Genomic DNA, 229,433 nt, shown 5'->3' with positions numbered 1-229,433 from the left:
CTTTCCTTTCAAGCCTTCTGATTAAATCCTTTCTTCTATTCTTTTAGTATAGTTTTAATATAATATATATGATAAAATAATAAATCAGCCTTCTGAAACATGGAGTCAAGATTCTCATCTCTTCCCTCTTCCTGGGACCCCTGTGAACACCACCACAATGACACTAGAAAAACCTAATTTCTCGTGGCTTTTGCCAACATTTTTTCTTTTCTTTCCCCACAGGAAAGATTAGGAATTAGATGCACTCAGAACAGAAAACCCAAATGATCTGATTTGAAACTTACACTTCAGATGCTAGAATTTTTATTTATTTTCATTTAATTGTATTAATTACATTTGGGGGAGGAGAAGAGAAGAGAAGAGAAGAGAAGAGAAGAGAAGAGAAGAGAAGAGAAGAGAAGAGAAGAGAAGAGAAGAGAAGAGAAGAGAAGAGAAGAGAAGAGAAGAGAAGAGAAGCTATTTACAAAACCCCATACTATATGACTTAGAGAAAAGTCCCAGAGTTGTTAATCAGGTGATTACAAATGTACTTGTAAAAACAAGCAACAGCCATCAAAATTTCACCTGATGACCTCCACCCTCCCTGCTTCCCCAGGAGGAAAAACTGTAAAGAGTGAAAAACATTCCTTCAAGTACAAAATGCCCAACACTTGGGAAAGGAAATAAACAGGTATTTGCAAAAGTGACCTCCTGCCCTGCTCTGTAGGATGACATTAAAACAGGAGTAAAGGCTCAGTGTCCAAATCTAGCTGTGATTAAGACAGGATGCAGAGACAGAGAGAAGGAATTTAGTTACAAGGAAAATTGGCTGCTCTTTCATCTGAGCCTTTCTTCTGTTCTTCTGTTCTAGCTGAAAAATATTTTACCTTAGAAGGGGAAGAAAAAAAAGATAAATTTTGTGTCATTCCCTTTTCTTTCCTATGACAAGCTGTCACTTCTAGATATGGAAACCATATCACCATGTTGCTGGAGAGAATAAGTGGGGCACGATTTCTCCTTTCCTTTGATATGAACAAAGATTAAAGTAATAAAAAACTAAGAAGATGAGAGTGAAGGAAAAGCAGAATTTTTCAGCAGAGCTGATGTTATTTTAGTATGACATTCTATGAAGCAACAGTGGCATCCAGTGGTAAATTTCCATAAGCAAGTTTCATATCCTACTTTCACTAAGTTTTGGCTTACATCAGAATTTTTTTTTTTTTGGCAGTAGGTTCTCAAGGAACCTTCCCCCTCCTCCTTACACCACCAAAAGAGCCACCATGCACCCAGTCCTCAGTATCAGTAATAGAGAGCAAGCTACCAATTTTCTCAAAGGCTGTACATCATATCTGCATAGTCAGAAATTCCAACCATTACTCAGAAGCTGCAACATTGATACCAACACATTTTTAAATCATTCTCAGAAAAATAAAGGGCATTTTTCTCCTGGTGCCCACAAGAGTGCAGCAAATATAATTCTGTACCATCCCCTCCTCAGTTCCCCTTCCCATTTTGTTTTTCTGCAAGGCAATATGATCTTTCTTTTCTCATTTAGTGACATTAAGATTATTTTCACTTTATGATATCTCCTAAGTAGATGCCCTGGGCAAAAATGAAGGGCTTATAATTATAAGAGTATACTACAGAAGAAAGTCCATTCAGTGAATTTATTATGTTATTTTCAGGCAGAAATCACATTTGCAGTTAAGAAAGCACCTTGTGCTAGCACAAGCTCAGTATCATTGTCAGTTTTAATTTGGTAAGAAGGACAATTGTCTCCTCACCAACACAGAGCTGAGAACTAAAATTTGTCAGTATGGCTCTCAGGTCAATCAAAATTTCTGGTCTGATTTTTTTTAGTATATGTCTAGAGATCTTTTAAAAGAATTGATCTCATCATCACTAAAAATTATGTTTTTCACTTAAATTTCCAAGAGAGTTAAACTAGACTATCTTCTCCCTTTTAATAACACAATTTCTCTATCTACAGCCCCCAAATTAGCCTTCAGAAAGGTACTGAACTTATACAATGAGGTTCTCTGAAGGAAAACCTTAGGTTTGTTTCCCTCTCAACATGATAAAACATAAAACATCTCATGAAGAAACTGAAGCTGGGCCTGCATCCAGTCTTCATTTGACAATACAGTAAGAGAGTTAATTGGTTTATAATTGGTGTGGTTCTACAAGTATGAGAGTGCCTACTCAACCTATCCCAAGAAACACAGGAGACAATTACTGCCACCCTGCTGAGGAGGAGGGGTAGATTAGGAAGGAAGGAAGGAAGTGTTTGACACTGAACTGACTGCACTAAAGTGTATCAGCAACTCTCTGCCACGGGCCTTCTACTCCAACCCACCTGGATTATCCAAACCCTGCCACCAGAAACAGAGCAGAGCAATTCACCCTTTGGAGTAAACAAGGTATTTTATTCATCATGGTACCAAAATACCCCAGTTCATGAATATTATTCATTTGTGGCTCTACAGGTTACTCACACATGCTGCTGTTAAATGCCTGATGTGGCTGACCAGGAAACCCAGCCACCTGAGAGGGACCTGCCCCACTGCAGTCTAGCATTGAAATGCTGGATTTGTGGGTTTAGGTATTTGTAGCTTGTTTCCCTCCTTGAACTGGCCAGTTCCAAAAGCATTCTTTTTGTGGGAGCAGGCAAAAACTTGCAGATGGAGTCTGCCCCCAAAGCAGGAAAAGGATTCAGAACTCTTATAATATATTGTTCTAGCAAGTGAGATATTAACATTAAAAATAGAAGAAAAATGCATAAAGAACAAAAGAAGCTCAAGATTTATGGCCTTCTGATGAAGGGGGAAATCCCATATGATTGGAGCAGGCAGTTATGCACAGGAGATGAGCCTGAACTACAAAGCAGAACCACGACTGAACTTGTGCTATGCTTGGGATAAAGCAATCGTTCAGTAGCAAAGTTGTAACACAGAAAAATCTCAAGACTGACATGGAATGATCAATATCCTATGGAATGAAACCTCAGAAGAATCAGGTATTTTAAAACAGAACTGAAAGATTAAGATGAATTTTCTTTTTTTTTCTCCCAGGCCTTTGAGCTGAGCTAGGAAGTTCCTGAACATCCTTAATACACAGAGCTCCCAATGAATTGCAGACTCTTTTTTCCACAACATACTTTAGAAATAAACACAATAAAGCAAGATCCCTGCAGCTGAGCCCAGATTTTATGCAAGTTCTAACTCTAGCAATGGGACACCAAGCAAAAGGTAGCTCCAGTTCCCCCTCTCCTTTCTCCTGTAGAGTTCCTCCCTCCTGCAACAGGAGGCTATTCCCACACTGCAGAGGAGCCTGCCCACCACCACCAGCTCCAAGGGAGCAGAACAGCAGAACCCAAACTGGGTTTGGGTTACTGGGGCTCCAGTGCTGGGCTCCAGCTGCACCCCCAAGCCAGGGCCAGACCAGAACCTCCCAGAACAGCAGCATCTAATGATCCTGATAATCTGGGATTGCACCTGGAAGCAGTATTACAGAAGACTCAATAAAGAACTCAAGTCAAAAACCTGCTAGGATCATCATAGTTACTTAGATGACATTTTCTGAGAAAATATTTGGATACCCAAAGGTAGCTAAACCTGTACCATATACATTTATTTTCAGTGTAGATTAATAAATTGGGGGAGGAACTTAACGAAAGAAGCTTTCCTTGGTACCTTAGAAGAGATCACTATTCATTATTCATTCACTATTCAGAAGAGAACATTATTCATTAAGAATATAACCATGTTGCCATGTATTCTGGTCTGGACAGTAAGAATTATGAGATCACAAAATATGTCACTCATCTGAATTTCATCTCCAGCAGTGGTTTCAAACATCATACAATGCATTTCTGGGCCAAATACTCCCATTTATCACTAATGGATCTCTTGCTCCTGATACCATCTTTCCACCAGATGTCACACTTCCCCTTCACCTGCTAACTCCAAACCTCTCACTATAACCCCGTGCTCAGATGCATTTGTTCTTTTGCTGACCATTTCCACACTGTATCCTTAATTAAATACTAGCCTTTCTATTAGTTTGCAGTAGCAACACTGCATTAAACACCAAACCCTATAACTTGTGCAGCTAATTTCAAGACCTCACCTATGTACTGGTGCTCCTGCTGTCATAAACAGTAAAAAAATCTGCACTGTTCTATTATGCTCCAAACCCCACACATTTGTATAAATCAACTGGTTGTTTAAAATGACCAAAATTCCTTTCCTAATGCCCATTTTTAAACAGTACCACTCTTCAGGGTCTCATTTTTCAGGCCTCTCAACACTCTAGGTTAACCAGAGGAAAAAAATCCATTCACATTGACCAAATGCACAAAACAGAAGCATTATTTTTAAACCCAAATGCCTAAATGCCAGCACTAAATAAGTGTTTTATGATACAATTTAACACATGAAAAAATGGGAGGTTCAAATCTGTAACATTTTAAGCATAAGAGCAAAGTTTGGTCCAGTCCTGCTACCTTTTGAGGTGGTTTGTTTTACTTACTGTTTCTAACAGCTGTGTCAGAAGTAACCATTAGCATTAGCTGTCTTTGAGTCTGCAGCCATCCTCCTGTTCTGATAAATGCAGTGTTAATGTGTTATTCTAGAAAATAATCCATGGAAAGCTACAATTTTGAAGGTAGCATTACCTCAGCCTCAGAGTATGCTATGACATGCAATGCAATGGTTTAGTTTATGGATTTATACAATTCCTTTCCTGTCCTTTGACAATGACCTATTTTTAGACACACATCACACTGAGTTGGTATGTCACTTGATAGAATACCATCCTGAAGATTCAAGTCTGTCATAAATAAATATGTAAGACAAACTGGTACATACAAGTTGCCTCTGAGACCTGCTTTCAAGTCCATTCCAGAATGCAGTGAGTGAAAATCATTTCAAATGAATGTCTGCTGGTCTCTGCCATGTTTCTTCTCTGAGAATTGCACATCACAATGTAGTCAAGCATTTCCAAACAGACAGTTTGAAGAAGGGACAGAGGAAGGCAGAAAGGAAACCTTCCACTCACCAGGTGCAACCCTTTCCCCTTGCTGCCTCTTAGTGGGGAAGGTCTCTATTGAGACTCAGCTGATACATCTATTCTACAGAAAGAAAAATTACTTTATTAGAAAAACAAATAAAAAATAGCACGACAACTTGCAATAAGTATTATTCTGAGGAGAGAGCAGTTGGGTTTGGGGGGTTTTGTTGTGGATATTTTTGTTGGTTTTTAACTCCACCTAGGAAATATTGCCTAGCAACAATGGGAGAACCCTTCTAACAAAATGAATCATGCAGGTATTGGCTGTTTATTCCCATGAAGGGCTGTGTTTCCACCCTGTCAAATGACATCAAGGCCATGTTGCCAGAGGCATTGGGAGTTTTGACCTCTAAAAGGCAATTTTCTCACTGTCTGCTCAGAATTGTAACATTTTTCATATTGAAGGCTTTTATATCATATCTTGTAGGTTTCATATCTATAAATAACATACTAAAATTCTCCAACACAACAAAGCACAGCTATTATCTTTACCTATTAACACTGTAAACATTAAATATCATAAAGTTAACACTCTATTAGCATAACTATCAGGCATCAACAAAAAAAAAAAGGGAAGCAAACCACATTAAATTGCATGACCAAGTTTAATGGAAATTAACAGAGGCCAGAACTTGGTTCATAAAAGCTCTGAATTTCAGAAAGAAAGTATCTACTAGATCATCACCAGATACCCATGCAAGATTAATTCTGGATTTCCTTGTCCAAGTAAGTCCTCCCTTTATTTCTTAATGGAGCTATTAAAAAGAAGAGTTTAAAGCTACAGGCCGGATTAACAGCATGTAAACAGAAAAGCTAAGACCTATTATTTGCATAGACTGCAGAAGTATAAATGTCACCAATAAATGGGCATGTACAGTGTGTGTGTCCCCTCCCAAATTAATTCTTATTAAAGGCTTCCTATATTTTAATTGCAGCAGCTCTACTAAGAGCAGAGTGAACCAGTGAGCTTTGGTCCTAAAATTACTGCTTTCACCATTGCTCTGCAAAGGATGAAATGCAGCTTGTGACAACTAAATTTATCCAACAAACATAGTTACTACAGCCTTGTACACCAATATTATGTTTTCAAGTAAGGAGACAATGAGAAGTCCCCCAACACTACAAGGCTGTTCTGCTAACTGCACTGTTCCATACCATCAGGGGGTGTGTTTGCTTGCTTTTGCCCACATTAAAAGAGTCAGCAAATCTTTAAGAGAATCAGCATCTGCAAGTCATGGAAAGGCAAGCAGGTTGTCCCTGAGAACATCAGCATCTTCACAAAATTATTGTCTTGGGGGTGATGGTTGATCAAAAACTCAGCAGGAGCCAGCAGGGAGTGCTCACAGCCCAGAAAGCCAAGGGAATCCTGAGCTGCATGGCCAGGAGGTCAAAGGAGGTGATTCTGCCCCACTGCTCTGCTCCTGTGAGATCCCACTGGCAGAGGTGCATGCAGTTCTGGTGTCCCAGCACAAGGACATGGAACTGTTGCAGCAAGTCCAGAGGGATGGGGCCTGTCCCTGTGAAGACAAGCTGAGGAAGCTGGGGCTGTTCAGCCCAGACAAGAGAAGGTTCTTCTGTGTGGAGACCTCGTGGCACTTCCAGGGTCTGAGGGGGCTGCAGGAAGGACGTTCTGTCAGGAGCTGCAGTGCTAGGACAGGATAGTCACAGATGGACTGGAAATTAGGAAAAACTTTTTCACTATGAGGCTGGTGAGACTGGAACAAGCTGCAGATTCCCCATCCCTGGAAGTGCCCAAGGCCAGGCTGTGCAAGGCTTTGAGCAACCTGGTCTAGGGGAAGGTGCCCTGCCCATGGCAGGGGGCTGGGACCAGGTGATGTTTAAGATCCCTTCCAATCCCTTAACATTGTGTCATTCTGTCCAGCTTTTCCACAAAATTATTCTATACAGTTTACAGAAATCAAAGCTCTACATAAAGCAAGTACTTCTGGTGCATTCTTCAGACTGAAGGTTTTAGACTACACAAGTTGATGGTCAAGAAATTAAATTCCTAGGACTTGAAATCAACTTCCATAGTCACAGGCAATCTACAAAACAATGAGGTGTGAAATTAAATATAAGCACTCTTAGTGGGCTGGGGTTTATAAACAATCACTAACTGTTCTCAAAATAATAGAAAGTAATATTGAATTATTAAGTAATCCTTTTCCTCAGTAGTGCTCAAGAAAGATCATGCTTTGCTTCCAAAGATAAGCTACATATTGGCAACCTTTCCCAGATCTCTACTCTGGAACAGATATTTTGGCTATGTTCTTCAACAACATGATTGGGTTTTAATTTATTGAAGAATAAAGGCTCAAGACAATTGGTTATGACTTTTTTTATTTAAATGCAAAATATTAAAGTGCTTATTCTCCTATTTGATGAATTTGCTTGCAACATTTTCTCAGGCTGACTCCTATACCATGTACTTTCTATCCTAGAAATCCAGTATAGCTCTTAATCAACAACGTTACTACTCTGTTATCTTCTATAGGCCACAAAGAAACAGTAACACAATTTCTGTTTCAAACACTTGACTTAAACACCTATTTCTCAGAAGCCAAGTGTCAGCAGTGTTGGCACCCTACTCCTTGGAGAGAGAAAAAAAAAAGAAAAAAAAAAAAGAAAAAAAAAACCCAAGACTTGAGACAAGCTTACCATGCTTTGCAATGCAGTGTGAAACTCTCGAGCTAATGTGTAGCTCTATGGCCAGATTTATTCACCCATACTGAATCCAGCTTCTGTATCATCTTCTTTCAATTTGGCTTGTTGAGAGAAACATTGTTATCAGCCTCAAAAAGAAATTAAGTTAAACCAACTTGTATATAGAAATCAGATATTTTTCATCAAGTTTTTGCTTAAATTTCCTTACTATAAGCAAATCACACACATCCTCACCACATGTGTTTGAGTGTATGTCTGACACTGAGTTTATAAAAAGTATATAGACAAAGAGAACACATATTAGACACTTTCACGTGTACTTGAAAAAAACCCCAGGAGTGGGGAGGGGAAAGCTTATTATAAAATAAAACCAGAATCTAACACATGTCACCTTATAATTTCTCCTGAGAACTCGTGATGTAAACAGCTCAAATGTACCTAGAGGTGTAAGTGTGCTCCAAACTCCAGCCCTGGAAGCAGAGCAGGCAGCCGGGGTCCGAGCCAGGCCGGCGGCAGCAGCACAACCCCGGGACCTGCGGAGCTGCCCCGCTCCCGGCACGGGGAAAGCGGGGCCGGTCCCATCCCAGCAGCAGGGCCGGTCCCATCCCAGCAGCAGGGCCGGTCCCATCCCAGCAGCAGGGCCGGTCCCACCCCAGCGAGCAGGGCCGGTCCCATCCCAGCTCCCAGCGAGCAGGGCCGGTCTCATCCCAGCGAGCAGGGCCGGTCCCATCCCAGCAGCAGGGCCGGTCCCATCCCAGCAGCAGGGCCGGTCCCATCCCAGCGAGCAGGGCCGGTCCCATCCCAGCAGCAGGGCCGGTCCCATCCCAGCAGCAGGGCCGGTCCCATCCCAGCAGCAGGGCCGGTCCACCCCAGCTCCCAGCGAACAGGGCCGGTCTCATCCCAGCGAGCAGGGCCGGTCTCATCCCAGCTCCCCATCCCAGCGAGCAGGGCCGGTCCCATCCCAGCTCCCAGCAGCAGGGCAGGTCCCATCCCAGCAGCAGGGCCGGTCCCATCCCAGCTCCCAGCAGCAGGGCCGGTCCCATCCCAGCTCCCAGCGAACAGGGCCGGTCCCATCCTAGCAGCAGGGCCGGTCCCACCCCAGCTCCCAGCAGCAGGGCCGGTCCCATCCCAGCTGCCCATCCCAGCGAGCGCGGCTGACAGCACAGTGAGCCCTTAGACCCTGTGAGGAACAGCATAGAAAAGAGCTCTGCGGGAAATTAGCGAAATTACCGCTGTAACTGCATAAATATTGGGTGTTTCTTCTGTTTCTTCTGTGGTACAGCTACAACAGCCGAGTTAAGTACAACACAGGACCTAGGCAGATTTATAAGTAATTTTTAATTAACTGAACCCTAGAATATACCTTTGTTGCGACAATACTCCAGAGAGCCCGGTAACACAGATTAGGCTACCACACAGGCATTAATTAGAAACAACACCACTCTCGGAGGGCCGCGGCCCTGGCAGATCCCACGGCCCGTGCCGCTCCCGGGAGCCGCGGGGAGCCGGGGTGGCCCTGCGGGGAGCCGGGGTGGCCCTGCGGCCCGGGCACCCGGCCGGGGGTGGGCACAGGCCCGCGGGCCCCTCTGCGCTGCCGCAGGAGCGATGGGCCCCGCAAGAACCCACCCAGGGGAACCCATTCAGCCCCCGGGGCTGCTCGGCAGTGCCGCCCCCACAGGGACCCCGCAGCGCCGGGCGCGTCCCTCAGCCCGGGGCGCCGCTCCCCTCCACCCCCTCAGCCCCCGGGCAGCCGCTCGTCTCCACGGCAACGGCGGCAGCGGGACGGGGCCGGCCGCGGGGCTGGGGCGGGAGCGGGGCTGACTGAGGGGGGAGCCGGGCTCAGGCGGGAGCGGGGCTCAGGCGAGGCTGAGGCAAGAGGGGGCCTGGGGCAGGAGCGGGGCTGAGGTGAAGCTTAGGCGGGAGCGGGGCTCGGGCGAAGCTCGGGGGCAGCGGGGCTCAGGCTGAGGCAGCAGCGGGGCTCAGGCGAGGCTGAGGCGGGAGCGGGGCTGAGGCGGGGCTCGGGGGGCAGCGGGGCTCGGGGGGCAGCGGGGCTCAGGCGGGGTTCGGGCGGCAGCGGGGCTCAGGCTGAGGCGGCAGCGGGGCTCAGGCGGGGTTCGGGCGGCAGCGGGGCTCAGGCGGGGCTCGGGGGCAGCGGGGCTCAGGCGGGGCTCGGGCGGCAGCGGGGCTCAGGCGGGGCTCGGGGGCAGCGGGGCTCAGGCGGCGTTCGGGGGCAGCGGGGCTCAGGCGGGGTTCGGGGGCAGCGGGCACTCGGCGGCTGCCCCGGGCCCGGGCGCGGCTCCCGCACCCGGCCGGGCCCCGCGGGCTCTCCCCGCGGCCGCCCTGAGGGCAGAACGGCGACATGGGGACAGCCGGCCCCGCTCACCACAGGTCTGAGCAAAGCCCCGACCTCGGCCACACAAACGGGGACCACAGCTCCTGTCCTGCATTATTCATGCTCTCACCAGTGGATATTCATGCTCTCACCCAGCGAAATATATATATCTGTATGTTCATTTAAAACTATTTTTCAGATTGCTTCAAAATTCAAATTAATTAAGATTAATTAAAAATTAAATCAAAAATAAAAAGCTCCAAAAGTGTTTTTTTTTTTTTTTATTTCACTTACATCTTTAATGTGGAAGTAACTCCAGTGGGGTTGATATTTTTAGTTTCATGCAGCATAACAGGAGAGATGGGGACTTGCTATTCTACTGTGGCAGAGCTGCCGAGCAGGGAACAATCAGATGAGGGCTTCATCTGGGGAAACAACAGGCAAAGCTCTAGGGGTGAAGAGGGGACACAGGAGGAAGACTGGGGCAGAGATGTTCTCCAAGAGTGGCCTCATTTCCCATCCCCTAAGCCATTCCAGTTTCCTACTGGTTCTACCAAATGTGAAGAGAAAAAGAGGAAAGGAGAGAGTCTTCCCTGCCTCTGCCATCGCTGACCCCAGGAAAGCCACGGCCACAGTCACCCACTCTGCTTTACCATTCCCCAGATGCAAGAAAGAAGAACCTTAATCCTCTTGGAAGAGCTGCCCTTTTCACAGGCAAAACGCGTGCCCTCCCTGCCATTCTGGGAATATGAATGTAGATGCTCATGAAAAGCAAGTAAATACCTGGTCCACAGGGGGAAGAGTCTGCGTTTGAATTTCAGGCTTGTGACTGAAGAGAGAAACTCTAAAAAGCACCAGATGAGAAGGAACATGGGATCCTGCACAGACCCAAGTGTAATTTTTACTCACATCCTTTATCATCTAATCCGAGCTGATGACATGACTCTCACAAGCAATTGCGTGGTCAGTGTTGATGCCCAGATGAGAAACAGGCTCCAGTGTGTTGGATACACAAAAGTATCACTGCTCCAAAAATTACCAGTGTCATCTGAAATGAGAGGCAAGAATTGAACAGCAAGGCAGCAAGGGGAGGAAACTGGAGAGTCCTGGTGACACAGATGAGATTGCTTGTCCTCCTTGGACACCTTCATGGTCCTGTTGAATGAAGATTATTTCCACCTGTTCAGTTCATTTACCCTTTTACCATTAAATCACCAGTTCCTCAGAGGAAAGACAGCTTCTAGCCAGGAGGTTTCTTGGTTATGTCATAACTCAAGAATATCTTGTGAGGAACAGGAGATAGTCTGGAAAACTAACTCCAAGATGAGGTTTTACACAGAGAGACACTCCTGAGCAAGCAGCAGAGCAGCCAAGGCTGATCTCCTCTGTTAGACACAATGTAGTCAGAAATGAGGGATTAAAGTGAAACTGTTTCATGCAAGGACTTTTCAAATGCCTTTATTCACCAAAGAATAGCACATCTGAAAATATACAAGCACCTTTTTCCCAAGAGGATGTCTTGACAACAGAAAGTTTAACTGAATAGCATTCACACAAATACTAAATGTGCACAACAACCCTCTGCAGAAAGCAGCCTTAGCATAATGCTCCAAAAAGTAACAAGACAGAACCATGTAATTGCTGCTACAAACCACTTCAAGAAGGATACTATGCTGGGGCTAGTAGTATCAAATAATTTTTATTGCAAATTGTATTGAATTCATCTGTTTACAGATTTCTTCTACAAGTTCTACATCTCAGAGGCTAATTGCAAACTAAAAGTTGGATATAAAAATACAAATTATTTCCTTCAATAAGCGTTCAAAGTGAAGACTGGCAAAATCTGTGACATTGTAATAAAACACTTGAACTAAAGTTTAAACAAGGGTTTAACAAAGACTTTTATTACTCTCTTCTCTGTGCACCATTCAATATGCACTTCTAGATGACAAATATGCCTCATATTTAGGAAGTTTATTCCAACAAGCATTCTGTTCTTTTTTTTTTCTGAGAAGAAATCCATGACAGAATGTGGAATAATACAATGTTTACAAAGTCAAGAGTGCAAATCCATGGAAAATGGACATGCATATGCATCCTCAAAGACACAGGTTAGAACAGATAAATATGATTTCTACTACTTGGCAATGCTGTTTCTGTATCAGTTGCTTTAGGGATGCTTGTTTTATTAACTTTACCTACTTGCATGACATCTGCTGTGACACCACGAATATAAAATATCCTACAGAGTCAGGATGCTGAAATTTTACTCTCACAGAATACCTGGCTCTGCTTTTCCAGCCAAACCCACTGTTAAAGCAGAGAAGGATATCCCTCGGTGTCTGTCTGAAAGGATGCCAGACAGGGAAAATGGCAAGCTCTGACTAGCTGCAGATCTGAAATCAGTGAAGCAGAGGAGGAGAGGCCATCAGGGAGACTGCAAGGTCCCTGATTCTCAGGCCCAGTGTAAATGAGAGCCCAGCTGGCAGCGGCACTCGGGAGACCATACGCTAGCCGAGGATGGCTGGAGCACAGCATGTTTCAACCATATGTCTGACATACTGCCTCCTTTCCAAGGGTCTCTGGCATGGCAGGATTTGGATGGGCCCTGGCTCAGCTGGCCAGGTTCAGAGCTCTGCTCTCCTTTGTGCTGGAACAATGGCAGCTCGGCCGCAGCTCGGCTCAGCCCGGCACAGCAGCAGCAGCCCCGTGGCAGGGGCACGTTCTGGGCTGGAAACGCTCCAGCTGAGCCCGCCTGCGTCACAGGTGGGCAGGGAGAACCACCGGGGCTTAGCACGCAGAAATCATCGGCCACAACAGCCTCACTGCTCCCTTTTCAGACTGTTAGCAGGGACGAGTTGTGTTCTGTATTGGGTCTCACTCTGCAAGTTCACCGCAGCCCCACAAATTCCAATTCACTAATCATTTTATCCAACAGATGAACATCAGTGCCTCAAAATATTCTTTTCATTTTCTCCTTTCAATTCTGCTATTTGTTTCTATTATTTGGATATTTTTTAAAATAAAGGTGTGCTTAATTCTATTTCTGTGTGCTGTTAAATTCAGGTTCTGGAAGAATTTGCTCCATTTTCTTTTTCTTCTATTTTCATGTCATTGTTGCGATACTTTACTGAGCTGCTGCTCTTTCAGGTTCTGTCCCTACTATGCATGATCCAAATCCCTTTGGTCTGGTATTTGCCAAAGAAAAAGCACACTGAAATGCTGATATATAAATAAGCAATGCACCTATGATTCTAGAGGTGCCTGTGCCCAAAGATCCTAAAAAGTGTAAATTGTTTGTTACAAAAGGGCCATTATATCTCTATTCCTCATTCTCTATATTCTATTAAGTGATTTTTTTGCAGTTTAACATATTCCAGACCTTTGCTGGCAGAAGCAATGCATATAACCTCCCTCAGAAGTGTATTCAGTGGGGAGCTGCCTGGCTACACAGGATTTATACATCGTTCAGCTAAGTCAGCGATCCATATGCAAAAATCAAGTGTTCAGGGACACCATGTGGATTTGTGGCATTCTTCAGAGTACATTGTGTCTCTAATAAACCAATGAATGGATTAAACTCAGCCATAAAAATGTTTTCTCCTCTCTGTGACATATACAATATGGATAAGCTTTATTTAATAAATAGCTAAAAGCTAACACCACACACATTACTTAAACAGGTTAAAAAACACTCCTCAGTTTTATAACCTGTTTAAGAAGAGGAGGCAGAGCACTTAACAAAATGTGTGAACCTTGAAACACCATGCTGAACATTAACATGGGACATCTTGTTTATGTAAATTTCATTTTGGAAGCTATCTTTGGCTTATAACAGTTGGAAGCAGAAGAGACAAACAAACCTTTCCTATACTGTATTTCCTGACAAGCTATTTTATCTTGGCATTCCAGGACAGATTATTTCTTTGTATCATGCTGCTGTCACGAGTTAGGCACTGGATAATGGATAGTTTTTAAAACAGTCCATCTGTATTTAGTCAATAAAGTAATGGTTTGTAAACTTACTCAGCAGCAAGCTGTTTCTTGAAAAGAATAGAAGAGCATTCAAGGGAAAAGACTGACAAGACTTGGTTATTTCCTAATGATCAGATTTTGTTCTTTGCGTGGTCATGCTTACTGCTCTCAGGAAACCTCTCATCTGTCTACAAATGACAAACAATTATTTGACTTAATTAGCAAACCCTGGGCCAAGTTCCTGTTCCAGAATGACTGGCACTGCAACTGGCTTGAAAACTTGCTTCAGCTGGGAGATGCCTTTTTTTTATTATTCCTCATGTGTCAACTGACTGCAGCAAGTACTGGGATTTCAAGATGCTTAATATTTCCAGGTTCCTCACCAGAACAAACCTTTTTGGAGGCTCAACACATATGTAACATCAGCTTTCCACAGCTTCTGCTTGTCCCTCATTGCCAGTGACGGGAGCGATGGTGGCAGGCGCAGCACCCACGGTCACCAACCTCTGTGTTCAGATGTGTTTGTCCCTGGTGCCTCCATGGCCCAGGAGACAGAGCCAAACCCAGCTGTGAAAACCCTCTGAAAGCAACAGTCATGGAGCCTTTGCTGACTGAGCGAGCACCCGGTGTCCAGCAACTACTTTTGAAATCACAATTATTTACTGAAATCTTCTCTTCCAAGATAAAAGTCCATCTAAGCTACAGTGGTGTCTTAACTGTGACTGGGAGGAGTATTCATCTACATATAGACATTGATTCCTTTGTTTTAAAGGAACAACCCCTTAATTCTCATTTATCTGCTTTAAACATTTAATGAAATTATCATTTTTCTCCCTTACTTCCTGCTTTATCTCCAAATGCCTGGTAGAACATGGTGAGTTCAGTGAGGACCAGGCACTCCACAGTTTTCTCCCTGCACTCACTGTACTTGGTGGAAATGTTGGTACCATCATCAGAATGCCTCAAGTCATGTAACATAACAAGAGCTGAAGTCAGGTTTAAACCTCAGGATAAAACCCATAAAGTAATTAAAAAAGCAAGGACTAAGAGAGGATGAGGTCTACTACCACAAAGTCATACAGAGCCCTCAAGAACAAGACCAACTGAGTTATCCTGCTCTAATTCAGAGAGCATGGTGCAGAAGAGGTTGATGTTGTTTGTCAATTTGTACTTTCTTTCATACATTTCAAAATATATTTGGACAATCTTTTTGATGGGAAACCTATATTCCTTCAAATCAGCATATTTTCACAATCTAGTAATATTCTGTCCTGTAACATACATACAATTTATTATTTTTGCGGGGGAAAAAAAAAGAAAATGAGCTGGAGTTCCTTATGGGCTTCTCTTTCACACTGTCTTTGGTGTAAATTTTACCCATTTACTTTAAAAAATGAAAGTAAACTATAGAATAATTAGGTATAAAAACAGATCACAGAATAGTTCTGTCCAATTCCATTTTTAAGCATCTGCAGAGAATAAAAAGAACTGTTGGTAAGGGAAAAAAATCCAAAGTATGTATTTGGAAGTACTTATGATTGTAATAAACACATGCTGGGCGTTTGGTTAAGAACTTTTAAGCACCCATGATAAATTACAACTTATAATTTCTAATTCTAATATCTTGCAACCGAGCTCAGGAATCTTCTACCACAAATTTTGTATTGCTTTATAGGGAGGATAATAGAATTGTTGAGAAAATAAGTTATATTCAGTTCTAAGAGCATTTCTTCTTTTTTGTTCACTACATACTATTTAATATTTTCCTTTGTACACTTCTTGATAGTTGAGCTTTAAGTGAAACTCTGAAAAACAACATTAGGATTCAAAATACAGTGGAAGATTTTATTTTCAGGGTCACAAGTAGCATAGCGAGATTTCTCTCTTAAACAATGACACTTAGTATCTCTGTAGTTCTATGAATACTTTTGAAGTGTCATATTAAAACCAATCTCTTGGCCTTCAGGCAAAGAGAAGCAATTAGTCTTGGAGTTGTGAATAAATAAAAATCCATTTATATACCCGTCCTTGACACGTACCTTGCAAATCTTAGAAACTTCATCTAGTGGGAAAAGAAATGTTAAATCATGAACACCAATACTAATCATACCGCGATGTTGCTTCCTAAAACTGTTTAGTTTATATCAATCTTTTAAGTATTGATTCATATGTATATATTCTTACATATTGAAACAAAACAACAGAAAGGCACTCACACACTTGAGCGAGAAGAAAGAAAGGAGAGCGTGCATATAGAGCTGTAACGTGTACCTTTATTACCTTCAACATTAATAGAGGCAAGAAAAACCACAAAGCTCCCAAGTCCATTGTCCTTTTCTCAGACACAGTAAAAACAATCCCGCACAAGTTCCGTCCCACACGCAGGCTTTTTCATCCCAAGTGCTACCGTGTCTGCTTTGATCTACAAGCAAACAAACAAACGGCATCTTTATCATCCGTGCATCCCATTTCCATGCAGCACAATTAAACAGTGCCTGTCACAGATGTGTTGGGATGAGTCAGATCACAATTTCTACTTTTCATACAAGTGCAGTATTTTTAGGTCTTCTCTTTCCTCTTTAGCCTGCCTCAGTGCAGAAGCATCCTATTTTTATGCAGCTCTGATTGCTGTTCGAGAGTCTCATATTTATTTTTCACTTAGCAGTCAGTAATTCACAAAGGAAGTAAAAATTATAGCGCCAAGTCATTCCACACAGTCCGCCCGCACCCCTACAGAAAGGCTGGGTGCAACTCGGGCTGCGCGCAGGTCAGCGGCTCAGCGGAGCTGCTCCTCCTCGCATCCACTTGTTGACCAGAGTGCTGAGGAAATGAGAGCACTCGGGCTACAGCCTCGTGCCGCCATCAGGTGAGGCAGCTGCTGGGGACACGCCGCTGTTCGCAGGGAATTTCAGAACAAAACCTTCCCCTCTGTGCCCTGCTCACTGAGTCCCAGCCTGGAGGGCACAGGTGGGACAGCGACCCCCACACAGGATCACACCTGGGCTGATGGGATGGTCAAGGAAAACAAATTTTAGTCTGTTCTGGATGCAAATCTCTCTGCTGACCTAGTTCTCATTCTCCTTTTCATTTCAGAAGCTCAGCTAAAAATCCATAAATTAAGGAAATTAACTGATGGAGCCTCCGGCATCTTTGTAAGCTATTTAAATCTTTAAATTTACAACATCTTCTGCATATATCAAGTAATTGAACTAACTGCAGGGATGTAACTTTAATGAGAAAATTTCCCTCTTCTCCTGTAGTTTGTACTCTAGAAGGGGAAAAAAAAAAAAAAAAAAAAAAAAAAGCTCCCCTTAGGAGAAAAGTTTCTGTTTATTCCTGCCACGGCAGAAAACTTTAACCCCCCCAGTTTCGGGGTGTCCTGCCCGCATCGCGCCCCGGCCGCTCTGGGCCGGCCCAGGCCCGGGGGCAGCGCGGGCGCGGGGGCGCGCGGAGCCCTCCCCGCGCTGACCTCTCGGGGCCGCGCAGCGTTGCGTAACGGCCGCGCGGCGGCGCGCGCTAGTGGGCGCTGCAGCCCCGCCGGGCCGCGCGCGCCGTTCCGTTCCGCTCCGTTCCGTTCCGCGGGCGCGGAGGCGGCGGGGCCCCCCCCCAAACACCGCCGGCAGAGCCGCGGGTGCGCCCGCCGGCAGCGGCGCGCTGGGGCGCGGAGCGGCCCCGCTCCCTCCGCCCAACTTCCGTGGGGACCAGCGCGGAGCGGGGGCGCATCCCCCGCGGCGGCGCGCGGAAACACGCGGGCACCGGCAGACCCGCGCCTCTGGCTGGAAGTAGAGGGAGGGATTTGCCGATATATATATTTTTTTTTCCCTCATTCACGGGGGGGTTCCCTGGCGGTCCCCTCCCGGTACGTGGGCCGGGCGCGCTGCGCGCCCGCGGAGCCGCCCGCGGAGCCCCGCGCCATCGCGCCGCGCTCTCTAATTGAAATGGCGCTTTTGGCCGGGGGCGGGCTGCCAGGGCGCTCCGCAATAGCACAATGCATGTCGATAGACGTCATTTGGTTTTAATGGCCTACAGGAAATTTGGCGTTTACAATGCGAGACATTAGCAAAGGGTGAAAGGGAGGGGGAGGCAGGCAGGATGGATGGCTGGGAATAATTGCAGCCCCCCCCCGCCCCCGAGGCCCCCCGTCCGCACCTCGGCGGCGCTGGGTGCTGCAGGGAAGGGGGGGTCGGGGCTATTTTTTTATTATTTCTTTTTTAACTTCATCTAGTTTATCAACAAGTGCAGAGTGGGTGCTACCCTAATTGTAACAGAGGAGTCAAGAGATGTGAGAAACGTGCCCTGTGTTACTTATTTGGGAGCTGAAAATTTATGCCTAGTTGAAAATGCCTGGGGAAATATTACATCAGACCAAATGACAATGATTAAAATCAGCTTTTTTCCCCCCCTTCCCCCCCCCCTCTTTTCCTCCTTCTTCTTTTCAGTAAGTCTGTTGAAGGACGTGACAGTGGCCTGATCCTCCCCAACACCGAACCGTTATCCCCCGGCAGGGCCGGGCCGGGCCGGGCTGCGCGGAACTCCGCGGGGCAGCGCAGCTCCCGCCCCGGCCGCGCCGCGCGGAGGGGCTCTGCGGGCGGCGGCGCCGGGGGCGCGGGCTGGGGAGCCGGCCGCCTTCCCAGCCTTATTTCATTTTCAAGGGCTGTATTTTATTTTATTCTGGGGGGTGGGGGGGGGGGGTGGGGGATGGGGGAGTAAATCTGCAGACCTTCACCAAAAGGAGGGAAAAATATCCAATTTTCATCGCAAAATTAGCTAGGGCGAGAGCAAAGGGCTGAGCTAATTGTAGCCTAATCCTCTGCCCTGCAGGCGTTTGCAAAGCCCTGAGCAAGAATTCGCTTTTTTTCCTCCTCTTCTCCCTTCCCTCTGTTATTTAGAGACGGGATTATTGCCTTTCTTCTCATAACAGCCTCGGCAGTTTCATTTAAAGGCTTTTTTTTCCCCCCTCTCACACACACACATACACACACACGCACAAAATAAATAGAAAAAGAAGCAGCAAAAACAGGGGAAGAGACAGGAGACAGAGAAGCTTTAAAAATAATAATAATCACAGCAGGATCTGCGGAGCAAAGATAGTAATAAAAGCAAAAAGCTGAGCCCATCCACACACAGCCCCGGCAGAGCCCAAAGCCAAAGGGGGGCTCGTAGATCTCTTCTGTGCTCAAGGTAAGGACCTCGGCAGCAGCAGCGGCTCCCGCAGCCGCCCGTGCGCCCGCCCGAGCGGGGCCGGAGCGCGCCGTGCGCGCCGCGCCGTCCTCGCATCGCGCCGCACCGCGCGGTTCGCGCCTGCTCGCGCTCCTTTTTTTTTTTTTTTTTTTTTTTTTCCCTTCACCCCCCCCCCCCCCTTCTTTTTTTTTTTTTTTTTTTTTTTTTTTTGGAAAGTGCCTCTTGAAACTCACTCGGCTGCCGGCTCCGGGGAGCAGCGGCGGAGGGGTGTTTTTTTAAAGCTACAGGACCCGTTTGCAGCCGCCCCGCTTTGGTAGCGCCGCGCGTGTGTGTGTGTGTGTGTCTGTGCGTGTGTGTGTGCGTGCGTGTGTATGTTTTGTTTTGCTCCGCTCCAGCATGGGCAGCGCCGGCGGAGCCCCGCGGCCCGGGGTGCCCGCGCTCCCCCTGCCCCCCCGGCCCCGGCTCTGAAGACGGCCAAGCCCCAGCGCGGCGGAGGCAGCGCGGCTCGCTCTGCGCTTTCGCATGGTACACGCGGAGCCGCGGCCGCGGGCCCGGGCGGGCGGGAGCGCGGGGGAGCGCGGGCCGGGGCGCGGGGGCTGGCGGCGGGGCGGCTCGGCACAAAGGGAAGGCGGGCGACAATGGGGAGCGCCGCGTATGGAAAACACGGGCGGGCTGTGAATGAAACTCTGGCGCCAGTGAGAGTGGAAGGCTTGGTTTGGGGTAGACTTCAAACCACTCTAGGCTATAGTTTGCATTCCTGCTCCTGCATGCGATGTGGCACACTTCTGCAAAATTAATACATTAGCCTGGCTAATGCTCACCACCATTGGCTGCGCGGAAAATGTGCAGGATCGGGGATTCGGGCTTGACTTTTTTTTTCTTGCATTCATCTAAGACATCGCCTTTCTTGTTATGTGGGAATAAGTAAAGGACGCCATGTTGTGCCTTCTTTTTTTTTTTTTTTTTTTGTTGAATTTTTCCTTCGGGCATGCAGTGTGTTCAAAAGAAAAAGGCAGAAGTTGAGTGACCGGGTGCGTTGCTCGCTGGTGATTTCCCTGACCATCAGTAAGGAAAAGCATTTGGGTGACGTGAAACTTGCACTAAATAGACTGGAGTCTGCCAGAGAGAGGCGGGTTGCGGAGGGGGGGGAGAGGGGGAGGAAGGAGAAAGCCTTCCTTTTTTTTTTTCCCCTTTTTTTAAAATTTTTTTGGCGGGGGGGGGAGGAAGCAGAGCTCCAGAGGGAGTTCCCCCTTTGCTTCACACCCCCCCCCCCCCGCCCCTCAAAAGTTTTGGGCACGATCTCCTCTGTGTCTCGGTGCAGTGCTCAGTAAAGCAGCGTGGAGGTGTGTGCAAATGTTTATGGACTTTTAATTTTGGAGCCACCTAGCCCAAGGTTTGCAGCCCCCCCGCCCCGCTTTGTCTTAGGGCTGGGAGCACGCCAAAGTGGGCAAGTTGTCCGGGGGTGGCTGTGAGGCAGAGCCGAGCTGTCGCTGTCCCCGTCCCCGTGTGGGCAGACAAAGGTAATTCCCGGTCTGGCCGTGCCCCTCCGGCAGCCCGGGCACGCAGACGCTGCCCCGGAGCCGCTGTGGCCCGCAGTGCCGAGGCCGGGGCGATGCCGTGGGTGGGTTTACCCCTGCTGGGGCTGCCGGTGCAGGGATGAAGGCCCCCGGGGAGGAGGAGCAGCCTCCCCCAGGCTCCAGCAGCCTCCCCCAGGCTCCAGCAGCCCGGCGGTGCGGCCGGGCCCAGCCCGGCTCCCCGGGAGAGCAGCTCCACGGCAGGTCCTAAACCTGCCTGCCGCTTTCATTGCACGTCTTAAATGTGCATGAAGGAATTAAACTGCACGAGTGAATAACAGCATTAGTTTCAATTAATTTTTATCCTGGCAACAATAAACTTTAGAAACAAAGCGCTTTTACATCCTTAATTAGTCTTGCTTCCCATCTGTAGTCTTTTAAGTGCCTGCTCCTTGATTTAACTTTGTCCCTCCTTCAGAGCCGCCTCCTTTTTTATTATTTTCCTTTTTTTTTCGTTCCCCCTTCCAGACTGCTGCCTGTTTCTTTCCTGCAACCTTTCACCTCCCTTGTCCCTATCTGTCTGCTCTGCTCTGTGCAGTTTATTTCTCCTGTATTTTCCCAACATCAACAGCAGTATTGGTTACCATGGCCCCAAGCTATGTGCAGAGGTGGGAAAGCTTCATCCGCCCAAAACTTCTTACACTTTTGAAGTCTTTCTTTTAGTAGGATCTGAAATGTATCATCTAGAGTGTGTATTAAATGAACAGTATTCCTGAAGGCTTTAGAGCAAGAAAGGCAACACCCTGGAAAATTCTGCAGTCTTTCAGCATTCTCTGCCCTAGGGTTATAGCCCTGGGCACGGAGCTGAATGGAGCTCTTACAACTGCCTTCTGTTTACCTTTTATGGTTAAAATAACAGCTTAGCAAAGAAGCAACTTCATGGAGAAACGATTCAGTGAAATCATCTCAAGCTGTAGCAGCATAGCTAGTTTAATCACCCCTAGAGAGCTGAACAACTGTGAGCACAATGGGACACAAAATCATTTTGTGTGTAAATGAGCATGGCATTGTGATTATTTCACTTTGCATGGGCAAATAGTTTTTACAAGCAGTTAGCTTAGGAAGGCAGAAAAAGATAAGCTGGCTCTGAAAGATCTTGGTGTGTAATGTTTGAAAAACTAAATATTCACATAATTTGGGAATCAGGCTCTATTGATTTTGCCTTCAGCAGGTTCCTGTGTTACTTATTAGAGCAGGGTTATTGCCTGTGCCACTAGTTGGGATGCTGTAGCCTGTTGTAGGCAACTAAAGAGCAAGGATTATTTTACATGGTTTAATAAATGAAGTTTGTTAGTGTTTCTGTGATATTTACCCTTAAGGTTTTAATTTTCTCATCCATATTAGAAAATATGTGCATAAAGACTTCCACTGGATAAATACATTTAGGATTTTGCTTCGTGCATAAAATAAGTACATTACTCAGTGTGATGAATTTTTGCTGTGTGTTACATTAAGAAGAGGAAGGAGTCATTAGAAATAGGGTTATGGTACCTTAAGAAACAGGGGGTATTTTTTTTTGGAGCAGTAGTGCTTAGCCGTTGTGCCTCTTGACAATTAGCTCATACAAAAAGGATTGAATTCCACAATTTTAATAAAAATCTAGGATTCATTTTTTATTATGAATCCTCTCCAGCCAGTGTTTTAATTCCCCTTCTCCTCCTCTCCCCCCAAAAGCCAGTGGCACCCTCAAGAAGTATGAAAAGCCATAAAAGTTTGAGAACTATTTTAGCTTTCCTGTGATTTTCTATAATTAAGTGTTTTTTCAACACATGCTCTAGCTGAGAAATGCCAAAAGCAGAGGATTGTTCAAAAGGTCCCTCCAGTGAATAGTATAAATTAAATATCTACTGTGTGAGTATGGCCTCACTGAGAATCTCAGTCTTTACAGATCAAGGAATTTACTGGTATACTAACATTAAACAAAATCCTAAGATAGCAGCAGTGTTTAAATATGCACAAATAGATTCATATCACTTGATCTTTAGCTATCTGTGCATATTTTAAAATTGATGTCTGTATTTCAAGACAAATGGTTAAATGTAAGACACATTTACAGAAGACTGGAAGTCCTTTGATTTCATTTGGAAATTGTAACAAGGGGTGCAGATGAGCCCTAATTAGACCCTTGTTTTGTGAAACTGCGTGAGATTTATTTCCAAGGCAGCCCTGTACCGTGCAAGGTCTGTACCTTTATCATTAGTGAGCGTGGTTGGGGTCTGAACAAAGACAGGGTTGACATTCAGCCTGGATCTTCTGACCCTTTCATTTAAGTGAAGGAGTAGAGACTGAACATGAGTTTACAGTGCTCTTTGGGAAGGAAAAAAACCAGCAACCTTTGTCTGTGTTGGCAGACAGATTAGTAAACACGCTGTTAAAATACTGCAGGTACTTACATACTGTGTTGGTTTTTAAGTTAGTTGTTTTATTTATGCTATATGACATATTTACTGACGGCTGGCCACAACAAGCTCTTGTGGGAAACAAGAAAGCAACATCTTGAGTCATGAAAGGATTCAGTCACTTTCCTTGAAGGTGGTGCTGTAGTGAAAATGTTAATGTCCAATTTTGCATCGGCTGACACAGGAGTCCTAGGACAGAGCTGGCATTTGCTTGGTGCTCAGTGCAGCTGTCCATCCAGCCTCTGAAGAGACAAGGATGTGGATCCACAATGGGGTGATGTATTCCTGGGCTCTAGATGCAGGAAATTCTTAGGAGCTAACCAAGATAAATACAGTGAATGGAGATGTTGTGATGACTTTGTGAAACTGTTCAGATTTGTTAAGATTTTTCAGTCCTGCTCTATAGCTTGGAAATGATTTTACAAAGAATGTTGCTGATTTGTGTTCATCAAGTGGTGTAGACGGGCATCTTGTGCAAAATACTGCTAAGAGAAAGGCAAGACCAGCTTTAGATTTGTAAGAAACATTGTCAAAGTAATGTGGGAGAAATAGAAATTCACTTTGCAATGCTGCATGTAAAGTGCTTGTCAGACGCAAGGAAGAGCCTGGGTGCTTGGTAGCATGCTTGAATTACAGAATACCAGGAAAATTAGATTATATTCAGAAATGTCTTCAGCTATAATGTTTTGCATATGTTGCTTTCCCCATAAGGGGGAGAATGGATGTACATTTTCTTAAACTTTTCTAGAAGGGTTTTTTTTTCCGTTTGACCTGTGTGCCGTCTGCACCGATTGAACTGCAATCAGCTTTGAGACACATGCTTTGTGCAGAATAAACTGTGCTTTTCTTAAGAGGATAATCGAGGAATTTTCTTTTGCTTGGTTGTCCTGCTCATTTTTAAGGCAGTTCAGTATTTTTAGCTTTGATTTTGCTGAAGATTTTTTTGATTCGGTTCAGTAATTTCACTAATTTTCCAATATTTTTAGGGCAGGAGACATTAGGTGGATTGTGGAATTTATGATTTCACGTGCTAGATTATTCAGTACTTTCTTGTCCTAAAAGCATGGGTCAGTTTATTTATCTTTCTGTTTTCACTGCTTCCAAGTATTAATTGCTTTCAGTTTGAAATCTTACTAGTTGTTTAGGTCTAATATTAAAGCTTAACTGAAAATTATCCATTTATTTCACAATTATTGAAAATAAGCCAGAAAATTGATCTTAGTTTTGAAGTGAAATTTACTACATGTATAAACTAAATGCCTTAGGTACTGAGGAAGTCACTAATTTAGAGGTGTCTTGTTACTGAGACAAACTTGCAAAAACCCCCTGAATCCCAATTCACAAATTGGTTATTCGTTTGTCAGGGGATATTTCACATCTAACACATAAGCCCACGACCTTTAATTAGAATTTTGCAGTTTGTTTTATGCCCCTTGAGGCTGACACCTTGAAAATTTTTTTCTTGATTTCTTATTGCTAATAAGCATCTTTCTCTTTCCCTCTGGTACTTAGAAGAAAATGATGCAAATACGCTTAATTACAGTGGTGGCAATAATTTGTTAGCCGACTATGTGATCAGGCAGATGGAAAAACGATCTGATTAGATCTGTGATCACACTGAAAAACAAGGTAACACAGTGCTACATTTAAGAGAAACTGTTCTTTTTGCCTCCCTGCTCAGGAGGGAAGAAGCATGTCCCGTCTGTCTCTGACACGCTCCCCGGTTTCTCCTCTGGCTGCTCAAGGAATTCCTCTCCCAGCTCAACTCACCAAGTCCAACGCTCCCGTGCACATCGATGTAGGAGGACACATGTACACCAGCAGCCTGGCTACCCTCACCAAGTACCCAGACTCCAGGTAAGAAACACCTTGGTGCTGGCAGCTCTCTGCTGCTGCTGCTCCCTGTGCACCTGCGAGGAATATCTCAGTGCAAAGTACATTTGTTATATATTCACCGCTTATGTATTATTCAGTTTCTGATTTATACAGGAACTTCACTGGGGTTCTGAAGAAAAAAAGGCCTGTACAATTAATATATTATTTAGAGAGTCTATTCATTTTCTCTCTCAACATCTTCTGCGCTCTGCCGATACATTTGAAGCACCTGTTGGTGTGCTGCCCTAGATTATTTCCAGCTGTAGCAGGAAACTTGTTTCTTTCAAGTTTGGGGGGAAAATGTGGCTTTTTCTTCCTCAAAGAGAGGGAATGGTTCTACTACTGTGGGACTAATGGATGCTGGTGTTGGCCAGCCAGAGTGCTGATCTCACTGGGAGCTGTGTGCCCCAGCAGTCAGCTCCTCTGGGCTGGCCCGCCCTGGCTGCTGCAGCTGCATTAAATTCCTGTGAGTTTCCATGTAGTGCCTTGTGCTGGACAGGTTGGTGACATGTCTGGCAAGATTTATGGAGATCTGGCCAGCATTATCTCAGGATAAACTCCAGATATGCCTAATTAGGAGTAGATGTGGCATGAGATTGTATTTGTGCGTGACATGGAGTGTCTGTTGTCTGCCTGGCTGCCAGTCCTGCAGGGTGCTGGGCACCACGGAGGGTGGGCACCCTGGGCAAGGTGCAAGGCACTGCTTTGTGAGGGGTGAAAGCCCAGACACTGAGAGGTGCCTGATTTTGATTTACAGTTCTATCCACTAAATCAGTTCAGGTTTTTATCGCTGGGGCTGCTCAGGGTGCAGAGGGTGAGTGTGAGGGTGAGTGCAGGGCAGGTGTGCTGTGCCTGGCCAATGTACCCACTGCACTCTTGGCTCCAAAGCAAGCCAAAGCCCAGATTTTGTTGCCAGAGGTTTTGCTACCTGCATGGCCAGTATTCCAAAAGAGAGAATTGTTTTTTTCTTTTTTTTGGTATGACAACCAGTGTAAAGAGCTAGTTTCATCTGAAGATTTTTCTTTTAAAAGAACTAAGGGGTTTTGCAGATTTGGCAGCTTCCCAAGCAATAAATGACATTTATGGAGACACCTTGAAATGCCTCTAATATCATAAAGCATATGGCTGTGATTTCATTCCAAGGAAAGGGAGCTGCTGAAATTCTCTATGGAAAAAAGCCCAATTATTAAAATATCTATATTTTATGGTCAGATCAAAACAATATGATTTTTGTGGACAGTATCTGTTTAATAATGTCTTTGTGGTACTACTTTAATCATAAAGAAGAAATCTGTTTAGTGAAGAGAGATTTATAATGCAGAAGCATACAAATGCTTCATAGTATTAAAAATACAGTGAAGATTCTGCAGTTGTAATAGAGTGACACATCTGTTTCCACATTTTAATATATTGCTGCTATTTTTAAAATATGCCACACATCAAACTTACTTAATAAAAGCTTCAGTTATAGAAGCTTTGGGAGAATATACATAAATTCACAGATTTTATTTCAAGAGAATACTGTACTGAACCAAAATTTTCTTTTTTCTGCTTGATAAGTAGCAAAAGCATATTTCTGCAGATTTTGAAAGTACAAAACTGACCAGAGCTTACATGCTGCCTGATGTTTTGCTGTGTACTGTCCTTTGTTTATATTGCTATGTTATCTCATAAGGTTTGGCTGCTTTTTCAGCTGCTCAAACCTATAGATGACATTATTTTTGTAGCAAAAGATAAACCTTCACCAGCAGCCCAAGTAGGACATCTTGCTCGATACATTATGAAACTGGGTGAAGGCTGTATCTTAATTTATTATCTTATTTTTATTTTTTAGTATTGTTGGTTTTTTCTGCAGTGCTGCATAGTAGACTTAGTTGTAAGCCCCTCACTGAGTCTGGCCTGCTGGCGTTCCTGGTTGAGACAAAATCCTTGAGTTATTCCCATGGGGATGGTTGGAGCTCCTGGTGCTGCTTCCCTGCCCTGCTATGGATTTTCCATATGGCACAGACTGGCTTTGCAGGGCTGGGAGAGGATTCCCAGATCACTCACGGGGCAGGAGGAGGGAGAAAGCTTTTCTGAGCAAAATATCTGGAAATAATGCCAGGGCACTGCTGGCTTGTGCCAGGGGTGTGACATGTGTGGCCACAGAGAGGCACGGCCACACTGATCCACGTGCAGAGCTGTCTGGGTTATTTTGGATAGGGTGTTAAATTCTTGACTTTAAAAGCTTCGAATCCAAGAGATCACACAAATCTCTAGATTGTATTTCAGCAAAAGATAAAAGTGCTGAAATGCTTTGCAAAATCTTAGCTGCAGTCACATAAAACAATTTGTGCTCACTGAAACTGAAAACTGTGAGAATAAACTTCCTTTTAATTTGTTTTACAATTTCTGTTGCTTTCTCTGTGCTCTCAGATTGCAAAGAGCTTTTAGCTTGTGGGCTGCTTAGCATATACTGTACTTGGATTTTTAAGGATACATGGATTGTGTATAAACAGGTGTGCATACACAGAAACAGCACATACTGATGGAAAAATCAATCACCAAGTTGTGTTGGAACTTCCTCAATATTTTGGGGAGGTCCTGAGCAAACTCAGCTCGTGCTGAGTTCAGTGAGAGGGAGGAGCTGCCCAGGTCAGGAGCAGTGCAGGTGTGAGCAGCTCCTGCCCCAGCTGTGCTGCAGTCCCCTCTGCTGTGGCACAAGGGACACAAGGGACACAAGGGACACAAGGGACACCTGGCAGCAGCTGCTGCATTTCCTGTGTGCTCTGAGAGCAGGGACTGGGCTCTGCCCACCCCCGTGCGTGTGCCTGGCTCTGCCAAGGGGAGGAAAAGGACCATACTGGGGAAACCTCACTCAGCTTCGTGGATGGCTGTTAGTGTGAGGCCAGAGGCCAAATCTTGCATTTCAGAGATCCCAGAGTTGTTTCAGAGCAACCTTGAGCAAGTCTTTGATGTTGTTTGTATTAGTGCAGCTGCTGTGATCGGGGCATTTGTTCATTGATGAAATTTGCATAAGTAAAGGGTGCCAGATTAGGCATTAAAGGGGGTAGATGTTCTCTTTCCCGGAAATTTTTATGGCCCACAGAAAAATTCTCTTAAGAGGAGAAAGCTTGAGCAGGCACAAGTGGTGTGACAAAGGAGAAGACGGTTAAAGAGCCTCAAAGTGGTTTCTGAACCACTCACACTCACCCACTACTCTTGCACACCTTTCCGGTTGGCTTTTTGAATTAAACCACACACAAGAAAAAAAAGCTGGCCTTTCAGAGAGTGAAATGCAAGGGAAATGAGAAACATAAAAAGAAATTGTGATCAACAACAGCATAATGATGGTGGTCTCAGAAATTACCTCACAAATAATATTGTTGTCATTCCCACAGCCTGTACCTACTTGAGGCCACTTTCCATGCATGCCCAAAACTGTCATTAAAGTTGACAAGCTTTGAAGGTGCAAGGAGGATGATGTTGTCTTACCTGGATCTGAGGCTCAATTTCAGTAGTTTGTTTTCAGCAAATTCTCCTACTTAAACTCACAGTTCTTGTAGTTCTGACTTGCAGGTAAAAAAAAAACAAACCCAAACCAACCAACCAAAAAAACTCTGTTGAATTCTAGTGACTCTTACCATCAGTACCTTTTTTCTACAATAATTGGCTGCATAGAGAAAATATTCATCTTTGTAGCATTGGCTCTGGAAATTTCATTCCTGTTTTCACCCAGAGGACCTCTAAAGCAGCCCCTTCACACATTGACACTTGCATGTGGATTTATATGACAGATTGTAAAGGCTGCAAAACCTCTAGCACATCTCCAAAGTGAGTTGCAAATTGTATTTATCCAATGGACTGAGATAATTTTTACATTTAGGAAACAAACCTGGCCCAAAAGTTCATTCCTTAGGTGCAGTGAGGAATCCCCAAAGGCATTGCTGGATCCCCAGTGTTATTCCCACTGAACTCTGGCAGGCATCTCACTGACTGCAAGCAGAAAAGAGGCAGAAGCTCCAAATCCCTGTAGACCACAGCAGGCCCCAGCTTCTTGATTTCACTGGAAATTTTGATACCACTTTGAATTTTTTTAGAAAGCAGAAGAAGATTTTTTGTCAGAAGCCTGTCCTATTCACAGTCCTGAACAGAGTTTTTATCTCAGGGAATTCCTGTGAACTCTCTCTGAGCTGTGCTGCTCTACAAGGTAAATGTATTTACCTTCCATTGTTGGATAGTTTGTGTATAATCCTGTGTTTAGGATACTCCCATGTGCTATAAAGCTGATGTTTTCTGTGGCATCATTTATGGCAAAGGGGGGCAGCAATGATTTCTGTGGCAGTGCCACTGTCCAGGTGGGAGCAGTGAGGGTGCAGAGAGCCCAGAGAGCCTCCCCTGGGGGTTTGGGAGCTCTGCTGGAGGTTGGAGCTCCTAAAACCATAATACACTTTTTATACCCTTTTTATTTCTCCATTAAATTTATAATTTATTTATATATTTATTTTATGGGCCACATCATTTATTTAAACTTAATTTAAACTTTCTTTAAATTGAACTTAGACAAGCATATTTAAACATCAAGGATATACTTGTTAAAGTACATGTACACATATAGAGTGTATATCATATATATATATATATATATTACCAAAATATGCTCAAGAAAACTTAAAGGTAACATTACTGACACTGAATAAAAATTGATCTTAATAAAAATAGAATAAAACATGAAATCTTAAAATGAATAAGAATTAGACCTGACCTTGCATAAACTTAAGAAATCAATCTTAATAGAAAAATGCTCTTAATTAAATCGATGGAATAAGAAAACATAACATTACAATGAAAATAACACCATGATGAATTCAAATCTTTAGCTTTCCAGGGCTGGAATCTTTAGCCCAGGGCAGCTGAGCAGGGCAGCACAGTGCCCCTCCTGATCCCAGCTCCTGGGCCCTGGGCTCTGCCTCCCACATCTGGAGCTGTGCCCTCCAAGGAGAACCAGCAGGTTTTATTATTTGGTTCAGGAACTAGTGACCTCTCTACAAGGCAGTAGTTTTCCAGGCATATCCTTTCCTCTAAACCCATGGACTTTTTTGGTGATTTCCAAGGAGTCCCCTAAAGCATGTGTCTGCTCTGAATGTTTCTTGTCAAACACATTGTTGTTTTTCTGACCCCCCTGAGACAAGCTCTCCTACCAAGTGACCTGACTCCAGGTGCTCTCCAGGTGTCTTTGGGCTTTAATTCAGCTGCCTTTTCCTCCAGCACCTCCATCTCTCTGCTTGTTGGAGCTCAGCACTGACACTTGAGAGCTGCTTCTCCCCCCTCCTCTGCAGCCTGGGCTGAGTTCAGGGGAATTCCCTGCTCCAGGTTTGAGGACCCCTCTGTTTTGAGGATTCCTGACCCTGTACAGCTGGATGCAGTGCTTGCACAGCTCAGACACACCTCCTGAGATCTACCAGACAGGTTTCCACATCATCCTTTACATGAAGGGCTCTGTACTGGGCCCCACTCTGCCCTTCTTGGGAGGGAGCAGGGAAATTCTTAATTTGGATATATTTAGGATATATAATTCTCTGGATTTACCAGAGCTGAGAACATCTCATACATCTTGCTCACGTATTCACTGTCAGTCTTATAATAATTTATTTGCTAATTTTCCATCAAATCTGTGTATTACTGAGGTTATTGCCTGAAGACAACGTGCAATTAGCAAATTTTGTCACTTACCCCATGCTGGCAGTTAGGGTGTAAACCAGTGATTAAACAAGGCCTCTGCTCAAGACAGGTTAAGTGGGGTGAAGGCCAGATGTGTTCTGAGCAGGGAGTGTTGGTGGCTGGGAGAGCTCAGCACAGCTCAGGGAAGGATCCCCACTGGAGCAGTGTGGGACAGCCCAGGCTCCTGCCATGTTGGGGAAGATGGAACAGGAAAGCCTTATCAATATGATTGTCTGGCAAAAGATTTTGAGAATACAGGAACTATAAGTGAGATTGAAATGAAAGCAAGCTTTGAGATCCCTCAGTTACTGAACAACTGGAAAACAATGGTGTGGCCAGTTGAAGGTGATCCCCTTTTGATGGAACAACACCCTCTGCTTGCAGACAGGCCCAAGGGTCAGAGCAGACCCTGCCAGCTTGGCAGAAGGGGCCCAAAGAGGAGTTTTTAGGGTTTAAAGTGTAACACAGTGTGGTAATGTAGTGATTCTTATAGGCTGTATGGAAATGCTATAGGATTTGTATCTTGTACTAGATTGGTTTGTGAGAATCAGAATATTCAACACAGAAGAAGATTTATTGTATTGGAACAGGAACCTCGCTCTCTTACCTTTTTTACTCCCTTACTCTCTCACCCTCTCATCCTCACTCCCCCTCTCTTCTCTCAGTCCTGCTCTGAGCTGTGCCTGGCAGCTCCCAGCAGGGCCCTGCCCCCAGGCCCTTTGCAATAAACCCCAAGTTCCTGACCTGGCTGCAGAGATCTCTCGTGTCCGTCTGTCCTGACCCTCCCACCCCTGACACTCCTACACTGCCATCCCCGTGCTGCTGCATCCCTGCAGCCCCATCCATCCTCCCTCAGGTGTCCCCAGGTGTCTCTGTGCCACTGTCACTCAGTGCTGCTGCACCCCTGCAGCCCCATCCAACCCCTCAGGTGTCTCTGTGCCGCTGTCACTCTGTGTCACTGTCCCTCCATGCTGCCCTGCAGTCCCCTCCATCCCCCCTCAGGTGTCCCCAGGTGTCTCTGTGCCACTGTCACTCAGTGCTGCTCACACACCCCACAGCTGTGCGGTGTCCGGTCCCTCTCCAGTCCCTCCTCACCCCCCAGGTTTTTCAGGCACAGGGAAGGGCACAAGGGCACATTTCAGCCTCTGTGAGGCACCTCTGTCCCCCAGGCCAGCTGTGCAGTGCCCTGGTTGTGGGGTGACCCCCAAAGGCAGCTCCGGAGCCAGCCCCAGCACCCCACATTGCAGCACATGCCTGCACGTCAGCTGCACACAAAGCTCATTCATTTTAATGGCTATTGTCACCTCAGCTCAGGCACAGCCCCTGAAGAGGCAGGAGCAGGAATTTGCCCTGCACTTCAGGAGAGCTCTGAGGGGCAGGTTCTGCCATGCCAGCCCAGCGTGGCAGCTCTGCAGTGAGGGCTGAGCCTGCCAGGCTCCCCAGGGCTCTGCCTCTGCCAGCAGCTGGCTGGGTGCTGCACAGGAGAGCAAGTAAAGCAGCCAAAACCCAGAGGTTTTGGTAATGTGCAGTGCTTCTTCTGAATTAACATATGAATTCTTATAGAGATTAAGGTTTTGGTTATATGCAGTACTTCTTCTGAATTAACATATGAATTCCTACAGAGATTAACATAGTTTTTGGATTCATATCATGCACTTGAGATTCAGAGATACATCTTTGGAGTTTTTCTTATCTGGTCATTGAGCAGCTAGCTGTGTCTCTGGTTTCTAAGGGAGCTTTGACCAGCAGAACCCATAAGATAAAAACCCAGAGGAGGGCCTTTCCCCCTCTCATCCTCTGTTTGCCCCCAGTCTGCCTGTGGATGTTGTACTTATTAAAGCAGGACTTGGAGCAAGCACAGGGTCTCCCTTTGCCAGTCTGCTTTATCAGGGGTGGAAGCTGAACCTGTCTGTCCCCATCTGCAGAGGCAGCTCCTTACAGGTGCTGCATGGCCAAGGTCACACAAGTCCTTGCAGCACTTTGATAAGCTCTGGGAAAGGTGTGAATTGTTTGTTCCTACAGGCCTCGTGTCCTAAGGCAGTGTGTGTTGCTGCTTGGACACATCCCCCTGAGCAGGGGGAGGACTGACCAGAGCAGCTACAGCTTGAGCTGCACCCATTTCAGGTGCCAGAGGAGGAGTACATGGCTTGGTCTCTATGGAAAATAAAAATAATCTGTGATAGGGATGTATTTACAGCTGGGAATGGTGTTTGGGACCCTGTCTGTGTCTGTCACTGGCTGGACAGAGCCCTGGATGCAGTGTCTGTCAGAGCCATGGAGGAAGCACACATGTGGCAGCAGATTTCCACATGTTCCCTCTGCTGTTGCACAGCTGGAGCAGTAGCTTTGGTGGTAAAGGAGGATAATCCCTGTAACCCTAACCCTGCATCCCATTGATTAGGGAGGTGGGAAGGAAGGAATTTATATGGAAACTGATTCTTCAGTGCTGTTTGTGTGCACATCTCCAGGATCTCCTATGAACTGGCAGGTGGGGAGCCCCAGCAGAGCTGAGCTGTCACAGAGGTGGTCACTCCTTCCTGGCCTTGCTAAACACTGCCCTGCCCAGCACAGGCACAGCCTGAACCCACAGCTCAGGAGAGGAAAGCAGAGTTTAGCCCTTGGGAATGCAAATCTCACTGCAGTTGGGTGCCGAGATTGGGTCCTGTTGATGAATTAATTATTTGTGTGTTTACTTGGAAAAGTTGAAATGTCCAAGAAGACACTGCCTGGCTGGTCTCTTATGAACATTTTTTCAGGAATTATTTTATTTTTTCTCTTTACATTTGCAGCCTGGGTTGTGCAGAGATATAAGTGGATATTACAGTGACTAGGAAGGGGCAGACTGAGCTCTTTCTGGGGAGGAGCAGATAGCAAATCAACACACAGATGACAGAGAAATACCATGGTTTTGGTGCTGGGCCTGGCACAGGTTTAAAACCCCTGAATTTGAGAAAATTGCAGAGTCCTCCCCAGATAGCAGCTTCTTGCCTCAGCTGGTGAGAAGGACAGGCCTGCCATGCAGCTGGTGCAGCCAGGCTGGGGCAGGAGGGATGGCACTTGTGCCCACTGAGGGCAGTCCAAAAGATGAACATTGAATGTTCATGTCCAGCATCTTTGGTGCAAACCCCAGCTGACCTTGCCTTGTTCTCTGCTCTTCCCTCTCATGTTCTTGTCACGACCTGTCCTTATGAATGGGTTTTGTGATGGTTCGTGGGTTTGATCTCAGGGTGCAAAAAGAACCAACACGGTGCGAGGGGGTTTGCAATGATAATCGAAACAAATGCACCTTTATTGAATGACCACAGCAAAATGCAATAGAGGGATTAAGGGAGAGAAAAAGATAGAGGAAGAGAGAGAAAAGAGAGAGAGAGAGGGGGATAGAGCTACCAAACATAGAGATGAAGTCCTTTGGTCCAGTCGAGGATCCGCCTGTTACGTTGGGGATCTCAAAATCTCTGGCTAACTGAGAGGTTTTTATTATGATAATTCCATTGAAAATTGTGAGGAGGGGGAAACAGATACAATAAGGAATAGATGTAACAGGTAGTCCATGTTCTCAGCATTAACGAGAGCCATTGTGTTCTTGGTCCAGCGGTCACAATCTGCAGGCAAACATCTCACTCTGGTCAGCTTGCCTCCCCCACACAGCTGCCCCGGGCTGGGGGCTTCAGTCCCAGTCCTTGGAAGGAGCAGAGGGGCCTTTTCACATGGGGGTTTCATGTCTCAGTCCTTGGGAGGAGCAGAGGGGCCTTTTCACACGGGGGTTCCGTGTCTCAGTCCTTGGGAGGAGCAGAGGGGCCTTTTCACATGGGGGTTTCGTGTCCCAGTCCTTGGAAGGAGCAGAGGAACCTTTTCACATGGGGGTTCCATGTCTCAGTCCTTGGGAGGAGCAGAGGGGCCTTTTCACACGGGGGTTTCATGTCTCAGTCCTTGGGAGGAGCAGAGGGGCCTTTTCACACGGGGGTTCCGTGTCTCAGTCCTTGGGAGGAGCAGAGGGGCCTTTTCACACGGGGGTTCCATGTCTCACTCCTTGATGGAGAGGCTCCTCACATCTCAGTCTGTCAGTCATGGTGGTTGTAAAACAGGTGAGGGTCTGCTGTGGGGACCACCCAGAACTCAGGAGAATCCAGCCAGGCTGAGATGTGGGACAGCTCCCAGGGCTGTTGTTGCACAAAGGGCACGGTGCCCCTTCTTTGGGCTCAGTGTGGCACACAGCAAACAACACCTGTGAAAACAGTAGCTTAGCAATGCTCTCAGCTCTTGGGCCTGTGGCCTGTGTAACTTCCTCCTACAGAGAAGACAGGGGGGGTCTTCTCTTCAGTGGTCCCCAAATGATGATTGTGAGGCAGATGAGGGAAAATCGGGACAGACTCTCACAGTTCTGCAATGATAACATGGCTGTAGCCGAGTTACACTTACCACATCAGTAATTCCCACCCTTCCTGCTTACAACAGGTTGAAAGCTAGTCTGGTTTACTAAAAAATCAAAGAGAAACCAGCAGACAAGGATACCAAAATTTCAACTTTTTTCTTTTTCATTTAGCATTCTGTATTTATCTCACTTTCTTGTTGGTCAAGTTTGGTTTGTCATTTCTTTTGTTGTTACTTCTGCTCACCACTTACCTGACAGGGCACTTTGGTACCAGCAGCATAATTTAAGTATTTTCCAGCAGTCAGTTTCAGGATGGTAGGAGGGAAAGCACTAGCACAGCAGTGCATTTTGAGAGACCACTTCCACAGGATGCTGGACTGGAAAGTAACTATCTCTTCCTTTTAGTTGCTGCAAGTGGAGGCTCTTTCCTGCTCAACAGTGTGGTGTTAAGTACTGTAAAGATGCTGTACTGTGAAATGCAGCATCTTTACATTTAAGACAAAGGGGGATCTCCTTTATTGATTGCTGCTTGGTGTGCTGTGCAGGCAGCTCCCCCATGGCAGGCAGAGGAGCTGTGTGAAGAGGCAGGTTCAGCAAAATCATGTCCCCAGGTCAGAGCTCACCACAGCACCACTGGAGCTGCTGGGGCTTTACCCCTTCCCAGCTGCTTCTGAGCACACAGCACTGCTGTTTGTCTTTTGATTCATAAACTTTTGATTTATGGAGACCCTGCAATGGCAAGCAGACCTAGTCTGCTTAGGGGGATATTTCATGAACTACTTAGGAAGTTTATAAAACAGACTCCCTAGATTATGGAGCAAGGGGGTATCTGTTTTGTAAGGAACATGTTATGAAATGAATTTGTCTCTAGGCCTAACTTAATTATTTTAATGATCCCACTGGTGGTTGTCGAAGGTGTCTTTCTGTGTGCATATTGTGACCTACATGCTTGTGATCATTTGTGAAATCTAAAGATTTAAAAATACATTGGACCTTTTTTACTTCCTTGCCTCCTTCCACTAAAATAAATGGAGGTGGTTTGGATATTGGTGTGTTGGGTCATGTCTCTCTTCCAGTGAAGTCAATGAGAGTTTTACTGTAAGCTTAAATGAAAACAAGCCCTATTGTTCTAGAAAATGAGCCTAATAATGGATCTGGCCAAAATAATCCTTGTCCTCTGTGGGGTTACACCAGGGCTGGAGCTGGTGCTGTGTGGTGAGGAGTTCCAGAACCTGGGCACTGCACTCAGGAGCTGCTGCTGGGTGCCCACAGTGCTCTGGGGTGTAAAACCAACAGCCAGGTGAGCACAAGGTGTCCTGCCCTTCCAGGTGCATGCACAAACCCTTCCTGGCCTTCCTAAAGATGTGACTCTGCTAGTTTTGAAGGAGATCCATTAAATTTGTGTCTGTGTAACTGAAATCCAAATTAATCTATTCAGGGGTTAATGAAATCCTGAAGAACAAAGTGCATTTTTAAATAGAAGAAATATGCAGGCATGCAAACACAGATTCAGATGTGAGAGCAGAAGGGAAGCTGGATCTCTGGAGCACAGAGCAACAAGCTGGTGTGGAGGATGCAGGCAGGAGCTGGTGCAGGCTGTGCCCTGTGCTGCTGTCACCCCCATGAGCTCTGCTAAGTTTTGTAATGTGAGATGTAATAAATTGATGAGCAATGCAGCTAGGCCTTGCAGTACCTCAGCTTGTTCCCTTGTGCTGTCCTGACATTGAATGCATGATCTGATGGCAGGGACAGGCATTGTCAGTCACTCTCATGGCTGCTGTCACTGCCCTGATACAGAATTACACCAGGCTGGTGCCTTTCCTAATCTGAATTTACAGCTGGGAGAAGCTGCAGAGCTGGAATTAAACTCCAGAGTTATAAACTCACTTCTCCATGCTCTGTCCACCAAACTCCCTACTCCTTCATCTCAGCTGCTGTGATCAGCATGTACTTCATTCTTTTGATGCTTAGAAATGAAATGACATCTGTAAAAACTTTACAGGTGTTTGTTTTTACCTGACTTGCTCTCACTGGAAACTCAGCCAGGCAGGACAGCTCTGAGCTTCACAGTTGTGCTTGGTTGTGTTCCTCCCTGATGCAGCAGGACAGAGCTGGGCAGAGGAGTGTGCTGTTCACCTGTGCTGTGTTGAATTGTGTTCAAAGGCCAAAATTGCTGCTTTTTACCTGCTGATGGTCACATAAAGCAAAACCTGGGAGAGTCCTGCACGTGGCTGCTGGGGGTTACTGTGCAGCAACTTCTGGTGGAATTTTGCACCTTCCTTTGCACCATTCCTCGTGGTCAGACCCAGAAGGGATCAGCTGGTGAGCTCTGGTGGAAGCTGAGCTTTGCACCATGAGGCACTGAGGGAAGGGCACAGGGCAGGCTCCTGCCTCTGCTCCCTCCTGATGGAGTGCAGCTGCTGCTGGTGCTGCAGGTAATCCATTTAGATCTGGAACCACTTTGGCAGCAGCAAATCTCTCTTGAGAAAGTGGACAATGAAAACCAGGGACTCTCTTTAACCTCTTTGGTGTCATACTGTGTTAGGCCAAGGATTTGTACCGGTGCAATTCACACCAAGGGCTGCAGCTTTGGCACTTGGGGAATGCAGACTGAGCTCTGCCCCTGCCAAACCCACCATGGGCACAGTGGGGTAGGGGAGCTCCATGGGAACCAGCACATGAGAGTGGAAAAACTGGGTCCTCTGCTTGTGCCAGGGCTCTCTTGGAGGGAATGAGGGCTGAATTTTGGCCAGTAGTACATAAGATTGGTGCTGAATGAGGAAAAAAGTTCAATGACTGCTTTTTAGTCTTGTGGAAGGGGGATAATAAGGCTTGGAGTTAATACCAGTTTCAAACATATTTCTTCTTTGTTTCACAGTTTTATTCTGTTTGCAGGCATGAGGGTTAAAGTGGGGGCCTGCTTCTGCTTCCAGTTAAATCAGAGGATGGTTTGGCCTTGACTTCACTGGAATCAGAATCAAACCCATGACCAGAGTGTTGTATTTAAGAATGAGTCTCTCACAGTCACATAAGAAACTCAGGTTCAGCTTTCAGTAGCTCATCAGAACTCAACAGTGAACAGTTACTTATTATTTTAAAGTTTTTGATGAGCTCAGTTTTGCAGGGGAGGTGTCCTCTGTGCAGCAGGTGTATGGCTGTCTCCTCCTGGGTGTGGGTTCCTGTAGCCCCCAGGCAGGGGCTCCTTTTTTTGGGAATGTGGCTGTGGTGTGGGCTCCTCCCAGCAGACATGGTGGTGCTGCTGTTGCCTCCTGTCTGTCCCTGCTCTCCAGCTGCAGGAATGAAAAACCTGCTGGAAATTCCTCTGTGTTTCTGCTCATGTGCCAATGGCTCAGGCTCAGCAGCAAAAAACTTACACAAAAAATCCTCCTGCTTGGTGTGGCTCTGTGGGCCTTGGGGATTGTTTTCCCTCCAAAATAGCTTTTTAACAAATTGTTCTTGATGTCTTCAGTTTTTTTAAATGAACTCTAGGAAAAATACATTGGTTACAGCTTAATCAAAAGTTAGAATAAACAAGAGAATAAACATTATTCATTCATCATTTGAAGTGTGATAACAAAATATGGGTAGAGAGAGCTGGATGCAACTTCCCAATCACACACATGCCTGGAGAGAAGCAGGAGCAGTGTCCTGTGAGCCCTGCAGTGCCTGCTCCAGAGCAGGGGCTGCTGTCAGCTGTGCTGGAGTGGGCAGCACTCTACTGCAGCACCGTCACACCCTGGCACTGGGCAAAATCTGTGACTCTTTCTGTCCTCAGCTCAGGGGAGCTCACAAGGATGGGCTGCAGGAAAAGCAAATGGAGCAAGAATGTCAGACAGGCTGGGTCCTTTCCAAATTATTCTCAACAGCAGGAGAGCTGCACCAGTTTAGTGGAACAAGGAAATGTCCAAGCACAGGGGCAGAAAGATGATTTATCAGTGCCCAGAGAGACTGGAATCATTCCTGTTCACAGCCCTGGGATGTCCCAGCAGCACAGGCCAGTGTGGGCACCAGGGCCATGGGCTGTCCCTGCTCTGCCCAGGTGATGCAGGGTCCTGGGTCTGGGAACTGTCTCCTGTGAGTCTGGAAATAAAGGAGATAATCAGAGGAAAACATGCTCAGGTTTTTGTCTGGGATCAGGAGTGAAGGTCTGTGACTGCAGCAGGCTGGACACTGTGTGAGCAGTGTGTACCAGAGTCAGTGTGTCACCTTTTGGGTGTCACCATTTCTGCTCTGTAAAAGGTTGTGAAGCCCTTGAGTCAATGGCATCCCTCTTTCTCCTGCTGGAAGGTCCTGGTTTCGCAGCACCCACACATGCAAAAGATGAGGAGGGCCAGACTCACACCCTGAAAGGGAAATGAGCTCCATTTGAAATTTTCCCTGCCTTCACTGAGTCTCAGTGGGAGTTTCACTCTTGACTTTAACAAGCAGGATTTAGCCCATTTATATTATAATAAAACCAGTGTCTGCATGTCCTCAACCTCCCAGCGTGCCCAGCTCTACTGGGCTGTTGGTCATGGCAGCAATGTCCAGATTTAGTCAGCTTGAAAATCTCAGTGAAATACTGAATTATCCTCCACTGGAAGTTACAGAAAGAAGGAGAGCAGCAAGAGAGAGCTGGTGTTTGGTGAGCCCTGCCCTCATCAGGGCTCTATGATTAGGGGAAAGGGATGGTTAAAGGAATAGCAAGAAAAGACTTGTACAGGCAGGAATGTTTTATTTTAAATTTGTATCTTCTCATGTATTAACAACTTCATTTTCTTGAGTGCCTGCAACTCCCACAGAGTTTGAGCTGCAATGCAGTTCTTGCAGGATTGGGACCTTTGCAAAACTAAGATGCCAGTTTTGAATTTTGGTTTAAATGAAAGAATTTTTGTTCTGAGTTTATTTTCCTGACCAATATTTAGTGTAAATTATGTGTTGAGAAAACGTGAGAGGCCCAGAATCCCCACAGGCCTCAAATCAGAGCTGCAGGAGCAATGGCATAATAGAGGATACAATATAAATTTATATTTATGTTTTTAATCTTCCCGAACTATTTAGGCAAAAGTTTAATTAGAATGAAGTAAAAGGCACTAGGAGAGAAAAAATAACCTATATATAGCATATAACAGAATGTTATACTGGAAAAAATCAGTAGCACCAGAAATCCAGCTTACATTCTTCTTTAACTTCAAGCGTAAGTCCACAATTTAAAATAAAGAGAGGAATTCCCAGGCAGATGGATATTACCTGCAGTGCAGTTGCTGGATCTCAGAGTATTTCATTGAAAGAATACTCAGCTCCTACCCTGAACACGTCCTGTGTTTCGAAGGCTCACATTATTTGGTGATTTCATTGAAAACACGCAAGCCAGCCAGGCTGCTGTCACTGTCCCCAGAGAGCTGGTGCCTGTTAGGGGCAGGGTGGCAGAGCTGGCCTGGCCTGCCCTGCAGTGACAGCAGCTCTGTGGGGCTGGGATGCCCTGGCTGCTCACACTGACGTGCTCAGAGCCCTGCTCTGGCCAGGGGCACCCCAGAGCAGCTCAAACAGACAAACCCTGGGAACTGGAGGCTTAAGCATCATAAATCATGGGAGGCTCTTTGTCCCTGTCCCTGGTGCCAAAGGTGAACGAGCCATGTCAGTGGCAGGTAGGGAACCTGTAATGAAGAAATGCCAATTGTTCCTGTATCTGAAAGTTAGGTTTTTTCCCTTGCTGAGCACAGCAAATATTTCCATCACTGCTGAGTTAAACAGGTGTGGTGGGATGCTGATGTGTGTGTAGGAAAAAGTCTCTGTCCTGTGTGTGTATCTGCTTCCTTTACCTGAGGATGTAGGCATGTGCCAAATTAAATTAAAGGATTTGTGATACAGCAATTCATGTACTAGAAACGTTTGTTTAGTGAAGTATTTTCATAGCTGTTAACACTAAAATAGACAAACTCTTGAATAAGGCAAGCTGTAGTCATCAGCCTGAGGAAGGGCTGTGTGCTGCCCCACTCTGCTCCTGCTGGGCACCCACAGGACATGAGAGAAACTGGGGAGGAGAGGCCAGGCTGGGGGCCTGATCCCACCAGCAGGCCAAGGGCTCGGGGTTAATACCCCTGGAAACCTGGGGAGAATGAAGAGTTTATGGCAATCTCAATTCCCTGGTATTTGGTCTGCTCGTGGCAATGGTCTGAGCCCTGCTCCTGTTGGGATGTGGCTGAAGGGATACAGGCCCAGAGTGGCTCCTGACTACCAAGAGAATTTGTTCATTCAGGAAAAGACACAAACTTCTCTGCCTGGGATAATGTTTCCACTTCCTTGTCTCACCTGCTAATTTATGTCATTGATACTGTTTCTACAAGTTAAGGGATAAGTGTGGTGCAACAGACTATGAATGCACACACATTTCCAGGAAGTTATATATCAAAGTCATCTGCTAAAGTGTCTTAACTGTGCAGATAGGCTGTAAACAACAAGCATCTCTCACCCTTACCATGAATTCTTTGTGGTATTTCTAAAATAATAGGTAATTTCCACTTCAGTGGATTTTATTACCTGTTGCTCCAGTGGACTTTAATTGATAGCAACAGTGAACAGAAAACAGAATTGTCCATGGCTTTGTTTAAACTACAAAATCCATTCTATACCTAATTTTGCTTTTTTAGTGGTGGCATAGAAGAAGAAAGAAAATCCTCCCAGAGCTTCCTAAGAATGATTCTGCATGGCAGATTATAATGTTCTTTATGGATTATTGACTTTTAAAAATACATGTTGATGCTATATAGACTAGCTCTGATCTGTAACAAAAATAGATATCATAGCCTGAACAGCAAAATATGAAGTATTAAATGTAGGTAATAGATCCTGCAGTTCCTTCAGGTGCTCAGTGGTTAATGAGTGTAATATCCTGCAGAAGCATGGCAAAGTGAGCATATGGCTCAAAAACTCCTGTGGCATTCCAGGATCAGCACTGGGAGGCAGGAGCAGGAAGTTTCAGGAATTGGAGATGGATAAACATGTTACCTTCAGAGTTCCCTCCTTGTAGTGAGCTGACCCTGCCTGGACTCCAGGCACCCCCAAAGCTGCTCTCCCACCCTCCACAGCTGGACAGCCACAGAAAATACAGTGAAGGTTCATGAGTTAAAGATCAGGAGAGATCACTCAGGAAATACCATCAAAGGCAAAACAGGCTGGAATTAGAGGCATTAATTGGATTTATTTCTAACAAACTCAGAGCAGGATAATGAGAAGTAAAGTAAACCCTTCCCCCCATGGCACAGGGAGACAGGGAATGGGGCTTTTGGTCAGTCCATCCCCCAGAGCTTCCCCTGCTGCCCAGGCAGGGGGGTTCTTCCCCTGCAGTCCCCTGGGGTCCCTCCCACAGGGGAGTTCTGCAGGAGCTGCAGCTCCCAGTGCCCTGCTGCAGCCTGAGTCCCTCCCAGGGGCACAGCCCTCCCAGACCTTCTGGGATGGGTCTGTCTGTCTGTCCAGGGCTGCAGTGTCCAAGGACAGGCTGCTCCAGCCTGGGAACAGGGCCCCTCTGTCCCCTGGGTCTGCCACTGGCTCCCAGCCTCACCCAGGGATGCCCTGCTCTGGTGTGGGCACCTCCCCAGGGCTGTGGGTGGATCTCTGCATCCCCATGGATCCCCATTCCCTGGGGGTGGATCTCTGCATCCCCATGGATCCCCAGGGCAGCAGGGCACAGCTGTCTCACCATGGTCATCACCATGGCTGCAGAGGAGCCCCAGCTCTGGCCCCTGGAGCACCTCCTGTCCCTCCTTCCCCACTGCCCCTGGTGTCTCCAGGTTGTTCCTCTCTCATGTTCTCACCTCCTCCTCTTCTCTGGCCACAATTACAGCTGTGCTGTAACTTTTTTTATCTTTTTCAATCTGTAATCACAGAGGTGTTTCCACCATTGTTAATTGGCCCAGCCTTGGCCAGAGCTCCATCAGCCTTTGGAGCTGCCAGGGGTTGGCTCTGCCAGACACTGAGGAAGCTTCTGGAAGCTCCTCAGAGAAGCCACCCCTGGAGCCCCTGTGCTACCAAAGCTGGGCCATGCCAACCCAATCCACTCCTCCCCTTGTGCTGAGGCTGGGCCATACTGCTTCACGCTCTGGTTAAAAATTGAGCCTTTAGTGTCCCTGTGTTGTGCTCACAGGTCAGTTTTGGTTTGGACATCTGTGGCAGCTCACAGTGTCCTCAGGAGCGGCACTCTGGGGCTGAGTGAAGCTGTGGGAACTGGCACTGGGCCTGCCCTGCTGAAGGGTGGGTGCTTCCCCACCATGAGGGGTGTGAGGAGGAGGGGGAGCAGCTGGGGCCAGGGTGGGTTGACCATGGAGTGCTGGGGGACCTGTCTGACACCCAGGCTTGGTGCCTGCACTGACCTGGGGCTGGAAGCTGCCAGAAGCTCCTTTGGGGCACCTCTCTGTGCCCTCAGGCCCACATGGCTGCCTTGATGTCACATTTGCAGAGCAGCAGTTCATGCCCAAAGTTTAACACTCAGGCTCTCACACACACAGTTTCTCCTCATCACTGTCCAAACAAAAGAGACTTAAAACCAAAACACCCTGCAAGCCAAGCACCCTACAGCAAGACTACACCCCCTGCAGCAGTCCCAGGGGTGAAGATGTCCTGGATTGAAGTGGAAACTGCAGGGTGAATCCTCCCAGGGCTCCTGCAGCACAGGGCAGCCAGGCTGGGTGGGCACTGACCGTGCTGCAGCCCCTGCCTCTCCTCACTGCTGCTTCCCTCAGCTGCAGAAGGGCTCAAAATCACTGCCCAGGGAGCAGGGAGGGAAGGTGTGCTACAGCTGGCACACCAATTATAGCTGAAGCTTTAAACTGAGGCAGACCAGAGAACCTCCTGCAGGCAGCTGTAACCTCCAGCCACGTTCCTCACTGCGCAGGGCGTGAGGGAACTTGTGCCTGGCAGTGCCTCCCACCCCTCTCTTAACTCATGCCAGGCCAGAGGGCAGAAGACACCCATCTGCTGGGTTATCCCTGTCCTCCTCCGGCCAGCCTGGCCTGCTTTTCAGACAGCCTGGGTGGTTTAAGGCTCCTCCCTGCAGGTGCTTTCCCCATTCTGCTTTGCTTTGCTGGGAACTTGTGCACAAATCCAAACAGTTCCATAGAAATAATGGAAATAGGAAAAACGCTGCTGGGAAGGTCTGACAGCACTGCCCACTGCCCACTCAGCCTGGGCTGCCTCAGCTGGGCTGTGCAGAGCCAGCAGGGAGCTGGCACAGCCCTTGAGAGGCTTTCACAGTGCTCTCCTGTCGGGCCTCTGGCTGCTCACAGTGACCCCGAGATTGTTCAAAGTCTCTTTTCCCAGCCCAGTGCTTGAAGAAGCAGTCAGGGCTCTTCATTTCTCAGTCTCAAGGTTGTTCATTGTTCCTTATCTATAAAATTCTTTCTCCTGCCCTGCCAGGCCCATCCAGCAGGACAGTTCCAGGCACTCTGCCTGCCCCCAGGGCAGGGTTATGTCTTTATACTAAAAACTACCTGTACAATGTTTACAATTCCTTCCCAATACCCATCACCTGTGTTAGACAGTGAGCTTCTGCTCTAAACCAATCCAAAAGTGCCACCATCACAGCAGGAGATGGAGGCCAAGAAGAAGAAGGAGAAAGGCTGGACACACCCAGATCCCTCCATCTTGCTCCCTGAACCCCCATTCTAAAAACCCCAAAATCGACTTTTCACCCCATTATAAATTCACTGTCATTCTACTTAATTTGTCATGGCTTGCAGATCTTCATCCAAGGTTGGTAACTTGCTCCGTGGGTCATAATCAAACCCACAGGGGCACCTTGGGCTCTGTGCCAGGGTCTCTGAGCCCCCTGGCAGGGTTTTGGCTGCTCAGGACAGCCAGGGGGATGTGCTGGGTGCTGACACTGTCCCAGCAGTGTGTGACAGGACAAGGGGCAGGCTCTGACAGTCACAGCTATGTGAGCAGCAGTGCCAGACACAGTGAGGTCTGTCAAGCACCTTTGCTCCAATTCATGGCATTTTTTCTCTTCCAAGCAGATAACAGTGTCCATCCTACCCACCTTGTGCAAATATTTGAGAGATAAGCAGCACTGTTTGTGCTCAGCAGCAATGACTGGACTCTGCTCAGCACCAGGGATGCTTTGCTGCTGTGTCCTGCAGGGCAGGTTCAGGTCAGGCTCAGTGTCCCACCTCTGAACAGCCCTGTTCTCCCTCTCTGTGGCATTTCCCACAGCCCAAAAGCCAGGCAGAGCTGAGAGCCCCCATAAAGCACAGGGAGCTCTGCAGAGCTCGCTGTGTTTGCTCTGGGGGCAGGAGGGCACACACAGGGCAGGTCCAGCAGGGAGGACACTGGGTGCAGGACAGACCCACCACATTTGCAGGACCCACAGACAGGCATTTCTCTCTTCTTCCCCTGTCCTCCCACAGAATGAGGAAAGAGACACATTTTAATGACAGTTTGCTGAAATGTGTGTTCCCTGCTGATTTGACATTGGGCAGAAAAAGTGTCTACAAAATCAATTTTTAAAAAATGTAAACAACTAAATTATGAATGACAAGAATATCACTGAACAGTTAAATATTAATCATGTAATTACTTAAATTAATACTTTTAGTGCAATATTGTGATAGAGAGTTCTGCTTAGGCAGTGTCACTGTGCTGGCCAGAGCAGTGCACAGGGACCACAGGACACAGTGGCCCCCACAGCAGAGGGACCTGGGGGCCTTAGGGCCTCATGGTGCCACAGCCCCACTTGCTGATTGTCTCACAGGTCCCACAATAATGGGTGCTCTTCTTAAGGCCTCTGGAACCAGATTTATTAGGAAAGAACTTGTATTTTCTGCTCAAAATAAAGCTGTCAAGAAAACAGCTAAACTAGCCCAAACCAGAGAGCAAACTGCCCCACCCCAAAAGCTTTTCTGTCCCAAAGTGCCATGACAGTCCCCAGCAGCTGTGTGTGATGTGCAGACCCACAGGTGTGCTCGGTGATGGTCTTTGGGATGACCAAAGGTGCTCTGGAGGGAGCTGGGGGTGCCAAAAAGCCCTGTCTGCTTCTGAAATGGAGCTGGGGGAGTTGCTGAAGGAGCTGGTGTGTCCTGAGCTCTGCTCTGGGGGCTGGACTCAGTGCCCTGCAGGGCCCTCTGTGCTCCTGCCTGCACAGGCTGGAAAATCGGTCCCCAGGATGCAGGGGGGGCAGCAGCCTTCTGCAGCTACCTGCAGGCAGCACAGGGCCTCTTTCCTTGCCCAAGAAACTAAAGAAAAGAATTTACTGGCACTCTTGTCCTTGTGGGTTGGCTGTCTTTGTTGTTTGTTTTTAATCTAGTAAAAGAAGATCTTAATATCATGGTAAAATTGGTGCAAAGCTAGAAACTCGCCCCTCGGCGTTTTGGCGAAACATTATTGAAAATGTGAAAGCCTTTAGCAGAAACAACAAAAGCACAAAGAAACAGTAGGGATGGGATCAACAGGTTCTGTCCTGGCTCCTGGGAGAGGCAGAGAAGTGCACCCAGGCAGGGTGGAGGTGGCAGCTGGACAGCAGCCCCATGGTGGTGGCTCTGTGGCAGCAGTGGCCAGGGGGGCTGGGGTGGGCAGCACTGCAGAGCAGGGAGCAGGAGCAGGGAAAAGCACTTTGCTGGGAGGGCAGGAGCAAGCCAGGAGGATGAGGAGGGGACTGGGAGGGTCTGAGCTCTGGGCAGAGGGTGTGAGCACGGCCAGGGCAGGGGAGGCCGTGGAAGGACACACTTGGCATCCTTAGGCTGGCAACTGCTGTAGCTGGTCCTGCCTCAGTCTGCTCCCTGTATGGAAATTTCATGTTGGACACAGATTATACAAGTGCTTCTAAATTAGAAAGTGAAGCATCTCTTGCTGAAGGTGGGGGTGCTGAAGGAGTGTTCATTGTTCAGACTCGCCCTTGCTGCAGATCCCAGTGCAGCTCCTTTTGCCTCGTCTCCCTTTCCCTGGCCTCCTGCCTCCTCACAGGCAGCACAGCCAGCACCATTCCTGTGTGCCATACACAAGGGTCTCCTGAAAGTGCCTCCTGCTCCACCAGTACAGTGCTGGTTGCCATGACCACCCATAAAAACATTTTCAGGGTGCCTAGTGCCCAGTCTGAGCTGCAGCAGCTCCTCATGACTTTAAACTCACAGCTCCCTGGAGGGAGCAGCTTCCTGAGGCTGCCAGCCAGGCTGGTGCCTTATTTCTGATTGATCATCAGCACCTCTGGACAGTGCAAACCCTTCCTGTCCCCCTGCTCTTGCTGACCTGCCAGCTCTGACAGCCTGAGTGCATTTTGTTCTGGCCACCACAGACCCATCCACAGGGAGCTCTGTGTCCCTGCGCAGAGCATGGAGCTGCTCCTGGTCACTGTGCTCCTTCCCACAGCCTCACACAAGGACAGGAATCCTGTCAGGAACTGTCCATTGGAGTTCATTTTGTGCTCCCTCAGCATTGCATTTTCCAAAGGACTTTTCCAGGTATGGTTTGAGCTGGTGAGATGGGAGGAGAGGGAGCTCTTTCCACATGCAGTATTACAACACGCTGCACTGGTGTTGGTTCTTGGAACGTAGCAGCCCCCTAAAATGTCAAATAAATCCTTAAACTATTCATCACTCTGTTTTTGGGGTGGCAGTTAAGTCTTTCAACACTCTGTGAGTTTCTTTCCCCAGCAGTAATTTTGCTGGTGAAGAAATACAGCTCAGGGCACTCCACAAAGTGAAGCCTCAAAATTCATGTTTTGTTTTCATTACCAAAAAAATGCTTTACTACATTAAAGAGTGGCCCATTAAAATGTTGTACCCTGTCTTCTGTGCACCCTGTAGTTGTTGGCAAGCCTTCCCCTGTGCCTGTGCAGAGCAGCTTTGCTTCTGCAGACTCCAGAGAAAGGGCAGCAAAGGGGAGGAGGCTTCAGCCACAGCTCAGCTTGTTCACATGTAAGATCTCAGAACTTCCATAGCCACGCAAATTTACTCAGTAAATGGATGTACTGAACCTTAAGCTATCAGTGCTTCCTCTGCTTTCAGTGTATCCCAGCACAGCACACTGCCAAAGGAAATAAATTAACTGTCTGGTTCCTGGAGTAAAGTGTAGGGCTGTACAGAGCACTATATTTAACTGTCTTGGGCAAATGGCCCTAAAATAACAACAGAAAAGAACACAGTGAATTACAGGAGTCTTACTGAACCTCGTGATTATATGAATGAAATGTTGCCAGGTGAACTGGATGGGATTCTCTGATACTGTAGGAACACTGGGGGTTGGAGAAAACAGTAAATGTTATAATTGGGGTTTAGGAGAGCACTTGGTTATTCTCCCAAGTAATTCAGACTAGCTGTATGCTGGCATGGCCATGAGAGCAGGCAGCAAAACCTGCAGCTTCCTTAATTAAGAGGGCAGAAAGGTTTTTTAGCAAAATTCAGTGGAGACTTACCAAGTCCAGATTTATTTAATATCTCCACATTTTATTTAGGTACAAATGGTGCATTAATAAATGTACAACCCTATTAGCAAGTTAGAAGGTCAGAGCAAGGTGCAGCTGTGGGCCAGGGCCCAGGGCACAGCAGGAGCAGCCGTGGGGCAGCAAACCTGCCCCTCCCCAGCCCCTGGCTGGGCACTGGGAGCTTGGGGTGGTGCTGGTGCTGGGAGGCAGCCAGGCTGGGCTGCAGCAGTGCTGGGCATGGCCTGCAGCAGGGTTTGATGGGGCTGTTTTGCAGGGAAAGGGAGGGCCCTGCCCTGCTCTCAGCTCCCAGGGGATTTCCTGGGCGACTGGAAGGGCTGGCTGATAGTGAAATGCAGCCAGCTGTGGGATGGCCTCTCTGGGAAATGGAGCAGTCCTCATGGCAGGATTATTTAAGACTGGACTTTGAAAGATGAGCCACTGTGCAGTTGGGAACAATGCTGCACTGTCAGGGAGATGGACTCAATTACTTAATAGGTCGTTGCTGTCTGTCTCCTGCGTTTTCCCTTTCAAGAACATATATTCAGCTGGGTTATTTCTCATGGGAAGACAAAGCAGGGGAGGAGGCAGGCATTGAAGGGGAGAGGCTGGAGGAGCAGATGCCTGGTTTGCTCTCCATGGAGCAAGCTCTGGAAAAACCTGGAGTGCTGTGGCTGATGTGGTCCTTTGGTCCCATAATCAGCTGATCCCCTGGTCTCACAGGTCTTGCTCCCATTTTTTCCCCTCATGGTGCTGTCCCCCTGCCAGGCTCACCCCCAGGACTGCTGCTGGTGACGCTGTGGGGCTGCATGGGTTTCTGGGTTTCTGTATTGGATGGACACTCACAGGTCCATACAGCCCATCCCAGTGCCTGGGCAGCCTCTCCTCCAGCACAGAAGGGCTTGGATGGTGTTTGATCCAATTCCAGCCAGGCTGGAGGCAAGCTCATGGCCAGGAACCCATCCCTGGAGCAGCCTCTTGGTAGCAGGACATGGAGGACAGGGACATGTGACAGGCAGGGACTCGTGTTCTCCCCAGGATCCCTCTGCCTCTGTGGGGTGAGCATTCCAGCTGTGGGGTGACCTCCCCAGCATCCCTGGGGTGAGCATTCCAGCTGTGGGTGATTCTCCCCAGGATCCCTCTAGGGTGAGCATTCCAGCTGTGGGGGATTCTCCCCAGGATCCCTGTGGGGTGAGCATTCCAGCTGTGGGGGATTCTCCCAAGATCCCTGGGGTGAGCATTCCAGCTGTGGGGTGACCTCCCCAGGATCCCTGGGGTGAGCATTCCAGCTGTGGGTGATTCTCCCCAGGATCCCTTTGGGGTGAGCATTCCAGCTGTGAGTGATTCTCCCAGGATCCCTGTGGGGTGAGCATTCCAGCTGTGGGTGATTCTCCCAGGATCCCTGTGGGGTGAGCATTCCAGCTGTGGCTGATTCTCCCCAGCATCCCTGTGGGGTGAGCATTCCAGCTGTGGGGTGACCTCCCCAGGATCCCTGGGGTGAGCATTCCAGCTGTGGGTGATTCTCCCAGGATCCCTGTGGGGTGAGCATTCCAGCTGTGGGTGATTCTCCCAGCATCCCTGGGGTGAGCATTCCAGCTATGGGTGATTCTCCCAAGATCCCTCTGGGGTGAGCATTCCAGCTGTGGGTGATTCTCCCCAGCATCCCTGGGGTGAACATTCCAGCTGTGGGTGATTCTCCCCAGCATCCCTGGGGTGAGCATTCCAGCTGTGGGGGATTCTCCCCAGGATCCCTGGGGTGAGCATTCCAGCTGTGGGTGATTCTCCCAAGATCCCTCTGGGGTGAGCATTCCAGCTGTGGGTGATTCTCCCCAGCATCCCTGTGGGGTGAGCATTCCAGCTGTGGGTGATTCTCCCAGCATCCCTTTGGGGTGAGCATTCCAGCTGTGGGTGATTCTCCCCAGCATCCCTTTGGGGTGAGCATTCCAGCTGTGGGGGATTCTCCCCAGCATCCCTGGGGTGAGCATTCCAGGAGCTCTCCAGGTGGGGCCATGGCTGTGCCTGGCTGGGCAGCAGATCCTGGTGCCAGGGCAGCCGTGGGGCTCTCAGTGTCCCCAGTGCCCCCAGCCAGGGCTCCTGCCCTCCTGCACGTGTTTGTCACCACATTAACACCCTGCATTACCTTATGCACCTTGAATTGATGCACCTAAATTGGTTGTTCTGAAGCCCCAAGGGTGTGATGAGATTTTGTCTCTTTTGCCCATTTCTTTTTCTCTTCTCTTTTTTTCAGAATAAGTCGTCTGTTTAATGGCACAGAGCCCATTGTCTTGGACAGTTTAAAGCAGCATTATTTCATTGATCGAGATGGGGAGATTTTCAGATATATATTAAGCTTCCTAAGGACATCTAAGCTACTGCTCCCAGATGACTTTAAGGTAAGGAAAGCTAGAGTCTGCAATCTGTTTTTTCTTCCCGTTCTGTCATTTGTTTTGGGGCAGGTTGGTTTGTATGCTTGACCTAAACACACTTAACTAAATGTTGCTGTTTATTTGTTAGGATTTTTAGTACTTGTGTATTACACCAGGGATGCTATTATTTAATAAATGGACCAGTGGTTGTCATGGATACCCAGAAAAGTTAAACGATGAAGCTTATAGCTAAATCAGTTTTTCTAAACTAATTGTATTTTCTCACATTTTTAGCTTATTTATCAGGGTATAACAACAATTAAGAACCAACATCAGCAACATGCACTTAGCAGGGTTTAATGCTCAGGATCTGAAAGAAATGTTTCAAATTTGATATGTAGAGGACTTGAACTGTGTAAATCTTTTTCTTGTTGGTATAAAAAAGAAACCCTTAAACAAGCCCATGAGGATTTGTGTTAGACATAACCACTGCAGATGGTTTGATTTCAGGAAGTAATCAGCTCACAGTTAATGTCAAAATATTCTTGGGAGCTGCAATTGACTGAGGGCTTTTTAAGGAGCAGGACATGTTTTGTGTGAAGCCATGGTGCTGTGTTTCTCTGCAGGCCCTGACTGTTTAAATGCTCTCCTTTTGGTCTGGTATATTTGGCTTTGCACTTAGGAAACTTCCAACATTGTCACCCTGATGTATGAAAATTAGAAGACAAAAGTGTCCAAACTGTAGATGACAAGATTCAACAAAAGCACTTATTCCAGATGAAATGATGAATAAATTGGGATGGCAGATGGAGATCTGTTCAGTTAGAGGATGCAGAGCATTGCTAGGAAGGAAAACTCCTGCTTTCTCTGAAATGCCATTTCACTTGGTTGTACTGGCTGGGCACAGGACCCCTTGGTGAGCTGTGGCTGAGTGAGTCCAGAGTGCTGGTGCTGGTCCTGCTTTGGAGCAGAGCTGGTCCTGGTGCTGCCAGCTCAGCCATTCTCACCTGAGGTAGGGGGACAATCATGTCTGACCCACCAAGGGAGGGCCTGCATCACATCTGCAACACATCACAACCTGCAGGGGCAGGTTCTGCCAGTCCTGGTTGGAGCTCCAGCCCAGAAGGGCTGCCCTGAGCACTGGGTGCTCCTGGATGGGCTGGGGGGGAGAAAACTCTACAGAGAAATGAGGGAAAGCCTCAAACCTGTGTGTAGTGGTGGAGCTAAAGACCAGAGCAGTCCTGGGGCTGTAGATGGATGAAGGGAAGGGGTGGATGGAGAGGTGGCACAGAGAGCAGCTGTGTTTTGGACAGTCCAGTGTGAGAAGAGGCCACACCTGGAGTGCTGTGTCCAACCTGGCCCCAGTTTGGGAAGGATGTTGGGATGTTTGACTGCCTCCAGAGGAGGCAACGGGGCTGGAGAGGGGCTGGGAGCACAAACCCTCTGAGTGAGGAACCCCTGAGGGAGCTGGGGGTGCTCAGCCTGGAGAAAAGGAGACTCAGGGGTGACACTGTCACTCTGCACAGCTCCTGAAAGGTGCCTGTGCTCAGCTGGGGCTGGGCTCTGACAGAACCAGAGCACACAGCCTCAAGCTGCACCAGGGAAATATAGGTTGGATATTAAGAAAAAGTTTTTCATTGAAAGGGTGATAAAGTTCTGGAATGGCTGCCCAGGGAGGCGGTGGGGTCCCCATCCTGGGTGTGTTTAACAAAGCCTGGATGTGGCACTGGGTGCCAGGGTTTAGTTGAGGGGTTGGGGCCGGGCTGGTCTTGATGATCTTGAAGGTCTCTCCCAACCCAGTGATTCTGTGAATTCTGTGAAGAGAGGGTCGGAGAGAAGAGAGAGGTGGTTTGAGCTGATCATGGCCTCCACCAGCGCCCGGATTCCAGAGGGGCTGAGTCCCAGGAGAAGCAGGATTGGCTGGAGCCTGCAGGGCAGAGGGTGCCCAGGGTCTCTGTGTGTGCAGGGAGCCTGGCAGCCCCTGCTCCCCAGCCCTGGGCACAGGGGAGCTACACCTCAGCTCCTCCCGGGGAGAGCTTAGAGCAAACCCCAGGCTAATGAGGGCTCAGGAATAAAGCAAAGCATTGCTAGGTGGGGAGTAACTAAATCAAAATGCATAGAAGAATGCTCTGTAAAGCTGTATTAAAACTGCACTGTAAACGGATTTAACTTCACAGAAATTGTGTAATTTTGCCAGCATGATTAAAGTGACAGAAGACAATAATCAAAGGCAGCAAATGGAATCACTTGGTGTTTCTAAATGCAAAACTCTATTTAAGGTATAAAACCTGACAGCTTTTCCAGTGAGACTTGCATTAAACGTTCTTTATGTCAAACAAAGCACTATCAAGTGTTTTGAATATTTATTAGTTTTTACCCCTTAATTTAATCAAGCAGTTTATTAGCCTCAAGGTTTAGCCAAGTTGCTTTTCAACTTGAATTGCTGCTCAGATGGTTATTTTGGAAAGTTTGGAATGTTAGTACCACACCAGCATTATTGTGTTTGCTATTTCAGTGTTGTTTTCAGACAAAGTTAACACTGAAATGCAGAGAAAGTGGGGTGTGTGTTCCAAGGCTAGTGATTCTTTATTATCAAGTCTGATGGTGTGTTTACAGTGAATATTAATTACACTTGCAACTACTACTAAGACAGAACTTGAAAGTGTCTCCCAGGTCTTCCTGCTGAAGGTAGCACTGCTATGGTTGCTGTGATTTTCCTGGCTTTGGGGGATTTTAAGCCACATGAAGTGTGCTGAGTGTGAGAGTGTGGCTGTTCTGCTCTGCAGCCAGGCTGGGGATGGAGCCTGGCTGGGGATGGTGCCAGCTCCTCTGCCTGCTCTGCTTCAGTGTCCTGAGCATGGGCACTGTGAGCCCCCCTGAGCCTGGGGCAGAGCCTGGGCCAGCTCAGCCCTGCCCCAGCAGCTGCTGCTCCCCTGCTGCCCAATCTGCCCTCCCTGAGCCCCCCAACATCACAGGGGCTCCCCAGGACCTGTCCCCATCACTGCCCATGGCCAAGAGCACACAGAGCCAGGAGCTGCTGGGAGCCTTGTTTGGGACTCACTCCCTGCTCAGAGAGCATCAGACACACACAGGCAATGGGAATATTGTAATGTGAGTATTGTAACAGGCACAGGCAATGTGAGTGTTGTAACAGGCACAGGCAATGTGAGTGTTGTAACACAGGCAATGTGAATATTGTAACACACAGACATAGACAATGTGAGTATTGCAACAGGCACAGGCAATGTGAATATTGTAACACACACAGGCAATGTGAATATTGTAACACACACAGGCAATGTGAATATTGTAACAGGCACAGGCAATGTCAGTGTTGTAACACACAGACACAGGCAATGTGAATATTGCAACATACAGACACAGGCAATGGGAATATTGTAACACACACAGGCAATGTGAGTACTGTAACACACACAGGCAATGTGAGTACTGTAACACACACAGGCAATGTGAGTATTGTAGCTCCCTCTCAAAGAGGGAGGAGCACAAAGGCACAGGACAGGATATCTGAGTTTTGTGTGGATTACAGAATCACCTGTAGCACCAGAATGACAGGGCCACCACTCCAATTTATTAATACAGTTACAAATTTATGTGCTTGCATCTGAAGTCTCTCAAACTGACCTCAGGAAACAGTGCAGTTGTCAGTGGAGAAGTGAGCAACTTTCTCTCATAGCCAGGAGTCAGATCTTCACAGCACTAAAAATACAAGAGAAACATTGAGTTAGGATGACAGTTTGTTGTTTCATGTAATAAAGAATAACAAGTGAAAAATGGACAGAAGGAGCCATTTCAGCCTGCTCAGGAGTCAGCATTGGGTACAAAAACAAAGGGTGTGTTTGGCACTGAGAGAGCAGCAGGTCTGTGGACACAAGGGCTCAGCCTGTGCTGGTGCCTGTGCTGGGGGCACATCTGGACCATCGGCCCTGGCATGGAGCAGCAGCACTGCTGGCCTGGAGGGCACAGCCAGGAGGATGCCACCCCTGTCACAGGTCACTGCCAGAATCCAGCCCGCTTGAAACCCGCCACAGAAAAAACTTTTCTACTGAACAAAAAGCAGAAAATTGTTTTGTGAAAGGTAAAAGGCTTTTTGAATCTTTGAGAGGTCTGTCAGTGTTTCCCATGGGATCTACATGCAGGCCAGGAGCTGTGGCTGGAGAAAGGCTGTGTGCACCCTGCCTGCCTGCTCCCTTCCTCCATGGCCTGGCACAGCTTCCCACCAGCTCCTGCAGCAGCCACAGGAGCTCCATGGTGGCTGTAAAGGCTTTTTGTGGTACTTGACAGAAAAATTAAATGCTGTGCTGTCTATGTCCTCTTTCAGTCTGTCAAAGAGCACCCTGCTTGTGACTGCACTGCTGGTGGGAATCACCTCCAGAGGAAAACGTGTTCCTGGGCTGAACAGAAGCAGCTGCACTGTCTGTCACAGTGCTTGGCTCTGGTGCTGCTGTTAGGGAGCTGGAGCACAGGGAAATGATGCCTGTAAGGAACGGGAGATGCTTTGGTCCTGCAGGACAAGGAGTCCTGGGCACTGTACAGAATGTGCTGTGGAGTGCTGCCTGCTCCCAGCAGCCCTGCCCTGGGAGGCTGAGGTGTCCCTGTGCTGCTGTGGCACCCAGGGCTGTGCCCTGGGCTGGGTTTCAGTGACCCCCTGTGCCCTTGGGGCTGCTCCCTGCCCCTCCTGGATGGGGCCATGTCTGCCTCTGCCTTTGGTGACTGAAACCAACACCATGGAAATGTTCTCGTGCAGCTCTGTGGCACCTCCCTGGTGAGGGCTCTTGTGGGTTTCATTCTTCTGCTTCACATTTCATATTAAACTTAAGTAAATCTTCAGGATAGGGTTTGATACCTGCAGTGCAAGGGTGGCAGCACCTGTGCCAGTATTACCTGGGCATCCCAAGCATCCAGTGCAGACAGCTGGGCTCTCCCAGGCTGGTCACAGACAGAATTCTGAACAATGTGCAAAACCTGAGGGAAAAGATTTTGGGCTTGGCGTGCAGAGCCCATGACTCTGTCCAAGCACAGGATCTAGAGAAGCTGACCCCCATGCTGTGAGCCACTCACTCTGTGTTCCTGGCCCTGTGAAACCCTCCTCCCTCCCTAAACACATTGTCAGGTTCCCTCAGGAGGCCCCAGTCCCTCCCTGCAGAAGGGCAAATGTCCCATCAGAGGAGCAGGGGCAGTGTTTGCTGCTGGTGGCTGTGGGCAGCAGGGCAGGGGGGTCACACAAGGTGTCCCTGGTGTCCCTTCCCAGCACTGTCACTGAATTTCTCTTGCTGCAGAAGATTCTTTTGTCCCCTCCACTTGTTACTGAGCTACAGCACAACCAATTCCCCTTTCTGGCCCTGCCTGGCAGTGGTGCCCTGGTGCCCTGGCATCAGCTCCTGGCACCAGCACACCTCAGTCCCCAGGGGCTGCTGCAGGCCCTTCTGCAGGTGCACAGCCCTTCCCATATCTGTGCTGAACCCGAGTGAGGAGCAGGCACAGGCAGGGGAGCCTGACTTTAGAGACCAACCCAAACACAGCACATGATGCTCCAGCCCAGCCCTGATTTCCACACAGCCCCTGAGCTGTGGCTCTCTCATTCTGGAAGCAGCAGTGGAAGAGCTGTTCCATTTGAAGGCAGGTTTTCTTCTCACAAAATGGTATCAGGATGTACAATTTCTGCTGTTCATTTTAGGGCAAATGACAGCCAGCAAGAGTCCCTGCAAAGCTGCAGTGATGGGGTGGGCTGAGCTGGCTGTGGGAGGAGCAGGGCTGCTGTGATCTGGGTTTTGCTTGGTTTATGGCATTGCTGTTCTGGCCTGAGGCTGCAGGACCATTGAAGTCCTTGATTCAGGATTCTGCCAGGCCAGGGGAGGCAGTCAGAGCCTCTGTACTGTGATGGGCTTTGCATGCAGCCTCAGGAGCCCTGTGCCACTCTCTGCTCTCAGCAATGAAGGGCTGCTCTTTCTGTCACTGTACCATCTCTTCCAGGTTTTACTGTTGGGTTTTCTTAGCACATATTCACTTGATTGATTTTACAAATAATACCTTATTTTATAGTGTCCATGAACCCAGACACTCTGAAACTGGTTTTTCAGGACCTACTGAAAGCAGCAGATGACTTTCCATTGCCTTCAGACAGTACTGGGTGCTCCTGTTCACTCTACACCATTACATTTTCCCTTAGCATTGCATGTTTCCCTGCTTGGAAGAGCAATCCCTGGCACCAGCAGATGCCAAGGGAGCATTTGGCAGCACTGCACACACCTCTGTGCTGAACACAGTCAGGTGGTAACACTGGGCTGATTCAGTGTCCTGCACAGAGATTGCAGATTTTTTTTTTTTTTTTAATTTAGGCCACTAATCCCTGTAGGTTTAAACTGATCCCTGCTCAGTACTGAGAGAGCATCACTGGTGGGCAGAGAAAAGCAGAGATGGTTCAGCAGAGAGTGCTGCTTTTGGCAGGGTGAGAATGTGAGGACGGGGCTTTGGGGCTGGAGCTGTCTTACCTGAGCCCAGGTAGTGCAGGCAGCCTCCACAGCTCTTTGCCTGGCCTGTTCCCAGCACTGGCTCTGGCTTGTTTGCAGCATGCTCTCTGCATGATTTCTTCTTTAATCTTCTGTGTTTTCCATCTTCAAGCTGTCCCGTGAGAGTGTTTGTTGCCCTCATTTCTTCCCACTCCCTCTTATCCCTCTTCCTCTCTGCTCCTCTCATCCTCCAGTCCTTTTTTCTGCCTTGGCTGTGTGCATACTGTCCCCACCTCAGCAGACATCAAAGCCATGTAAAGGATTGGATGTCCCTTTTGTGAGTCGATCACCTTGCCCTGTCACTGTGAATATTCATGTGTCTCCGGGCTGCAGCAGCCCTGGGGTGAGGGAGCACCTCCACTACCAGTGGGTCTGAGGTGCCAAATTTGAGCAGAGATAACTGCTTTGGTTCAGTAATACCCTGCAGCAGGAGATTTTACAGGTTAATTCCAAACCAGTGTGTAGAGTTGCACCTTTTTGTGCTGCATCTTCATTGGCCTTTGATTCCCCTCCTCCCCAGTCCTGGGGCACAGCACACCCGTTACTTCTCATGTGCTTTTGGTGCCCATTTCCTGACTGCTTCCTGTCATATCATTCTTTCCAGACCAAATGATTCCAGCCATTTCAGTCTTGATTTTTCTTTACATTTAATTTTATTTTTCATCTCACTGGTGTAGAACTGGCTTTTGTCCCAGGTGTTGATCTCCAGCACAGCCCACAGGAGCAGCAGTGGGGCAGCATTTGAGGGTGTAAAGGGGTGCAGAGCAGGGAAAGCACAGCCAGGTGTCTGCAGGGAGGAGCTGAGCTCCTCCTGAGCTGCTCCTCTTCCCCTGGGAGGCTGGGGGAGCAAAGTGTCCCCAGGGCCTGTCCCTCTCCCCCTGGTCTGGCTGGGCCTGGGGGCTCACACCCTTTGGCTCCATATTTCAGCTGAGGTGGGAAAATCTGTCAGAATCTGATGAAACAATCACTGAACTGGGAATTGGATCAGATTGGGAATTGGAATTGCCCAAAGCCCGAGTGAAGTGATGGACAAATGGCAGGGAAGAACAGTTTCTGTTCAGCCCGTGGAGCACACAGCTGAGCTCCCAGCCAGCAGCATGGTCACCTCCTCCCTGGGATTTGCCAGGCTCCAAAGTGCACATGAAATACATGAATAGTCATCAATGGCAGGCAGCAGCTCAGCTGCTGGAGCTGAATTCCAGCCTCAGCAAAGGCAGGTGAGAAGTGAAGCTGAACTGACATCTCCATCGCCCAGCACAGCCTGAGCTCTGCTGCGAGATCAGATCTGGGCTGTGAGCAAAGAGCAGGGCTTGGAACATCTCCTCTTACATCAGGGAGCTTTGCTTATTGCAAGCAGCTATTTTCATTTCTTAACCCAAGAGTGAAGCCTTCTGGCACTGAGCTTGTGGGATAATAAATGAAAGGAGAATTCAGTGCCATGGGAAGCTCTCAGTGAGCCCAAGCAATGGAGCACCAGCACGGGGTGGTGTCTGTGGAGGTGTGAGTACGTGGGTACCTGTTGCCTTTGCTCTCTTGCTGACAACACACAAGCCTAAGTAGGTCAAACAGGAACAATACTCATTTTTAAAAGAGAACTATAAGCATTTCTAGTTTCTCTCTCCCCCTCTCTCTTTTTTTTTTTTTCCCAGGACTTTAATCTTTTATATGAAGAAGCAAAGTATTACCAGCTGCAGCCAATGATTAAGGAACTTGAGCGATGGAAACAAGAGAAAGAACAAAGGAAACATTTCCAGCCTTGTGACTGCTTGGTTGTAAGAGTGACTCCAGATCTGGGGGAGAGGATTGCATTGAGTGGGGAGAAGGCTTTGATAGAAGAGATCTTCCCGGAGACGGGGGATGTCATGTGCAACTCGGTGAACGCGGGCTGGAACCAGGACCCCACCCACGTTATCAGGTTTCCCTTGAATGGATACTGCCGGCTCAACTCCGTGCAGGTAATGAAGGGCGCCTCCTCTGCCTCCTCGGGTCCGGGCTGCTTTTGCACTGCGGCTTCTGCAATTCTATGCGAATTAGTTGCTTCTGCCCAATTACTTTCAGTGCTTATACTGCAAGGAAACATTTTTCTGCCTGGTGAGATCACAGTCTTTCAGGTTTTCCTAAGTCTAAGCAGAAAAATACATTTAGATTTTGTGTATGTTAGTGCCATGCTGGCCTCATAATGGTGTTATACTGATAAATGCTAATTTTTTTCATCAATGTATAGCCTTTGGCAGTTTTTTTTTTCCTCCAAAGTGCCTCTAGGAAGAAAGAGAGAGTTCCAAAAACTACAAAAAAAATCTCCACACCATTTTATAGAAAATGCAACAATGTGTAAATGCATAATTTATGTCTCACTCATAATTAAATGATGGTGCCTGCGGGATGGACTTAAAAAAATTGATCTCTGCACTTTTTTTTTTTTTTCAAAAGGATGTTCTATAAAAATTGCCCAGAGTATTTTAAACAAAAATGTATTTCATTTTACACCCAGAGTTTTGACATTAGGTTTAAAATTAAACATATGAAACAAAAGAAGATAACTGGACAGATAGGTGGATGGCAGCAGGAATAAATAGGTGCTCTGTGTCGAGGCAGCAGCCTGTGGGCAGGCAGTGCCATTTCTCAGGGATCAGCAGTGCTGAGCCAGAGCTCTGGGCAGGAACAGCTGCCCTTAACTCGGGCAAGGCAGAGCTCCTGCTTTCCCTGTGTGCTCCTTTGGAATACCCAAACAGCAAATGCTCCTGTTATGGGCAGGGAAATCAACCTAGAGGGGAGCATTTCCCAAATTCCCACCCTGTGCATCCTGTGCAGCTGGGCTGTGGGAAATGCCTTGAGAAACCCCCTGTGGGCAAAGCCCCGGGGAGGAGCTGCTCTGGGGCCAGGCTGGGCAGGGGGGCAGCAGCGAGGGAGGACCCTGGAGCTCTGGGTGCTGCACGCCAGGCTCAGGCTCCCTGCGGCTGCCAGGCTGCCAAGGGACACCCTCAGGAGGGTCCCTGAACCTGTGAGGGTGCCTGGAGGTACCAGTGACCCCCAGCACGGGCAGCATCCCCTGTGCCCCCTGTGAAACCAGCCCAGACCCCTGGGCTCAGGGGGCTTTGGCCAAGACTGCCCAGGGCTGCATTTGGGTGAACTTCACCAGGCTGGGGTCACTTCTGCACAGTCCTGAGCAGAGTCACACTGGGCAGGGTTTGGGCTGGGGGTGCTCAGAGGCAGCTCTGGGTTTGGCACTGGGACAGGGAGGGGTCCCCATTGCTGTGCTGGGAGGAGAGGGAGCAGCTCAGCTCAGGTGGGGAGGAGCATTTGTGTCCCTGTGTCCCTGCCATGGCACACAGGGGCTGGCAGGAGCATTTGTGTCCCTGCCATGGCACACAGGGGCTGGCAGGAGCATTTGTGTCCCTGTGTCCCTGCCATGGCACACAGGGGCTGGCAGGAGCATTTGTGTCCCTGCCATGGCACACAGGGGCTGGCAGGAGCATTTCTGCCCCAGCCAGGCTGTCCATGGGAGCCTTTAGATCCCACCAGCAATGAGAGGAGCTGGAACCATGAAGGGTCACAGTTCAGCCCTGCCTGGCAGAGCTCTGGGTGCCCACATGGTTGAGCACTCAGCTCTTTTATCCAGGGCTGTGACTCCTGGGATGCATGTGCTACATGTGTAGTAAAAGCTGAACACTAATTACTGTTATTATTTGAATGTGTTTTGAATTCAGTCAAAATTCAGACAGTATCAAAGGGTCTCTTTGCAAGTTCATGTTGTGGAAAAAATTTCTGTCAAAGAGTCTACAGTATAAGTAATCCTGTTAAATTACATCATTTTACTAAATTACATCATTTTACTATGTAATTAATAGAAAGTGTTTTCAAACACTTTCTGGAAAATGATGCATTTCTGAGACCAAAGGCTGATGAAACCAGCAGCTAATTAGCATTGGCTCTGATGAACTCTGGTCAGCACACAGGCACTGCTCTTCCCCCTCCAAGGATTTTTTTGGCAAAACAATGTTAAGTCAAAAGCTGGAAGTACAGGGAGGCAAATGCAGAGACTTAAGGGAGATGGGTGATGGTTGGAAGAGCAGAGTTGCTTGCAGAGGGTCCCACAGAGCAGCACAGGCAGCCTGTCTGCAGTTTGCTCAGGTGATCCCTTACTTCTGCCTCCCTGTGCTCTGCTCAGTGTATTTGGTAGCACAGCTGCAATATTTATACATTTTTTTCTATTTTTGAAAAATATTTTCATTACAGGCTTTGTATCAAGAACTGTGCGTATAAAACAAAGAACATCAACACCTAATAGGCAAGAAAATAATACAGTAACTCTTGATTTTACACCCATTTGTAATTATACATAGGTACAGGTTTTTTCAGCTCCTTGCAATAGGTTCTGGTGGGAGTCATGAATTTACCTTAGAGAAAATTCTGTGATGCTTGGGAATGTTGAACATTAAGTCTTCATAATTAAGAATGTATTTATTAATATTCTGCACAATTTAAATGAAAGGATCAAGTTTCCATCTGGAAAACCTCCCAACAAAGTCAGATGTGCTTGGAATACTGGGAGCTAGCATGTATTAAATCTGAGCACAAATCCCCTGTTTAATAAAGTGCATGTGTCCCTGTACATGGCAGAGTCACAGCTGATGCTCAGTTTTTGGCATATTCTCTTTGGGATTTCCAGCAGAGTAGCAGAGATGGTCACTGCTTTCCCCCTGTCCATATCTTGCCTTCAGAAGAAATACAATGTATAGAATCAAATTCTCTAAGTGGGATTTAAACCTGTCCATGCTCAAATGCTGTTCAGTCTCATGGAGGCACTGCAGGAGCCTTTTCCCCAGAGCTGAGCTCAGCCTCATCCCAGTGACACTCAAACCTGCAGTGTTTACACATCCTCAGCATTGTTTACAGGATTTGGCCTGAGAAAATTGATGATCCCAGGGTTTTTAACTCCACATTGTAGCCTGCAGTCTGGTCCTTCCAGCACGTTCTGGGCAAAGAGGAATTGCTTTGTTGGCTGGTGCTGCTCTGAGGTGCAGTGTCTGTCTGGGCTGGGTCTTTGCACAGAGAGGCTCCATGAAAAGGAATCCTGTGTTAAATCCAGCTCTCCATAGCTTTGGTCTGAGGCAAGCCAGGGGCACCCCCCTGCTTGTTTTGTCTTACAAGCAAATTGATTTTAAAAACTTTTTAGCAAGGATTTTGAAGTCCCATCTCTCTCAGAAATGTTACCTGCCAATCCTCTGTTCCACAATCCAGTCCAGTGGGAGAAGCCTCCTTTGCCATGGCTGGATTGTGTCTCATTTTCATCCTGGCAGGGCTGGAGCAGTGATCACAACACAGGCAGAATATCTTCCAGCCTGTGAAGCAGAGTCTGCTGCTGTCTCATTCCTCCTTCTGTCCTGCCTTCCCCTCTGAGCAGGAGCAGTGCTGGTGTCTGCACCCATGTCTGTCCTACAGGCCCCACAGAGCCCAGGTGAATTAGAGGGATGAAAGTTTTCTCTGTCTTAAATGCATTTTATTAACCCCCTCTCCTGCCTCTTCTTTTCTCCTCTCCCACTTCATTTTTCTTCCATACTCTGGTGTGCTTTTCTGATCTTTCAGTTCTACTGCTTTCTTGCAGTGGAGAGCATGTGAAAATCAGGGCAAAAGTCAGGGAGATTTGGCAGATGTGGCTTTCTGAGGATGTTAAGTCCCTGTGTCCCAGGGCCAGGCAGAGCTCCTCAGGCAAGTTGATTTTCAGCAGGACTTAGGCAAAGCTCTGCTGGAGCAGCCTCTTCCTTTGCCCATCCTTAGAGCCAGGGCAGCAAGAGTGAAAGGTTTTAGTCAGCCCTGAAAGCCAAAGCCTGGATTAAATGCAGATGGATAACACAGGCAGCCCCCAAGGAAGGATGGAAAGGATTAAAGGCAGCAAATGCTGCTGCCATGGTTTGCATTGCACCAGGACACCACCTTGGACACAAAAATCCCTCCAAAATCACCTTCCTGGAAAAGGCAAAGGAAATGGTGCACTGGGCAATGCAGGGGGGTCTGTGTGAGGGCAGGGCTGTGCTGGGAGCTCTGACCTGCTCACAGGGAACTGAACACAAACCAAACTCCTTCTGGAACCTGAGCCCAGGGAGGTTGGAGTTTGTGGGAGCCCAGCACATCCCTCTGGCTGTCCAGGACACCCAGGAGCCCTGCCAGGGGCTCAGAGACCCTGGCACAGAGCCCAGAACACCTGTGGGTTTGATTATGGCCCATAGAGCAAATTGCCAACCTTAGATGAAGATCAGCAAACCACAACAGTTTAGGTAGAATAATAGTGAAGTTATCATGGGGTGGAAAAGTCGATTTTGGGGTTTTTGGTATGGGGGTTCAGGAGGCAAAATGGAGGAATCTGGGTGTGTCCAGCCTTTCTCCTTCTTCTTCTTGGCCTCCATCTTCTGCTGTGATGGTGGCACTCACAGATTGGTTTAGAGTAGAAGCTCCCTGTCTAACACAGGTGATGGATATTGGGAAGGAATTGTAAACATTGTACAGGTAGTTTTTAGTATAAAGACATAACCCTGCCCTGGGGGCAGGCAGAGTGCCTGGAACTGTCCTGCTGGATGGACCTGGCAGGGCAGGAGAAAGAATTTTATAGATAAGGAACAATGAACAACCTTGAGACTGAGAAATGAAGAGCCCTGACTGCTTCTTCAAACACTGGGCTGGGAAAAGAGACTTTGAACAATCTCGGGCTCACTGTGACCCAAAAGATCCCAAGATGAGCTGGCTCTGCCTGCAGGGGATGTGCTGCTTACACACTTCTCTAGGATCAAGAAGAAGTTTGTGAAGGGCTTGGTCCAGGTTGCTGTGGGTGCAGAGGTGTCACATGGGGCTGGTGCTGCTGTGAGCAGGATCCTGGGTTTAATAAACCATGGGGTCACTTCCCTGTTCCTCAGTGGGAGCCACACTGGGGTGAGGCTCTTGGAGAACAGCACAGGCTGCTCCTTGATGGCATTTATCAGTAGAGAAAAACACAGCAGCCATTTTTCCAGGTGCTGCTCAGGACTCAGGGAGCCTGAGTGGGTCCTGCATTGTGACCTGCCCAAGGTGGGTCTGGCATCTGCCCTCACCTGGCTCTGGGAGAGGCCCGGTGTGTCCTGCTCTGCTGGGAAGCTGAATATCAACACCACAGCCCTGTTCCCAGAACCAGGATCAGCATATCCTGGGGAAATGTGCTGTGTGACAGTCACAGAAATTAAAGTTGCCTCTGGGTTCCTTAAATTTGTGCATCTAAATTGCACCAACTTTTCTTCAGGAGGAGGAGGACAAAATGCCTATTTGGGCAGTGCAGATTAACCTTTCTGGGGCCAGAACATTTCCCTGTTGCCCACATCCTGTCCCTGCCATGCTTTGCTCCCTTCCAGCGAGGGCAAACAGCTGTGACTGCCACAAAGAGCTGGTGGATGTGTCACTTGAACTCCTAATACATTTTCATCTGCCAAGGAAGAACTCAGCCCCCCTCTCTCTCAGACCGTTCATATTACTATGCCAATGATTAATTGGCACTTTTTATTAGAACTTAAACCTGATGTTGCTTTCTATAAAGGAGTGAGAGCATCAATATCACCACAGTCCAGTATTTTACTATATAATGTACTAAGCTGCTGCAGAGTGCTTATTTCTTTGATTAATTTTTGTTTTCTAGAGAGGTTTGCTGAGAGCGAGACTTTAATCACAGTATAGTCATTTAACAATAAGTTATAGAATTATAGCTGAATAATATTCATTCAAGGAGGACTCGAAAGACTAAATCCATCATTTAGATCGGGTGCTTCCAGATGCTTTTATCACTAAAATTTCCTAAATATTAATCTGATTGTCTTCCCTCCACATTGCAGGTGCTCGAGAGGTTATTTCAGAAGGGATTTAACGTGGCAGCTTCCTGTGGTGGTGGGGTGGATTCCTCCCAGTTCAGCGAGTACGTGCTGTGCCGCGAGGACAGACGACCACAACCCACCCCAACGATCAGAATAAAACAGGAGCCCCTGGACTAGACCCTCCCCTGCCCCCTTTGTAACCGTAGAAGTGTTTAATAGTCCCTTATGTGAAACTCTAAGGATTTGCAAAACAGTATTAGCAAACAGATTTGGACTTTCTGTTGCCCATTAGTGGTACTCTGAAACTACCTGTCACACAGCCAGCCATGGAACGCGCGTGGAAAACCATTGCCTGTCCTTCACGGTGGAGCTCCTGAGCACATCCAGCACGGCAGGGCTGGGATGGACTTGGGGCTGACCAGCAGTGCTGTGGAACAGGCAAAGCTTTGGAAACCCTGGCCCTGGCCTGGACTTCTGCAGCAAGAGCCATGGAAGCAGTGGAAGGGACCAGCAGGAGCCCAGGGACAGCCAGAGCTGCACTGCGGGGACGGGGGCGTCTGCGGGAGGAAGAACCCCAAAAACTGCACTGAGAACCTTCCCTGACTGCTGCCCCTCCTCCATATCAGACACCCAGCATCACAGTCTCCTGGTGATTGTACTCACCCACATGAGCAAATGGCTTATTTTTATACTACATTTCCAGCTGAGGTCTCTCTCTGTGAACAGGATCCAGAAGCAGAAAAGGACTGATTCGTAGTCACTGGTGCTCAGTACTTAACCCCCCACAAACCAAACAAAACAAGTGACAAGAAATGAGACAGGCCCACTTATGGCAATATTTGCAACAGTAGGGATCTGGAAGCACAAAACAAAATGCCATCCACCATCACACGAGGGTCACATACCCCACGAGGAGCTGTAGCTCTTTAAAGCCAATCTTGTTTTGACACAGCAGCTGTTAAGTTTTGCATCATCAAAGAAGTGTGGTTCTACCAAACAAGCCACCCCTTGTTAATCATTTACTAACCATGTCAGAAGCCCACATTTAGCAGGAAAGTTTAAGAATTTTGGACAAGCCCACTCTTTACGGGTCTGGAATTCTTGCAAAGAGTTGTTAAAACCCTGTATTGCCACTGCCAGATGAAAGCAGGACAACGTTGGTTTAAATTGTTTTATTATTTTAAATTATTATTAAAATTTGAATTCTGTAGCTGCCCTCTATCTGTGTAGCTTTCTCTGTAACAAAGTCAGGGGTCTGTCTGCAGGAGGGTCCTGCTTCTGCCAGGACTTGGCACTGACTCACAGGGCTTTCTAACTCAGGAGACAGCACCGTGTTTGCAGGTGCAAGGCTATCAATAGCATTCTGCTAAATCCTCTTTATTGCTGTTCAGCATGATTGGGTCCTCAATCACTAATTCATGTGTTAATCACAATTTAGTTTCTCCCACAATAATTTATAGAACACTGTTGTAGATGATGAATTTTCAATAAAGTCTTTTTAGATGCATAAATATGGCCATGTGGAACAAGGGACAGAGTATTAAGTGGTCAACAGTTCTTAATGCAAATTGATTGCAATCAGGCAAAATTTAAAAGTCACGTTTAAGACTAGTATTTTCAAAAGCAATGAGCTGTACTGACTGTCCAAGGTAAAATCTAGGCAGGGGTCTTATTTTTGGAAAAGGGCTGGATACCTGTCCATGGAAAATCAGACCTCTGCAGGTTTTCTCACCTTGGTCACCCAACCCAGAAATCTCTAATGGCAATCCTGGCCGGTTGGCCTGCTACCTTAGCAGAACAGTTGAGCAAATCTGTCTACTTTAAGAGTTGTAAAGTTATTTTATTTTGTGGTTTTATACTTGTACGACATTCTAAAGTTGCTAGGCATTGCCATATTTGAATATATGGCACAACATTCACCTTTGTATGTAAGATATCTGTAGAATTGTATATTATACATTTAATATTGTAAAGAACTTAACGTATAATTGTCATGTATTTGTGTATGCACATTTCTTATACAGTACTTCATGCCATAAACATTTCTGTAAAGTAAATGAACAAAAACAAGCACGTAGGGTGGAACACTCACTGTATCTCCCATGTTGTTTGAAAGAGGTGAGAATTTTTGATTGCGTCTTCTCCAGCCCTTTGCTCCATTCAGCTTAATGTAGCCATGTCTTACAAAAAGATAGAAGTGTTTTATTTATTACTTTCATACCTTTAAGTCCAAAGTATCTCTCAATAGTCCATTCAGGTTCTTGTTTTTATCCTGTATCCACTCCTGCCCTGCCCTCTGGCACAGGGTGAGCTGAGCACTCCTGGCAGCACACCCTGTCCAGTTCTTACCTCTCAGCCAGGGAATAAAGGTGATTTCCATCCCAGGGGAATCCTGCCCCTGGTGCTCTCCCCAGGCAGCTCTGGGGAGTGCAGACTGGGATGGTGCTTTTACACATCTGTGGAACGTTGGAAGTATTTGTGGTTGGTTGGTTGGTTGGTTGGTTGGTTGGTTGGTTGGTTGGTTAGTTTTTCCTCAGTTTGGTGTTTACTGTATTTTTTTATGGCTCAATAAAGCAGCTCCCATAGTTGGGGCAGCTTTGCTGAGGTGGCATTGGAAAGGGTTCCAGGCTGCACCAGCCGAGTTAAATGTGAACTTGAGATGGAAAGTTTAAACCATGACATCACAGCATTGACTGCAAAACAGCACAAAGGCTAGGAAGACATGTGGAAACAATCACTTTCTTAGAAGAAATATGCCTTTAAAAAAAAAAAAAGTTAAGCTAGGACGTGTTCTTTTAGTTAGTAACTTCAGGTCACTTATTTAAAGATTATTACAGTTTCATTTATATATTTTTTACTTATTTCCCTATATTTTTAAGCATCAATATCAGCAAAAAACTGATTTGAATATCTACTTCTGGCCTTAAACCACAGCAACATAACTTAATGAAGAACATTGCTCAGCATCACCAGGATGTTTTAAAGCACCACAGAACCCTGGTGAAGCTGTGGTGTGCAGCCAGCACACGTTTGCATGGCGAAGGCCAAGAAGCAAAGCACAAAGCACAGCCTGGTTTTTCACCTGATCCCATGGAGCAAAACTGTTCTGATTTGCTGTTGCTGAGCACTGGCCCCGTGTCAGGCACGAGGCTTTGAGCACTTTGTGTCCAGGCTGTCCCAGCCCCAGTGGAGACAGAAAGGGAGAGAGAATGTTCTGTTGTGCTTGTTGGGCTCCTCTCTCGAGACAGCCACTGCTGAGTGCATCCATTCTCTGTACTGATGGCACCGAGGTTTGTTGACAATTTTATTAGATGTTTCACAAAGGGTAAGAATCAGCACAACAAAACATTGAAGTATTTGGTTTTAATATTTGTTTGTGGGTATTCTGTTAATATTTTAATGCAAAATGTTTCTGACCAGTGCTTAAGAACTACAAGACAATGTGAAATTCATGTTTGATAAATTAATACTGTATGTCACTCGATGTGTTACTTTAGTAAATTGTTTTATTTCTTTACAAAATAAGTACAAATAAGGGAGTATGTTTTCACACAAATTGGGGGTATTTACCAGTATGTACAGAAATCATCAAAATAACGTAACTCTAATAAACACAAGGCCTTTATAAACAATATGTACAAATTATCAATACATTTAAAACATAACTTTACACTTCCTGGCCTTAAATACCTTATGAATAATCTTTTGGCTAAATAGCAGCAGTATAAATTTTCTTCTGCTTTTCATAAACCTTAAAAAATAATTAAAACCTTTGTTTTTAAAACTATTGGACAAATAGTTCTATTTGTGCTTTCGCTATGGTTTCCCATCAAAAAAAATATTGCCTCAAAAAAGTGGCAAGCATAACATAGTAAAAACGGAGAAGATAAATAAGCAAATGTCTCCCTTCTGTGGTACTGTAACACTGTTATCAACTCTGCAGCACAGCCTGTGCCCCTGCTCTTCCTGTCCCACTGATCCCCATTGCTCAGACCCACACCAACCACTTCCCTGTGGGCCCAAATCTGCTTCAGCAAAGCATTTCCAAGGCATTCACCCCACCTTTAGGTACTTACAGCTGCTCCTCATGCTCAAAGCCACGTGCCTGTCAGGAGCCTCTCTGGCTGGAGCTGTGCTCCAGTGGCCAGGGCAGAGGTGTCCCCACTCCCGGTGCCACCGGGCTCGCCGCGCTCCCCACGCCAGGAGCGGCCCCAAAAACCTTTACGGCGACTTTAAAAATCCATATAGAATACTCTAAAATCTTTACCCAACAATATTCTCTTTTAAAACCACCATTAAACCATACTATTTGCAATAAATAAATTAACATTTTTTTAGAAAATAAAACCCAACTTTGAATCTCGTCACTAACCAGCTGCTACAAATGCGCAAAAGGTTGATGAGATTGAGAAAACAACTGGAAGCAAGTCAAAGTAACTCAGCTGAGAGCCTGCACACAGATTTCATACACTTAAGATTTGGTTCAGCAAATGGCTCAGGAAATGAGCTGTGCAGTAAAAGCAAAAATCCTAAATATATAAAATTCGTGGGAGTGTGCACTGGCTAGTCTCTTGGCTGTGCAAAAAATTGCCATTCCAACTAAGTTAAATAGCAACAGGTATCACCATGGTTAGTGAGACAGTGCTAGTAAACTGAACACAAAACAAGCCCAGCACCAGGAGTGAACACTCAGGTGAACACAAGGCTGGGACCCACTCCTGTGAACCTGTCCCAAGCCTGGCCAGGAGATGGTTTAGGTGAGCCACTGCATTTGTGTAACTTAACACCAGCTACTTCAGCCTTACCTAAAATGGTGCAAGACTTTGATGTTGATTTTTTTTGTGGAGTTAACATTTTAAAACCTTTTGCACATTTTTTTTGTGGTTTATATATATATATATATATACACATATATATATATATATTTTTACATAAAGGGAATTTATTGCATGTGTCTGACAATTTTACAAAACAAAATTACTGGAACGTTGACTTCTGAAAAAAATAGAAGGCACATTAAAATGACAGCTTTCAAAGCAAGTTGAGCTTCTGTGGAGCACTCAGTAGGACTGTTGGCTTTATTTAAGCAGAGCTCGGTAGAGCAGGAGCGAATGGCTCATGTCCCGCTCCTGTTCCATGTAGAAGATGAAGTCCCTGAGGTTGACTCGAGTGATTTTCTGCCGGGGGTACTGCCGGGGCGAGCCCGTGCCCAGCCCCGCCTGGCTGCCCCCGCACAGCCCCACGCCCTGCAAGAGAACACAGCACAGCTGAATCCTGCAGAGCCAGGCTGCTCCTCCCGGGGCCCTGGGACCCTTTAAACAGCTCAATGGATCCTTTCCAGCCTCCTTCTTACATTCCATCAGGGGTTTTTTATATTATTGTTTTTTCTGTTCTCCTGAGTCTCAGCGAGTTAAGCTGGTGAAGGCCTCAAGTGCAAACCCGTGGGGCTAAACCTTGTTCACTTCCAACTCAGGACAAAGCCCTCCTGCTACAGGCACGTCCTCTGGAGATGTATCTGAGCAGCTTAAATTCAGGAACAAAACAATTGTCAGCAAATAAGGCCATTAATACATCAAATGTGTGCAGGATGCTGCTGCTCATCCAAAGATGGGAACGGGGGAGTGGAATATTGGGGGTCCCCATAGGGATCCCAGTTCTCTCCTCTGGGTCTGCTAAAGAAAGGGCTCAGTGTGGGGAGATACTCAGCAAACAATCAAAAAATTAAATGGAAAAATCACAAAGACTTTTAGACATTGTGGGGAGATAGCAAACAATCAAAAAATTAAATGGAAAAATCACAAAGACATTGTAGGGAGATACTCAGCAAACAATCAAAAAATTAAATGGAAAAATCACAAAGACATTGTAGGGAGATACTCAGCAAACAATCAAAAAATTAAATGGAAAAATAACAAAGACTTAGACAAACTTTTAAGAATAAAATTATTTTCAGCAGATAAGGCCATTAATACATCAAATGTGTGCAGGATGCTGCTGCTCATCCAAGGATGGGAACAGGGGAGTGGAATATTGGGGGTGCCCACAGGGACCCCAGTTCTCTCCTCTGGGTCTGCTAAAGAAAGGGCTCAGTGTGGGGAGATAGCAAACAATCAAAAAATTAAATGGAAAAATCACAAAGACTTTTAGACATTGTGGGGAGATAGCAAACAATCAAAAAATTAAATGGAAAAATCACAAAGACTTTTAGACATTGTGTGATGATAAAGACAAACATTAGTATACTTGTTTCAACAGCTATATTAAATAATTATATATTTTTTAATTGCTTCATTGGTACTGAATTACTGAATACCTCATCCTGGCTTTGCATAGAGAGAGAAAAATCTTAAACTGGGCCTGAGAATACTGTGATCTGAATATTTAGAAAAGGAAAGGACATAATTACAGCCCCTGCAGTCTCATGGAGTTTAAACTGAAACCTGATGCACACACATGTTCAGATGTTTTTTCATCCATAGGAGTCCATTGTTTTTGTTAATTCCAATTGATTTGCAGAAAATAAAGTGTTCTAACTTAGAAAAACAGGTTTTAATCTCTGAAAAGATTTAAGCTGTTTTTCAAACCTCTAAGAAATATGGTAAAATTTTCTATACTCTCAATATCCCAAATTTACTTCCTGCTGCTGAAACCTACCTTTCTTTACCCAGGAAATTCTTATTCTAGGATCATAACCCCAGACATTCAGAATACAGTTAAGGGTAATTTTTCTACTGAAAGCTTGTAGGGGAAGCACACATGGTCTGCTGAGAGCAAGGCATGGCTGGCACTGTGTCCCTCTGTCCACCACAGTCAGTCTGTCCTTGCACAACTGCACCATTCATGGTATTTCTGCCATTCCTGCTTATTCAATTACAGCAGTGGGGCAAATCCTCTTCTGTGACCACAAACACCAAGGGCTTAATGGAGTGCAATAAATGGGGCTCAGCTTTCAGGGAACAGGGAGAAACCCACAATCTTTGGGCACCTGGAGCATTTGAGCCAAGGGATTCTGCTCTCCAGGGTGGAGCAGTTTTTGTTAATTCATTGATTGAGCTCTGAACCTCACTGCTCACAGGAAATGAGCTGCAAGGGCTGCTCATCCATGCCCAGGCAGACACACACCCAGTGCATAATCCACGTATTCAGCAGTGCTTCACACCTTAACAAAGGTGTGTGTCACGTTCCTAACAGGAACAAAATCATTTAAACTCCTCCTCTCTTCTTCTACAGCCTGGAACACCCTGGGCTGCCCCTCCCTGCACTCTGACCTTGCACCCACTCTGCCAGGCCTGTGCCCACTGTTTCTAAGTCCTTAAGAAACCACTGTGTGTGTATTTATTTTAAATCAAACTGACTCAAAAAATACTGCTCCTTCTTCTCTCTTCCCCCCATGCTGCATCTCTCCCCTGCCCACAGCACTGATTCCAGATTCATCCTGACCACAGGACCTGTGACAAACACACTTGAAAGGAATGTGGCCACCTTAAACTCATTGTGAACCACATCCATAGCACTCTGGACTAGGAGCATCCCACACATAATTACCAAAAAGAGCAAAGCTGCATAATTTTTTTAAAAAGTTCTCTATATAAAACTATTTCTTTAGTCAGTTGAGTTACATTTACAGCAAGGAACTGCTCTCTATTTGGACAGAGTAGTTGGAATTAAGATGTGCCAAGTCATATTCATTGCATTTATCACTAGAGATACTGAACTTCAGCACAGCAAGAGCATCATGTCCTTAACCAGCAGCAGGACATGGCACCAAGCTGTGCACATTCATAACCACACTCACGAGCCATCAGTTACCTGGTCATGTTCTGGAGTTGTTTTACAAGGTGAAAAATAATCACAAAAATTATTTTAGAAATACAGAAGTTCTGTAAGCTGACAGAACAGTAGTTTATATGTGTCAATACAATCACTAATTTAAATTAAAAACCAGTTTGTTTGGTACTGCATTGTACTCAAAATTATCCTGCAGATGCTATATAAAAAAATAGACTCCTAAATGCCATAATTATTTAATTGCATACATGAATTCAAGTGTAGTTAAAAATAATGACCAAGAATAGTGGAATTGACATAATTCAAAATTTTCTCAAGAAAATTCACATTTTTTATCATCATGACAGATTTTTCATCAACCCAAACAAGCCCCTGTGTTGTCTGTATCCATGGCAACTAATCAGAGTTACACAGATAAAGGCTCTGATAAAAGAATAAAAGGTTGTATATTGTTTACCTCCTTTATTTCCTGGCCTGCCACATGCAAGCTATTCCCAAATCCCACACACTCAAATATACATCAATGCTAGTTTCTGTATCAGTGAACTTCCAGTTATAATTTCAGGAAAACTTGAGACATTCCAGACCAGAAGAAAACCCAGATGTGGTGGTGTTCACAGGGGTCTGAGGATGAGGGGAGAGATGAGAATCTCACTCCATGTTTCAGAAGGCTGATTTATTATTTTATTATATATTATATTAAACTATACTAAAAGAATAGAAAAATGATTTCATCAGAAGGCTGGCTAAGAATAGAAAAGGAATGATAACAAAGGCTTGTGACTGACAGAGACAGTCTGGACAGCTGGGCTGTGATTGGCCATTAATTAGAAACAACCCCATGAGCCCAATCCCAGATGCACCTGTTGCATTCCACAGCAGCAGATAACCATTGGTTACATTTTGTCCCTGAGGCCTCTCAGCTTCTCAGGAGGAAAGATCCTAAGGAAAGGATTTTTCATAAAACCTGTCTGTGACACCCATGTAATTTATATATGAACTCTCTGCCTCTTCATTTTGAGTAAGTTTCCAAACATGAGTGACAGTGACTTCCCACCCCCTTCCCTCCCAGCCCCTCCTTTCCCCAGTGCCTCTCTTCCCTTCTGAAGACTCCTTCAGTCCTTTCCTGGCACTGCACACCCCAGAACCAGCACAGAGAGCAAAGAGATCTCCTGTGCTCTCCCTGCAGGGCTCCAGGGGCTGCTGAGCACCTGGGGCTCCCCCAGCTCCTGCTCCTGGCCAGGGCTGAAGAGAAAATCATTCATGGAAAATCCCAGGCAGGATTTGTAACCCTGCCATGGTGCTGTGGTTAACCTGTAACCCCAGAGCCACTGGGACAGGCACAGCTGCCTGCCTCAACAGCTGCACTGCACTCCTGTCCTATGGGAGAGAGCTCACAGCACCCAGCACCACTGCTGGGCTGACAGCCTTAACTCGAGTGCTGCAAGCCACCTAGCCTGCAATCATGGCTCCAGAAGAATCACAGTAGTTACTCATTCAGTATGCACACTTTGAAGCAATTCTGAATTTATGTCAGATGTGACAAAAGATTTGGGCCAACTTTCTCAGCCTGTTTGCTATTTTCATGATTTCCCTCTATGAAAAAACTCATGCTGATGAAAAGGGAAATACAAACAGCTCAGAATAAAATACTGACCAAAGATTTGGTAGATCAGTAACTAAATATACAAGAGTCTGCCACAGGAACAGACCTGTCTGGTGAGAGGGAGACTGCAACAAGTGCTTGCACAGAGAGGCCAGCAAAGGCTCATCTGTGTTCCCTGGCACTACTGAGCACAGCAAAGCAGCTCCTCTGCAGTGGGAGCATCACCTCCTGTCCCCAGGAACTGCTGTGCCTTCACCAGCCACAGAAGGAGCAGAGTCCCTCTGCTCTCAAACTTCACCCATCTCAAAAATGCACTGGAGCTGCTCCATGGTGGGGACACAGGTGGGTCCCCCTGTGACCCCTGGTGTAGGAATGTCAGGGGTAGGATGGTCAGGACAGACGGACACGAGAGATCTCTGCAGCCAGGTCAGGAACTTGGGGTTTATTGCAAAGGGCCTGGGGGCAGGGCCCTGCTGGGAGCTGCCAAACACAGCTCAGAGCAGGCCTGAGAGAAGGGAGGGGGAGAGGGGATGAGAGGGGGAGAGAGTAAGAGGGGAAGGGAGTAAAAAAGGTAAGAGAGTAAAAGGGTAGGAGAGCGAGGTTCCCATTACAATACAATAAATCTTCTTCTGTGTTGAATATCCTAATTCTCACAAACCAATCTAGTACAATATACAAACCCTACAGCATTTCCATACAGCCTATAAGAATCACTACATTACCACACTGTGTTACATTTTAAACCCTACAAACTCCTCTTTGGGCCCCTTCTGCCAAGCTGTAGGGTCTGCTCTGACCCTTGGGCCTGTCTGCAAGCAGAGGGTGTTGTTCCATCAGAAGGGGATCACCTTCAGCTGGCCACACCATTGTTTTCCAGTTGTTCAGTAACTGAGGGATCTCAAAGCTTCCTTTCATTTCAATCTCATTTATAGTTTCCATATTCTCAAAATCTTTTGCCAGACAATCATATTTATAAGGCTTTCCTGTTTCATCTTCCCCAACAGCCTGGGGCTGCAGGAGCTCCTGAGCCCCCAGGGCTGTGTGGCCCCAAGGCAGGCACAGCCCAAGCTCAGGGTGCAGCCTGTTCCTCTGCAGAGCCCAGCCAGCCTCTCTCTGCTGTACCCAAGCCAACAGCTCCCACAGAAGCTGTGGGGCTGAAAAGCTCAAGCTCCCTCCTACCTCTGTCCTCCTTCTGCTGGGCTCCCACACCCAATTTGATCCCTAAGGATCCCCCAAAGGTTTAAAGGCTGCTGGGAAAGGGGACTGAAGCAGACAGACACATCTCTTCCAAAATTATCTCATTCCAAAATGGGTAAACTCACCCACTGCTCACAAAGTGTCTTTGTGCATTCAGTTACAATGGTTCCAGCAGCAGGTGGATGGAACTCAAAGTGTGGAAGTCCCAAAAATGTGCTGTTCCCTGCTCGAGATAGAAGTGCTTTCCCAGAAGAAAGCAAATGTAATACAATGTACACTTATTTTTATAACAATTAATTTTTGTTTTCCTTCACAAACCTGCATCCCTTCAACTTTGAATTACAGAACCATGGAAATACAGTACAATATTCCTGTCAAGGAACAGAGAGATAAGGGCAAGGAGAAGATTGCATTTAATATTTTATCCATCCCTCCTTCACCAGAAAACAATTCAGTGCTGACATCTCTGCTTTGAACAGAGTCTTGATCTGCGGCTATTGCTTCTCTGAGAGCCACAGACAAGGCAATAATGATAAAAGATCTGCTGGGTTTCTTCCCAGGCTACATGGCACATCCTTCTGGCAGGCTTCACTTCAAGCCAAAGTCTGAAAGTGGGAATCATAGAGCAGCAATTCAAAGCCAAGCTAGGCAGTAAAATACACCAGGAATTTGGTCTCTGCAAGCTGCATGCACTGCAGAGGAGAGGGAAGATAAGGGGTCTATTAGTCTGCTCTTACCAATAAGTGGCCTTGAATCACAAGAAACATTCTGGAGATATTCTGCAGCAATTATGTTTTTACTTGCATAAAATGCTATTAGATCTTTGGCTGAGAGGCACATGAAAAACAGGTATAATACTATGTATGATTAGCTGTCCCACATAAATTAGGGTTTAATTTAACACCTACTGAGGCTAATAGTAATGATTTCACTGAAACATCCTAAAATTAAGATGCCTCTAAAGTACAGAAATGTAGTAACTGTTCATCAGCACCTCAAAGATTAACAGTACTATATGAAATATAATTATATCTACAAAAATACCGTGCATCTTCATATGTGCAACACGGTGGCTCTGCAAGTGTCTTTAGAAGGATTCATCACCAAAAGCTATCATTTAGGCCTTCAGATGAGCAGCATTTACAGGGAGGATTAGTGCCATACTTTCTTCAGAAGCTGGTTATTTTCATTTGCCAACATTTTTACCCTGTACTATTTTAGTGCAACTGTTCCTCTAGACAGTTTTGGCACCCGTTCACTTGCTACACCCTCCTGGATGCAAATGCATCTCCTTTCCCCTGGGCACATAAACACACACCTCACCCTGCAGACAAACATCAGAAAAACTGATTTGCACAAGTACTTACAAGTACTTCAAATACCAACACAATTGCAACATTTCAAAGACAGCATGCAGTAATTTTTAAATTAAGAAATAATAAGGGGAAGGTAAATCAAACTAAGTCATGGATACCGTGAAAATTTTTTTCTTCAGATGTGATCACTTCAGTTTATAATTATCTGAAATTATTTGAACCCAAAGAAATGGGCTGCCATTACAAGCAGAAGATTTTATATGTACCTCCTCCTTGCCTTTATTACATTACACCAAGTCCCATATGCAAGTACTATTATAATAAAAAACCTGCTTGGTAAAGCAACATCAAACCAAAACCTTCCAGTTGAGGGAGTTGGGCATCTGTTCCAATCTCACCACTTATTGCTCCCTCTGAGACAGCATTTACCCCCAGCTGAAGGGGAGCAGGAGCAAAAAGCAGGTTATAAGGCATATCAGGGAAACTCTGGGATCAAGGAGTCTGCCCCAATGCCAACAAATAATGAGATGAGGTGGAAGGCAGCTTTGGGCTGTGACATTCCCTTGCTCAAAGAGATGGGTGTTCAGTACCCAGCCCTCAACAGGTCACTCTAGGTAGGACCAGACTGCAACTGATTTTCACCCCTTAATCCACGTATCCATGCAGTGTCTGAATAATCCCTGCATTGATGTCAGGCAGAAAACTCAGGTTTTTGAGATAAACTCTGCATTCTGCAGAGATCTTTGACCTTTCCAAGGTCTTTTGTACCCCCACTGCCCATTTGGTGTCTGACAAGAACCCAGTGCCTTGTATCCCCCAGCCCCTTGCAGCACCCTCACTGCTGGGGCAGGCTCTGGCTCTCCTCATTTCCTTTGTTCAGAGCACCCATGGGTCCTGCCAACATCTTCTTCCACAAGCATCTCATACCCAACACAACCCACTGCCTTACTTGGACTTAAAAGCAATGACAATTTTACTTGATTAAGAATTCTGAAGTTTGGGCTGCATTCTTGCTGTGGTAATTATAAGTGGAATATTCTATTTATCCTGTTTCCATCATACATGTATATTTTCATTTTGCTTGGAATGTTTCTTCTCACATACTTTCCAAATGTTTAATCAAGTGCTGCTCTCTTTGAAATACTAATCCTGCCAAAGTTTTTTATTGCTATTTTTCAAGCATTGTGGTGCTTTACCCTTCTCATCTTTCAATACTAACATAGGGTTTTTTTCCTTGTTTTCTGTTGTTTTGTTGAGGTTTTTTTAAGGATTTGCCTGTGTTACTCCAGCCTAATCACTCTGTACATCCCTGCACTCTCTTACAGTGGCAGTCAAGAAACACCAAACCAACTTTGGGAGAAGCCCTGCAGCCCAGCTTGCAGGATTCACATTTTCCTTGAGACACACTGGATTCCCATCTGATTTTTTTCTAATATCCTTGATATTAGTTTGAAACTATCTCAGTTCTACATAGTGGGTGGCCCTTTCTAACCTATATGACTGTGACTTTCATTAAATCAGAAACATAAAATAATTAAAATATTCTTGAAGTTCATCAATCTCTAGCACGTATAACTGTAAAATTTAATTGTTTAAATATTTAATTAAAAGACACACAATTACTATACAGTAAAGGCTGCCTTTTGGCCTGTCTCTGAGCAGAACACTGTAGGGGACCAGGCTGCCTCACAGCAGGTTTTGGTGCATCACAACACCCAGCACACAGGGTCACACAGCTGCTTCATGTCCTGCCAGCCCCCACGGGAGGGAACCAGAAAGTACCCAGATCTTAAACACAAAATCACTTTCTCAGCTCTTGAGAGCATGAATTGCCCTCATTCATCTCAGCTGACTTTAAGTTCTTAAGCCTAATTATGATGTATAACACCCAGACTCTATAATAATTGTGTTTCCAGCTGTTGGCCATCCTGCTCACCCCCACAGCTGTGCAAGTGCCAATCAAGGGAACTCATGCACCAGTTGCCAAACAAAGGACAAACCCCTGCAGATCTACCAGCTCCTGAGGAATTCATTCCTGGTAAAATCTCTACCAGCTCCTGAGGAATTCATTCCTGGGTAAAATCTCTCCCAGCTCCTGAGGAATTCATTCCTGGGTAAAATCTCTCCCAGCTCCTGAGGACTTCATTCCTGGGTAAAATCTCTCCCAGCTCCTGAGGAATTCATTCCTGGGTAAAATCTCTCCCAGCTCCTGAGGACTTCATTCCTGGGTAAAATCTCTCCCAGCTCCTGAGGAATTCATTCCTGGGTAAAATCTCCTCTTGGATTAGTCACTCTCTCTGAACACTGATCTAAACCTTTCCTTGTAATTACCACAGGCTCCTCTGGGGATTGAGGGTAGTGCAGGGCCCTTACCTGTACCCAGCCCATTAAACAAACCAAACTAAAGCAGGCAATGCAGTTAGCTCTGGATTGAGTGGCAATAAAATGAAGCCCTAAATGCTAATGCCTTCAGCTTACAGGATAAACACATTGCCAGAACACAGCCCAGTGTGCAAGAAAAAAGACATTAACATTTGTAAATAAAAGGTGGAAGACAGCTAACACTCTATTACTGCAAATATCATGCAATATAATTAAGGCTGGTGCATTTCAGACATTAGGACAGACAGCAGGGAGAAGTTACCAGATCATTCAGCCATTCAGTTCTTGATTTCTTCACATTTCTTACAGCTAAGTCTCACTCTTGGCTCTTTTTAAGTTAGTGGTTTGCTTGTTTGGAAAACATTTTAAAAACTTAGATTGGCACAAAGAACTCTCAGAAAAAAGGGTCCTAAAAGGAAAGAAATTCCTCCAGACATCAGTAACCTTAAAGGAGCCCCAGTCCCTGCACTGCTTCCCCTTCCCCACTGTGGAGAGTCCCTGCACATCCAGGTCCCCAGTGCTGTTTCCATCATTGCTCCTTCTCATACTGTCCTCTGACCTCTGAATGTCAATCCAGGTTTTTCTTCTCCCTCCATTATTAGACAAAATAAGACAGCCAAGCTTTGAGTAACATGCAGATAATTTTAATTTATAAAACACTACCAACAATTTCAACTTTGCCCTACACTTTAGAAACCCTGTAATCTCCTCTTACTTCACAATTTCCCAAATCCTTATAATCCTCCAGCTCATTTCACCACAAAACAAGCAACCAATCTTTCGAGGACACTTACATTCAACACAGCCAACAACTAAGAATAAACCTTCAATTTCAAACTGAGCTATTTGAGAAAAACCCAAACATACCTGACTTTTGTAAAGGTAACCCTTTCACACACTCACAATTGTCCCAGACCCACCTCACTGCATAAGCAGTAGGATTAAATGCATCACAGAAACTTTCCAGAAGATTCTTTAATAAACTCCATCTTGCTGTAACAAAATTATTTGGCATATCAGTATCTATAAAGAATAAATGTCTTCAGTCTATAGATGATCATGGAGGAGACACAGTGATGCAGAAAACCATTTTTTTCAGACATTAAAGCTCTACCCTTAGTTATCTCTAGCTTTCCATTTTTACTATTCTGATAGGATTGAGCACCACTCAGACTACCTCAAGAAAAGAAGATTTAACAAGTAAATGTCACAACTATCACCACCTTTCCTTTATTAAAATCACCTCCAACATACACAGTTATTAATTATTTAGAATAAATTAAAAACCAGGTAGTCAAAATCAAGTGCTCCACTACAAACAACTCTAATTAAAACTGACCCTAAAATATATTACAGAAATAATTCTAAGCCAGACACAAAATCACCTAATCAACCATCTGATACATACTGAGGAGCTCTTACAGATGGGTCCTGACAGTTGACAGTAATCAATGTATAAACTGACAAGTCTATCAGATCTAATTACTCCCCCAAAAAAATAAACATGAATATTTGTCCTGGTTGATATTATATTTAAAAGAACGTTGTAACTACAAAAAAAAACCCTTTACCAAAGTGCTGGCTGAAGCCACAGCTGGTGCTGTGATGTTTGTGAGTGAAACAAAGGCAGAGGAGCTGGCACAGGAGCCATGGCAGAAGGTGAGAACGGAGCAGATGCTGGCAGAGGGCACAGGACACACACTGGGGGATTACTGCAGCAATTCCAGAGCCAGGGAACACAGCCTGGGATTCCCAGTGCTCCCAGCATGCAGGGGTGCTGCTCTTCCCATTGGCAGAGGCAGGGCAGGCACAGCAGCTCCAGCAGCAGTGCATTATGATACAACACAACGTGAGCATTAGAAAATGCGAGATGAATCTCAAGCCCAGAGGCTCTTTAGCACCACTCCAAATCACAACTCTCTGCCTTCATTTTTCTTCTTTGCTACTATTCCACTTCTTCTCTCAGTACTTCTGACTTTGTTAACCCTTTTTTCTCTTTCTTGTCTTCTACCTTCCTGTTCTCATGGTATCACATCAGATTCCTCAAAAAGCACCTGAGTATTATCAGCAGAGTTACAGATCAGGCAGGTTTTCTGCCATACTCCAACCCAGTGAAGCTCCAGTTGTTTCCAGTGAGAAATTCATCACTTCATTGGCACCTCAATAAGACATCATGCCCTTTTGACAATCTGGCCCCTGAATAAAAGTTACAAAAATCATAAATCAAACTGTAACCCTTTTTCAATGGTCTGAATTCAAGTGCTGTGAATTTGTTTTTTTTTCTTTTGACAATCTGGCCCCTGAATAAAAGTTACAAAAATCATAAATCAAACTGAAACCTGTTTTCAATGGTCTGAATTCAAATGCTGTGAATTTGCTTTTTTTCTTTTGACAATCTGGCCCCTGAATAAAAGTTACAAAAATCATAAATCAAACTGAAACCTGTTTTCAATGGTCTGAATTCAAGTGCTGTGAATTTGCTTTTTTTCTTTTGACAATCTGGCCCCTGAATAAAAGTTACAAAAATCATAAATCAAACTGAAACCTGTTTTCAATGGTCTGAATTCAAGTGCTGTGAATTTGCTTTTTTCTTTAAATACTTTCCTCAGAAATTCAAGTCTAACAAGCCCAAAACAGACTTCCTGAAACACAAGCTTCATTTTCATTTTCTGGGAATTAGAAAAGATGCAGTTATGTGTTATGCCTAATTTTTGGTATCCCTTTCTGGAATGGTGAGTTCTGGTGTTTGGTTTAACAAATCACATCTTTCTCATTCACCTGGCCTGAAATGATGAAATCAAATTTTCAAGCTCTTTTTTGGTCTTTCTACAAATCTGTGCTAAGATCCTTGATCTTTCCACACTGTACACAAAATGTGCTACCTGAATGTGTGCAGCAGCAACATATGGTACAGTAGGTTATAACTATTTTACCATCTGTTCTAGCTGAACTCTAACCTCAATAATCCCATATCAGCTTTTCCTGTTAACTGCCACAGCTCTTAGATCTTGGCTTCTACTTGCTCTCTTAAAATTAAATTGCAGCAAAAGGCAGGGCCAGATCACTGACTGCTCTTCAGAAGCCTCCACTGCTCCCCAGGTGACTTCATTTGGTCAGGGTCTTAAACAAATTATGCCTTCAGAGCTACAGGCCTTCTTTTTTTTCAGTGAAAAAGATAATTCAGTAACTGGAACATTCTTCATTCTGAAAAATATTGTTCAAGATGCTGCTGTGTCCTTTACATACTCATTTCCAAAGCCCTTTGTTTCTATTATGCTCTCATTTAGAAAAGGGCATCCCCTTCAGTGGAACTCCAGGGGATTCCAAACCTTCCAGGAGCAAACTCCAGGGCTGTCCCTGTGCAGCCACCTCCCACTATGGCCCAATTCTGGTTTTGCACAAACAGCACCATCCCTATAACCCCTCACTGCCTTCGTACTCTGTGTACCCATAAAACCCAAACAGTAGCATCACAGTCAACAAAAAATGATAATTTTATTGCAATAAATCTAAGTTCTATCCAAAGTTCAGGAAACTGGACAGATCCTGTAAACTGAGAGACGACATTTGAAACTTTTATTACTATTAGGGTTTGTTGGTTTTGAGTTTTGTTTGGGCTGTAGGGTTTTTGTTTTGTTTTGGTGTCTTATTGTTTTATTTTGTTTTACTTTTAAGACTTGCATCTCATGTCATCAAGCTCTATTTCATACAGATGTTGGAATTTGAAAGTAAGCTCTAATTCCAGCTAGAACAGCTCATCTGGTGGACTGCCTTCAAATTTAAAGTCTGCTTCATCTACAAAAAACTTCAAAAATAGCAACGTAGTAATTAAAATCCATAAAAGACTGTGGCTTTGGTATAATTTAAACATACCCATGCAAAACTACTACATACACACAAACATATGGAAAACAAAAATATATTTTTAATATATACTAATCACAGCCACAAGAATATGCCCCTCTATTTTTTACTGTAGTTCTTGACAATACCAGTTCTTATGGATGATGAAGTTGAAGATAGAATCAAATGTGATTATCACCAATTACTATTTTACAATATCTGTATTCAACTCACAACAGTAAATCATAACAGCTCAGTAAACTTCTCTGACTCATTATCAACTGAACCAGACTGTAATGCCTACACAATGAAAACTACATTTGTAAAGGAATATCTTTGTAAAATTATTTGACTTTTATAATCAGTATAATGTCTTTTTATTGAAAGTACTTGTATCTTCTCCATTTTGAAATACCACATCTTGTGTACACTGCTTCCTTTTGGATTCCTGTTTAGAATCTGAACAAAAGGGGAATTTGATTTTTTGAATGTGTGAAGAAATCAGTTTCGTGAGATATAATTTTGCTTTTTCACACATGAGCAGTTTAAATATGTTATCCAATGTTATCTTGAGGCACAAACATAAGGCATGGAGGTTAGAGAAGTCAAACCTACATACCAGTCTGTTACCTCAAATGTCTTCCCAAACACCCAGCTGAAGAATACCATGGAATCCATGGTTTAAATGAGGAATATTGGCTTTAATTGTAATCTGGGTCCTATTACACAGATGGCATACAGTGCCCATACAAACATAGAGAGCCCCTAAATATAGAATTCCACACGTGTTTTCCAACCACACCAATGGATCTGTATTCTACAGCTCTGCTTGGGGGAAGGGAGTAGCACTCTGTGCCTGGAGTTTATGCTAAAACAGCCTCTTCCTCCATCCCCCCACCATGCAAGGGAAATTAGAGCTGTAATGGTTAACAACTGGACTTCACTTTTCTCCTCCAAATACAGGAGGACATCGGGTCTGCCCTCCCCCACCAATTCTTCTTTGCATTCAAAATATTTCCACCTCTGCATAAAAATGACTTTTTTATTATGCAGTTTCACAGACTTTCCTAGGTGGCACCCCAGGAGCATAATCCTGATTCAGAGAACAAAACCATCTAATTACCCCAGTTGCATAATTCATTGGCCCCTGCACAGGAGCTGCCAGCCCATGATGTTATCTGGGGAGCCCCTGTGGGAATCTGTGCCAGGGAGAGGCAGGGGCAGGGCCCAGACCTCCTTGGGTGCCCTGGGGTGGCCAAGGGGTCTCGGGCTCTTTCTGGGGCGCTGTGACCCCGAGATTGTTCAAAGTCTCTTTTCCCAGCCCGGTGCTTGAAGAAGCACTCAGGGCTCTTCATTTCTCGGTCTCAAGGTTGTTCATTGTTCCTTATCTATAAAATTCTTTCTCCTGCCCTGCCAGGCCCATCCAGCAGGACAGTTCCAGGCACTCTGCCTGCCCCCAGGGCAGGGTTATGTCTTTATACTAAAAACCACCTGTACAATGTTTACAATTCCTTCCCAATATCCATCACCTGTGTCAGACAGGGAGCTTCTGCTCTAAACCAATCCAAAAGTGCCAACATCACAGCAGGAGATGGAGGCCAAGAAGAAGAAGGAGAAAGGCTGGACACACCCAGATTCCTCCATCTTGCCCCCTGAACCCCCATTCTAAAAACCCCAAAATCTATTTTTCCACCCCATGATAACTTCACTATTATTCTACTAAACTGTTGTGGCTTGCTGATCTTCATCTAAGGTTGGTAATTTGCTCCATGGGTCATAATCAAACCCACAGGTGTTCTGGGCTCTGTGCCAGGGTCTCTGAGCCCCTGGCAGGGGTCCTGGGTGTCCTGGACAGCCAGAGGGATGTGCTGGGCTCCCACAAAGGGGAAGGAGGACAAAGCAGAGGAGCCCTCCTGGATCCCATCCTTGGGCTCTCCAGGCAGCCAGCCCTGCCTTTGTCTGCCCAGTCTGGCTGCAGGTGAAGCAGGGAAGGAGAGGTTTCCTGCAGCTGTGATCCTCCACAGCCACACTGCAACGAGCCAACACCTAACTCAACTGCAAGGAAAACACTCCAGCTGGAAATACTCAAAGTATGTACTACAGGTTTACTTCAATCTCATTCAGAGGCAAGACTGTAATTTCAAAATCAGACATTGCTCAGATGACAGAAACAAAACACAGTTATGGACTACTCCTTACTTTGCATCTATTTTTTCTATCATGCTGATGAAAAGCTCTCAGTATTCTGGCAAACTTCCCAACAGAAACTTTTTAGACACTGTCTTTAGAGAATTGCAGCAAGTCCTTTTATTATTGCTTGTTTGTTTTAATTTACTAGAGTTGCTCTCAAGTTCCATCTAACCTTTGAAAAACAGCATCCTGTTTGTTTTCAGGACCAGGTATTTGCCATTCACTGAATTACAAATGAAGATGAGCCCTGGACCACTCCTGGTGCCAGCTAGCAAAACACCTTCTGGTCTCAGGTGAATTTCAAGTGTAAAATATTAATATTTAAAAGAACCGTGAGTTGGGTTCTAGTGTGTAATGTTTTACCTTATAATAAAGGCTAAGCCAGAAAACATTTCAATCCTCAACAACGTTTTCATCCTGCATTATAACACACATGAGTGGCAGAGAGACTTGTCAGCCCAGTGGTTAAGGCACTATTCATCTTTCATCTCCTGCATCTGGGCTGCAACCACTCAGCAATAGACTCACTTTCTCACTGGAAATGTCATCTCGGAGCTGAGAAACCTTCTTGACAAATATGTTTTTGAAACAGATGTATTTTTGCTAAACATTTTATCTTTGACAAAAATATATTTTGACAGAGGAAGTTTCATAGTATTTTTTTTTTTCACCAGCTCTAATAACAACTTCGACTTCTAGGACCTAGATGGGGAAAGCTGCTCGGACTCTGCCTTGCTGATGGAGGTAAGGCTGGACAATGACCACTGCTGTCACCACCCCCATGGAAATTATCTGTGTCAGTGGAAATTATAATATCCCATGGAAATTATCTATCCCATGGAAATCCATGGGATTCCTATGGGATTATTTAGTGCTCTGCCCCGAGTTCCCACAGTTCACCCCCAAACACAGAGCTGCAGACTGTTGCTGTGGCATTCAGAGCAGGGCTAGGAATGGGACACAGCTCATCTCATCCTCCTCATCCTCAGCTGCTCTTCCCAGCTTTGTCCGAGCTACTTCAGGTAGTAATTAACAACATAAATGTTTAGAATAAACACTAAGGACAGGGCATTTGAAAAAAGAGTTAACAGATGTCCTTAGCTTTGCTGCTGGCCTAATAACGTTTCTGCAGTAATTTATTTGATGTGGAGTTTATTTAGCTGCTGCAAACATGCAGGGTTATAATAATCATAAGCAGGTTGCATTAAGCACAATACGAGTTGGGTGTGTAACAAACACAGTGTTAAAAACAATCCCAGAACCTGTATGCCTGGAAGATATTAGATGTGCAGTATCTTCTACAACCTGATTGTGAAAAGCTAGCCAGAAAGCACCTTTCAGACTTAAAAAAATGTATTAAAAGAAATATAAAACTCAAGACTTCTTTTATAGATAATTTTACCTATAGTTTGGGATAGCAAGCATTAAATTCAAACATCAAATCCTGGCATACTTCAGTAAGCTATCAGCACAGCAGTGCTGCCTTTTTTTCCTTTGAAAAATGAAAGAATTAAATTCAAAACAAACAACTTCAATTTAACACCAAACTACAGGATAACCAATCTTAAAAATGTCAAATTGTAATGGATCTTAATACCCATATAAAACACAAAAATAGTGGCATTGTTCCTTGGTAATGCATAGCAACCTTACAGAATTTCAGTGAAGGAGAAAGAAGGGAAAAACACCTTATTACTTCTAACTCCTGCGAGCCATTTTGGTCTCCAAAGGTTTTAGAGCGCCCGGGGCCATGTGTCTGCAGTGTTTCGGGAAATGACTTGCCTTCGCACGAACACTGCTATGTTCTGCAGCACTGCTGCCCCCCAGCATCCCCGCTCCATTTCTAGTTAACTCTTCCTTACCTGTAGCAGCCTTTCCCCCCCACTTCTCTCTCTCTTTTTTTTTTTTTTTTTGCAGAAAGGTTCTGCTAAAAAAAAAATAAATTACCCCCCCCCCCCAAAAAAAAAATAATCTGCTTTTTCTGACAAGTTTTCTCAGAAAGAAACAGGGCCAGAATTTAGCTCTATAAACCTTTGAGAGAAAAAGGAAATCGATTTGAAAGTAAAATATTTGGCAACACAACTAGTTTAGCTAACAATCGCCATGGAGCTTTGAAGTTTGATACTGCTCTCATGTTTGTGCTTTGCTTCAGTTAACAAACAACAGTTAGAAAACAAAAAAATCATCAACAGCCCCCAAGAATACAAGACCTCTACTAAAATCCTGCACTTATCACTGTATTTAGGTTTTTAATTATACTCCCAGCACCACATTACAGGCTGCGATTAAGTCCCTGGGTAAGGCCCATAACTATTCACCAATTTGTCTTAGCAGCAGTGTATTAAAAGTAGCAGGAAATATCTATCTAGCATAGAGGAGAAGAGAAAGCTTTAATCCTCCACATAATGTACTAAAGTCACTTAGCACAGGCGTTTTGTGTTTCCCTCTATTTTCTGTAAAGATACATGGCTGCACAAAGCTATTCTGCTTGATGGCTTTTTTAAAAATCTCCAGAAAATTCTTTGCCAAGGTCACTGCTGATTGACTCAAAATATGACAGTGTACGAGGCTACTAAAATATTCTGTTCTTCTCAGAGGTTGAGTAAGCAGCTCTAACTAAGAGGAAAATCAATATAATACTTGACAGTGAGGAAGAAAATGGAAAATAGTTTAGCAGTTAAGTGGTTAATGCAATTCCTAAGTGTTCAGCAATCATTGCAATTTAGTGCCATTTCGATTATTACACAATAAACAGACCATGTTGTCTGGAAGCAAATTTTTATGAGTATAGCTGAAGGGGTTGCAACTTATTTAGCTGCTGAAACTCTAAGGGAAAGAACATTTCTGAATGCTAACACTACAGATCAGAAATATACAGGTACACTGGAAAGGTTATTTTTAGGTCACTACTATGGTAACTAACCACACTGACCTTTAAAATTAGTATGCAGTTCAAGAAAAACGAAGTTCAGTAAAATGTTCTTTAAACAGCGTAATTTTAATAAACAATATTGTACATCCTTACAGCAGAATTCTGTCACTTTTTACAGCTATTAATTTTACTTTTATATCATAATATAATGAACAAAAATATCATGGTGCAGAACCGACTAGGAAAAAAAATGTAAACAGCCAGAAAACTGATTAAACTATCATTAATTTATGTTTAAAGAATTTAAAAAAATAAGAACAGCTATATTTATTTCTGTAGAATAAAATAAAACTGTTGGAGAAGAGCCATTTTTCATATAATGTAATGTCTTTGAAATAGTCAGAATAGGCACAGTTAAAATCATCTTACTTGGTCTCATTTTGAAATACAAAATTTTAAGTGGATTTCAAAAGCAAACCTAGTTCTATAATTTATAAATTCAAAGAAACAGGCAAGAATTATATTTGGGGCAGATGAGATAAATAGCACGAGACTGAGGGTGTATGGTTGATGGCAGCAGGGACTCAATAAAGGAAACAGTATTTTGAACAAAAAATGCTCTCAGAATCCAATGTACTAAGACAAAACATCAATTAGAATCATGGCTTTAATAAATAATACATCATGTGCCAGTCCTTTAGATAGGAAATGGAAATCAAACTTTGGTTGGTCATAAAGGTGCTGGCTGTCCAAGAAACCACCAGCAGCACCACCCTGAACACACTAACAAGTATTTAATGCTGGCCCTTGGAAAGAGCCAATTCACCCCAGCCACTCATAATCATCAAAAAAAAGAACACAACTCCTCTAATTTTATTTTCTCAGCCATGTTGGAGACAGCTTATAATGTTATGTCAAATGGCTGATAATAAATCAGATACATAATCAAAAGTTATTTTATAAGCACACACATATACATCTATATGTGCACATGTACAGGGAGAGAGATACACAAACATTTTAGTCTAGGCCATATTGCAGACCTTTTTCAAAATGTGGCTTTTCCAGAAGAATAAATAAAAATTAATTTTCAAGAGGGAAAATGATATCTGCATTTTTCAAGCTTCGATATGTAACATTGCTCTTGAAGTGCCTTTTAAATTCCTGGATCAAAAGTGCTATGAAAAAGGAAAAACATCTCAACAACCAGTGGGATTCTGTACAGCGATCCTGTGTTTCCTGAATGTCATACCTACATCCCACCCACACCTGTGCTGGTGCCAGGCAGGAGGGATGGATGCTGCTCAGTTGGTAACTGTGTTCACCTCTGAAATGAGCCCTCCTGCAATATTCACTGGACAGAGGGCAGCCAGGCACAGGCACAACTTCCAATCCAACACCACCAGCAACGAAACAAAAACGGCCAAGACACCCCCAAAGCAGGGATGATGAGCTGGGCTGTGTCCTCCTGCTCCTCCCTGGGCTGCCAGGGCAGGGAGCTGGTCCCATGGCAAGGGCAGGGACATGTGCTGGGGACAGTGACACAGCCAGGGACAGCCAGGGACAGCCAGGAACAGTGACACAACCAGGGACAGTGACACAGCCAGGGACAGTGACACAGCCAGGGACAGCCAGGGACAGCCAGGGACAGTGACACAGCCAGGTACCCTGCTGTGACACCCTGTGCTGCGGACAGTGACACAGCCAGGAACAGTGATACAGCCAGGTGCCACCCTGCAGTGTCACCCTGTGCTGGGGGTTCAGTGACACAGCCAGGTGCCACCCTGTGCTGGGGTTCAGGCCCTCTTTGCCAGGTGTCACCCTGCAGTGTCACCCTGTGCTGGGGTTCAGTGACACAGCCAGGTGTCACCCTGCAGTGTCACCCTGTGCTGGGGTTCAGTGACACAGCCAGGTGTCATCCTGCAGTGTCACCCTGTGCTGGGGTTCAGTGACACAGCCAGGTGCCACCCTGCAGTGTCACCCTGTGCTGGGGTTCAGGCCCTCTTTGCCAGGTGTCACCCTGCAGTGTCACCCTGTGCTGGGGTTCAGGCCCTCTTTGCCAGGTGTCACCCTGCAGTGTCACCCTGTGCTGGGGTTCAGGCCCTCTTTGCCAGGTGCCACCCTGCAGTGTCACCCTGTGCTGGGGTTCAGGCCCTCTTTGCCAGGTGTCACCCTGCAGTGTCACCCTGTGCTGGGGTTCAGGCCCTCTTTGCCAGGTGCCACCCTGCAGTGTCACCCTGTGCTGGGGTTCAGTGACACAGCCAGGTGCCACCCTGCAGTGTCACCCTGTGCTGGGGTTCAGGCCCTCTTTGCCAGGTTGGCAGCTCCAGGAGCAGCTCAGAAGCAGAGCTGCACTGTGCCCATGCCCAGAACTGGCACTGGGGCAGCACACTGATTTCTCTCAGTGCTGCTAAAGGAGTGTGCTGGCAGCCACTCTGTTTTTCTTTTCCCCCCATCTCATTAACAATTATAATAGTTTTTCTGTTTGCAAAAAACAGCTTAGGTGTATTAAAAAAGGTGATATGGCAACAGGGTCTTGTTTCCAAAATGTAAAGCAAAATCTTGAGCTTTGCTTTTCTGAAAATTTAAGACCTCCTGATTAGCCTCCCCTGCCCTCCTATGGGGTAACTTTGCTGATAGTAAATTATCAAAATTGTCATTTTTTGAAAGCTAACCAAGACTCTGAGCATTCTTCTTGACATCTTTTCAGCCAAGACTGCTTCCAGCTGTTGGGCAAGGAGCTCACTGAAGGCAGGGAAGGCAGGAATGTGCCAGCCAGATGAGTCCTGGGCAGGAGGGGAAGGAGCAATCACAACAGGTAGAGTGCCTGGATGGAAAAATCTCCCCCTGGTATTCTCTCATCAGCAGACATTCATTCTGCTGTAATGAATGTTACAATCTCCTCATTTGTATTAAAACAGATACAGGTTCTGAAAGGTTATTTTTCATTTTGCTTGACTGGTGTTTACACAAACAAATCCAAATTTCAATCAAACAAACAAACAAACATGTTCATGTAAGTACTAATTCAGAACTAAGATTCCACCCAGATTACATTTTCCAGCCTGACATAAGAGAAACATGAAGCAGAAATAATTACTGTCTGACACTAGGAAAAATGATGCTGATTAACTACACAGATTTAGTTTTAAAATACAGATTTCACTGCAATACTGTGGCCACATGTAAATCTCTAGCTTTAAAAAGAAACTGCTAATTCAAACGAGAACATGGAGGAGTTTTTTGAGTATATAAATATATATTCTTTTCATCTATTTAGCGTGCAAATTTATTTAAAACACAATAAAATGACAGGCAGGTCTAAAAACTAAATATAAAAATATAAGAATGCGAAATGAACAAACTTTTTCACTCTGCAGATTTTATTTTATTATTAGATGCTATTCCTAACTTGTTAAAATTGATCAAATAGAAAGCTGTGAATAGAGAAAAAATTAAGCCAACTAGAAAAGTGTGACTTGGATTTAATATTTTATAATTGCCAAGGGACATACTGAGATCAATGAATTTTTGCCCGAGATGAACGTCAGAAAGAGATGTACTTCAGTCTTTTAGGGAACATTGGTCTATTTAATTCTTGTGTCTGATGCATGTGAAATATGCCTGTCTTGGCCTTCTTGGAGCCTGCAGGCCACGCTGGAGGCAGACATTACCACTTTTAATAGGCCGCCATCTGAGCAATGGCAAGGGATCCAATAACCCATCCCCTCTAATGGATTTGCCTGTTTATTCACTTACACCTTCTTTTGCAGCTAATTTTAGTTTTGCATGCTGAGTTGTTTCACTTTAAATTAAATGAATAGAAACAAAGGGGAAAAGACTGTGCAGCTAATAAACCATGATTATTTTCCAAGTTCTTCACAACAGGATCCTCCATATACTAAGGTATATCACTTGAGAACAGATCTGCTGCTGTGTTTTTCCACTTGTTGTCACAATTAACAAAGCTTCTTTTAAATTTAGTGAGACAAAAAGTAGGTTATTATGAAGTCTTACTTATGATGCACTAATGATTTGCAGCAGTGTAAGGCAACCAGCTTCAAACCATTATGAGGGTCATGAGCAACTTCAAAGAATAATACAGGTAATGTTAATGATTGTGCAGTATTATCACAAACAAAACCACTAAACAGTTTAATCTAGCCCTTCATGTGTACTTTGAAGATCACAGGTAACACTTAATGTGTTACTTATAAACTGAATAGTCCCTCTAGATACAGAGAAACTCTGAGTAATAAAAATTTCCACTACATTTGATCCTTAGGAAAAATATACATTACAGGCTAAAACTTATTAGGGGATATAATCTCTATATTTGGACTGCATTAATATTTTGTTTCTTTACAGAAAAGCCCTTCCTCCCTTTCCTTAGGAGATGCCTCTTGCATCTCACTCTCCACAACTCATGGGTGCCCTCTGAGGTCCCTTCCAGCCCAAACCATTCTATGATTTGTTCCAGAACCTTCTGCTCTTCCAGTTCTTTTTACATACCCACAGTTGAGGTGCTTTGCTGTTCTCAGAGAGGCTGAAAGGACCTTACTCAGGGGCTGTCACTGCAAGGCACAGCTTTCAGTGAGCTCCAAAGGGCTTTTTCTGCAGGTTTGGTTGGATCTCTGTTGCCAGGGCTCCCCAGTGCCCATCACTCAGAGGGGGCAGCAGGGCCAGGTGTCACCTGCTGCTGACAGGTCACTCCCTGGAGCTCTGCAGGAGCCTCCTCTGTGTCCCTGCCTGGGGGGACACATCCCTCTGGGCACACACAGCCCCTGACACTGCCTGCCCTCAGGAAATCACTGTGCCTTTCAGGCAGCAAGTCATCACATCTAGGCAGGAGTCATCCTCTTTTAAAGGCATCAAAAGAATACAGCTCCTTCTCCCAGAAAGAAGGCTTGGTCCCTGAGGTAACCAAAGCACAGCCCCACAGGGTGAGCCCAGGAAAAACAGCTGCTGAACTGGGCAGTCTCCACAGACTCTGACTTCACTGCTGCAAAAAACTACTTTTTCCTACAATAAAATTGCATAAAATACAGCAGCATGTGGTCATTTGTTCCCTCTTCATGACAGAAACCAAAATGCATGACACATCTACAAAAGGCTGTAAAATGGGGTAAGCTTTGTTGACCAAACTGCAGGAATATGGATATGAAAAACTAATAAGGGCCAAAATCTTGGGAGCCAAAATTCTGCACCACAGCAGCAGGGAGAGCAGAGATGCAGCAAGAGGGGAACATGTGCACCCTTCATTTAGAAAAATACATTTAGTTTGGGAGATGCTTCCCCTGGAAACAGTGTCTGTAGCACTAAATAGCCATAAAATAATGTAAAAACTCTCTTTGGAGCTAAACATATTACCACAAAAAAAGGGTCTGTGTCATTCAGAAGGGTCCACAGCACCAGCAGTTACTAACACAGGAGGAAAAGGAAGCAGCTACAAGTTCTTTTTTGTCTCTAGCTGGTTATGTTTTCCTTTAAGGGATCACATTACGAATCTGACATCTCCTTATTTTTGCCAAAAAGACTTCACCTCCTTTTATATCAGTTGCTGATCTCTTACAGATTCCTTAATAACATGGTGTGACACAGAATCAACTCAGAGGCTTTACCAGGGCTTTTGGGCGGGATTTGGGTTTTTTTGTCACAGTGGCTCACAAGACACAAAAGTATGTCTTTCAAAGGATGATCCACACATTATGAAAATTGGCATCTTCACTTTGCATTTGTTTTATTGCTAGTGAATGTTTCCTCTTAGAATGGAGACTGCAGTGGAAGACTTTTTCTGACACAAAACTATCAACAGTGTCCCCTTAAATATAGAGCATGAATTACAAAAAGGGTTCTCAAATAATTTCACATCAATCTGCACCTCTAAAGCTTAAACCTGTGGAGATAAATATTTTTGGATAGTTACAAATCCAGGTTCCCTTTTTAAGTGTTAGCTAAGACCTATTATTTAAATGTCACAAATACCCAAAACCAACAGGACATTCTGCAAGCACACAGACAAGTTAAAATAATCTGCCTGCTTTAGATATGTGTAAGTGAATCTGCAAAACAGAAGAAGTTATATAGCAACAGAATAATTTATCCCCAAAATTGTATTTGTAGACCTGGATACTAACTCCCAGACACACTGTGGAAAGAAAAATGGGAACAACAGACTGAAGTTGGGATTGATTTACTTCATTAGCTGGGATTACAAGTTTAACTTACAAACCAGAGGTCAAAATTTCTCATTAACAAGGGGGCCATGAATCGCTGCAGGGCTTGGTTCAAGAGGAGACCACTCTTATTACTAACTACACATTTCAATCTGTCTTTGATGTTCTCCTTCTACCCTCCTCCCTTTTATTTTTTGGCAGAGGAGTTGATTTTAATTGTAGCTATACAACACAGCTCAGTTTGCCTGAGAGCCAGCCTCCACATCTGCAGTGAGTGCAGTTCTAGTGATATTGGGTGCAGTCCATAGCTTAGGGCTAATTTTAATGGCTCCCCTTTTCATACAAGGCTCAGATTGTTTTCCACGTGATTCCTGTTAATTTAGCTGCAGGAAAGGGCATCAGTTTTCCTTGTGAGTTTCTGATCCATACTTCTAAACTAGGTGAAATGTATTAAAGAAGAGAAATGATCATAAAATAAGAGATTGGGTTTTCTACTGCCTCCTTAAGTGATTAAACAAGTAATCCCACTATTTTAATGCACAAAAGAAAAATAGAACATACAAATGGTATTTTTGAATTTATGACATGCTGTAAAGAAGCTCTTGAAATCTCTAACAGAGCTAAGAGTTAAAAAAGGACGGCTTAAATGTCTGGATATTGTGCATTTTCAAAATCTACAGATTCAAACAAAGATTTCACAGTACATTTCTCAAAACAAGAGTTGTGTGCATCATGGCAGCAGATGGTGGAGTATACCATCAAATAATAAAATGTTTAATGAGTATTTTCTATTTTTTGATGAATAGAACTAAAATATAACAGTAGTCAAAGGTGAAGTATTTAAACAGATTAAAAGTGCTCATTCTACAGGATCTACTCCAGTTTTTAAAGGAAAACATGCCACTGATGCTGGTTAAACAGCTGAAATTTTCATATATCACATGTAGTTGAAATCATAATCAAATTTGTCTAAATTTGTCTCAGCAATCAAAGTTATACTCTTCTACAGCTGGAACCACCTTTGAGCATTGCCAAATTAGAAAACCCTCAAAAAAAAGAGTAGTCAATTCTTACAAGTAAAAAACGCATATAGCATTTTAACAAAAACAAAGTATGATGGTAATTTTTTTTCATAATTTAAATGTAGAAAAACAATTGCTAAGAGTAATGGTTACCAAAATAACTTGTCATAGATATGCAGTTTCTTGCCTTTGTTTACACACATCTATTTTGACTACAGAGAGGTACCATCTCCAGCTTCATACCTGTTTATTACTAGTTATGAAAGACAATTCTGCACGTGGTAAATTCATGCAGGCTTATGATGCAAAACCCCAAGGTGAAAAGACAGGAATGATTAAGTGACTAACTTTAGTTTAGGACCAACACAAATTTCTATTTATTCCAATAGACAAAAATCTCCTGTATATTATGCAGATCTGTTCCACGTTTCCCATTTTCTACTGGGCCAGTTTCCACTTCACACTTGGGGGGTGTCACAGACATCTTTTATGAAAAATCCTTTCCTTAGGATTTTTTCTCCTGAGAAGCTGAGAGGCCTCAGGAACAAAATGTAACCAATGGTTATCTGCTGCTGTGGAATGCAACAGGTGCATCTGGGATTGGCTCATGTGGTTGTTTCTAATTAATGGCCAATCACAGTCAGCTGGCTCAGACTCTCTGTCTGAGACACAAACCTTTGTTATCATTTCATTCTTTTTCTATTCTTAGCCAGCCTTCTGATGAAATCCTTTCTTCTATTCTTTTAGTATAGTTTTAATATAATATATATGATAAAATAATAAATCAGCCTTGTGAAACATGGAGTCAGATCCTGGTCTCTTCCCTCATCCTAAGACCCCTGTGAACACCCTCACAGGGCATGTATTAAATCCCTTTCTTGTTTCTATGAGCAGGGGCTGTTAATAGTCCTTCTTCCAAGCTTTTCCAGTGGCACAGCACTAGAGGGTATGAGCATAGAAGGTGTGAGCATAGAAGGTGTGAGCATAGAAAGTGTTCCAGATTTCAAGGCAAGATGTATTCCATTACCATCTGTATGGCAGATTATCTTTTGTCAAGTGGGCAGTTTGCTTTATCTCTCTCTGAGTGACCACAATCACTCTTCCTTAGGGAAGAGACACCTGCTGATAACAGCCATTGAATGTCCCTGCATGGCTGATAAGAACTGTAACATCCCATTGGGAGATGTGAGCCCAGAGGGAGGAGCCAAGCATTGCTACCCAGATATAATCTGGAGATTCTGGAACACCAGCACAGCTTCTCCACTGGATTCCCCAGAGGAACAGCAGCTGCCTCTTGCCCTGGATCTTCAGAGGAATAATCCATCCTTCTCTACAGGATCCCTGCTCCAACAGAACCACCCCTGGCACTGCAGGAGGGCTGAGCCACAATTCCAATGGGACTGCTGCCAACAGCCTGACCCACAGGGTGTCAGGCTGGGTTCTGACTCTGGCAGTGCTGTTCTAGTGCACTGCATTGTTTATTTTATCCTTTTATTTTTTCTTCCCTATTAAAGAACTGTTATTCCTGCTCCCATATTTTTTTGCCTGAGAGCCCCTTAATTTAAAATTTACAGCAATTCAGAGGGGTGGGGATGGTTTACATTCTCCACTTCAGGGGAGGCTCCTGCCTTCCTTAGCAGACTCCTGTCTTTCCAAATCAAGAGACAGAAGATCTGAGCACAGAGGGTATGAGCACAGAGGGTATGAGCACAGAAGGTATGAGCACACAAGGTATGCCTTCAACCCACCCCAACCCAAGAATCCACTCCTGATGGCCAAGTCAGTGCCTTTTGTGCAGCCTCCTATTGCCAGTGTGTAACAAATCTGCCTCTGGAACTCCACAAAGAGCCTTTGTTTGCCTCTGGGGCTCCCTGGGCTCCCCCAGCTCTGCCTGCCAGGGCTGGTGGCCACCCAGGTCAGGGCAGTGGCCACGGCACCTTGGTGCGACGTGCGGCCGCGGCTCGGGAAGGGCTGAGCAACACGGGGTGCGAGAGCCACCCTCAGCTTTCAACAGGGGGTTATCTTAACAACTAGACATCTTTAAAAGGTCATTATTGCAGTCTAATTTCAAACTGGCACCAAAATGAAGGGTTGTCTTTGTGCAGGATTAATTTAAAAACCTCAGGATTTGATGTCAGTGGGAAATAACCAGCGTGGGACTCATAATGCTGCCTTCTCCTGCTTCTGGCCAGCACCTAGGGCTAATTTCTTAGGAGATGAAAACTATGACAAGCCCTTCAGTTAAGCTGAAAGCAGGCAGCAGTCCAGTAACACCCACAGGCCTCAGAGGCATCCTGTGACCCCCTTAGAAAAGTCACATTCACTTTGCTCTTGAGAAAGGAAAAATAATGCTGGAGGCATTTTGTTTTAAACCATGTGAAATAAGGAAATGTGAGGATGTGAAAATGAAGTGAAAAAAGTTAGAATTCATTTCCTCCCTTTGCAATGGCTTAGAAGCAAAACTGGTTCATTTTGAAAGTGTGTGTAAAAATCTGATACATTCACCAGTAGGCAGTGACTACAAAATGCTTAAGGTAAAATATGTAAATATGTAAAATAATCTCTTGAAAACCATCTCCTTTTGTGCTTGAAAGCATTTTGTAAAAGTATCTTTATTTCTCAGTAGCATTAATAGACAGTCAGAAAGAAAACTTGTCAAAACAAAAAATAGCAACAAAATTTAAGGTACTAGAATAATATTTTGAAAGGAATCTGCAGAATAGTGAAAGGGAAGAAAATTAATGCATAAGTTCCTTGGATGACTTCTGCCCTTTTAGTATTAATCTGAATAATAATAAAGGAACATGTAAATTACAGTTTCAAAATTTTAAATGGGGTTATTTTAACTATCATAGACTAAAGGCAAATCTAATCTGCCAAGTCTTCACTCTCATTTCAGTCTAAAACTGTGTCTCACTTTTTTACTCCTATTATGCCTTTTAACTTAGATGTGCTTTTTATCTCCTAGCTAAGCACATCCAACCTCATTTCCTTGTTCCCATTAAAGAGGTCTACACAAACGTGCATTCAGTCTGTTTATTACTTGCCACAGACTGCTCAGCTTGTTCCAAAATATTCTCATTAATAAAAGGTTGCACACTGAGGACCCATTGGAATGCTCAAATTAAGAGAATACTTGAAACTTTCATTCTTTGTCCAAAATTCTTGAGATGCATTACCTATTACCATATTATCAACTACATAACCAAAACCAAGCAGCAGAGAATTCATTAACATTAACACAATTTTCAAAAACTGCTCCACAAGTGAGGTCTCAAATCTGAAAAATGAACTCCAGCTCTAAAATAATTTGTCTTGGTCTACTTTTTTTCTGTATGTAGAGAAAGCTAAGGAAAGGAACGTGTGAGGAAGAGGACAGGAACAAAGGCAGAGGGTGGGAATCTTGAGCCACTGCAACACACAGGTACTGAATGATCCTTGTAGAAAAAGGCTATTAAAAAAAGGCTGAAAAAATTCACATGGTATCAGGCTTCCTGGAGGTGTGTAACTACAGAAACACCTCCACTAGAAAGGAAATAATGATAAATTGGAAATATTTTGAAACGTGGCAAAATTTACACAGTCCAGGAGTTTTTACAAAAAAAGTATCAAAATTAAAATGACAAAATAAATTATTTGCAGCATCACATCTGAGCCCCACAAGCAGACTCCCATTCATTTATGGGGAGCCAGATGTATTTACCATGCTGTAAAGTACTTCTTACAACCACCCCAGAGTCCTGACACTGTGACAAGTTGAAAGGAAATCTGGGAAGTTGATAATGCCAAAGCATGACATATCCAAAGTCTTCATCATTCTCTTTTCCACAGCATTATGACTAAGTGGATGAATGTAGGAATGGCAAAAGGATGGTCTGGATCAGTTTGAAGGGGAATGAAAACACCCAGCTTGATTTTCCTGCCCGCCACGCACCCAAACTGTGATTTCTCAGTAAAGCGAAGCTGGAACGATGATGCATCTTGACATGCTTTTAATATGCAAACTGTTAATCTTAAAAGCTATGATTCTGCAAAATTTTTAAGTCTGAAGTGCATGCTTGAGTTAAGTATTTAGATAAATTGGCATTTTTTTTCTACCTAAGACAGCTATAGTTAATGGGTCAAAACATAATTTGCCTGTCTTGTTTGAGCTCACAGACATTTGTACAAGTGTCACAATCATTCATGTGACACTTGTCTGCTTTATTATTCTATGCCAAAACTGAGCAAATGTTTACAAGATTTGTTTTTCTGAAGCATATAGGGAACATATAAGAAAAGGGAAAGACATGAATAGGAGTAAGCAGGGAAGCTTCAAAATACCAAGACTGCTCCTTTCCAACACTGCTTTTCTGAATGCAAGCCTCTCCTCCCTGTGTTCTTTACGTTGTCATTAAATTATTAAAAGAATGATTATAATCAACTCAGTTATGGTCAAGTGTGCATTGGCCTGTAAATTCAAATATCCTGCCCTCCCATCATCCATGCAGTTTTCACAGGCACAGAGAGGAGTTCCTGACTGAAGTATCCCAGGAATATGGGCACATGGGCTCCTTCTCCCCAGCTCTGGCCCAGGAGGGAGTTCACACACAGCTCCTCCACGGCAACCTCAGCACAGCAAAACAGCTTCTTTGTGTAATTCCTTTATTTTCTTTCCACAGTTGCTCTTTACTGAGACTTACACGTATAACCATTGCTGGGAAAGTATAGGAAAGTTAATAATTGTTAAAGGCTTACATGAAAGTAATTGTTCTGTTTCTTCTGAATTGCCAATACTGATTTTGCTGTGAGAGGGGATTATGGAAAGAAATGGAACACTAGAGACGGGAAAGAACTGTTACCAAAATAATCTAACAAATGCAAATACAGCCCCCAGTACTAACAGAAGTGTCGAGTCTAAGAGTACAGCCAGATGTTCTCTCTGGATCCAGCTGTGCAGATGAAGGGCTCTGTGCCCCCTGCTGCAGTCATTATCGTGGATCTGCCCCGATTCACTGGGGCAGGGCCACCCTGCTCACATGGGGCCACCATGGCCCAGCTGGCTTTGCCCCAGTGAGTGCCTGGCACAGAGCATGGCAGGGACCTGCCCTTCATGGTGCCAACCAGAGCAGTCCTGGCACTGGCACGCTCCTTCTGAAGCCCCAGAAAACAGGCACTGCTAAAATACCATCTCCCTCAGAAATATAAATAAAAAGCATTTTTAAAATCACCTAAGCAAATAAAGCAATGCATAGCATCTGATTTTTATTTCTTGTTTTTTTAAACAAACATACCCATGGATTTTTCCTACTGTACTACAGGATTCAAACAGCACTGCCATCTGAAAACAGCACAAACAGTAATGATAACCTAAACTGTGCACAGCACCAAAACCAACACCTTTGTTCAAATAACGTTTGTAAGTGATTACCAAGAGTAACAACTTAAAACACAAGCCAAAACATTGGGTTGTTTGGTGATTCTTGATTTTGAGGGCACAGATTGTACTTGATGTAACTTTCACACTGAAACAATCTGAGATTTTTGTAAATAAAGACAAAACTAAATATACAAATCAGGTAACATTTAGAGCTGCAAATTCCTTATCTAGAATGACACATTCCTTTGCCAACCTGTAAAATGCATTGTAGAACAGTATTTTTTTAATTCAAAATTTGCAAGAGAATTTCCTATCATCTTTCACTTATTTTTGGAGGTGTATTTCAAACCATACAACATTTCAAACCAACACACATTTCCCAGCCTAACCACAAGGTGCCTACTGTTACACTACACATGTTAAAAGAGCTCTTTAAACACTGTGACCGTGTTTTCAGTTGGATTTCAGCCTGCTCTGGTAACTTCTCTCTTCAGGTGACAAACTAGCAGTAACTGAATTCATTACAGCCTGATTAATTATGCTGCTTTCATACAAAGGAAAAAGAGATTTCAATCAGAAGTGGTAACCTTACATAGTACCTGGGCAGCAGCGTATCAGAACATCAATCCCAGATCCATGCACTTCCATTTGCTTTGAGAATTTTTAGTTATTACTTCTCCCTAACCATCACATAGCTCAGCTCAACTCCACAGCCTGAAAAACTAAAGGGAGAGGTTTGGAACACACCAGTTCCAGCTGACAGAATTTACACCAGTTACCAGAAAAAACCACAGCTTATGCTCTCCACTTGCTTACCACAGCCTAACTACACAACCAGCCTTTTTCTCCCCAGCTGAACACAGCAGGAGTTTGGGGAATAAAAGAAGAAGAGAGGAGTGGAGCCAAATGTCAGAGATCTCTTTTCTCACACAGCTGACAGCTTGCCAGCTTCTACATATTTGGAGACAATTTCCTTAAATGATCCAGAAGCTGAGAAGCACCTGGCTGCTGCCTTCTCCTGAAGCAGGGCTAGCACTGCACAGAGATGGTACCTAGACAGTGATTCTGCTTTTGCTTGCTTGCCTTTTGTGCTTGTTAACATGCAAAGGCAAATTAATGTAAGACAAGAATCTGGCATATGTGTCTAAAATACACAATACATAATTAAACTGGGAATGAAAACAAATCAAAGGTATATATGTGCAAATAGTATTTATTGTTCCTTTACATAAAGGAACAAGGAACTTGGCAAATATTTCTTAGGAATAAAGGCCCATCTTCACAAAGTATGGGTTATGAATAGCAATGAACAAGATAAGAGCACATGAGATAAAGCCAGCTAGAGTGAGCCACAGATGGAAGCAGAGCCAGACTGACAATGGAAGAATTCCCACCCTAGCGGGCTCGGGAGCGCTCTCCACACAACCATTAATGCCAGCACACATCAGCATTTACACCAAAGGAGACTCTTCAGAGAAATATTTTTAAATGCAAAGTTTGGGATATCTCTTTTTTAATATGGATAATACTCCAAGCATACATCTCTCTACAGACTTAGGTCTCTGGTGCTCAGTCTGTAACACGCCTGTGCTCTGCTGCTAACGGCGATGTGAGGAATTTGCTGTACCTACAGAATTGTATTATGGAGATCCTAGAGGGGATGACTAAAACTTGTTGAAATTAAGTTCTAAGGAAATATATAAATGTGGGTGCCTGGTTAGGGTTTGGGTAAAGTCAAGAAGAGAAGGTGCTCCCAGGTCTCTTTCTCAGAGCCAACTGCCTGTAATAATAAATACACAGGGTTGGCTGTGGGATCAGGTGCTTTGGAGAAAAATAATAATACATTAAAAATATTGCCAGACCAACAGGCTTCCCTGTCTCATTCAAACCCAGCATCGTCCTGGATGAACAAAAACTGCAGGAAGACAGCTTAGACTGTCACACTTAGGCAAAAGGAGCTGGCACTGCCTGCAAACAAAATGCAGTGACAAAATGTCATCCCTCTTGTTCTTCACTTAGGGATGCCCCTGCATTACACTTATGGACCCAGGTTGTCACATCTCCCTTTTAATTAGGCAAAATTATGCTGCAGCTAATACCTAGCAGAAGACTTTTCTGTGGTTGTGGGGGAAGTATGAGATCAGCCTGCAAAACATCACTTCTAAAAGGAAAAAAAGGAAATGTAACTCAAAAATAGACTCTTTAATGAAGAGCATTGTTTAAACACTTAAGACAGCTCCTCATCTTTATCCAATTTCTGTAAACAAAATTCTGATTTTTGTCACAGATAAGAGATTTAAAACCACAGAATAACAAGTAATCGAAAAATTGTTTGTGAATTAATTAAAACAAGTTGTGAAACTATATTATTTGCTAAATTGCTAACACATTCTTCTAAAGAGAATGAAATTCAAAGAAAAATTCAATGGATTTATTTTTAATTATATGACTGCCTTCTTTTCAATATTTTTTTAACTATGAAAACAAAACTTTTGTATGTCTAAACAGAGATGAAAATATATACATAATATTTTACCAATTACTATTAACATCACTATTAGCATAAATATTCAAAGACTTAAAAAAGCCCCAAATATATATTTAAACATGTTCCAAAGATATATATTAAAAAGCCAAAAATTAATCTTAAAAAAAAAAAGCAGAAGAGCAGAAACCACCCTCACAGTCTTCAGATTTGGCTGGCTCAACCAATCTGCTATGGCCACTCAACCAGTTAAATAAATTTCTATAATGATTTCCCCATTTTAGGCTGCCTATCTGCAAGTTCTTACTGTCAACACGAATTACCCTGTGTGCTGCAAGTCCCCCATCAACTGAGACAAAGCATGACTGCTGCAGTGCTCTGTCACCATGCCATGCTTCTCATGGATCTGTGTCCCCAACGCCAGGATGAGCCAGCACAGGCAGCAGAAGTGTCCTCTTATCAGAGCTGGGAGAACAATTCCCACCAGAGGGACAGCCCAGGTGCAAGGGGGTCTCTGATGGGCACCTGGGGTTGGGTGTCAGCTCTGAGCCTGGGGTGTCTGCCTGATCTGACACCCAGCCCAGCAGGGACAGGGCTCAGGGATCCATGGGACAACCATCCCAGCAGGGACACAGCTCAGGGACCCATGGGACAACCATCCCAGCAGGGACAGGGCTCAGGGACCCATGGGACACCCATCCCAGCAGGGACAGGGCTCAGGGATCCATGGGACACCCATCCCAGCAGGGACAGGGCTCAGGGATCCATGGGACACCCATCCCAGCAGGGACACAGCTCAGGGACCCATGGGACACCCATCCCAGCAGGGACAGGGCTCAGGGATCCATGGGACACCCATCCCAGCAGGGACACAGCTCAGGGACCCATGGGACACCCATCCCAGCAGGGACAGGGCTCAGGGATCCATGGGACACCCATCCCAGCAGGGACAGGGCTCAGGGATCCATGGGACACCCATCCCAGCAGGGACAGGGCTCAGGGACCCATGGGACACCCATCCCAGCAGGGACAGGGCTCAGGGATCTATGGGACACCCATCCCAGCAGGGACAGGGCTCAGGGATCCATGGGACACCCATCCCAGCAGGGACAGGGCTCAGGGATCCATGGGACACCCATCCCAGCAGGGACAGGGCTCAGGGACCCATGGGACACCCATCCCAGCAGGGACAGGGCTCAGGGATCCATGGGACACCCATCCCAGCAGGGACAGGGCTCAGGGATCCATGGGACACCCATCCCAGCAGGGACACAGCTCAGGATTAACAGGACACCCATCCCAGCAGGGACAGGGCTCAGGGACCCATGGGACACCCATCCCAGCAGGGACAGGGCTCAGGGATCCATGGGACACCCATCCCAGCAGGGACAGGGCTCAGGGACCCATGGGACACCCATCCCAGCAGGGACACAGCTCAGGATTAACAGGACACCCATCCCAGCAGGGACAGGGCAGTCCCTTTTATCTGGGCAGGGAGAGGGCACAAAAAGCTACTCATGAGCTGCTCTTGGGTCTTCTTCTAAAGAAAAGTTGTATCAGAAATTCAGCACAAATCTGAAGTTTTCCTAAAGGAGCTACTTACATAAAACAACAGAATGCTGGAGACAAAAATACCTCCCTGAAACTCTTAAAAACTATAACTATTGTTAAGGTTTATAGGATTACACATTTAATTTGAAAAACAATGAATCTCAGTATATGCACTAATTAAATAACTCAGAAGTTACAGATGATACTGCCTCATTAAAAATTATTTTGAAATTAGAAGGCTTACATTAAATTCATCATTTAAATATGACAAACAAAAATCTAATTTTGTAGAATCTGTAGTTGGAGAAACAGTTACACAAGGAGAAACATAGCTTTGCTATCTCCCACCCACACACCCAGTAAAACTTAATAAATTTACCACAGCAGCATATAATACCCAGAGAGTAAGGGCCAAAATATAGGAAATTATGTTAAAAAGTAATTGGTCTTCATCACCACCAGGATAAAAGGCAATATATAACTTTTTAGAAGTTGTATGAAGCCCACAAAATCTTGTATCCCAGTAGAGGTAATATAAGAAATGCATTTGACTGCAGACCAAGCAGGATTTACAGCCCAACATAGGCTGCACAAGCTGAATTATGGATTGCATTACATTTTTTTATATATGGCACTGTAGAAAAGAAACCTCAATAGGTCAAACTGAAGTATTAATCACTATAGCTAAAATAAATACTAGATGTGAATAATATCTACTCATGGGCCACAAAATAGATCAAGGTAGAGAATTCTGAAGACACTTGGAACATTGGAACCCTCAGTACCTATCAACAACACCAACTGAAAAGCATTAAAATGCTCATTAAACATTTATAATTTCCACTAATTGCTGCAGAGTGGGCAGACATCACACTGAAATACAAATGTACACACCCAGATTTGGTCATGCAGAGACCAGAGTGAGGACAAACAACTGACTCTGGCCTGTGCTTTAAGACTTTACTCCAGATACTCTCCATCAGGAATTTTCTAAAATAATGTACTATTGCTTAAGAGATTTGGACACTCAAAACTGAAAATTAATGATCTGTGTTGGAATCAAATCACCTGTTGTTCTACTTCTTGTCCTCAACCAGGAGAAGCCAGAGAACATGTCCCAGTACAGTTAAGCTCCTTAAAATAAGGAACAGTTCACAATATTAAAAAACAACTAACTGAAGATTCAGGCTAATAGTACTTCTTGAAGTAAATAAAATAATTCTTCTGAATTCTCAGTCAAGACATAAGACATGATGTCAAATACTTCCAAATATGCAATCTTTATTTATTTCTTTAGAGAGAGAAAACCTACCTTCTATTTTTTTTTTCTGGAAACCCTTCCATACTGGTTTTGAGTTATTTAAGAAATATTTTGAAAAGAATACTTGAAATCTTGATGTATGTTTGCTCTCAACATCACTGGCAAATTATTATTACTTTGACTACCTGCATAGCTGACAAGAATACCAGGGAACAGCACCTGCAGTTCTTCATTGTTCTGTTATTGAGTAAGGTAAAAGCCAAGTCAGCAGCAGCATCAAATTTATCCCATCTCACTGCAGCTACACAGCTGAAAATAAAATCTTTTGCTAAAAGAATTTTGTGGCAATGCAAGTTTTACCAAAATGCAACACACCTATGGCTGTCAGGGGTGTCCAGAGGCAGGAGGCAAGCTTGTGCAGAGTGCACTTTGTTTCCCCTTCCCTCCTTTGAGTGAGCTTCAAGATACTGAAACTGAATGCTATTCATAAAAATTACTTGCAGGGTTGAGAAAAGTCATTTTGGCTTTGCAGACAAGCACTAGGCACACTTTTTAAGCCCATTAGGTGCAGCTCATTTTTTGCTTTGTAGAGATGTCTCTTAAAGTTGCTGTTTAAAAATTTGTAATAGCATAAAAATGAAAACAAAATAAAAAGAGAAAATTGAGGGATTAACAAAAGTCTGCAAAAGAGAGAAATGCAGGTGGCATCTTTTATGGATTAGGAAAAACGTAGCACAGGTCACTGATATGGCCTGGGAAAAAAATGCCCTCTGCCAACACCTCCCCTACAGACAGAGCAGGCTGCAGTGCTGCTGTCTTTTTGATCAAGAGAAGAAATCCCACACCAATGACTGCTTCCCCTGACAGACTGCTTGTCCTTTTTAATGTTACATGAGAGCACCAGCCTGAACTTCCCTCCCCTCAGAGCTCATACCACTACCACTGATTAGAGATGCTGCTCTGCCTAGGGGTACTCACTTCTTTGGCCAAGGCTGTTTAACCTGTTGTGCTCCTTGTATTCCTCCTTCTCCTTTGCAGATAGGAACTTTGCCTTTTTTAATGGAACTTTTTGCTCATTCTCCTGGCAGAGCTTCCTCTAAATTGCTCAGTAATTGGTGCACCATGCTCATCAAGAAGTTCAGCTCTTGTTAGGAGCTCTTTGCAAGAGAGTGTCATGCTCAAAAAGACTGGAGAATTATCTCCTCTCTTGATTAAACTATAGCATGGACCAACACTATTTTCATGCTGCTACAGCACAGAAATCACTTTTTATGATACTTCCTACTTTCTCAAACACAGCTGCAGAAAACCTCATCATTCTCCTCATTTGCTTTCTCATACAACACTGCTGCTCTTTGACCTTTTGTTTGCTGAGATAATTATTAAACCAAGAATACTATAAACAAAACAACCAAGCCAGTGAAAATAGGTCCACTGCACTACCTCCTTCAGACACCTCATCCTCAGGCCAGCTCAAAACTCATCAGGAACGTTGGAGGGTGAGGTAGGGTAAGAATTCCCAAAGTGGTTCAACAGTCCAGAGGTCTGACTCTTAAGGACTGGGGCTCCTATGTGGCCCATGGTTTCCATACCCAAGTTTTGTAATAATTTACCTTGGTTTAGTTAACACTGAAATGTCTGTGTGTATTTTCAGTCATGCTTGGAAAAGTGATCTGTAACTCGTTAGCAAAACTACCCCGTGAAACTAAGTGCAGAATCCCACAAACTCACACTGGTTAAAAAGCTATGAAGATTGGAATTTTATGCAAATCATTTTAACTTCACATAGGCCAAAAAAGTCAGATTTTTCTCCAAAGACAGGAGGAGAAGTAGGGAAAAACCCAAGTCTGACTTACAAGTCACGGAGACACTCATGATCATTTTATAGCCACAGTCCTTCTAGATGGTAAAACATTTCCTTAAGTTGTCACTATTTTTTAACTTCTCTGCTTCTCTTTTTGACCATCTCTCTGGTTGCCAGCATTAAAAAAATCCCAAACTGCAGCAGCCTCAGAAATGTTGCCAAGGTCGGGGAGCTGCAGTTCTGCCTGATGCCCTTCCCTCCCTATTGCACCTCCCCTGCAGGAACTGGCTGCCAGCCTGTAACTTGAAGGCAAGCAGTAACCAAGTAACTAATAAATAAGGAGTACACCACTAAAGTAAACAGTACCCCAGCTATAATTAGCTAGAACAGACAAGCTGCTGGTGGTAGATGTCTCTCTGAGTTCCCTCAGGCTCTCTCCAGCCCCCACAGAATCCCTTTAACCAGCATGCTCCTGTTTGACTCCAGGCAAAACAAAAACAAAACCCCCCTTTTTTCCTAGTCATTCACTAGAACAGAGTATGTAACAAAAGGAACACCAAGATGAAGATCCCACTATTAGCTGTTTTTACTGTATTGTTTCTTTGAAAGCAAAATACTGCCTGTAATATCCAAGACACATTGGGAAACTTCATAAACCTGCATTTAACACACACTGATTAGCCCCAAAGACTTCCATGTCAAATAAGCATGAGAGTTTCCAAAAGCATGCAATATGACAATTTCTAGACAGAAAACCCTGGTTTTAATACAGAAGGGAATAGAGAAAATAAAGTGTTTTCCTCCAGCAGAACCAGTCAGGAATTAGCAAAGCCGAGCTCATGCAGTGGGAAGCACAGGGAGATTGACAGGAACACAGTGCTCCAACAAAAGCTTATTGCAGGTAATTAATGTTCTACACGAGGCACATTACTGACTTCAAACAAACTCAGCACTCTGCTAAAGTGAAGCATGTGCACATGTCCTTGCAGGTTTGGAGCTCCAACGCTCACCTTCTCATGAATGTGGCCAAACAGGACCCACTTTGCCATCACTCCTACAAAGGAAGGATGTGCAAAGCACACTGTTCCACTAGCTGTGAACAGTTCTTAACAAAGCTGAAAAGCTTGTTTCAGCTCAAAATTGAAATATTTGAGCTCCACCTTTGAATTTTATTGTTGGCAAATTTCAGCCAAATTCTGAAGGAGGAGTGCAGGCAGTAGGGGAGTGGTCAACATGTGAAAAAGAAAGGTGAGCATTCCTTTCCAAATGAAACAAGTATTTGCTCAAAATACTCTTACAATTTAGAACAGATCACAGGGATTAAAATGTATCACGTTCCTTGAACAGAAAAGTTGGTCAAAATAAATTTGCCTGCACCACAAACTGCTGATATTGTGTCATTTCATGATGACATCACTTATGAAGCCTGTAATAGGGACCTGCCTTCAAATTTTGTGCCAGATATACATATGATATGCACATATTAAACACTCATAAAAACATTCTGACTTACAGCAAAATCTTGGAAGACTTGCACATGGTAAAGGGAAACCATGAAAGGCCTCTTTTCATTTCTTTTTCTTACACACTAAGCTTGTTTTCAATCAGACAACTGAAAATGAAGGGATAATTTTTTGAACACATAATAAGAGAGCAAGTTCTGAATTAAATGTTTATCTGTCAGGCTTTTGTTTTGTTTTCTTTTTAATTTAAGAACTCATAGTTTTTTATCAACAGACCACATTCAGCTGTACAAAATGCACAGTGCCACTGCAGAGGGAGGCATGGCCATTGCTATAAAATAAAAAAATGTGCATCTTAATACATTTTAAGTTCCTCAGGCTTTTTCCAAACCTAAACTTCAGTAAAAATATTTTAGACAAAGAGGAAAAAGATTATCCCACAAAATTTACCTAGCACTGAATAGGACTGAAGCAGAAGGAAATTAATCTATTTGATGATTCATTTGACTGCTCTAGGGAAGAATGACTTCAATGGGAAACATTGCCACCTTAAGATACAGCTATGAATCTTTCCATGTACAGGTTGAAAAGTTACACCTTGAAAATTCTCTGGTCAAGTTTTAAAAATTATTTTCACTGACATCTAAAATTGTCACAGCACCTTGGGCCTCACCTTCTAAGTCAATGGGCAAACCCTCTGCTAGACCTTCCATGCTTTCTCTTTGTCTTAGCAGTTTTACTTAGCCAGAAGAAGGAAAAAATCTGTAGCTATAAGCATCAGAAAAAGAGATTGCAAAATAGATTCTATCCTTCAGTGTCTGAAAATCAGGAAGACAGAGAGAAAACAACTGAAAATACAGAAAAACTCAAATCAAAACTAACTCCAAAAAACTCATCTACCCTCTGTCCCTACACATCCTCAAGGTAGCTTTTTGCAAGAAAAACACAGGAAGAGCAGTAGAGCTCCATAGGGATTGACAAATAATGGATGAACTCTTAGCTACTCAGACATCTTTGTGCCAAGTTCTCATTTTCCATGCTAATAAGCTGCACACACTGTATTTACAAGGTATCCATAAATATAACAACAGTATTTATTATTACCATATTGATACAATTTTCTCTTTAAAAATGTAGTAATTTTTTTATAACCAAGGAGGAGGATTTCTATTTCTATTAATAAAAAAAGAGAACAAAAAACTATTTCAGTAAGAATGCAGTAGAAATCTTTGAGAAGCAGAGAAAAAAATGCTCTTATGGGCTCCTCCTGCATGCTACATCAACATCATGCAGTCAGGTGGGACCAACTTCCATCTCCAAAGGAAGTAAAAATCAAATTTGTCTTGGCCAATAAGGAAAAATTATTAATATCACTGAACCTCTGTCAGAATATTTTGTGTTCCATAGATCAAAGGAATACACACAGCATGCAAACCTGTTCTACTAGTAAAAAAGAATGTTTTTCCTGGCACAGAGCCCACTTGCTATTTTCTTGCATTGCTGCCTGGCTTTTTCCTCCTGTGAACTGAGATCCATGCAAAAATGTTCTCCTGCCTCCTGCCTCACTGCCTGTATTCCTGCCTGTTTGCAGCAGGCACAGAAATGTATTTCTACACATTCACTCCCAGTCACAATTATTAATCATCAGTGTAAACATGCATTATCCATCATCTCCAATGTCTTCCTAGTTTCACTGCTAAGTCTGTAAGAAGCATTAGAGTAATGCTGGAAGTTTTGTTTCACAAAATAAAACTAGAAGTCTAAAAAAGAACCAGTTTGTCATGGGCTAAAACACAGTTTGAATTAAATTTTTAAAAATGAAAACTCCTCACTGGGGCAATTGATTTTTAAATTGAAGTCTCATTCATTTAAGAATAAGGAAAAAGGTGCAATTACTAATTAGGATATCATGTATAGAGTGCTTCAAAATAGTGCTTTTGAAATAGATATCAACATGTTTATGGTGAACTATTTTAATACTGATTTAAGTTTGAAAACAGGAAGTAAAATAAAACAGAAGTAAAAGAGAAGTTGAAGCCAAACTTGAGATTTGAAAAGATTCATAAAGTAGTATGCATGTAATTCCATTTAAAAAAATGTAAGGACAGACTCCTTTCTTCTCTCTCCTTGAAAATTCCAACCCATAAATTTAAGTGATAGTTTTGGGATACCTCAAATGAAATCATAACTGTCAGCAGCAGTGACATCCTGCACCAAAACAGGTCTGAGAGAACACTGCATTCTATCATGTCAATGAGACATGCAGCAAAGAGTGCTTGAAAAGGTAATGATACAACAAATCATAAAATTTCCTCCTGTTCTGCTCTTAGTCTACAGGCATAAAAAGCACAAAAAGCAAACTTTAACTTCTTGATCCATAAATGCTTGCAAAAGGTGTTCTGCTCCATTGTATCTCTTCCATATAACTCAAACTTAACAGTGCAAAGTGATTTAGATTCCAGTGCTTTCTAAACATATCTGACCACTTTAAACAAAAAGTAATTTATCAAGAGCCAGCCCTACAGTAGGATGACCAAGCTGAAACCTGAGTTGTTGAACAAATTGTTCCAAGGACCTTTGTAAGTGGATGCCATAAAATAAACTTTAGCTCCAGAAAGAACAGCCTAAGGATTTGCCCAGAGAACCTCAGTGCTGATGATTGGTGTTTTGCCCCAAAATTAAAGACTATTCCTTGGCTGTTAATAATTAAAGACAATTCCTTGGTTCTAGTTCTTTGGGTCTGTCAGGAGCAGTTATGGCTCACATACTGGCTGATCCATGACCTTCTGAAGTGGGTGATATTCACTAAGTATAAACTTGGGACAGAGCCAAGGCACAGCCCTCCTGTAACAGAGACTGCTGCAGGACACACCACACATCCCTTATGGCTTAAAAGGGCAAGAGAGGAAGGAAACAAGGCCAGGTTTTCCAAGAGACAGCTCATGTCTAACCCATTCCAAAGAGAAAATTACCTAGTATCCTAATTTCTTCTTAATATCGTTAAAATACTGACAATGGCTTTGAGGGATAATTGCAGGTGTTGCTGAAATGTCCATGGATAATCCAGCATGAGGTGAGAATGTCAGCTGAAATGGTGAAATGAATCACATTCAATACTGCAGAACCACAAAGAGACTGCAGTCAAAAGTACTTTTTTCCAACTCCAGCACAGACCCAAGAGTTTCCCACAAAATCCTGAATCCATCCTTACATTTCCACTCAGAAATGAGGAGTTCCTAAAGTGTAAAGACATAACAGACAGTACCATCAAGGAACTTTCTCTATGTCTGCCTCTGGTACAACACACATTTCAGTGTCTTAAACCAGAATCTTCATCATGTTTTGTACATAACCTAAACATGAAAACAGCTTTAAAATACTCAAATTATACCATCTGAAAGATTAATTAAATGAAAAAATGTGGTGCCTCGTACCCAAAATACACCTCGCAATCACTTCAGTAATTAGCTTTTCTCTCCACAAAACATCTCTGTTTTAACTGTTAGTTGTGGGACTTTCCACATCTGCAGGAACATTATCTTTCTTGATTTTTATAATGGCTGGAATATAGTGGATGAGAAAACAGCCAGGGTATCAGATCTCCCTTGAGCACTGGCCCAACATATGGTCCTGCACATTTTGAAAGATGGTGTTTGGGATAGTTTGCTGAATATTCTTAAGATGACTGCTCTGCTGCTGTGTGAGGAACAGGGCTTTTTCTTATCCCTAAAATGACTGTCTTCAATAAGCAGTGATTCACTGAACTAGCCCTGAAGCAGCCTTTGGAAGCTCAGTATTCAAAAACCATCTGTGCCAGCAAGTACCAGGAGAGGGCTTTCACTTGATATTTAAACAAATTATACCCTCAGATATTTCAAACATATACTCTGTATTTATGTATTTTGGGATACTAGCCATAGGTCTTGATGAAAAGCCAAATCATTTAATTATTATTATTAAATACAGGAAAATACTTGTATTTAACCTCCACACTTTAATTCCATAATAAGAAATGAGGGACTTGAAAGTATGAAAATTCTGCATTCATGCCACCTTAACAATACTCAAATATTTAGCTTGTAAAGCCACCTGACCTAGTCTTGCAATGGCTAATCCTTTTTTTATAGCTCCAATTCTTACAATTACATGAAAACATCTATTTCATAAACAAACCAAAAATTTAATTCTAACTCTTAGAAGCCTTATAATTCAAGAAAAAAAAAAACCCACTGGAAGTGTTAACTGAATAGATTCAAAATCAATCAAAAAGCAACTAAGGTAAAAAAAAGCAACCAAACCTTATATTTAATCTGACATTAAAGGTGCTTAGGGATGCTGATGGAAGAACTTCAGAGCTTGCTGTCCTGAATGTTGTAACCTGTTTGTGTCACCCACTGCTGAGCATCACAGGACCACAGAGCTGGGCAGCACTGCTGCTAAGCACATAATGTGGGCCAGGATCCTTAGATACCTACCTTGATAATCACACTGATATGAATAATAATAATAATAATAATAATAATAATAATAATAATAATAATAATAATAATAATAATAATAATAATAATAATGATAATGATAGGCAGGCTGAATTCCAAAAAGCTGTGACTTGAGAAGATATTTCCCAGTAATTTTTGTCTAGTATTACTAAAGAAATGGAAAGCCCCTAAAAATTCCACAAATGCAGTATTTTCACCTCTGCCAGGCACAGAAGCTGAATCTTTCCAAAGGTATCTCTCTTCTCTTTACCTCTCCTTCACTCTTGATCTAAAGCACATTATAATGATAAGCAGGCTGAATTTCTGATGAGCTGCTGGCTGCCACAGAGGCAGCTGTGTTTCTAGCAGATCATGTAAAATAGGCACTGAAAAGGCAGTGAATGAAGCGCAGGTGATCTCACATTTGCTGTCTCTGGCTGGCTCTAAGTTCCTTTTCCAGTGTTCACTGGGCTCTAGGCCAAACTACCTCAACAAGCAAGCAGGAGCTATTCACTTTTTAGTGTTGTTAGCTCAGTGCTCCTCCTGTTTCTCAAATGGAGGTGGGTCAGCCCAGGCTGCCAGAGCCAAGGGAAGGGCAGGAATGCAGGGATTGGGATGGGACAGTGCCATGAGCCCACTCTGTATTTGTGGTCTGAAACCAGCCACTCACTTGGCAGCAGTGTTTTTTGGGAACATCAAGCCCCTGCTCATCCACTGTTTTACAAAATATGGTTCCCATGTTTTGGAAAGGCATTTTTAATATGGTTGCACATAGAAGCAAATTTAAAAAAACCAAAAAAACATGTAAAAATAACCTCACTCTAAAGCTGCTGATTTTCCATGTCCCCAGGTAAAAGTGGTAGAAAAAAATTAGCTGTACTAGTCCAGCAATGATGGGCCTGGTCTTGATAATTTATAATAATCTTGTCATCCAAAAAAAAAGGTCTGTTTAGCTATGGCTTGAAAAGAAGCAAAGAAGTCCAAATGAGTTCTGGCAATGTGAGACAGAGAACAAAGTTTTAAGAAAATACTCTCAAACAAAGTACTGGTAGAAAATACTTACAGTTATTAACACAAGCTTTTTCACATTTCCAAAAGCTGTAGAAGAATTGTTTCTCTCTAGCTAAAAACCAGTACTTAAATAACAGAAATGCTAATCTTTTCTATGAACTTCTCGTCTTAAGTAGAATATCCATCACTACTCCTAAATTAGCCTCCTGCTCAGATGAAAAGGGTGTTACTAAAAAGATCCAATTTCCAAAAATAAATTCTTAGTATTTCTGTTAAACCAAGAGGCTGGACTGCAATCCAGCACTGCTTACTGAGTGCAACTAAGTAAAGTGTCAAACAAGAGTTAGTTCAGAAAAGGGAAAATAAAGGAACATGGGTGGGATGATTTGTAAGTGACATCTCTTTGGATCAGTAAACATGCAGGGTCCCAGCTGCAACAAAAGCAGACATGTAATTCAAAGATATCAATGAGGAGACAAGCAACTTCAATGCAAAAACTGTATTTTGACCAAAAAAAGAGCAGTCCAAAAAAGCTCTAGCCAAATCAGACCTTGCAAGCAGAGATTATCATCAGCAAGGGCTTTAAGCAGCTTAGAAATTGCTGGGAGAAATCAGAGTGTCCTAGACCATAGAGGAGGTTGGATATTTGAAGGTGGAATTGGGCTCAGGGGGTGTTGGTACCACAGAACACAGAATCCTAATGATGTTTATAACTTCCAGAAACCCAAAAAAGAGATATCAGACAGTCTTAGACAAATAATACAAATTTCCAGTACCTTTTTACAGGGAAACATGTTGGAGGAGTTGAGTTTATTTCTGCATAGCAGCCCCTAATAAGCTCAGAAGAACAGCAGAAAGGGAGTTTCTAGGAGCCAAGCTGTGTGACACAGCTTCTGCAGCACTTTAGGTCCTATTCCCTACAAAAGACATTGAATAATGCAGATCCAGCTTCCAAGACCTTGAAATCAGCTTGCAGCCAGCCATCTCTATCAGCTGGCCAGGATGGTTTGAAGCTAGGAGAAGAGGCATGGGAGCAGTTCCATCTGAACTGGCACACGTCTCATGGCTCCAGGAAATCCATGGATCGGCAAAAACTTCAAGGAGAGTTTGCCAATGGAACAATGGAGTTGTTCAGCAAAATTTGGGCTAGGAGAGCAGCAAAAGGAAGCAAAAATAACCAGAAGCCTTTGGAATTTGCCCCAGACCTTCATTTTTCCTTGAAGCACTGCAGCAAGAGAACAAGGAGCTTCTAGAGAGAGAGGGAAGCTGTTCATCATAATCCATTCAAATACAGAGCTCTGATTAAAATGCTTCACTCACTGAAGGTGACCACAATTTTGTTAATCAAATTATTAATACTTACAAAAGAATATTTTTTAAAGGGACAATAGACAATTAAATTAAAAATTTAATTGTCTACATTTACATTAAATTCTGTTCCTTAGGATAAAATATTCTTTTGGTGAAGTGTTAAAAATCCGAAGGGATCCACATATTATTAGAAGGTTCGAATTATTTTTAAATGAGGGAAAGCCAAAGCTATGACCACCCAGTCAAGCTTCTAATGAAAGCTCCTTTGGGCCTGTTGCTGTGAGATTTGTTACAGGTGCATGTGGGGCAGAACAGAATCCTTGACTGAATGTAAGATAAAGGAGGGAGGCTGAAAGGAAGGGGATAACAACATGACAACACAAAACCTGAGAAACTCCCTCAGTCTGAAACAAATTTTACAGAAACGGGAGCACCTCCTACATATCTCAAGTCCTAAGTCAATTTTAGAGTATAAACAGGATCCACTTCGGTTCCCAGCTCAGCTAATTCCCTAGCACTAATCTTAGCACACGAAAAGAGAGAGAAGTCAGATAAAAGCTATCCAAAATGGGAAACAAAAAGGCCTTTGGAAATGCCTGGCATTTAGACAGTCAAATGTCTGAGCCAAAACTGTTAGTTTAGCTATTCAAAACAAAATGTTTGCATTTTCCTCAGAACAGGCATGTAATAGGGAGAATTCCTCTGACTCCACTGCGTGGGCAGACTCAGCAGAAGGCGAAGCAGCCCAAGTGTATCTGTACCAAACAACACAGTGCCCTGACAGAGCCACCCACAGCACTGCCACCACATCACCCTGGCTCCCCACCTTGCTTAACATAGATCAGGCTTTGGACAATTTGGCATTTATTGTGTAGCACGGCTACTTCACTTAAAATATCAGGAGAATCATGCTAATGAACTCAATCCTATTTCTAGAGCACAGTATTCTTATGGAAATTACAATTTAGCATGGTGATAAACTCATCTTTGCAGTGGTGGGGGACACCTTGACATTCACCTTGGACATATATTTATCATAAACCCACACTGGTGTTACTACAAGCTCTTGGTTCAAACTGTAAGCAAGACTACAATTATGTTTTTTCAGGTACTTCTTCATTCCCTACTCTTTTTGGGTTTTTCCAGATTATGCAGAGGAGAAAACAGATATAAAGGCAGTGAACAGTTCAAGATCTACACTTCACATTTAACTATTTAAGAAACATTCTTTAATGACCTGCTCAGAGTTCACACTTGAAAATACAACTACAAGGAGATGCCATTTTAACTGTGGCAAGCCAAGCTGGGCTCCCGTGCTGATGTGCATTTCCAAATGACACACTTCCCTGCCAGCAGCAGCAGGAGCAGCCCCAGCTGCTCCTGGGAGGCTCTGCAGGAGTGATTTCCTTGCTCTGAGTGCACACTTACCTCTCCTCCTATGGTGAGCAGGCCAGGAGCATCCAGCTTCCGTTTCTTGCGGGGGCCGATGGCTGCCAGCGCCGTCAGGTTGGCATCCCTCTGCCTCATCTGGGCCAGCTCCTGCTGCTGCATCTGCCACACAGGGAAAGAAATCTCTTTAGTTTGGTTCTCTTGCCTTATCTAAAAGTTATCTTCAGACCTGCAAGCATGAGGTGAAGTCACACGTGAGCAACCCCTGAGAGCATTTTACTGCTCTATTCCAGCAGCCTGGCCATGGAGCAATGATGAAGGTACTGAAGTTCTTGTGACTTTTCACAGGATTTCTGCTTCCAAATATCTCAACTCTTTCCAAAAACACTATCCTTTTCATTAAAAACTGCCCTACCAAGTACTGCATACTAACTACACATCTCCAGCTTATGACTGATATGAAGAATATCATGAAGAATGGTGTTCTAACCAACACCTCTCCCAGTCCATCCTGCACTGCACTTCTGGAGGATTATCCAATGGCAGGAAGAATGGCCAGGCAGGAAAATCCTCTTTTTTTGGGAAGGGAGTGCTGAGCTGGGCTGAGTTATAAGCTAGAAACTTCCCCAGCCCTGACAAACCAGGACTGAGTCTCCATCCCAGTGTGGTTCCACCACCCAGACCTTGGTTTAGGACACACGAACCCCACTGCCTGATTTTCCAACCCCCTGTCACTCTTCTGGCACCACCAACCCAATCTGAATTGAAATACCAATCCAAATTTTAAATAACTGACTTTTTATCTTATATTTATTTTGAATGTAAAACATATCTGATATTTTATTTTAAAAATCTAGATTAATAAGATATCTCTATCTAAATGCTAGCCAAAGGTAATGCTGACACAAAACCTTTAGAAACTGACTTTCCAAGTGCTTTCTGGGCTTAGGCTTTAGGTAAGAATATATTTGAACAGTTTGAAGCAGCTGCCAGCTGCATTATGTAACAATATAGCACATTACAGAAAATAGGAGAAAGTGCTCTGGCCAGCAGAGAGGCAAAATTGCATATTCACTATGAACTGTGTAATTCTTTCAGAGTGTTAATAATAAGTGTCATATTCCCAAGAAACTAATATTTTAATAAATATTCTGATCAATACCACACAAGAATAATTGATTAGGCAACACAGTATATTATCTTAATTAGACAAAAGCATTCATATCTCTTAGTAATAATTCTTATTCATGTCAAAACTTTGGGTTTGCAAAATCTATCAATAAACTGAGAGGTGCTTCCTTTCTAATCCCACTGATGTCATTCTTGTTCCCACTTCAGCAGCAGTGCACAGAACAACACCTCGAGAAGTTCATGGGTGGTAAAAAAAACACTGAATGATACAGGCACAATTCCTCATTAAAATGAAACTGAACTGACAAGCAGAGATAGAACTGTCTCAGCCATTACCTACACATGATCTGCACATAAAAGCAGGGCCTGAACTATCTCAACCAATGCTAAAAGAAAAGGAGGTTTAAGCAAAAAAGTGCCAATGTGAAATGTCTTTTCTCCATCCACCTCTGTCCAGAAAAAGCAGATCCACCTCATACCTCTTTTCAGAGCAGCTCTCAGATGAATTCATTTGGCAGCCAAGACACTTGTGCCTGACCAGCTTTGGTGACAGGCTGGCCAGGGAGTGTTTCCAGCTCCAGGGGATGGTGCCAGGGGCCCCAGAGCCAGGGGAGGTGACCCAGAGAGCCCTGGAGGGCAGCACCCAGGAGCTGGGGGCAGCAAGTGAGGGCCCAGAGCTGGGCACAGCTCTCGAGGTGTGGCCTCAGCAGTGCCCAGCACAGAGGGGCAGGCGCTGCCTGCTCCTGCTGCCCACACTGCTGCTGATCCAGGCCAGGGGCCATTGGCCTCTTGCCCCCCTGGGCACACTTTGGCTCATGCTCAGCCACTGTCAACCACCAGCAGCACCTCTCCCACCTTTGTCCATGATGGGGACACTGGGACCTAACACAGCCCCAGCATCCTGACAGCACTGAGCTGGAACTGGCCATGTTCAGCCTGGAGAAAGACCCCCAGAGAGACCTCACTGGGGGTTTCCAGTGCCTAAAGGCAGCTGACAAGCAAGACAGAGAGGGACTTTGGATAGGGGTCTGGAGTGACAGGACATGAGGGAATGGCTTCACACTGAAAGAGAGTGGATTTGGATTAGATACAAGGAAAAAATCCTTCCCTGGGAGGTGCTGAGCTCCGGGCACAGGCTGCCCAGAGAAGCTGTGGCTGCCCCATCCCTGGCAGTGGCCAAGGCTGTGTCCAGCCTTGCTGGGCACAGGGCTCGGAGCAACCTGGGACAGTAAAGAGTGTCTCTGTTCATGGCAAGGGGTGAACAAGATGATCTCGAAGATCCCTTCCAAACCAAACATTTTATATTTTCGCATTCTTCAGAAAATTGAATGCAGTCATTTAGAGTTTGAAACCCTGTTTTGAAACCCCATTAGAGTTTGAAATCCTGTCCCTTGCTCATGGCAAGGGATGAACAAGATGATCTCAAAGATCCCTCCCAAATCAAACCATTTTGAATTTTCACATCCTTCAGAAAATTGAATTCAGTCATTTAGAGTTTGAAACCCCATTTTTCACACTTTCATGCTTTCATACATTTTGCAAGCACAGTTATTATCATAACTTCAGTATAACATTATCTAAAAATACATCTCTCATCTACAGGGTAAAAGAATTTCCTAAATACAAAAAAGAAATGTAGAAAAATATCTCAATAATAGTGCAAAGGTCTATACATACTTCTCTTTGCCAACTCATATTAGGTTTTTAGCTCAAATATCTTTGGCTCTCTTCCAGATTAAATGCCAGTTAGCCAGAGCTGCCCGCTTACCCTTTCAAGGTAGATAGCAGCAGTGGTGAGCTCTAATCATTTACAAAGGTCATGATCGGAAGCTAGCCCGTGAGCAGTCATTTAAAATTCCATTGATCCCTATTTGTAGTCAGGGAAAGAAAATGGACATTTCAGCTGTATTGTAATTATGAGGCTTCAAGGCAACTGTAAATAGATGTGCAAATCTAGATACTGGCAAATACCTTAGAGAAGAAATTATTACTATAGTATAACATATATCCAGGAAAGGTTGAAGATAAAACTGCATATAAAAAAAGATCAATCATCTTTTTGCTAATTTGCCTTGCTTGCCAGCCTACAAGGGTTATCACAATTATCAGAAGTCTGATGAATATTTAAGCAAGGGCCAACTGGCTTAGAGTGATCTCAGACGAAGTTGTCAAGCTTTGCAGAATAAGAAATTCTGCACTGGAGTAAGTATTCGTTTCCTGGGAGGTGCAGGTCAGAAATACAGTCTGATACATAACTGGTGTTATGCAAAGGTTATATGAATATTGTATCAGTGTCTTATCCAAAGTCACCATTTTCAAACCCACAGGAAGCTAATACTTACTTGGCTCTCTGTGCTACCTGTACTACACTACACCCTGGCTGTTTCCACATGGAATATCAGCACATAGTGCCTCTTGTTGAGATTTTTTGCACATGTAAATTGTAAAGCAAAATGTGCCATTTCTCTAAATTTCCCATAGTGGGATAAATCTTGCCCTCACTTTGAAACCTGCAAGTTGGTTTTACCAAGAAACTATGGAATAGCTTCAAGAATCAGCAGAAAGCGTTGCACTCATGTATTCCTCAGGTTCTTTGTCCTCTCTTTTTTGATCAGTGAGAAAAACTAAAGATGGCTCTTGATATCATATACTAATCCTGACAAATGCACAAGATTTTCCACTACCTGCAATTCATCCCCTGACAGGACAGCTGGCTCAATAGACAGAGCCAAAGGAGCTGAGCTCTTTTCTACCCACACTGGGTGAATTCTGCTAAGACTTCATTCTTCACCTGCCTGTGTCTCTTTGCCCACATCACCCAGCCTGGCTGTGTCTGCTATAGGCTCTCCAGACAAGGATCCTCCTCCTCTACGTGCCTCACTTACCATCAAGCCCCAGTGGGCTGAACAGACATTCCTGTAATACAAATAAGGAATATGCTGCCAGGTACAAAAGATCCAGACAGAAACACAACACAGTTTCTGATACTGGTTTAACAGCACACACTGGGGTAAACTACAGCAGGAAAGAATAACCCTATGTAACCTTCATGAATGCTGATCAAAAAATTTCTAATACATCAAACACATCATCAGTGGGATCACAGGATCCTGATGCTTAATAACATAGAGGCTGAAGTGTTGAAAATACTTGATAAATACTGTATTGCACAAATTCTCAACAATCTTTTATAAAATATCACTGGTGGCTTTTTATGCTTTCTTTAAAGCCCATCTGAAAGCAGAGAATCATAAAATTACATTTAAAAATAATCAGAAGAGTTATGATCCTGATACTGATTCCCAACAGAGGCCTTGAGCTTGCAGAGGTCAGTGTATTCCAGCTGACAGGAGAGCCTCTCTGCACACTATTAACCCTGAAGCTGCTTACAAGAAAACATCTTTGCAGTTTATGGATACTTACTAGCAAGACATTTGAGGAGACCTTATTAAGATTCCAGAGCACCCTTTAACACCCCACCATTATTGGCTTCTTCACACTCCTATTAAAACTTTATCTTTTTTCCAAGTCACACACTTCTGTTTGTTCACAGCCTTCATCAGATTACCAACATCACTCTCTTTCCTACCCATCATCTGCCTTTTCATGAAAAATATGAACATTTTTTTGTCCCCAATTGTAATCTCAGTTCAAAATAATTTTTCACAGAAGTGATATCCTGACTTTGGTTCAAAAGAGGGGACACTGCACCTTGTGCACCAGATGCACACCCTGGCCTGTGGAGGCTCTTCTCCCCAGAGCACTCTGGAATCACATCCTCTGTGTCAAGTGGAAATGATTTTGATTTTGCAGCCAGCTTTGCTTACCTGGTTCCACTGTACCCCCCTCTGAATTCTCAGCACTAAGAATGACAGGAATTGAATGTCACCATCTTCAGTATTCTGAAATTACTCTTAGAAGTACCTCTAAAACTAAAGCTACTTAAACTACTAACTTTACATGATCAATTATATTTTAAAGCTAACAAAGCAGCCTGTTTCTACAATACAGTTTATCTTCTAACTAAGCCAGTTACTAATTACTGGATATTTAAACAAATTAAGCACCTGTTACTATCTGTACATCCTGATAAAATAATTTCCTGTTACTTAACATGATTTACCAGAAATGAATGTAACTCACTACATAACCAACACGATGCAACTCTTTGACAGCTGCATTCATTCACTCTTATTTTCATACTGGGTTCCTGATGCAAAATCTTTCTTTAACTTGCCTTTATCACAAATAATATGGATATATTTATCAATAGCATATCAAAATTTCTGTCCTCTGGGAAGAAAGCAATGCTTCAATTCAGAACCACATTCATTAACAACAATTAACTTTTCTGAAAGTAAAAATATTTATCTAAAACACAAATATTCCAATACATTATACAAGAAAAATGCTTACAAATTAGATTCTGTTCCTTACTCCTTATCAAATCCAAATGTATTTTAGCATGGGAGGTTTCTTGTTTGATGAAAAGTACACCATAAGAACAAAGCATTATTTTGAAGACTGACTTGTGATGGTGGCACAGCATTAAAAACACAGAAAGAATACTACTTTACCACTTTAATAAAGTGCAGCTAACCAGATAAGTTCTAGAATTTTAGTTTGTTTTCTGTAGATCATTATTTGTTATGATCCATTTAGGTATTTAAGAAAAAAGTGCCACAAGCCATATGCCACAAGGAAGACAGCCATATGTCTATGTGAAGTATCAACACTAGATCTTAAAAGCTGGATTTAGTAATTTCCAAAAACCAAGAATGCACTTATTTGTCAGGCAAAACCCAGGCAAAGAGAAGTGAGCTTTGTCTAAAGCAGAAATGTAGATAAAATATGGGTATGAGCTGTAGGTGCTAAGGACTAAGAGCAATTTCCTTCCATATGATCAGAAAGTAAGAGGACAGCTGGAACTCCTAAAATTCTAGTCTACATATAAATACCTTCAAAAATTAAAGGGAGAAGAGGGAGTGGGATCACATGAGAGAGAGAAAGGTCAAGGAGGTAGTTCTGTGCCTACAGGCAGAATTCAGGGATGTTCTTTGGCCTAGAAGGAAAATAACCCAGTGACAGAGACACAGAGATGATTGTGAAGATAAAGAAGAAAGAGCTTAAGGAAGTAGTCATGTATGTTTAAACACTGCCAATATAGGATTTGATAAGGGAATAGAAGCCAAGTTGTAAAAGTAAGTTTCTGTAGTCACAGAGCCAACTCAGCCCACCAGGATCTACATTTTATCTACTTAAAATTCCCAACCTAGCTCAGAAATACCACCTAAGGAGAAATGAGAGGAGGCTCCCAGCACCACAGAAGCTATAAATATCAACAGCATTCATGGGTGAGGACAGCCAGCAGTGAACCCCGAGCAGGAACCTGGCAACAGAGGGTGCTAAATGGCAGAAATGTTTGATGACAGTAAGATCATATAAACAATGATTTAAGCATTGATTTCTAGCCAATAGGCATCAATGGAAATCCCTCCTAATTCTGTTTGCAATGGATGGCTTAATTCCTGATAACAGGGTCATATGCTGAGAAAAACTTGTCTTAATTGATGGCTCTGTAACATGTATCTATCAGTCTCAGACACTGATTACACCCCCTGGAAAAACATCTTTTCTGCTGAGGAGTGCCTGAAATGCGGAACCATTACACATGTCCTAAGATGGCCACAACAGAAGGTGCAATTAAAAATGAAACTCATTAGAAACGCTGGCAGGAACCTCATGAAGTCCAGGACAAGGATGAAGAAGGATGGGTGCCTCAGTGAATTTCAGGGAGCCTTGCAAAGCAGCCTGTGTGTGCAGCAGCCCTGTGCTGTGCCCCAGCCCTGCTCTGGCTCTGAAATCTCTCAGGGCCAGCACAGCTCCAGTTCCTGGTAAGGAACTGCTCCAAGCACTCAAGTGTACAACAGGCACTGCAAAAATGCCACACCAGAGAGGTTTCACCTGTGTAACAGCAGCTCATGCACCAAACACATTCTGTGAGACTTTTAAACACTCACAGCTCTGACAAATTGTATCTAATTTTGCTCAGTACAAAGCTGGATGCTGCTCCTTCCCAAGTGTTCTCCCACAAGTCAGTAAAAGCTCCAGCTGTCCCTTGCAATGGCTGCACATCTAGCTGAACTAGATCAAGATTGTTCTTTACTGTGAAAGGTGTTTGTCTGCTGGGTTTTGGTGAGGGGAGTTTCTTCTTTTTTCTTACCCACACACTTTTAACAGCAGCTGAAAATTATTGCATAGCGTTAGGAAAAAAATCACCCTGGGCAAAGACCAAGCTGGGAATGTTTCAGCCTCAAGATGACTGTTTCTCAAAATAATGAGCATCTGAACACAGTTCTGGAATCTTAACTGGGGTACTTTGGACCAAGCATCTTTCCTACAACAGACATTTCTGTTTATTACATCTAATTTCATCATGTTTTACAAGTTTATTCAAATTTTCCATTTAAACGTGTTCTATTACTTTCAAGATAATGTGTCAAACTCTGATACAGAAAATGCCAGGTGCATCCTGCCTTTCATTTTTATTTTTCCTTGAAATAAAAAGCCTTAAAATTGTAATTTTCTCTACTCTTGTACATTACACAGTTATATGGGATTTTAAAAACAATTACTCTAATATCTACAATTTCATCCCCTTACTACTCAAGACTACATACTGTCTGAACTGATATATATATATATACACACATATATGTGTATTTGTGTGGGTGTGTATATAAAAAATAGTCACAGGTTTAATTTTCTTGGAAGTATCCTTAACAGCTGACTCATCATTTGTAAAATATCAAAAGCATGAAGAATTTGAGATTTGATTTTAAACTCTTGCGATTTTTTAACATACTGGGTTACATTTTTTGATTTTTCAAATACAATGCACTATTATTTAATTATTCATTAACTTAAACACATTTATTTCTGTAACAGTCCAACTATTTCTTAAGCTACATATTCCTAACTAGAGTAACAAAGAGTCCAATAAATACTTAAGGAAGATATCCCTCAAACACCTCTGAAAGAGTTCTACAACAATGGGCATTTTGTCCTTCCAGTAACTTTAATCATTACATTCCTGCACTCCTCAGAATCTGTGGTTTGAGCTCCAGTACAATTTCTCTGGTTTTGGTTATACTATTCCTCAAACCCTTTCTCTCCAGTAGCACCAGTTCCAGGCTCTCCTATGCTAAGCTGTTTTAAACCTTTCTATTTGTTATGTCCTGTAAGTGTGTGGCAGATTTGCCAAGCCAAATTTGAGCAAAGCCCATTTGAGCCAAGGGTTTCTGAGGCACAGACAAGTGGGCAGGATCAGCACTACTAGAGCTGGCAACTTACTGGAGTGTCAGTAACTTACCTGTGGTGAGATCAGAAAAAAACTCTGAAAAAAATCCCCATAGAGCTGTTATTTAGTAATTATCAGTGTTATTTTTATTTTGGAGCAAAGCAACTATGGACAATCACCAATCTTCTCAAGGTGTTCCTCAAAGGACACGAGACAGCATCAGTATGGGTGGGAAGAATATGAGCTGCAGAGCTCACTGGCTTCACTCAGGGGCTCCTCAACTCAAGAGCACCCAGGGCACATCCTCACTTCTGGCAAGAAAGATGGATAAGGTATTTTCCCTTTGCTCATCTAAGTGGGGGTTTACTGTACTCCCCAGATTGCTAGGATCTTCTCCTTTCCCACTGAAGTGAGACACTGTGTGAGGACTCAAACTGTTGTTTGCATCAAGATCAGGGAGTAAAACACACAGCGAAAGCCTGAGTGGAGCTCGCTCATGTCGAGAGTTACAGACTGAAGTAATGAGAGCAGGAAACCTGCTGAGCTGTAACTTTGGGACAAGTGACAGGAGCACTGGCATATGGGAGGACACTCAACACAGAGATGGCTTTTCTAAAATCATGCACAGGAAAATAAGAGTGCAGGCAGTAATCCCAAAGGCTGTGCTGCCCACTGTAACACAGGGCTCAGTGCTGGACTAGAAGGTGAATCCACTGCCCTGCTTTTCACATGGCAGGTATGCAATAAACCTCTGTGCAAATACCCTTGCAAGACTCTTCCATCGTGTCTGAGCAATACAACAGCTATTTGGATGGGAGAACTCTCCATGGCTGCTGCAACTCTGTGTTACTGCTAGGGGAGTCAGATCAGGAGTTTTATCTCCACCATCTTCTCCATGCATCAGGAGAGCATGGCCTTTGGTTACTTTTATTTCTGTTCATCTCTGGCACAACTTGAAATCTGAATATATTTAAAACCAGTACACCAGAACTGCACCAAGAAGATGGAAGAAGTTCTTGGCTGGTCTATCAATGAAGCCAGCTGAAGACCAAGGCACACAGGAAGATCTCATCTTCCCTGAAGTGAGGAGTGACAGTATTTCATACCATAAAATCTCACATCAGCCTGAAGGATTTTCCCCATTTTTTTCCAAATAAGTATTTCTATTTTTTGGTAAAATTTCTCTGGCTATATTCCATTAGCACAAAACTTCAGAATAGCAGAAATTTTAAGTGCATTTAAAATAGTAGTTAATCAGAAATTCTAGTAAGAGGCTTTATTAACTAGATTATTCCAAAAGAAAATGTCCAGATTTTGATACCAGTCCTCTAGCATTCTTATGGGAAATCTGCATCTTGAAACTGCCAGCCTCATTTGAGGAAATGAGGCAAATGTAGCAATCTACTAAAAATCATTTGGCTGTAATAAGTAATTTTAATCAAATAGTTAGAGAGAATGGCATTGGAGTTAATGTCTGAAGTGTCATAAACAGATGGGGAATGTGCAGTGTAGCGACTGGTTGTGCACTTTTAACGCAATTTCCTCTTCTGCAGTCTGGATTGTGGTTTGATCAAGTCTAAGTGACATGACAAAAACAAATTTAATTTATTCTGAAACTATATTCAACTAAAGAATACACAATACAGCAAGTGTGCTACTCTGCTGGAAAGTGAGGTTTGAGGCACAGCAAAACACCAGGAACAAAAATAGCCACACGCCCACCACCTTCTTCCCCTTAAAATTTGTGGGGGTGGTGCTGGGGGTTCACTTGTAAAATGGAAGTTCCACTGGGCATGCAAAACAAGCTTGAATTTAAATAATCTACATCTTCTCTATTTTAGAGTGAGCTATAGCAAAAGTGCTGCTGCTCATTTGTGCTGCAGATCAAGGGAACAACGCACCACAGTGTGGGGACAAAATATTTCAAGCAATTTCTCAGACACTGACAAGTAGTAAATTAGGGAATCTTGTAAGTACAATACAGTAGTCATCCCCTTCTATTGATCACATATAATTTACATCTTACAAAGATGTGAATTCTTGCATTCTCACTCCACAAGGAAAATCTCAATGATTTATTCATTTCAAATAAAAAATAGAAGGTAGATGAGAAGAATTACTTCACAGGCTGTAGCTTTCTCAGGGCACTAGTGCTAGGCTCTTCTTTCGCACTGCCCGAAGGGCCTTTGTGTGCAAGTCCCTCTAATTAACAAGGTGAATCATGCAGCAGTTCCCTAATTAGTGAACATGACAAGCCAATGGAAACAAGCAGACAGACCTGGCGCACAGATATGGTCAACAAAAGGCACAGCAACACACCATTAAAAAATGCCTATTTCAAGTAAATAAAATAACAAGAGAACTAGCATAATGCTTAATTTTCCTTTTCATGTTTTATGCTTATTCCTCATTTATTGCAGATATAAATAACGACACAAAAAATCAAGGTTTCCAACTGCAAGTCACACCACCTCTCCAAAATCAAAGACTACTTATCCTACGTGAATAAGCATCTGCTCAAGGGCCATTATTTGTTTTCTCTCTTGTTTTTCTGCTTTAAAGGACTGCAGCTACATTACACGCTTAGGACTTTAAGAATCTATTAATTAATTCTATTCAAAATTATTTTTTCTTGAAATCCTTTTTCACCATTAGATGAAAGGAGTGCAATAGTTGCACAATTATTGCAGTATAAAAAATGCCTACATTCCCAACATGTCATAATTTCTACCTTTTGTATGAGAATAAATAAGTGAATAATCAAAGAATCAGATTTGCATTAGAAAGGAAATGAGATGATCTAAAATGTACCTCCTTACCTTCCTCTTTCCAAGTAAAATATTTTTAATCTTTCCCTCTTCTGCTTTTCCTAGAAACACTCATCCCATCTCCAAAACAACACAAGGGGGTTAATTAATTTTCAATTTATTGCATATTGAACCTTTGATTTAAATTTTTACAATCCTTCAACATATTACACTTCTAAAATGTGTGTCACCACCAGCAGAATATAATTCTTCACAGAAAAACTCCACTATGTTTTTTGCTCTCTATTCCTTGGCATATTATCATAAGTAAGGAGAACTATAGATGAGATCCTCATTACAGGCTCCTCTTTCTCACAATCTTGGGGGGAAAAGAATTCTGATTTTCCTCTTTGAATTGTAAAGGTAGAAGGGTAAAACTTCATTATGTTCTAAAACTGGTGTTCAAAATCCTAATGTCTAAAACCCCACATTTTTCTGACCTGTCCAATTAAAAAATATGGGAATTAAAATACTTTCCCCTAAGAAATAATTGTTCTACACCCCCTTAAAGGTTGTCTTTTGGCCAGAAATTTGAAGAATATTTAATGATGTTCCATTACAGAACTGGCCAGCTCTTTCAAAGTGGTTTTAAATTCACAATAAACACTGTCAGGGATGACAAGGAGAACACTGGAATCACCACTGTTTGCTGTGCTCATTTCCCCCTTCTTGTCTGTGTGCACTTCCCAACTTGTCTCAGACCCCACCCAGCACAACCCTGCCTAGGACAGCTCCAAACGCAGGTTGGAAGTATCCACTTTAAACATCAGAGCACAAAGGAAAATCTGCTAGCAAGTGAACTCTGCTGTGCCATATGCAGGCAGGAAGGGCTCAGCAAGCAGCCTGTCACAAAGGCTTACTGTTGAACAGAGCAGTGAGCAGAGCCAGGCTCCGCGCCGCGCTGCTCACCCCAGTGCTGCACACGGCTGGGCTGCACTGCCTAAACACAGCCTGCACTGAGATCCTCCACCTGCAGCAACACAATCCAGGAGATGGAAACAGACACCACACAGGCACACCCAGAAATCAATGCAAAATCACAACCTTTGAGTGGTTAGGACGGATTTTCAGATAAATTGCATATACATATATCGCTGGCCAGGGTCTGTGTCCAAATCACAAACAGGACAGGACTGCTGGGAACTGCCTTGAGCTGGTTTATTTTCCAGCACCAGCCTCATTACATGGTCATGACAATGGGAAGATGCCAGCAGCTCACATCCCAGACAGCAGACAAAGAATGAAATATTAAAAAGTTTTAAACTTAATAATAAAGCTCTGTGCATTGTGTTTTAAAACTTACAAGCAAATATTGTATTCAAAATAAGCAAATATTGTTTTAACCAAAAATATGTATTTATACATATATAGTATAATACACACATAGTAATTAGATAAAACATATAAATACATATATAGTAATTAGATAAAACTACTGTCAATATACTTTTGCTTTGTGCAATTAGTCAAAAAACTTTTAAACTAAGTTGTAACATTAAGTTCTTCAACTACTGTCTAAAATGTAAGCTAATAACATCTTCCCATTGTCATAACCACGTAATAAAAGTAATGCTAAAAAATAAAACAACTCAAAACACATTCCTAACAATCCCATCCCGTTCATAACTTATACACAAACCCCCAACCAACAATAAATGGTGTTCTGTGTGAGGACTGAACTTCTGATTTTTAGATTATGAGACTGATGCTGGAAAATAAAGCAGCTCAAGGCACATTCCTAGCAGTGCCGTCCTGTTCGTGATTTTCACATAGACCCTGGCCAGTGATAACATACACAGGTTATTTTATAGATACAACTGCAAAAGTACTTTGCATTTAAGCAAAACTGTTAGGTGCAGCTGATAACAGTAAATCCTAATTGTCCACAGGCATTGTTATGATATGAGATGATACCTAACAGCAGAGGGACAAATTCTGTTTTGAATATTGCTACTGATGTCAGTAAGAGTTGTTCCATAGTTACAGTGGTGGGGCAGAAGGATTCAATTATAACATTTAAATGTAAGGGACACGCATTTAAAATGCAACAGGAGCAAAAATGCACTCAGAGGTGCATTTTATTTGACAGAGCAAAAATAAAAATCTCCATCACAGAGCAGTCAGATCATTCTCACACTTGCTACATAGACCACTACATGTCCTCAGCATTCCTGAATGCTGGCATGCCTGCTAAGGCAGACATTTCCTTAGCCACTGGATATAGGATGTTTGATTTTCAAATTTCAGTACTTCCCAGAAATTATTTCTCCCCATAGCTAGATGGACAGATGAACATTTTAAACGGAGGAATTATTTTTAAAGCCTCAGCTAAAATTACCTGAGGATATTTATGAAATGTACATTTATGATTTTTTTTCTTTTGTGTAGCTGAGCAGATCACAGAAGTCATCCTATACTGCAACGTTAACAGAAGCATCCATTGACAAATTTAAGAAATATATGCATTTTAGATAGCATAACAACGCACAAGGTATTTAAATATTATAGTAGCTCTCTATCCAAATCATCAAATAAATAAAGGAACAGAACACTGTCACATATTACTGAAACCCAGCACCTTGTACTGAGCACCACGACTGCACACAAAACACACAAAAGTTTAATTCAATAGTTCAGCATATTTTACCTCTATGTCAACTACCAGATTAAACATTGACAAAACTGGGATAAAGAAATGGTCTCAGGAAACTTTGCCAGTCTCTCACGGCCTGAAGTTACCTTTCTCCTCTGCTAAAATTCAGAGTATTGTTTGATTTTTGCACCCTAAAATAAGGTACAAGTTTTCAATCTGAAACTTAATTACAGAAACTCATAAGGTGAGCTAATGGAACTCCATATTCTTTAGGTGTTTCCATGCAACCTAAAGGTGTGTACCACTCTATCTTGTAGTCACCTAGATCACAAAAAAGGTAAAAACAGCAAAAAGATGCAAACATTTATTTCTTAGAGGGAGGAAGAAATCATCCCAAACTTTTGTTTTCTGACATACACAAGAGATTCCTGAACATACTGCTTAAGAAGGAAAGACTAGCAAATGCTGATGACAGACCATTATTAAGAGAGAACAATTTTGCTGAATACTGAATTTACTGTTCCTCAAAACAGGAGGCTGAAAGCAGTTGACTCAATTAAACAGCAGCACATGCAGTGATGATGTGTATTCACTAACCTTCACAATCATTCCCTGCCACACTAAGGCAGGGCAGAAATCCTGGAAATTCTACAGGTACCCCCTTGAGGGGAGCCCACCTCACCTGCCCAGAGCTGGCAGGTGCCCACTACAGCCACTGAATGCTGGGCTGCTTAGGACTAAGGGCTCTGTGGAAACACAGCTCACACTTCCACAGAATTTAAACAGAGGTTTTGAAAATAAATAGACAAAATTATCCTGTTTCTCATAAAAACATGCTTTCTTCTCACCAATTTCACCTCTAATATGTTTCTAGTGGAGTGAACATTCTGCCCCTCTCCTGTTGTCCTGAACACAACTAACACCTGAGTTTAGCAATTATGCTTTATTTTCCTATTGAGTACTTTTGACACTTTCCTAAAGCTTACTTAAACTATCCATGTTTGCCAGATATGAGCACTTCTGCCAGGACAAATCTTTTTATTATTACGATTTTTATTTTTTTTAAATAATAGATTTTCAAGCACCTCACCACATGAATATGGCTTTTGGCCATTAAGAGAAATCTTCAGAATCTACAGGGTGTTATTTCTGTTTCAAGAATATAAATGTCTGTTCTGGATATAAACACATTTTCTACTAGTGGAGGGAAAGGACACAGCAGTGTAAAAGGCTGCTCTGTACCTCATGGCTGTGCAGAGTCAATAAACCCATGAACTGTAATTGCACCACACTGTTTTTCAACTTGCTTCCCTTCAGCCCTACCCAATACTGAGGGAGCAGTTTGTAGGAAGCTGGAACACCTCAGTGTACAGACACTCATCAGCATAAATGCATATAACATACCTTCTCATTCTAGGAAATCAGGTATTTATGACCATTTCCATGGAAATCTAGAAATTAAGCACCAATTCAGCAGCAATTTGTAATCCTAAATGAAACCAAAACTCTTACTAATCATTATTCAACTGCTCAATAACATTAAAAATACATTAATACCTTTCAAGTGTTTACATTTTAGAGAGAATCATACCTACCTTTAACAAAACTATTTGAGGGGAAAACAGTCCGTATTGTGAATGACAATAAGAAATTTTATTTATTTAAAAGATTACTACTACTACTGCAGGCTAAATACTTTTTCAAGGTATGTTGAGCAGTATCTCATTATTCAGCTAAGATGATGTAACTCTTTCGCAGGCTGAAACAGTATTTTTGAATGACAAGACTAAACTAAAAATAGGAAATAGATGCTAACACACCTTAGCATCTATTACTGCCCAGACACCTAGTTTGTAGTTTAGAGAAGAGCTGCATAAAAGCTGGCTACAGTCAGAAATGTTGAGTGTTTAGTTAACCAAAATGGACACTCTTTACCCTACTGTTAATGATATTAAATCTTCTCAAAAATGGGCTGGCATGGAAGTTTTAAATTACTCTCTATTTAAAATTTTTCTACTGCATTTCAACATTTGCCTTAACTGTGCTCGCATGAACTCTACCATCTTCCACTACCAGGTTAGAAACAGATCCCAGATTTTATGAACAGCAGTGTGCTCTATGAAATGTATACATTTCAAACAAACGTATGTATGCATTCTTGTGAGAGAGAGCAGGGAACATGTGAGCACCCACCCAGACTGCGGCCGGGAGGCGGCTGCGGGAGCAGGGGGAGGTCAGTGCTGGGGCTTCACAAACAGGAGCCGGGACAGCGACACGGGAGCCGCGATGTGCAGCCCCCGGGCGGGCAGGGACGCACAGGAAGGGGCACACAGAGCCGGGATGAGCGGCCCCAGCCCCAGTCCCTCACAGGAAGGGGCACACAGAGCCGGGATGAGCAGCCCCAGCCCCTGACAGGAAGGGGCACACGGAGCCGGGATGAGCAGCCCCAGCCCCAGCCCCTCACAGGAAGGGGCACACAGAGCCGGGATGAGCAGGAGCAGCCCCAGCCCCTCACAGGAAGGGGCACACAGAGCCGGGATGAGCGGCCCCAGCCCCTCACAGGAAGGGGCACACAGAGCCGGGATGAGCAGCCCCAGCCCCAGCCCCTCACAGGAAGGGGCACACAGAGCCGGGATGAGCAGCCCCAGTCACTCACAGGAAGAAGGGGCACACAGAGCCGGGATGAGCAGCCCCAGTCCCTCACAGGAAGAAGGGGCACACAGAGCCGGGATGAGCAGCCCCAGGCCCTCACAGGAAGAAGGGGCACACAGAGCCGGGATGAGCAGCCCCAGCCCCAGCCCCTCACAGGAAGAAGGGGCACACAGAGCCGGGATGAGCGGCCCCAGCCCCAGCCCCTCACAGGAAGAAGGGGCACACAGAGCCGGGATGAGCGGCCCCAGCCCCAGCCCCAGCCCCTCACAGGAAGAAGGGGCACACAGAGCCGGGATGAGCAGCCCCAGCCCCAGTCCCTCACACGAAGAAGGGGCACACAGAGCCGGGATGAGCAGCCCCAGCCCCAGCCCCTCACACGAAGGAGGGGCACACAGAACCGGGATGAGCGGCCCCAGCCCCAGCCCCTCACAGGAAGAAGGGGCACACAGAGGCGGGATGAGCGGCCCCAGCCCCAGCCCCTCACAGGAAGAAGGGGCACACAGAGCCGGGATGAGCGGCCCCAGCCCCAGCCCCTCACAGGAAGAAGGGGCACACAGAGCCGGGATGAGCAGCCCCAGCCCCTCAAAGGAAGGGGCACACAGAGCCGGGATGAGCAGCCCCAGCCCCTCAAAGGAAGGGGCACACAGAGCCGGGATGAGCAGCCCCAGCCACTCACAGGAAGGGGCACACAGAGCCGGGATGAGCGGCCCCAGCCCCAGCCCCTCACAGGAAGGGGCACACAGAGCCGGGATGAGCGGCCCCAGCCCCTCACAGGAAGGGGCACACAGAGTCGGGATGAGCGGCCCCAGCCCCAGCCCCTCACAGGAAGGGGCACACAGAGCCGGGATGAGCGGCCCCAGCCCCTCACAGGTTGAAGGGGCACACAGAGGCGGGATGAGCGGCCCCAGCCCCAGCCCCAGCCCCTCACAGGAAGGGGCACACAGAGCCGGGATGAGCGGCCCCAGCCCCAGCCCCTCACGGGAAGGGGCACACAGAGGCGGGATGAGCGGCCCCAGCCCCTCACAGGTTGAAGGGGCACACAGAGGCGGGATGAGCGGCCCCAGCCCCAGCCCCTCACAGGAAGGGGCACACAGAGCCGGGATGAGCGGCCCCAGCCCCAGCCCCAGCCCCAGCCCCTCACAGGAAGGGGCACACAGAGCCGGGCGCTCGCCTCCGTGCCCTGAGGGCAGCGCATGTGACGCGAGCCCCGCAGGATCCGGGGGCAGATGAAAGCTGGCAGCTGTGGCTGCCTCGGGCGCTCCAGGCTGCCAAACAGGGCTTACAAACACGTTAGCTCGGCAGCAGAATTAAAGCCCTCATTCAGGTTTGTTTTGGAGTCAGAAACCAACGCGCACATAGGGGATGGGGGAAAATTTGCCCTGCAGGCTTGAGCCTAAATACACCTTGACCTCCCCCCACCCCCGCAAGCTGCTACAGAGTAGAGCAGGCTTGGCTTAGGGGCCAAATCATCTAAATAATAATTCATGTTGTCCAAGCAACCTCCTCAGTTTCTGACAAGCCGACACAGCTGACATTTGCTGCCCTCTACTTATTAAACAGGCAATCATATTCTAAAGTGTGGTTATTCAGCCAAATTAGCACGAAAGTAAATCTGTTGCAGTGCTCAGTTAAAAGAGTTACGTGATTTTTCCACATTCACAGCTTGCTCCAAACAGCTTTTTTTCTTTTTTCCCCCATCTATGCCAGTGTGATAAATTGTTCTGAACAAGGTTGTTTCTACCTGAGGAAGACCCATATTTAGACAGAATACCACTGAAGCAAAAGGAGAACTGCAAATTCAGCCTTGACCTCTCCCTTGCACAAACTCATCTGGTGTATATATATGTATACACACACAGATACAGAGAGTGAGTGTGTGTGTTTAAATAGATTTTTAAAAATATAAAAAATTCTTTCAGAAAAGAAGTACCAATTCCATGCATTCCTCGCTGCTTCTTCTGGAACCTCTGGATGCAACTGTCAGTATTGTCAGGACAGGCAAACTCAAACCACCCTTACCACAAACCTTAAAAGCCAAACATGGAAGAGAATAGCCCCCTTATCTTTTACCAAGCTTGGCTGTCCAGGCATCCAAAAGGGATTAGAAACAGGGGGCTGCCACCTTCCACTTGTTCAAAATCAAAAAGCAGTAGCACTGCTTATTCCTACAGACATGGAAGGAAAACTACAGGAGAGCTGAAGGTCTGAAGATTTTACTGTTACCACCTTCAAAAAATTCATTTTACAGGAGGAAATTCCTGCTGGACTATTTTGGTGAATTCAGAAGAGAAAAGCTGTCTTCAGCTTCAAAAATTCTTTGCAAAAAGCTTTTACCATTCTAAACTCAAGTTCTCGAAATTCACATTTAAGGAGTCCTGTTGCTGTATAATGAGAGGCTACTTATTTCAACAACCTTGTGTTGTGTTAGGCAGGACTCCATCAGGGTGTGTGTGCTGGAAGGTGATGGAGACAACAGGGATGGCTTTCTCCTTCCCTACCACCTTTTTGCTTTAAAAATAAAATCCACTAGGTAGAGCAGACTTATTTGTAATAGGTACTGCTCTTCTGGAACTGTTCAAGCACGAGCCAAATACATTTCACACCAGAGCTAAACTCTGTTTTGAAAATGAGTCTTGATTCTTCCTCACTAGTTTTACTTGAAAAATAAAAGTACACAGGTACTTATAATTTTGTTAGGAAACATGAGCAAACAAGAAACAATCACAAAAAGAAAAGCCAGCTTTTACAGGTGTATACAAGTCTTAGTTGTTTCATGCCCCTCATTCTCAGAGCACTAAATGGGAACCCTTTTGGTAGCAGGGTAAGAAAATCACTGTTTCATTGGTTATGAATAGCTGCAAAAGCTTCAAACAGCAGATTGCACCAGGACAAATACACTTGTAATACAAGATCTAAGGAAATTACATTGCTGGTGGGTTAATTGGAAGGTTGATACCTTTCAAATACTCAGTGAGACATCAGCTGAACAAGGAACAATGCCCGAGTGGATAGCTGGCTCTCCTGTTCCTTTCTGTTGTCACACCCACAGAACCCCAGAATGCTTTGGCTTGGAAGGGAACTAAAAGATCCTCTCACCATGGCAGGGGCACCTTCCACTGTCCCAGGCTGCTCCAAGGCCATCCAGCCTGGCCTTGGCCACTGCCGGGGACCCAGGGCAGCCACAGCTCCTCACAGGGAGGAGTTTTTGACTAATGTCTAATCTAAGCCTGCCCTCTGTCAGTGTGAAGCCACTCTCCCGTGCCCTATGGCTCCTTGTAAATTGTCTCTCTCCATCTTTCCTCCAGGTACAGGAAGGGCACAACTAGGTCACCCTGAAGCTTCCTCCTCCATGCTGAACAATCCCATGCTCACTGTCCCATTTTGTTGTGCATAAGCCCCTGCTCTCCAAGCTGTGCAAGGTCATTTTTCCTGCTTGCCCTTGCAAAGCCTCCCAGATGTGACACAGAACTTTGTGAGAAACAAAGCATGGATGCAATACATGGATCCTTCTCACACAAGGCACTCACGTTGGTGTAAACCAAGTTCTAAGATTTGTTTTCTAGGTAGCAATTATAAACAAAGATAAAGGAGTGTTCTTACTTTATACTATAAAGATGGTGGTATAGAAATAGTTTGTTACTTAAAAATGGCTGTGTATTTAGCTCCTCTATCAGTAAAAAAGCATTTCCCTTTAAAAATGCTAAACCCAACAGTTTTCATCAGTCATGAAAAATAAGCATTCATGAAAACTAAACAAGAGCTGGGCACTATGTGTATGCTGGAATAATGCATCACTACAGAATGCCACCAACTCAATTTTGTAGAAGAAAATTATTCCATTGGACAGCATTGGATTTAATTTAGATTTGTGGTAGACTAATATGATAAGCTTGGGTCAAGCCTAGGTTAGAGAGAAGACAAAAAGAAGCCCAGCCCTTGACTCAGCTCTAATTAATATACATTTTACCTAAGAAGGAATAAATAATTTGAGTCAGCTGGAAGGTATCACAGCCATTCCTCTGATCCCCCAGCATTTTTCTGTCAATTATCCAGTTTCTGACACTCTGTACAGTAAGGGTGACACCACACTTCAACTTCAGCCAGACAACTTGCCACAACTTCTGCTCTAAGCTCAGGGGAACAGGGTGGAATTGTCATCACCTTCAATTTTACAAAGATATATGCAAGAAGTTCTGCTGAACAGTAAGATTGCTATTGAACAAAGTTCTTCCAGACTTGGAGAATTCATCACAGGGCAGTACCTCATCCTTGGAAACACAGCAATCTGGAAGACTTACAAACCAAGATCCATATGTAATAAACTTATTACTGGTTATAGATTGTCTTGTTTCCCCAGCACCATTTGTACATGCAAATGTAATACCATTCCCCTCTTTTCCTTGATTATAAGCTTTATAATCAACTTCAGTCATCAGAATTTGGGACTGTTACCATAATACACCTGTACATCTAAAGTAGTATCTGCTAAAAGGAAAAAAGAAAAAAAGCAACAGCTAACACAAGCAGTAAACTTAATAACATTTTAGGTCATTGCAGCAACTCTGTAACTTCAGAAAAATCTTGTCTCTGAAGCCAAATCCATCTTAAACCAGATGAGAATGGCCAAAGCATTTTTCTGGGTACAAACAGATCTGTACAGGGAAAGTATAAAAAAAATGACTGTTACCTGACTTTCTACACGTATTGACAAGAATGCTTGCACTCCTGCATCACAGCTGCAGCATTGTAACCTGATGCAGAAAACTCTTCATGAAATAACTCTGTTCTGAGGAAGCAGTGTTGCTTCAACATTGCTTCATCATTACTCTAGGTATCACATTTATAGCTTTTCCTTCTTTCCACTTCCTGACACACAGATGGGTTAGAGAGCTGCATGGAAATTTAACTTAAATTTCCTTTCAAGTGCCCCACTTCTCAGTGAACTGTGTTGTAAGAAAGCAATTTAAGATAAGATTGTTGCTTTTGGATCAATATTTTTATGTCAGGCATGATAAAATAGAAAACTTACTTTGACTTCTCATCACTGAGACACTGCTTTAGCAGTAAAATATTTAAGGACTTTGGCTTTGCTGAAAAGGTGAATAAATGAACTTGCCAAACAAAGCAAAATCCTTTTCACTTGCTTTTCATTTTCAGTAATTATGATAACTGCAGTAAAATATCATTTAAATATTTCAAAAGAAACCACTCCTACTGAGTTGATACATAAATATTAGTGTAGTGCCAAGAACTTACATAGTGTAGAACTGTTTTCCTATGTAGCCACTAAGTATACAATGCTGGAGTTTCAGTAATTCTGCTACAAGTTAAGTTCTGGGGCATTTAAAACTCTAAGGCAATGGTAGAACCACATAACATATACATCACAGGATGTAGATATTTCATTATTCTGAAGAGAAGGATCCTATAGCTTTTTCTAGAACTCCACCTGCTAACAGCTCCCCTATTTTCCTGCACAGAACTCAGAAAAGGACCCAGGTCAAAGTCTGAAACAGCCCAGCAAGGCTCTTGCTCTGGAGGATGCTGCAGGTGGGGGATGATGGCAGCACCCAAGGCAGTGCTTCCCACAGTGCAAGAGCCTCTCTCTGCCTGCTGTGCTCCTGCAGGAGCTGAACACTCCCAAAATCCTGGCCAGGGGACCACAGAGGACCTGGGCAGGCCGGGCAGCTGGGCCAGCTCTGCTGGCAGGGGCACACACAGGGCTGCACTGGAAGGCTTCTGGCACGAACATCAACAGCCCAGAGACTTCCCCGGCATGGCTGATGGGCACATCTGAGAACAGATCCCACTGCCGCTTATCTAACCCTGCACACATGCCCAGACATTCATGGGCTCTGGTTTGTTCATTATTGTGCCACATTCTTGGTTGGTGATAATACAAAAGTTTGAACCAAGTTCATCTTTCAGGATCAACCTCAGCTACTTGACTTTTAAATTAAAACATTTTTTAGGCAACAGACCCTGATATGCAGAATACCCCTGACAGAATGGATGTTAAGGATCTTACCCTCCCTGCCTTTCCTTTAAATCATTTCTATCATTAATTACTAGGTGTTGGCTCAGATATTCCTAATCTTCATCTATGCCTGCTATCAGCTACATGGCTTCTTTTATGTTCTATTTAATGAAGCTTTTTAAGGAAATTAGAGAACTCATCATTTCTTTAATTTACATTTGTGACTTCCAGACTACATAAATCAGTGTATTTCCTAAAACTTGATTTTAAAAGCTTTAGTCATGCTTTGTTCATTGAAGCTTATCAGGGTTGGTTTAGCAAAACTTAAAATTTCAGTGACTTTCTAATCACTCTTTAACAACAGCAGTCTCTGCAAAAACTTAACTATGTGTTGGCTAAAATGGAAAACTCCACTGCTTATTATCAATACTCTGCTTATTATTGATTACAGCAATTAATTTAAAACTTAATTAAAACCATTAATCAGAAAAAAATAATTAGGAAAGTTATATAATTTCCAACAAAACAGATACTGCTCACAAATGATGTTATTTCTTACATTAAGTTGTACCAAGTCAGACATATCAGAATTTGCTACAAAGCAATGCAACAAAGTAATAGCTGAAATTCATTTTTCCCTGAAATAGTCTCAATGGAAAATATTTCCAATAGTTTATTAAATAGCTTTACCATTGAAACAATCACATGCTGTCCACTGAAAAAGGCTGCACCAATTTAGAAGTGTGAAAGTAAATGGAGAGTTCTGAGCAAGAGAATCCTCCACAGGTACATTTTGCTACTGTTTTCACTCAAGTCCACCTGAAACAATAATACCAAAGCAAAATAAGTCACTGAAACTGAAATCAGAGTGGATTTGCTCTGCCTTAAGTAAATCAGTGCTGGTCTGGCAGTGAATGAAAGCTGACTGTTATGGTCCTGTCTCTGCAATAAGAGATGGGCCTTCCCTGTGTTGGGGTAAGCATTTAATGCAGTTTAAACCTGATTTATGCCAATTTGGTATAAACAATATGCAGAGTGCTTTGAAGAATGGCTAATAAATGGATCAAGATGGAATTACAGAGAAAAAATATAATCTTTACCTAATCAAATTAATTTTAAAATGTGCTCAAAGGATTCCACTTACACTGTCTTTATAGCACTAAGAAGCAAGAAGGAATCTTTCAACTGGTAGATGTTCTGTGAAAGAAACTGAACTAATCTTTTTTTCTTCTTAAATTAGGAAGAAAAACAGAGTGTTACAGAATGAAGACTCCAAAATATCCATGAAGGAGAATGTTTTGGAACAAAGACCCTTTCCTAGTTTTCTTTCTTTCCTCTTCATCCTATTATCCTTCTATTGGTACCTTTATTTTGCATTCCAAGACAGCATTTTCCAGAGTTCCTTCGATGTTTTTAATAGTTATTTTCCTTTTAAGGGAAGATTTAGAAGACTTGAAGACTTCAAATTACTTCTTTTGGTATTTCACTTTCTCTCTCTGACTTCTGTCAGTAGTGTCACTGTTCAAACTGATTAAAGCCTGAACCATTATCCATTTTCAGAACAAAATTATCATTATTTTTATCATTATTAATAAAACAATTATCAGTTGGTTTGCTGGGATGAAAAAACAAACTATCTGGCAATCATATCATTAAAGAAGTAATACAAGCTAGAAGAGCTGCAGGTTTCTTGGGGGCCCTCTCTGTGTTTTTTAAAACACTACCTAACACCACTTCACTATAGGTCACAAGAATATCTGTGCAACAAAGGTCTTCAGGCAAGATTCAAGACAGAAATCATGGAATCACAGCTTCAAATCCAGCTTATTATTGAAGCTGACAGTATTTTATTCATCAGCTTATACAAAACCTGGAAGAAACACAATTTCTCTCTGAGCTATGGGTCATAAGCACATGTAAGAGTAGCCCAGCTGGCAGTGAAGTTTTGAAATTTTTTACATTTTTGCTGGCACTGATTCTAAACTTTTAATTTCAAATGACAAAGCCATGCCCAAGACAGTTTTTCTAATCAACCTTTTATACTATGAGTTATTTTTTTATTTTGGCAGTGCCAATAATTTAAGACCTCAGAATATATCCAGTAACCAGTGCAGAAAAAAAAATGAACAATCTTAAAACAACATCCTGCCAGCACCATGCCACACTCCCCTTTGCAAAAGAAAATGTTTTTACTAACTAAATTTTAGTATTTAAGTGAAAGTCTCTAGAGCATTAGAACCCTGGTTACTAAAACCAGAGACATTTCCTATGGTTTCAAACATGCAGAATGAAATTCCACATCAGTGGTGCCAGCAGATGATGCATTTGTGTGAGCAGGCAGGGCCAGCTCCGAGGGCAGAGGCTGCAGCAGCCAGGCTGAGGAGCTCCTTCAGGGCCCAGGCACAGCCAGAGCTGCACCCACAGCCCAGGGTGCCCAAAGCACTGAGGAGCTCCTGCAGTGCCCAAAGCCAGCACTGCACCCACAGCCCAGGGTGCCCAGAGCACTGAGGAGCTCCTGCAGTGCCCAAAGCCAGAGCTGCACCCACAGCCCGGTGTGCCCAGAGCACTGAGGAGCTCCTGCAGTGCCCAAAGCCAGAGCTGCACCCACAGCCCAGGGTGCCCAGAGCACTGAGGAGCTCCTGCAGTGCCCAAAGCCAGCACTGCACCCACAGCTCGGTGTGCCCAAAGCACTGAGGAGCTCCTGCAGTGCCCAAAGCCAGCACTGCACCCACAGCTCGGTGTGCCCAGAGCACTGAGGAGCTCCTGCAGTGCCCAAAGCCAGAGCTGCACCCACAGCCCAGGGTGCCCAGAGCACTGAGGAGCTCCTGCAGTGCCCAAAGCCAGAGCTGCACCCACAGCCCAGGGTGCCCAGAGCACTGAGGAGCTCCTGCAGTGCCCAAAGCCAGCACTGCACCCACAGCCCGGTGTGCCCAGAGCACTGAGGAGCTCCTGCAGTGCCCAGACACAGCCAGCACTGCACCCACAGCCCGGTGTGCCCAAAGCACTGAGGAGCTCCTGCAGTGCCCAAAGCCAGCACTGCACCCACAGCCCGGTGTGCCCAGAGCACTGAGGAGCTCCTGCAGTGCCCAAAGCCAGCACTGCACCCACAGCCCAGGGTGCCCAAAGCACTGAGGAGCTCCAGCAGTGCCCAGACACAGCCACACTGCACCCACAGCCCGGTGTGCCCAAAGCCCCTCTGAGGAGTTCCTGCAGCGCCCAGACACAGCCACACTGCACCCACAGCCCGGTGTGCCCCAAGCACTGAGGAGCTCCTGCAGTGCCCAAAGCCAGAGCTGCACCCACAGCCCGGCGTGTCCCAAGCACTGAGGAGCTCCAGCAGCGCCCAGACACAGCCACACTGCACCCACAGCCCGGTGTGCCCAAAGCACTGAGGAGCTCCCGCAGCGCCCAGACACAGCCACACTGCACCCACAGCCTGCTGTGCCTGAAGCACTGAGGAGCTCCAGCAGCGCCCAGACACAGCCACACTGCACCCACAGCCCGGTGTGTCCCAAGCCCCTCCTATGGCTCCCCCGAAGACGGGCCCGGCCCAGCCCTGGCCCCGCGCAGCCTCGGAGCCGCCCGGCCCGGCCGTGCCCCGCCAGCCCCGCGCCGCTCCCTGTGCCGGGCCGGGCACCCCACAGCGGCTCCACCCTGAGCACCGCCACACCGGCCCTTCTGGCCCTGTCTTTCACTTGCACTGCCTCAGGTTTCCAAAGGCCGGGAAGGAATGCCCAGGAAAGCCAGCACTGATGCAGCAGCTCTGCATTTCATCCCAGCTCTGCTCACTTCCAGCAGCACGGCACCTTCAGCTCTCAGCTCAACAGCCCTTTCTGCTGCCACCAATTGCTCTCAGAAATCTCATTCTTCCTTTGCATACACTGACTGCCTACAAAACTCAAGTACTATTAAAATCCTGCCCCTTTTCCTGCCAAATAATTTGATTACTGTATTTCATTTCAATACTTGCTTGACAAATCCAACTCTGGAAACACTAAGGCCTGGTCTAATGTTTACAAGAACTCATTTCAGCAAGTCTTACTACATAAACACAAAATGAAATGAAGACAAATAAAACTCATCCATGTATTTGGATTTTTTTGACTGTTACATACATAAAATCTGTGTAGCTAACGGGACTCCAGAATATTGCCAAGAGGAAAACAAAACAGGAAGAATAGGTCAATACAAAAGGACTTGCTATATGCATTTTTCTGTATATCTTACCTTCCAGTGCATAATTATTACCTGCTAATGTGTATATCCAAACAAGTTGGCTAAAAAGAATGGCATCATTTTGCTGAAATTGCTTTCAACTGATGGATATTTTAATCTTTCTAATTGATTTAAGTTACAACCCAATCCTAAGGCATGAGATGCCTTAAGCAAAGGACACTCACTCATTTACAGCGAATTAAGGTACTCTTAGAGTAACACATCACCGCTTCATGGGAAATTATTTGATATTTTTTAGATTATTGTAATTTAGACAAATGAGTAAACAGTCCACTGAATCACAGGATAGAGAAAATGATTGGCAATTACATTACTTGAAAGAATGTTACCGGAACAAAATGGTTAAGCAGCACATTTCTAAGAAAGCGACATTTTACAAAAAGACAAAGGCATATATTTTCCACCAAAATCTAGAGCTGCTGTCATCAACAACCCAACAAAAGCTACAGCTACCTAAAATGGAAATGAAAATGTAATGTATGGAAATATTCTCTTATAAAATCTCCTTAGGCTTCACATGTATTAATGTATTAGTTTGCAAACATTAAGATCAAAGGCGAAGCAACAAATACATCCTAAAAAGTTTTTAGTCAGATTTTTATTAACGATATACAAGTAGCAAGGCATAAAAAATTAATATGTTCAAGCCTTGAAATGTCAAGTGTAATGATCTCTAGCTCTGCTTACCTCCTTTGCTTTTTGTTTCAGTCTAGCTTGCTCTGGGTCTTCTTGCCTTGAGCGACTCTACATGTTTAAAAAAAATGGGGAAAAAAGGTTAACAGATGGTTTAAGAACCCCTCATCTGTTGCAGTAAGTTAAAAAATAGCAAAGAAATAGGAACAGGATACAAGGTATCAAACATGGGACACTTAAATTGACAGAAGTGCAATTTCAAACCCAGGAGCTCGCCCAAAATGAGGTTAAATGCTCAGTTGTAAATGAGATACAGTCAAGATTTCTGAATTTAAAAAACACCAAAACAAATCAAACCAACAAAAAACCAAAATAAACCCCAAAACCAAACCAAACAGAAACAAAAAAACCCCACCAAAAAAAAAAAAAACAACAACAAAAACCAAAAAACCAAAAAACCCACAAACCAAACCAAAACCAGAAAAACCCAACCATGCTTTTGTCAATGTGAAAGTTTCCATACAGGTTTAGATTTCAATTATTTAATACCAACAGATTCAAGCATCCAAGAGCAGAAGTTACCCCTTTTCCATTATCCAAACTTTTAAATTTAAGTCCTTACAATCACATATTTAAAAATTTACTGTTTGCAACTAAGCTTGTATTTAGGTCTTGGTAGAGAACATGAAGAAAATCATTGCAGAGTTGCCCTCCCAAAAGGTAAATCTTTATAATAAAGACATTACTATTCCATATGAGCTTACTTGGAGTGCAGCACAGAAATACACTCTGTTAAACCCATTCATGCACTACTAATAATATTAATGTTGTCAATAATAAAACTGGATAAATACTGCTAAATGACAACTTTTGTATTTTCCCTCAAATCCAGGAACAGCTCTAAAAGCAGATCATTTAATTACAATAACAATAACAACCTGTAACATTTCTTTAGACACAGAGTATTTTATAACCACATGTTAAAAACCCATTAAATTTATATTTGTGCTCACTATGCCTTCTAAGACTGATGGAATTCAAAACTCAAGAGGCAGATAATACACACATTATACTTTTATAAATGTGTGTTAGGTCAGCATTCAGCAAATGTTGCATTAAAAGTTACAAGAAGCTTCAGTAAAACTTGTGACAGCCATGGAAAACTGTTGTTCCTGATACCTGAGAGATGTGGTAGTTCTACTTCAGCATTTCTTTGAGATTTAAAGTGGAATCATTTACCCAACTCCTAAAGGAATGTCTGTGCCCTCTCCTATCTGTTGTTCTCTGCTTGTTGCTATGCTGAAGGCAGAAACTTGAAAGAATATTTGTTTGCAAAGTTCTATATTCTCAGATTTTTTCCCAGTGTTTAAATTTTTCATACCATATTCTGGTCAGAATTCCAAAATCCATTAAGAAAACCAAAGGGAGATAGGTTTTAAGGGCTTGCACTATTTTGGATACACCTGGAGAGTGCCTTGGCTTGATTTGGCACAGAATTCTGTAACCTTTTTCCTGTCAGTTTTGTGGGTTTGTGGGTTTTGTGGGTTTGCTTGGTTTTGTTTGAACTGGGATTATTTTTTTCCAGTGAATATAGCACACCTATAAAACACAGTGCTGATAACATAGGGTGACATTAAACAATAATGAGATTTTTAGATGTGCTGAACTCTTCCAGTGTGCACATCAGCTTCACCTTCCAACAACAACTCCAAGTGCTTTTGTGTCTGTTGGCATTGAGGTTCTAGGACAGGGCAGTGTCTGCAACAACTGAATGCCAAATTGAGATCTGAGGTGGCCAATGACCAAATGTGACTTGTGCCAACCAAGGAAGAAACCCCAAAAATAAACACTTAGATACTGTCACCTAGTTAATGTTCAAAGGGCAAAAGGTGTTTAATGAAATATGTGGGTCTGCCAGAGAGCTGGGTTTCTAATCAACACAGCAATTAGTAAGAACTGGCTTAGATTTATACCTATGGGGTTAAAAACCAAAGTACCAAAGCCCAGTCAGTGAGCTGCTTCCCAGGAGATGGGCTCAGGTCAGTGTTCATGAACTGAGCTGAACAAGGTCCTTGCTGTCATTTTGCAAGAACAATTCAATTGTTGGAGCCTCAGTTTCTCCAGTATGCTGTATGGAAAAGCATATTTAGCCCTTTCATGGGTTTTGATGATAAATTTATAAATGTACAGTGAACTTCTGCTGCCTTGTGAGTCTCACAGTGAAAGCAGAAGAGAAACACAAAGTACTGTTACACTCCTGTATGAAGCTGAGAATTTGCCAAATGCAAAGTACAAGTTGAAAGCACAGCAGCTTCAGGAGGAAGCAGAGTGTCCTGAGAGAATCCAACTAAGACTTCTAATATTGTTACTAACTTTCTACAAGGAAATGATAGAATCCTGCAAAACACACCAGAGGTATGCAGTGTTTGGGGACTGTAAGAAAAATTAAAGCAGGAGATGCAAAGTAACATTGCAATTTCCTGGGCTCCATAAGTGAAGGAAAAACTCTGCAAGTGCTACAGACTAAAGTAACACATTTCAAAGTTGGGGCTTTTTCTTTCTTCCCCAGAAAATGGCCAAGTAAGAGCAGATTGGAGCTCAGGATAATCTCAACATGCAAAAGCAAATCACCTACTCTGAGTAAACCCCCAGCTTGTTCACAGTAAATACATGATAAATATTATTGCAGAGGTGAAAGCAGGTGCTCAGCTCCTGAACAATATCAAATATAGCAATCTTGTCTCAAAAATGAAGATCTAAAATACCAGGTGAAGTTTAATATATAACCCAGATTGAAGGTGAAGATAGAACTATTTTTACATTTAGAATAATGCAATGATTTTCTAATTATAGCTTGGATCCATGCCAATGAGCTTTTCCAAAGAATCCAGGCTGATTCTTGTTTCAAACAAGCAGAATTCCAACTTTACACTGGATGTATCACTACTACTGAAATAATTAAGGAATTTAACTCTTTTGTGTTCAGATAAATTTTAACAGATTTTTAAATCTGTTTAAAAACAGATTTCCTGCTGGTTACCATGCCAGTAAGCTTTAGAAATAAAATCATCAGCATACAGAGGCTAAAATGTATTAAAGGACAAGTAGAAACATCAACTATCTCATTAATTCTTCACTTTATGATCTAATGCAAATTATAAAAGGCTTCACCAATGCTCATGCAACACAGATTAAAGCAAATATAAGCAAATGCAAATGTCAAGCTTAAGAGAGGTGCCTAAATGAGCTTTAAAATGTCACTGGATTCCCTTTACACTCCATTCCACATGTGAACATCTCTCCCTTCCTCTGAACAGTTTGCACAATTCTGCTGCTGCTCCGCTCTTGTAGTGCTTTGTCTGCATGTCAACATCACCAAGCAAATATTTCACTATTTTACACTCACTTTTGTCAAGCTACTGACTAATCATTCCTAGCTTTTTTTTTAATGGCAGTTTAACTTTTTTCTTCCAGTTAATTCATATTTGGGGCATTCTCTTCCTTTCTCCTTTATCTCTAACATCCAAATCCTAATATGCTGCACTACACCTGTTTTGTGAAACATTCTTTTCCAAAGTCTTCTAATGCATCAATGTCTCCTTCCTCTAAAGCTTTGGAAACACCCACTACTCAGAGAACCCACTAAATCAAATCCTCTCAAGGACTTGATCACAATTCCTTTGCCTTCCCCTCCCTGTTCATCATGTCTAGATCTGTAAATACAGCAGGCTGCATTTACATAATGTATTTTCCTGTTGATGAATAAACACCTTTAAAAGCAAGCAAGCTTCCCATAGTAATTTCAGAGAAGGCCAGGACTGATCCTAAGCAGATAACATACTTCTAAATATATTAAATGCTGTCTCCTCCTGAGAATGTATTCAGCAAACCAGGTTTGTTAACATTTCTCCCAAACACCAGCTATTTTATTAGACCAGACAACCTGCTATTTTAATTGTGAAGAACCAAATGCTTTGTGTTAGAGAGTTCTTGATCTGGAAACTGAAAACTGCATAGATCACATTATGTCTATGGAAATACTGGACTTCCAAAGTATGAAAAGCAGAGTATGTTAAATGTGTGTATTCAAAACAACAGAAATAAGGGGCCTCATTTACATGGTACCAAACTCCCTAATGTTCCAAACCTCAGCTCTTCCCCTGGCTTGTGTTAAGGCAGGAGGCCACAAAAGAAACATCTAATTACACAATGAACAGTGTAGTTTTAAGGGGATTTCAGATTTCACAGAATTGTCCTAAACTAGAAAGCAACAGTGTTTTTAACATTATAAGGGTATTTATAACCCCACCATAGTTATAGACATGCACCTATTTTTTTTAATTGGAGCACACTCTGCATCTATGCAGATGGACAGACTAAAATACTCCTGATGTGTTTCATTACCATAATTATTCAATACTTTGCTTGATTATTAATGTCAAAGCTGCACTGTTGCTAAATTTTTGATCCACTAACAAAATTAAGTGTTCTGTTTAGATTTGTAAGGACTTTAAAGTCTCAGCTTGTTACACCTGTGCTGGGAAATGCCTCACAGGGTCTCTCCTGCATTTGCCTACATCTGATCCCAACTAAGGCACTTGCAGCTCTACTGCCCCAGACCAGTATTTACACTGGGGGTCCTGAATGCCTCAAATTCATCTTTTTGCATTAAATAATGAGAGAGTCACAACTGCAGGTGCTGTACTATGAAGAGCCACTGCTGTGCCAACAGTTTCAATTTTATACCTATTTTTCCCCATTGATGACATTAGAACTTCACCCACGGCTGTACCAGCTTATAACTTTCACTTTTAATTAAAGAAATTAAATTGGCAACATGAAACACTTTGCTTTCACGTTAGCTTTGTTAATAAAAAGTGAAAGTTAAAAGCATCATAGCTGAAGGTAAAAAGCTGCTCCATGTTACAGCCATGGTGAGGTGGAATGCAGAAGCACAGGTCTGAAAATGATTTATATTAAAATCATTAAAATGGCAGTAACAAATTCCTAAAAATTCAGACATTATCTCAACGCAATAATTGCCATTTTGCTCTGCTCCCATCAGAAGGGAGTTCCAAGTGCTCATGCAGGCAGGAATCACTGCTGCACTGAATCACTGCTGGCAGAAAGGGAAAGGATGAAATGGAACTCAGGCTCAAGGAGGGCCCCTCCCAGCCATCTCAGCTCAGGGTGGAGGGGAATCTGCAGCACCAAATCTCAGTGATCTCTCCATAAAAAAGCCCTTCAGCCTATAGTACTACCCAATCATCCATAAATGCTAATTAACTTTACAAACAATTCCAAACATAATTTCCCGTTTACTTATGTAAATTTTCTCTTTACAGAATGCTTCTTACTCTTGTGATAGTTGTAGTTAAGATCCCAGAACTTGACAGACTTGTGCTGCTAATACATAACACTCAAAATAATAGACTAATTGAATGCATATATTGGAAATTAAACTTCAGCATTAATTTTCTAATAAAATACACAGGCATTCAGCCAGTTTGAGCAGATCAATTAACACACTAATTTTAACATGATCCACTTTATCATAGATCATAACATAGAAATATGATTCACTCCTGAGAGCCAGGACAACCCCAAGCTGTAACTCCTTACTGTCATCACTCTCTCCACAAAGAATTCAGAAATAAAATCAACAAAACAACAACAAATCAGCTACAACCTCCTACTCCTTCTGCTGCCAGAAATATTTCAATTATTAGCCCAGAACCAGAACTTCATTCAACTTGACAGACACCACCTGCATCTTTCAGATTTTGGAAGTAGCTCTGAAAGCAGCAAGAACACAGATTTACTATAATAAGACCAGTGCTTTGTTGGGGTTGGTTTGGGTTTGTTTTTTTGCTGGTTTGTTATTTTGTTTGGGTTTTTTTTTTTAAATCTGCACGAGACACACCATGTCAAATGGAAAGGTAAATTCCTCAAGTGATTTTAGTCTGGCTTTTGACCTTTCTGCAGCCTTAAGACTCCCCTCAGCTGCCTGTGCCATCCCCAAAGGCCCAGAGAGGATGTCTGGCCCTGCACACACCTGGCACCAGCAGCCGGTGGCTCTCATGGCAAAACAAACCAGGGCCAAGAGTTGACTCTCCCAAATACCTCCTTTAAAGAGATGTGCTCTACACCTGTGTTCATACACAAAATGGGCCCTCCTTGTGCCATTTTTTTTTCACCTGTGATGCTCATGTCAGGAAGAAATCCCAAAACCAGTGACAGCCAAGGCAGCTCAGTCAGTCCCTCCTTCTGACACTTCACATTTTCTGGGGGCTTGAAACAGGAGCTCTTCAGCAGCAGGAGGTGCCTGCACCTCACAGTTTGGGGACTTTTTAACACTTCTATAATAAAAATAGCTTCTAGAAAGTAAATTAGAGAAAAGCTTTGGGCCACATGTTCAGGGCTGGTATGGGAATGCTGTGGAATATTTTGGAATGTTGTGGGACACTCTGAAACAGTGTGGAAGGTTATGGAATGTTGTGGAATATCATGCAGGGTCCCTGAGGTGCAGGAGGTCATTCTGGCTGCTGCAACAGAGCAGTAGAAGTTTCAATTTTCAGATTCTTGATGCACAAGGAATTGCATGTTACATGGCTACTGCAGCATACCATGATTTTTCCTTTCCTGTCAAGTTTGTCTTCCCCCAGAATATCCCACTGGAATGAGAACATCACTCACAAGGCTTCTCAGCTGCTGATATTAAGTTTCTATTTCTCAAGTATTTCCCAGGCATGGGACATTAGATTTTGTAAAATTCCCTCATTTAACAAGCTAAATAACATTGCTATTTTGTTTCACAGACACTCCTGTAGTGCCACAGCTAATTTTAACTTCAGTGACTTTTCTTAGAACGTCAAAAATTTTTTTTTTTGAAATCTAACTTATTTCTTTCCACCTTCTCATCTGATTTGATCTCTCTCCTTCCAAAAACATTTCCTGAAGCAAAACCAAGCCCATCTGAGTGCTTACAGATTTTGCAATAATTTCCTACTGTACCAACTGAAATTATGGTTGCAGATCAACCAGAACACTTGTGCCAAATATTTTCCTTTCTCCTCCTAAAGAAACCCACCCATCACCCAAAACAACAAAAACCTGAAACCTGACACTTTCTTTGGCCATCATTTACCTTCTTTTTTCATACCACTTACTGACCTGCAATGCTGAATTACCAGACCAGTTTTAAGGCTTCCCAAAGACTCATGCTGCCTCCCTTTTGATTTTAACCTATTCCTTCATTTTTCATTTTCTTCTCCATTGATTATCCTTTCACAAAGCAGATTATTTAACCCCATCTGCTTCAATGCCCAAAACATTTCCTTCACTCCCTTATACTTCATCAAAACCTGGACTTTGGCTGTTACCAAAACTCCAAAGTGTAAGAATTAAAAAAGAATTTTCACTGTGCAAGTTCAACCTTTTTATGCTCTTCCATATGAGACAGTAGATAAGGTAGCACCAGCAGGAAGCTTTGAAACTGTCACTAAAATGGTTCTGCTGAGTAACCTTAAAAACATGTTGCACAATAACCTGTCAAAACACTTCCAAGGCAAAAGATCATGCTGCTTTTCTAAAAGGCACATTAAGAAGTTGCAGTTAGAAATAAATATGATTTTTAGATTTAAGCATCTGTAGGAAGGAAAACAGAAATTTCACTTCAAATGCCCAAGTTTTGAATATTTTTAAGAGAGCTTCTGAAGGGGACAAAGGTGCTGTGGCTGGGGGACCAGTGCCTCTGCAGGGTGGGTGTTTGAGCCCCCAGAGCCAGCTGAACATCTCCCCTTGGCAGACACCAATGTGTCACCAATGTCACCAGGCCACAGGCAGAGAGCAGCGGGTGCTGCTGGTGTCACTTCAGCCGGGCAGGCTGGACCTGGGGCCATTTCATCCCCGGGCCACTGCAAGGACTGCACCCTCCCATGGGGGCTGAGATCTCCTCAGACAACAAAGCACGTGCAGAAAAAACAGAAATAACAAAATCCTGGCTCAACAAATACCACTGCTCATGTACAGGTGCTCTTGCATTTGAGCAGCACCAGAGAATCTACGGAAATAATGGGAAATCTGTTTTTTAGAATAAAAAATTGTAACCTGACCATATTTTACCAAACTATGTCCTACATAAGCCTTGCACTAGGTCACCCATCCATCAGAATTGAATGGGGAACACCAGCTAAACACAGCAAGCTCAGATCTTACTTTATTGTTTAAATCACAACATTGCAGAAGCACCTTCCAAGGGGTCCACAGTGTCTGCTGCCCTCTCCAAATATTAACACTGATAAATCAGCACTGCTGATGGCTACTCTTGTGCTTTGGTTTTGGATTTTTAATGCCTTCATTTATTTTTCACCTTCATGTATTTCTTCCAAGCTGTCTCCTGGTTATGAAAATGAAGTATGCATTCAATAATTTCATTAAGTTAATTTTTTAAAAAATAAATTAGGGTATTCTTTTACTTTTTTTTGTTGCAGAATTCTTAGATTTGCTCTTCCTGTATTTTATAGGAATCAAACTTGATGATTGTGTATTTATTTCCTAAATTTAGACTTCAGAAGACTTCATATTATCCAAGACTAAAACAACAACAACAAAGAAACTGTCCTAAAACCAGAATATCAATTCATGAAGAAATTCAGGTTGGAAGGAACACCAGGAGGTCCAGCCTGCATAAGGCTCTGTGCAGTCAGGGAAGCATTTCTGAGCTAAGGACCATAAGCTACTGCATTTTTCTCTATGTCCATTCAAAAAAAAATGACCAATGTAACTAACAAGCAGCAGGATACACAGAAAATGATTCACCAAGATGCAGTCACTGAATGGAGACAACAGGATAAAAAATAAATAAGCATTTCTTTATTTTTAATAAATAAGAATTAAGAATGAAAACAGCAAATATGTTTTTATAAAAACTTTTAAAGAGTATCTATGTTGTGTAAAAATGTGTTAATATTTAATAATGTGAACAAGTATAAATTAAGAGTACAAACTGGACAGATTAAAGTAGCCTAATTGAGAAATAGATTTCTAAATAAGCAAAGTTTGGGGTTTTTTTATTTTTTAATCTCTCAGTTTGTGAACATTAATGGCATAAAATCAGGAGGCTGTTACAATTAAACATTGAGTTGTTCTGTGTAACCTCTTCAGAATTTACAATAAATAACTCAATGAAGATTCAAATACAATTAAAAATGGGATCACTAAGGGATGAACTTATTTACAGTTAGATATGATATATATGATTAAATTTACATAGAGACTTATCTATACCTATGTGCTCTTGAAACCATATCATCTGAGTTGGTTCTGTTGCACCTATCAACACAAAGTCTCTGGAATTAAAGTTACAAAGGAGCAAGTCCTGAGAAGTGGCAGTTCCCTGAAGACAGGCTTGAACCAATCAAAAACTGCAGTGACAGACAAGTGACTGGAACACATTTAAATGAAGATGAACAAATGAACAAAACTGTTTCAAAACAAAGTCGAAAAACCTAAGAAGTAAAAAGCCTCTAAAAAATATTAATCAGAATTTACTGAATTTGTTTAAAGGCCAGAAGTGTAAGCTATGATTCTCCAGTGGCACAGAAACCCTTGGCATCTATTAAATTTCAAAGGCAATTGTAAAAATCATTTCACAGAATTATTTTGCAAGTGTTAGCCACTGTCTCCTGTGTTCCCAAGAACTCATCCAATTTGGGGCTGTATGTGGAAAAACCAGAGGCATCCCAGGCAGGGGGGCCTGGAGTCAGCACAGAGCAGAGGCTGACCATGGGTTCAAGGTGTGGTGTCACACCAACAGCACCCATCTTATTGTAACAGAATGTGCTTAGCAAACACATACCACAAAATTAAATAATTGTTTGAAGGCCATGGATTGTTAAGTAGCTAAAAAACAGTGAAAGTGATACCTTGGCAGCCTTCAGCAAAATTTCCCTCTCTTGTTCATCTTTCCTTTGCTTTTCCAGACGCTCCAACTGCTCGAAGAACTTCAGCTGGGATCGGACATCTGTGGCTTGTTCATACCACTCATCATCCTGTGGAACAGGGACAGGCCTCAGAACAGCAGCCACTCCACCCAGACCAGGCATTTACAGACTGCAACCGGTACACATTAAAACCTTTCCATTGGACTAATAATAAATTGATTACTTTTTGGGCTTGGGGGAGTGAAGCCAGCCTATGGTTAATAAAACAGCAAGAATCTGATAATTTAATTAATATCTAAGCAATTTTAAAAGAACCAGAATTGGTTTATCAGCACCAGATACATGAAAGAGTTAAAAAAATTAAAACCAACTGACTTAATGATGGAAAATATCTAAAATGCTTAACTTTATTACTGAATAATCCTAGCTAGAGTTTATAAGCAAGTTCATAATTTATAATTCCTCTATTTGTACTAATCTTGAACTAGTAACAGACTTTCTCAAGAAGCAGCATTATAAAAGCATTAAAGCTAAAAACTCAGTTGAGAATAAGCCTTTAACTCCAATTAAAACAGAAGCTTATGACAACTGAGAGCATGCTAGTTTTCCTAGCACACAGCAACCTGGAGAGTATATGGCATGAGCCACATGGAGAACACTCAGAATGTCAGTCAGAAAAATAAGTTTTCCACATTACTTTCATCCCATTTATCTACTTAATGTTCTCCTTCTGACTACCATGCAATGAAATCAAAGAATAGCATTAACTAAGAAAAATACACAATACAGTGATAATGCTACATTCCAATCAGAGACAACACTATCTGTTTCCTAAGGATCTTTTAAGACATTGCTTTAAATTCTTCTTTGGCTTAACATGGACTAAGCAAACCATTTTCTTCTCAGACATCATCCTAGAGAGAAGGAAGGAGGGACTTAACACTTCTGAAGATGATAAAGAATACTGAAAAGAAACAAGGATATTTACTTTTAATCCAATATAATAGAATATATCCATCAACTGCAATGAAAGATCTAAGTGTAGGTAGTAACCAGGAAGAGTGGCCTTTATTTTTTAATCCATTTTTCTATCACAATGCCATTGATTATAGTCACAGATCCCAGAGATTATTGTTTTTGCAAATATCACATAGAAGCAGTCCAACCATGACTCAGGTCATGGGGCCCTCAGCTTTGGGAAATAGATAGGCTAAGACACAGTCCAAGGCTGTTTCACTAGACTGCCACTCCAGGAATACAAAAAAGTACACCACAAAACCAAGGAACAAACTAAACCAGAGCTATTCAATGTATATATATGCTAAAGAAATCTAAACACAGCTTAGACAACACACAACCAGTTATTGCCATCTTCCTTGACACCAGTCTAACTACAATAATTAACATGTAACAACTACAATAACTAACAAGTATCTTACTTCTACTGGAGAAGGTATTTCAAATAGATCAAGAAAGATGTTTGATTTATTTGAATTTCAAACTGGATTGTAGATCTTTATTTAAATTTCCCCCTGGTTTGAGATATCAAAATTGTTTCAGTTTTCTTCAGGAATACAGTCACGAACAAAACAATCAGTGAAGAATTTACAGCTGAATTCTTTAGTTGCTAAGGCAGACATTGGCAGCTTTTGTAAAATATTTTGCAATATTAACATTTATCACATCCAGAAAAGTTACTATAGATTCCTAAATACCAAAGCAATTTCAACCCAATTCCTGGATACCCTGGACACAAAAGGAGTCAAGTCTTACTCACAGTCCGTGAGCAGAAATAGCTTAGCATGTGCTCCTTGCCAGACACTTCAGCACAGGACAGAAACAACTCCCCAGCCAAAGGGCCCAGAGAGGAGAGGATGAGCAGGCAGAGCCCATGGCAGCAGTGCTGCTGCCAGAGCTGCAGGGAGGCAGCAGGACTGGCTGTGGGAGCACCAACCCTGGGCACACTTACTTTGTACGACTCCATCCGGTGCTGGGTGATCACTGTCACCTTCTCTATCACTGTCCTTAATCTGCTCTGTGTTGCATGGGAAATAAAAGTAACCACCTCAGCTGGCACATCAGTAATTCCTAGTTTTTTAGCTAAAGCAAAAAAACAAAACAAAACAGGATTAGCTTACCCTCCATAGGAAAAAACCCCAAAACACAAACAAAGCTCTAAAGGACTGTACATCACTACTTCCTTTTCCTAAATAGAAAAATCCATAACAGTGTATTTATGTGGCTTTGGTGACACATTCATGACCCCCTGAAAGGGCGCAACTCTACAAGTTTAAAAGAAAAACCAGAGAATTTCTTTAACACTTGAAAGCACCTAAGAACTTTGCTGAAGTTTAGCCTGGCACATGAAACTGAGGCATGTCAGAGTATGAGACAATCTGAGTTCTCAGTTGCTCTACAGAAGAAAAAACAATTCCTTTATTTTCAGAAGCATTAGTGCAGATGAATTTCAGTGTTGAGCAGGTGAGGGTTGAGAGCAAAGCATTCTGTTGCATCCTTTAGCCTACACCACTGCCATAATACTGATAACAGAAATTCTTCAGGGAAAAAAAAAAAACAACTATTAATTGAAGGCAAAGAAATAAAGTCATATCAAAAAGAGTTGTTTAGAAACACCAGCTGTCCCCCCACTACATATCCAACGTTACCTGGACATTTGACACTTTGTGCTGAGTTTGTAAGAAAAGCAAACAATCTACAGTTTAATGCACTTATATATTTAAAAAACATCCAAACTACTATGAGTAACACTCAAGGACTCCTAATTTCATCAAAATAATTACCAAGTATTGGATATAAATCTGTAGGTATATTAATATATGTACTTATTTAAACTACAGTCCTACAAAGGCATACATGGTCCCAGTCAGGACAGTTTTCTGGGTAGGAAACTCCCTGTGTGCATGCACAGATAGATATATTTCCCACAGGGAAAAAATGGGTACTTGTGTTTTGTATGGACCATTGGTGTTGAACCACCACAAAAGAATAAATCTGCTGAGTCAGTTTCCCATTGAATGGACACAAGACTTTCAAAAGCAGTTTGGCCGGGGCACATGAATGGTTATGCAAAACCCAGAAATCTGGGACTATTTCGGTCAGCGCTTCCTGCAGACCAACTGCAAGGGAATCCTCGTCTGGGGAGGGTCCCTGAGCAAACGCCGACCCCGGCTGCACAGAGAGCGAGTGTTGGCTCGGCGAGGCGTTCCTACCTTTGCCTGGCCGAATTCCAGAGCAAGAAACCCACGGCTCAAACAAAGTGGGAGAAATGAGCGGAGCGGGGCCGCAGCCGGGGGGAGCCGGCACCTGCCCCGCTCCTTCTTCCCTTCCCTTCCCTTGGCACCCGATCCACTGGGATCTGCCCCTTCCCTTCCCTTTGCTCCCTCCCCACCGGGATCTGCCCCTTCCCTTCCCCGGTTCCCTCCACACAGGGATCTGCCCCTTCCCTTCCCTTTGCTCCCTCCCCACCGGGATCTGCCCCTTCCCTTCCCCGGTTCCCTCCACACAGGGATCTGCCCCTTCCCTTCCCTTGGCACCCGATCCACCGGGATCTGCCCCTTCCCTTGGCACCCGATCCACCGGGATCTGCCCCTTCCCTTCCCCTGGCTCTTGATCCACCGGGATCTGCCTCTTCCCTTCCCTTTGCTCCCGATCCACCGGGATCTGCCCCTTCCCTTCCCTTGGCACTCGATCCACCGGGATCTGCCCCTTCCCTTCCCCTGGCACCCGATCCACCGGGATCTGCCTCTTCCCTTCCCCTGGCTCTTGATCCACCGGGATCTGCCTCTTCCCTTCCCTTTGCTCCCGATCCACCGGGATCTGCCCCTTCCCTTCCCTTGGCACTCGATCCACCGGGATCTGCCCCTTCCCTTCCCCTGGCTCTCAATCCACAGGGATCTGCCCCTTCCCTTCCCTTCCCCGGTTCCCTCCCCACCGGGATCTGCCCCTTCCCTTCCCCGGTTCCCTCCCCACCGGGATCTGTCCCTTCCCTTCCCCGGGTCCCTCCCCACCGGGATCTGTCCCTTCCCTTCCCCGGTTCCCTCCCCACACACCGGGCTCTGCCCTCCCGCACACCCGGTCCCGCCGGGATCTCCCGTTCCAGCGGGGGCTGGATCAGCCCCACTCCGCTCCCAAGCCGCGCCTCCCCAGCACGGTTCTCTACTCCGGCTACCGCTGGTGTTCATTTTAGGGATTCTTTGAAGTCTTTACCTCTTAAACTAACTTAATCACCGGCTCCCTATCTTACATGTTACCTTAAGGATTTCAGCAAGATGTATATATGATTTTTAACTAATTTTTGCTTTATCATGGGGGGAAAAAATAAATTAAACCTTTCTTGGTGCCCAATTTGTCCTGTGTAATAGAGCTGGAGCTGCGCTCAGGTTGCTGAAAGCTGAATGAGTAATGGCAAGCAGACACACACATTAAATCCCAACGCTGCCACTGCCACCCAGGCAAATGAAGTCCTTGAAGTTGGGAGGACAATTCCTACAGGCGGGAGCAATTCCTCCAAGTCAGACCGGCAATATTTGAGCACGCACCATTTTACTACGCAAACACGTGTAAGCAAAGCCATCACTCAGAAAACCCTAGTCTGAAAGATAAAATGCAAGCAAGAAGGGACATTTAATTAACTAGCATCCAGAAAAGAGGCTTGGAGATGGAAAATTCTGCCCTATTCTAGGTAAGGGTCAGAATGTGTAATTGTTACAGTTCTTTGAATTTGAGTGTAACTAAATTCATGTTGGGTAACAGCTACCCAACTTCCCTGAAAACACACACACTCCTTTTATAACAAGAACTGTTGCCATCTTGGGTCTTTTCACAATAAAGGTCTCTCTAATCTCAAAGAATTTTATTCTGAATAAAGTCAACCATTATAGCTTCAGAATTAACTCTTCAGAGATTCAACCATAATCTATGGACCATTCTCTGAGATACCTGATGCCTTAAGATTCTTGTCCTTCATCAGCCTCTCCAATATGCCATTAACTATCTTCTCCTAAAATCCCCCAACATAATTTTCCCAAGTCCAGAAATCTACCCAGAGGCCATAGAGTCCCTTGGGAATCTGCCCTGGGACTTACCCTTTTTAATGGGTGTCTCAGAGACCTTGGGGCTGAGACACAAAGTCCCCTCAGCAGGTCTGCAGATGGCACCACCCTGAGCAGGGCAGAGGGAAAGGAGCTGGTGTGTGAGATGAGAGGAACTTCATGGAGCTCCTGAAGGACAAGTGCAAATCCCTGTGCTTGGGCTGGACTCACTGGAATGCCATGGGATCAGCAGCCCTGGTGGGATGCCTGGAGGCCAGCAGGTAACCCAGGTTCCAGCACTGCACCCTGGCACTGCACCCTGGCACCCAAAACAATAAATCAGTGGCAACCAAGCCACCAAGGGAAGCAACTCCTCCTCTTCACTCAGCCCACACCTACAATCCTGCACCTGTGGCTCACCCAGTACAAGAAAAGCTTGAAAAAACTTGAATCCAGGAAAAGTCAACAAGATGGTGATGGGGGTTGCAGCACACGACCTGCATGAGGAGAACATGAGGGTTCTTTTTCTTGGAGTAAGAAGACTTAAGGGAGAGTTGATTGAGAAGATAGAGCCAGACCCTTTATTAAGGCTGCCTGGAAGAAGAATGAAAAATAAATTCATAAAACAGAAACAGCTGTTTCTGACTGGATATAGGGATGAATTCTGTCATGAAAAAAGAATAATGGAACGCTTTGCACAAACAAGTTGTAGACTGTCCCACGTCTCAGGTTTTTAAGACTAGGCCAATTAATGCCCTTAACAACCCAGTGTAAATTGAATGTTGATCCAGCTTTGAGCACGAGACTAAAGTGATTCAGTGATCCCTGTCCTCCTGCACATGTGCCTCCATATTCCTTATTACTGCACATACTGTGACATCTCTGCTCCATCTCGGCTCATCCCCTGGCACATGTCCCAGTCCCCATTTGTCCAGCATGCCAGCTGAGCACAGTCAGGCACCCTGAGCCTGCCCAGTCTGTGCCAGAGCTCACTGGCAGCCAACCAGGCAGAGGAGCAAAGAAAAGCAAAAAAAATGGGTTCACTTCCCCCTCAGCTCAGGCACACAGAGGGGGCTCTATCTAACTCCTCCTGATTTATCAATCGACTCAAAAGTGACCTGAAGGGAAAGAAGAAAGGCAAATGGAATATCCAATCACTTAAGGCTAAAATTCTTTGGAAAACAGGATAAGGGGAAAAGAATACAATTTCTCCCCAAATGAATTAGCATCAAGGAACCAGACTACAAAAAGATTTTTAAAAAGTCATCTTTGTCATCCACACAATCCATCATGTGTGAAGCATCACCACATCCTCCCTGCTCTAAATTACATTAGTTAAACCCTGCTAGCTCGGGATGTCAGAAGCAGGGTGCATTCCAGAGCTGCACACTACATGAAGATTTGGCACGCTCCTTGAAAACTTGGATTGCACTTGGGGCAAGGGTGGGAAAATTACCAATTTCATCCACATTTGAAAATGTTGGCCTGCTTATCCCTTCATTCACAGTTGCTCACACCACTGTGCTGAATCCACTGACCCATGAGATGTTGTCATACCACTGCTTAGAGCCCGGCCCTTTTTTGCTTTGTGCTACTCACAAAAAATGTAAAATAGAAACTGAATCTATGCACAGAGCTGGCAACTATTCATTTTCACATGCTTCTATATTAAAGTCTCTGTTTTGTCTTTTTTTCTTGAGTGCCACTTCTCCTCCTGAGATCCACTCTCATTTATAAATTTCTTAAAATGAAATGTATAAAAGTTCATCCACTCCCATTTATAGAAAGCATACTGGAATCCTGTCTGCCATCAAAGGAAAACAACACTTATCTCTAAATGGGAAATTCCTGACATATTCTTCTAGTCTGCTTAATTACTTTACCCAGTGTTAATAGGAAAAGGCTACTCTTCCCTTTTCAAGATTCCCTAGAGTGATAATGATGTGGAACAGAAATATGATTTATACTTTTAAGAAACGGATACATACACATAGATATTCTAAATCTATAGATACACATATATAGTCTAAAATACAAAACAGAATTAATTATATCACAAACATCCTTGTTATTACTCATCTTTCTAACCAAGTTATTGGACAGTGGGCTTCATCTACTGATATTTTTATTTAGGCCCTAGCATTCTGAATTTTGGTCTTAACTGCACCATTTGATCTTTACAATACATACATTTAAATATGTGCAGAAACCAAGGAGAAAATAACATTAAAAAAAAAAACCAAAACAACTTACTTCTATCAACAGAGTGCTTTCCCCTGTCTGTCTTCTGTTTTTAAAAAGTTTAATTTCTTCCTGATTTTTAGGTGATCATCTCAATGTGTTTTAAGTTTGATGATGTGGCAATCTTAACTTGCAATCTTGTGATCAAAAGTATCATATGTGGAATTTGAAAAGAGTTGCTTGCTTTTAAATAATACATTTGTTTAATTTAGACATTTTGGATAACAAGTAAATGCCTCAAGTCTTTAAAATTACTTTAGCAATGTAATTTTGAACTTTTCCTAGAGCTATGACAAAGACATTATCAAGGTTAACAAAAAAAAAAAAAGGAGCTGGAGCAAAGCAATGCTCCAAGCTATAATTTTAACCCATCTCTCTAGTTGAATTCAAGTTTTGATATTGTTAAAGACAAAACTAAGGTCATATTCTTTATTCAAGTGCTCTTGCCAGATCTCTATTACACCAGAACTGTACAAGACAATCAAGAATTGATGGCTGATTGAAAGAAAACTTCAATTCTTTGTGGCAGAACTCAGCTACAGCACATCCTCAGAGGCATCAGATGCTACTAAAGAGTCACAGTATCCTACATGAGAAATATGAGGGACAAGTCTGTACTCAAATTGCAAGTTTTGAATCTGCCAAGTGTCGCTGTCGAGGTGGTCACGACATAAAGCAGAGACCACAAGCAGTCTCAGTTGGCAACACTTTATTATTGAATATGGCTGATTTTTATACACTTTCTAATTGTTTATCCTTCTTCTATCTTTACTATTGGCCACAAGAAATCAACATAATACTATTGGTGAGAAGTTATGGTGACTTAATTAACTTTCTAACAATGTTTCATCCAGCTGCGAAGTTCTTCTATCTTTCTTCCCTCGGTCTCCTTGGCTACAGCCTTGGAGAGAGCTCCTTATCAGTTTCTTCTACTTCTCAGCTTCTTCTCGCTCCTTTAGCTAACAGGCCCTGCTGTTAGCCCCTTCCACAGCCAAGCATTACAGAACAACAGAATAAAGTTTGTCTACATGTTAATTCTTAATTACATGTCTGGAAGCTTTAATAGCAAGCCCCTAGTTCAATCAGAATTTAATAAAGATCTACAGTATATGAGCATGCATGTTAGGATATTTTGCTACAAATAAATATATTATATTTTAATTTTTTTGATATTGCAACAGAGTTACTGTAAAGTCAGAACTTAGATACAAGTTCCAAAAACCTTGAGGGAAAAAACGTTCAGCAATATTATTCTGATATTGGCATATGTGTCAGTAGCACAAGATTGTTTTTTACAAATATAAAAGCACCTAAACCTTGTAACTGAAAATTTTTTAGGTCTCATGAAGTGAAAATTCTGCTATCATCTGCTCAGTTATCTGAAAGTCACTGGCTTTGCTGCACTTTAGAAGTTTAATTATATTTTATTGATCAAAAACCAAAACAAATCATAAGGAGGGTACTGCCCTATTTGGGAAGCAGAAGAAAAATACTGTCTTTGCAGATAGGCTTTCAAAGAATCAAAAAGTTACTTCAATAATTTATAGTATAAGAGGACTGACAGAATTGAGATCAAAGATAAAAAAAATTATTTGTAAAACATCAGGTCTGACTCTGATTATTGATGTGATAAATTATTGAGTGCTGTATAAAATCTCTTTACGTTTACACTCAAAACAAGAAAACCTTGAAGAAGTGGCTTGAAGCAGTTCCACAGCTCAGATTTAGGGCTGGAGCTGTCCTTCAGGAGCAACACTGGCAGGGTGCATAATTAGGGTCTGTTTGCCCCAACCACAGGTCAGACATGCAGAAAGCACTCACTCCTGTCACATAACACCAGCAGCAGCTTCCTGAACTTGAAATTCTGTGTGTGAAATATTGGCCCAGGATCCAACTGGAGCCAGTCTTGCCAGGTGCAGACCCCTTCTGCCATTACAGCTGGCTTGCACACCACAAAATAGAAAGGCAAGTCCATCCCCCTCCCATCTGAGACATTATTTAAGTTTTTGTTTAACCTCATTCAACACCATCAGATCTAGGAAAATGCAGCAAAGAAGCATCTGGCCAGATCTACCCACATCACATAAAGCAGATGATTCTGTCCACATCCCACAGAATGTTGGGCTGTGCCTTGGATTGCATCTACAAGTGAGGCTCAAGCCCCAAAAGAACCAGCACAGTTTTGTGCCTCAGTCCCCCTGCAAGCTTCCCCATCAGGAAAGGCAATGTCTTGGGAACACAAGCACTTCAGTTCCTGCAGCCTCCCAAACCATTCAATTCTTTAACAAAGAACTCTATTCCTTCATTTCACCAGCATAAGGGAAAGTGACAATTTTATAGTGCTGCTGTAGATGCAGCAGTGAAACATTTAAAACACCTTAATCTCTGTACAATTACATATAACTAAATACAACATGACTGGTTAAGTAGACACTGTTCAAGAGTTACAATACACAGAAACTTGGGGAATTACAAGCTGAAAAAATGGGGTGAGGGGGAGAAGAGTTCACCTTCTGAAACCAGATAAGCAGTATTTGTGTAAGACTCAGCTTGTGTGGTCTCTACAGAAAGCAAGCCATGAAATTAAGAGAAAGCAACTGGAGCTTTATCTGATACTGTGTATTAATAATTCTAAATACTGTGTATTAATAATTCTAAACTGAGAGTCCCAGGCTGACTAAACACAGAGAGGGAACAACTCTACTGTACTAAGGGGCCTTGACATCCTGAGAAGCACAAATGGCAATTATTGAACTCACTTCTCCCAACCTCAGAGCAGTGTCCTCAGCCCACAAAGTCATCCATCAATACTGCATTCCTAGTGCTATCAAGGGGAAAACCCAACCCACAATATTAAGCTAGAGAATGAGGGATGGAACAGAGGAGAGGAAAAGATTAAGGTGGTTGTTCAGGTTCAGAATACCCTGGGGTTGTGCTGGGGGGGCTCACAGTGCCCTAGACAGACTTTCAGTACTAGAAACTGAATGCAGAGCCTGTTAAACAGTGGTAGGGCAAACAGCAACTCCTAGTTCTGATGATTAAAATTAGAGATTCCTAAGGGTGCAAGATAACCCAGTGATCCCAGGCAAAGGAAACAGCAAGATAATTTTAGCTGTAATCTTCTGGTTTCAGTCCCTTGAATAAAAGCTTCAATTTAAGTCTTACTAACTAAATGCATAAATAATTCATTCAATGTTGACTTGCTGTACTGTTAAGCTGGTCTGCTGCTGGAAGACAGTGTGAGGAAAGGAGAAACTACAAAACTTTGTTTGCTACCTTGTCAAACAGAGCCAAGCCAAAGGAAGCTCTGAGGAGCTGTAACCTGGAGCTGCTCAGGAAAGCCCCAGGGCAGGGAGTGTTTGCTGCCAAGCACAGAATCCCTGCCAAGTGTTTGAGATCTGGTGCAGGTTCCCTGCAGCAGGTACAAACCAGCACCCTCTGACAGGGGCAGATGGCCAAGACAGAACCCACAGCTCCAAACCACCCTGGGCTGACACAGGACAGGTTCTGCACAGCAGCCTCTGCCACTGCCCAACACTCCCAGTGCACCTCCATGGGGAACAGGGACTTCTAGGGAGAATGACTTCTTATCACTTCCTAATTGTTATTTGCAAAATAATGGAAAGCCCAACATTCCTTACTTCAATAAGCTTGCTTGTAAAAAACATTCCTCCTCTCAGAGCTTAAGAACTAACTCATGAGTCCACTTCTGAACAAACTGGAAAGCTTCTTTGTCAGATTAGGCCCTTTTCTGACCCAGAGATGGACAACTGAGAGGTGCTTCAAAAACTTTTATTCCATTTTCAGTCTCATGAGAAGGGGGAGACAACGCAGATGTTATAATTCACACCATCACAATCAGAAGCCAACTATTTCCTAATTACAATATACTAGAAGTGTTTCTTGGCCCATCTTACCATGCTGCAAATGCCTCAAAGCCAATCATCTAAAATTACCCCTCGTGGGTCCCACTACAATGCATCTCTCATAGTTCTGTTTCTCCAAAGTATCCAGTCTTACTTGCAAGGCCATCCTTTGAAACTTGTGTCTAGTTCCATTTCTCTCTCAACAATGTTTGTCCTTTTCCATGGCATTTCTAAGTCAGCATTTCTTATCTCAAGGTTTACATACAGATGCACACTGTGTGAGCTTTCTGTCAGGCTTGGAGAATTCTCTATAAATCCATTTCCCAATTTTCTGGGAGTAGTGTTTGTCCTACACTTCTTCTGGACTACCCACCTTGGGCTGATTGCCCAGGAAGCTTTTTTGGAACTGACAAACTGCTCAAATATCAGTTATTTTTTTTTAAATAAATTCCAAACTTACAGATTAAAATCCTCAAAATACATACCATGCTCAGTGCAAGACACAGCAGGCAAAAAACATAACCAGCCATGCAATGTAACCTAAAAGAATAAAAATGAGGAATAAAATGCTACACAATTTTTAGGATTGCCTTTTCCTGCCCCCTCCAAAGTAAATGCCAACCAAAGCTATTTTAGCAAAGTAAGATTCAGCTGAGACTTTTAAGCTCTGTAGTGTGAATACACAAGCACAAAACCATTTAAAGTGTTTCAGGCACTATAGTGGCTTTAACTCTTTCAGTACAAACTATACTTAATAAACACTTATGTATTTATGTAACTGTATAAAAGGGTAAGTAAACCTACAGTGGGTAACAGAGTTCATCATCCTTTCTCTAACATTATCATTAGGAGATGCTGCTAGAAGATTATTAAAACAAAAAGTGTGTAGTGCTCACTGTGCACCAAAATTATGCCTTGGTCTGTTAGAGCATCTTATCTGTCTATCAGGTCAGGATGGGATGTTTGTTCATTGATTTTTCAAGTAATTTTTTGAATTTGCAACATCATAAAACAAAGAGTTCCACAACTTAATAACTACATACTCGGTAAAAATGACCTTTTTGTTTATTTTGAACTTTTACTTTCTAATTTTAATACACTTTATTCTTGTCAAAGGTAAACAAGCAAAATAGCTCCACTCTAGAGGGTCATCTTGGTGTAATTATTTTAACACAACAGAGCCAGAGAAATAGCTGCATCCATGCAAAATCTATGTGTAACCCTGGCCATAGTCTCATCCTATTTTCTGTGCTGATTCAAAGCTTTTATACACAAGTCCATAAGATTTGGGACAGGATAAAAAAAATTAATCAAGTAGAGAAAGAATTCTCAAGAATCTTACTTAACCTTAACTACATAACTCGTGTTTTGTGGTGCATTGACCAGCAAAAAGCCTCCACTTCTCTAAACAGTCTGTCTCAACCAGTGGGTAAGTCTGGGAACTTGCTCATAATCCATGCTTTTTGGGGAAAAGAAAAACTACTTTGAGAAAAGGTCTGTGCTAAGGTATATATAACCAGACAATCCAGTTCCCAAAATTCTGTCTCTAAGCTAGATAATTAAACAGCTGAAAGGCAGCTATTAATCATCCATGAGGAGTCTGTTTGATTACCCCTGGTGGTTTGTCTCTAACAGAACCCAGCCAGTCACCAAACAACATTCTGCACAGCAAGGCACAGGCTTGGAAATGGAAGGAGCTGCCACAAAGCATGGAAGCACAAACAGTGGATCTTGGAGCAGAGAACACTTGGCATTCCCACAGCAAGGAAGGCTTGCAGCCTGATCAGACAGGACAGAAAGAATGGTAACTCTGAAGGAACATAAAGCACTGCAATTAATTGTTTCCCTGGTCTCTTCTCTAATTAAACTGTGTATCACCTAACTTCTTTTAGAAGAAATCAAAATCTCCATGTGTTAAGCAAAGACAATATCCTTACATTTGATGTTTAATTCCTCCTCTTTAAATAATTCAACTTTAAGATTCTTTTTGTGCCATTTGATGTGTGCATTCTAAAAGAAGGGCGGGTGCTGAAGTTATTAAAAGGAGGCACTGAAGGACAAAGTCTTTGAGAACTACAGCTCCACATCCTACCCTCTAATCCCAGTAACCTGTGCTGCAGCAATTGAACAGTGTGAGGAAAACACTAAAGACAGAGGAGGGGATGAAAACTGAAACAGGGGCAGGTCTCAACGTGTCAAATAAGAACACACAGATAACAGTTATATGATCTTTTCTTCTTCATCTTGGTTTTCCTAAAACAAAAAATACAGCATAAGAAGCATGCCCAAAGACATCCAGGAACATTCAAGAATAAACACAGAGTGAGTGTAGAGGACTAGAAAATATGTTCACTGTTTTTATGAATAATGGTAAATGCCTTAATGCACTTTTGTGCTTGGTTACTCACTAGAGTCAAATCAAAAGAGATTTTTACAAGGACCAGACCAGAAAGTACTAACATGGCAATGACACCAACAGGAGTCCCTAAGAAAACAACAGAGTTGTTAGTTGGGGATTTATCTGTTTTCATGCAGAGCAGACAAATGTGTTTGTCTGCTAAACCCAAACCAGTAACCAAGACAATTCCTCAGGCTTAAAGACCATAAATACACTATTATGACAGTACACCAGGTAAGACAGAGATGGAGCAGAGCCCCTGTAAGAATGTCAGAGATGACAAACAGATGCCAGCATCCTAGAGCACAGTCCTACAAGGAACAGACCACACTCTCCATCACATCCACAGGATTCAGAGGCATACCAAGTATAAGAACTTGCCTATGTGGCAAGTTAAAGTTGCTCTTTTAAGGCAAATTGTGTGAACAAAGCAGGTATTTTGACAATTTTTTCCCCCAAGAAACCATCTCTGACACCACAATCAGAGCAGGCATCACAGTTGTCATCACAAGCCTGATGCCAGGCTTGTTACATGTGAGGCAGGATAAACATGTCACACAGGCAGGATATGCACATAACACAGGAAATTCAAAGGATACCAGAAGGGCAGACCAAAGATCATAACCTGAATTTCAAAATGTCAGCACCTTCATCTGTCTATGCCCAGGATTAGAATTAAAACTGCCAAGATCAGGGCACCATCCCACATTCATTAATAGCAAGTAGAGCATCACCAGATCCACCACTGCAAAATTTAACCAGGTCAGATATGATAGCTTAATTTTGTCAAAATAGCTTTAGTTTACAGTGAGGTTGCACTTCTACACTATTGTGCAAGAACAGATGGTGGTACCTCATCTGCCACAACTTTGTGTTGCAGCTACACAAACAATTTTTTTTCCTTGAAAACAAATATCCTTTGGTTAGCAGCAGAATGTCTTCACACCAGCTCAATGTTTGGCTCTGACTTATTTAACACAAGGGACTGCAAAACTGGTTAAACCACAGATTAACCCTTTCTGCATTACAACCACTGAAAAAAGTGCCAAATTACCAATGAGTTACAGTAAATTCTGGACTTGTGTGCAGTAGACTCAGCAACGTGAAGGAGGCTGACAATGGGAGAAGGAAAGACTAAAGGAAGTTTACAAAGTTTGTCAGTAATTTTAAGAAATGAAAACACTACAACCTTAGTATGAGCAGCAGGATTGCCAAATAAACATAATGAACAATCATTCCAACATGTTTTTAAAAATATTACCTTTGACTTTTTCCCCCTTAAACGATCCTTGAAGATGCTGCTCACTGATCAATGACTTCCTCCTCCACTAAGATGTTCCAACATGTGTTGAGCGCTGGGGACATTAGCACCACCTCTAGAGCATGGAGTTTGCCTACAGGGATAATGTAAGTCAGCTTTATTGCAATACTGAATGGTTCTCTAAGGTTTTCTTTTTATTGTTCTTATTTTACATCCATGGACTTTATAAATGAATCTGGTAGAGAATGCATCTCCACAGAATGATGATCTTAATTTTACTCTCCTTTGCAGAGGGCCTGGAAATTTAAGCTGTTCAATTCCCAGATGCAAACTTATTCTGAGGCTGGGTAACATATTTTGGTGGGCCCTGAAGGCCAGAACTGCCTTCCAGAAATAGCAAGACCTTTTAAAGATGGCACTTTCACTACATTCACAAAACAGAATGAAAAACGGGTGAAAACAAAATTATGGTGAAAACAAAACTTGAATTCTCTAAATATTTCTGAGACCAAGTATAATGGTCATGCTCTCAGTTCAGCTGGAGTAAAACCTTTGAAAATGATGCCTGAAGAAACAGCATCATTTTCTTCATAAATAGTCACAGTTTAAACATAGCTAAATTAATCATATTTATTTTGAGAAATTACTGCTTGATGAAATAACATCAGTTCTGACACCTAAAGGTGATACAGCTAAAAGCATAACTCAGATTCTGTAGTGTTGCAGAGCCAATAAGATTAATAAAAAGAAAACCTTGTAAATACACAAAAAAGATTGAACAGAAGCTGCCCTACCTTTCACAGAAAGGCAGACTCCAAGCTCTCAGGTGGTACTGAAGTTACCATTCCAACACATGTTGGGACATCTTGTAAAACAGGAAGTCTAATCATGGACCTATTAAAGAAAGAACAACAATAGGCTTTAACATTCTGCTGAAGCACTTACTGATTATGTTTATTTGGCAACACTGCTGCTGATACTAAGATGGGAATGTATTCTCACCTTTTTTGAAAAGGAAATAATAAATGTAAATCAAATATAATTGTCTTATAATAGAGTAACATTAGCAATTGATTCAGTTGGAATATGGAACCAAATTCTCTATTGAACATGTACAATGAACTCCAATCTCAGCCTAAGAAACAGCTATCACAACTTTGGACATTGGTTTGAAAACTGGGAGCAGCACACATCTTCTCATCTAAATGCAGTTTCCAGCAAACTGTTTGATACTAATGAAGAAAGCCCAAGTTCCAGAACTATTCCAGGTGTCAGAATGTGGATACATCTCTGCACCTGCCACACCCCTGCAGTGCCAGACTGAAGTTTACAGAAACTAGAGGACGTCCACGCTTTTGGCATGCACAATAACTTGCAATTTGGATTATACAATACCTAACATGACTTTTTTTGTTCCCTGAGAAAAAGGAAGTAGAATCCAGAGAACTCCACTGTAGGTACAGTTCAAGCATGTCCTTAGGACAGTGCATGACTTCAATCTGCTACACTTATGAGCAGGTAGGTGTTAGAGCAATCCCCAAACACAATCAAGAGTTATGTCCACAGGCATTTACAGAAGTCATCCTGACAGAAAGGTGCTGATGGGAAAAAATGATATTCAAACAAATACTTCAGTTTGAAGACAAATCAACTTATGGACAAAAAGTTAAAAGTCAGCAGTGAAAACAATTAAATCACATCAACAAAAAGTGCAGTGAAAACAAAATATTATATTCACAGGCAATAGGAGAGCTCAGAATTCCAGAACACACAAGCACTGTAATTGAAGTAGCTATAAAAGCTCTCTGAAGTAAAGCAACCAGAGAAATAACCACACTTTTATGTTAGAGCTGCTCTGTATATGAAAGAGCAGCCATCAACAGGACAGCTTCATTTCATTCAAACAAGAACACAAATGTTGACAAACAAACCCAGAGAAAGAGGATGCCAGAAAGACTCCCTGAACTAATAACAAATGCTTTAAATAGAGGCTGAAATCACCAGGCCTGGCTCCATGAAGGGTACTCCTATGGGTTTTAACATGGTTTAGCAATATAAAATGCCCTCTAGAGCACACAAATTCTGTATTTAAAATATATAGATATGCACACAACTGCCATGCCACACAGTGGGTTCAATACACCCCAGAATATAGAAAAGCCAGATAAGCTATTTCTGTAGGGTTTAACATGCAGTGGTACAGCAGACATGCAATTCAAGCGTGGCTGAACAAAGAAACAATCAAGGCAGAGCAATGATCAATATTTCATCAGACAGAATTAAAAACGTATTTTACATGTAAAATAACAAAAAGGTAAATCTATAAATTATGTTGAGCCTAACCATACAACTGTTATATTGACAGAAGCAGTGGCTCACTTCTAACCAGCCAAGCTCCTCTGAAGCTGTTTTAAGGAGGACTGCAGGCCTTATACCTACTGAACTAGGAGACACTGGATTCATCAGCACATTTTCAAGCTTTATAACAACTGGCATGCACCACTATGTGTGCTCTAGACTAAAAATTTATTTCTAGGAAGCAAGAGAATCCAGAAATATGTTTGTGGTGGGAAATATTGCAGATGTATGCTAAGTCAGTATAACACACTTTTCCAAAGGACACTGGTAACAGATACAGCATTTTGTAAAACCATGCTATAGAGAATCTGATTTCTTAATGCAGGTGTAAAAAATTCTGAATGAATGTGAAATAAAAATGTCATGGCTGCTTCTCCAATAAACTTCTATCACATGCATTTAAGGGAAAATAATTTGGAAGATACAAGATGAACAGTATTCAAAATGTATTCCATGTGGCCAAACCAGTCCCATGTTTCTTAAATGCCACATCTGTTCTATTCAGTCAGTGCTCTGTAACAATAAAACTGAAGGAGAAAAATGAGGTGAAGAACACAAAGTGAAGAGAGAAAGGAAGCATCTAAGTCAAAGAATACAGTATGCCAAACTCTTGCTTAAATATTATTGCATTATGACAGTTAATTTATGGTTAGGGTTCACAAGTTGTGATATTTTAAGGAGAGCTAATAAAAGCAAAATGGCATCACCTGATTGTAGAAGAAATCAGAACTATAAGTTGTGGGAATTAATAAGCTGCTGCAGATTCTAAGCCTGTGAAGGTGTCATGCTCTGTTGTTCACAAAATATAAAGCAAAATTTTTTGGAGCCCCAGTGAAGGTTTGAGAGACCACCAAGTTCTCAGAAAAGTACATGAGGCAGCTGTTCCCTCTTGCCATGGATTTAGTTATCAGGCATTATAAAAAGGATCATGTTTTATGCCACCCTTTGCTGTGTCCTGCTACCCTTCACTAACATTTACTATAACATGCAGTGCAGCCTTGTTCTTATCAGCACTCTGAAACCATGCTGTAATCAAGGAATTAAAGCCAAGGAGTCTCTATTTTCACAAGATGGTTATGAGCTATAGAAAACTCACACTTAAAAACCTGCCTCACTAAGTGTTGCCTGTTGCCTCACTCAGTAAACAGCAAAAACTCAATGTCAAAAACTAGCTTCTAAAACCTAACTAACACAGCATTCTGACCCAGCAAGAAGGAACTTATGAATGAACAAAAGTGAAACAATTACAAATTATTAAGGTTATTTTTCTTGTTTCATTCCCATAAAACCATGTGGAAAAGCCAGGATTTTGCAGCATTATTCATTTGTCAGGGTCTAATCAGCTTGCTTGCCCTCTGAAGAAACACTACTGATTCTACTACCAAAGCTAAAGACCTAGAAAGTGTCAGGAGTTGGTATGCACATGCATGATGCATATCAACCCCTGCCTCTCAAGTTCCCAAAAAAGAGAAACAAAAGCCTTGCAAGCCTTTGTCTATGTTTCATTGTGCTCTGCTGTCATGCAGAAAGATCAGGGTTTAAAGTTTTATGATTCCGAGTGGAATAACAAAAGAAATACATTATATGCTGAGAAATACCCACTCTTGATTTTGCATCAAAGAAGAATTTGAAACAGTCACAGCCTTGCCTTCCTACATGAACAAATGGCAATGATTAGCAGCCCAAAATGACTAGATACAAAATTGGATAGGGAAGCATGTGGGAAGGGGATGAATATCTTTGCATGAATTACCTTTCAGTTACTTCTTCCATTTAAATGGATCAATATTAGTCCCTTAGATTTAAAATAAACTTTGGATTACAACACTGCCAAGCTCAAGTAGAGATAAGAACATACAATATATTAAGAAACCTCTTTCTCTATGTCTTTGAGGCATCTGGCTGGTGGTTACTGCCAAAGTCTGAAGAGCATCTGCTCTCACTTTAGCAGTTTATATTCCAACTCTGGTGAATGGAAGCACAATCTCTGAAACAGCCTTTGGGGAACACTACCGAGTTGCTCGACAGAGCTCTTACTCAGAAAAGAGAGGAGGAGATTAATATTACAGAAAACTTGAAAGATCTAGCTTCAGAGGAAGGAAACAAGAGCAGTTTCCTAATACTGTACACACCACAAATCTCTCTTTTACTAAAACATTAAAAACCTGCCCTAAAACTGAAGCGATTAAATATGAATAGACCTAAAGGTAGAAAATAACATAGTTCAAGTCATATTCAGGCAAAATTAAGAAGAAACAATGTATCTTATCTCATTTGTCAACAGGCATAATGAAAACAGAAGAATGAGGACTCACATCACAGACTTTTTCCTAATGTGCTCGAGAAGGTCACAGGTGCCTTGCATAGTCCTGGTGTTGTCACAGCAACATATGGCAATACTGAGTCTTGTAGTGAACTTACAATGCCATTATTTTAAGTGCCCAGTAGCACAAATTACTAAATTTGTGTGTGGTCCTAAGCAAACAACAAATCTGGCCACACACAGTGGCCAGCTTCTAAAACTTCAAAATCAGCTGAAGGAATTCTCTCCTCAAGAGCCATAGATCCCAGATAGTGGCCACTTCTGAACTCCACAGCCACTTTCAAAACTATAAAAGGCTTCATGTAAAATCAAAATAAAGCTCTAAAAGTGGCTGCAGGAGATCACTAGGAGTGGTCTCTCTTCTGGATTCACTGCTTTTGAGAAGTAAATCCCTGCAGCTGCTTTTAAAAGCTTTGAAAGTTTCATTTCAATTATCAAAGCCAATAAAGCTTCAAAAACAGCCATAGGGATTTGTTCCTCAGAGAAGCAAACCCCAAAAGGCAGTGATGAATAGTGTGATGGGTTCTGTGGCTCTTAAAGTATGTACAGATTCCTGTAAGTCCTGCACTTGTAATTACAACTCCATGTTGTGCAGCAATTGTTACAGCCAGACAGCTCATTAAGGCTGATGTGGCAAATTCATTACTGATTTCCCATTCTTTCGAACAGTTTTATGTCTGTTGCCTTTTCCTTTATTGCACCTGTATCAACTATTGTGTGAGCATCCCTCCCAACAGCTTGTCAGGCACAATTCATGAGGACCTTGCTGGCTGCAGTGTCAGGTGGTGCTGAGGCAGTCCCAAAAGGCAGGACATGCTTCCCAGCCATCCTCACAGCCAGCTGACTACAGCCTGCTAAACATTCCTTTCTCTGAAGGGGAACTTAAAATGCCTTTATCAAGTACAAGAGTGAAGTCTGACAATAAGTCAATGAAGAACTTGCCTGCAACTGCAATATAAAAAGGCTCCAGTTAATTCAATGAACATAAACACAAACAGCACTTCAGAAGCAACCACATGACTTAAAAAAAAAACCTGACAGCGCTGATTTGCAACAAGACTTTGGTCTTATCTTTAAAACTCTGAGAACCAGATCCCTAAAAATTTGTGATGTAAGCATAGGTCTGAAAGAGAGAGAATTTACACCCCTAAATAACCAGAGCTTAGTATGTTAGGACACTGATGGCACTGAAAACATAACGAAAATTATGATGAAAATATACATTTAAGTACCAGAACACATAGTGCACATTAATAAAGCATGTCATATAAAATGCATTCTTTATTTCCTACCCTTAAACCTTCACTAATTTTGAACAGTTATTCTACTAAAGTTTTTAACTTCCACTTTCAAATGGCAGAATAAATAAACATACCTTTTTGCTATGATAAACAAACACAGCTTTTGGAAAACATGCCATAAGAAAATCACTATGAACATTCAAATAGATGCAGGTGTTAAGAACTGAATAACTGGTTTGTATGGGGAAAGAAAATCTTGACAGGAAACTTAAGCATTCTGTTAAATGTTATTCACAGGTGTCCTCTGTGACCTGTACTACTTACTTTACCTCTCTGTTTCAATCTTCTCATGTGTAAAACATGAAGGAGGATTGTGAGAAATAATTAATGTTTGCAAAGAGCTTGAGATCCTTGGATATAAAAAACATGGGAAAAGCATGAAGTTTAAAAGCACCAGCATGCTATTTTATTTGCAACTTGAGGTAAGTTACTTTTATCACAAAAACCTTGAAAGTTTAGAAATACAAAATTATGGAATCAAATACTTAAAAAACCATCTTAAGTGCTAAGCATATCCTGTTCCTCAGAACCTCCTCACTCTGAAGGAAACACTCCCAGAAGGAAAGGATGTGCTTCTCACCCGTTTCAAGTATGCGTTTATGGAGAGGTACAGCAGCAAGGAAGGGTTCATCTTTACAGGACTGCATCTGGGTTCCAACCAAGTCAGAGTTGGTAGCCATAATTCGGGCACTTTCTTCATTAAGGTTAACACCAGCCATAGAGGCAACATCATTGATGTCATCATCATCTCTGCAATAAAAAAACCAAACATATAAAACCAAATTCTGCATGTCATATATTCATTTTTTGCATCATCTGTGTCTGCAGAAGGAATCATCATGCCACATGCCCAGTGGCTGGACCAATTGAGACACAACCCCTGGTGTCTCCATTTTCATAGAATATCTTCAGAAACAACCATTATTTCTCTGACCATATCAGAAAACATCAGAAGCAGGACAATCTGACTGATAACAGCAGATGTGACAGAGGTGTCTTCATCTGAGAGTCAGTGATACCAGTGAAACCAGGCTGATCAGGAAACTAACAACTGAACATTGGGGTTTTCTCTATATAAAGAAAACTAGGCATAAAATGGTAAAATAAATAACAGAAATTAAAAGCACATCCAGGGATTTTTAATCCTGCACTGTTTCACAAGTTCCTACTAAAACAGGCATCAAAGCATTTTCAGCAACAATCAGGGAGCATTCTCTGGCCATGCTGAGCTCACAGGTAAGCCTGGCCTCCAAGTGTGGCTGGAGTACATGCTGTAATTTCTCTGGCAACATACAAATATCAGGTGTGTCAACAAGTTTTAGGAACATGAGCTGCATTTGAGAAGATGATAGCAACTCCCAGGCCATCCTTTTGAACAGCTTGAGAAAGTACAAACAAACTTGAGTTTCCATACCTGTATCTCCCAAGCATCTTTACCTCCTACCTGTCTGAGGTATGACTCAGAGCTGTGAAACAGCCATCTGGATTTAGCACATTCTGTTTCACAGCTATTATTGACACAAACACTATTTCAACATATTCTAGAGTGATTACACAACCTTTGAGAATATAATTTTCAGAATACATATATATATGGATAAGAACATTCAAGTCCAGACTCTTATTACTGTGTAATATTACTGCAATAATATACTTATTACTGTAAGCAAACAAAAGCTTAATTTAAAAGCTTTTTTAAAAATTGTTACATAATTGATGTCCCATGCACCCTAGAATACTTTGACACTATAACAAGCTTAATGCCCACAGTAAAAACCAATTGCAAGTAAGGTCTGAGAATAAAAGGAGGGAAATCCAGAAATCCATAATCAAGGTCCTCCCTCTCCTCCCATACTTTTCCTGTTAGCTGCACTACAGCAGCCAATGTTGGTGGAAGACTACAATAGTTTGATAGATAATGGTTTTGTTTTCTTTTGTGGGAAGAAGTCAAGCAGGGACTTTTATTTGTGTAAACCTGCAGATATGTGCTGAACACTTGAGGCAGAAAATTGAATATTTTCCAATGCTTTCCAGAAAAAGTCTACACAAAAGAGCTTCTACTAATTTCCAGGAGTATTAAGCACTTGATTTCTTGTCTTCAAATGAAATTCCTGAGAACAGTATTGCAACATCATAGAATGGTTTTGGTTGGAAGGAAACTCAAAAGCTCATCCAGTGCCACCCCTGCCATGGCAGGGACACCTTCCACTGTCCCAGGCTGCTCCAGCCCCAGTGTCCAACCTGGCCTTGGGCACTGCCAGGGATCCAGGGGCAGCTTCTCTGGGCAACCTGGGCCAGAGCCTCAGCATCCTCCCAGGGAACAATTCCTTCCTAATACCCAATGTAACCCTATAACCCTTTAGTTTGGAGCCATTCCCCCTTGTCCTGGCACTCCACATCCTTCTAAATTGTCTTTCCCCATCTTCACTGCAGGTTCCCTTCAGGTGCTGGAAAGCCTCAATTGGGTCACCCTGGAGCTTTCTCTTCTGCAGGCTGAGAAATCCCAATTCCCTCAGCCCTTCTTCCTAGGGAGGTGCCTCATCCCCCCAGTCCTGTCACTTTTACATCTGACATGGTGTGGACACAATAATCAAGTGTTGACCCTGGGCCACACTGAGGAACCGGCTCTGTGCCCACACCACAAACCAACACCAACTGAAACATTCAACGATCAACTCAAACATTTGTAATTCTACAAGTGAAAAACTGCAGGCAAAACTGAAAGAAATGAAGATTCTGTCAGGTTAAAACCTGAATGCTTGAAATGGAATGAGAACCACCCTCACCAATGAGGACTCATAAGGCCCAAATCCAGCAGGCCTCAAACCATGGGAAAACCAAACTCCTACCAAGGCAGTTCCCAGAACACAAACTCTGAACTATTTAAAACAGAAGCTTCAGGAACACAGACTTGAACCCAGAACTTCAAAACAAAGCTCAAACTGACCAAACCACCAGTGCAGTGGAGACATCCCGTGGGCCCTCACCCCGCTGTGGGTCTGGGTGCCAGGGGATGAGCCAGGTAAAAACCAACCCAGAGGTTCCCAGGGCTGGCCCCACACAGCCCTGCTGTGCTGTCCCTCAGCCAGCAGCTGTCACAGCTGGGCAGGGGTCCCCAATCCTGTCCTGTCCCTCAGCCAGCAGCTGTCACAGCTGGGCAGGGGTCCCCAATCCTGTCCTGTCCCTCAGCAGCTCCCACAGCTGGGCAGGGGTCCCCAATCCTGTCCTGTCCCTCAGCCAGCAGCTCCCACAGCTGGGCAGGGGTCCCCAATCCTGTCCTGTCCCTCAGCAGCTGTCACAGCTGGGCAGGGGTCCCCAATCCTGTTCTGTCCCTCAGCCAGCAGCTGTCACAGCTGGGCAGGGGTCCCCAATCCTGTCCTGTCCCTCAGCCAGCAGCTGTCACAGCTGGGCAGGGGTTCCCAGTCCTGTTCCTTCACCCAGCAGCTCTAACAGCTGGGCAGATGTTCCCAGTGCTGTCCCTCAGCCAGCAGCTCTGCCAGCTGGATATGGGTTGGTTCCCAATCCTGTCCCTCAGCCAGCAGCTCCCACAGCTGGACAGGGGTTCCCAATCCTGTCCCTTCACCCAGCAGCTCTCACAGCTGGGCACATCTGGCCAGCAGTAATCAAGAGTCTCAATCCTGTATTTCCACATCAGGTTGTCAGGACAAAGGTCCTTTATCTCCTTCAAGTAATCATCCATTAAAAAACTCAAAACAGCAGTCTTGACTTCTAGAACATAACTTCTCAGAGAAGTTTACACTTCTCTCTTATTTCATAGCTGAAGAAAATACCATCCATCTTTTACTTTCCTTCTGCTTAGCAGTTCAGCTACTCTGATTTTTATTCAGTGTACAGATCTGTGACCACATTATAAATAAATATTTGTGAAATAAAATCAGACAAGTATTTTGGACACATTAGATTTCAATGCAATTATCAAAACCAATGCAATAGCACTTACAAAGACCATTACTGAACTCCTGGAGAGAATAATTTTCTTCCATCTTACACTTGCAAGCTACAATCTGCAAGTACATCCTTTATTTTTTTTTCAGTATTACATGGAAGACAAATAAGAAATGTATAAATCACAGCTGGGACTACAATTTTTTCTGACTGGAAGAACCCTACCCTTCTTACTTCAAGGAACCTCATAATGAAAAAATGTTTGGATACTGAAACATACATTTATATATAGAGTTGCTCTTCTTGCTGAACACTTTCCTATAAAAGTGAACTTTTAAGCTCAGATAAGTGAGTTTTCAGAAGTTATTCTGTGGAACAAAGATGCCATCCAGTGGTCATCTAGATTGATGATTACTGTCTAGCTTTCCTTTTTTATCAGAGCACAGTATTTAACAATTTCGTATTTCTTGGCATATATAACTATACCTGTCCTAATTCTACTGTTTCAGTAAATATTTCTGGTTTGTACTGAACTAAATTCTGAGTCTCATAGGATGAATCTAACATTCCAACACACATGGTATTTTTAAGACAGCATGACTTCTCAAACTCCCACCAAACACAAACTGTATCTTATAAGAATCCAAGAGTCCAATTCTTCCTCCTATATTCAGCCTCTTGTAACAATCTTCCTTCTCCTTTTCCCTGACTATAAAGACTCATGCGATTGCCAAAAAACAAATCTTATCTGAAAATAAGCAGGAAAACCCAAAGTATTTGCACAATTATCTATGAAAGGCTTCAAAGACTTTGTTTAAACTAAGACAAGCCATTAAGAAAACCTGGTGGCGTTTTCCTTATGAGCAAACCTTAACTGCATGATTGCACTTTTTCTTTCTTGGGCACTTTGTCAGACTTGAGCCACTGCTGTCCCAAACTGCCCCACTGAACTGCTCCCAAATAAGCCAGAAGAATGCACAAAGCAATCAAGACAACATTACATATTGACTCCCCTCTCCTGCAAGGGAATTGCATGTCATTAGGACAAAGTCCCAACATCCCACTGATCCCATGGACCACACAATCAGAGATTAACAACAATACATGGCACATAAATGGTGACTAGAAATTACTGGAACAGCCACTCCTGTATTATATTTTATAAATGGCATAGATTCCATTTACACATCAATTATAATGTTTATTCTGACATTCACGTTATAATTGGAAATGTCTCCCTAGTACTGCTTTGCCACACAATCCATTCTCTATGCAGAATCTTCTCTCTGATAAGCAAAAGGGCTGACAGAACAGACCACATTAATGATCAGCATTTTCCTTGATTTTGAAATACATGGAAAAAACACAATCCCTTTATAGCTTGAAATAGTCATTTAAAAAAACAAAAACCTCAAGGGCAAGGTTTTTTCACATATCATTTTGAGATGAAAACTTTGAAGTTATCCATTTAACATCCACATTAGTGTTCTACCATTTAAAGGGCAAGCAGCTTTGCTTATGTTGCTATACTTTTATTTTTAAAAATAAAAATAAAATACTAGACAAGAGAGTTTTTTTTGCTATGCAAGGTAGGTCTGAAAACAAATTTTTTATTTCTACATAGAGTCCACCTCAAAATGCAGCCAGACAGCAGAATAAAACACAGATACTAAGCTCAGCTTCAAATGATCTCAGAGACCTCACAGAACTGTCTCTGAAAACAAACCCCATCACACTGGCTGCATAAAACCTGACACTGCCAGGTTCCAGGTGAGATTTAACTCAGAAATAGCACTCCAGAAAAGGAAAGGTTCCTGTCAAAAGGAAGGAGCACCCAAACCACAGCATCATCCCACACACCAAGGGATGGATCTGTTCACTTCTGGCCCTGCCCCTGAGCCCTGCTGAGCGGTCTGGAAGGGCTGGGACAACACAAGAGGACAAAGAGCCACCCCCATCCTTGGAGGAACACAGAGCACACAGGCACCTCCCCACTGAAGTGACTCCATCTCAGCATCAGGAACAAATGGTTCCACTGGCTCCCTGCAATGGCCACCAGCTGAACCGTGGGGAGAATCCCTTGGGAGCCTGCAGGAGCTGCTGCCAGGGAACTCTGAGGGGACCAGAGGTGATGAGCAGCAGCTGGGGACACACAGGCAGGTCCCTGGCACCCCTCAGTGGGATTTGTGCTTCTCTCAGCCACAGAAACCTCGAGCTGGCCTGTTATGATACAAACCCAAGGCTAGACCTCTGCTTGCAAAACAAACAGAAACATTACTAAAAATGGTTGTTAATACCAACTCTGTTAGGTATTAACAGAGTTGAAAAGTCAACTAACTGGGGTTGTATGTAGTTCTCTCTGAAAAATACAGCAATAATAAATTTAATACCAAAAAAGTGACCTAAAATTTCACCAGCACAGCTTCACATTGCAGAACTCTTGGGTTGAGAACTCTGCATCCCAGAACAGCTACTGTAACAGTGAGCTCATGTGTGCAGTCTCACAGTTCAGTAATAAATGCTGCCCTTAAAGGCATGGCTGCAATCTGCAAAATTCTTAATTGCTAGATCTTTAATGTAATTCCATCTTGTATCTCCTACAGTTCAGAAGAGAGGAAAAAAACCCCAAAGAACAATGAAGTTCAAATTTCTATTTCTAGTGACCAACGCTTTGCTCACAAAAGTGAAAAGTTCAAATAAGTTATTTTAAAGAAAGCAGAATGCAAAATAATGAAACAAATATGCAATAATAAAACACTAAGGGCAAAATAAATTTATACGTAACACAACTATTTTTCAAAATTCTTGCTTTGCTTTAGATGCCAGTTTGCCTTCTGGCTAAAAACACATTCTTCACACACGCTGGGAATGTTGAGGAAAACTAGTCAGCATTCAGAGGATTAATACAGATTTCCAGCTCTGTGCCTTTAGGCTTAATAGTCAGACATCTATTTGTCCTCAGGAGAGGTTAGGGGTTGAAATGCAAATATGCAAACAACTGAATTCTTTGTTAAGATATCAGGAAAAAGCTTGATCTTTGCTGCTGTTTAATAAATCCTTGCAATTTTATGGACTTATTTAAATGCAGCTTTGTGTCTTACTATTTTGAAGGAGAAAACAATGTAAGGAAACAAACACATTCATTCTGACTAAAATTTGTTCTCTAGAGGAAAAATGACATACACCCTTGACAGCTTATTTACCAAACTCACTAAAGATTTATTGATTTATCAATCAGTGCCTTGAGCATTTGCTTCTCCCCAAGGGAAAATTAACAATTCCAGCTAACCTAATATATTCCATGTATAAACTAAGTGAATGCAAGAATCAATCCTGGCACAGTTTACAACATCCAGCTAAAAAAATGCTGTCCCTTTTGGTGTATGTAAAATTGAAAGCAATACTAACGAAGAATAAATGCTCATGTTGCTTACAAACATAAAAAATACTTATTAAGACAGTACAATTGAACCCAACAGACATTTTAATTCATTTAAATACTCAGTGGGAGGCAAAAGCATTGGAAAATAAAAAATTGAATGATTTTGCTTCCAGATTAATACTAACTACTACTACTATTAGTTACAATACTGACATGCCTCAAAGCAGAGATATTTCAAAGAGCTACAAATTCTCCTTTACTTCACCTGCAAAAGCATAAGCCTGAAAATTAATTAGTGGTTTGATGATGTCAGAGCAACATAAGAATCCCAGAAGATGAAAATTAAAACCTAGGAATATTTTGTCATTCAATGAAGAAAGAAAATATTTTAACACAACTAAAATGGTGTTAGCGAGAGCAAAATGCAGTGAACATAAGATCTGCTTTTCACTACCAGAAGTAAAAATATCCCAAATACATAGAAATAGAAGTCTGGAGTATAAAGAACTGGCAGAGCAGCTCAGTGCATCCCTGTACTGTGCTGAACCCTTTTTGCAGCACCTGATTCCTACAGGGGCCCACAAAGCACCCGACCTCCATGAGCTGAGGAAGCACAGGGAGCTCAGACACAGCAAATTGTTCCCTTTAAAGCCAGGAGCAACAATTCCCCACTCAGGGATCCCCCCTGGGCCCCAGGATTGTCCCTGCTCCACAGAGGCTTTGTCCTCACAACCAGCACCTTCCCAGCAAGGCACATTCCACAGGAGCAGCAGAAGCCAGTGCATAACACCAACCACAGATTCTTATAATTCCATTCAGCTGAAGTTTTATTATAATCCACAGAATTTATGTTTTTGTTAAATGTTAAAATGTGCATTTAGAGAAAAATCCTCAAGATATGTAATGATTCTCTTCTTTCTTTAAAAATAGAATTAAATATGAAAATTGCCATCCAATCCCAGGAAAAAAAGACAGGAATTATTGTAAAAGACTGCCCTCTGGTGTTACACCAATTCTAAATTCTGTTTTATACTTCAAATCCCCCCCAACCACCCCGCTGCATTTTTTTATTATTATTTTTGCTTTTTTTACCTGAAAGAACCACCTCCAGGGTCATTCAGCTTGTTTTTCTGATTTGCAGAGACCTGAACACCAAAGCCCCCAGGACTTTTACTGGCTTGTATTGTTGGTGCCTTCCCTACTGTGCCTGAAAAACACCAAGCAATGTTATTATGAGCTGTCTTAGACAATTTACATCAAAGAACCTTCTGTCCAGGAACTAAATTTAACTGTCTGTAAATTGCAAACAAAGGAAGTTATTATTTTTAAAGACTATATGCTGAAGAAGAACAATTTAAAATACAAAATTTATATTAACATTATATTTTGTTCAATATTTACAGAACAGTGAAGATTCCAAAACCAAAAACCATTGGCCATGAACAGCTATAATATTTATAATGGCTGTAAGTGTGTTTGCAATTGCCAGTAAACCACTTTTCTGGATAAACTGTACAGAATAAAGAAGGCAAATTTGAAATGTTCTTAATACAAACACTTAGAGTTACTCAGGGTATTAGCTATGCCTTTTACATTTTCTATGTAGTAATTGTCCTTTATTGCAGTGGAAAATATGTATTTCAGAACTGAAAATACTGCATGTATTTTAACATGTTTTGCGTGGCATATAAAAGAAAAAAACATTATTGCCAAATTTGATACACACCCCCTCTAAGATTGCCTTTTGCTTTCTCATCTTGAAAACAATGACCCAAAAATAATTCATGTCTGTATCTAAACTTTACAAGTCTTGAGGTACAAGTAAAACAGGGCTTTCTAAATGAGCCAAAGTGTGGTGGACATTCAGTAAATTAAAGAGATCCAAATTCCTCCCTGACATAGAACTTGGAGCAGGCCCTCCCTGACTGCCTAAACACATTTACTTGGGTTACACTTTGGGCTCCTTTAATCCCACCTGTGTTTTGGCATGTAAAAACAACTCAATCTGCTTGATTTCAAAGGTATCACCTCTCTCTTGTGCATCACTCCGTTTTATTGAGCATTACAGACTGTTGAGACTTGGAGAAGATGTGAAGGCTGTTCCTGCACCCCAGGGACTCAGGTGCACATAAATGGCATGGTAAGAACCTCAGCAGAGTTACAGTATTTTTCTTTCATGAATAGTAAAAATCTGAAACACAACTATCCTAATCAATCCTTTTAAGAACATTTTTTTGGCTAACACAAAGCTGCTAGCTTTGACTGAGTCCTGCATTACTTTTTTATTTTGAAGTCTTCATCAACTCCAACATATGATCTTAAAGAGAAAATTATTTGATAGTGTTTGTTCAGTTCTCCATCTGTATAAATAAACTCTAATGTGGACTCTCAACATCAGCAAATACAAAACCAGATTTAGGACTTCAGGCTCAAGCCTGGGGAATAAAAATATTTTGTCATCAGAATATTCAAGGTCCATGAGATGTCACAGACAGCATTAGTTCATAGACCAGGCAATTCATTTATCTATTTCAGATGAACTAATGGAAAGGTTTTCTACTCAGAGAACTGGAAGGTAGGAAAGAAATAATACAATAATAAAAAATTAGCAGATTTCTGCTTTGCACAATTAAGATCTAGAAGATTAAAATGTGTTAACCTTGAAAATTATTGCAATGGCAAACTTAAATTACCAATAGCACTCCTCCAGAATTAATAAATTTCTTTGGAATCAGTATCAATGCTTTGTTTTCTATAGATGATACTTGATTAAAAAATACCCCCAAAACATGTATATCCACATGGATATGGAAGAATTAAGTCTCACATTCACCCCAAGTATATGTAATTCCACTCAATGGATCTGGCAAAGTGAATGTAAGAATTGGGATGACATTTGAGTTTTCTGGGTAAAATAAATTACAACTGTGCATGACTAAGGGTTAGACATAAAATATGACTAAAACATCCATTTTTATTATGGGCAGAACATATTTGAAAATTAAAATCACCTGTGGGCCTAGATATTTCATGGGATTGGTAATGACATACAGAGTCTTTCACCACTGCATCCTTGCTTCAAATTTTAATTAGCATGATCTAGAAAAATAAGCCCAAATTTAGGAGCTTATAAATTCCTAGCTGTATTTCAGCACTGGTTGAATAGCTGCAACAAATACTCTAGTTCATTATTTTATTATTTGGCTCAATTCCTCCATCCAATCCATAAGATGGAATCCACCTAATTATTATACTGGCAGTGTTATGGTAAAGGAGTGTGAATTTTTCATGCAGTAACAATGGTGTTACTTCCACTGGTGTGGAAGTCATTTTATTTATATAAAGGTCATTAAAGCATGCCAGTTTTATCTAAACTATTGTCTTAAGAAGCATTACAGGCCATTCACATGGATGTACTGAAGATACACTACACTTGGAGATTCACTCCTGTCAAGGAGGAAAATGCAGCACTGTGTGGAGGTCAGCCCAGTTCTGAGGTAAGAACCCTTAACAAGCCACACTCCACAAAATTATGCTACCAGAATTTTTATTGAGATGATGCCCTATTCCAGTATATTAGCTCCTTCTGCAGGAATCCCTGGGTCAGTATAAAATATCATTACACTGGTGTTTACAGGAAAAGGTTTCAACAATACATCACAATGATGCACTCTTGGCAGTGCTGCCAGCACACAGGCAGCCTGCTCCCTGGGCTGCAGGATGAGTGGTTTTATACTGGGATGTTTTCTAAATGCCTATTCTTGTTTGCTTTGTCTGTGTAAATAAAACCATATACTGGAGGGCTTCACCAAACCTGTAAGTTTGAATAAGCTCACCAGAAAGTAGGACCTTGCATAAATTGGCTTTTATAAAACCATCTGCCATAAGAAAAACTGCCAGTTAAGTTGCATTGCAGTGGCTGATCAAGGGCTATCAAGAATAAACTCATATTTTGAACCTACTGTTTAAAAGACAGATGCCAGTATCATGCAGTGAAATTTTCAGTACACTGTTGACATTCACAACTTGGAGACTGAACAAGCAAAGAAATGAAATCTGCCTTCACTCTCAAACACATTAGTCAGAAGTGAAAGCTCATGCTGTAAGATGCATGGACATGCTATAAACTCAGGACATGAGTATCAGTGCTATCAAACAAACACACTTTATGGTGAGTAACTGTATCCCTTCCTAACAGCCTACAGGGTTACAGTGACAGCTTGGTCTTTGTGTCCATTCAACCTTCGGATTCCCCTAGGAGAGCAGAGCAAGTAAAACATCAACTGCTGTTAAACATTTCTGATGCTTTTTTTCCCAAGGAGAATAGAAACAACCAAGCAATGAAGTCAAGTAGGCAGCAATAGCTTTTATGTGCATTTGAACTGGTTTGAGTCCTGATTCAGCACCTGAAGATGACAAGCTCTGTATTCCATTACAAACCCTCAATCTGTAAATGCCCACATCCAGTAAGATACTCTCACACATATTCAGGAAAAATAAAACCCAAGCCTAAGAGATTCAGTGGCAGAAAGGAACAAATGGGGTATTTATTAGGAAGCAAGGAGGCTTCAAGAATCCTCTTCGAAAGTGGGAACGATCAGCCAGACACACTGACAGGAGTCAAAGAAAACCAACCTGAGGCTTGACAAGTTTCTCTAGGGCTCCCACCTTGACCTCTGTAGCTGCAGAGATGGGAATAACCATGTTCTGCTTCAGGAGTATGAATTAGAAATAGAATGATTAAATTGAGGTATCCATGAGGCTTCAGGAAAATAAAGAATCTTTTTCTTGGCCCGTAGTTACAGTTTAAGACTGTGAGAGCCAAGTTCCTGACCTGGTTTAGAACTTTCAATGAAAAACTGCTAAGTGAGGAGCTAAACATAGGAGAGTTTAGTCCTAGGGTTGTTTCGAAACATTTCACTGTGTTGGTCCAAAACACCTTGAAACTGCATATGAAAACATGCACTTTTCAGCCAGCTTAAAGTAAAAATAAATGTCACCAATGTTGCCAATGTCAACACTGTACATTTTTCCATGCTAGTCGTTTGTAATTACAACAAAATTCATACAAAGGTAACAATCTCACTAAAACATTGAAACCCATACCTTGTGGTCTAATGGTCTGAGTTATTACCACTGGCATCCTAATCTGGGTAGTCTGGCAAGCAGGGGTTCGTTTCACAGTTTGAGCAGATGTTGACTGGATAATCTGCTATTATTAAAGAAAAGTATACTTGTATTATACTCCTTATACACAAACACACACAAGGTAAATACACTGATAGCTGTCAGCACCAAGATAAGCACGTGGACCTCTACAAGCACAAGCAGCTGGTGACAAAAGTCATATTCATGTAAAGCATGTGGTTGTGTGTGTGTGTATATACCTAGATTGCCATTATGCTTTAAATAAATTCAATAATATACGACACAGATGTCATACCTCACAACCTTCACTAAAATTATATTTCAAACTCGTAAGGTTAATATGAAAATTCAGACTTTTGTCTTTAGACATTTTACTAGAGGAAAAGCAGTTTTGTAGAAGAAAATGCTGCAATCATTGTAGTGGTATCCACCTACAAACATTAGGCCTTGCACTAAATATCTACACTTTCTAAAGAAAACATACGAAGAATAAATTCTAAAATATTACGGGTTCCAAAGTCAGATACACACAAGAAAGCAAATCAAGTTTTGTGGTGATCATATACTACAAATCTTTTAAATGCTAATTTGATATTCTCAAGGTTTCACTTACTACTAATTCAGGTTCTGAAGTTCTTCCTTAAAAATTCAGCCTGGGTTAGAAATGTAAAATTTGACCCATAAACAAATCAAATCAAAAAGAAAACACGTGCAAGGGTCATGTTTAATCAACAGCAAAACATTCAACAAAAAAAAAAAAAATTGAAAAAAAAATAAAAATCAACATTCATATGATCAGGGCACAGATGTAATGAACAGAAGATTCAGAAAGATGTGTGGATGCTGCAGAGCTGTAAAAATCCCCATAAATAAACTCTGAAAATAAACCACTGGCAAACAGCTATTTGAGGAAGATTCCAACCACAACTCTGGTGCCGCTCACAGCCACAACTGAGTTCCTCCCTCTCCCTGGGAGGCAGCACCACTCCCACAGGGAGTTCCTAAATCACTGCACTCAGCTGGACAGCAAATGGCCAAAGCTGTGACTGCACAGCAACCTCTGGAGAAAAGGAAAGCACAAACATCTGCAAATGGGACAGCAGGATGAGCAATGGGGAATTGCAACCAGGGCTCCAAAACTGCAAGGGAGACAGGTGAAAACTAAAACAAGACAAGAGTAATGAGGGATCTCTGATGAATTCTTGAGAAAAAACAAATTGGGCCATTCTGAAGTTACTAAACTGCATTTTGTACGTCCTAAAATACAGAGAAAAGTTATAATAAACCTGTGGATGTAGAAGTATTAGCAATAATCACCCTGCAGAAAGAGAAAAGGGAAAAAAGATTAAGGATTCAGCTTCAACTATGGACACTGAAGGAAAATGGAGCATTTGTACTAAGCACAGAAATGGAGCTAATAGATACAAATTTACTTGGTCAAGACAGAGAGTGAATAGTTACATTCAGAGGGGAAAGAATAAAGCAGCTACCATGCTTAAAAACAGGAAAGAAACAGAGTTGATCAGTGAAAATAACAGAAAAAAGTTGAATTAAACTGCACTAAATTAAATTTGATGCACAGGAAACATGAACAAGTGTGGGTTTGGTAAAAAGACAGAATAGTCCACGTTAAGAAAACTTATGTTGGTATGAAAAAGGAGAATGATGCCACTTTTTCAATAATTTATTGGATCAGTTTGCAGAGAACAGTGAAGAAAAGCTGCTGTACCTTAATGGACCAGAAGCCAGGGCATAAAGGAGATGTGTGGGACCCCTGGACAGAATTTACTATCTGGCATTACAGAAATCTTCTGCAATTGCATTTTTTTTCTCTCTCTGTGAGGCAACTTCTACAGTTCAGAACCAAGTTCTTTTTCCCTCAATTAATATTTTCATGTGAGTACCCTACAAAATGAGCCACTAACACCATTAAAGACAGGTCAATATTTAACCATTTAAAATTACATAAATGGCAAAGTTTTCTTTACTACCCAATACATTCCACAAGCTGTTTTTTGGCAAGTACTGTACTAGGACTTCAATGTATGTAGAAACACTGAAAATCTAGACAAGTATTGAGAAACAAACTTTTCCAAGGGGCAGAGACCAAAAATCATCATCTTAAACTCCATAAAGAAACCAACCAGCAACAGGCACATACTCTCTCAAAAGAACAGCTGCACCAGAGCTCAGAGCAGCATCTGACACTAAATTCCAGTTTCTGTACTGGAGTTTTAAGAAACATGCAATCTCCAGATCTGGAGGTCATTAAGGAATTAAAATTAGCAATTTGCTAATTGTAAAGCAGAGTGTGTAACTTCTTTGCTGGCAAACTAGGGACATAGTAAAAATCAATGAATCAGAGGATCCTGCATTAAAATTGGCAACTATCTAAGCCACACTCACCAATTAAGATAATTCAAACTGTTCTAATCTTCTTGCCTGTTTTCCCAAGATCATAAACATTACTATTAAGTCCTTAGCTTGACCTCACAGTTGTAGACAATGGACAAGTGTACCAGCAAGCTGGTCTGGGAGATGATGAACTTAAATTATTTCATATTCCTCACAGATGAAAACCATGCACAACAAGTGTACCCCAGGCCAGGTTATCTCTCCACATTCTGAACCACAGCTGAATGCCACAGATCAGCTGACAAGCACTGACCCAGACTGAGAGAGCAGACACAGAGTTTGGGGACACTGAGGTTAGCAGGGACATTATTCCTGCCTTCAGGAAATATCTCAGTGCTGCTGGAACCACCTTTGGGAAGGTGAGGAGAGGACAGAGTCAGACTCCCCCAGATGTGCAGAGCAGAAGGATGTAGCACTAAAGACACAAGCTGGAATAGAGGAGATTCCAATATAATAGAAGAAAAGAACAATTACCGTGAGGGTGGGCAAGCTGTGAACAGGCTGCCCCAAGAGGGCTGTGCAATTTCTTCTTGAGGACACTCAAAACACGACTGGCCACACGGGAGACATCCCAATGTGTCAGCAGGAGGCTGCACAAGACACCTCCAGGAGTCCTTTCACACCTTTCCCACTGTGCCCATAAACACACCATCACTGATTCTATTCAAGTGCTGAGTCACAAAGGTAAAGAGACAGAATGCAGAATGTCTTCAGAGCATACAGGAACTGTTCATCATTCCAGCTCCCCTAAAAAGGGAAGCATTTTCATTATGTACACCTCTGAAGACAGCAAGCACAACAACAGAAAGCAAAGGCACAGAAAATAGAAAAGAATGTGATTTAGTCATTGCCTAGATTTGACAGAATTAGGAAAATGGTAAAATTATGATCAAGACAGTGTTGAGACAGCAAGTACTGTCATATACTAGTTATTCCTCTTCAATTTATCTGTCAGAATTGAAGAATCATGTCCTAGGCTGCTGCACTTTGGAGCCCTTCAAGGAACACACTAAAGCAGCAAAGCCATGGCATTCTCCTCCAAGTGCAATGTGTCAACAGTTACCTACATTTTTCTTCTATAAAAGAACATTTTTTTGCAAAGTAAGGTGTACATTTCTCACAACAAAAAGTATTCTCCCTCTCTTTTGATTTCATCTTTGCTCTTCTCCCCTTGTCACCTCTCTCCACTCACCACACTCACTTTGATTCACCATTTGTCTGCTGTGCCAGACCAGTTCTTCCTCTCACCTCCCAAACACTGCAGACACCACTCTGCCCTTTGCTAAAGTTGACTGGATTTTCCCAGGTGAAAAAAGGGATGTTTGTACAAAGCTGCTTCCATAAGGTAGCAGGCTCAGAAAGACAAAAAAAGGAATTTACAACAATCCCACTACTGATAACCAGAATAGCAAAGAGGTGACAGCTGAAATAATGTTTTTTTTTCCCTAAGGGTTTTCTTAAAAAAGTGCAGATTTGGTAACTCTATGAGAATAAAGTAAGGGTTCTCTCTGCCCCTAATCTCAAGCCAAAAGGTGATGATCATTCCATGACATCTTCTACTGTGTAAGTTACTGCAGGACAGAGAACAAATGATAGCCATGAACACAGAGCAATCATCAACAGCAAAACCAACAAATACAGTCTGAGAAAGAATCCAGCCAAAGCACATCAACTGTACAGAAATAGAAAGAAAACAGAAGTTATCAGTCTTTCTCATGCCTGCACAAGAGAGACACAATTACATGAGAGCCACTACCTACAAAGCATTGAAAGGAAAATTCCTTTAGGGACAGTAAGATCAGAATTCATTGCTGAAGTTTCTGAGGACAAGGATTCTGCAAATCTCCTGGACCAGTGCAGATGCACAAGGTTCCAACCTTTACTTGACAAGGGCTGCAAAACCAGCCTGGCTCAATTCACAGGAATCACCCTTAGCAGCAAAAGGATCTGAACCAAAAGCTTAAACCTATCAAGTACTGCAATAAAGACAAAAACACAGTAAACAAGAGCTTCTGCAAAGAATGAAAAACAAAAATGGATTTGAAAAATATATCCTTTACCAAGCTTTTTTTTTCTCTCAATTAAGTTAAAAAAATAATGTAGAAGGAAGAAACAAGACATGCATAAACACATAAAACTCAGAATGGCTGTGGTCTGATATGACATTTATCTTCACTCATGAGTAAACACTTGCTAACTCACTTGTGGCTATGCCACTTGTGATTTATCAGTCTACTCACTCCTGAAGATAAATGTCATATCAAACCTCAGCTATCATGTAATCTGGCAGCATTAACTTACAAAGTTCATGCTCTTATGGGCCTAGAATTCATATTTACCATTGCTTATCATGCTGTAGTAGCAGCTACAGTTTCTGAATTGTGCCTCAAAATCTACATAAGCAATTATTTCTTCCTCCCAAACAAAAAAAAAAAATTGACTATTTTAATGTTAATATGACAACAACACTATTCCATTGAGTATAGGCTCTCAACCAAGAAATGAAGAACAATGAAACAGAAGCCATGACATCACTTGTTCCCCCTGCTCCTCAATTTATTACACAATTCTTCCTACAATGGTCAAATGGTCACTTCTGAGTGTGCTCAATTATGGCTTTTTCATCACTGTCTTCAGGAGCCTGATCTACCATCTAATATCCTCTCTTACTTTAAGGATATTTTGCCTTGTATCCTACCTAAATCCTACTTCATTTAATTATGTCCTGTTATTCATATTTTTACCATCTTGGTCTGTTCCAAATAAGGAATTTTCCCTTTTATTCTCCCCTACAATCAATGTCTGAACAAATTCTGTGTGGTCAATTCTCTTAAGCTTTTCTTTTTATCTTTGCTTTCAAGCCTGGCCTTTTGTTATTGGTTTCCAAACAACAATCAGTGTGAATATTCTCCTTATATTAATGTACAGCCCACAAAATTCTGAAAATAAAGTCCATGATAACAACTCAGAAAAGCACTAGGCTGTGTTTCAAATGGGCATACAATTTGTCAAGTACAGGCTTTGTTCCTGTTAATGGATCCCAGATATTTACTGCTCAACAGCCATTTTTATTTATATTTTACTGCACACCAAATTCCACGTCAATGGCTAAACCTTTATTAGTCAATTAATGGAAAATATTCCTTTTATCCAAACAGCCATCTATTACTCTTCCATTTCTAAGCTGCCTTGCAGACAAGACAAAAAGAAAACAATATCCTAAAATTTCACTAAAATGTGTACAAATTACAGTCATTCATGAACAGAAAAATGATGCCAGAAAAGCTTCAGTGGAGAATTAAAAAGCCAAGTGGAACATCCCCATATAACATAATTCTTATTCTGCTGCTGTATCTTGTTTCCAAATTCCATTACTCTATCTCAACTCTGAGAGACCCCAACCACTGGGAGAGTGCAGGGAAAGTGTCAGGAAATGTCTGAGCAAATCCTGCTCTCCTGTAACTTAGAATATGGCAGAGCCTGCCAGGGACATTGTGCCCTACCAGTGCAGCAGAAATGGGGCAGATGTAGTTCCAAACATCCCTCCTAATCCTTGACCTGCATGAATCTTTATACAGCTTTATATATAATTAAATTTGTTTTAATTAAGATGGATCACTGATTTTCTGGCTGGGTGTTTTTATCACTCAAGTTTAATATTTGGCTTTAACTTCCAGGAGTGCTTTCTCCTTATGATGAGGCAGTGCCAACATAATACATGAAGTGCTAATCCACCTCCACTACCCATCAATGCACTTGTAACCTCCACATGTGTAATAAAGAACATCTCTCTCACTTAATTTCAAAATTTACAGATTTTACTGCTGCAACACCCAAAACAAGACAGGCAATGTCTGCACACACCAGGCAACACAGAGCACATGGACTCCAAGAATGGCAATTTAGACAAACTTTGAACATTGCACTTAGAACAATTAAAAAAATTACTGCTGGCTTATCTCATAAGTGTCTCATCAATAAAATATTAGCTAAGATTATTCCCCTTTTCTTTATGTAGAAGTAGCACTATCTAGCTTTATAAAACATTGTTCTTCATAGTTGGGAGGATGATTCCAGTACTCTACAAAACAGATTAAACATCTCTGTTTCATCTCTGTTAGCACTGTACATTTCAAAGCCTTTGTGCAAGCCCTGCTGCATGCTGACAGTGCACACAGGATTTCCACACTGAAGGTACCTCAGTGCAACTGGAGAAAGCATTCCCACAGCTGGCACCTTTGAGAAACAGCAAAGACAAAGGAAGGAACAGCTAACAGCCCCTTCATGTTTTAAGGAAAACTAAACTGGCTGGTATGAAAAGATCCATAGTCGAAACCAAGCTTGCCCTTCTGCAGCTGGACAGTTTGCAGAGCCAGCTGGAACCCTCTCCAATGAGCTTCAGGCCTGGAAAAGCTGGAGCTCAGCCAGTTCTTCCATCAGGGCTGGCTGCCCCCAGGCAAGGCAGCTGCAATCTTCCTCTGCTGGACAAGTCCAAGGCAAGATGGCCAGCAGGCCTGTGCTCTGATTCAGGGAGCTCTGAGAACTGGGACAGTGGCACTACAAGCAAATCAATACTTATCAGCAATTACTGGCCTGATATGGAGCTGCTGCTGTGCTGCCTGCTTGGCATCTGAGCTGATGGGTGCTGTGCTAAGGTTTTCTGATGCAGTAACTCTTGATGTCTGATGCTGCTTTTGTCTGCATAGAGCTACTCTGAGGGTCATTAAGTGCCTGGTTAAGTACTGCTTGATTCTATTAACTAAAGACTGATAAATTTAAAGGAAATATGAAAAGACAGTTTCACACTAAAGCAAATAAATTATGATTCTTAATGTCTTCTCCCTATTATATATATTTTTATATATTATATCTTTTCCAGAAAAGAAATAGTTTTAACCACAGCTTTGCTTTGTGCAGTTGGTGACCTTTTGAAAATGTAGTGGTCATTTCAAGTATCCAGTAAATGAAAATTCAGCCCTACACCTGTGACCTCCTTACAGACAGAAAACCAACTTCTCTTGGCCATCACATCAATCTCCACAATGTTACTGGAGCAGCTTCCAGCTCCTCCTATTACCCAGGCATGTCAGAAAAGCTCTTCAGCTCTACTCACAACATCTCAACTGCTTGCTTAGAGTATCCATTGACATGAGACAGCCTCTCCCAGAAATCTGGCTTTATCCCAAGCAGAAAATACTCCAGCAGAACTATAATCATAGGAGTAAGAATTCCTGTGGTCTTACCCATTTTTGTCCTGCATCAATGTTTCTCAAAAGGTGGGGTGAAACCTGCCCAGTGGGCACAGGAGCACTTGAGGTGGGCTGCAGAGCACTGCAGAAGCCATGTTACATGGCAGTAGATTGTGGCACGAGACAATGCCAGACTTACTGGCCATGGACACTTCTACCTCTAAGCAATCTGTCAGCTGCAGGCACAAATTTGCTTAACTTAGGAAAGGGAGGGATTTTTCCACGTGTAATTCTGACCAGGTGCTACTCTTCTGCCTAGAAGAGCCAAAGCTATTGTCCACTCAGTCATGAAACACAGACAAATCACAAAGATGTCACAAAAAGTGTGAGGAACACTTTTCTAATTAATACAACAATCCAGACAGGGTGGGGAGAAGCCATCTGAGAAAAAGAAAGAATGCAAGTGGCTGGAGCTGCATTGAAGCAGTCAAGCTAAGGTGAAAAATACCCAACTGCCTTGTGTGTATTACAAGTGCCAGAGTCACAAATCTTACCACTCAAGATGTTCTTACACATTAAGACTATGCTCACTAAAGGATTATTAAATTATATTAATTTTATTTTAAAGTTAATAAATTAACCACTACAAAGTGTTTGCAAGGTTCAAGACACAGCACAGGTATTTTCAGACTGTGCACTGCTACTTTTAAATTAATGCAAAAGAGATATTCTCTCTCCACACACATCACTAATCATTTATATGCTTAACAGAGCCTATAAACTCAAGGATAGATCACTGTAAGGTTTTACATTATCACAGCTGCATTTCTCCACCTCAATAATATGAATTTTTACCAACTTGATCCATGTTCTGGAACCTCTCTCTATGATTTTGAGATCTAAGTGAAGTACTTTACTCACACATGCACAGTCACCACAGACAAGGAAACTCACAAAGAGTAATGCTGCCTGTATAAACTCAAGACCTTGTAAAAATCCTAAACACCTTCTAATTCCAAGTGCAAACACACACACAGAATCCTGTGTAACAGCAGGATAAAGTCACCACACTCTCAGTGACTGCCTGGCTGTGCAGCTGCCTTACTGATAGTGCCTTTAAATTAATGAATCTAAGCACTTCATACTCCACTGTGCACAACAAAGACAGAGCTCAGTGAGTAACAGAGAATGGCATTACTGCTAAACAGAACACCTGGAACAGCACAGCTCTTCTACAAGATTTTGTAACTATGTGCAGAAGAGTTTAAAATGAGAGAGTTCATTTTCATGTTAAAGCAAAGCAGCATACCTAATGACATACTCAACATTATACTCTTGCCTGTAAATCTTGGAAAAGCTTTCTGTTCTACATGTGTAATTCCCTCAAATTCCACTGTGCTCATACAACAACCACTCTATGCAGACAAAAATACCAAGAGTGCACTTCCTTCAATTTATGTTAATAATCTTAGCTGAAATAATGGTTGAGCATATGTGTGAAATGACAGAAAATGAGGTACTACCACATATCACAGAATATGATACAAACAAAAAAGAATTTTCCCAAACAAGCTGCAATGAAAGTGACACTGAAAACTGCTGTAAGTTCATTAAGAAATCCTCTTTTACACTACAGTACCTACCAGTTGAGAACTCTGATTTGACTGTACCACCTTAACCTGAGGAGGCTGCACTGTATTTGATACAGAGACTGTGCAAATGTTGTTTGGTTGCCTTATTCCTATTGTCTGTGTGGTGACAACAGAGGAGATTCCCGAGGCAGACTGAGGTATCACTGCAGAGAGCTTGCTCTGTTGGAGTGACTGCTGAGATGGCTGGCCTTGCAAAACCAAATGCTGACTGTTCAGTAAAGATTGTCTCAGTGCAGGTAGACTTTTCTAAAAACAGAAGAAAGTTTATGAAATATCAACTTAGCAGATCGACAAAAAGCATTTTGAAATTTGCTGGAAATATAATTAACTGCCTGTTCATCAAACAGAACTAAGATTGAACATTTATTGTAAGAGAAAGTTCAGTTTTTAATAAGCTTTCAGTTTGGATTTAGCAACCCTGCAGATTTTCACATGCCCTTAATTTTACTGTAGCAGAAAAATCACTCTTCTTCTCAAGACTATCTAGAACTTGGAGCTTAGGTCTTTGGAAGGGCAAGAAATGGATAGAACCATGGAACAACCCTATTCCCAGCAAGCTGCACCAATTTACTCCTCCTAACACACCTCCAGTACCTACAACCAAATGATTTCCCTCTCAGTGCCCTACAGCAGTAGCTGTTTAATAATGCAATCATTAGTTCTGAAGTCATGTATTGTGAGTGCATTAGAAAAGTGTACTATTGTAAGCCCCAGGTTCATACCATTTCAAGGAAAACAGACTTCTGAAATGCTGTACTGTACCTTCATGAACAAACTTTTTACTTCTTAAGTGGCAGAAGTTTTCTTTTGAAGTGCTCCCTCAGGCAGCTGTAGAATGCAACAGTGTTTAACCCAAGCTACAGCTCTTTCTAAAGTTCTAACATTGATTTAAAAACTTAATGCCTCTTGCCCAGAAAGGACTTCAAAGAAAGTCCTTTCTTTGAAAGTTCCTGCTTCTTAGCATGATGCTAGAAGTGACTGCAGTAAAAGCCACAAACAAGTGTTAATGATAACTTGAAAACACAGGAGCAGAAGTTGTGAAGCAAAGTTGCAGGGAGTGAAGAGAGAGAAAATCTGCCCTGAACACAGAAGTTTTGAACTAGACCAAAAATACTTTTAAAATCATATTTGTAGTTTTGTTGGGACTTAAACATGCTTTTTATGTTTGTATATAATCCTGCATATGGAAATTATTGTAGCTAATTTACAGAGCCAATTAACAGTTAAATTTACCCCCACATATACTAACTTAGGACCTCACAATAAATCTATTTGGTATCATGTCAGAAATTCTACTGTTGATTATTTCCAGATTAGAAGCAGAATCATCTAAACAACACTTTATCCAGTTTAGTTCTTCATAATATAAATCATTGTTACATGTGGATTGAAAGTTATCAACAACCCAAACACAGATTAGGAAAACAGTATGGAAACAACTTATTAAATTACTTGAAGCATTCTGTAAATATAACTTGGGACTCTTTGAAATGTGAATCTTTTTCTTCTTCACAAAAAACTACCCACTACCACAGAAAAATGTATTTATTCTAATAGTAAAAGGATCACTACAGAATAGCCAATGAATGGTTTCCAAACTAGGGTGTAACTGCTTTTTATTTTTTAATAGGATTACTGCAACGTTCTAGGTCAGGGCTACTCGAGCTGTGAACTCCTGGATGACAAATCCATTTTTCCAAAACTCAGCCAAGGTCCCAAACACACGAGGTCTCCCTCCTGTGGGAATTCCCTGTTTCTCAGCACTGTCCCAGGCTGTTGGAGCAGCCCCTGCCTGGCCTGACCCAGGTGCAGCCTGCACAGAACATCCAGCCAGGAAGATCTTGGCAGAAATGGGCAGCATTTAGAAGTAAAGGAAGGGTAGTCCTGGGCCACTGAAGATAACACTATTTAAAAAAGATATTCTAAGAGTTCATGTAATGAAATTTTGCTCTGAAATAAATTTATCCAAACAATATTCACATTACCTTAAGGAAAGGTACAAGATATGGCTGAGGAGATGATTTGAGTTCTGTTTGAAGGCGGCCTGTAAATTCTTCCGGATCAATCTTTGCATCCTTCAGGGTGAAGAAAAAAAAAAAAGCATCAACATCTCAGTTCAGTTGTTTGGTTGCCTCTTTCCCAACTACTACACACACATATCTCTCTAGCTAAAGAGGCTGCCACACCAAAAACTTTCAGAGCTGAAGTCCCTGAACTCCTCTCTAAGATCCTTCTCTAAGTACTAACTCAAACATGTAACATGCCACTCAAAATGCAGAGAATTCCCTTGGGGAAGCACAACTGCAGACAAAACAAGGCCCCAGAAACACTCAAGTCTCTTTTGGGACTTCACTCTCTTGCTAACACTTACATAGTGATTTCTTTTTTTAAAATTAAAAGAAAACAACAACAACAGGTTGTTGATGTAACCTTAAAAATATGAAATTTGTCAGCCTTCGTTGATGGTATTTGTCAACCAATTCTGATGGTACAATTTACCTTGGAGAATCCATATATATAAAACTATGGACTAAAACTGTAAACTATATATAAAACTACTATATATCTGAAGCATGGCCATACATAAAAAGCATGCTTATAAGTAGATATAAAATTTTCTCCTCTATGAATTTGTATGTATGCTCACAAAATACACGCTTATATCAAATACATTTATTTAGTATATGAATAAATACATTTATTTATTCAAGAGAATTCTAACTTGGGTGGCATTTTATGAGATTTCTAAAGTATCATTAGTTAAAAGTTCAGGTTGTAATAAAAAAAATTAATTAGCCTTCCTGACTGATACAGAAAAGAGAAAAACCAAACCAAAACAAGTTTCAATAAATATATTTACTATAGACGTGTGTTGGTACTTTGTTTAAAATACTGTAAGTAGTTACCTTTATTTATTTAGTCTTTTCAAGTTGGTAAAAGTTAAAACAAGTTTTCACTGGAATCATTGAATATGATTGTTGAACAGCTCACACTTGAAAATGGCCTTAGGCTTGTCTAAAATACACAGATTTCTCTGGCAATGAATTCAAAGAAATGTATAGCAACTACTTTGAAATCCAAGTTTTTCATAGACTATATTACATTTCTTTTAAGCAGCTTGAGTGTTTCCCAGCTCTGTCTGCAGCTCACTTATACAAATCACTGTTGCACTGGAGCCTGCAGCCAGTGCAGCCTTTTTCTGGCCAGAGCACTCTAACACAGCTTTGCCTCTGGAAACCCCTGTGCCACTCAGGCTCCTGTCTGTAGAACAGCTGAAAATCAGCAGCTCAGGAAAACACTGCTCCTTCAGTCCTAGCAACTCTAACCCATGTTGTGAAAGGATTGTATCTACAGTTCTTCTGTGCTTCAAAAATTAAGAGCTTCTTGTTTCTGAGAAGAACAGGGTTTGGAGGAAAAAAAACGAATCCTCAAGGAAAAATCCCAGATTTTAGGGGGATTAGGGGGATCCCATATTTAGAATAACGAATCCTCAAGTTCAAACCAAAGTATTACTCATCAAAACAAGAGTGGCTTCAACAACTGCCTACTAAATACTTTGCTGCATTTCCCCTTCCAAAAACCAAAAGAAAGTCTGCCTTTAACAGATTTTTTAATAGCTATAACATACAGAATATTGCATTTTCATGAAACCCAACCCATTTCATTGCAGCCAAAAGAACTGTTAAGATCAAAGCAATAGTTTTCAGCATCCATAAATAAGTTTCATAGAAAACTGACAAAATAAATGGTAACCAAATATTTACCAACAAATCTTGAACCAGAGCTTTCACATTGCGGGACGTTTCAGGAGATGGTGAATTATGAGAAGCAAGTTTTATAAGGGTAGCTAAAAAGTTTTTACATTTTTTCACATTCTCTTGCATTTCCTGCAAAAACCAAAGAAAACAACTATTAGCTTCATGCTATTTTTTCATCACAATCAATGCATGCTCTGATCACTACAAATAAGGAAAATGATGAAACTTTTCTAATTCAGGCCATATATGAAATATGTTTTGCTATTACTGCTCGTTACCTGAGATTTTCTTTTCTTTAGGTAACTGAACATTATACCTCACAAATAACAACAAAAAATCAATGAAAGAAATATATTTTATATTTCACAGTCTGCTTTGGTACAAATAACTTTAAATATGAGAAGTAAGACAACAATTTCCTGGAGATGAATTCCCCTTTGAGATGCCCAACAGACAAGGTACAAACGTTCCCCAAGCTATCTTAATTTGTTAAATTACTGATTCAGCATGTTTTTGTACAAAGCACCTACAGCAGTAAAATCAAATTAGAAATAAGTCTTCAAACATCATCCTATCTAATCTTTTTTTTCATTAGTAGTAAAACAAGCCATTATTTTTATATGGTGTAATTGCTCCAAGAAACAGAAACATCACATTTCAGTGTAACCACAGTTCTGAGGCCCAGCAAGAGGATAGTCCAGACTGAAGGCCTGACTGCTCTGGCTGCAGGAACAGAGCTGCTCTTTCACCAGTGCCACAGACATGGCAGGTGGGGAGAGCTGACCACAAGTGTTCTTCCTCCCTCTCAGCATTTCTATCCCACGTGGCTGAAACCAGGGAAGGGTTCCTGTTTGCCAAGTATTTGCCCCATCATGGGATACATGCTTGCCTGAAGAAAAGCTCCTCCTGCTTCCGAACACACCCCAGGAGTTCCTAAAGCACTAAGAAAACAAAGTTTCCAGCATTCCCCCACTTGCCTGTGACACCACGGTGGTGCCGGGCACAGGGGAGCTGGGGATGACCAGGGGCTGTGCCGGCACCTGCGCTGCCGTGGGAGGGGGCAGCGGCAGCCGCGGCTGCCCCGGGGGCTGCCCTGAGCCCGAGCCCTGGCTCTGGGCACTGCTGAGCACTGCAGGCTGCTGGGAGGATGGAGCTCCACCTGCCACCGTCGTCTTGAACAGATTGGGAGCGCTCGTCGTAGCTACTGATACCTAGTAATAGTTTATATTAAAAACATGTCAATTTTCACTTTCAAAAAAATATGAAAATCATAGAATAGTTTGGATTGGAAGGGAACTTAAAGCTCATCCTGTTCCACTATCCCAAGTTGCCCCAAGCCCCATCCCAACCTGGCCTTGGGCACTGCCAGGGATCCCAGGGCAGCCACAGCTGCTCTGGGCCTGCCCACCCTCCCAGGGACACCTCCTCCATGCATCCACCCAGAATGTCCCCTCATGCCCAGAGCCCCAACAGGCAGTGTGGCCCCAGCACGGGCAGAGTGTGTCCCCAACACGGGCAGAGTGTACCCCCAGCAGCACGGGCAGAGTGTACCCCCAGCAGCACGGGCAGAGTGTGGCCCCAGCACGGGCAGAGTGTGGCCCCAGCACGGGCAGAGTGTGCCCCCAGCACGGGCAGAGTGTGCCCCCAGCACGGGCAGAGTGTGTCCCCAGCACGGGCAGAGTGTGTCCCCAGCACGGGCAGAGTGTGGCCCCAACACGGGCAGAGTGTGCCCCCAGCAGCATGGGCAGAGTGTGGCCCCAACACGGGCAGTGTGTATCCCCAACACGGGCAGAGTGTGCCCCCAGCAGCACGGGCAGAGTGTGCCCCCAGCAGCACGGGCAGTGTGTGCCCCCAGCAGCACGGGCAGTGTGTGCCCCCAGCAGCACGGGCAGTGTGTGCCCCCAGCAGCACGGGCAGTGTGTGCCCCCAGCAGCACGGGCAGAGTGTGCCCAGCAGCACGGGCAGAGTGTGCCCCCAGCAGCACGGGCAGTGTGTGCCCCCAGCAGCACGGGCAGTGTGTGCCCCCAGCAGCACGGGCAGTGTGTGCCCCCAGCAGCACGGGCAGTGTGTGCCCCCAGCAGCACGGGCAGAGTGCCCCCAGCACAGGCAGAGTGCCCCCAGCCCTGGCAGTGTCCCCAGCATGGGCAGTGCCCCCAGCAGTGCCCCCAGCAGCACGGGCAGAGTGTGCCCCCAGCAGTGCCCCCAGCAGCAGAGGCACTGTCCCCAGCAGCACGGGCAGAGTGTGCCCCCAGCAGCACGGGCAGTGTGTGCCCCCAGCAGCACGGGCAGTGTGTGCCCCCAGCAGCACGGGCAGAGTGTGCCCCCAGCAGCACGGGCAGTGTGTGCCCCCAGCAGCACGGGCAGTGTCCCCAGCAGTGCCCCCAGCAGCACGGGCAGTGCCCCCAGCCCTGGCAGTGTCCCCAGCAGCACGGGCAGTGTGTGCCCAGCACAGGCAGAGTGCCCCCAGCCCTGGCAGTGTCCCCAGCAGGCCCTGACCGTGGTGTGGGACAGCACAGCCCCTCCTGGCAGCGTGGCTGTGGCGCTGGCGGGCGCTGCTGTCGATGGCACCACCTTGGCTTGCACCGGGAGCCCCAGGCGGACGCTGGAGGTGCCCATGGACGTTGGCTGCTGAGAAAGGAAAAAGAACTATTTTACTTTTTTTCTCCTTAGTAACTTGATCTCCAAGGCTTTTTAATAATTATTATTATTAATACTAAGAAAAAAAAAATCAAACCTAGTAGTGTGTTTTTATATGTACATTCACAAGTACTGGAAAAATCAGCTTTCTCGTGTTCAATGACAGCTTTGCAGTACTCCTGAAAGCCATTACTCATACAGCTATATGGAAAAGATTAGAAAAAACAAATGTGACCTGCAAAAACATTGATGCATTAATTCAGTTGTAATATTTACATGTCAGTATTCATCAATATTTGAGTTTATCATTGCCAGTAACACATACTGGTCCTCTTGGTATTTATGGGCCTATTGTAGTGCTTTTTCTTTATGGAATTAATATGGACAGAATATTTTTCTGCTTTCTAAATTTTCTTAAAATAATTTCAGATTGGATTTTATAGAAATTAACTTGCAGAGAAATGAAATCTAAGCACTGGGAGAGCCTTTGTCATAGAACACAGACTCTGTGGCCACACAGCAACTGCAATATGAAGAGCAGACAAAGGAAAATGACTGACCTACAGCCTTTCAGTCAGTAGTACATTCTATAGCTCATAAAATTTATCTTATTTAGCAATCATATTACTTATTTTGTGATTTACTTTCATTGCAAGACTGAAATCTCTTGCCATCTTACAAAAGGACAAGATTTAGGAATTAAAAAATGTCTCAAGAGAAGTTACTTAATTCTGCAGGAAGGTAAATACCATTATAAACGAAATGCATCACACAACATGGCAATCATGACAAAATGAGAACCACACATTACTAAAAATGGAGGCCACATTGGTGTCTTATAGCTTGCATTTATTAAGATTTGCATTCACACACTTGAAAAAGACAATTTTTCTAAGTGGATAGAGTAATAAATCGTGGCTGATGTTGGTTCTCACAAGATAAAACCAGTTTTCCTTGATTTAAATTTTAATTCATATGTCTCTAAAATTCGTATTTTATAAAGAACTGCTTATTTTAGATTCTTACATTGTCTATTAAACTTACATAAAATACTTCTCCAAAGAACACCTAGTGTACTCTGAAATATCTCCAAAAGGAACAGAAGCCCAGGCAGGCATTCAAAGCCCCAAGGATTCCTTACAAATCAGTCCAGCAACATCATCTACTGGATATCAATCTCCTGTACTTGGGGGGAAAAAGGAGGAACGAAAACAAATCAAATCAATCTACCTGACATCTGAACAAACCCCTTTTTTTGTTTGTAAAGCTTTCAAGATTTTTAAAATCTTGACTAGGGATGCCTTCCATCCTGAGATAGCCTAGAGACAATAAACAGCATCATTATGAAGAGGCAGAATTATCTGGTTTTTTGTAAGAAGGACCACATAAAGCTTCTCCTGTTTTAAACACCCTACACCTCTTTTCTTCATTATAAATATGACCAAGTATTTTAAAATACTGGTTGAATGAAATTATATCTACCTAATGAGTGCTGCATTTGAAATATGAATCTTGTGGATCTAATTCACTTGCTTATAATCAATTTCCAGCCTAAGAACATAGCATGCCTGTGATATCTGCCCCCTTATCAGTCTGGGCTTCCAAAAGTGAGGATTTAGGAAAAAAGCAGATAACCAGGGGCACTTCTGGCAGCTACTAGCTTCCAGGCAAGAGCTGCAGCCAGAAATCCACACATACAGAGGGAGACTGCAAGCTAGAGAATTTTTCTCAGCAAATAAATGCCCATTTTTCATCACAGGAGCATACTTGAAAATAAAACTGCACATAATTAAAATATAAATTTTCACTATTATAATGCCCAACTAAGAATGTATTCCCATGTGCCAAACCTCAGCAGCAAACTGTGAAACTTGAAAACTAAATTCACCCTTGGTTTTAAAAATCAATAGTGACAAAAGCCTTTAATAGAAAATGGCAGTAAAATCTACTAAAGTGCTGGATATGAAGAAATCCCTCACCACCAGAGAACTGCAAACAAAACAATGCAATGGTTTATTAACATGGTTCCAAAATTCAGAAGGGTTAAAAAGGTAAGTCTGAAATGAAGGGATGAGAAACATAACAAGGAACTAGCCTGGAGAAATTCTTAAATACCATGGAAATGATCTTCAAGTGACAGCTACAAGTTGCCAGAAGACACTCAAAGGACTCCCAACATGAATGCTTTGAGAACTGATAAAAGTTATTTAGAAAGAAAAGGTGTGTTTTCTATGAAGGAAATCTGTAAACAGATCTCATGAGAAATATGTCAAAGAGAAAACAAAAATTATCAACGTTATTTTAACAAAAAATCACAACCCAGAGTGTCAAGTTCCTACTGGAAGAATCTAAAAGAATTCATGGTGTTCCTTGAGGAAAAGCTGCTGAGGTTTGGTAGGATGCTACTTAATTCTGAAATTACCTGAAGAGTTAGAAAGAAATACACTTTCAACTGTAACTATTATTTTTTTATAAGATAAATCAGATGTTTTTACATTCCCTAAAGAGAGGGAAGTAACACTGCAGAGCCTTTTGCCCTGTGCTCAGACACTGCCAGGCAGGAAGCCAGACCATGAATGAGCAGTCAATGAGCTGCTGCTGCTGCTGCTGCCCAGGGGGACACTGGAGGTGCACCTGCACCCAGACTGAGCTGGCTCTGTGCACACAGCCCAGGGAAAGGGAATAGGAGGATTCCAGGAGGGACAGCCTGGGAGAGGGGGTCCCAAGGGTTGTTCTGCCTGCCCAGGTAACACAGGTAACACAGGTAAAACTCTGATTTCAGGATGCAATGAGTCACTTCCACTTAGGCTGTCAGAGCCCACTGGAATTGTTCACAGTGCAGAACAACTCTGTGTCCTGTAAATTCAGTCCTTAGACAACATCTCTACTTTCCTTCCCCCCAGAGCTCTGGGCACATGAATAGGGAGACAAAGCTTGGGAGAGAATCCACTGTACCTGCTGTGCACAAACAAGCTTCTCTGTACTTCAAGTGAATTGCTTTTTCAAATGCAGCCTTGTGTATTCCTTGAATATGGAGAAAACAATCAAAGGAACCAAAGATTATTTGTCACTGCCAAGGCAGGACTGCACCAATTTTAGAGATTGCATTGCATATTCACAGCTTTATCAAATGAAGTCAAACTGTCAGAGGTTAGTATGCAAATCCTTGGGAGCAAAACTTGCATTTTGTACTGTAGAACCATCTACTGACCAACCCTGCAGGTACCAGCAGCACAGGCTCTGCACTACAGTTCACTTTTGACAAGTAAGTTCCATACATTTTTCATGATCATTCCTGTCAATAAACTTGGCCACTATCAACTAAAAAGAAGAAAATACCTCAATAACATTAGAACAAACATTAACACAAAAGCCAAGTTTTTCACAATACAGATTGTGACACCTCTTTACATCTTCCAATACAGGCTTCACTGTTATGCAAAACTCAATTTTCATGAGATCTTTAAGTTATAATTAAATTTGCAAAATCTGAAATGAAATTCAATTTTATTTCTAATCATTAATCTAGAAGACATAAACTCAACAAGCCATGCTAAGATGCCATCTGAGATGCCTCAAACAACCAAGGGAACAGTTTAACAAAGAAACTGAAGTGGGATCACAGACACAGGGAGAAGCACAAGCTGAAGGTCAAATCTGGGAGCTCACATGCACTGGGCTGGCATGGCCAGGTTTAGGTGCTGGGGGAAGCTGCCAGGAGCTTCCCCTGTGTCCAGCAGAGCCAATTCCAGAGGCTCCAGGACAGGCCCGGCCCTGGCCAAGGCTGGGCCCCTCAGTGACAGCAGCAGCACCTCTGGGGACACTTGGGAAGGGGGAGGAAACCCCCCTGGAACTGCAGCTGGCTGAGAGCAGGGAGGATGTGTGAGAGGAGCAGCTCTGCAGAGCCCAGGGCAGGGCAGGAGGGGCAGGAGCTGCTCCAGGGGCTGGAGCTGAGGCTCCCCCGAGCCCGGGGTGCAGCCCAGGGAGAGGCAGCTGAGCCCCCCCAGCCCTGGGGAGCAGCAGGGACCAGAGATCATCCCCTGCAGCCCTGGGGAACAGCATGGAGCAGAGATCATCCCCTGCAGCCCTGGGGAGCAGCAGGGATCACAGATCCCCCTGCAGCCCCTGCAGGCCCCACACAGGAGCAGGGGGTGCCTGGAGGAGGCTCTGACCCCAGGAACCCCACACTGGAGCAGCTCCTGGCAGCACCTGTGGAGAGAGGAGCCCAAGCTGGAACAGCTTTGCTGGCAGGAGCTGTGAGCCCACAGGAGAGCTGGGCTGGAGCAGCTCCTGAAGGATGCAGCCCATGGGAAGGACCAGGCTGGAGCAGCTCCTGAAGGACTGACTGCACCCATGGAAAGGACCAGGCTGGAGCAGATCCTGAAGGACTGACTGCACCCATGGGAAGGGACCAGGCTGGAGCAGATCCTGAAGGACTGACTGCACCCATGGGAAGGACCAGGCTGGAGCAGATCCTGAAGGACTGACTGCACCCATGGAAAGGGACCAGGCTGGAGCAGATCCTGAAGGACTGACTGCACCCATGGAAAGGGACCAGGCTGGAGCAGCTCCTGAAGGATGCAGCCCATGGGAAGGACCAGGCTGGAGCAGATCCTGAAGGACTGACTGCACCCATGGGAAGGACCAGGCTGGAGCAGCTCCTGAGGGACTGACTGCACCCATGGGAAGGGACCAGGCTGGAGCAGATCCTGAAGGACTGACTGCACCCATGGGAAGGACCAGGCTGGAGCAGATCCTGAAGGACTGACTGTACCCATGGGAAGCTCTCAGGCTGCAGAAGCTCAAGGAGCTCACTGTCCCCTGTGGGAGGGACCCCACACTGGAGCACAGGAAGATGTGAGGGGCCCTTGCCCTGAGGAGGAAGGAGCAGCAGAGACAACCTGGGATGAGCTGAGCACAGCCCCCATTCCCCATCCCCCTGCACCACTCAGGGCAGAGGTGGAGAAAGCTGGGAGTAAAGTTAAACCCAGGAAGAAAGGAGGGGTGGGGAGAAGGTGTTTAAAGATTGAGTTTTTATTTCTCATTATCCAGCTCTGATTTGATTGGTAATGAATTAATTCCCCCAGCCCAGCCTGTTTTGCTGTGTCAGTAACTGGTGAGGGATCTCTACCCTGACTCCCAAGACTTTCCTTACATTTTCACTCCTCGTCCAGCTGAGGAGGGCAGGGATGGAAAGCCTCTGGTGGGCACCAGGTGTCCAGCCAGGCTCAATCACCATATAATTTTTCATAACTAACTCATACAGTCTCTCCTCCAGGCATGGCTGTAGCCTGAACTGCTATTTATCCATTAACTGTTCCCCATCAGCAAACTCTGCTTCCTGAGACTGAAACTTCTGAAGAGTTCATGAGAAGCTCCCCAAGCTGACTGACTGCCTCTCAGCTAGGAAGACTCAGCTCAGAGTCAGGAAAGACAAAAATGAAAGTCTGGTTCCAGTTCACATGAACAGCCACTTCAATGCAGAGAAATTTTTTTAATCAGATTTGATTTTTTTTCAGCCTAGTAAAAATACAGCAAAACTGACCCAAAGAATTATCCCTTTAAAAGCCTAATATTTGCACAATTACAGAAAATTACTGGAAACAGCATCTCTAACAGCAGAGGCAGAACCTTCACTGCCACCACAGTGTCACTGAGTGGAGCATCAGAACCCAAAGCAGGAGATGCTGCTCTGCTCCCCATGTGCACAATGCCCCCTTGGGATGACAGGGCAGGAAAACACTGGCAGCAATTACACAGGACAGGCAGAGGAGTTTGGGGCCACAAGAGAAAACCCTCAGAAACCTGAAGTCCAGAACCCCTACTGCTGAAGCAAATACTCATCAAAGCACCTTCTGTGCTCAGGTGAAGTGGCTGTGCTCCTCCTACAATCACTAGGGTCCATCCAAAATATCTGGTGACTAAAAACCAGCTGATTTTTGTCACTTCAGTTGGATTCTACTCCTGCCTCTAGTTCTTAGTGCTGCCTGCAAATACAGATAATGAATGCATTGTAATCAATACTCTTCTGTATTAAATCAATGTTTATAGGAGTGCCCCACTTGAAACGTGGAGTTTGTGACCAGGAGTGGCCATGGCTGTAACTGAACACAATAAATTAACCAGCATTTCTCATTCCATATTTAAAATAGAGACAATTAGGCTCAATTTCCTACCTACAAAAGGAGGCTGGTAATCCCCTTAACTGCACTGTTGAGAAAGTTGTTACAGGGATAAGCTTCACAAAAAAACCTGCTTGGTTATTAATTCCCACTGCAGAGGGGGGCAACAAGTAAGCCTGAAGCAACCCACTACACAGAGGAAAAATGTTATAAAAATCTTCATTAATTAGGACTGTCCAGCCTACAGTAAAAATTAAAAATAACAGTAGTATGTGGTCATGCATAGGTACATGGCAGCCACTGTGACAGTGCTCAGGAACCTCCTTTAGAGCACTTGCTAATCTCTGCATGTTTAAATTTACAGCCTCACTAACATTTGAGTGATTTCTAAGTTTTAGAGCTGGGTCAATGCTACAAAAATGTAAACAGTATCATTTGTAAGTACTGAAAACCTATTGTCTGTTTAATACAGAAAAGAATCACTCATTGTGAAGGAAAAGAAAGAAATAGTTTTGTGGTTAAAGCACAGTAAGGACCACACATTTCTTACTCTCTCTCTGACCTGCCCTAGTACCATAAATTTGTTCTCCAGAACACTGCAAAGAAGCCCAAAAACCATCAATTCAAAAGAAATAGTATGGATTAGTTTATCTGATGACAATGGCAGTGCACCTTAGCAGCTACAAAGATTTATCTGTCTGCTTAAAATTTCTGCAAAGAGAAAAAACAAGCATTTGTTGGAAAAGCAGAAAGAAAACAAAGAAAAACAAGACTCAATACTAATAAATAAGTAAGGAAAAAAATACCAAAGCTGCCATAAAAATATAAACAGTGCTGAAAACCCAATTATGAGTGTATGACCAGACCAATCTCAGATTTGCAAGGCTCTGATTTAGCAAGGGCAGCAGCTTGGGATCCATCAGGCAGGCTCAGAGTGCCCTCAGCACCAAGGGAAGCACAGCCTGAGCTCCACAGCAAAAGCCAGGCACAGCCAGAGCAGGGCATGCACTGCCTGGCACACCCACAAAAAACATTATTTTCTCTCATTTTAAAAATAGATGGCAAAGTGAAACTTAACAAAAAGTGAGTATCAAAACACATAAAACACAACAGCAGCATTCATTATATAAAATTCCAATTCAAAGAGTAGAAGTTATGCCTGAAGCAAGAAAAAAGAAAGCCAGAAAAAACTGTCATTTTCTTAAAAAAAATATATATCAGGCTGTTTAGACAATGAAAACAAAACACTAAACCATCAAACTTCACACATAACTGCCTTTTCTGATCACTGAAAATATAAAAAAAATTAATAATGGAAAACACATTTTGAATCAAATTTGAAACAAAACCATTTGTAAACTCTGAAGCCAATTCCATTGTCAGCAGCAGTCCCATGAAAACTCCAATATACACTCTTTCACCTGCTCTGAAGCTCCAATAACAGATATTCCAAAATAAAATACTGTGGGCCAGGAAAACATTGGTCTTTCCTATATGATATTCACTTTATATTATTAGTTTATAGCAGCACTTTAATTTTGTCACTAACATAAATGAATTCCAACTAAAATTTATTTGAAATAGCAACTTTTTTTTTGCTATTTGGTTATGAATGTAAGCTCACCTGGGTATAAAGATATTGAAAGCCGGTAAAAAAAAACACATCAAAGGCATGAAAAGCCATGAAGTGTACAAATGAAAAATGCAGATAAACAAAAGAAACACAGCAAAGGAAAACTAGATGGCAGCACCTCCCTATTTTTCACAATTTCACAAGTCTAAAATTCAAAACAAGATATGGAGGCAAAAATTTAATGTGATCTAATAACCAGTTTTAAAAGACTTCTGAATTTATTTATTATCTCTGAAGAATATAGTAGAGCAAGCAAAGCCACATTGTTTGAGCTGCTCATAGTGCAAGAATCCAGAGCAGAATTCTTCTAAGATCAATTTAAGTTCCAACCAATTATGACTTGTTTCCTAAAAATCCTGTACCTTAACTAATATTCTAAAGCTGATAAAATTTTGGCAACATTAAAAAATTATTAATATTCAACTTGAATTAATGTCAATGAAAAAGTAAATGGAAACTAAAATCACAAAGAAAAAATAGTTAAATTAAAATTATGCACAGCTAAGTCAAAAGCATCCAAATCATGTTTTTCAAAAGATGCACATTATCACTTTCACAATACAACAAACTTGCACTTTTTAATGCATCCACAGATTATTATAATACTCAGGGAAGACCAACTATTTCCATGAAAACCCTGAGATACCAATTAAAAAAAACCAGACAAGCCTCTTGTAACTGCACTGATATGAAAAATACTTTTAATATACCTGAGCATTTTGCAATTTTTCTCTAAACAAAAAAACAAACAAAACAAAACAAAACACTGGAGAAAAACTGCAGCTAAGAGTAGTTAATACCACAGAATTGTAGATTCATTTAGGTTGGAAAAGGTCTCAAAGGTCAGTGAGTCCAACCATTAACATTCCCATTACAATCCTAAGCAATCTTATAGTTTAAACTAAATTAAAACTGTTATTTGGTACAATTGCACATACTCATGTTTTTCTTGAATATTTTAAAGAAACCAGGAACACAGTAAATGGAAAAGATCATTAAAATATTGAACACATCTCTCAGTCACTGCTGCCTGCAGTGCTGTTACTGCCAGGCTCTGATTCCCTGGATGTGTTTCAGTGCTCCTCTGGGCTGAGTGTGCTGCAGACACCATCCATCCATCTGTCCATCTGGCCGTCCGTCCATCCATCCGTCCATCCATCCATCCATCCATCCATCCATCCATCCATCCATCCATCCATCCATCCATCCATCCATCCGTCCGTCTCTCATCCATCCGTCTCTCATCCATCCATCCATCCATCCATCCGTCGCTCATCCATCCGTCCATCCTCCCTCATCCATCCATCCATTATCCATCCATCCGTCCGGCCGTCTGTCCATCCATCCGTCCGTTATCCATCCTCCATCCATCCATCCACCCACCCTTCCTCCATCTATCCGTCTGTCCATCCATCCATCCTCCCATCCCTCATCCATCCATCCATCCCCCATCCATCCATCCTCCCTCATCCATCCATCCATCCATCCCCCACCCATCCATCCTCCCTCATCCATCCATCCATCCATCCTCCCTCATCCATCCATCCCTCCATCCATCCTCCCTCATCCATCCATCCATCCATCCCTCCATCCATCCTCCCTCATCCATCCATCCTCCCTCATCCATCCATCCCTCCATCCATCCATCCTCCCTCATCTATCCATCCATCCATCATCCATCCATCCCTCCATCATCCATCCATCCATCCATCCATCATCCATCCATCCCTCCATCATCCATCCTCCCTCATCCATCCATCCTCCCTCATCCATCCATCCTCCCTCATCCATCCAGCCCTCCATCATCCATCCAGCCCTCCATCATCCATCCAGCCCTCCATCATCCATCCAGCCCTCCATCATCCCACCCTCCTGGGACACATGTCCAACCCCAGCAGCTCCCAGCTCAGCCTCACACTGACCCAGCTGAGACTCTCCCTACAAGGCCTGTGCTTATCCCCACCTGCCAGTTTTCCAGAATCCCACTAAGAATGGAAACAATCAGATTTTATTCATGCTTTACACAGCAGCAATTAGGAGGAGCATAACTAAATGTCTAATCAAAGATCACCCCACCTAAGAAGAACCCAAGTCTTCCTTTCAAAATGGATTTGCCTCACTTCTCTAAGAATCTAACACAAAAGTGTACCCAAGCTCTACATCTGCCTCTACTCCTGAAAGTTGCAAAACACAACACAAAGATGCTGTAAACAGCAGAAGTCAAACAACTTAAATAGCAAATCCAAGCAATAAAAGAATAAGAAACATCAGATTTAAGTGTGCTGGGCAACTCCATCATGTGCCTTGAGTGCCCAGCTGAAGCATTCATCATGGCAGGACTGAACCCACAGGACACAGCAGGGTGGGATCAACAGCAGTTATGGATCTCAGTCTTCCTGAACTCTGGTCTTTGGCACTTCAATCCAAACTCGCCTTCTTTTAAACTTGGGAAGGGAAGAGGGGTGGCTCTATAAATTCCCCACAGGGTAAGTACTGCTGTATACAGAGATTTCCCTTCTGAACCTTCACCACCAGAACAGGCAAGGACAGAGCCACTGCCTTTAAGGAAAGCCTTTACTTCAGCCTCACACCAATTCCTCAGGACACACACTACACCTTCCTGGTGTCAGCAGCTTCCATGGCTCCCAGAGAAAGGTGGCTCCTTCCTCACACCCTGGATACCAGCCCAGCTGCTGAAGTTACAGGAATTTTCAGGGCAAATCTGGTTCATTTTCCTCCAAAATACCTGTGAGCAAATGACAGCCCTGGGTATGGAAAGAAAAATCCTACTGTAGTACCCAGGCTGCAGAAGGGGGTTAGAATCTGAACAGCTCTGTATGTATTGGTCAAGTTGATCTTATTTCAGAACATTTAAAATATTGCCTTATTTTCCACTCCTTTTTTGAGAGTGGAAAAATTACACAGTTGTCAAGGGGAAAGAACCAAAGAGCTTTCAAATTTAGATGAACACTTGGGAGTTTTTCAGACACTCCTTCTTCTGGTTTTAAAAAGAGTAATTCCAAATCCATTTTATGCTCTCCAGTTAGCACTCAACACTTCTTAATGAGTTGCCAAAAGTAACAGCCAGCTTTTACAATTTCTTTGGCATTTAATATCCTGTATTTTACATCTAGTATAGCTCACAACAGACTTTCTCACCATAATAATTATTTAAAGTGTATAAGCAAATGAACACTGAAAACAATCACTTAGCTGAGTAACTTGTGACACCTGACACAGGCTAAAAATTAGGACAATCTGCAGACCAGTAACCCTAATACCCATAAAGTATGAAGGCCATGTCTTTTTCTGATACATTCTTCCTAAGATATTATTTCCTAGAATCCTTAAGGCAGACTGCAAGTTTCCCCCTGTGCTGACTTTCCACATAGGTAAAAGAAGGGTAAAATGCAAACTCAGTGACTAAAATACAATGCTAAGCTCTACAAATTTAAGCATTCTGCATTTTAATCCAAATAAAACTATCTTAAAATAACTGAATAAAGCTACAGTAATTATGTTGAGCTCTATACAGTAAAATACCAGAAAATAATATCAGAAAGAAAGGTTAAGACTTCATAGCCTGGCATGTTCATCCATCTCATAGAACACTCTACAGGATTCAGGCAATTAATGTTTATATTCTGTCTGTCTTGAGCTAATGGCACCAGAATTTTCCTGTGTTTCAGTCACAGTGGACACCATTGACTCTTGAACACTGATGCTCTATACACATAAAAACCTAGCACATTATTTTTGATTAACTTTAAACTTCTTCTGGAAATTTTAATTCACTGAATTCAGCTTTCTGACAACCAGAAAGAAATCCTCAAAAAAATCAGCTTAATTAAAAATTCCCTGAAAAAATTATTTTTCAGTACACACAATTTCCTTTATTTTAGAACTTGATCCCTGAATCAACTATAATCAACTATAATCAACTATATCAATTATAATGACTACTCAAACAAATAACTGACATTTCTAAAACCTTAGCATAATATTTATCACTGAACATTTCATCTGGAAAACCAGTGAACAGTCTCTGGTTTTAAACCATCCACCTAATCAAATAAAAGTCTCATATCTAGTTCCAATTAGATATATCTTTAGAATTTATATCTTTACAATCTTGTTTTAAGAGGCTGTCAACCACAATTTTTAAAGAACTCTCTAAGGTCAAACATACATAAAACACAAGACTGAAGATCAAGTGCAGAGTCAAGGAAATTCAATGTAAATTTCCCAAGGGTAATATTAATTATTTCTTAACCCTGTTAATTACAACAAATACAGAAATGATGCAGTACAGTTTGGGCAGCTACCACTAAGATTTTCAAAGGAGCTGAATCTTGACAAGCTACAATATCAATTTCCTAATCCCCCTACACTAAAATAATCCAACTTTTGCCTCTTCAAGATATTGATCATTGCTAAGGCCTTGCTGGCTTCCTGTGTCCTGAGCAGTGGAAAGAACACCTACAGTGCAGTGGGTGTTCATCCATCTGGGCAGAACCCTGCCCAAAACAAACACAACTTTCCAATACCTGAACAGATCCCAGCTGACTCTACAAACACCTGAACATGCACTGTCCTCACGGGTTTATTTTTATAGAAATTCATCAAGTAGGATTACACCACTTCTGGAACATTAACTGCTTCATACAAGTAGAGAATAGCTGCCTGAGATCAACATGATCTCCCCTTGCTGTGCAATGTACACATCTCGAGGCTGACTTTGGGACCCAAACCCCAGAGTGAGCCCAGAGCCAAGCAGGGATCTACATTTCTGCACACTTCCTTCTATGTGCAGTAAAGATTATTCCTCAGAAATCTCCAAACTACAAACAATTTGTTAATATTGATCTACATTTCTGCACACTTCCTTCTATGTGCAGTAAAGATTATTCCTCAGAAATCTTCAAACTACAAACAATTTGTTAATATTGATCTACATTTCTGCACACTTCCTTCTATGTGCAGTAAAGATTATTCCTCAGAAATCTTCAAACTACAAACAATTTGTTAATATCTGTTATGAATGCTTCCGTGTTGAATTTTAATTCACTATTAATTAATACTGGCCACATAAAAACTAACAGTACACAAGAAAAATAGCTAAAACTAACAGACTTAGATCCCATTCTTGGTACAGTCCCACCACACACCTGTTCTGCATTTACTCTATGCACTTGTCTCAGGAGCCATTGCTCCAACATCTGCTTGTAGGAATTACCAAAGAAGTGACTGCACTTCTTTGTTGGGAAAGTAAGAAAGTAAAAAACTGTTCAAAGAAAGTCCCAACAACCAAAGGCAGATGTACAAATTCAGGAATTGGCTGCAATTTTGTTGTCATCAACCTAGTAAAAAAAATAAATCTGTCAACAAACACAGGCTTATCTCTGTGTTTATTTTTCCTGGAATACATTTCTCTTTGAAGGTTTCTACAAGTCTTATTCTTCCAGATACCACAAAATTTAACATTACATAGCTGCCTGTTCTGCAAAGAGTTCTTTAACAAATTTCATCCAATACTGCACTTGCCTCTCTGTTGAGAGCATAAAGTTTTTCCAAGTGTTTCCAGGCTTTCATTTATGTCTTTCTTCACCCTGAGCTATAGTCTTCATAGGAACACTCACTTCTAAAACTTACATTCTAGTTGGCTACTCTGTGGTTTACAGATTGCCTCGTGTTTCTATTTTCAGTTTTCCAAATTTATTCCAGCTTACTTCTTGTCTGAAGTGTTTATTATTGTTTTCAGTTTTGAATTAAACTTAAAAATCTTTTAGACTATAAATACAGTTACAGTGTGATACAAAAAGCATATAAAGGGAAAGTAATGAAATGATAAATATTGGGAAATACCTGCTGAACTTATTTCAAGCAACTTCTACAACAACTAAAAAGTTGTAAAGGCACCTTTTTCATCTTTCCACACAGACTTACTTAACTCTTCTGCAAACACAGACCTTAGGCAAAACTGCCTTAAACTCTGCCTCTTATTGCTATGGCACAGCAGCCCTGTACTAAGATCCAAAGATGTTTGCCTCCACATTTTAGTAAAGCAGCTCAGTTCTAACCCTAAATGGCCCCAGGGTAAATTGCCTCTCTACAAACTTTTAAACCAATGCAGCCTTCAAAGAAATTTAAAAAAAAAAAAGGCAAAAAAGCCCACACCAAAAAAAAAAGCCAAAACCAAACCAAAAAACACAAGACCACCCCACATCAACCCTAGAAAATAAATTAGCTCCAAGTTCAAATCAACACATTCCACCGATGAGTTTGAGATAGGAAAGCAATCTATCCTATCAATCCCTAGAAAAAGGGAAATGTACTCAAAACACAGGAAAAACTTTCAGTGTAGATCAGGCCCAGAAGCAAATTAGAAGAATCAAATATTTCTTTTGAATAAAGTATATTTAAAAAGTTATTTTAAATGTATTGCAAATCCTTGGATAGAATGTGATTGGCTTTCTCTTTTCTAATGTCCAGTGAAATTAGCTATCCTGGGATTCAGCATGCTGGGATATCACAGTGCCTCTGATTCAGAGCAGCAAGGGACATTTATTAAACCATGATACACAGTACAGACTAAGACTGAGCTCTGCAGCCTCCAATCATCTCTCAGTCTGAACAGAGCTTTAGGAGACTCTCTAAAGCAGATTTTTTCCTTAAATTAAAAAAAAAAAATCCTAGGCCTCATAAAATAAACTGCATTTGAATAAGTATTTCCTGTTTTCACAACAAAAAGGGGAGGAAAGCACAGTTGCAGCAACATATGAGGTAATAATGTGTAAGACATAATGCACCAAAGGTAAATCAAGGCAGACATACCTGAGCTGTTGACAGGCGAAAAACAGGGCCAGTTGTGGGCACAGAAAGCCTGGGTGACATGTTGGCAGGACCCTGTCCCTGTGTCTGCACCTGGGCCTGCATCTGAGCCTGTGCCAGGGCCTGCTGGGGCACCATCACGAGCTGCCCGGCGTCCGTGCGCACCAGGACCATCCCTGGGGGGAAAGGAACAGTCACTGCACAGCAGCCAGAGCACGAGAGCACAGAGTGCACAGCAAAGGGCACCTATGGCACTGCACAGCTTGCCCTGTGGCACTGCACAGCTTGCCCTGCAGCACATCTCTTTGGGATTCTCATGTAACACCAGATTGTATTTCAAAGAAGAAAGAAAGGAAGCCCCCACTGGCAGACCCAATTCAGTTTGGAATTGAAACAACTGCAGTTTGTGGAAAGCAGTGATGAAAAAAGCAGCCACTGGAGTGTTTGGGGGACAGGGATTTCTAGCAGTCTAGTCAGGGTCAGGAGAACAAAATTAGAAATAAATACTCTTTAAAAGTAAACTTGAAGGACAAGGCAGCTGCTGGGAACACAACTGAGTACATGCAGACCAGGGACCAAGACTTTCTACAAGTCTTATTCTTCCAGATACCACAAATAATGTTAAAATTTGTAGAAAGTCTAGAAAAGACTTGTAGAAAGACCTGAGAGCTTTACTAAACAACAGCCTAGGGGACATGCAAATATTGCCCAGACACATTTCTGAGTATACAACATCTGAGATTTACTTAACACTGAGCATTAGCAGATTAATCCCTTTGGTACCTACCCAGCATCACCACTTTGGGAGGCACTCACTACCTGTGGCTTAAACACCAACAGCAAACACTGCTAGGCCCAGAGAGCCAACACAACTCCTCAGCACACAACCACACAGGGCAGAAAACTTAGAAAATTGCCAAGTGTTTTCTAACACTTTCTGGAAGTAAAGGATAATTTTTTTCAGATTCTTTTCTTGTAAAACACCTCACAAATAGAGGCCTGCTACACAACAGAGCCATTGCCATCAAGCTGTGCCCAAAGTTTTGGAGGCAGCAGGTCAGAAAAAGGGAGACAATGGCTAAGGTGGTCCATGCATCCTGGAGTTTCACACATTCAAGGTCACTGCAAAGCATGTAATGTTCTTCTCATAGTTCTCTCAGAACTAAGAAGCAGTTCTCCAGACAGACTATTCAAAAGAACTTCCAAGTTAGTTCCAGAATACATTTTAATAATTTAACCTATGTAGGAAACAACAGGTCAAATAAACAAAAAACATCTTGTCTGCAACTACTAGAGAATCAAAAACTAAAAATGTATGAAGTCACTTTCAGTCTGCTGATAACAGGGTCAGTAGACACTGTTCCTACAACCTACCTCTATGTGCAAATTGCTTCATGTACTTTTTTAACTTTTCAAAGGAAAATGAAGAAGGTAAAATCTTATATCCAATTCTAAAGGTAACAGCTTACATCCAATTTAATTGTTAACTTCCCAGTTAAAACACCTTGCTAAAGGGACACAGTTTGTACAATACCCTGAGGATAAAGAAATTCAAACACTCTTATAACAGATTTCAGAACCCTACAGCAAGAAAATCTTTCAGTCTGACATGGAAAAACCAAATCCCAATTGTGGGATGAACACATGAGAGAACTGCAGCACACATAATAGCCCTCACTCACAGAGTTGGGTGCTGCCAGCCAACCTTTCCTGCTACAAACACAAACAGAAGGCAAATTTCTGCCACTATAAACTAAAAACTCATGGAAATCAAGTTTAATGTAACAGGCATACAGAGCTACAGCAAGGACCACATCCAAAAGCCATAATAATAACTCTCTTTCAAAGCCAAGAGTAATTTAAACAGAAAGTTGAAAGAAACTCATTAAAAACTCATCTAAAAGGTAACTTTTAAGGTCCATTAGCCATTTAAGCACCAAGCTTCACAGTTTATAGTTGCAGAAAATCCTGCAAGCAGCTGATGTATTTGGTATATGCCATTCCTAAACCATCTGGACACCTGAATATGCCAACTGGCCAAACGGGTTATCACTTCTGTGATCATGACTGTGAACCTTAGAGAAAAATCCTCATAGGATAATGCCTACCACACATTAAAAAATACATGTTCTATTTGCATTACACAGATTCACAGGTGTGTTCTTAATTTACCTTCCCATTTTCTAAACCTAATTCTGAATAGAGAAAAACTGAGTGGAAATGACAAATGAATTGAAACACGTGCCACACAGTCTCAATCAAATTTGCAGACAGAATTACTACTATAAATGAATAAATGCTCATGTGTTAACATTATATTTTAATTCAGTTTGGAGGACTACAAATTCCTGTTACTGAGCAGCTGGTGCAAGTTAGAAGCCAGTTAAATGATGAGATTAATTTTACCTTCCTGTCAGTCACATAAAGATGAAATGCACAACTTAGGAGCATTATCTGTTAAAATAACCTGTTCTCAAAAACTGATTCTAAATTTCTGTTTTATATAGAAGTTTGCTATATGGGAGTTTCAGATTAATGATAAATGATCCACAAGTTAAAAACTCAAAAGTAACATTATATTTTTGAATAATTTTCTTTTAGAACATACTATCTTCATGTTTATGCAAATTTAATGGATTTCCAACTATCTTGTAATAAAACAAATTGGAATTCAAACTTTCTAGTGTATTATTTCCTTAACAATTCTTAAGTCCTGCATCAGACTGTTTCCAAGGCTAAGTTTTCCCTCTTCTGTTTGAAAGTAACAGATCAAAGTATTGACACAATGAACTTCAGAAACTGTGTGCAAAGTTACAATGCACAGTTATCATTGCATGGAGCAATATCCAACAGATTAACAAAGGGAGGCAAAGGCTAAGGGCACACAGTCTGGACAGCAGCTTATCTGTTTCAAGTTAGTTGGGTCTTCACAAAACCACCAAGATTTGTACGTTTGGAGCAGCAGATTCTGGAGGATTTTTCATAAACTAGGGCCAAATACACAACTACTGAAAGTCCATTCAGAGGCAAACAACTACATCATAACATTGCCGCTCTACTTAGCTAATAAATATCAAATATTTCAAGAAATAAGTTGGAAGAACTCAGTTATTTCAGACTACATCAATAGGTCCACGTCTTATTATGCTATTTATATTAACAGGAAAAAAAAAACCAGCTTAAATGCTAAATCAGCTCCTAAATCAAGAAGACATGAAGATACCCAAGTTTTTGCAATATGAAAATCTAAGTAGGGGACCACAGTACCCTTCACATGAAACAATATATAGGTTAAGAGTAGGAATCGTGAGGATGAAGGGATGCTGGCTTGGTCAGCTAGCAACCTTGCTGAACTTAAATTTTTAGTAATTCAAGTTATAAAACTTAGAGGAGTACAAAGAGGACATGATTGCTTCAGAGTTGGAAATAAAATCTGGTGATGTGAAGACTACCCTCACACAACAATGACATTATCACAGTTAGTGAAATTATAAATTTTAGATTACACACATTTAACACCTGGTCCAGAGCAGAAACCGTTCTTTCTATCAGAAAAACTTTTCAGGACTATCAAGTGTAAAGCAGAAGTCCTTTAAAACACATATAAAGTTATCCTAAGCGTCCACTCCAGCTCTTTATCCGCTGTCCAACCGCACCATCACAGGGTAACTCACCGTGACCGCCGCTCTCCCCAGGACAAAACCAGTAACTCACCCGACAGCAGCTGCAATTACCCTGCATTAGCCGTACCAGTTACACCCTAATTAGCGGCAGCCGCTTCATCAGACGGTGCCCTCAGACAGGTGCTGCTTCTTGGGTTTCCAGCACGCCGAGCAGCGGGGCCATGACAGCTTTGGGGGAAAGGAGAGCCCTCGGCCAGGAGCAGAAGGTGAGAGCGAGCGGCGGGGAGCGCAGCGCGGCACTTACCGGGCGGGATGGTGAAGCCGGGCGGCAGCTGGATGGTGGTCTGCGGCGGGGGCCGCACGATCAGCTGCGGGGCCATGATCCGGGGGGCAGCGCCCAGCGCGGGCCGCGGCGACACGGCCTGGGGGGCGGCGGGCAGGGCAGCGCCCGCCTTGGCGGTGACCGCGGGCTTGGGCGCGGCGGGGGCCGCTGGGGCCGGCGGGGCCGAGCCCGGGGCCGGCGGCGCGGGCGCGGGGCTGGCGGAGGCGCCGAGCGCGGTGACCGCGGGCAGCGCGCCGGGCGCGGGCTGGGGCTGCGCGGCGGCGGCCCCGCCGTGCCCGCTGACGGGCGGCACCGCGGCCGGCCGGGCCCCCGCGCCCTCCCCGTTGGGCGCCGCCTGGCCGGGGCGCGGCGCGGGGGCAGCGGCGGCGCCCTCGGCCGCTCCCGGCGCTCCGCCGCTACCCGCGGCCCCGGGCGCGCCGTCGGCGGCGGGCGGGCTGGGGCCGGGGCCGGGGCTCCCCGCGTCCCGCGCGGCGGCGGCTGCAGCGGCCACATGGTTGTTGACAGGCTGGGCAGGGGCGGCGGGCTGCGGCGGGGCGGGAGCGGCGGGGCTGCCGCCGCCGGGAGCCGCTCCATGTGATTGCTGCACACTACTACTGTTTACACTCGCTCCCCTCCCCGCCGCCGCTGCCGCCGCCGCCGGGGGAGACGGGGCCGGGAGAGGCCCCTGAGCGGGGGCTCGGCTCCCCGCGCTGCCGGGGCGCCCCGCCGCCTCCCCTGCCCCGGGCGCGGGAGGGGGCGCGGGGCGGCCGTGCTGCTGCCGGCCGGGGCTGCTGCCCCCCGCCAGGCTCCCCTGCTGCGGCTGCTGGGACGGGGCGGAGGTCCTGGGCGGGGGCGGCTCGGCGGGGCCGCGGCCGCCGGCCAGCTGCGATTCCAGGGATCCCACCAGGTCGCTGAGCGCCTTCTCGTCCACCTCCTCGGAGAAGAGCAGCATCTCCTCCAGTGGGTCCGACGCGCCCGCCGCCATCTTGCGCTGAGCTGGGAGCCGGCGGCGCTCTGCGCATGCGCGGGGCTCTGCCGCGCGCGGGGCACCATGGGAGGGGCCGCCGCCTCCGCCCCGCCCCGGGGCGGGACCGTGACCGCCCGAGCGGGAGCGCGCCCAGAACGGGCACCGCGACCGGGTCCGGGACAGCCCGGGCGGGAGCGCGCCCAGAACCGGGACCGCCCGAGCGTCTCAGCGGGTGCGGCCGCCCAGGGAGAGGGCGGCGATGCCCCTGCGGAAGCCGCGGGTGCAGGGAGGTGCCGCAGGGACGGACGCGGGATGTGCAGCACCCTCCCCGGGCCCGGTGTCCGCAGAGGCGGCGGCGGCCGGCGGGCCCGTCCCGTCCCGCCGGGAGAATCGAGCGAACCGCCCCGGCTGGCCCAAAGCGAGGAGAGCTGTCCCAAAGCCGGGGTGTGCAGCGGGCAGAGCTGTCACAAAGCGGGGAGAGCTGTCCCAAAGCCGAAGGCACGCACAGCTCACGGTGTCACTGCTCCGCTCTGCAGTTACCGAGATCCACAGCTACTGCCCCAGCCAGACCAGGATGGCTGCAGTGATACAATCTCCTAACGGGGACGCTGTTTCAGAAGATTTGGAAAACAAAAATAAGGCTCTTGCATGGCCAGAGCAGCTGCCCTGGCGTGCTGCTCCCTTGGCATCCTCGCGGAAATTCAAGGTAGTTAATTTTGCTGTTAACGCTTTTGTTATCGCACTCCTTTGTGCCCTTTTCCCAGCAGCGCTTCCTCACACACTCTGAAATAACTTAAGAGAAAGACAGTGGTCCTAAATCATCGGGTGTCGCAGACATCTTTTATGAAAAATCCTTTCCTTAGGATTTTTCCTCCTGAGAAGCTGAGAGGCCTCAGGAAAAAAATGTAAGCAATGGTTATCTGCTGCTGTGGAGTGCAACAGGTGCATCTGGGATTGGCCCATGTTGGTTGTTTTTAATTAATGGCCAACCACAGTCAGCTGGCTCGGACTCTCTGTCCGAGACAGAAGCTTTTGTTATCATTCCTTATTCTATTGTTAGCCAGCCTTCTGATGAAATGCTTTCTTCTATTCTTTTAGTATAGTTTTAATATAATATATATCATAAAATAATAAATCGGCCTTCTGAAACATGGAATCAAATCTCGTCTCTTCCCTCAACCTAAGACCCTGTGAACACCGTCACAATCGGGTTTTTAGCTAATGACAGTGTCTTCGAGAGGACCCTGCAAATAAAAACATTTTCCCGTATGAATGACACGCAAGAGGTAACCATGGATTTGTGACCCTGGCAGCAGCTTGGGTTCCTGATCTGTCTGTGCCAGCCTGCAAACTGGGATGTACTGGAGCTGCTGCTCTGCTCTGAAGTGGTGAATCATTCCTCATGTTGTCATCTCTCGGGGGTTTCCAAAAAACTGCAAAAGGTGTCTCAGTGGATAGGACATTGCACGTGCTCTGCTGGGAAGGAGCGGGGCTGGCTCAGCTCCTCTCCAGTCCTGGCTCCATGTGCTCCGTCCTACCGTGTGTGACTCACTGGGCTCCCCCTGCTCCTGGCTGCTCTGTCTCCTCTCAAAGGAGGTTACGTTTGTATTCAGGGTAGTTCTTCCTGATTGTCCTTTAGGAGCAGGTTCATGATGCATCAAAAGAAACCACCTTGAAAATGCATTAAATATAGGTTGTACCAGTTTAATTAGGATAAGTTTAAATGTCTCCTGAAATTAAACCAGTGCATATTTCTTCAAGAAAATAGCCAGTGAAAATACTGAAGGTCCAAAGGCGTGGTAGGGATATGAGCAGGAGCTGGTGCAGGGCATGAATAGGAAAGTACAGCAGTGTTTATGAAAAGCAGCATTAAATGTACACAAGAGATCTATACATCAAAACCTTGCTTAGAAAATGAGCATTGCTTTAGTGGAGTGCTACAGCTAAATTAAATTTGGATTTTTAACAAATGCTTCTACCTGGAAGTTTAATTAAAACATGGTAGATATTACAATTCAATTTGCTATTGTGCAAATATAAAGAATAATTATTTGGGTTGGAAAAAATAGAAATCTATCCAATATTATTTTGAGTCACAGACTTTATTGATTTTATCAGAGAAAATTCCATGCAGTCCTCACTTAGTTGCTCCTAATCTTCATTTGCATGCAACCATCTCCAGAGTTTTCATAAGAGAATGGAAAACTAGACATATGATTCTGCAATTAGCCCTGATTATGAAACAAATTTTAGTGCCCATTTTTATAATACTGTGGCATTAAACTGGTTATTTCCATAAAAACCACCCTGGAAAAAACTCAATTGCTTTGTAACTTTAGAAGCTAAAAGTTATCTCCTGACTGGACAGAGAAAATGGCAAGTATTACAATTTGAATGTACATTTGTGCGTGGATAATCTGTAAAACATTAATTTGTATTTCTTCCCAGCCCTTTCAAATTGAGCCATTTTAGATATATAAACACACAGGGTAAGGAAGTGTAATAGAATGTTTTATTTAAAAAAACATGATATATACTGACTCACACTGGACTTCTTTCAAGTCAGGAGGTGAGCATATACTAAGAATGTTTATAAAATTGTTGCTGAAACTGCCTTTGGGCTTGAATTTTACATAGGGAAAAGTACTTCTAGTAAAGTACAGAATCTCTGTGAACTTTTGTATTCATTCTACTATAAAAATATTTTCCAAATATTTTCATGCATTTCATCACAAAAACAATTCCTGAATATATTTGTTGCTCTTTCATTTTTCGGAGTTGTATATGTGCAGAATACAAAAAAAAAATATTGTGTTCATCTCATCTGATCTTTTAAGATACAGTCTTTCCTGAATTATTTTCTGTTTGAGGCAGAGAATGGTCTTTAGAAAAGTGAACTTCCAACCATGGTTTCAAAATTGCCTGTAAAGAAAATCCACCTCAGAACTTGTTGAGCTGCTCTTCAGTTCCCAGCACTACTCAGGCCTGTGCCCTGCTCACAGCCCAAGTTTGTGATCAATAACTCACAAACATTAAATATTAATAACAGCAAAGTCCCCCTGCCCTGTTCAGCTGCATGGAGTGAGAACAGGGCATGGGGACAAGTAATCCATTGTCTTCTACAAGTGCTTAGAAAGGAGCACTATTTTCCTGCTTATGTGTTGTGGATTTCTCTTAAATACACACTTTCAGTGCCTTCAAAGATACAATTTAACCATCTTAAGTTTAAATTTAATATCAAGATGTTACCTACCAATTCAGATAAGAAGTTATCTCAAAATCTTAAAATGAAGAACTCTTGATCTATGTTATTGAAATTCACTTTACACTATAAAAATATTCCTTTAGCTGCTCATTTTAAGTATGCCATAGAAATTATAAACTCCAAAAACTGGAGAGCATGAAGATGACTAGAGTACTAAGAGGTGTCCTAGGAATAGCATGGGAGTGGGTTATAAAAAACCTCTAAGATTCCCTCAGCACTGCCAAGGCCACCACTAACCCATGTCCCCAAGTGCCACACCCTCATGATTTTCCCTCCAGGGACTGGGAGTCTGCCCTGGGCAGCCTGAGAGCCCCTTTCAATGAAGAAATGTTTCCCAATGTCCAACCTGAACCTCCTTTGGCATCGCTTGAGGCCGTTCCCTCTGCTCCTGTCCCTGTTCCCCGGAGCACAGCCCGACCCCTCGGCTGTGCCCTCCTGTCAGGAGCTGTGCAGAGCCACAAGGGCCCCCTGAGCCTCCTTTGCTGCAGGCTCAGCCCCTGCCCAGCTCCCTCAGCTGGTCTTCATGAGATTTCTGCTCTAGATCCTTCACCAAACCTGGATCCCTCCCTTGGAAGGCAGAATATGTCTAAATTTAGTTTAATGTACTTCGGTTTCAAATGAATTTCATTTTAAAAATGGCTTATTTTGGAGCTTGTAAAGTTAAAATGTAAATACTTGTTTAATAACCTAGGCAGGACTTGATGGTGAGACTTAGGAATATTTGTCATCAAGAGGGTTAGAATTTAACCCTTAAGTGTTTCAAGGGGGTAGTTTTCTATTCCTAGAGATTTGTGCAGATTTTTTGTTTGTCTATTTTGGGTTTTGTTTTATTTTTGTTATTCATTCTGGCCAACTTCTCTCTTCCAGAAACTTACAGGTTGTTTCAGAAAAGGCTGTTAAGCCTGTTCAGCCTAAGGACAGCTGAGAGGGGCCCTCAGCCCTGGGTGTCCCCGTGTGCAGGGAGGGGCAGAGCAGGCCCAGGCTCTGCTCCGGGCCCAGCCATGGCCCCAGAGCCACGGGCAGGGCCTGAGCCCAGGAGCTGCCCCTGCCCATGCCCAGAGCTCCTGCCCTGGGCAGTGCCCAGCCCTGAGCAGGTGGTGCACAGAGGCTGTGCAGGCTCCTGCCTGGGGGTACTGCAGAGCCACACGGACACACTGCTGTGCCCTGGGCTCTGGGATGGCCCTGCTGGAGCAGGGAGGTGCCACCAGAGCAGCCACTGCTGTCCCTTCCAACCTGACCCACCCTGGGATTCTGTGAAAAATAAACCCTGACAGTTTTCCATTTGATTTCTGTTCTGAAATGCTCATCTCTTGTGTTCCAAGCTCAAAGAAATGTCCATTTCTATTTCCTCTTCCATCTACATGATCTTGGAACCCTAATTCTATAAATGTAGCATGGAAAGTAGACATATGGTTCTGCAACTAGTCCTGGCTATGAAATAAATTTTAGTGTCCATTTTTCTAATACTGTGGCATTAAACTGGTTGTTTCCACAAAAACCAACTCCAGTTTTGAGAGGGAGATGAGAGAAGTCTTAGAATAAGACAGCAGAATGTACAGCAGAATTTCCTTCCCTTTTCTTTTTCCTTTCCTTTTTCCTTTCCTCTTTCCTTTCCTCTTTCCCTTCCCTTCCCTTCCCTTCAGGAAATCCGTGTAACACAGGCTGTAGCTGATGCTCTACACTGTTTCAAGCCTCTCCACTTCCTCCAACAGAGGTTGGGAGTCAGCCACAGACCAGCCCCTTTCCTTGTAACAGAATATTTGTTATTTCTCTAAACAGGAGCTTTACTTTGAGTAATTACAAATGCAGATTTTCAACAGTGGTGTCTCACAGACTCGATAGGGTCTATCCAGTCATTTACACTTTGCTTCACCATCTTTCAGGTGGGTCAGGACACGCTGGGAGCAATTCCAGTAAAGCTCCCTGGGCACTCCACTCCTCCTGGGAGCTTTACAGCCAGCTCAGCTGGGGCACAAACCTCCAGGAGCCCCGCTGGCTCCTGCTTAGGCACCTGCAGGCCCTTCTGGAAAGTCTGGCTTGATATTGCATTTCAAGGCCTTTTCTGAACAGAACACTTGGGGAATCTTTGCAATGTGATAATGTCCACTTGCTGAAACCAAAGCTAAGCCACTTTTCAGAGGCTGGTGTTTGTTGTGGTGTGTTCCAGGGGGCTGAGTTGGTGTCGTGGCCTCCCACAGAAGCCTCATTTGTGATTTTTATTTAAAGTGCACAAATCAAGTGCAATCACAACATCATGAGGTGCTTGTGTGTGTTTGCTTGTACTAAAAGGGTGTTTTTTCAGGGTTAGTCCCACACTTTGGTCAAGATTTCATCAACAACTGTGTTGCTCAGTGCTGGCTGCAGGATGTGACTCTCGGCACAGTAAAAGGGAACCACGGTGAAACAGAACCGATGTCACGCCCCCGCTCCTGCGCTCCCCCTGCCCACGGGGTCCCCGGGATTTGCCGTTCAGCGACCGGGCCCCTCAAACACCCCAAAAACCCAAAACCACCGAAGCTGCTGTCACCTGCCCGGCGACGACACCGGACCGCCGGCCGGGAGCGCTGGGGGCTGCCGGGCCGGACAGGGCCGGGCGGCGCCGAGCTGGGCCGGACAGAGCCGAACTGGGCCGGGAGGTGCCGGGCAGAGCCGAGCTGGGCCGGGCAGAGCCGGACAGAGCCGAGCTGGGCCGGACAGAGCTGGACAGAGCCGAGCTGGGCCGGGAGGTGCCGGGCAGAGCCGAGCTGGGCCGGGAGGTGCCGGGCAGAGCCGGACAG

The 229,433-nt window shown here is 43.1% G+C and overlaps 2 protein-coding genes across 3 annotated transcripts; one reads left to right on the top strand and one right to left on the bottom strand.

Annotated features, from left to right (window-relative positions):
- The first annotated feature begins 18,720 nt into the window (after positions 1–18,720).
- Positions 18,721–69,017, top strand: KCTD15 (potassium channel tetramerization domain containing 15). Of its 2 annotated transcripts, none has more exons than XM_066557140.1 (5): positions 18,721–19,201; positions 24,856–25,031; positions 50,754–50,898; positions 59,051–59,356; positions 65,252–69,017. In XM_066557140.1, the coding sequence occupies exons 2-5, from the start codon at positions 24,868–24,870 to the stop codon at positions 65,405–65,407; spliced, it is 771 nt and encodes a 256-aa protein (XP_066413237.1). In that variant the 5' UTR covers positions 18,721–19,201; positions 24,856–24,867; the 3' UTR covers positions 65,408–69,017. The 2 variants fall into 2 exon arrangements, with proteins under 2 accessions (XP_066413237.1, XP_066413236.1); XM_066557139.1 differs by lacking the exon at positions 18,721–19,201 and adding an exon at positions 19,455–19,726.
- Positions 68,719–223,409, bottom strand: LOC136561036 (transcription initiation factor TFIID subunit 4-like). Its single transcript, XM_066557138.1, has 15 exons — positions 222,407–223,409; positions 218,483–218,655; positions 203,753–203,884; positions 202,234–202,467; positions 201,263–201,385; positions 199,484–199,573; positions 197,490–197,744; positions 188,201–188,306; positions 184,187–184,301; positions 176,387–176,556; positions 156,977–157,107; positions 154,990–155,115; positions 145,118–145,174; positions 117,774–117,896; positions 68,719–70,476 (listed from the first exon to the last, which is right to left on the bottom strand). Exons 1-15 carry the CDS (start codon positions 223,407–223,409, stop codon positions 70,309–70,311), a joined length of 3,006 nt encoding a protein of 1,001 aa, XP_066413235.1. The 3' UTR covers positions 68,719–70,308.
- Between the last annotated feature and the right edge of the window lie 6,024 nt (positions 223,410–229,433).

The sequence above is a fragment of the Molothrus aeneus genome, chromosome 11, assembly GCF_037042795.1.
Source record: "Molothrus aeneus isolate 106 chromosome 11, BPBGC_Maene_1.0, whole genome shotgun sequence".
In the NCBI taxonomy this organism is placed as follows: domain Eukaryota; kingdom Metazoa; phylum Chordata; class Aves; order Passeriformes; family Icteridae; genus Molothrus; species Molothrus aeneus.
This window is presented reverse-complemented; position numbering and strand designations above follow the sequence as displayed.

Excerpts from the sequence above, each read along its gene's own strand:
- KCTD15 (XM_066557139.1), top strand. Across the intron at positions 25,032-50,753 it reads ACCAAGTACCCAGACTCCAG|AATAAGTCGTCTGTTTAATG; the intron begins GTAAGAAACACC and ends TCTTTTTTTCAG. Across the intron at positions 59,357-65,251 it reads GCCGGCTCAACTCCGTGCAG|GTGCTCGAGAGGTTATTTCA; the intron begins GTAATGAAGGGC and ends TCCACATTGCAG.
- LOC136561036 (XM_066557138.1), bottom strand. The coding sequence starts at position 223,409 with ATGGCGGCGGGCGCGTCGGACCCACTGGAGGAGATGCTGCTCTTCTCC. Across the intron at positions 203,885-218,482 it reads TTCGCCTGTCAACAGCTCAG|CAGCCAACGTCCATGGGCAC; the intron begins GTATGTCTGCCT and ends TTCCTTTCTCAG. Across the intron at positions 157,108-176,386 it reads TAAACGCATACTTGAAACGG|CTAAAAAACTAGGAATTACT; the intron begins GTGAGAAGCACA and ends TTTTTGCTTTAG.